Source organism: Acinonyx jubatus, chromosome A1, assembly GCF_027475565.1.
Source record: "Acinonyx jubatus isolate Ajub_Pintada_27869175 chromosome A1, VMU_Ajub_asm_v1.0, whole genome shotgun sequence".
Classification (NCBI taxonomy): Eukaryota; Metazoa; Chordata; class Mammalia; order Carnivora; family Felidae; genus Acinonyx; species Acinonyx jubatus.
In genome coordinates this window covers 119,635,843-119,878,583 of record NC_069380.1, presented here as the reverse complement: position 1 = coordinate 119,878,583, position 242,741 = coordinate 119,635,843, and the positions used below count along the sequence as shown (strand labels likewise).

The following is a 242,741-nucleotide window of genomic DNA, read 5'->3' as shown; positions in this document are numbered from 1 at the left end:
GAAATCAATGAGAGGGAACTGTAGGAATTGACACAGAAAGATGTCCAAGATATATGTTTAAATTAAGTCACATTGTAAAACCATTAAAATATATTTAAATATAAATGGAGTTATACACACATATGTATACACACATATACACACATATGCCTATATGTATATAATTTCATTTATGTTTCATTTATGTTTAAAAAACAACCAAGCTATTTATTTGTATTTGCATACTTATGTATAGAAATGCATAAAATGTTGGCAAGGCCATATTCTAGACTGAAAATAATAGTTATTTTTGGGGGGAAGAGTGAAGCAGACTTTTTGCTTTATTCTTTATACCTGTCTAATTTTTAAAATTTACCCTGCAAAAGGCTGTATTCATGCAACACTTGTGTTAAGTTTTTATATAAATTTTTCAGTTGGTATAAATTTTGAAAAAAAATATGTGCAGAAAATTTAGCACTCTTGTTAGATTTTCCTAGATCAGCTAACCTGAACAAGTTGCCAGCAGAGAGGTTTGAAATGCGTAGAAATCATTATTCTTGCCCACATGATCTGATCCTTGCCTCCCCAGACCCACATCCAGTACTAGACTGTGAACTGCTTGGGAACAAAACCGTGATTGTTTGGTCACATCCATAGCCTTATCTTCCAGAAGCACAATACTTTGGACCTACTGGTGCAAAATACAGATTTGTTTAATTGAAGCAGCTCTTTCCTTACCCACATTCTTTCCAATGTGGCTTCCTTAATGGAGCCTCGGTTCGCTTTCCTCCCTGCAGGTGGCAGTCTTCATCGGCTAGAACTAGTCATGCTTCCTAGAGCAGGATTCTCATGCATCAGGTGCAATGCATGCTTTCAGTAACTCTTATTTCATAACACCTCCTTTACTATTCTAGAATGAAACTAATAGATTAGGGGCACCTGGGTGGCTCAGTCAGTTAAGCGTCCCACTCTTGATTTCAGCTCAGGTCATGGTCTCCCAGCGTGGGATCGAGCCCCGTGTGGAGCTCTGCGCTGACAGCGAGTGGAACCTGCGTGGGATTCTCTCTCTGCCTCTCTCTGTCCCTCCCCTGCTTGTATTCTCCCTCTCTCTCTCTCTCTCTCTCTCTCTCTCTCTCTCTCTCTCTCTCTCCCTCGCCCAAAATAAACATTAAATAAAGAAACTAATAGGTTAATCTACCTAGAAATATAACTTGAAAAACCAGTACAACACCCTGTCCTTGAAAACCCTTGAGTATGAATAGAAGTAAAGGGAAAATAATTGATAATAAAATACTGTGTATTGTAATAGTAAATGCTTGGGTGTGTTTTCCCTAGGAGATATTGTGAAGTAGTCGGTCGGATGGTCTGCTTATGTCTAGGACCCCTGTGAATGCAACAGCTATCTGATGTAGGAGCAGCATTTCAATCTGCGATGTGATTTTCTAAAATGGTAGACAATTCTCAGCAGAGCTTTTTTAAAAAAAAATGTTTATTTATTTTTGAGAGAGAGAGAGAGAGAGACCTCACACACATACACACACACGCATGCACAAGTCGGGGAAGGGCAAAGAGAGAGGGAAACAGAATCAGCCCAGAGCCCAACACAGGGCTCGAACTCACGAACAGGGAGATCATGTCTTGAGCTGAAGTCTGATGCTTAATTGACTGAGCCATCCAGGTGCTGCTCAGCAGAGCTTTTAATTAAAGTACAAACTTCCCTTAATTTATTTGGCTATTTGGTCCCCAGAAATGTACATTAAAGCCAAGCTCCTCACTCTCACCAGTAAACAAACAAACAGATTCTAGACTCAGATAATTATAAACAGGTGTTTTACCTGCATGAGCGTCTGGGGTGTGGGACAGTTTTCGGTTGTGTAAGACTGCCCTTCTTATTGCAGAATGGTCTGCATCCCTGGCCTCCCACCCACTAAATATCTGTGGTGTTCATTCATTGTGAGTACAGTACTGAGAAAGAAGCATTTCCACATATTTCTATAATGCCCCTCAGAGGGCACTCCTGGCCCTCTTAAGAACTTCTGCACTATCTGTGCTGTATGGTAGTATAGCCACATGTGGATACTGAGCCTTGAAATGTGGCTAGTGCAACTGAAGAACTAAACTTTTTGTTTTTTAAATGTTGATTTATTTATTTTTGAAAGAGAGAGAGAGACAGAGCAAGAATCCGAAGCAGTCTCTGAGCTGTCACTGCAGAGACCGACATGGGGCTTGAACCCACAAATGTCAGTATGTCAGTGCAGAACCTGATGCGGAGCCACGAACCCTGAGAGTGTGACCTGAGCTGAAGCCAGATGCTTAACCAACTGACCAAACCAAGTGGCTCTTTTTTTTTTTTTTTTAATGTAGGTTTCAATCCCACCATGGAGCCTGGTGCGGGGCTTGAACTCAGGATTTTGAGATCAAGACCTGAACCAAGACCATGAATCAGATGCTTAACTGAGCCACCCAAATGCCCTAAAGAACGAAACTTTTAATTTAATTTACACATTTAAAAACTAATGCTCTATTCAGTTATTGGGAAACTTTTAAGTATGATCGGGACAACTTAGTTGGGTAGTGAATCTACCTTGTCTACTGTAAATTTCCTGAACTCTGAATACAGATCAAATATTTCTAATAAAAGGTTTACTGAACTAATTGAGATGCTCTAAGTGTAAAATACCCAGAGGAATTTGAAGATTTAGAAAGCAAAAAAGAATATAGGGACTCCTGGCTGGCTCAGTCAGAAGAGCATGTGACTCTTGATCTTGGGGTCGTGAGTTCAAGCCCCACATTGGGTGTAGAGATTACTTAAATACATAAAACTAAAAAAAAAAAAAAGAATATAGAGTACCTTATGAACACCATTCCTATATTATATTACATGTTGAAATGAAAAAAGTTTGGATTTATTGGATTAAATGTTATTAAAATGAATTTCACTTGTTTCTTTTTATTTTGTTAATGCTGCTACTAGAAAATTTAAAACTACATATATGGGGGCAACGGGGTGACTCAGTCAGTTAAGCATCCGACTTCGGGTCAGGTCACGATCTCATGGTTTGTGGGTTCAAGCCGTGCATCAGACTCTTTGCTGACAGCTCAGAGCCTGGAGCCTGCTTCAGATTCTGTGTCTCCTTCTCTCTCTGACCCTTCCCCACTCACACTCTGTCTCTGTCTCTCTCTCAAAAATAAAACATTAAAAAAAACTACATATGTGGATCACATTATGTTTCCATTGGAGACTGTTGGGATCGAGAAAAGTCAGGGCCATTTTGTGGCCTCTGAGATCCCTTCTTGCTTTTTGTCTGGTAGAAACGCACAGTGAGTCAGACGTGAGAGAGGAGTTTGAAGTATTGGTTCCTTATTCACTAGCTGGCAAACCAGGGGCTGCAGGGGCAGGGTCTCTGCAATACTAGAATAATCCCAAGTGATTATTAGTTTTTAATGAAGCCCCAGATTTTCGCCTGTGGTTTCTGGCAGGGTTGATGTTTTTCCACTACATGCACCCTCTGCTCGGTCCTCTGGGAACCTTCCCTTTACATTCTGACGTGGGGCTTTTGGCCTGTGACACAAAGACTTGTGCCAGCTCTACTCAGAGGCAATGAAGAAAAAGCATTTCAACGCACGCGGAAGATGGCCTATCGCTCCATTCCGGTGATTTACAGATAATACAGGTGGTTAAGTTTCAAAGCAAACTGTGGGGTCTCCTCTGAGGCAGAGCACAGAGAACCAACCTAGCGTGTGGGCAGCTCAGTTACATTCCAGCCACAGAGAGGCCTCCCTGATCATATATTCAGAAGTCTATTACGGGTTTTAGATTACAACTAGACTAGTTAAAATAATTTTCTGTTCTACCTTTAAGGAAATGACTTCTTTTTCCTTAGGTGGTCAATTTGGTGATAGGAGAAGAGCAAAAATGGTGGCAAGCTTGAGCTTTAGGGACCAAACTCAAAGTACCAGCTGTCAGATTTCATGGCTGTGGAACCATGGGCAGACAGCTTAACCTCTCTGAGCTGCAGTTTCCAGTTTTCCTATCTGAAATACCTCTTCCATATATAGCGTGTACTCAATAAGCAGTAATGGTTGTTCACTACCAAGAAGTAGGAGTGGGAGGTGAGGAGAATTTTTAAGCGAGGAAGCATCTTAGAACAGCATCTCCAACACTATATTCCTCAGAACAGTGGTCCAATGAAGCAGAATCCCGACAGTAAAAAGTTTTGCAGTTACTACATTTTGGAAATGGTGTATCCCTCAGCAGAGACTGGTAAAGTACATTAGCATATTTAACATTCTAAGAAGTCCTGCAGCAAAGAAATCAGTTAAAATAATTTTTTAAAATGTTTATTTGTTTTTGAGAGAGAGAGAGAGAGACAGAAACAGAACATGAGTGGGGGAGGGGCAGAGAGCCGGAGTCACAGAATCCAAAGCAGGCTCCAGGCTCTGAGCTGTCAGCACAGAGCCTGATGTGGGGCTTGAACTCATGAGCTGTGAGATCGTGACCTGAGCTGAAGTTAGACGCTTAACTGACTGAGACAGCCAGGTGTCCCGAAATGAATTTTACTTAGCTGAACCCAGCCTTTCCCAAACTTATTTTATTAGTTCTTTTTCCCCCTCAAGGAATAACTATTACCTCTGTGAAGCCTACTTTGGGAAATAATGGCATGAGAAAAATATCTAACTTTCTAATCAGAATCCATTGATCCCACACTTCGGATGGGCTGGAGTCCTTGTCAGATTGTCCTGTGGTGTGGGGGGAAAATGAGACAAGCCACTAGACTATGTCCCATGTCACCTAGGTCCATAATGAAAAACTCATCTGTGAGGGAAAAACTTAGGGGGAAAAAGTAGTGAAATGAAATGTAGTTTCTTGAAACATTGCCTTGGAAATTTCTGTTTTGGTTGGTTTTGGTGCAGGGGGAACTGTAAACTAGATATAAAGTCCCGTGAACTCTCACAGTTCTCCTCAAATGATCAATAGCTATCATAATCTTCTGCCATAAAAATATTTCAAAAGAGTTTCAAAATGCCAGACTGGGGTTTAAATACACACACACACACACACACACACACACACACACACACGCACACACACACACACACACACTCTGCGTAGTTATCTATGAGCAGATTAAAAGGATATGTTTAATTTGTAAGTGCTACTTTGATTAGAAATGATAGATGTGGAAAGACTGCTAAAGGATAATGTTCATACTCAATTTGCAATAATTACACATTTCTTTCATCAAGACACATATCTAATATAATCTCCCAAATCCCAAAGTACACATAAAAATAAAGTCCAGTAAATGACACCAGATATAATAGGATAAAAATTCTACTCCTACGAAGATTCAGAATACACCAGGGTCTAAATCTAAATGCACAGAAGCAGACCTAGATAGTTTTGAGTATTTTGGTTAGCGCATTATTGGCCTCCAATTTTTATTTTATATATTTCAAACAGAAGAACATTAGAGTACAATAAACAACCATCAAGAATTAACATTTTTCCCATTCGTTTTACTTCACATATGTACATATATATTTAAATATGAATATATATGGGAGGATAAACTTGTTCACAATCAATTGCAAATATGATACTTCACCTTAAATATTTCAGCATGTATCTCTTACAAAAAGGTCATTCTCCCCATAAACACATTGTATTATTCTGCCAATAACTCTCTAGTTCCATCTGAAACCAACTCTAGAGTCAAGTTTCTGCAGGAACAGTTAAGGTTCATATATTACATTTGTTTATATCTCTTTAAATCTAGAACATTCTGTCATCCCAACACTTTTTCCCCAGCGTATTGACTTTGTGGTGAGTCTCATAGTCTGGTAGGACGTCCCACATAGTGGCTTAGTATATCTGATTGTTCTCTCTTGGTGTCATTTAGCCCATTCTTCTATATCCTGTGCTTTCTATAAACCAAAAGTTAGGTTGAGATTCAGGATTAGATAAATATTTAACTATACCTCATCAATGAAATGATTATTTATTCCTGTTTGCCTTTTTCCCAGTGTAGGTGTACATAGTGCCTTTCATCATCAAGAATGTCCTGGTTTGGGGTGCGAGGGTGGCTCAGTTGGTTGGCTGATCATTGGCTCAGGTCATGATCTTACGGTTTGTAAGTTCGAGCCCTGTGTCGAAGATCTGCTTGACATAAAGCAGGAAATTGGGGATAAGGTTGTTGGATGGCTGGATCAGCCTCTTGATGTCGTTCAGGTTGCAGCCCAATTTTTTAAGAACAACTGTACTTGTACAAATTGAGGCATTACGAGAACAGAAATTTGGCTCTAGAAACAATGCAAAACCTACCTGTCCTTTTGATCAATACTAAAACCTCCCTTATTTATCTCAAAAGGCTTGCAGATAATGTAGAAGATCTGGAATTTAGGGAGGACATACTGCCCTTGGAGAAACTTATACATTCTTCTCTTTGCTTTTGAGATGTAAAGGTTCTGCCTGTTTCCTCCAGGAACTCAGAGCCCTTTCTTAAAATGTGAACTTCAGGGAGATAATTCTTTTTTTTTTAATGTTTATTTATTAATTTTGATGAGGGGGGAGGGCAGAGAGAGAGAGGAAGAAAGAGAATCCCAAGCAGGCTCTATGCTGTCAGTTCAGAGCCCAATGTGGGGCTCCATCCCATGAGCCATGAAATCATGACCCGAGCTGAAATCAAGAGTTGTATGCTTAACCGGCTGGGCCACCCAGGCATCCCGAACTTTAGGTAGGTAATTCTGACCAGAAAGGGAAAAAAGGTGATAATTTGGAAATTAGGTGAATGAAAATCTTAAAAGTCTCCTCCACAAACATTAGTAAAATTTTAGCCATCTGAGAGGTAACCTTAACTTATTCTGTCTGCCAGAAACACAGTTTGGACCCCATTGTTCTTTATAATCTGTCTTATGGCTAATGTTTTAAAATGAGAGTTATAAGATTTCTGCATCTATCTTTATGTTTGTGTATGTCTATGTGTTTATGTTACAGATGTGTGATATTTTTCTATCTCTGGATGGTATTGCCCAAATTAATTTGTAAAGAGCTCTTTTAATTAGCTTAAAAACAAACAAGCATTTATATTAATCAAGTATACTCTCAGAAATATATAAACTAACACAAATATTTTTCAAGGTCATGTGATCTAGGTTAGTCTTTGGTATATAATTGCTAGTTTAAGTTTGTTGGTTTAATTCAAACACATCTTTAGAATTATCAGCATTAAATATAATATTTTATGCTACCTAGGTTTACTATAAGTCAAATAAACATGTTACCTCTGTTACAGAATCTGTCAACAAGAAAAATAAAATGATTGTTAGCTGTTTAATGTCTCATGAAATTTTCACAAGTAATCGAAGCATAATTGTTAGGAATAAGTAAATCAGATCTAAGTAAGATAGAAGTTTATAAATGAACTTCCCAATAATAAGTATGCTTTGTGGTATGTCTACTTAAAAATAGTTTCCAAAATCTTGGAGTGCCTGAGTGGCTCAGTCAGTTGAATGACTCTTGATTTCGGCTCAGGTCATGATCCCAGCATTGCTGGATTGAGTCCCGAGTCAGTCTCTGCACTAAGCGTGGAGCCTGCTTAAGATTATTTCTTTCTCGGGGCGCCTGGGTGGCTCAGTCGGTTGAGCGTCCGACTTCGGCTCAGGTCATGATCTCACGGTCCGTGAGTTTGAGCCCTGCGTCGGGCTCTGTGCTGACAGCTCAGAGCCTGGAGCCTGCTTCGGATTCTGTGTCTCCCTCTCTCTTGGACCCTCCCCCGTTCATGCTCTGTCTCTCTCTGTCTCAAAAATAAATAAAACATTAAAAAAAAATTAAAAAAAAAAGATTATTTCTGTCTCTCCCTCTGCTCCTCTCCTCCTGCTCATGTGTTTTCTCTCTGTCTTTCTAAAAAAAAAAAAAAAAGGTTCCAAAATCTTTTTGGTAACTTAAAACCATAAAGATATAGTGAAATAAGTTAAGTGATGAATATGCATCATTCCCAAATAAGATAAAGTACTGAAAAAATAATTACCGAACATAGGTTTATCCACTTTTGCCTTCCTTTTAAAGATGCTTGGGTCTTTTTAGTAAACATGTTTTGTGCCACACTGAGAATCTGCCTATGAGGAAGCATATACTTCTAGAAATTGTGAAAAAGATTTATTAAATTTGCAGTTCCACAGAATGCTAGTGTGACAGACAATCCAGAACTTCTTACTTCTTAGTTTTCAGTAGGAATGATGGATTTTAAGTTTTAAGAAATCTAATTAATGCATGTAATTAAAACCACTTAGAAATAATAAGGGTAAAAGGAAACAACTATACATGGAAAGTAGGTAGGGAAAGTGGAATGACCAGTTGTTCCAGAATGAGAAAGAGAAAACCATAGGCCAAAACCTGAATGGATATAAAAGGAGTTTTATCAGGTTTGTGGAAGAGAAATCTTGGAAGAGAAATTTTATATGCGGTTAAGCTGACTAAAATGGGAATGGATGTGTTCACGATTTTAAAGAGTGAGTTTCAGTATCAGAAGTACGCTGGTACAAAATTGGAATTTGGCCTTTCTCTCTATTAAAAGGACAAATTTTTCTTGGAATATTGATCTTCTCTTGATAAGAAGTGTATGCAATTTATTGTTTTTTTGTTTTAAACTTTTGGGTAATCAATCTGGAAAGCAAAGAGTTTGAGTTTTACCAAAATAATTTACTGTGTATTTACTTGTTTTTATCAGATCTTTGATTACTTAAGAAAACACAGCCTTCTCAATACTAAAAGACTAAATTTTGTTCGCAACTACATAATTTTCTGTATTTGCCTTTAAAATCTTCTATTGTTGCTTTAGTTAAATTGATAATTAAGTATTATTTTATAACGATCTGAGATTCTATTTAGTCAGATGTTCAAACCTTTTGACAATTTCCCTAAATCAAATTGTGAATGCAGTCTTTTTGACCTCATAGTAACTTTGAGATTTTCCAGAAGGTCGTTAGAAAATCTCAAAGAGGGTGCCTGGGTGGCTCAGTCAGTTAAGCATCTGACTTTTGATTTTGGCTTCGGTCATGATCTCCTAGCCCCATGTCAGGCTCTGCACTGGAGGTGCAGAGTGGGATTCCCTGTCTCTCCTCTGTCTCTTTTTCTGCCCCCACTCTGCTAGCACATATGCACTGTCTGTCTCTTAAAATGAATAAACTTTTTAAAAAAGGAAAAGAAAGTCTCAAAGCATTAGCCTTTCACCTTGTAAAAGAGAAATTTTAAGCTAATTAGGTTTATCTGGTATGTCAAATTATGTGGGAAGCTTGTCAAATAAGTGATGACAAACCTTCTTAGGTTATATGCGTATGAATGTCTATTACTAATATATATATTCTAGAAATTGTTCAAAGTTGCTAGAAATCTGTCAGTATTCTCATTGTTCAACTGTTATCTAAAATTATTGTATGTCACAGAAATAACATTTCCTAATTGAATGAACTTTCATCAGATCTATAACCATGGCTATTTTTTAAAAGTCTTTTTGTCATTTATGGACAATTACTATTTTACTCTGATGCTTCTGCAAAGGTACTTCATCTTCAGACAGATTCATGGAAAGGGTTCTAGAATATAGGTTTCTGATAACTTTAAGATCATAAAACTGAACTGAGTAAGAATATCCAGAACTAATGGAAAAACTGGAGTCAAGCAGAACAAGAGTTAATTACATGGGATTAAATGAATTGATGAGAATGATTATAATTTTTTTTACAACTGTTCCTTGAAACTTTGCTGATTCCTTAAGGTTTTCTTTTTCTTCCAGATTTAAGGAAAGCCTTTTATCTTTTTCTTAAGCTCTGTATGACTTAGAGTAATTTTGTAAAGTATGCCTTTGTAAACAGAATTGAAACATTTACTTTTACTCTTTATCTGATCCCTCCAGAATTCAGAAACCTATTGAGTATTCTTATTTTCATGGCAGTATAATTATTTGCATAAGTTCAGTAGAAAATGTTCTCCTTATAACAGGACAGTTGCAAACACTGGTTGTATTACCAAATCTTTGACTGGAATGTCATATTTGAGAATATGTATACCATCACATATAACCAGACAGTTTGAAGGAACAAAGATGACTTATGCAGCCAATAAAAGCCCCTTGGAAAAACTTGCCTGATAACTTGCTTAAGGGTTTTCTGTAGACTTACCAGCTGGGTGAAGGAGGTTGCTCCCTGGCAGCCCCTTGGGAGCCCTTAGGACAGCCTTAAAAGACAAGAATTCATGCAAATCTGTAAGTGTTCCAGGTGAAGTCTGATGGTGAGTTCTTGGCTTGGTTTCTTAGTCTGGAGAGGCTTTTAACAGTCGAATCTAAGCTTCATTAGGAAAAGGTCCCTCAAAGCAGATTTAAAAAGAACCTATATGGTTGATTACTATGCTTGCTGCATTTATGTAAATAATTAGTCCAAATGTAATGAGACTAGACTTATTTTGCAAACAAATTAGTCTTAGTGTGTTGATCTTTGATAGAGATGAGGGTGACTGTAGAGGAAAAAAATTGTTTCATTGGAAATTGTACACAAACTTGCAGACATCAGATTCTAGTCTTGTTCATTGTCTTTGAGGTTTTGTTATATACCTATAAACTGAAGTGGATCCTGAATTCTACTGGCTACAACTCTCCGGTCTAAAGTTTCCAATTATCTCCCATCCTTCTGATTTGGAATCAGTAATAACAAAGACTGCCTTGAACTCTCCTTGGAAGAGACCATATCAGGTCTTCTGCACTACCCACATACAAGCCAAACCTCAGGAACTTGAATCTTGGGTCCACATCTCCCTATTAAAAAGGTCTCCTCCAGGGGCACCTTGGTGGCTCAGCAGGTTAAGTGTCCACCTTGTGTTTTCAGCTTCAGGTGGTCATCTCACAGTTTGTGGGATCGAGCCCCACGTTGGGTTCTGCGCTGAGAACCTGGAACCTGCTTGGGATTCTCTTTCTTCTCTCTCTCTGTCTCTGCCCCTGCCCGTTTGTGTGCACATATGAACGCATGCACACACAGTCTCTCTCTCTCTCAAAATAAATAAACAAACTTTTTTTTTAAAGGGGGGAGTCCTCCAGATTCTTGGAACTGCACACCAGCTAGAGATCTAAACTTAAAGTTGACGAGGGAGTTTACTTCCCAGAAGCAGACAGCATCTTGAGTGGACAGCTCTCCCATGTTCACAGATCAAGACCTTTATCTCCAGCATTAAAACTTTACTCTTTTTGCTTTTTTACTGCTTGCTTTTTCTCTCTATTAATGCACGGGAGGACAATGCTTCTTAATTCTGGTGACTATCACTGACTTTACCAATCAGGCCACAGCTGCACAACAAAACTCCCTTAACTTTCCTGCTAAGGTGGTTTTAGATAATAGAATTGCTTTAGATTGCTTATTGGCTGAGCAAAGAGGAGTCCGTGCCATAGCAATTAACTCCTGCTGTTAATTGCTGAATCAATACTTTTGGTATTATACCAAATACAAGAAATTAATAAATATGCCGCTTGGCCAAAATAGGTTGATGCCCTTTTAGGTACATTTTGTCATTTATTTGATACCAGCTGGTTTAGTTCATGAATGCCCTGGCTAATGAGTAGACTTAAGTCTCTTGGTGTTATCCTCCTGATAGTTAGCACTTCAGTCTCCCTTGTGTGCTGTGTTCTCCAAGAGGTCTTAAGGGCATGTTTGCAGCCATCAGCAGTACATCAGATGGTCTCACTGCACTTGGAGAAACAGAAACAAGATGAACAATGAGAGGAACACAAAAACAATCCTTCCCCGGATCTGATGTCTTTCCCTTTGAGTTTCACAATGAGACCAGAGCCACTCAGTTTTGGTGGTAACTGAGAGCATGAATACCAGAAGTTTGGTCAATCTCTCGTGTATAAGAGTGTGACCAAAATGGAGGAACTGCTAAATTAATTACACAGGGAGGCCATCAAACCGCTGTGGCTCTAGTGCTGTGGCAGCCTGCCTGAGCCGTGTAACCCACAATCTAAGCCTGTAAATGCCTAATGGTTATGAAATCAAAGCACTAAGGACAACCAGTCGCTAAAAGCCAATCAATAATTTTTCAACTTCTGCCTTTTCTCTATTTGGTGCTCCTGTTGGTGGAGCACTCCTACTAACCACTTCTAATTTGGTGCTACTTGATTCAAATCTCTTTTTTTCTGAGATAATATAAGATAATGATATTCATTCTATATGCTGGAATAAATGAATGAGGCTAATGTAGTCAGAGATGACTACCTAGAAGCCTGAGGCCCTACCTGGTTGTCCTGAGGGCTGAGGGACCCATGTATCAGCCTCCTACAGGAGGCTACGGGTGCATTCATGGTACATCAGGGCCAGCTCTGCACCCTGGGAAACCTAGAGGAATGTATATTCTGATGTTATGATGAGCACATCTTTCTTTTTTAACAATGGTGTTTCTCTTTGTGTGTGTGTGTGTGTGTTTCTTGTTCCTTGCATTGATTACACAGGACCTGATCATTGTGAAACCCCTCCTTAGTGGAAATATAAATGTCTTTCTCGACTACTTTCTGATCCTACGTATTCTTTTTAATTTTTTTTAAGGTTTATTTATTTTTGAGACAGAGAGAGACAGAGCATGAATGGGGGAGGATCAGAGAGAGGGAGACACAGAATCTGGAACAGGCCCCAGGCTCTGAGCTGTCAGCACAGAGCCCGACGCGGGGCTCGAACTCACGGACTGCGAGATCGTGACCTGAGCTGAAGTCGGCCGCTTAACCGACTGAGCCACCCAGGCGCCCCTGATCCTACGTATTCCACATGAAGTATGCTCAACTCCTGTTCCAAAAGTTTGATTTATCTGATTTTTCTTGCCTGGGAGTCATACATTCAACAGTTACTAACTTAGTTCTCTTATGTGCCAGTTATTTTGGTAAACACCAGGGATAGAGAAGTAAAGACTGTTTCTGACTCTAAGATATTTACAGTTCAGTGCAGGGAGACACAGGAATGGTAAGAGAAGGTAAGAAGCGCTTAATGGTGGTCAGTCCAAAGTTCCATGGCCTTAGACTTGGGGCAAGTGGGAAGAGTTCCCAGAAGGAGTGACATTTGACGTGTAGCTTGAAGGAGAAGTAGAAGTATGGCATTTCAAACAGGAAATAGAGCACTGAATAAGAGACAGAAACCCGTGGTTCTAAGAAGTAGGTGAGCTTGTCAGTGTGCCTGGACCACCAATTACAGGCAGCACCTGGAAGAGTGACAGAGGATGAGGGTGCAAGTGAAGGGACAGGTTTCGAGTTTTGCCTGCTGCAAAATTAGGTTAAGACTTTTTATGTAGGAGACTGACATCTGTAGATAGTTTTTTTTTTAAACATGGCTGTGGCATCAATATGGAGAATGGATGGGTGGGAAGTCATTAGGAGATTGTTGCCATCTTGAAAACAGAAGTGATGAGGGCTTGACCTAGGGTCATGGTGGTGGGAGTGGATGAAGGAAGGCAGTGGCGATAGAATCCATAGGGATGGCTGCAGGAATACAAGACAAATCAGTTTGGACAACTGAGTAAGTGATGAAATCATCAACAAAGAGGAGGAGAAAGTCTCAACCCCCCACCATTTCAGCTCTTCAAATCCAAGCCATCCTTTTAGACTCCGTTCATTCCTCCTTCCACTCATTGTCTCCTTAGGGACCACCCTCTCCCCAGAATATCTATTCTAGGAGACAGCAGTGGACAGTTTGCCGCCAGCAGGAGGCTGTTATTTCATATATGTTAGGTCTGTTTCCTAAACTAGAGTGCAGGACTCTCATTCACAAGCCCCACATCTCATACTGCCCTGATATTCCTCTCAGTGACTGTTGCACAGTGACAGGCATTTACTGCATGTTATCTGCCATAGGCAATGGGGCCTAGTGCTGTGCTTGCAAGTGAAATCTTAAATATAAAATAAAAATGAAGTGTAGCTGCTCTGGTTAATGCCGGAGTAGAAGGCCTGGAACCTAGGATCTGTAGTTTCCTCCCGTCTAGGGCTCCATGAGACACAGTTTGAAAACTTTTGGCTTAGTGGACTGGCTGTTGGTTGTGGAGTCAGAACTAGGTTCTGATCCCTGCTCTGTCTCTTACCTAGCTGCAATGGAGTAGACACATGGGGAAACGGTTCTGGGCCTCTCTTTCCCCTCTGTAAAACAGGGATAATTATACTTCCAATGGCTTATGGGGAGGACAAATTAAGGCAATGTGTGTAAAAATCTCTGGCACCTATTAAATACTCGCTAGGTCATTGTAGTTGGTAAGAATATTAAGACACTTGCTAGCTGATGGTGTAACTAACCCTTGTTGAATTGGTACTTTGTTCAGTCTATATAAATTTAACCATTGCTCAGGTTAGGAAAAGCCAGAGTTTGGTTGAAGTTATTGGGGAGTTTGGGATCAAAGGGGACCCAATCTTGTCTTATGCTGTGCTCTCTCTACTCCATAAACCCACAATCGCCTGCCTTTGCATGAGGATCTGTCAATATTTAATGTGTGGGTGTCAGTTGCTGTAAACTGAGCATACCCCAGCACCAACTTGAATTAATTATATGCAAGAGGAGAGAAAATAAAATGACTTCTTCTCAGAGCCCCAAGTTTCATTGGCTATGCTGAAGCCAGGAAACCACAGGGTGAAATTTCTACTGATGGAGGACTCCGAGAAGAAGCTGAACCAGAAGAGTGACGGCAAACCACGGAAAGTACGATTTAAAATCTCCTCCTCCTACAGTGGCAGAGTGTTGAAGCAGGTCTTTGAGGATGGGCAGGAATTAGAGTCGCCAAAGGAGGAATACCCTCACAGTTTTCTCCAAGAGTCCCTTGAACCAATGGATGGCGTTTACGGGTCTGGGGAGGCCCCCAAGCCCCGACCACACTCCCCTAAGCTGACTGCTCAGAGGATCAGCGTTTTTAGAGAGGGCAATGCCTACACTTTGGCGGGCGGCCAGTCTTTCTTCAATGATTACAAGGCGAATGACCATAAGGTTGGTATTGTGCATGATGTGTAAACTTTAAGGACTAAAATGTGTATAGAAAAATGCCTGATTCAAATTTGTACATAGCTCATGCTCCAGTACCACCCAGAGCTGTAGGTGCACCAAATGGGAAGCCACTGTTGGAATAATATTTCTGGAACAAAAATAACATGCTTGCTGACTACTTATTGGAAAGTGCAGTAAGCGTACATAGTATTCCCTTCCATCCAGGGTAGTAAATTGTAATTGGGTCATTCGCTGGGTTATCTCGGTAAGTAAATTTAATAGAGATGCAGTGGTTTTCAGGTTGCCAGACTGCCGTTTTAGAAAATTATGTGACAACTGGCTGTTTTGTTTCCAGAAAGAGCCGAGTGTTTGAAGGTGCTCATTTTACTCCAGCCAATTATTCAGCTTGTGGTTTATCCCTGTCTTGTTTTATTTCCTCTCTCCCTCCTGCTGCCTGCTTTTAAAAAATGTTTGTTTGTTTGTTTATTTTGCCTTTCCCTTGTGTGTTAGCATGAACACTGAGTGGTTGGAGTCCCGGGAAGAAATGGTGAAAAGCAAGTCAAGCAGAGGAAATGTTACATGGGGAAGAAGTTCGAGCTAGTAGTTCAGTTGAAACCTGTATTTTGTCTGTTAATTCAATTATCTTTGCCAGTACCATGGATAATCAAAAGCACATACACAATTTTCTTTTAAGCTAGAAGAGCTTGGAAAATATTCACTGATTTCCAAAAATGAAGAGATGTGTGGATGTTTGCCGATGGGATTGTGAATGTCTTTTTTTTTCTTTAAGATTAAATACAGTTATCTAATGTGCCAGGTCATTAATGAATAGTACACCAGGATATGCTCTCATCTTTAATGTGTGAAATTCAGATAATTACTCTCTAATCATTTTTATTGTTAGTTTCAAAGGGAACAGATAATTCATCTCTGGCAGACAAATGCATTGGCCTTTCTGGCCTTGGTGAAAGTGAAGTTATGGGCAGTCCACATTTATCAAAGATAATACCAGGTTTCTTTTTGATAACGAAGGGAGCTGGAGTGAACAACCCCTCATGTTAGTGCAGTAACTTAGACATTATGAAGCAATAACACATACTTTTTAAAAAAAATATTTAAATTCAAGTTAGTTAATGTACAATGTAGTGTTGGTTTCAGGAGCAGAACGAAGTGATTCATCACTTATACATAGCACCCAGTGCTTATCCCAACAAGTGCCCTCCTTAATGCCCATCATCCATTTAGCCCATCCCCCCCACTCACCTCCCCTTCAACAGCCCTCAGTTTTTTTTCTGTATTTAGGAATCTCTTGTGGTTTGCCCCTCTCTGCTTTTCTCTTATTTTTCCTTTCCTTCCCCTATGCTCATCTGTTGTGTTTCTTAAATTCCACATATAAGTGAAATCATCTGATATTTGTCTTTCTTTGACTGACTTTGCTTAGCATAATACATTCTAGTTCCATCCACATTGTTGCAAATGGCAAGAATTCATTCTTCATGATCTCCGAGTAATATACTTTTCCATTGGGTCTTCAGCACAACTTTGAGGAGAAAGGCAAAATATGCACATTTCCATTTTGCAGATGAGTAAAATTGAGTGCCAAGTTGTTAAGGGATCTACCAGTATTAGAGGGTCATTAGGTACACGGTCAGAATAAGAACCCAGCTCTTCTGATGCCTCACGCTTTTGACCCTCTGGAATGCTCCTTTTTAGAGAATAAGGTCATGAATCATAATGATGACGTTAATAGTAATAGTTGCCATTTACTGAGTGCTTATCATATCGTAGCTTCTTGGCTATATCTTGTACTTACAGTATCTCTTTTAAACTGAATCTTATTTGTAGGTTTAGACTACAAAGTTGTAGTTTATACAAACCTTGTATAAGCCTATGGTGGAGAATATTGGACCGCTTCACAGATCATGTGTCAAACCTGGCATGTATGTAAATGTATGATTTGGTAAGGACTTATAAAGCCAGATAACTGAGTTTTCATAGGAGTGCTGCACCATTGGTTTAAACACAGTACGCTGGAGACCATGTTCAGAGTTTGATTCCTGTTCACCTGGTTTCCTGCATGATCCAGTTATCCTTGTTTTCTTTGTTGCCTGATCCAGTGCTACCTGCTAATCTTAGCCAGCCTCTGGGTTAGAGGAGGATCAGGACAGATTCCTGCAGCTCCACCCACTGAAACAGGTTGTCAGTGTGGTATTCATGAAAAATAAGGAAACGAGAGCTGGAAAGCCATGATTTTTCAACAGTGAACCCAGTTGTAAAATAACCCTAGTAAATATTGGCTGTGAAGCAACACTGGGCAGCAGTTAACTACAACAATTAAAAGTAAAGGCTCTGAATTTGAACAGATATCTGTACACCAATGTTCACAGCTGCTGTATTCACAATTGCTCACAAGTGGAAACAACCCAAATGTCCACCAGTAGATGAATAGACAAATAAAATGTGATATATACACACAGGCGAATATTATTCAGCCTTAAAAAGGAGGGCCGTTCTGACACATGCTACAACATGGATGAAACTTCAAGACCTTGTGCTAAGGGAAAGAAACTAGTCATAAAAAGATAATTATATGATTCCACCTATATGAGGTGCCTAGAGCAATCAGATTTATAGAGACAGAAAGTAGAGCAGTGGTTGCCAGAGGCTGGGGGAGGGGCGAGGTGAGTGTTTAATGGGCACAGAGTTTCAGTTTGGGAAGATGAAAAAGCTCTGGAGATTGTTGGTGGTAATGGTTACACAACAGTGTGAATGTACCAATGCCACTGACCTGTCTGTCCACTTAGAAATGGTTCAAGTGGTAAATCTTATGTAATATATTTTACCACAGTAAAAATAATAATTAAGAAACAGGGGCTCTGATGTCTGTTAGACCTGGGCTTTTTGTCCACTCTGCCTACTTACTGTGGGAGCTTAAGCAAACCACTTAGTCTTGCCAAGCTTTAATGTTATCGTCTATGAGATGAGAGTAATAAAAATACCTATTTATGGGGCACCTGGGTGGCTCAGTCAGCTAAGCATCCAACTCTTGGTTATGGCTCAGGTCATAATCTCATGGTTCGTGAGTTCAAGCTCCGCATTGGGCTCTGTGCTAACATTGCAGAACCTGCTTGGGATTCTCTCTGTCTCTGTCTCTGTCTCTGTCTCTGTCTCTCTCTCTCTCTCTGCCCATCCCTCGCTTGCATGCGCATACTCTCTCTCAAAATAAATAAATAAACTTTAAAAAAAGTATCTACTTATGAAGATTGTTGTGGTGATTAAAAAAAGTTTGTATGTAAGAAATACTTAGCATTATGCCTGAAACATTGGATGTGCTTAGCTAATGTTCCCTACCATTGTGATAATGACCAGGTTCCTATCAAAGAAATACTGAGTCTTTGTAAAAAGTTTTATGGGATAGAGAAAGAGAAAGTGGTTATAAACAACTAAATATTTTAAAGAATTGAAACCAACTGAAGTTTTATAAGGTTCCTTTAAAAAAAATGGAAGGGAAAGGGAGGGAAATGGCATTTAGTAAACATATACTCTGTATATATTATGTAATTTCATCCTCACAGTAATTCATTGAGAAAGATTCTTACAAATTGGAGAAACAGTGCACAGGAGTTTAGTAACTTGCAAATCTTGCACAGAAAAATTCGCCTCAGGCCTGCCTGCCTCCAAAGCCCATTGCATTTCTAGGACCCAGGAAGGTGTCCCCGCATTTAAACGCAGAGCCACAGAAAGGTTTCGTGGTGTCTGAAGAGCAGTCTGCAGGCACATTGCCACTGTCAAGGGCATTTATGAAGCTCAGTCCCATAAGTTGCCGTTCTGGGCACTATGGAAGGAAACAAAAAAATTCCTGGCTTCCTCATGGCCCTCTGTAATGGAAGAGTGGGTGTTTCTCACGGGCAATTGGGCGTAACCAGATAACGTGAACTTTAGTTACACCCGGAGCGTTTCCTCAGACACAAGGAAGAACTTGGCTGTCAGGGTGACTGAAACTTAAACACACCTTAAAAGTGATTTGGGACCCTGCTTCTTTGGAGTACATTAAACATAAATTTACAATCTTTGGTGTCTCACATATTGACCAGGTTAGAGGCAGGAGGTTGGACCCTACGACCACAGACTTTTTTTTTCAACATACTATAAAGGGTTTCACCCCAAGAAAACCAGTTCTATGTGTGAAAAAAAGTTCCCTAGTAATTGAACCTCTTTGGCTATTAGTGGAAGTGGAAATGGAACCTTCCAGAAGTGCCACCATCTTTATCTTCTGATGTTCAGAAACTGATAGTCCAGAGTGTGAAACAGGAGCCCAGTGAGCATCAAACAATAGGAAATGGAAGCTGCCACACGATCCCTTGAAGAGAAGGAGAGAAAACAGGCCCAAGTAGGAAGCTTGTGGCTTCATAAATAATGATTGAAAACTCTGCGGGTGTTTCAAGGAAGGGGGCCTGAGTACTGAAGTCCTGTTTAAGCCAGGTTGTGACTGAATGCGTTAGGGTTGTAAAGAGGAGACTGCTTAATTGTGGCATCTAAGTAGATTTGGTTTCTCCCGTTGTATAAGGGCGGGGCAGAGGATTTCACGTTGGGGTATTTAGCTGTGTAGCATGATTGTGTGTGGACTGCCAATGAACAGTTTTTCATACTAGCAATGTTAGGGGCGCCTGGGTGGCTCAGAGTGGTTGGTTGAGCGTCTGACTTAGGCTCAGGTCATGATCTCACAGTCCGTGGGTTCGAGCCCCGCATCGGGCTCTGTGTTGACAGCTCGGAGCCTGGAGCTTGCTTCAGGTTCTGTGTCTCCCTCTCTCTCTGCTCCTCCCCGCTCATGCTCTGTCTATCTCTCTCTCAAAAATAAACGTTAAAAAAAAATACTAGCAATGTTAACAATGCCCACCAGTATATAGTATTTTTAGCTTTTGGAAACCCTGTCTTATATACTCTTCATTGCACCCCTACCCCTAGAAATTGATATAATTAGCCTCAGGGATGGGAGTCCGAATCTTTAACCACAGGGACATTGCCCAATCAGCACAGAAGCCAGCAGAATATTGGGGCAGGGTCCTGAAACGTGGACTTCTGAGCAACGACTACTACATTACTGGGTTTAGGGGATGTGAGAGGTTCCTTGAAGAGAGCTGTGGGTAACAGGAGGGCGCTCAGGAGTCTCAGGACAGCACCTGCTTACCACCCAGTATCAAAGTATTCTTCTGTTTTGATAATAACTTTGTCTGTGGTGAAGCCCATCAGTGAACCCCATCAGTTAGATGTCACCCCATTTGTGGAGGAGCAAACTGCTGTTCTGAGAGGTCACGTGATTCTCTTAAATCTCACAGTTGGTGAACAGCGGAATTGAGATCTGGTGTTGTTTCCCTCCAAGCTATCCTAGCTCTGGGAGGCAATATGTGTTCTTAGTTAATAATCCCTAAACATTTACTTCCCACATTTCCTTACTGCGTTGTTGTAGTATTGTCTCAATTATTCCTCAGCAAATTGTCAAATAATACATGATAAATCTATACAAAAGAACGTGAGCTATTGATAATGATGCCACAGGGTCCCTGGGTGGCTCAGTTGGTTAGGCATCTGACTCTTGATCTCAGCTCAGGTCTTGATCTCAGGGTTATGAGTTCAAGCCCCTCATTGAGCTCTGCGCTGGGCCTGGAGCCTACTTAAAAAAAAAATGCTATAGAAGTATATTTTTTGACATTAAAAGACTTTTGTATTGTACAATTAATAAAAACATTACATATATGTAAGATGATTGCACATATATAAGATCATTATATATTATGTATTTACATAAGATCATTATATACATAACAATCTTACAGGTTTTTTGGAGAGAAGATGCTTGTGAATAGTGCAGGGTAGGTGTTGAGAATATGGACTTTAGAGTTAAACACACTGGGGTTCGAATCCCAGCCACAGACCCTGACTAACTGTAACCTTGGGAGCCTCTTTACCTCACTGTGATTCAGTCTCTTCATCGGTAAGATGTAGAAATCATAGCATCCGCCTCAAGGGATGCTTGAGGGGAAAGTGAGGTAATGTTTGTAAATGCTTATCGTGGTGCCCGACACAAAATAAATGCTATCCACTATAATCAAATAATGATAATCCGTAAATTTTATCTATTATTATTTATGCATAACAATTTTGGAGAGCTGTTTATTTTTTTAAGCCCTCTTCTGTATTTATTAAACTCTTTCTGTGTGCATCCCTGCCTCAGCTACTGCTGTATGTAGTGGGAATAGAAGTTCTGGCTCCCACCCTGCAGTCCCGGTTATACAGTTAGTTCAGTTTTGCTTGGTTACCGTCAACAGGGGGAAGGAATCTGGGTTTTAAGGATTTTAGAGAGAGCGAACAAACCAGGGAGTGAATTGTAGCTTTGGGGTCTGTTGGAATCATAAATGCTAGATGGTTACAAGGTCCTTCTCTCCTGTTGCCTGGGATGTTGAACGGTTTCTGCAGCCCTGTATATGGTGATCGGTGTTAAATCTCCATGCTCATTCTCCATTTCTCTAGTCCCCACCTATTATAGATTTTGGAAAGATAATCATCTACACGAACAACCTGAAAATCATCCGAACCCCAATGGACAAGAGAGACTTCATGCGGAAAATGCTCCAGAAGGAAGAGGAGGCCGAGGAGGAGTCTCTGGTGAGCAAAGAAGAAATCTGTGGAGACAGCGGCCTGAATGATGGGCATTTGCCAGACACGGAAAGCACATTCCCCCATAACCAGTACCCACAGGTGTGTCAGAATGGTTCGCTGTCCTACTTGGAGCTGGCCCTACAGCAGTGGTCTCCGCATGGTTTTGATCTTTGCAATACTTCAGAAAAAACTTGAATGTAAATACTTAAGATGTCTAACTGTTAAAGATGTTCAAGAATTTTAACTTTATTATTATATTTTAATGGTAAGTGATTAGCAAAATAGTTATGTATATATTTCAAGTATACACAGTTTTTTTTTTCTGATGACTTCTTTTGAGATCCAATTAGGTATTAATTGTTTTCACTCTGCAATGTGGCAAAGAACAGCTTGTTCCAGAGATGGAAAAAATCAGCTCTGTTCTTTTTCTTAATGGGTTTGCTTGTGTTTATCTTACTGGTTTATCCTCAATCCAGTTTCCTTGAAGAGATCTTATGAAGACATGTGTCCAGTTTTGTAGAGATTAGTTGAGTTGAAATTAAGCCATATTGTCTCTAAGTCTTCTAAACCAGGGACAAGAGAACTTCACTATGTTGCAAAATGCTCAAAGCGAATGAGTGAGCTGGGACACCATTGTCACTTTGCACGCAGTGAGGTCACTTTACGTCATGTTTACTCTAGGGTCCCCTGGGTACCATGTTTGGTCACTGCCTGACCTATTTAAGGTGCCAGTGTCAACTAGTTTATTAAAAATTAGTATAACGGTTTATTTTGAAAATATTATTGACGCTTAATTTCTTGCCTTTTTAAGATAAAAAGTAAATATAAATAGTTAGAATTTTTTTTCTTCCCACACTCCTCAGAGATGTGCCCTCTTCACCTTGGAAACTGTTGCTTAGACATGCTCAGATGAGGGGGTAGAGTGATGATATTCAGTAGTTCACAGTGTGGAGTTGGGAGTGGTTAAAGCAAGTTTGATGGTTTTAAGCTAAGAGAGTAAAAGCTTGGATAGCAGCAGAAATGAATTTTCTCTCTCTTCAGATTCCATCTCTTGGGAGCTGAAGCTTTCTGTGGGACTTACTCTCACCTCCCATGAGTTGGTGTGATGCAGTGAGCCAGCGGCTTCCTCGTACTTGAGTGATATCCCCACCCTGGCAAGGTTTAGAGGATGGGAATGAGAAAGTCATGACCACACTCTAACAAAAGACTCTTATTAAAGTTCTGCTCACAACGACTCATGTCTCTTTCCCACATGATCTCACGCTAGATAAGATACATTTGAAATGCAAATATGATCATGTCACCCCTTCATCACTCTCTTCCCCCACCCCAAACTTTAAGTGACATCTCATCCCTTGGAATGAAACCAAACCTTCTGACTTGTTGTAGAAAACGTTGTATAGCCTGGACCCTCCCGGCCTGTTTATTCTTCTCTTACACATCTCTCCTCATTCTCTCTGTCCCAGACACACTGCCCATCTAGCTACCATTCATATGTTCTTTGCCCTTTCCTAGCAGAGGCAACTTCCCTCTGCTTAGAATGTTCTCCAGATTCCCCACCCCCTTCCCCTTAGCATCTGAAAGTGGAGACATCACTTCCTCAGAGGATAGACCCCTCAGAGTACCTCGCACCCCTCCTCAGTTGCAGTCTTCAATTTCTCTGTGTAGTTATTTGGTTAATGTTTGCTGTCACACACTAGAGTTTTGTCTGCACAAGGGCTGGGGCCATGTTTATGTGGCTTTGGTATAGTAGTTCCAGTGGCACAACAATAAGAATGAAAATACAGGTTGGCACAGAGTAGGCGCACAGTGCATATTAGTTAAATATTTGTGGAGAGAATATTGGAATTTGGGACCAGAGTCCCAGCTGGTAAGGAAGTATCGTCCTTCTGCCTTCTCTTGCCTTTTACATAGCACTATTCAGAACCCAGCTTAGCAGCAGGCAGATTACTAAACATTGTGATCCGAAGCATTACCTCCCCACTTTAAAATTCATTAATTCTATTCTTTTTCAAGCCGTTTTGTAATTTGTAGGAGCATATATTTTCAGAAAGGAGCCAGAAATGACAAAATGCAGGTCACGCTTCTGGCCTGAAAAAAAAAAAAAAAAAAGCAACAACAGGCCTGACATGACAATTATCTGTAAATTCAATTTGGAGAGATCCATGTTTTCTGGCTGTAATACCACAAACTAGGACAGAGGCGTGCAGCAGAGAGTTGCCGTGAAAGGTTATACTTCACTTGCCTGTCTTTTAAACTCTGTTTTAAATTGCTATTTGTTTGCCAAATCCCTCATGCAATAAATGCCCAGCCAGGTTTTATTTTAAAAAAGAGGGTCAGAGAACATCAAGGCGCCCCTTCTGACCAGGAGACTCTTTGTTGTGTTATATGGAGCAGGGAAGCAGTGGGAACCTTGATGAAAGAGCAAGGCAAGGCTAACGGCCAGGCCATGCTGACCGTCTGTATTCACCGTAAAAGAAAAGGAGAGCAATAATTGAATTGAGCCACAGTGAAATATGGAAGGGGAAAAATCTGGCCGTATGTTCGGTGGATTTGAGACCATAACTCATCCGGACTTCTTTATGCCTTCTGCGCTCTTGCCTTTGAAATAGGCGACAACAATGACAACAACTGTCATTTATTGAGGGCCTGTGATAGCCAACCACCATGCCCAGTGCTTTCTATGCATTAGTCTACTTCATTCTCACAAGGACTCTGTGAGGTAGTGATTGTTAGCAGTCCCACTCTTGAGCTGGGGAAACTAAGGCACAGAGAAGTTAAGTAACTTGCCAGAGGTTATCAGAGCCAGTGGTCAAACCCTGGACCACCTGACTACCAGTCCTATCATCTTAACCACTCTGCTGAGCAGTCTCCAGATTGGTGCTCCTTAGCATCATCAGGGCTACCACAAGCCTTTGAGTCTGCAGTGTGAAAGCTGAGGCCCCTTTCCTTGGCCATGGAGCTAGTAAGAGGTGGTTTGGGTAGGTCTGTCGGCTCCAGGACCTAAACTGTGCAGTACAACTATGTTCTAAGCCATCTTACTGATTATTTTCTGAGAGGAGATTAAAAATGCTGAGAATGGAAGACAGAAGCTTATATCCCTCTTGCCTTGAATAGAGGCTCAGTAGCCCTTGATTTAATCATTAAATGATTAAATGACATGCTGAGAGCAAGTGGTTGGAAGGAGGGTGGTAACCCAGGGTAAGAATGGAAATTCCAGGGAGCCTTCTAATAGTACTTCATACAACCACGTGACATTAGATAAAATTTGATCGATGATTTGTTTTTGTTCTCCGCACCAGGTCATTTCATGAATCTTTTCATAGCTGAACCTGACATTGTATGCAAATTAATTTTTGGATGACATGTATAGCATTTTGGTAGGAATTTACTATACTTCCTTTGGCAGCACTGACAACATTAAAATCTCCCTGGGATCAAGTACAAAAACAAACATGTGGATTTAGCAGAAAAACGGACTGTGACCATTTCCTTAAAGAATATTTTGGCAAAAACACTTATTTTGAATACTTTAAGGGTAGAAAACAAGTTTCTCCATTATTGATGTATTAAAACATGGCCACAATCAATAAAATATTAACCAAAGGGTACATTTAGGCTTTTGTCGGTTGGATGATCACTTCCATTCCCTAAATCTAGAATGAATAAAATGTGGTATCTTCTTAGGCACTTTGTAGCACAATGGAACTATTTTCAGAACTCCTGCCACCCTTTTCAAGATTATTTTTATTCTTAAATTATAAAAGAAAGCTGTGTTAGCTGGGTTGAGCCACCCAGTGGATTCCGCCATCTTGTTAGGTCCTAGGATTTAAGAATCAGAAGGGTTCTCCAGACATCGTCGTTTTGTTTGTTCATCTGGTAAACATGTGAATGGCACATGTTGTGCCAGGCACTGCACTAGAAGTCTTGGAGGTGATGGTGACAGGGACTAGCACAGAGAGCTTCATGTCTGGTCAGCAGGAACTTTCAGTAGAAGATGAGGCCTGCCATGCTTGGGGCAGGACAGGTGGGATAGGACTCCTGGCCCAGAGGTGTGGGGAGGCAAGGCTTCCTGGATAAGTGCTGCTAAGCCAACATCTGAAAACAAATAATTGTTGTCTGGTTTGGGGAGGGCCACCCACAAGACTAGAGGCAGGGCTCCACACTAAATTCATGCCAGAGTTGGTGTGTATCTGGACTAGCATTGCGGTTGTGGGTGGTGAAAACTGGATGGATCTGAGAGATGTTTTGCAAGTGAAATAGGACTTGGTGCTGGATCCACCTGGTATTGATTTGGTACCACCCCTTATTTCTTGGGAGGTTCATGGTCTATGCACAGTCTTTGCACAGAAATGCAAAGGTTGCTAGTTTCCTTGAGGTGTCTTAGGGAGGGAACATGCAGTAGACAAGGGGCATATTCTGCAGGATGGGAGTCGAGCACTAGTAAGTCAAGACTCACTAGCAGGGCTTAGAAGTGAATTAACTTTTGTGGAAAACCTATAATATGCCAGGTGAAAAATTGTGGTTTTTTTCACACTCTCATTTAATATTCCAGCTACTCCGAGAGGTCAGCATTACTACTCCCATTTCGCAGGGAAAGAAAAACAAAGATGTAGAGAGGTCAAGGGAACTTTCCAAGGTGCATGATTGCTCTCTCAGGCCTTATCACAGGTATCAAAGAAAATAAAGTACTGCAGGAATTCAGAGCTCAGCTTCGAAGGATTGTAACATCGATTTCATTCATCCACTCAGGCTCTCGGCCAGTCACACAAAAACAGTATCTCTTGAACGCCTGCTGCTGGACAGGCACAGCGAAGGGCTGTGTATGGAGTCAGTAAGAGCATGAACTCTGGTGCTCAGTCATCTGGAATCAAAACCTGCCTCCTCTCCTCCAAGGCTGTGTGACCATTGGCAAATAACCGAACTTCTCAGCGTCTCAATTTTCACATCTGCAGCAAGGATGATAATATTTGCACCACCTCACTGGGGTGTTGTACGGATTAACGTAAAGAAAGCTCTTAGAACAGCACCTCGCACCACCTAGGCACACTGCAGCTGTTCACTATTAGTATTTGGCAATGCGGATAAGTAGGTCCTTGTCCTGACGGGGCACACAGAAATGACACGTCAGATGGTGACAAGGGCAGTGAAGAACGTAAAGCTGCAAAGTGCAAGCATCGTAGCGGGGGATGGTGTCTCAGAGATTCCATCAGGGAGATCCTCTCTGATAAAATTGCAGTGAGAATTGTGTGCCTCTGGTCAGTTCCCTCTTTGGCATTTGTGGGAAGCATTTTCTGCTCTCGTTCTGCCTCTGCCTTTCTGGCAGCCCAGTGCTATTTCAACGTGTATTTGAACAGTGGTCTCTAACTGAATGCTGCCCTGTCTCTTGCAGGAAGGGGAGCTTCCCGAGGACAACTGTTTTCACTGCCGAGGGTCGGGCAGTGCCACCTGCTCTCTGTGCCACGGCAGCAAGTTCTCCATGCTGGCCAACAGATTTAAGGAGTCCTATCGGGCCCTGCGGTGCCCTGCCTGCAATGAGAACGGCCTGCAGCCTTGCCAGATTTGCAATCAATAGCCTGTGGCTTTGTATGTCCGCTGTTATCGCATCCTTCCTGAAGTTACTGCTTATAAACCCCCTCCTTCTCTTCCCTCTCCCAGCAAGGAAGCCACAGTGGCTACCACCACTTCCACCACTGGCAAAACTCAATTACTTGATGACATTTCGTGAGGCTGGTAACATCTCCATGTGGTTCTAAGTGGCAGAGGCATTTTCGAATTAGAGTCGGCTTTGAAACGGGTTCTAAAATTATCCTTCCAGGAACGTGTGCGTGTATCTTACTTGGCTTAGCTCGGTTTTTTCCTTACACTAGTGAGCAAATAAATGCACATTACAGGCAGCAGGTTGAAGTCATTTTCTGGTTGGGAATTATTTTGCACAATTATGCCATGAGAAAGGGATAAAAAAGTACGAGTAAAAAAAGCAGGTTTCTGATTAACTGAATTTCTGTTGCATATAATGCATTTCAAATCATCATTGGTCAGATTTAATTTTTAATTAAGCAGAAGAGGAAAGGGATGCCCGATGCAGAATGTACCAGCAGGCCACTGAAAAGAAAGCAACATGTATGTGCTTCGTGCTGAAGATGGGCAAGCTGAGGAGGCCTTTCCTTCAAAGTCCTGAGTCTCTCCTGTGTGATGTGCTTGGGTGATATTCACGCAGGCAGTGAGCAGGGCTGCTTCTTAAGACCAGATGAGATAAGACACTCCTACATATGCCTCTAAACTGCTGAGGCTATAAGCCAAGTCAGAACTACTTAGGATAAATTTGGTGCTTAAGTATGTGTGTGTGACATGACTTCTTCCAACCCCTGAATTATCAGCAGATAAATACATGTATTTTAAGTCTAGGATATAGCCACAATCTCTTCAAAAAAGACTGGATATTTTTATAGTTATCTATTAGAAACCTCTAAAAAAAAACCAAGGATGATTTTTAAGAATTCTCATTCCACCGTCGGTGAATACACATACTAAAGGTAATTCTTTCCTCTTAAAGTTGGTTACAAAATTAGAAAGATGCTTTCGTTAATGTACTTTTGTGGCTCTAACCCCCACAGCCTTTACCACTTGAGAATAACCCTGTAAAATCTGTTATGTTTTGAGACACGTGGCTTTTCTATGATGATTTTGATTTTCATTACCTGATTTTTTTTTCAACATTTGTTTGTTATTCTCTAATATTCAGCTATTAAAATAATTCAATGAACGCTTTTCGGGAGACATAAATACTTCTAATAGAAAGATTAAAATATTTTTTGAAGCCATGATAAATTTTGCCTGTCCTCTCTTCCCCAGAATGATAGAACTATTCCTAAGGGACTTTCTTTGCCTCTGCACTAAACTGTTTCCTGAGTTAGTTTATGGTTTCTCACAGCTTTTGACTCTTCTATTTTTCCAGACTACTAGAGGAAGGAATGATAACAAGAGGCCTTTAAGTGCGTTCTTCTCTTTTTTGACAGGAACGTTTGACACCGGCTGTTTTGAGCCCTGCGTGCCTGATGTACATTGTTGCCCAGATGGGCACCATCGCTTCGGTAGGGCCCAGCGCTTACGCTTTCAGTGGAGGAGGCAGATCTATCAACAGATAATCACAGCGTAGCATGACAAGTTCTGGGGTAGGGGAATTGCTAGGAGGATTTGAAGCACATGGAAGGTACATCTGATGTAGCCCGAGTGGGGTTAGAGAGGCTTCCCAGGGGAGGGGGTATAGCAATGGTGGTTTCTTTTCCTTCCTTCATGCTTTTTAGAGCCTTTCATCCTTTTCAGCCCATAATAAATGCATCCACTAATGATTACGTTTGTTTATTCAGTGAACAAGAATTTATCGTGCCCTGGGAATATATCATTAAACAAAACAGACAAAATCCTAGCCCCCATGGAGCTTACATTTTGGTGGGGAGGTATTGAGACCTAAAAACATATATATTTGACATAAAATATCTATATTTAAAGACAACTAAATAGTATGCAACAATAAAAAAATACAATTACGTATGCACATATATAATGTATAAGGTGTTAGAAAAGGATAAATGCTTTGATGAAAAATAAAACAATATGGGGTGTCAAGAGTTAGGAGGGTTTGCAATTTTAAATTAGTTTTCAGGGAAGCCTCACTGAGAAAGTTTCTTTTACATAAAGGCCTCAAGGGCATGAGGTGAACGTGTCTGGGGGTAAGGTTATTCCAGGCAGAGGAAACAGCAAGTGCTAGGCTTGTAGGCAGGAGAGCAGCAAAGAAACCAGTGTGGCTGCAGTGCAGTGAGCAAGATGACAAGTGTCAGGGAATGAGGTCAGAAAGGAAGGCGCCTGAGGGGGCACCTCAAAGCTCTTGTAAAAACCTGGGTTTCAGGGAGTGAACTGGTGCTCTGCATGGGGCATGTTTTCTGTCAACCGCACCACCTCTCCTTCCACATGCTCCTCTCACTGCTGGGGCGGGACAGCCACAACCTACACTTCCCAGAAATCTTGCCTGCTGGCTCCCTGTTAAGTCCTGCCAACGGGTGGAAGACGGGCGGAAGGAAAGTCTTCCCTCTTTCTGTTGGGGATCCTGACAGCCATTCCCACGAGGCAGCTGTGTTAACAGCAACAGCAGCTGGGAATGCTGGCCCAGGAAGCCCGGCTCCAACTGCAGTCGCTTTGGTGGCTCTGATTGGAGGTTCAGTGTTACACCATTTTCCCCTCAGCCTAAGGGGAGTGAGTAGTGGCTTGCTGCAGTTAGTAATCTTTGTAATCAATTCCTATAATCTGTATCTATATGATATATACATCTATATCTATATCTATATCTATATCTATATCTATACTTGATACTCTGAAATATCTAGAGTGGTTTCTGGTTTCCTGATTGAATGCCAACTGATAAAAATATTTTGAGCAGAGGAGGGTCACAGTCTGATTTGTATTTTCACCAGCTTCTCTGGCTGCTGTGTTGTGAGAAGACACCGTGGGGCAAATGTGGAAGTAGGAGCCCAGTTGGGAGACCCCTGCAGTGATCCTGGGGACAGTTAATGGTGGCCGGGGTCAGTGTGGTATTAGCGGAGGTGGTGGCAGTGGTTGGATTGTGGATATATTTTGAAGGTAGAGCCATAGAGTCCGTCCTCTGAACCCAGAAATACTGCTTATGACCAACTGCATGCAAACCCTTTCTGAGTTCTTCCCTACCAGGGGAGAGAAGTTTGAACTAAAATACCCCTTTTTGATTTGTGATCTACAAACATTGCCAGTGGTTTGGGCAGTGTCCTGGTTAAGTTTAGTGTCATGAGTATGGGTGGCCAACTAGTGCTCCTAAGACTGGAAGAATTTCTTCAGAGCTAGACAAAAATAGGAAGGTTAAAAAATATCCTAATAGATTAAGAAGATGTGGGGTGTGTGTGTGTGTGTGTGTGTGTGTGTGTGTGTGTGTGTGTGTGTGTTGGAATATTATTCGGCAATCAAAAAGAATGAAATCTTGCCATTTGCAACAATGTGGATGCAACTAGAGTGTATTATGCTAAGTGAAATAAGCCAGAGAAAGATAAATATGTGATTTCACTCATATGTGGAATTTAAGATACAAAACAGATGAACATAGGGGAAGGGAAGGAAAAATAAGATAAAAACAGAGGGAGGCAAACCATAAGAGACTCTTAAATACAGAGAACAAACTGAGGGTTGCTGGAGGGGAGGAAGCTGGGGGAGGGGTGGGGATAATGGTGATGGGCATTAAGGAGGGCACTTTTTGGGATGAGCACTGGGTGTTGTATGTAATTGATGCGTCGCTGAGCTCTACTCCTGAAACCAATACTACACTACACTGTATGTTAACTTATTTGAATTAAAAAAATCCTAGTGATGCTATAATGAAAATAATGCTATGTGTGTTGAAAGCTCCAACATTTTTGACTATGTCAGCTATACTTCAATTTAAACATTTTTTAGGGGCGCCTGGGTGGCGCAGTCGGTTGGGCATCCGACTTCAGCCAGGTCACGATCTCGCGGTCCGTGAGTTCGAGCCCCACGTCAGGCTCTGGGCTGATGGCTCGGAGCCTGGAGCCTGTTTCCGATTCTGTGTCTCCCTCTCTCTCTGCCCCTCCCCCATTCATGCTCTGTCTCTCTCTGTCCCAAAAATAAATAAACGTTGAAAAAAAAAATAAACATTTTTTAAAATTACTACGTGTTTTCAAAAGATAGAATATCTACCAATTCCTTTATCCTTTGAGCAGTTTCCCACTGGATTTTGACTATGTTCCAAATATTTATACTAGGTCCTCAGGATTCCAAGATGAACATACTCTTCGTATTTATCATCAATGAAATCATAGTCTTGGGCCTCCAGTAGGCATAATAAATGAATTTGGTTGTACATCTCTGGAGGACACTGCCGCTTACCCTTTGCTAGTTACTCCAGTGATTCAGTTCCTCTGAATAGGAGGACTTAATAGGAGACTTATTACAGAATTTATTTATTTATGTACTTATTTAAACAATCGCATATCAGCTGTACCACGTGCAGGACACTGTTCTAGGCACTTGACACTCATTCCCTGGTTGTCCTAAACCCTTGAATTAATTCTGCGTATTGGTCACCTTAGCCCCACACATGCTGTTCCTTTCCCCGACACATCCACCCAGGCCATAAACATGCAAACCCCTTCAGTGATCTTTACAAACACCTTGCCTTCCTAGGCTTTCGTGAAAGTAACACCCTGTAGAGAAAATGGGTGCGGTAACTAGGGGCCTGAGAAGGTAGTACTGTAACAACTCTGCTTCAACTCTGCTGAACTTAGCAAGACTTGTTTCCCTGGTGTGCTGGCCCCTTACAACCATCCTGCTGGTTCCTCCTTTCATTTATGCCTGTCCATCCCTGTGTACCCTCTGTTCTTGCTCTGTGAAACAGAATAACTTATCTTTATGGCCCCTTTTCTCAAATGTGGCTTAGCCTCAAGGCCTATCTACTCCTTCGCACACAAAGATCTGCAGGGCCAGGTTTCCTTTCATAAACCCCACCCCTTCTAGGCAGACACTTGTGCTTTGAAGTGGCTCCTGTCTGCCCCTGCCTGTCATCCTGTGGGCTGAGGAGGTTTGAACCCATCTGCCTTAGACCTGTGCCATTAGAATAACTCTACTTTTTTCCGTTTTTATTTTGGCTTCCAGGTAAGATCACTTTTTTTTTTTTAACATTTATTTATTTTTTTTGAGACAGAGAGAGACAGAGCATGAACAGGGGAGGAGCAGAGAGAGAGGGAGATACAGAATCGGAAACAGGCTCCAGGCTCTGAGCTGTCAGCACAGAGCCTGACGCGGGGCTCGAACTCATGGACTGTGAGATCATGACCTGAGCCAAAGTCGGACGCTCAACCGACCAAGCCACCCAGGCGCCCCAAGATCACTTTTTAAAAATAAGTTTATTTATTTATTTTGAAGGGGGGGGCGGGTAGGTGGGCAGAGAGAGAGGGAGAGAGAATCCCAAGCAGACTCCTTGCTGACAGTGCAGAGCCCAATGCAGGGCTCAATCTCACAAACCGTGATACCACGATCTGAGCCAAAATCAAGAGTCAGATGCTCAGTCGACGGAGCCACCCCAGGGTCCTCTGAGAATATTTTTTGAAGTCCACGTTAAGCATTAACTGTGTGAACCATATTTGACCTTTCCAAATTAAACTGGCCAAAGATACCAATTAAACTTAACTTTATGAGAAAGACGACGTTGTTCTTTCTAAGTCTTCCACAGTTATGACTCACTCTGCCAATACATTCATTTAGACTGGTGCCAGTGACATTTATAAAAAGTTTCTATGGTTCACTGGAGCTTCGTCTGAGTGAATTTAATGATAAAGGTAAATTTGAAAGAAATGTTCACAGTTGTTTTTATCACCTGGCCTAATTAGTTGCATCTCATTTTCTAATTAAACACAGTAATTACAGAGAGTTCACATTCATGCAATTATGTGAGAGAAATGGAATTCTGTCACTGTTGGAATTATGGCATATAATTACTGCCTGTGTTAAACAACATGTAAAACCTAGAGAAGAAAAGACCTGGAAACATAAAACAATATAACTTCCTCATTGTCTGGTGGTGGAGGTGTGGGGGGCAGGTGGTAAGAATGGGGCAGCTAAATCGGGCCTTGACAAAACTAGAGTTAGCATTTATCTTCTTTAACGGTATGAGACTTCTTTCTCTTTATGCAGTCCTTCAGTATCACTTCTATCCAGCTGCCAAGTACTTCTTCCCCTGTTAATGATTATTTCTCAAAAGATTGGGGGCATTACTTCATACTAAGATGTGGATGGCTAACAGATTATTGACCATGTCTGCTTTCTATGTTCAAAGTGTTATATTATTGAACGATTCCTGTGAGTAAGGCCATGTGAAAAAACAGGGAGCCAGAAGATGAAACAGACCTGGTAACTTTTCTTAGGAACATTATAGTCTCACAGAGAACCAGAGATTTAAATGAATATTTGCAAAATAAAATGATAGATATTATAGAAGGGGAAGAGAATAGAGAATGGCTAACTCTCCTTTAGTTGTTGGCCTCCTTCATTCTGCTATGAACTCCTTAAGGGCAGAAAGTGTGCCTCACCCATCATTATATCCCCTGCACCTACCATAGGGCCTGCTATATAGAAGGTGTTCAATAAATATTTGGTGATCTGGTGTTTGCAGAAACATGACATTTGGTTACACATACAGTGTATTGTATGTCTTGTGGGCCAATGTCTAAGAAAAATTCCTCAGAGAGACAGCTTCTAAAATGATTCCCGGTGACCCCCACCTTTTGGTATTCCTGGCTTTGTGCAGTCCCCTTGAATGTGAACTGGACTTTGGGGCTTGCTTCTCACAATGGGGTATGGCAAAAACGATGGGATGTCTCCTCTGAGATTAGGTTTTAAAAAAACTATGATTCTTTCTTTGGCTTTCCTTGCTTGCTGACTTGCTGAAACCAGCTGCCACGGTGGAAGCTGCCTTATGCAGAGGTCCACATGGCCTGGCAATAGCCAGGGAGGAACTGAGCCCCTCAGTCCAGTGACCCGCTGGGAACCGAATCCTGCCAACACCCACATGAGTGAGCTTGGAAGGTGCTCCTTCTCTAGTTGAGCTGAGCCTTGGGGTAGATGACATCTTAATTCCAGCCTTGTGAGAGACCTGGAGCTGGAACCAGGCAGCTAAGCCCTGAGCTGTGAGATGATCAACTGTGAGCAAATAAATATTGTCTTAAACCAGGAAGTTTGGGGACCACTTGTAACCCAGGGATAGAAAGCTAACACAAGGTGACATGACAGATCCTTTTATCTCCAAAGGGTATTCCCGTGGAGAGAAGTATAATCATTTATACTTTGTTTTATGCTCAGTTTATGAAGTTCGTGAATCCAATACCCACAACTGAAAACCAATTTTTGTTGAGGCCTTTAAACATTGATGACAAATTTATTAATCATATAATTTTAAACATTTTAAACCGACTGCAATTTTATATATTCAGAATGGCTGATCCTTTTAAACACTTCAAAACCTTCATTCACAAACATGTAAAACAAAAATCACAGAATTTATTGCCATAATTTCACTTAAATCTACTCTAAAAGCATCAATATCATGGGTTTAATGCCCATCTTATTTCTGTTCTTGTTTTTCTCTGCTAGTTTTGATATGCCATGAGGGCTATGGCATTATTATTTTTACTCCTTTTTTTGGGCCACAAAATTCTTAGTAGATCTCAAAGAAAGATTATGTTATCAGAACAGCCTAGATTGTAGAACTTGGTTTATTGACTGATTAATTCTTGGTCAGACTTGTTTGTTTCTCCCAAGGTGATTCTAACCCAAACCACCTTTTTATAGTAAGCTTTTCTGCAGATAAATGATACCTATTATGTCAGAGAGACTATTTCAGGCCTTATCTTATGCCTGAGGTTTAATTTTGCAACCTAGTATCTATCTCTGAAATTGTTTTTTAATTATCACTTGGCCATTGTGATATAACCGATTATCCTGTCATAATCAAAAATTCATTTTATCTCTTAGCATTAAAAACTTATACCTCCCTTATTAGCATTGAGATTTAATCTCTTCAGAGCTGAAAGATTGACTATACTCTGTGTAGTTAGTGTCCCTTTGTAGGTCATCTGGCTAATACATTATATTGATCAATATAACGTATTAGTGGAGCTCTCTTGCTGTTTGGTTATTGTGGGTCCCCACCCAAGCCAAAGGGTCCTTCCTGTTCTTGGCATCTGCTTTTTCTGGGACTATTTGGCTTACAGTTTCCAATGTTTAGTTTCCTTAAACAGATAAAGATAGGCATATGACTGTGTTTTATAAACATAAGATTATTAGAAGAAATGTCAAACCCTTCTGATTATTAAAATCAACAAAAATTTTTTTGTGGCTTATTACATTCACCATTTTCTATCACAGTTACCTTTTGGGCAGATTTCATATTAGCTTTTCTATTTTGAGTCATTTCCAATTCATGGCCTTTCTCATGCCTCATGTTGGTCAACCTGATGTTGGTCATGGTGGTGTTCATGATGATGGTGAAAGTGCTTTTGATGCTCAGATTGTAAATTCATCTTAAGCGACAGGGACAGATTTTTTTTTTAATGGGCAAGACTATAGTCTTGGGGTATACATCTGGGTGATAAAACCATAAAAATACAAATAAGTCATTATTATAAAAGAACGGAAAGGAAGAGTGATCAGAATGAGGCCCATGGAAGGAGCTTGTGGGATGAATGGCAAAGGTCTATTTTTTGACCTGGGCATACATTTGATGTGTGTGTGTGTGTGTGTGTGTGTGTGTGTGTGATCAGTGCTTTATTCTTACAATAAAAATTTTATTTAAAAGAAATGTCAGCTTATAATCAGTCCTTCATGTTGGCTTCTTTATCCTTTATATTGTATATTGTTCCTGACATTTTTGAAAACATTCTTCCTTTTTGGTAACAAGAGGATGTTGGATAAATGTTCTTAATTTTTTCTCTTTCCTAAATCATGGTATCACCTAGCTTCCAGGGGTTTGTGTTTCTTTTGAATACGTGATAATTCTGAACAACAGGAGCTGGGCTCTTGGGGTGCACTTGAGAATGTGTGGTAAGCAAGAATGCATTCATGTTGCTTCTGGGCCACTGACACCTGAAAACATACTTATTAAGGTTGTTATTTTACACTGATATTAGCAACTTAACTTTTTCTTATATAAGATTTCCTCAGCCTTTCTCCTAAATTGACAGTCTTTTTGGTATGATGAACCTCCTCGATGGACCAAGGCATGCCTTACATCACATTTTTCTTTTCGGTATAGTAATTTCCAAACTTCTGTTATTCATATAATCTATAATTTTTTTGTATATTTGCCAAATTCACAATTTTTTACCACCTGTATTACTGTTTTTTAAACATTTTTGTTTAATCAGCATTAAAATGGCCCCCTTAAAAGAATTAGATTCATATTAAGCAGTAATATCTGTGGCATCATAGGGTTTAATTAACATGTGTTTTTCCAGTATCCATTAAGGTGGATACATAGATGTTGGCATTTAAAGGGACTCAATAAACATCATTTTCCCTCACTCATTTTTAGTACCACCTGAAAGATAAGATAAAAAATCAGGAAAATGGAGCTCAAGACATCATGTTCATTGCTAGTCAAAAGCTGCACTGGTGAATGTTGCTTAGATGCTGCACAATTATGGGCTCCCTGAGAGTGGACCTTAGGTTTGGGCAGACATACCCACCTGCAAGCCTTCCCACCAGTGTAGACCTGTTACCTCACAGCCAAGGACTGCATAGAAGTTGTCTTCCCTGAAGGCAACAGATTCAGAAAGGATGGAGAAGGAAAGACTGAGCTACGACTTAGTTTTTCCTCTAAACTCACCAATAGGGCAGGAGGGAGTAAGGGAACAGAAAGGGGCCAATAACATTAAGGTAATGGAAACAAATCACAACACCAGGAGAAATAACAGTATACATATTTGTCCATGTAAACGCATCTAAGTACACCTTTGGGGAAATCCTGCTTTAGTGAATAGTGTTATGATAAAAGTGTTTTCCTTAGTCAAGTCAGGAACACTTATCTCTTTCAAATATTTTGATGTGGTAGCTTCCTGTGATCAGGATTCTTAAAATGTCAGTGCTTAAAGAAAAAATGTAAAGGCAGGCTAACTCCCCCTTCCTTTTATGGAGATGAAGAAGTGAAGGTCTGAGAAGGAAAAGGACTTGTTCAATGCCACATCCTACTTAACTGACTTAATCCCAGAAATGGGGTCTAAATCTCAGCGCATTTATTTTTTTATGCTGCCCCTCGGCCTTGAAACATAAAATCAAAATGAGAAAGCAATGGGTTTAGGCAGAGAAAAATTTTTCCCTATCCTTCTCTAGCTCTAAATTATATTTTCAATCTCTCCATTCTTTTCCATGTTCCATGCCATAGCCATAGTCCAATCAACACTATCCCTGGCCTGGATCACCACAATAACCTCAAAACAAGCCTTTCCCATTTCAAGGGCATATCCTCAATGCAGTGGGTAAAGATGGTCCAAACCAAAGCGCCTAGATGGGGCTTTGCTGCTGTGATTGGCCTCGGGAGGTTATGTGCTCATCCCCATATGAGTCGCTTATGCTGATTGGCTTAGCTTAGGTCTTGGCCCCACCCAACAGCGAGGGGCAGCAGAAATACCTCCAAAGTACCACCGCAGTGAATGTGGGAAGGGTGTGCAAGTCCAGAAAGGCTCAGACTGTGGTTTTAGAAGAATGTCAACTGATGCTGGGTAAGAAAATAATGAAAGATACCTACTGCTCTTTTCTTTCAGGTCTCATGTTTACTATCACTTCCTCAGAGGGGCTTCCTTTGGCACACAGGCAAACTGAACAAGATACTCCATCTACCTCTCAGCACCCCCTTTACTTTTCTTTCAAGGCAAAATATGTCATTTTCTACTTATTTGCGTGATGACTGGCATTACATTGCTTTCTCCTACCGGAAGGTAAGCTCCTTGAGGTCAGCAAGGATATTTGTTTTGTTGCGTAATGTTTCTTGAGCATCTAGAAAACTGCCTAGTATGTGGTGGGTTCCCCAAAAATTGCTTAGTGAAAGAATTAACAGCAAATACTACACACATTTGGATATTTATTGATTTTACCATAAAAACATGGAGGAGAGTATTAGAGATTTTGGCTCAAAGATGCATGGGCTGATATGTCTAGGTTAACGAGTAGATACATTTTAGTAAGACAGTGCAGTTAACAGATTGAACTAATGGAATGGGTTATCAAATGCTTCTACAGTAACCTTTAGACTGCAGCAAAATGAAAAAACAAGCTTCCAAGAATCTACAAATCAACATAACATATTTAGGTGTTGTAAACAAAGCAGGCAAATCTATATTTTTCACTCCCTCATCCTGTCTAGAGGATGAAAAACAATCCTGTTTTTTTTTATAATGTTTTATTTATTTTTGAGAGAGAGTGTGAGTGGGGGAGGAGCAGAGAGCGAGGGGGACAGAGGATCAGAAGCGGGCTCTGCCCTGACAGCAGGCAGCCTGATGTGGAGCTTGAGCTCAGGAACCATCAGATCATGTCCTGCGCTGAAGTCAGATGCTCAACGGACTGGACCACCCAGGCACCTGGAACACAATCCTATTATCAACTGACTTAGATAATCCTTATTGGTTGAAACACAGGGACTTTAAAATGGTATTTTTATTTGTCCTTAGTTATTTAACTACAGAGAAGTTTCCTCTTAAACAAGTAAGCTTTTTAATATGTATCTGAGTAAATATGTTGTGTCTCAGCTTCTTCGCCTGTAAACTGTGGATAGTAACAGTACCTGGTTATTGTGGTAAGGATTAAATAAGTTCATATATGCAAATGACTCCAAGTAATTATACAAAGAACAGTTATTGGCACAGATTAGGTAACCAAGAAATGTAACCTATTATTACGAAAAGCTTGTGTTAGTACCTATTTCCTTTACTGTTGTATTTGAAGAGAATATTCTTTCCCAGAGAATTTATGTATACATTATCTTATCTGAGTTCCACGAGAGATTCAGCATTTAGTGTTTGTAGGGTGCCAGAGATACAAAGAAATATTAGACCCAGTCCCATCTTTGAGAAATTTACAACCTATGGCTTGAGTATTTTATCCTATAGCGTGAGGTATATCCTATACCTCTTTAGGGGAGCTAAATTCAGACTGTTAGCTTTTTACCAGTTAGGATTCTTTAGGTTACAAGTAACAGAATCCAACTCAAACTGGCTTTGAGCTACAAAGCGAATTTCTTAGCTCAAGTATGGGGCAATGAAAGTAGTGTGGTATTTAGGGGTGATCTGTGGCTCCACAGTGCTCACTGAAGACTCAAATTTTCTCATCTGTTGGATTCTGTTGGATGATGTCAAACCAGGGTTATCTGCCCATAGGATATTTGCTAACCATGGCTAGGGACATTTCCTTGTTCATATCCAAGAGAGGGGGAGCTAATTAACAGAAGGCCCCAGTAAATCTCTCCTCAGTGTCTCATTAGTCCAGACTGGGCCGTATACCCATTCTATTGCCAATCACTGGCAATGGAGATCACTCCTAGACCAATAATAACTTCTGCACTTGGGGTGGGACGAAATCTTGAAGGAAAACAGCATTCTATTTTGAAGACAGAAGGGCAGAATGAATGCAGAATAAACAATGAACAATTTCCAGTCGTTTGAATGGAGAACCATATCTTTTCTTTATGTTCCAATATATTTTGTGCCAGGTGCTAAATACTAGTGGAAATAATGGGTAAATAGACTTGCCAAGGGATTATTTATTCACCTTGTGTAATCCTCTAAGGTCCTAGAAATGCTTGTCCCCAGAACTAGCATGACCAATTTTTTTTTCTTGCTTAATTGCCTTCTCTCTTAGCTACATGACCATGAACTCCATCTATTCCCAGGAACGCCAGTGGGCAAGTCTGGATTGGCCCTTTCTTCTGGAGTCCCCTCATTGATTAATTATAAACTATGATATTCATCATTCATTCCCAGGTCATGGGGCTGCTTTTGGCTGGTTGGTATCATATGTCCTGTTAGATGAGTCAATCCTTTAAGATTTGTGCCCAGAGAAACTGGCATTTAAGCTTCCTCTTTATTCCAGCTCTAAAGTTAGGGAAGCAGCTGTTGATGGACTAACTACTATCTTAGGAGGACTAAGAACGATCTCCCCATCCTTAACAGTTGTTCACTCATTTGTCTCAAGGAAACTCTGAAAGCATTTTTGGAATGGTATTTTATACAGAAACTGCTGGTTGGCCTACCTGGTCACCATACATAATACAACGGTAATAACTATAGTAGAAGAACAAGTCTGTTATGCCTGGTCACATGTAAGGATAATGTTAGGGTGCATGTGACTTTGTTACATCCCTGGAATTAACTTAAAAAATTTTTTTTCTTGATGTTTATTTATTTTTGAGAGAGAGAGACAGACAGAGCATGAGCAGGGGAGGGGCAGAGAGAGAGGGAGACACAGAATCTGAAGCAAGCTCCAGGCTCTGAGCTGTCAGCACAGAGCCAGATGTGGGGCTCAAATTCACAAACTGCAGGTTCATGACCTGAGCCGAAGTTGGATGCTCAACCAGCTGAGCCACCCAGGCACCCCTGGAATTAACTCTTAACTTGTATGATCAGTAACTGTTTTATCTCATCTCTTAGGGGTAGACTTGGGGCGAACAGGTATACACAACCACTGCATAATATCATCCACAACTGTCATTTAAGCTATTTGGAAGCTAAAGGAAAATCAGGAACCCCTTTACTTACTCTGAGACATCACCTACCATACCACGTAAGAAACACTCTTATTGGAGAGATTAGCCTGCTCAGTGAGCAAAGATGGGAGGCACTTGCTTGATGACTTGGGTTAATCTTGGATGTAACTATTTTCAGAAAAGAATATTCTTTTCCATTAAGGACAGAATTATTCAAAGTTCTTACATGAATCATCTATTTCAAGGAGTGAGTTCTTCAATATCTATGTTTACCTCTTGGATTTTATTTTCTCATGCTTTCATAAGTCACCAATGCCTCTTTTGGTTGCCTTATTCTTTTTTTTTTGGAAACATCGCTGCCTTTAATGTGCACACTCTTGTGTGTTCTGACTTCACATTAGTCTAGTTTTCTTCAGCGACTTTGCAGATTAAAAATTTGAGGAGACTTGAGCAGCACTTCCTTGGGATGAGTAATTAACCTCTCCAAGTTTCAGTTCATTCATCTTAAACTGTAGATAATAGTGATATGGATGCGGTGGTAGTGCTGCCCCCTGTTCCTCTCTTCAGAGTCTTTGCCTCCTACCCCATCCCAAAGCTGTGCTCCTTGCTGGAAAGTGTCTTCCACTGCAAGGGAACTGCCTCACCCAGCAGCCTTACCTCAGTGAGGGCCGCCCAGCGCCAGGGGGTTCTATACTATTGACTGAGGCCTCAGTTGGAACCAGATTTTGGAGCACACTATCTCTTGGCCCAATCCTGCATTCTTCACTTCAGAAGCAACCCCAGTCCTCTTGTATGTAAATTATTGCCTCCAAGTCTCTTTCCAGGGAACCCAATCTAAGACCAATGTCACTTCTTCAGACTGTTCCAAGATTGCATATATAAAGTCCTTTGGGAAGTAGTGTCTTTGGAGTGGGGAACGGACTTCATATTTGATAGCTGTCACTATTCTTGGCCGGTACGGCATTGCCTGAGAACATTTTCGTTTCTTTCTGATCTCATCAGATAGTACTTTGAGAAAAATAATGTAATAACTAGCTCAAGGCAAAGTGACATTGTGTTAAGTTTGGTATATATCCCCCAACTCATTCTTCCTTTGCTCTGGGGCCCTTCAGGGCTGCTTCCTGCCCCACACCTTCTCCCAGCTTCCTCTCATTCAAACACAAAATTCAACCAAGTAAATCTGAAGATCTAATTCACTTTATTCAGCAAGTTGTGAATCAAGCAGCAGCTCATCTAGCAAGTTAGAGGGGAGTCCTGAGGAGTTGTATAAAATGGAAGGGTGGGGGGTGGGACCAGGAAGTTAAAGCAAAACTAACCAACTAACTAGTCCTGGTCACTTTCCCTTAGGAGAAGAGCAGCCTCTGGTCTTATGCAAATCCTCTCATCATCCTTTGGGGAATGGAGAAGGCCCAAGTGCTTATTCCTGGTGCTAATCAGAACATTCCTGACTGACCGGTTAAAATTTACATTTCCCAGGGAGGTTGAAAGGCAATGGGGTTAAGTATTAAGCCCCAGTTCGGTTACTTGGCCTAAATGATGCCATTTTTGGGCTTGTGGTTTTCTCTTTAACACCCTCTACCCATTCCAACCTTCGTGTACCTTACGGTGCACACCTTCTTCTTCCCTCTGAGAAATTTGTGGGAAGGGAGAAGATTTGGTAAACTTACTCACATTGAGGTGTCATGTGTTACCACTTAGCTGCCTAAATTATACTTCACCTGACATTCTTTCTGTGTGCCTCTGGTTTTATGATTTTTATTCTCTGTATTATGATCAGAACTGTCCTTCAGTAATTTCTGGTCTTTCGTCTGGCAAGAGATCAGTCTTTTAAAATTAGTCTTCCCAGACAGGAAATATCTTAAATAGACTCTTTTAAAATGAATGCCATTAATTGCTACTGCTATGACAAAGAAAATTTCCCCTTTTGTACTAACATTGTAAGGTGAATTGGCCTTAAAGGATGCAATTTTGCCAAACAAACAAAATGAATAAAATTCTTATTGGATTTCTAAACAATGAAGATGAAAAGGATGAAAACAGAGAATTGAAAATATAAATGTGTTAGGCAGCTCACCTTTCAAAGTCTCAGAAGCTGGGTGGATTTGGAGATGGAAAACAAGCTGACAATAAAGCGTTCGTTTTTCTTTTCTTTTTTTCTTCTGGCATATGAACTCATAACGGCTAAATTTGTCTTCCACATCAGATTAGTCAGGAGTCTCCATTAAAAGTGACAGAAACCTCAACTCACATTAAGGTAAGCATAAAAGGAGATTGACCGGAAGGATCCTAGAGAAGCTGAGAAAATTCAAGAAGGAGCTTCAGGAAACAGGGCAGCTGGTGGTGCTCAGGCCAGAACTGGAGATCGGGCGCCCCCAGACTTAGTCTTCATCTTTCATCTCTGCTTGTTTGTGCCTGGTGATGTGGGGTCAAGTAGATGTCCAAGTCGTGACTCCCAGTACCTGTGAATGGGACCTCATTTGGAAAGAGGATTTTAGCAGATGATCAAGCTGAGATAATTTGTTAGTTCTGTAGGGCTGCCATGACAAAGTACCCCAGACTGGGTGACTTACACTTCCACAATTTATTTTCAAAATGTTTTGATGGCTCAACGTCTAGGATCAGGGTGTTGACAGGCTTCAAATGGTCCTTCAAAATGGTCCTCTCTTTTTACCCAGTAACTACCCTCCTAGGACTCTATTTTTAAAAAGCAATAAAACATGCTGATACAAATTTACATACAAGGATTTTCGTGACATCAGTAGTTATAAAAAATAATGTAAAAAACATAATTTAAAATGATGGTTCATTCATATAATATATGATTTTATAATCATATAATATGATTAATATCATTAAAATCACATTTTTGAAGATAATGTTCTCCATTTGTTAGAGAACATGAAAGAGGGATACAAAATCATATATATTAGTTCTCCCAATGTTAGCAAAAAGCGGGGAAGTGTGTTTCTTCTGAGGCCTCTCTCCTTGGCTGACAGATGGGGGTGTCTTTTCCCTCTGTCTTCACATGGTCTTCCCTCTGTTCAGGTCTATGTCCTGATCTCGTCTTGTTTTAATAAGGACCTTCATCATAATGGATTAGGGCCCACCTGTATATCCTCATTTTACCTTAACTATCTATTTAAAGGCCTTATCTCCAAAAACAGTCCCATTGTGAGCTACTGGGCTTAGGGCTTAACATATCAATTTTGAAAGGAGCATATTTCAACTCTTAACAGATGAGGTCATTAGGGTGGGTCTTAATCCAATGATTGGTATCCTTATAAAAAATGGAAATCTGGACCCAGGGACAGACAAGCATAGAGTGCAAATGATGTGAAGCCATAGGCAACACACTGTCCACACGCAAAGGGATGCTGGGGGCTCTCAGGAGCCAGACAAGAGGCTTAAACAGATTGTCTCCCTCAGCCCTCAGAAGGAACCGACTCTGCCAACGCTTTGATTTCAGACTTGCAGCCTCCAGAGCTGGGAGACAGTACACCTCTGTGTAAGCCTCCCAGTTCATGGTACTTTGTTTTTGGCAGTCCTGGGAAATGAATACATCTGGCTTAATTTCCTTTTATAGTCAGGCCGGCTTTCTCCATGGGGGTGTGCGGTATAGCACTGACACATCATCCTTGGCCCCTCTCTCACATCCCACTTCTGGTCTTCCAGCACACTTTGCATCTCTACCTTCACAAAGGATCCAGAATCTGAAAACTCCCTCAGTACCTCCATGATTAGTCATCACCGCTTGTACACGTTACAACGATGGCCTCCTAACTGGTTTCTTTCTCCCGCTTGCCTCCCCAAGGTCACTGCTTCATAATTACTAGCCAGAATGGTTCTGTGAAAACAGAGTTCTGTTCATGTCACTGCCCAGTTCAAAGTTCTCAATGTCTCATGCAGAGAAAGAGCTAACATCTTCACAATGGCTTACAACACTCTGTGTGACCTTGTTGCTGATCCTTGTTGCTCTTCTGACCCTATGTTCCAGGACTCTGCTCCAGCCACACTGGCCTCTTCCCAGTTCTCCAGCACACCAGGTGAAGGACTGCTATCTCAGGGCCTGTTAACTGGCCAGTCCGCTGCCTGGAATGACTGTCCCCCAAATAAGCGCATGACTTGCTCCCTCTCTTCTTTCAACTCTTCTACTTAAATGTCAGTTTGCCAGGGAGTTCTACCCCGCTGCCCCACCCCCACTTATCATCCTTCTTCTCTACCTTATTTTTTCTCTTTGGTACCCATATTTACCTGTTTAATACTAGATATTTTACATATTGCTCTCTCTCGCATTGGAACGTGATAGACCTTCTAAGTGTTCGGTAACATGTAGGATGCTGTGATGACCTAGTAGCTCCTTGCCCTGAAATATTTCCTCTCTGTCTGATTAAAGTTTATCAACTTTTTTTTAAAAGTTTATTTTATTTAGTTATTTTGAGGTGGGGGGGCAGAGAGAGAGAGAGAGAGAGAGAGAGAGAGGAGAGAATAATAAGCAGGCTCTGTGCTCTCAGTGCAGAGCCTGACCTCGGGCTCAAACCCATGAATGGTGACATCATGACCTGAGCTGAAAACAAGAGTCGGATGCTCAACCAACTAAGCCACCCAGGTGCCCCTAAAGTTCTTGAACTTCTTGAAACTGTCTGATCACTGTCATCTTGAAGTGAGGGAAGAGAAGTCTGGCTCAGTGATGCCACAGGTATTACTTTACCCTGACACGATGAACTTGTTCTGAGATTTTTGCCTTGTTCTCCGTGCAAATTCCTGCTTTGTACCCTGGTTCTGGTGACTGGTTCTGTTGCCTGTCCTGAGTCTCTAGTTCACATATGAAATCTCAGGGAAGTAAAAGGGAATTTAGAAATAATCTTGGTCCTCTTGGTCACTTTGTTGAGGTGCAGCTACAGGAAGGAACTTGCTCAAGGTCATATTCTCTGTTAAGTATTCATGAATTTATTGAACATATACTATGTGCTAGATATTTTGCTAGGCCCTTGTGAGATAATAGAAAATATTAGTGTCTGCTTCCCCTCCCCCTCCACCCACTCCTTGCTCTCCCCTCCACTCTTTTCCTGTCACAGAGTTTCTAAAATCCCTTGTAATGTCCTAGATGGTAAAAGTACTAGGAGCATCTTTTGTTCTAATAATTGTTTAAAACATTTTTTATTATATATTATATATTTTTTAATAACAATTTTTTTTTCATGTTTATATTTTTGAGAGAGAGAAAGAGAGACAGAGCATGAGCAGGGGAGTGGCAGAGAGAGACACACACACAGAATCAAAGTAGGCTCCAGGCTCTGTGCTGTCAGCACAGAGCTCGACGCAGGGCTTGAACTCATGAACTGAGAGATTGTGACCTGAGCCAAAGTTGGACGCTTAACTGACTGAGCCACCCAGGTGCCCCAACTAATACTTGGTTTTTGACCCTGGTTCCTGACACCAAGCTTCTAAACTTTTGAAATTTTCTGGGCGGTAGGAGTGTCTTTTGTTCTACTGAAGTGACCTTGGGTGTGCTCCTGGATGGGGTTGGTCACAAGAAAGACCAAGCCATGATTAGAAGCTCGGAATATCCAGCCCCGTACCCCGTTCTCCAGAGAGGGGAGAGGATCAGGAGTTAATGATCAGTCATGCCTACATGATGCCCCCACAAAATTCCCAAAAGTATGGGTTTTGGAGAGTTTCTGGGTTGGCGAACACATGGAAGTACTGGAGGGTGGTACACCTGGAAGCTCTGTGTTCCTTCCCACCTACCTTGTCCTATGCATCTCTCCCACCTGCATGCTCATCTGTGTCCTTTATCATCTACTCTTATAATAAACTGGTCAACAGCTGGTGAACTGTTTCCCTGACTCCTGTGAACTGTTCTAGCAGTACATCAAACTGACAAAGAGGTCATGGGAACCTGTGACTTACAGCCCATCGGTCAGAAGCAGAGGTAACAACCTGAACTTGTTATTGGCACCTGAAGTGGTATGGGGGGCAGGCAGTCTTGTAGGATGGAGCCCTTAACCTGTGGGATCTGGCACTGTCTCCAGATAGATAGTATCAGAATTGAGTTCAGTTGGACAAACCCCCAGCTGGTGTCACAGAATTGCATGGTGTGGGGGAACCCTACATGCCTGGTGTCAGAAGCGTTGTGAGTGTGGTAGTAGTGTGAGATAAAGGAGGCACACAGGAGGAGGACAGAGGTTTTCCGCCTCAGCACTAGATAGGGAAGAGTGAATAACACACAGTTCCTTCTAGGCTGGAGACCCTCATAGTTCAGTGGAGAATTTCTGTAAACAGACAATTATAAGATTGGATAAAAAAGATTAGTGATGGAGAGATGGTCAAGATGGTCAGAAGAGGACAGTGGACCAGCATCAAGAAGGTGAGAAAAGCAACGAGGGGACAGGGTGAGGAGAGAGGGTCAGGGCTGAAGTGTCTGTCCACTTAAAACTTCACGTCATTTGTAAAGAGCCAGTCATCCACCCCTTCCCTCAAAGTGTGGTGCGTGTCCACCAGGTTCAAACCTCTGTGCCTTGCCTTGAAGATACAAACGTGAGTTTGGTATCTCAAAGACCAAAGGAGGAACTTGGGAGGTTAGCAAATTTCCAAACTCCAGTCTCTGACTAGGTAAAAGCCACCCAATTTCAAAGCAATGGGAATTCGTTTTATAGTTCCTTCTCTCTTCCTTGGGGACATAGCAAGTGACGCTGTCATTGTGCAAACTGGCTGGGACTCTGAGGCACGAGATTACATGGCAGTAGCCTCCCTTGTCAAGTGTGGCCTGCGTTTCCACGTTCAGAGCACCCTGATGTCCTTGGAGTGGGCAGGTGGCCTTTGTTCTTGCACAAGTCACTCAGACAACCAGCCCAGTTAAAGCCAACAGGTGCTCAGTCCTTTAATCTTTCAGGACACAGGCTTGGCCTTTTGTGATCAGCTAATCAGGAGTTGGCAAGCAACTGCCCAAGGATACCTTCTGGAAGAAAGCAGCTGTCAGAGTGGAGTCGGAGGCTAGTTGGAATGGGTGCATGGCCCAGCCTGTCAGGAGGCTTCTGTTTCACACCCAGTCTGGCGGTAGAGGCAGGTAAGGGTTACCATAAACTCCACAAGTAAATTATCTCTCTATTGTGGGCCTCGGTAGTCCCCCAGGGCGACTGGTATTTGTTTTTTCTATAAGAAGGGGTTCGTGATATAGTAGCGTTGCTTTCTACATAACATTCAATAGTTTTTTTTTTTTTTAATATTTTCTGGGGTGCCTGGGTGGCTCAGTCGGTTGAACGTCCAACTTTGGCTCAGGTCATGATCTCGCGGTTTGTGGGTTCGAGCCCCACGTCAGGCTCTGTGCTGGCGGCTCAGAGCCTGGAGCCTGTTTTGGATTCTGTGTCTCCTTCTCTCTCTGCCCCTCCCCCACTCACACTTTGTCTCTCTCTCCTCCAAAAGTAAATAAACATTAAATAAATTAAAATATATATATATTTAAAGATTATTTATCTTGAGAGAGCATGCATACAAACTTGAGCATGAGTGGGGGAGGGGCAGAGGGCGAGCAAGAGAGAATCCCAAGCAGGCTCCACCCTCAGCATGGAGCCTGACACGGGGGCTCAGTCTCGAGAACTGTGAGATCATAACCTGAGCTGAAATCAAGAGTCGGATGCTTAACCGATGAAGCCACCCAGGTACCGCCATCCATTCAACTTTTAAGGGCTTTGACATCTAACCCTCCACCCCACACCTGATAAGTAATTCAAGGAGACATTACTCTGAGGTTTAGTAAGGTGGGGGATTAAGAATTGACTAGTGAATTTAGCAATTTTGCCATTGGTGACCTTGCCAACAGTAGTTTCAGTGAACTGGAAAGGTCCCAAATTGATTGGAATGGGTTCAAGAGATTATAGGCAACTCTTCTGAAGAGCAAAAACATACCAGAGAATTGGGATAGATCAGGAGGATGGTATGGGGTTAAGAGTGGATTTTTTTAAAAATGGAAGAAATCACAATGTATGTATGTGTGCTGGTTGGAATGATCCAGTAGAGGCAAAAGTGATGATGTGAGAAAGGGAGGGGGTATGGCTAGAGAGATGTCCTTGAACAAGAAAGAGGGCGGGAACTTTTTAGTGATGTGGTACAGCTGTGTAGGTCAAGTTTTGCTTGACCCTCTCAGGGTCCCTGGCTGAGTCTGAAAACCTGACACAGATTAGCAGAAGAAAAGCATACACATTGATTTACTGTAAGTTTTATGGGACATGGGCACCTTCATACAGAAATGAAGACCTGTAGAAATGGTCATACCTGAGGGTTTTGCACAAGGTTTGATGAAGAGGGAGCAGGACTGTAGAAATATCATAGGACAAAGGGTATAAAGTAAGTGTAGTCACTGTGGGGAAACTTGGCAAGGCCTGTTTGTGTGCATTCTTCTGGGTAGCACTCCTGTCCTGGAGAGAAGGATGCTACTTTCCTTCTGGTATACAAAGGACATTTCTCACAAGAGGATCTTATGATGTGCTTCGGGAGAGAAGGCGAGGGGAATGTCAGAGAACTTCCTGCTCCTGCCATTTCCCCAAACTCCTTCAGCTTAAGATACTCAATATGCAGACTGCCATATTTTGGGCTACTGTGCTCTGAATCCTACTAGCTGGATCTTAAGCACAGATATTATTAAATATTAAATTATATAAATTTACAATTAAATGAACTATATTTAAAAAGGTAATAGGTATTCCAAACCCAGCCCTTCTGAATTGCATTACAGTCACCATTAACTTTATTTATTTATTTATTTATTTAAATGTTTATTTATTTTGAGAGAGAGAGAGAGAGAGAGCATGAGGGCGGGACCAGAGAGAGAGAGGGAGAGAGAGAATCTTAAGCAGGCTACACACCCAGCATGGAGCCCAACACGGGGCTCAATCCCATGACCCTGGGATCATGACTTGAGCTGAAATCAAGTCGGTTGCTTAACTGTCTGAACCACCTAGGGGCCCCTCACCATGATCTTTAAAGAAGGATTTTTTTGAGTATAGTTGACACAGTGTTACATTAGTGTCATGTGTACAACATAGTGATTTAACTTCTCCATACCTTATGCTATGCTCATCACAAGTGTAGCTATCATTTGCCACCATACATTATTGTTACAATATCATTGACTATATTCCCTGTGCTGTACCTTTTATTACGGTGCCTTACTCATTCCTTAACTGGAAGCCTATATCTCCCATTCCCCTTCACCCATTTTGCCCATCCCACCCCCACCCACCCACCCCCACTTTGCTCTGGCAACCATCAATTGGTTCTTTGTATTTATAGGTCTGATTCTGCTTTTTTAATTTGTTTATTAATTTTTGTTTAGATTCCACAATGAGTGAAATTATATAATTGTCTTTCTCAGTCTGACTTATTTCACTTAACATAATACTCTGTAGGTCCATCCATGTTGTCTCAAATGCCACAATCTCATTTTTTTTTTTTTTATGGCTGCATGATATCCCTGTGTGTGTGTGTGTGTGTGTGTGTGTGTGTACACGGCACATCTTCCTTATCCATTTGTCTATTGATTTACGCTTAGGTTGCCTCCTTATATTGGCCATTATAAATAATGCTGCGATAAACATAGGGTGCATATATCTTTCTGAGTTAGTGTTTTCATTTTGTTTGAGTAAATACCCAATAGTGGAATTATTGGATCATTTGGTATTTCTTTTTAATGTATGTTTATTTATTTATTTGAGAGAGAGAGAAAGATAGAGGGTAAGCAAGGGTAGGGGCAGAGAGAGAGGGAGACAGAATTCAAAGCAGGCTCCAGGCTCTGAGCTGACAGCACAGAGCCCATTGAGGTGCTCCAACTCACAAACTGTGAGATCGTGACCTGAGCTGAAGTCAGATGCTCAACAGACTGAGCCACCCAGGCCCCCCAATATGGTATTTCTATTTTTAATTTTTTGAGGAACCTCCACACTGCTTTCCACAGCAGCTGCACCCATTCACATTCCCACCAACAGTGTATGTACCATGCTGTTTTGATTACTATAGCTTTGTAGTAGATCTCGAAATCTGGAATTGTGACACCTCCGGGCTTGTTCTTATTTATCACGTTTGCATTGGCTCCATTAACTATGTTCTTGCAGTTACGTCTACTACATGTGGATTGTGGAAATGCCACACAGTAGTGCCTTCCTGCACTTGTCTTTCTAACCCCATGTTTTGTGACATCACATTGCTAGTTTGAAGTTGGCCGTGGTGGGAGTATTTACACAGCAGAAACTGCAATTGTTAGCAGTCATGGCCTTCTCTGGGTTGTTTTTTAATGTTTATTTATTTTTTGAAAGAGAGAGAGAAAGAGAGAGAGAGAGGGAGAGAGAGAGAAAGAGTGATCAGGGGAGAGGCAGAGAGAGTGAGTCACAGAATCCAAAACAGCCTCCAGGCTCTGAGGTGTCAGCACAGAGTCCAATGCAGGGCAAGACAACAAGATCACGACCTGAGATGACTGACGACTGAGCCACCCAGGGGTCCCTGGTGTTTTTTTTTGTTTTTTTGTTTTTTAAAGGAGAGCTGTTGGTTAACCATTTGCTAGCCCACTGCTGGATTCAGTGGTCAAGTGGAGAAACTGGCCCTAAACTAAGTGCTGGCAGTTCACACACAAGAATAGGAGAGAGAGGTGCCTGGATGGGCCCAGTCAGTTAAGAGTCGGACTCTTGATCTCAGCTCAGGTCTTTTTTTTTTTTTTTTTTGTCAGCTCAGGTCTTGATCTCAGGGTCATGAGTTCAAGCCCTGTGTTTTTGCTGGGAGTGGAGCCTACTTAAAACAAAACGAAACAAAACAAAAAGTAGGAGAGAAGGCAGGGCATTTGGACAGGTGGGTAGATAGATGTGGTAGAGGCAGGTTTCCTATTTACTAAGTGAAAAAGGAAGCAAGGTAGTCACCTGAGAATAAGGTTGGGAAGTGTTGGGGGTTTGAGGTGAGAAGACTGTGGGACAGTTAGTGGATTAGAGAAATGGAGGGTTTTTTTTTTTTTTTTTTTTTTTTTTTTGGCCAGCACCATTAAAAGGCCCCTGGAGGTTAGTGGTTATGAACTTAAAAGGAGGCCTGTTATATTGGGTGTAGATTTGCCTCCAGTCTCTTGCAGGGGTGGGAGTGAAGCTGTGAGTAATGGAGAGCTGGATTTACCCAAGTGTAAGATTTGTAACACCAGTATGACTGTGCGTGTCGGTGGCCAGCGAGATTATAAATTTATAAATGTCAGAGTCACCACCTCAGAGACCTTCCTCATTCATGCTAGCTAACATCGGGCCCCAGTCCCATAACCTTAATCCCTTATCCTGTCTGTTTTCCTGTTTTGTTCATTGGGTGTTACATAGCCGGGCTCACTCATCCCACCTGACAGCAGGGACCATGCCTGCCACAGTGCTTGGCGCGGAGTCTCTTTCCAGGAATATGTTGACTAACTTATTGAGTAAGTGGATTCACTTGCTCGTTCTTGCAAAATCTGTACAGGTCAGTGAAAAGCTGTCATATTCTTTTCGTGCGTCTTTGTAGCAACAAAGGCTTCATGGTGTTTCAACTTAAGGAGCATAGGAATTTCCTTACAGCGCCGGACGTGCCAAGCCACCGTTATTTCCCGAACACTCCCTGGGGATACGGGCAATTTTTACCGAATTTGAGACCCAATTTACAGCTTTTGAGGCGGCTGCCGGGATCGTGTGAGTCACGCAGTCGCTGACCTTTGTCACACCAGCCTCAGCAACACGGAGGGGGGTTAGATTACAAGCCAATCTCAGAGGGCGGGTGGTTGTTTCCGTATTTATGATCCTTTTCTTAGGGCTGCTGAGTGCGAGGCTCAGGGGCGGGACGGCACCGGAGCTCAGGGCCAGGCCTTGGGGCGCGGAGCGGTGGGGTCACGGGCCCTGCAGGCAGGGCGGGCCGCTTCAGGTGCGCGCGGGCCCCAAGCCGCCGCAGCTGCGCCCCCCAGCTCCACCCACCGCCCACAAACCGCGGGGCGGAAGGGGGCGGGGCGCGACCGCCTGTCCGTTTCTCCGGGGGGGGGGACAATAAAGTTTCGAAAGTTTGAAAAGGCAGGAAAAAAAAAAAAAAAACCCTCGCCCCTTCGGCGGGGCGGGTGTGGACGCCTGCGGCCCGGGGCGAGCCCGGCGCCCGGCGCGCGGGGATGGGGGTCACGGTGGACGTGCGCCAGGTGTACAAGTACCCCTTCGAGCAGGTGGTCGCCAGCTTCCTCCGAAAGGTACCAGCCCACTCCGGCCCGGACGCGCGGCACCCGGGAGCCCTGGCCCAGCCGTCCGCTCTCGGGGCGCCCGGCCCTGTCCGGGCCTCCGCCCCGACCCCCCGCGGGAGTCCCCCCCCCCCCTCCCCTTCTCGCGCTCCAGCTGCGGGGTTCGCTTCGGGATATGCAGGACGGGGGTGGGAGTGTATTTCCTCGAGGGCTCCCCTTCGTGGTGCGCGGCGCCACGTTCACACCCTGTCCCGGAGTGGCAGGGAACGCAAGTTCTGGAGCCTGCTTGAGGCTGCACAGGACTTGTGGATCGTTCTAGTACCTCATGGACCCCTTAAAGCTAGTGGGCACCGCGGAAGCCATCACCCTAGGTTTCCCAGCATTGTGGCTCTATCATCCCAGTGGAGGTGGCTGTGGGACTTGGGGCAGATTGCTTACCCTCTCTGTGCCTTGGTTTTGTGATCTGTGAAATGGGGACATAATTGTACTAAGTGAAAGGGTTAGTTGCGAGGACTCAAGTGAGATAATTCATGGAAAGTCACTGATGGAAGGCCTCTAAAGTGTTGTAGTTGTTTGTGCTGCTCTAACTACACCCCAGTCTCGGTGTTCAGTGGCCCTCTTTTCTCAGGGCTCCTCCGAGGACTGTGCTCATGGTAATAGAAGGGGAAATTTCGTTGAGAAATTGAAAGCACCCAGGCCAGGGAGCTGGGACTCCTGGACTCTTGTCTGTCTCTGCCTTTAGTTCCTTCACTTGGTCAAGCGTCTGTTCTCTTCAGACGCAGTTTCTGCTTCTAAGAGTGTTGTATCAGAAGATATTTTAGGTTCCCCTTCAGCTTTCATGTTCTTAGACAAGGTTTGCCAGACTTGTAACTTGCCTTGGGTAGCAGCCACCAAGCAGTGCACTCCTTATACAACCCACAAGCCATCAAAGGGAGATAAGGGGAGAGGAAGTTAAATTTTTTTTTAATTAGTGTTTGTTTATTTTTGAGAGAGCGCGCGCGCAGGACAGCGGGGGTGGGGGTGGGGGTGCTGTGTGCAGATACAGAATCTGAAGCAGGCTCCAGGCTCTGAGCTTTCAGCACAGAGCTCAACCCTGGGCTTGGATTCATGAATGACAAGATCATGACCTGAGCTGAAGTCAGTCGCTCAATGGAGCGAGCCACCCAGGTCCCGAGGAAGTTAATTTTTTAAGTGATAAGACCTGACCTTCACATGAGGAGGTGATACAGTTCGGGACCCAAGCCAAAGATTGTAGGATGGTGTTGCCATAGAAGTCTTTTTTGGGGGAGAATGTCAGCTTGTTGATAGATCTTCAGTACCTAGAATAGTGCCTAGCAGCTAGTAGGTGCTCACTAAAAATCAGATAACTGATCAATGACTAAATGAATGAAAGCTTGAATTGTGGATCTAGTGTAGACTTTGCCTTAGGCCAGACTTCTGGGCCCAAAAGAGAAACAGCCAACTCTCCATTAAAAAAAAAAAAAAATTATGTTTATTTACTTTTGAGAGAGAGGGAGACACAGAATCTCAAACAGGCTCCAGGCTCCGAGGTCAGCACAGAGCCTGAAGCGGGGCTCAAACCCACAAACTGTGAGATCATGACCTGAGCCGAAGTCAGACACTCAACCGACTGAGCCACCCAGGCACCCCAACAACTCTCCATTTTTTCTTAGGAAGTTGGGAGTGTGGATTCTCTAATGCCACTGCTGCCTTGGAATGCCTTCTGGATTGCACTCCTCAGGAGCTGATCTTTGCCTTGTCAGACCTGGAAGGGCACTTGATCCAGATCAAAATCATTGACTATCTTCTCCAGCATTGGATGGTTACTGCTGCACATCTCTTTTTCTCTCATTAGATTCATGCCTGCAGAAGCACATAGCACAATGGCATGCTCTCTTTTAGAGAGTATTGTTCATGTGGTCATGCTTCTGGGCTGAATGCTTTTCTTCTTTGTACTGGGCTCGGTGCTAGGACACAACAGATAGACCCTCTTTTCGTGGGGCTGATGGTGTTTAGTAAGTGAGGCTGATGTTAATAAATGGCCAACAGATGAATACATACTTAAAATTGATGATATGTATTTACAGAGAAAGTTTATGTTACTGGGACCAAATATAGCGGGGAAGGCCTGCTAAGGTCCCGCAGGGTGGTCATGAGGAAAGGCTTTGTCAAACAAATGGCCTGTGTGAAATGATGGCTGATGTGTGAGTAGGACTTTCTCAGGCAAGAAGAGAGGGGGAGGAAGTGCTTTCATACATTATCGTATTTACCTCTTCCAGCAGCTGCAAGCAGTTAGGACTGACTTCCATTTCATTACATAGAAAACCTGAGATTCAGAGGATTTGAGAATCTTTTCCAAGTTCCCATGGCCAGCAGCTGGGAGAGCCAAGATTTCAGCACATCTGAATCCTAAGTCTACACCCCTAGTCCCCCAGACTGTGCTGCCTTCCACATAATAGGCATTCCGATGACTCCTGAGGGGATAAAATGTTCCAGAATCATCTTTGCTGTGCTCTTTATCCAATTTCAGTTTTCTTCTGTCTATTCTCAGGACTTATTTTATCTTGGTGGACCCGTTGTGCCTGATGTAGGGGTATAGCTTTGATGTGTGGTACAGTGAGAGAATATAGTGTCTCAGGTTTCTGTTGCTGTGTAACAAATCACCCCTGTGATGCAGTGGATTAAAGCAGTGGTAGACCTTTCATTCTCATAATTCTGTTGACTGGGCTCAGCTGGGTGGTTTTTGTGTGCCAGTGTCTTCTAGCTGAAGTCACTTAGCTGCATTCAGTTACAGTGTGGAAGATTGCTTGTAAAAAACTTGGCAAAGTGCCTGGCACATAGTAAATAAGGACTGAGGAGGATATTTTGGAAGGTAGAGTTTCAGGGAAAGGAGAGCATTTTCAGAAAAGACCTAGCATTGGAATGATGTAAGCACTGCAGATGATACTATACTTCCATTCTTTTTTTTTTAATTTATTTTTAAAAAATATTTATTTATTTTTGAGAGAGAGAGAGAGAGAGAGAGTGCGAGCAGGGGAGGGGCAGAGAGAGAGGGAGACACAGAATCTAAGGCAGGCTCCAGGCTCTGAGTTGTCAACACAGAGCTCAGTGCAGGGCTTGAACTCATGGACTGTGAGATCATGACCTGAGCCGAAGTCGGATGCTCAACTGGCTCAGCCACTCCTGAGCCCCATACACTTCCATTCTTTCTGTTCACAAAGCACTCCTTCAGAGAGTGCCGTAGAGATCCTGGAAGGGGCTACGTGAGTCACTAAATTATGAGATGTCAGTAAATCCGTTTGCTGTGAGAATTTTCGCCTTACATTACTTGAAGCCATGAACTGGAAGTCAGTAGATGGATGGCCATCATTGTGCCTTCCCCTTTAAAAGCAGTTTTTGGGTGGCCTAGGGACACAGTTTTCACCAGTCTGTATCGGGCCCTAGTGCAAATTAAGAAGAGGTATCATCTAAAGGCAGAGAAACATAAATATATGATTTCACTCATAGGTGGAATTTAAGAAACACAACAATGAACACAGAGGAAGGGAAGGAAAAATAAGAGAAAAAGAGGGAGGCACACCACAAGATACTCTTAATTACAGAGAACAAACTGAGCGTTGCTGGAGGGGTGTGGGGATGGTCTAAATGGGTGATGGGCATTAAGGAGGGCACTTGTTGGGATGAGCACTGGGTGTCATATGTAAGTGATGAATCACTAAATTAGACTCCTGAAACCATTATTACACTCTATGTTAACTAACTTGGATTTAGATAAAATCAAAAAAAAAGAAAGAAAGAGGCACCATCTTAGTGGTCGACCCTACGAGCTCCTAGTAAATGGGGCTAGTGGAAAGTAAATGGGGGCATTTATGCAAATTAGCAAGAATGGCTGTTACCCAATCAGGCTCTTGGGGTAGCCATAGAAAATGAGTAGGGCTGAGTGGGAGTTCCTGGCAAAGCTTTATTGGGCTGGCTCCAGCAGAAGGGAGACAGCACAGGGTCTGTAGGCTGGGTTCCCAAGGAGAGGTCTGGGAGGGTTTTAAGGAGGCCTAGGCTGAAAAGGGTGATGTCCAAATGTGTAGGGGTGGGTTTTTCTTTTGTTCTGTTTTTTTTTTTGGGGGGGGGGGGCGGTGGCTTGTGCGCTTAAAGGTCAATGCTTCTTGCTTCTTCTTGAGTTGCATGTCTAATTAGCATGTTAAGTTCCTATCCCTGGGTGATTTTTAGTATTAGAATAAGGGGAAAACTCAGTGGAAATTCACCACTGGGTCTATCTTGGCTCAGGTGGTTGGGTTTTCACAGGGGAGTGTCCATCCCTTTTGGTGCTGGAAGGTTAGCACAGTGTCTGAACTGGATGAGACTCGTTGAAAACTGGGTCATGGGGGCTTGTTTGGAGCTTGGGGCTTCTGGCATTTGGCCTTAGTTTCTGATGGCAAGCAGCACCTGCAGGCGATGCTAGAAGGCTGGGTTATTGTGGCTTGTTAGCCATTTCCTGGGTGTGGGGGCCCAAGTCTGGTGCCTGTTCTGTCTCAGCACTCCTTCCTCTAGGTGGCTGTAGCCCTGTGCCCACCGGCCTGCTAGATTGGAAGACCTTGTGCAGTGAGCAACATGCACAACTCTATACAGCAAACCTGCTGTCTTCATTTCATATCTGTGAAACAGCAATGCCATGCACCTTACCACCTATCTCCTAGGAGTGTTGTGAGGATCAAATGTGTAACAGTCTGACAAGCATTAGCTTTTTATAAGTGCAAGATAGTAAGAATGATCTTTTTGGCTAAACACACTTTTGTATTTCTTTTAGTCTGTATGTATTTTTTTTCAAAGGAAGGCACTTGGCAGAAGGGACAATCATATGAGGATCTCTGGGAAGCATTTAATCTGATTTTTCACAATGGTATGTTTGAAGCTGCTTCAGCACTGAGAATGTTCTATTTTAAATAGAGTCTACTGATCTACGTCTTTTGGTATGTTAGGACTTGCCTTCCAAGTTATAATATACTACTATTTTTAAAACCTGAGGAATGTTTGCTCTTCTTACACCTGCCTGTTGGATACCACAGGCAAAATATTAGCTACATGCTTTCAAAGCTGAGTGGTACCTTGAAAACAAACACCGCAGAGTACTCTTTGTTCATGGAATATAGTGTTTCCCAATGAACTCTTATGTAGGTATGCTATGAAACCCAAAATGGTTTATTTATCAGATGCTAAACTGTAGTTTCCATGAGGTATATTGTCAGTGTGCCTGACAGTGTATTTTGGTTTCTTTCTTTGTACGATCTCTTACCTTTCTAGGTCTTATCACTTATAGCTGTTTCCTTTCCTTTATTTAAAACCAGCTACAAAGAGAATACAAAGTTGCATGGATGAGTGTAGCAGTCTAGAAGCTCACTCATCTCTAACAAGCTCACGCCAGTCTGTTTACTGAGCTTGCGTTCACCAGCTAGATTCAAACACTTGTTCACTTTTGTGTATTTGAAACTTAAAGTTATTAAAAAGGACCGAGAGGGCCTTTGTGTTGACTGGATTTTCTTGTTTATTCTCAAATAAGGCCAGAGACATTAAGAGTTTTTTGTACTATAGAGTTGTTCAGGTTAATTTTCTTCCTGTGCTGTAGGCCAAAGAATCATGGTGAATAGAGTGTGAGGTTCATGGGCTTACACTCTACCATTTATTCCTCATGCATCACAAGCACCCAAAGAGATCCTGGAACATAGTAGGTGCTCACCAAATCCTTGCTGAGTGGATAAGGAAATGGCAGTATTCAGGAATTTGGCCCTATGTGATTTCACACTGAAGTTGTTGTGGGTCTCAGTAACATGCCCTTACTTAGGGTATTGTAATAAAATGGACAGATCAAAATAATTTCTTTGCTTCAACACAGCGGCCTCGGGTTTTATTTATTCTCACCAGGAGCCTGATGTGCTGAACAAATGGTTTGAGTGTTTACCCTTACACTCATAAAGGCGATTTATGAATGGCTATTTCCATTTAGAGTAGAAAGTTGATTGGGCAATTAATAATGTTTCCATTTCTGATCCTATCTTTTCTCCCTTGCAAATCTGACACTTAGTTGTGTACAACATCTCCTCCTGCAGAGCTCCCGAAATACTTGGGGTAAACCCATATTTCCAAAATCCATGTTTTGATGAAATGATAAGCCTCGTTTAACATAATGGTTGTTTATCTTTTTACTTACGCTGTAATAGTCTTTCTTTTATCTTCCTATCCTCAATTCTCCTAGAAGAAGATTAGGTACGACATGAAGCAGAATGGTGCAAACGGGAAGAGTACGGGCTCTGACATCAGCCGGGGGGACCGAGTGCTTCTAGCTGTGTGAGTTTGGGCAAGTCAGCTCTTTTTCTATGCCTCGGTTTCCTCATCTCCAGAGTAAGATAATAGTCACTGTCTTCTGGAATTGTTGGGGGAAATTAAGAGGATAATGCACATAGTTTCATGCATTGGCACACAGTAGGTGCTTTTGAAGTACAGTACTTGTTAAAAATCTTGAGAGTAATACTAACAATAATAATTTCTTACATTTATTCCATGAACCTGAAAATAAAAAGCTGAGAGGAGTAGTCTGCAGAAACCTTTACCAACTTGGAGTAATAAAGAGAAGAAAGAACAGGAATAAAGGTGCACATTTGAATTCTGACTTGTTTTTTAAATGTTATTTAAATCATAAACTATACTTGGAAACTTATCTATTGGTGGTTGTGGCTTAATAAGTTTATAAAAGGTAGGATGATTCTTAACTGTTAAAGTACTGGCAGTAAAACTTTTCCTAGGTCTACTAATGGACACTTAGAGTAAGTTTGTGCATCTTTTTGCCTCTAGGAGATGAGATAAATAAAACATGGCCCCAGCCCTCAAGGGGACAGAGGAAATACATTAATTTTTGTGATAAATGCTTTCTCAGGGGCATGTTACAGATACAGAGTGTGAGGAAAGGATCCTATCTTTTTAAATAATATTTTATTTTTAAGTAATCTTGACACCCACCATGGGGTCGAACTCACAACCCTGAGATCACACACTCCACTGACTGAGCCAACCAGGAACCCCATTTTTAATTATTAATCTATGAGAGCTTTTAGAGTGCTTAGAAAGACTTTGTTGCCTTTTCAAAAATGTCAGTACTCTCTAGTACTTTCCTGATTCAATGCCTTCCCTAATGCTAGTAGGGAGGGATTGTCAGGAGTTCTTGTCACATGGACTCTGAATTGGGAAAGCATGAGCTTTGAAGTTTTATTCTAGGAAAAGAAATATCTTTTAATGATTTTTATTTTATTTATTAAAAAAAATTTTTTTATGTTTATTTTTGAGAGAGACAGAGTGTGAGTCAGGGAGGGGCAGAGAGAGAGAGGAGACACAGAATGCGAAGCAGGCTCCAGGCTCTGAGCTGTCAGCACAGAGCCCGATGTGGGGCTCGAGCCAAAGTCAGATGCTCAGCTGACTGAGCCAGGTGCCCCTGTTCTAATGATTCTTTTTTTTTTTTTTAACGTTTATTTGTTTTTGAGACAGAGACAGAGCATGAATGGGGAAGGGTCAGTGAGAGAAGGAGACACAGAATCTGCAACAGGCTCCAGGCTCTGAGCTGTCAGCATAGAGCCTGACGCGGGGCTCGAACTCATGGACCGCGAGCTCATGACCTGAGCCGAAGTTGGACACTCAACTGACTGAGCCACCCAGGCACCTCTCTAAAGACTCTTAAATCATCACCTACATATATTTAGTTTGCAGATGGATACTAGGAGTATGCTTTAATACCACACCACAGTAAATTGCAAGATAAGCACTGAAGTCCTGAAACTGAGTTTTAAAAAATGTAGCCTTTCATTCTTCATCAGCAAGAAACTGCTACTATTTATTGAGAACCTGCATGATGCCAGGTGTTACACTTTACATAAAATTGTTCCCTTTAATTTCTGTGACAACTCTCTGAGATGGATTTTTTCCCCCTATTTTCACAGATGGAGAAACTAAGGCAGGCTGAGATTAAAGCATTTTGCCCAAGACTCTCACAGATGGGTTTCAGACTGAAGGCTCTTGGGTTTTAAAACTCAATTGTTTCCAACATTCTGTATTTTCATTTTAACTTTGTTTTTTTTTCTTAAGTTTTCATTTAGAAATACAGTTGACCCTAAACAACATGATGTTTAGGGACACTGGCCCCCACACAGTTGAAAATCTGCATCTATGTGACTTTAGACCCCCCCCCCCCCAATTTAACTACTAGTAGCCTGCTGTTGACTGTAAACCTTACAGATGAACAGTCAATTAACACATATCTTGTATGTTATATATATATTATATACTGTATTTTGATGGTTGGAGAGCTAGAGAAAAAAATGTTGAGAAAGGCATAAGGATGCATTTACAGTACTGTCCTAATTAGAAAAAAACCCACATGGAAGTGGACCCACACTGTATAAACCCCTGTTGTTCAAGGCTTAACTGTAATTTGACTTAAAAAATGTTGCAAAAAAAAGAATTCCAGGGTAGCCTTTATCCAGCTTCCCCAAACCACTGTATAGTTTTTAAAGCCAGGGAATTAGCATCGATAAAATGTTGACTGATCTACAGACTTTATTCCGATTTGGCAGTAGTCAACTAATAGCATTTTTTCCAGTCTAGGAGTCAGTCCAGGATCCCACATTGCATTTAGTTGTCCTGTCTTAGTCTCCCCCAGTGTGGGACAGATCCTCTATTTTTTTAAATTTCCGGACCGACCCTGGCACTTTTGAAAGTGTACTGGTCGGTTATTTTGTAGACTTTTTATCTTTAAATGCATCTGGTTTATGTATGCATTTAATGTTGAGATACGAGGCTTTTCCTTTGTGTCACAATTATAAGCTATTTCTTTCAAAGAAACTCCACTGTGTCATTGCCAATTATTAGGACATTTTTGAATGAAGAAAGGTGATGTGAAGTCGTTGGCCTTTGTTTAGAATCATAACTTGTCCCAGGCAGAACGGCCTTGCGTGTCCTCTGGTGGTCCATCGCCCTGGCTCCAGAGACGGCAGCATCATGGGCTGTGTGTCTGCTTGTCCTTTGTTCTTTCTGCTTCATCATCCCATTGTCCTGAAAGGCCGATGCACAAGCATTCAGAAATGTATTGACTTAAAGATGTTTTGTCCTTGAACATTGAAATTTTGACTAATCGATGATTCGTTTGATCTTTGTATGAAATCAACTTTGCTTTCCTCTAAGATAGACTATTGCATGTAGGTCATAAAGGAAACTTGGCACAGTCCCTGGTGATGTTTTTGTTTACCTAAAATGCCACATCTCTTTTCTGCAGCTCCCCTGCTTTGCATGTGGATGTTTGGAAGCAGCCTGAGGAGCAAAGATTCTCATAATGCTTATGAAACAGAAATGTTAACATACAGACTTATTTTAGGTCCTCTTGGCCTTTGTAGGACTAACACAGCTCTGTCGCTGAGTTGCTTCCTTGTGCTCTCTTGGATGCCATTTAGAAGTTGGTACACAATGGCTCCTTTGGAGGTCATTGACTCTTTTTTGGGAGGGGGTATTATAAAAGGCAGGCATTAACTTCTGAGACTTTTGGAAAGTTGGTATTTTAAAAAGTCCTTACTCTTAACAGTAAGCTTTATGAAAGCTTGTCTAATTTTCCCTTGTAAGTAAGAAAGGTAAATAACTATATCGTCATGAAACTCTTCCCACAAATAGAGTGACTGTTAATTCCTGTAATTGGATGGACTCCATTTTTTGGCCTCTCACTTTTCATAGCTCTGTGTTTGTCTTAATGTGTATTTTCTCTTTTTACCCAGTGTTTTGCAGTTTTTGGCCTCTAACCTTTTATTTATTTACTTATTTAGGCCTCTTACCCATTGATGTGTAAAAAGTAATTGAAAGCAAGGTATATGACAATGTAGAAGAGTCTCCATTTTACCCTTGTTAGACTGTGGTATTTGCAATAGATTTGTATCTCAGGAAAAGGAAAAGGAGTTAGTTTACACATTTGGTAAAGAACGTAAACTCACGAATAAGTTCAAAATGAAGTGAAGTATACCTTGAAAGATCCCTTAAGTCAGCCAGAATATATGGCATATGTGGTGACTGTACACAGCCCCCCATGTGGTAATTATTTTTGTGCGACTGCAGCTTATGATCCACTGAGCCAGGTTCAGAGATGGCACGCATTTTGGGCAGATACCTGGGTGTTCACACCACTTTGCTTCCATGAGAGTCCCCAGCGTGGAGTGGGGATTGGAAAATCCGTGTGACCCTGTTTATGCCATTGCCATTATGCCTTTCATGCAGAGACTCCTTATCTTAATAGTTGTTGATTGGTTTATTCACTTGGGGAAGTACTAAATGAGATAATACATATGGCAGGCTCTAATACAGGCATGGGCATAGTAGAACAGTGCATACTCAATAAGTCTTTGATGGCCTTAATCCTGACCTAGCTTGATCCGTTCCAGTGTCACACCGCATTGGAAAAAATGTCCAGAGAAACCTGTCCACTGCTTCCTGCCTTCCCAAATTGGCATTCCTGTTGATGACCGTCTTTGAGAGCGTTCCCTCTCTCAACCCCTTGTGAACCAGAGTTCAGAAAAATGTTCGTGAATTAAATCATGAATATTCAAGTTACCACAAGGTGGCGTCAGATCATTTCAAGTAATGCCAGATAGGGGGAGCCTCAACATAATAAATCTTTCATTTTAAAAAAGTTAAAATATATGCCTTTCATGTCATGGTATTTAGTTATTGTAAACAAACCTCTCATTTCTTTTCCCATTCAGGATCTCTTGTGTTTGGCTAATAAAACCTTCATTTTACTTGTCATTTACAAGCATTGTCTGTTGAGTGACCCTTAAGTATTTTATGATGACACCTTTCCACAAATTCTCATCTCCTTATTATCCCTTAGTTTGATTTATTTTCTCCTGATATGTTTATTTTTTTCTTGTTTTTTTCCCCAAATAACACGTAAACTCTGTAAGAGGCTGCAATTTTATTTCATTACTATATCCTCAGTGCCTAGAACAGTGCCTGGCATGGTAGGTACTCAAAACCTCTTAAATGAAGAATTTTCACTATTGTTTCAGTCAATGCTCTTTGGCTTAATAAGAAAATCTTAAAATTATGTTAAAGTGTGAAGTGTCTGAGTTCATATTCTTTGGGAATTTTACTGATAATTTAGTGAAGCAATTAGAACTTGAAAGCTTTTATCAGTCTCCTCTGGTGGTTACATTTCAGATCTCCTCCATAATTTAGTAATCTTCCTACAACTTACAGTGTATTTGTAATATTCATTCAGGGTGTATTGATGAATGCAAAACGAACAGACTAGGACTAGTCAAGGAAATACTTTCAGACTTGCATTTTATCGTGGCACAAAAGTTTCTATTCACACACACAAACACACAATTCAAGGGATTTGTGTGAGGCTCAGATACCTTCCTTGCTTGAGGGGTGCTCTGTAAGTGAGGCCCCTTGCAAGGAACAGAATAGCTAAACTCGATCCTACCTAATGGACACTATCTGAAAGTTAAACTTCAAGAAAGCAGTGGCCATAATTTTGAGCATTTTTTTTCTTGAGCAAGAATGAATGAATGAATACTTAAAACTCAGTTTTTTTGATTACTCATCAAGATTGCAGTTGCCAGGATGGGCATGATGAAGTGTCAAGGCTACTGAGGGCTGACCAGAGAGAGCTGATCATCTGTTCCCTTCATAGATCATTCTCCAAACAAAATAAGGTTTATTTTCTAAATTGGCCCCCTAGGGAGCGAGGTTCATCTTCCTAATCATTCATTCAGCAAAAATTTATTGAGTGCCTACTATATGTCATACACTGTGCTAGTGGTAGAGATACAGGAGTGACTGAAATAGATCATATTCCTGTTCTCATAGAGTCTCTGTTCTCATCCAGTGTCTTTTGGGGCCACAGATATCTTTAATAACATAGGTAATGGACCCTTTTCTGTGAAATCAATCAGTTAGCCAACCCCCTCCCCTCCCCCCCCCCCCCCACGTGTGCATGCAGGTACCTGTGTGAGATATGGGAGACCCACACCCTGGGTAACATATACCACTTCCTGGGGTTCCAGAGACTTGAAGCTCAAGTTCATCAAGTAGAAGGCCCCCCTTTTCCTGCTCTTCAGCCTTTTCACTGCTCTCCTTCCCCTTCGGCACTTGTTGATGTCTTAGATAAGACTTCCTGTCATTTTCTATGCAGGTTTGATCACATGATGAAGCAGTGTAAGTCTTTGGGCAAAGAGCCCAAGGAGTGCTCTGCAGGCTTGGACCAGGGGCCCCCTTGTCTTATGGGGAAGTCACTTTCACCCCTGAAGTCTTTCTCTTTGCACCTGAGCAATAGAAAGGGTTGGATTTGAGTAATTCTGAGGTCATTCAAGGGTAGGTTAGGTAGGCAGGTTTAGAAGGCAATAGAAAATATCTGTGGGTAGATTATAATCTCAGTGCTAACTAGCTGGGTGATTTTGAGCAGATTACTTAGTTTATCCGGGCCTTATTTTTCACATGTGAAAGGGAAAAAGCAGTATTTACCTCATGGTATTGTTTTGAGAATTAAAATGAAATAATGTATGTAAACTGCCTGTGACAAAAATGATAGCTTTTGCCAGCCTTCTTTTATCCAAATTGTCTTTCTGGGCAATTAATAGATAAATGATCATTGAGCACCTGGAGTAGACTACTTCTTATTATTTTCCTCTGATGCTAAACCAGCTGCCAGGCAGTGGTACCCAATCATAGTGGAAGGTTCACTGTGTTTTAGGCCTGGTTTAATTTCACGCCTCTCCCACTAACTAGCTGGGTGACCCTAAACTCTAACCTTTATCCAGTTTCTGTTTCTGGCAGATGAAGTAATGATAACATATGACCCAGCCACAGCTGAGCAGCTGTTTTGGGATTTAAACAAGGTTGTGTAGGGGCACCTGGGTGGCTCAGTCAGTTGAGCATCCAACTCTTGATTTTGGCTCAGGTCACAATCTCATCGTTTGTGAGATCGAGCCCCATGGCAGGCTCCATGCTGACAGCATGGAGCCTGCTGGGGATTCTCTCTTTCCCTCTCTCTCTCTCTCTCTCTCTCTCTCTCTCTGCACCCATCCCCCACCAACCCCCCTCTCGAAATAAATAAACTTAAAAAAATAAACAAGAACATGTAAGTGAGTAAAGCATGTAGCACAGTGCCTGCTACCAAGGACACTCTTCATTTAGGCCAGGCTGGTTCCAAACTAATAGTAATACTTATTAATTAGATTAACCTCACCCTCCCTTCTCTGCCCAGGGCTGTGTTGGATCTAAAGGTTTCCCTTGGATTTATACAAGTTCAATTCATGATAGCTTCTTACTTATCTAGGCCCAAGTAGTACAACGAAGGGCCTTGATTGAAAACTGGCCTTAGAGTTGCTTGGAAAATATTTACCGTTCCTGCAAATAACTGTGGTTACTATGAGGTAATTCATTTTGGTGAAGGATGAATGGTAATTCTTCTTTATGTGTTTTCATTTAGTATCCCAACCCCATGGATAAAAATGTCATCTCTGTAATAACTGTGGAGGAAAAAAGAGGTAAGTTCTCTGAATATACCTCACTTCAGTGATGATCATTAAGTAATAGTGATGTTTGTCAAGGTGTGTGTGTGTGTAGCCTATTTTTCTTTTTTCTTTTTTAAGTTTATTTTTTATTTTGAGAGAGAGACAGAGAGAGTGAACGGGAGAAGGGCAGAGAGAGGGAGAGAGAGGGAATCCTACGCAGACTCCACACTGTCAGCGCAGATCCAGATGTGGGGCTTGAACTCACAAACTCTGAGATCATGACCTGAGCGGAGATCAAGAGTCGGACGCTTAACTGAGTGAGCCACCCAGGCGCCCCAGCCTATTACCTTTTAAACAGATATGAGAACAGGTGTATTTCTGTATTTGAGGTGACAGAGAAGAGTACCCAGCATTTAAAGCAGCAGTAGAAGTCTTGTTTAATATGCTTTTGTCACTCAATTAATGACAATAGTAACAGCCAACATTTCTGAGCACTGAATATGTGCCATGCACTCTTATTAACTCCTTTAATCTGCAGAATAATGTTTGGGATATGTATTATTATTACTGCCTTTTAATGTATGAAGAAATCAAGGTACTGAGAGGTTAAATAATTGCCCAAGGTCACATGACTATATCCCTATAATATATTCATGTGTCATTGTATATACGACAAAACATTTGTGATTAGTAGCATGTATGTAAGATGTGATTCTAAAGTGATTATATTATAGAATATGATTCCATATTGACCAGCGCAGGGGTGGGCAAGCTATGCTTGTCCTGCTTGAATTTGTGAATAAAGTTTTATTGACATACAGCCGTGCCCACTTGTTTACATATCTTCTATGGCTTCTTCTTGGCGACAAGAGCAGAGTTAAGTTGTTGCAACAAGACTGTTCATACCATAAAGCATAAAATATTTACCATTTGGCCTTTTACAGGAAAGGTTTATTCACCCCTAGACTAGAGTGTAGGAGTCTCCACTGCTCTCTGTCATTTGTATTTCCCTGGAATAATTTTTCACTGTCATTGCCTGGACTTGAGAACTGGGCCACATAGGAAGTTTTGGTGAGGCACATAATCAGTGTGTAAACATTTGGAGACACCCAGGCCCACTTCTGACACACTCTTGAGCCTTCTGAGAAAATGTGTGAGATGCCACTGTTTGTTACGTGACTCTGAAGTCTTCTCTGTGCTTGGTAAACACAAAAACTGTCTTTTGCTTGTGAAGGTATTTTCTTTGTGTCCATACTCTATTAATAGATTTTAAAAAACATTTTTTTCATGTGTCTGCACTCAGTGTGAGAGAAACTTGTGATGGGGCATCAGAGAAATCTGGTTCCAAGCCTTGATTTTGTTACTCCCTGCATGACCTAACTTCTTCGAGGCTCTGTTTCTTCGCTTATTAAATGGGAAGATAATATTAATCCTGCTTTAGGTTGTTATGAAGATCAAATGAAAGAACAATATGTGTATTCCAAAGTGGTATAGGAACATTAATTATGATTTCTACCATTGACGGGAGCATCGTTGCCTGCAGGAGTGGCTAATCCATTTTAAGTGGGTGTGCTGCAAACATTGGATAAGCTGGCTGAAGGAAGGCCAGTGGGCAGGAGACAAACCCACTCCTCACCCTGTCAGTGGCTTCTGGGCAGTCTGGATGTTTGCATTGTCCGGGCTACTATAGCCAAAGATTTGAGAAACCCTACAGGAGCTTGGCTGGGTCGCAGTAATTTACAGGCCAAAAGAGAATACTTCAGAGTTTATTTTTTTCTATGACTTGGACTCCCCTTTTCTTAATTCACATTTATTGTGTGCTTTTTACATTTTTGGAAACTCTGTTCCAAAACAGAGTAGTGCCAGTCACAGGGAATCTGTTTCTTTATGAGTGAAGACTTTGGCTAATATAATTAATTGTAGGTTTACATTGTGTACCTAGAAATCTGTGCTTGAAAACATGTTTGGTGCAGAATGTGGCAGAATCAGATTCTCCACATTCTTGTGAAAACATCTGTATTGGATTTGAGCAGAGGTCTCATTGGCCCTTGTCATTGGAATGTTGACATTGATAATCCAGAGCAATGAACAGTTTGTGATTCTTTCTCTCTGACTTTAGAGCATGCAGAGTGAGTAACTGCCTCACCTTTATTCCTTGATTACAGATAAGTGTATTTGGAATTATTTGGCCCAGAAAAGTGGTCAGGGATACCGAGTTTTGAGTTAAACATTTTTCTCTAGGATTTCTACATAGAGAAAACTGACATCAAAATGAAAAGTTTTGTTGACATTAGGATAGGAGTACATATCCTTAAAACATTTTTTGAGTGTAAAAATTTTCTGTTTCTAGATGTGTCAACAGGGATCATCTATAGAAAGAGGATTGCAGTCTGTCAGAATGTGGTTCCAGAAATTTTAAGGAAGGTAAATTCATTTTAAAATTTAATCAGATTTGGTGTGACACTGGGTGATTTTCACACAGTCCTGGAAAGAGATGGCATTTTCTGATGTCCAGGCATGTTAAAACTTTCCCAGTTGGACCTCACAGCTCCTCAGAGGAAGAAAGCACTCTCATATCTAACCTCAGTTTTGGCAGATGCCACGGGAGATAGTTTTTTTCCCCCCCTCCTGTTTCTGCTTCTCTTTTGTGGAGGGCTCTTAGTGGACATAGAGATGGTCTACAATTATTTTATTTTATATATTTTTTCAATATATGAAATTTATTGTCAAATTGGTTTCCATACAACACCCAGTGCTCATCCCAACAGGTGCCCTCCTCACTACCCATCACCCACCCTCCCCTCCCTCACACCTCCATCAACCCTCAGTTTGTTCTCAGTTTTTAAGAGTCTCTTATGCTTTGGCTCTCTCCCACTCTAACCTCTTTTTTTTTTCTTCTCCTCCCCCATGGGTTTCTGTTAAGTTTCTCAGGATCCACATAAGAGTGAAAACATATGGGCTCTTTCTCTGTATGGCTTATTTCACTTAGCATCACACTCTCCAGTTCCATCCACGTTGCTGCAAAGGGCCATATTTCATTCTTTCTCATTGCCACGTAGTACTCCATTGTGTATATAAACCACAATTTCTTTATCCATTCATCAGTTGATGGACATGTAGGCTCTTTCCATAATTTGGCTATTGTTGAGAGTGCTGTTATAAACATTGGGGTACAAGTGTCCCTATGCATCAGCACTCCTGTATCCCTTGGGTAAATTCCTAGCAGTGCTATTGCTGGGTCATAGAGTAGGTCTATTTTTAATTTTCTGAGGAACCTCCACACTGCTTTCCAGAGGGTCTACAATTATTTTAAAGATGTCTTGGACATTTTGCAGGAAGTGACCATGTTTTCTCATCTGTCTGTGGTTAGATAAGACTCTTAGATAAGAATGATCAGAAGTAAACAGATGGTAAATATTTAGTCTCATCTTCAGCAAGGAAGATAAAAGCTTCAGATTCTATGTCACTGTCAGAGAATACAGTTATTTCAGGGACTATAATCTTCTCAGTGCTCTCTGTAAGTCTTTTTGTGTGTATTTCTGTAAAGTAATGGTGGTGATGTTGAAATCTTCATGATAGCAAGTTGTTTTCTCTCTTTGAAATCCTTAAGCACTGTGGTGATTGTTGGCAGAGGTAAGTGGGAATTTTTAATAACATTGCTTGAATCATGGAGGGATTATTGACAAGAGTCCTTTTTGAATCATTAGGAAATAAGAGGAGAACATCTTTTTTTTTTTTTTAATGTTTATTTATTTTTGACACAGAGAGAGACAGAGCATGAACAGGGGAGGGGCAGAGAGAGAGGGAGACACAGAATCTGAAACAGGCTCCAGGCTCTGAGCTGTCAGCACAGAGCCCGACACGGGGCTCGAACTCACGGACCGTGAGATCATGACCTGTCGGACACTTAACCGACCAAGCCACCCAGGCGCTCCAAGAGGAGAACATCTTGATGTGCACTTCTTAAAATGTCTCAGATCATTATTTCTATCCAGAAGTGATTGCTTTGGTGATGTAGAAGCCAGTTAGCTTGCAGATGATATTGCTGTGCTTGTTTGCTGTATTAGAAAGAGTGATGGCTTCTATCACTTCCTTATCCTGGATTAAGATTCTGTCATATTCTTTGGAGGAAAGAAGGCTGATATGACAGCGAAAAAGAACTTTATTTTCCAGATGCTAAAATGTGTTGCAGTGAATACAACAAATTATGACTGGCTTTTTCTACAGGGTGTATACCCTGCCTTTGCCCTATATACACCCTTTGAATCTATTATTTAAAAAGACATTCAACTTTGTCTTGTATCTCAATTCTTAAATAATTTAAGGACACCTCTGACTTGTACAGTGCTGCCTTTGTAGTTTCCCATGTCTCCTCCACCTCAGAAAACATACATTTCAAGGTATTGGACAGAGTTTAAAATGAAGAAAATATTTTATCTGATATTGTCTTGCATGTGAGCCCATAAGTGGGCCCAATTAGTGTCCATCAATTTAAGAAGGCCATAACCAGCCCTGGAGGAGACACGAAGGAGGCTGATAATTTGCTTAGCGTTTAGCAGTTAGGGACATCAGGCCAGAGACTATACAGCTCACATGAATCCTGGGTCATTTGCATGTCCTCACCAGCATTTAGTAAGGTCATGGTATGTTTGATTATCAAGAAGTCACAGCCATTGGTGAGCCATCATTTGTATATCAGGATCACTTGTCCTCTTAATTAGCCAAGACTAAAAGCAACTCTGGACTCCATCCTTCTGTAGCCTTCCTCATTTGAGAAAGCTACCCACTCTCTGTTGGCTAATTTTAGGTGAGCATTTTAAAGGTACCTAGTATCCAGTTGGAAGAGGAATCGTGGCTCAATCCTCAGGAAAGAAACATGGATATACGGAGTCACTGCCTTACATGGACACAGTATGCATCCATGAAGGAAGAGTCTGTCTTCCGGGAAAGTGTGGAAAATCCAAACTGGTAAGACCCCCTGTGTGTGTGTGTGTGTGTGTGTGTGTGTGTGCGCGCGCGCATGCATGTGTGTGTATTGGGTGCAGGGATGCACATATGAGCTCATACATTAAAAAGTTTTGATTGCATACTTACATCCTCTGTTTACAACTACATAAGTTACACATTATTAATCTGTAATCACACAAGTAGTTAATAAGTAGATTTCTCTATGGGGGAAAATAGCAGTGTTCAACTCCTTGCCTTTTTTTTTTCCCTCTATAATTTATTTTTTATAATTTACTTCCAATTAGTTAGCACATGGTGCAACAATGATTCCAGGAGAATATTCCTTAAGCCCTTTACCCATTAGCCCATCCCCCCTCCCACAACCCCTCCAGTAACCCTCTGTTTGTTCTCTATATTTAAAAGTCTCTGATGTTTTGTCCCCGTCTGTGTTTTTATTTTTGCTTCCCTTCCCTTATGTTCATCTGTTTTGTATCTTAAAGTCCTCATAGGAGTAAAGCCATATGATATTTGTCTTTCTCTGACTAATTTTGCTTAGCATAATACCCTTTAGTTCCATCCACATAGTTGCAAATGGCAAGATTTCATTCTTTTTGATTGCTGAGTAATACTCCATTGTATATATATACCACATCTTTAACCATTCATCCATCGATGGACATTTGGGCTCTTTCCATACTTTGGCTGTTGTTGATAGTGTTGTTAAAAACATGGGGGTGCATGTGTCTCTTCAAAACAGTACACTGTATCCCTTGGATAAATGTCTAGTAGTGCAGTTGCTGGGTCATGGGGTAGTTTTATTTTTAACTTTTTGAGGAACCTCCATACTGTTTTCTAGAGTGGTTGCACCAGCTTGCATTCCCACCAGCAGAGCAAAAGAGATTCTCTTTCTCCGCATCCTTGCCAACATCTGTTGTTGCCTGAGTTGTTAATGTTAGCCATTCTGACAGGTGTCAGGTGGTACCTCATTGTGGTTTTGATTTGTATTTCCCAGATGATGAGTGATGTTGAGCACTTTTTCACATGTCATTTGGCCATCTGGATGTCTTCTTTGGAGAAGTGTCTATTCATGTCTTTTGCCCATTTCTTCACTAGATGATTTGTTTTTTGGGTGTTGAGTTTGATAAATTCTTTATAGATTTTGGATACTAACCCTTTATCTGATATGTTATTTGCAAATATCTTCTCCCATTCTGTCGATTGCCTTTTAGTTTTGCTGATTGTTTCCTTCACTGTGCAGAAGCTTTTTATTTTGATGAGGTCCCAATACTTCATTTTTGTCAACTCCTTTCTGATCACCCTGTTCAGTCTTGGGACCTGTTTGTTCTCTCCAAAGGCAGCGAGTGTTATCAGTGTGCTAAGTATTCTTCCAGACTTTTAAGAGATACCATTAGGTACTACATGTATATTCACAGAGCCTGTATAGCCTGGTTTTGTATGTCTTTTTTTACATAGTTGCTTTCATTCCGTGTCAGCCATTGTACACTAATCTTTTTTGCTTAACAGAACTTGATCCATTTAATATATATAAAACCTAGCTTATTCCTTTGTACTGTTGCATGGTATTCAATCCTGTGATTGTTCTATATCTGTTTAAATATTTTTTTTGATGGAGGTTCAGATGGTTTCCAGTTTGTCTTTATTACAGATAGTATAGTATTTGTGAAGCATGTGATCCCTTATTTGTCCTATATGTGAAAGTTGTTAGGTTTATTGAGTGTTATTTACATACAATAATTTTATTGTTCTAAATGTACATTTCAAAGAGTTTTGACACAGTTGTGGAACCAGGACCACCATCAAGCTATAGAACCTTTAAGGAGGATTTTACAAAGCTATATGCCAAGACTATTCCATGAGGAAAGAATATTCTCCTCAAAAATTGGTGCTGTCACAACTGGATATCCACAAACGAAAGCATTAAGTTGGATTTCTGTCTCACAAAAAATACAAAGTTAATTCAAAATGGATCAAAGACCTAAATGAGAGTTAAGACTATAAAACTTTTAGGAGAAAACATAGGCAAAAATGTTTATGATCTTGGATTAGGTAGTGATTTCTTATTTTTTTTTTTAATTTTTTTTTTAACTTTTATTTATTTTTGAGACAGAGAGAGAGACAGAGCATGAATGGGGGAGGGTCAGAGAGAGAGGAAGACACAGAATCTGAAATAGGCTCCAGGCTCTGAGCAGTCAGCACAGAGCCCGACGCGGGGCTCGAACTCACATACCGCGAGATCGTGACCTGAGCCGAAGTCGGACGCTTAACTGACTGAGCCACCCAGGTGCCCCGGTAGTGATTTCTTAGATGTGACCCCACAGTCCAAGCAACAAAAGCAAAATAGGTGAAATTGACATCAAAATTAAAAACTTTTGTGCTTCAAAGGACTGTCAAGAAGGTCAAAAGACACTCCAGAGAATGGGAGAAGATACCTGTAAACCATATATCCGATAATATATATATCCATAATACATGAGAGTGTATACTTATTGTGATGAGCACTGAGTAACATATAGAATTGTTGAATCATATTGTACACCTGAAACTAATCTAGCACTGTATGTTAATTATACTTGAATCTTAAACAAGTCTAACTAAAACATGGGCAAAAAGTTTGAGTAGATACTCCTCCAGAAACGTAGGTTGATGATCAACAGGTGCATCAAAAGATGCTCAACATCGTTATTCATCCAGAAGTGCAAATCACAATCACAATGAGATACCACTTCAAGTGTGGCTTGATGGCTAGGATGGCTATAATAAAGAAGACACATGGTAACAAGTGTTGGAAAGGGTGGGGAGAAAGCGGAACCCTACACAGCACTGATAGGGATGTGAGTGGTACAGCTGTTATGGAAACCAGTTTTTCAGTGCCTCAGAAAAGAAACAGAGTTACCACTTGACCCAGCAATTCTGTACAATATTGAAAACATACATGTTTTGTGAAAACACAAAAACTTATACAGGAGTGTTTATAGCACCATTATTCATAATAGGCAGAATGTGGAAACCAAATGTCTATCACTTGATGAATATATAACCAATTGTGGTATACTTATACATGGAATATTATTCAGCCATAAAAATGAAAGAAATTCTGACCCATGCTATAACTTGGGTGAAGCTTGAAAACATTATGCTAAGTGGAAGAAGCCAGTTACAAAAGGCTACATATTGTAGGAGTCATTTTATTTGAAATTTGCAGAATTGGTAAATCCACAGGATGGAAAATAGATTAATGGTTGCCATGGGCAAGGAGGAAAAGAGTGGGCAGTGACTGCTAATGGGTATGGAGTTTCTTTTTGGGGTGATGAGAATATTCCAGAACTAGTGTTGATGGTTGATGGGTTGCATGACTTTGAATAAACCAAAGACAATGAGTTATATACTTTAAAAGGGTGAAGTTTATGGTGAGAGGTCATTTCCCTATAGCCAAAAGTTAACGTACCTTTAAAATTTTTTTGTCAATATAATGGGTGAGAAATAATTTCTTTGAGATAGGTTTAAAAACAAAAGCAAAATATAACATGCACCAGGTGTTAATAGTGATTATTGCTGTGAGCTCTGATTTCAGAGGATAATTTACTGTTTTTTGTTATTCTGTATGATTTGAAGTTTTTGTTCACTTGTCATTTTAATGGAAATAGTAAGACTCTCAAGTTCAAATAACTAGAACTCCCAAATCTCAAATCCGTTCCGCAGCCCCATCACTTGTGCAAATCATTACTGTTCCTCATAATTTTGGTCCTTGAGTGATAATTCTAAAATCCTCCAGCCCCACACTGAATGAGTGTGAATGCCACATCTTATTAGCATCTGGGGTGGGTTTGCCTGGAACTACCCCGTAGTTTGTTTTCCTCAGCCTTCCCCAAGGCAAGAGCTTCACATAAACATAGATGTTTGGGATTAAGTATAAAAGCTGTGGCCAGAGAATAGAGGAGTTTTTTTTGTTTTTTGTTTTTTTGTTCATGAGAGTAGTAAAAGGACAGAATTGTCTGATTTTATGTAGAAAACAAAAGTCTTTCATCCGTCTCGTTTTAGCCTCTATTTTCTCAAATATCCAGACTATTGGCTACTCTGATCTGAACCTTTATCAATGATCCATAAACTGATAATTGGCTCCGAGAATCCAAGGAAAACATTCTTCAGGACTTCTTTCCTTTGTGTCTTTTTTAAAAATTATTTTTAAATGCTCTGATCCTAGAAAATGGGATACATACATCTTGTTAAAAATACTAAACAGTTTTGGGGAAAAAAGTTTTCAATACCTAACAATAGTGTCTGTTTACATAATTTTTTTGGTTCATTCCTAATTGGCATTTTATTTATTTATTTATTTATTTATTTATTTATTATTTATTTATTTTTAAGTTATTTATTTTGAAAGAGACGGAGAGAGAGAGAATCTCAAGCAGTCTCTGTGCTTTTGGTGCAGAGCCTGCTGTGGGGCTTGATCCCACAAACCATGAGATCATGACCTGAGCTGAAATCAAGAGTCTGATGCTTAACTGACTCAGCCACCTAGCCAGCCCCCTCATTGGCATTTAGATTGTTTCTCAATATTTTTGTTGTTACAAATAATGCTGTGATGAAGTCCCTATAATTACCTATTTCTGTACTTACTCAATAACCTTTTAAGGTAGATAGAGCAAAATTGGATTTCTGGGCCAAATGTTATATTTTGATACATATTATCAGATTGCTACATAAAAAAGCTTGACCAATTATACTTTTTTCTTCTTTCTTTGCTTTGTTATGTTCTTGTCCTGTCCCAAACACTCTCTTTTACATTTTTGAGACACTAGGCCAATATTTATTGATACCTACTGTGTCAAGGTCAAAGCTAGATCCTTCCCCTGCAGTGTTTTAAAGCTCAGGTTAAAGAACTTACCCACGATGAAAGTAAGTTGCCACCAAGGTGTGAGTCCAGGAATCATGGATCCCACCTCAAGCAAAGTGGGGAGGTAGGAATATGGATGTTTATAAAGGATTGATTTACATCAAACTTTAGAGTGCTTTGGATCCCAGGTTATGCAGGAGGGATCTTGTCCATTCAGTAACCAGCAGCCACATGAAGGTTTCTGAGCAGGAGATGATGTGATGATAGTTGTGATCTAGACTCTAGGATACTTGTTTTCTTAGCTCTTGACATGGATTTAAGCAAGACATTTTAGGCAGACATTCTAAATGAGTGGGTAGTCTTGGGGGGGGGACATCAAAGAAAGAAGGACACATTATTACATTCTTTCCCATTCTTTGCCACGGAATGAGAGAACAATGGCTAGCCACTGTACCCAGAAAATGAAATATGGGCAGTTTTTTTTTTAAGATCAAGAAGCCTTGATCAATGTTTCCTCAGATAGATCCAGGTTTGGCTTCCCGCTGATGTCTCTGCAGTTTGTGGCACCTTCTTGGGCAAGAGCTACATTGTGATTTCACATTTCTTCAAGCACACCAGCTCTGGGGCTGTGAGCTCCTCACTGGGAGAGGCATGCTTTCCTCTTGTGTAAACCTTACATTTGAAGATAAACATTAATTTCTTACTATTTTGTGTTTGGTCCTATTTTCAAAAACATATCTATTCAGTAGTTTCTGATTCTTTACCTTCTAATTGATTTTTACAGTACTATGTGGGAATGTAATGGATGCACATTTGATTTGGCTTTAATGATTGACATTTACTTTATCCAAGCAATTCTAAAAAGACAGTTACCTTGTAAAAGTATTTTCTTGGGCTTTGCTCTTTCACCATAACTGTATGAGTTCAGGGGTAAGTCATAACTTTTCTGTTATCTTGAAATAAGGTGTTAGTTCTTATCATCAGTGGAGACTCACTGTTGATGATGTTGCCAAGCTGGGTTTGTTTTTGCTTTAGATGAACCAGACCATTCTCTCATGCTCAGCGTTGAGTATGTTAGTGGCCCGTATCTTTACCCATCTAGCTTTTGCTTATTCACTGATGCTTATAAACCTTACTTCTGAGATTTAAAATGGGCAGTCTAGGAGAGCGTGGGCTAATAACATTGGATATATCCGACAAACATTTATGAAATATCAAAGAAGTTCTTCCTGGAATGTAGTAAAAGGAACAAAAATGCCCAAATCAGACTTTACACCCAGATTAAATTAATGGGATGAGCAGCTGTTTTTAGTTCATAAAATTTTCATTATAATTGAAGTTACACACATGAATATTCTTCATTCTAATAGGATGTAAAATATTTTGTACTTTTTATTTTCAATTTCTGCGTTAGAACATCTGAAGTCTTGAGTGTTCATCTGGTGAATCACAAATAGTGTAAGTTGCATGTTTTGAGGGGCTGATTGTTGGGCATTTTGTGTGTGTGTGTGTGTGTGTGTGTGTGTGTGTATCCATTTTTTCCTTGCTTTTTTTTTCCTAGTAGCAGATTTGACAGTTTGGTGATTTCTGTGTGTTGGGCACCAGCCTTTTTGGTTGGCCTTCAAACTTGCTTTCACTGAAGTATTAAAATATTCTGGCTTTGTTAACTTTACTTAGGAATTATTTCTAAGCTCCATTCCTAACAGTAAAGGGCTTGAGGGTATAGTTATCAAATAGCCTGGATAAATACCACCGTATTCATCCCAAAACATGACTCCCTATGCTCATATTGGCCTTAATTTCCAGGGCACCAGTGGGTGATCGGACAATTACCAGAATGCACTGCCAGTTACAGAAACTGAGCAACAGGGCCTTTTCTATGTAAATATGACATCTGGGCAGGAATCTGATTTTTGGCTCAGTTACACTGCCCTGGAAAAGGTACTCTTGTGCTTTTTATATTTGTGTTTACATAGTTGGAGTCTTCTCTGCCTCCCTATCCTGGTGTATATTGAGGATACCCTCCCCATCCTGTGTATACTAGGATCCTGAGGACACTGTAGGTCAGTGTTCAGCTGCTTGCAGACAGTGCTCTGTGTTATTTGTTCACTGAATGGCAGGTCTTGCTTCTTATGGGCTGAAATGGGGATGACGGAAGTGAAAAGGGATGGAATTGTCAGGAGGGGCAAGTGCAAAGTGGGAACGTCCAATATGATTTGGTAGGGATTCAACGTAGAGGAAATCTTGAACTGTTAATAGGAGACCTTGCTTCTGATTTTTGCTGCTTGATCACTTATATATACAGTTTGACTCTGGGAAAAGGGACAAAGCTGGCCTGAACTCCCTCATAATGTGAAGATTTAATAAGACAGGGGAATGCTCTATACTTGGAGGGTATAAGGCAGTAGACAATGAAAGTTGTTGGAACTAGTGGTGAGTAAATGCTGTTTTCAAAGGGAGGGGGCCCCTTAAAGGTACTAACTTTGAAAAGCAGAATAAGCTGTTTTATTGAAATAGAGATGGTGATTGAATCGGAAACAAGGATGTTGGGCTAGGGGAGCATCCGATGCCATTTATGAGTAAGAACTTTTGAAATACCTTAGTCGGTGCCTTTTGACTTTTTATTCTCATCCTCCTTGCCCTTTGGTTTGGGCTGTGTATCGGCGCAGGATTCAGGGGGAAGGTTAAACATGTAGATTCATTGTGTTGGCTCTAGTTGTGTAGGCCTGGGGCTGTCTCTTGGAAATCAGTGGTTCTTAAGTTCTTCAGGTGAATCTGTCGTGCACTTAGATTTGGGAGCCCCTGGTAACTAGTCAGTATCCTGCAAACATACTGCTGAAACCTGTCAGTGTTGTATAGCATGACCAGTTGATAATCTGGCCCTTCAGCAAACAGGTAAACACTTTTTACCAGAAACACCCTCTTGGAAAGTTCAACAAAATTCACTTGAGGGCCTTCTTGAATTTATGCAAGGAAGGTGTTGTTAGTGGAAGGAAGGGAGGAAGAAGGGAGACTTCAGTGACTCTGTTTAGTGTCAAAATTGTGTTGCATTGTTTCCTGTTTTGGATTAGAGGTGCTGATTAGATTTTCTTTCTTGCAGCACTTACACCTGTAGTAAATAAATAGGTTGAGTATTAAAAATGACAGTATTTTATCACATGCATGGATATCCCGCAGAACAACCTAAAGGTCTTAAGACAGCACACCAGGAATCTGATGCCCATCTGCCTGGTCTCAGGGTGTGCCTCCTACATGGGGTTGAGAACTGACACCTGGGAGCTTGGTTGTTGTCTTTCCAATCAAGGATAATAGTGGTAGCTAGGCAAGGAGATAGAGAATAAAAAAGCCAGGTTGAGTTCAGTTTTCTGGTCTGCATTTAAGCAGCTACATTTTGAGACCTTTTCTGTGCAGGAGGTCGAGGCAGCTCCATTCTATGTGCCTGACCTCAAGAGGGTTGGAGAATTGGGAGGAATTTAGTGGGTAATTTATGGGGTAATATTCCTCTGCTCTAAGATGACTCAACAGACTCTTGTCTGAAGGTAGGAGAACCTGGCCCCTCATATAGGTCTAGTTTGGGTGAGTCTTTCTCCAGGTGTCCTTTATTATCATACGTTAAAATAATCTTTCCTGTTTGTTTTCTACACGTATTTCCTGCTCATTGTAGGGCAGTTGCAAAATACATGTAAGAAAAAACAGATTATGTTCATGCCCTCTTCAGGTGTGTGCTTTCTAGTAGTTGGCGGCTTCAAAGGGAGCCAGTATTCTGACCTCCATCCTTATAGCTTAATGCTGCCTGTTGTTGGTCTTCATGTGGAATGGACTCCGTACTCTGTTGTATCAGTTTTCTTTTGCTAAATCTTGTGTCTGGGAGCCTCATCCGGGTGTATCAGTACTTGTTTTCCCAGTGTTGGGTAGCATACTGTAGTTGCTACAGTTTATTTACTCATTCTGCAGAAAAATCACTTTTGCAAACATGGAATCCTATTGTACATAGTATTCTGACTTTTACATTAATTTAACATTACATTTGGGACTGTCTTTCCTTATTAAATGTGTCATTTTAAAATGACTTTCTATGGTTGTTTAGATGTATTCGTTGGATAAAATTATTCTAGTGTGTTTCATTAAATGTCTGTGTTGGGCATTTGCATTATTTCTCGTTATTTGCTCTTATAAATAATGATGTGAGGAATATCTTTATAGGCTGCTCTAAGCCCTCAACTAAGATTATTTGCTTAGGACATACTTTTAGAAGTAGATATATGAGCCTAAGTGTTTGTATGTGTTTGAGGCATTTATTAGGTTAGGTATTGCTAAGCTGAAGCGTGCATTTCTAAGCATCTCAGAAAACTCCCCAAGGGCATGGCAGTTGGCAGTGTTGTATAGACCTACTTTGGAATTGGGATCAGGAATGGCTACGTAATTTGCAGGACCCAGTGCAAAACGAAAATTCAGGGTTCCTTGCTTTAAATGTTTGAGAACTTCAAAACCAGTGACGTCAGATCATTTAACTAAGTGGGGAGCCCTTCTGAGAGGTGAGCATTGTGTGACTGATGTGTCCTTGAAGTCAGCACCAAATGGGATGCACTGGGAGGCCTGATATCCCAAGATAAGACTCTGATTGGACAGGTTCACAAACTGTTACAGATTTTGAAACTTTGCCCACCACTCAGGATGCCAGTAAGGTTGCACTGAATAGACATTTTTCTAGGTAGTAGGATTGTGGGGATATGGGATCTGAGGTTAACCGTGTGGATTTAAATATTGGTTCTGTCACTTATTTTTATGAGACTTTACAATTTTGCATCTTTGGACCTCAGTTTTTTTTTATCTGTAATATGGGGTTGTATTACCTCATAAGATTGTTGTGAGAATTAACTGAAATGTGTGTATATAAAGGACTTAATACAGTGCTTTACCACAGTAGGCTATTAACAAGTGTTACCTATTATAATTGGTTATCAATTCTTAAACACTGTGCTTTAAGAGAGTGAGCCTCCCTGACCTAAAATATGTACCTCCACTAGGCTATCGGGCTCCTGAGATTCCACCGTTTGATTATTCCTTAGCATTATAGTATTCCCTGCTTCAGCTCACTGTTAATAATGAGGGCTATTACTAATAACCCATTCCCAGGAGGCGTTAGAGGAGCTCGGGGGGGTGGGGGGCTCTAGGAATGGGGGTTAGAGAGGCTAGTGGGGTGTTTGGTTTCACATGGCTGGTGTGCAGAGTGTATGTGTGATGTGTGATAGCAGGGTGGGGAGGAGGTTGGTGAGAAGAGAGGGCTCTGGAGCCTGAAGGGCTTTGGATGCCAGAATGGGGAGGGAGAGATTCATTTCCAAGTGGTTTAGGGTGATTGAGTGTCACCTAGAAGTTAGTGAGGTACGAAGGTTTGGGGATTGACCATACCTGGAATTTGTGCTGTGAGCATTTAACTTCTCAGACACTGTTTTTGTCTTTGTGTAAATGGTAATAATAATGATGGTAGTATTAAATGGCATTAGTAGTAGTAGGAGTAGTCATAGTAGTGGGGTTAGTATTATTAACTAACATTTATTGAATGGTTACCCATATCACCTCGAGTGCTTGACACATAAGACCTTATTCACCTTTGGAACAACCTGTGTCATAGGTGTCATTAATCCCATTTCACTGAGGAGACTGCACATCACAGAGCATCAGGGACTTGCCTATTAGGCAGGTTAGAGATGAGATGTGAATCCAGGTAATCTGACTCCAGGAGCTCCACCCTTAATCTCTGTTGTCTTTTTCTGTGTGTGTGTGTGTGTGTGTGTGTGTGTGTGTGTGTGTATGTGAAGGCTGACAACTGCTTAGCACTTGAGATCTCTGTAAATTGAATGGGTTCTCTGCAGAAGCATTATGGCATAAATGGGCTTGGTCAGATGGGGTGGGACAGACTACGTGTTCTGGCTTGGTGGATTTCATGTATTCTCTGTGTGACTGCTAGACCCAGGGGCTTAGCAGGGGCAAGAGCAGGCAACCTGACCTGCACACCCTGCCTTTCTTTTGGGCTACCCCTCTGTGGTTACAGGAGAATGCCAAAATCACCATGATTAGAACTGAGATGTCATCACAACAGGAATATCTTTGGGAACTTTTTTTCCCCCTCCAAGACACTTTAATTAAATTCCCATCATGAAAACAATTAGGCAAGATTTGCCATACCTAACCGGTCAATAACTGAAGGATAGGATCTCATTAAGAGCTTTCGCTCTCCTGGAAACTGCCATTTTGAGGATTCAGAGCTGGTGGCTGCGTGCTCTGGGAATTAATTTATCCATATTTCCTCTGAGCTTTTTTTTTTTTTTTTAATTTTCCCAAATCCAGAAGGAAACACATTTTTAAATGACCTAAAAGTAGGAGACGGATTGTACACACCGCCATTCACTTTCACAAAGGTGTTCCTAAGTTTGAGGTGTTCTTTCCCTGTCATGATTCCATTGTCTTCTGTGTTGACTTACGCCTGCCTATGGACAAAGCAATAGATGTGGCCTGGATACAGGCACAGCGTGAGTGAGTGAGCCTCCTCTTTTAACATAATTTTCTAGATACTGTGGTGTCTTATCTCTTAGCCAGGTGAAGGCTGCCCCTTACTGATGTCAGCAGGTAGAAATCTTGAGATACTTGATTCAATTTCCCTGACAAAAGTATTGAGATGAACTATAAATTGGCCCATTTTTTTTGCTTCCTTCTCTTGTGCACCCACTTTCCTTCTGTCCGTGCTTTTGTTCCTAATGCGCTATTGATCTTCCACCAGGGGCTAGCCATTGAAGTTGCCATTGAGGCAATAAAAAATGTACAAATAGAACTATCTAGAAAAACCATTGACATCATCTAGTAAAGACAGACCCAGAAATTCAGCTGTTTAGGTAGTCTAGAGGCACTTGTGTACATATGTACCTGGATGCATTATAAAATGTTCATCTTCAGTAGAAAGGACAAATAATTGCGAGTATTTTCAAACAGCGGAACACTATGCAGCCATGAAAATGAACAAACGACAGCTACATGCAATAATATGGATGAATCTCAACTGAGCATGCAGGGTTTATTGTCTGTGACTTAGTGAACAGCCAGCGACTAGATCAGCATGTGTTTAGGAAACTGGCTTTGGGCAGTGTGGATTATAGAGAGTCCACGCTGGAGACAGAGATCCCCCTGAGAGGCAGTTGTGGTCCTGGAAAGAGAAAATTGCTATGCTAACCCCTGGCATTCCCAGTAGCAGGGGAGAGAATGACACGGACTGTTGAGAGACGTTAGAAGAAAAATAAGTACAGTCTGGTGACTGATTAAATGCTTGGGTTGATTAGAAAGGGAGTTTACTTCCATGTCGCTGAGGCCTCTAATATCATAGACTAGGAGGATGATGGTGTCTTTAACGGATGTAGGAGCAGGCCTGGGGTTTTGAAGCAATGGATACTGAATCTACATGCAACCAAGCTACATGATCTTGAACAAGTTATTTTTCTTCTCTTTACACAATTTCCTCACATATAAAAGAGATAAAATGTTTTAAGAGTAACAACCTCAGGGACGCCTGGGTGGCTTAGTCGGTTAAGCATCCAACTTGGGCTCAGGTCTTGATCTCATGGTTTGTGGGTTTGAGCCCCGTGTTGGGCTCTGTGATGACAGCTCAAAGCCTGGAACCTGCTTCGGATTCTGTGTCTCTCTCATTCTCTGCCCCTCCCCTGCTCACACTCTGTCTCTCAAAAAATAAAATAAACATTAAAAAATTTAAAAAAAGTAACAACCTCAGAAGATAATACAGTGTCTGATACATAATACACTCTATTATATGGTTTTTGAAGAGTAAAAGTGACCCTGGATATATAACATCATGTGATTCAATCCTTTCTTTAGACCTAACAGAGATAAAAGATAGATGTAGGAAAACTTGAATCATCTTTATGTCTCTTGAGTGAAACAAACACTACAAGTTTGGGGGCAGTAGAAAATCTTAGAACAAAAGGCACAAAAACCAGAGGTTATATAGTGTTGGAAAGGGAAAGCCAAGGAGGTGACTTAATGAGATTTTAAGTGAATGGTAAGTCAGAAGTTAGCATGTACTTTTGCTGAGAATGGTTCTTGGGAGCACAGAGCCTTTAAAAGAATAACTTTTTGTTTATATATAAATGATTTTCAAGTCCTTACTATTTGGGTGATTGCCAAGTAATATATATTATAGAAAATTAGTAAAAAGAACATAAGGAGATAACACCCATGATTCTAATGTCCAGAGATTCTTTTCATATTTCAGCTCTGTCCATTCATCTTTCTATTCGTCCATCTTTTTTTCTTTCTCCTTCTCCTTCTCCTTCTTCTTTTTAAAGAGCTGAAATTAATCTGTATATTGTTGTATAACCTGCTGTGTTTTGCACAGGAGCTTTAAAGAAGGCTTATCTAGCATGAGGGATTTAGGTTAGCTATGTGTAGTAGGAAGAAAATGTCTGATGTGCTTTGTCAATGAATTATTGAGGGAAAGTGCAACATTTCCTTCTCTGGCAGTCTTAAAATATACTAGGATAAACTCTCATTTCAGTGATGGTAGGGCATGACCCTGCTTTACTGCCCTGTTATTCTTTGATATGTGGGCAAACCATGAGAGTGCTTTTCTGCACACTTCCATCTCCCAAAAGTAGCAGAAAGAAATACTGGTTAGAATATGATGTAAGAGAGACTTTTATTAATCCCTCACCTACACTTGCCTTGAGGACTGAAGAGTTTATCTCTCCCAAGAGTGTAAGACTGCTCAACTTTTCATTTTTAAATATTAAAATCACTGTAAAATTCTACTCTGACTAATCTAGAATAAAGACAGGAAAGATTAGTGTCACTAGGATGTAGTTTTACATGAACAAATCATTTTAAATAGGCTTAAATCTAAGAGGTGGAGGCTGCTTTGCCTAGACAGACTATTTGCCTAGACTGTTTATGTCACATTGGCTAGGATAGCTCTGTGTGTGTGTGTGTGTGTGTGTGTGTGTGTGTGTGTGTGTGTGTGTGAGGGAGGGAGGGAGGGAGGGGGGAGAGGGAGGGAGAGAGAGAAAGAGGAATCTGAAGGCTTCTTTTTACTGATTGCACGATTTGCATGTAGAGGCTACCGCTACTAGAGAATTAGACAGCAGGTCTAATAAGAGTTATGATAACTTTGATGTGGCTCTTCTTGACTTTGTACTCACCTGCAAACTCTTAACTAGTTCTAGTGTTCTCCCAAAGGCAAGTTGGTCCATAGATTGGTAAGGTAGAACATCCTTGGGGGAGTGAGGGCCTGGGGGTAATTCTGCCATCTTTCTGATGTCACTCTCAAGTGTTCTCTGTTTTATGAAATAGAGATAATTTAATATTGGTAGAACTCTAAATAGCAGAGTGGCACACCTTATCTCAGCCCCCCTCCCCTCCAATCAAGGCTTAAAGAAGTCATCTCAGGCTTCTGACTTTCTAGTCTCTGTCTCTACTGTCTGTCTCGCTCCCTCTGTAGTAATAGTGGCTAACATTTAATGAAGGCTTGTTGTGTCTGAGGAACAGTTCATATTTACTTCTCAAGATAGTTGTGAATGAAAGATACTATGAATATTCCCATTTTTACATATGAGGAACTGAGTTAAGAGAGTCTTAGTAATCTAACCAAAGTCCTACATCTGATAATTATCTCAGACTCAATTTTAAAAGGCCATTTTGCAGCATGAAATGAATATATATATATTCATAATAATATATACATATATTTTAATTGGAATTAGTTAAGTTTATTGTGAGTCAAGAACAACATTTTATTTATGTATTAAAAATATTTTTTTTAAATGTGTATTTATTTCTGAGAGAGAGGGAGAGACAGAGCATGAACAGGGGAGGAGCAGAGAGATAGGGAGACAGAGTCAAAAGCAGGCTCCAGGCTCTGAGCCATCAGCACAGAGCCCAACGCGGGGCTTGAACTCACAAGTCGTGAGATCATGACCAGAACTGAAGGCGGATACTTAACCGACTGAGCCACCCAGGCTCCCCAAGAAGAACAACATTTTAAAGATAGAGTACAGATCTCCTGACTATCACAATTTTATCATGGGATTATGTAGTCTTAGCTATGACTAGACATCCTATATTCTGCAGTAGTTACACTTAGAATAATGAAGCTATATGTATTTTCTTTTTTCTCTTGGCTTAATTGGCATATAACATAGTGTAAGGTGTACAACATAATTTTATATATGTATGTATTGCAAAATGATTACCATAATACGCACCCATCACCTCTCACACAATTATTTTTGTGTGTGATGAGAAAATTAAAATTTACTCTTTTAGCAACATGAAATATTCTTAACTTGAATAAAACAATTGCTTATATAAACTGTAAATCTCTTTTTAACAAAACTTTTGTTGTAACAGGCAGTTATTGAATTATTATGGATATTGTTTTGTGTTGACTTTAAATGGTAATGCTTTGGGAAATCTCTGTAGTTTAAATATCCAAATGTAGAATGACATCAATGATTTTTTTTTTTTTTTTTTTTTTTTTACAGGACAGAGTTCATTCAGAGAGGCAGAATTTCAATTACAGGGGCTGGCTTTCTCAACTGCATTTTGGAGACTTTTGCCAGCACATTCTTAAGACAGGGAGCCCAGAGGGTAAGCTTGTTTTTACTTTGAACCAATATTTACTTTAAGAAATCATGAAGATTCCCGTTGGGTTATTGAATAAGGCTCCTGAGCAGACACGATGAGAAAAAAATACAGTTTATAAACAAACAAATAAAAAATAAACAAATAGATGCAAAAATAAGTATCTTTGCTAATTATTGCATACATCCAAATCAAAGTAAAACTTAAATGCCATTTGTGACCCATTAAATTAAAACTATGCCAGTAAAGAATATGTAATAATATGGAGAACTAAGAGATATAATCAGAATGAGTAATTACATTTTCAGTATATTCAGTATGATGACACCCATTTAGTGAAAAAGATAATAGCTAGTATTTATTGAGCGCTTATGAACTACTCACTGTAAAAAGAATTTTTATTTATTATTTAATACAAACCTTTGAAGTAGCTATTTTTGTTGTTCTGTTATTATGGATGAAGAAGATACAGAGACCTTGATTTCCTGGTTGTCACTTCTTGTGTTTTTCAAATTCTGTGGGAGTTTAGGGTTCCATGAAGGTGATTTAGAGACCACCTTAGAGTCTAAGGTTGGTACCCTGTTTTAAATAGAGCTATTCTTGGGGCACCTGGGTGGCTCAGTTGGTTGTGCATCCGACTTTGGCTCATGTCATGATCTTGTGGTTTGTGAGTTCAAGCCCCGCGTTGGGCTCTGTGCTGATAGCTGGGAGCCTGGAGCCTGCTTCGGATTCTGTGTCTCCCTCTCTCTCACAACCCTCTCACAACCCTCCCCCGGTTGTGCTCTGTCTCTCTCTGTCTCTCAAAAATGAATAAATGTAAAAATAAAATAAAATAAATAAATAGAGCTATTCTATTTTTAATCTGTCTTATATAGAGAAATTTATGTCTCATTTTCTTGCCTTCACAGCATTATTTTCAAAATGTCTTTAAGGTAAAGTCTATTCCTTATGCATTATGATATGCTTATTACAGGTGTTCTGAAGTATTGACAAATTATTATTTAATTTTTATTAACTTGTTTTATATATAATATTGTACTTTTAAATTGTTGTTGTTGTTATTGTGATAAGGGGCATAATCACTTACTTCCTGGATTTACTCAGGACATATGCTATGCATATGTTACCTTGTTTTGTCTTGTAGAATAATAGGTTTAATGGCTGGTCTGAAGGAATATTGTTGTGGCTCCAGAGATTATCTGGGTAACAAGCTTTTGTTCTCGCTTTGCAGATCTAGGTTCAAGAATGAGCCTGGACCATGATGTGTTAGTCTGGGAGGCTGAGGATGATGAACGAGCGTTTGATACTGTACTGTACTCCATAAACATACTGTCAAGATTAATGGTGTATTCCTGTCTCAGAAATGCACATATCTAGACTGGCCCAGCCTGTTGAAGCTGGGCCTGAAGTGGATAGCTGGGCTTCTAGAAGGTCTGATATGACCTTAGTCACTCACACATGATTGGAAGTTTTTCTGCTATATTGCAAAGTATGCCTGTGTAAAAACCCACATGTTGTGCAAAATCGCACCGTGAAATTAATGGGTCTGATGACAGAAATAATTTCACTGCCATATCCCTGAGTATCATACACTTTTTTGATCAAGATTGAGAAAAATTTTCTGTAAAGAACCAGATAGTAAATACGTTAGGCTTTGTGGGCCAAGAAGCAAACTGGAGATATTATGTTGGGGCTTTATAGCAAGAGAGAAACAAGTTTCCATAATTTTTTTTTATTTACAAAATTAAAAATATAATAATAGTTGAATTTTTTTTGTAATATAGTTCTTCGGATCAGAAAAATGGGATTCCATTTTGTGGGAGAACATAACGTTTAGCTAAATTGTGATTCAGAGTTAGTGTTCCCTACCATCAAATTGCAAATGTTCATTTGTGAAAACCATTCTTGTGGATCACACAAACACTGGTGGTGGACTGGATTTGGCCTGTGGGCTATATACTTTGCCAACCCCTGCTTTAGATAAATAAATAGTCCTTGATTAATTCAGATGGGTTTATGTTCGACCTGTCCATCAATCTGAATCTTGTAATGACTTTTAACCATACAGTGGTTGTGGATATTCTGATCCTGTGCGATGCATAAAGTGAACATTATTAGTCCCATTTTATCGATGAGAAATATCTTGGAAGAGTTAAGTGCACCTAATATGTGGGTGGCTGCTTGTCTGCCTTTTTCTTACATGTATATGTGGAGCACCTGCTTTTTGCTAGGCTCTGTGGTAAGCATGGGCTTTTAAATGGATTTACTCAAGGTCACAAGGAGAGCAAAAGGTGGAGTCTGAACTCACATCCCCATGTTTTACAAGTCTTAAAACTTGTAAACAGTTGAGCCTTGCCACTTTACTCTGCAAGATTTTTCTGATAAACAAAGCAGATGGTTTGCCCACTCAGCACCTTTGCTGTGTATCAGATGCATTTGTGTGGTAGTCTTACTTTCTCTGTAGTTATTAGGACTCTTTGGTTATAAGTAATAGAAACTACTTTAGGCTAGCTCATTCATTGTAAGGGTACAAGGGCCGTGAGGCGGGCAGGCTTCAGAATGGTCTGCCCTGGGACTGAGAGATGCCAGGAACCCAGATACTATTCCTTCTTCAGCACTTGTCTATAAGAGTATGCATCTGTTGTATTCTCTTTCTTATCATGTGGGCCTCTATAGTCCAGGTGTACATCTTGTATAGAGTTTTGGCCAACCAAGAGACTGTCTGCTTATTTCATTCATTTCCAAATTCTTTGGAAGCGACTCTTGTTGGCATTTCATAGGTCAAGCGTAGCCAGGAGGGTAGACGTCAGGTTTTACGAATATGGCTCATCCCAGGTTGTGACCGGATTAGGTGGGAAGTCATGTCCCAGGGAAAAGGGTGGTGGGATGGGTAAATACTCCCAAGGGTTTCTGGCGTGATCTCACAGTAGATTGTATGTTCTTGATGGCAGAGAGGGGGTTTTATGAATCTTAATTCCAATTCCCCTCAACCCATCATAGCTTGGGCAGTGGTCCTACATTCATGTGGAAATGGGTAGAAAGGAGATAGAATGCACAGCTATATCTCATTTGGCTTCTGATGAGTATTATCTGGAAATCATCAAGTGGATTTAAATTTTTTAAGTTTATTTATTTACTTTGAAAGAGACCTGGGCAGGGGTAGACACAGAAAGAGAGAGAGAGACAGAGAGAGAGAATCCCAAGCAAGCTCCACACTTCCAGCTCAAAGCCCGATGCAGGGTTTGAACTCAAGAACCGTGAGATTATGACCCAAGCTGAAATCTAGAGTCAGATGCTTAACCAGCTGAGCCACGAGGCACCTGAAGTGACTTTAAATTTTTAAAGTGAGAAACCCAAGTAATTCCTGCGTATTCTTGCTTTTGCTCAGAAGTAAGAATATATTTTTCCTGTGAGTTTTTGCCTTTTCTGGCTTTCCTCTTTTTTTTTTTTTTTTTTTTTAAGAGGCTTAATGGGTTAGCTTTTCAATCTTAGAAGCCACTTGTGCTAAATGGTCTTTTACCTTTTAGCCAAGTGGGGATGTTTCCCGGTATCAGCCTGACTTCCTGATAAACCTTCACAGTTGAGCCTGCATAAATGGCTTCTATGGAAGTCATCCTGAGAGTGTTTTAGGTGAGTTTATTTAGGACTTTATTCTTGAGACTGTTTAGTGATGGTAAAGGTGGGATCTGATATCTATTTTTTTCTAGAAAAGGCAAAATGAGACACTTGCAAATTCAGTATCTTTGTGTTTGTAAATTAAAAGCTGGCCCTAGATATGAACCCCCGAGGTGAGGTCACTTGTATTTCTGTGCCGCTGGTGGCTTGTGCAATTATTTTTCTCTCCTCCTTTCACTACTTTGAGGTGACATACAATTTGGGGGCCCTTCTAACACAAATGCTGACTTTTCATATACTGCTCGGACTTCCCTTTTCTCTGAGAATGGAAGTATGTGGGCAGGAGAATGGAGATTGCCCCCTGGTAGCCAAGTCAAGAGCTATGCTTTTGAAATAGAAGCTGTTCTGAACTTATAGCCCACTAAAGCTCATCTTTGTAATGTGGCACAAATCACTTTATTCCCCTGATCCTGTATGTACTTGTCAACAAGATGGAAACTTTAATGCATTCCCGAAGATAGGTGTGAAAACTATGTTTGAAAGCTTTCGGTAGATTGAAGAACACAGGTCAAATATATGTAAGGTGTTATTTTTGTTTTCAAGAATTAAAAAAAAAACCTACTCACATACTTCCTTTTCATACTTTCTTTTTATGGTTGCATGTTTGTTTGTTTTCCAAACCCATATGAACACCCAATAGATTTTAAACTCAGAAGTGTAGTTCCACAAACAGTTTGAGTATCACCTATGTGCCAGGCATTGGGTAAGGTGCTGGAGACACAAGCAGGAATGAAACAATTCATAAGAGTGGATGCTGTGCCTTATGCAGCTTTACTTCACAGATTCTAGCTCAGGGTGGAAGGCCTGACAGGCAATGAATAAACATCTGCTGATGGTGAGAATTGTTGAACCCCATGTGGTGGTCAGTGCTCAGCACTATGATCATTGTTGGGAAGGATTTTCAAATAACAACTGGTACTTAGAAGAGCTTACTTGATGCCATGCCCTATGCATGGCACACATTACCTTAATTACTTTTCTAAACAAGTCTATGACATAGGAACTCTTCTTCCTCTTTCATTCATGGGGAAATTGAGGTCCCAAATGACAAAGCAGTTTTCTCAAGGTCACAGAATTAGTGGGTGGTGAACTTGGGATTTGAACCCAAACCTCTCTGACTCCAGAGTGTACTGTTAATGAATACCACACTGCCACATCCACTCACTCTGCCCTCAAGCAGCCACTTGTGTGGGGCCAGATGTGGTGTGCTCGATAGAGCCAGAGCAAGGAGTTGTGGGGTTTACAGTAAGGATGGAGGAATGCAGAAGCACGGAACTCAGTTGCCGTGGAAGGACTTGGAATGGACTAGAGGGACGAGGGGCCATGATGTTGGTAGTTGAAAAGGTCTTGAATGGCTCTGTTCAGAGCTGCCAGCCTCTGGTTTTATCCAGATTCCACCTGGCCTAAATTCCAGACATCCATGCAGGTTTGAGGGTGTGTTTAGCTGGTGTTTCTGCCATTTTTCCTGTAATGATATATCCTTTTTTCTGTTTTAATATGGACTATGGATTTGTTTTTGTGCTATTTGTTTTGAAAATATCTTTATATTACAAAGGAAAAGTTCAGTGGCGTTTTTCACAGAAATAGAATAAACAGCCCTAAAATCTCTATGGTATCAGAGAAGACCCCAAATAGCCTTTCTTCTTGAGAAAGGAGCTGAAGGTATTGTGCTCCCTGATTTCAAACTATATTACAAAACTGTAGTCACCAAAACATTATGGTATTGCCTAAAAACAGACACAGACCAAAGGGGAAGAATAGAGAGCCCAGAAATAAACCCATGTATATATGGTCAACTAATTTACAACAGAGAAACCATGAAGACAGTCTCTTCAACAAATAGTGTTGGGAATACTGGACAACTGCATGCAAAAGAATGAAACTGGACCACTTTATTATATCATACACAAAACAACAATAGCAACAAAAACCCAAACAAATGTTCAATAAAATGGGCAGAGGAATTGAATAGACATTTTTCCAAAGAATACATATAGATGGCTAACAGATGCATGAGAAAATGTTGAACATCACAAATCATCAGGGAAACATAAATCAAAATCACAATGAGATACCACTTCACACCTGTTAGAATGACTTGTATCAATAAACAAGAAATAATAAGTGTTGGTGAGAGTGTGGAAAAAAAGGAACCCTCATGGAAAAAAAGGGCATGTAAGTTGGTGCAGCCTCTATGGGAAACAGTATGGAGGTTCCTTAAAAAATTAAAAATAGAACCACCATATGATCCAGCAATTCCACTTCTGGGTATTTATCCAAGGAAAATGAGAACACTAATTCAAAAACATAGGTGTACCCCCACGTAAATAATGCATTGTTTACATTAGGCAAGATATGGAAATGACCTAGATATCCACTGATGGATGAACAGATAAAAAAGATGTAAAAGATGTGGTGTGTGCACGCGTGTGCGCGCACACACACACACACACACACACACACAGAGAAATGTCACTCAGCCATAAAAAAGAATGAAATCTTGCCATTTGTTAACAACATGGTTAGATCTTGAGGGTATCATGGTAAGGAAAATAAGTCAGATAGAGAAATACAAATACCATATGAGCTCACTGATATGTAGAATCTAAAAAACAAAAGCCAGGTTCATAAATACAGAGAATAAATTAGTGGTTGCCAAAGGCAGTTATAAAATAAAGATGTGGCGATATAAAGTACAGCATGGTGACTGTAGTTACTAATACTGTATTGTACATTTGCAAGTTACTAAGAGAGTAAATCTTAAAAGTTCCCATCACAAGAAAAATGAATTCTGCAACTATGTATGGTGCTGATGTTAAATAGACTTACTGTGGTGATCATTTCACAATATATCCAAATACTGATTCATTATGTGATACACCTGAGACTAATATAATGTATGCCAGTTATACCTCAAGAAAAGGTACACGTGAAGATGATGTTGGGAATGGTTTGGCTGGCAACATAGAAAAGATGCAGTGGAAAATGTCATCCATCAGTTGGAAAGGTCAGGGAATTATGGATTCTCAGAATGAAAAGTCCTTCCCTTCCTGAGCTGCTGATCAAATCCAGATTCAAGTGCTGCACACAAGACTTGCTGGCTCAGACTCTTGGGGGCACAACAGAGAAGAGGCTCTTGAGTACATGTGTTGGTCTGCAAGTTTGGGAAGCAGGGTGTTACAAAAAAGGAAGCATGAGTTTTTAAGATGTTATTTGACTCGCCAAAATCGTGACTCAAGAAGGTAGAGGTAGACCTACAGAAAAGATCTCCTGATTTCCACCCCCCCCCCGGATTAAAAACTACATTAAAACCTTTTTATTGTAGCAAACTATATGTTACATAAAATTTACCATTTTAACTATATGTAAGTCTACAGTCTGACATCATTAAGTGCATTCAGTGTTGTACAACCATCAGTACCATCCAATTCCAGAACTTTTTCATCTTCCTAAGTAATAATTCTGCAACCATTAAATAGTAACTCCCCATTCCTCTTCCTCCTAGTTCCTGGCAACCACCATTTTATTTTTTGTCTCTGTGAATTTGACTACTTTAGGTACTTCATGGAAGTGGAATTGTACCATATTTGTGTTTTTCTGTCTGGCTTATTTCACTTAACATAATGGTTTCAGGGTTTATCAATGTTGTAGCTGGGTAGAATTCCATTGAGTATGTATACCACATCTTGTTTATTCATCCATCAGTGCACGCCTGTTGTCTTCAACCTTTTGGCCATTGTGAATAATGCTGCCATGAATATGGGTATATAAATATCTGTTCAAGTCTCTGCTCTCAATTCTTTTTCTGGATTGTATGGTAATTCTATGTTTAAATTTTTGAGGAACTGCTTAAAAGTTTGTTTTTGAGATAGCACTCTCTCTTTTTCCATGGCAGCAATGGACTGTACTATTACTGTGTATTTTTTTCACGTCTGCCCAGAAGAGTGGTGCTATATATACTATACTCTTGGCTGGTGACAGTAGTGAGTGTGCCATATGGTGCTTTCCTCAGTCCGAGAGCCACTCAGTTGTCTCTTGACTTTGCCTTCATCTCTGTCTGCTGTAATCTCATGTTCTGGTGGACAGTTTTGATCCATGATGGGTTGGATGGGTTGGAAGCGTTGAAAAGTTGGAGGTGTTGAAAAGTGTTGAAAAGTGCCAAGGAGAAGCGTCCTGGATAGCAAGTACATATGTTAATTTGCCTTGAGGTAAGCAAGCACATTCAAAAAACATATCAAGGAAACAGAAAGATCTGAAGGAAAACAGGGTTTGGGGGAAGTCTGAGACACATGCAAGGCTTCGTACACATTTCTGCAGCCTAGGGGAAATGGCCAGTGACTGAAGCAGAGCTGAGAGGGGCCCAGGCCAGTCAAGCCCCACCTCAGGGATCCTAAGAGAAGGAAACAGGACAGAGATCAGGCTATTCTGTGGGGCAGGTATGGCTCTGCAGGTGCTCTCCAATTCTGGAAAGGGAGCCTTTGCAAGAATCTTGGTTTTCAACCTTTTCTTCATTATCACCCACCCACTCCCAGTGACTCTTTTAAGACTTCTTATTTTCTATTTGTCCCCCTCCCCATGAAATATTAATACCATGGCTATACTGATTATCTCTTTGTAGACTGTATTATGCTATTGCTTTATACATAAAAAGTATAAGATATTTTTCACTCCCCAAAACAAAATGTCAGCTTGGGTTGTTAGGGTTCCCATTGAGAAAACATGGTTCCTACTGCCCTGGGTATCACTATCTCTGTCTCTCCAAATTAAAACAATCACCAGTCCTCTGGCCCCCAACCCCTAAAATTCCAAGCGAAAATCAAAAGAACTTTTTGGTGAACTCCCACGTGGTTCTTGCAGATTTCACATTTTACTCTTCTGGGAGAGGCTTAGGAGACAAAATGGGTGGTAACGCTCTTGTCATGCAAGTGTTCTTTTTTTAGCCCAGTTGTCTTCCCACTTGGAGACGACCATAAATGCTGTGGACGTGCAGAGCTCTCATTATGCACTCGCATAGAAGTTTTTTGTTTTTTTTAGGTTTGTGAAATACATTTTCAATGTGTAATAAAATAATGTGTTATCTTAGCCACTCTCCTGGCAAGGCCCCATTATTAGTCCCATGATTATTCCTGTGTTGATTGGGAGGCTGAAGCGGAGAGAGACTGAATTCAACAGCATGTGAAATATTTGTCACTGAAACAATGTGGGCAAGTCAAACAGTTTGAACATCGCTTTGGAGAAGGTCTGGCTTACACATGCTATAGCTAAAGATATCTGAACATGCTGTTTCCTTAGGGTGTTTATAAAAATCCATTTTAATAGTGGAAGATAATTCTCTGCGACAGTAGATAGTATTCTTGTGTATATATTGGTATGTACAAATGTGTGTGTGTGTGTGTATATATATGTGTATATATATATATATATATATATAATATATATATATATCTCCAAACACACAGCCACTGTACACAACACACACACACACACACACACACACACACACACACACGCACTCTGAGGCACTGTATATGTAGTCCAAATGGGCATTTGAAAAACCTGGTTACTGTTTGGTTGCACCATTTTTGCAAACTGTATTAGTTACCTATGGCTGTATAACAGATTACCCCAGCACTCCACAGCTTACAGCACACATTTAGTGTGTCTCACTTTCTACGGGTCAGGAGTCTGGGCATGCCTTAGTTGGATCCTCTGATTCAGGGTCTCACAAGGATGTAGTCAGTGTCTCGGCTGGGGCTGGCATCTCATCAGAAGTCTCTAGGGGGAAAATTCAGTTTCAGGTATATTCACATGGTTGCTGCCATGCCTCCCTGGTAGGGAGCCTCCTGGCTGGTAGGATTCTGCCAGCATCCCTGGGTTCCTCGACGTATGGGGCTCTCACAACATGGCAGCAAGCAAGAGAAGGGGCAGGAGAGTGCTAGCAAAGCAAAAGCCATAGTTTTTGTTACCCGATCATGGAAGTGACATCTTTTTATTTCTGTATTGCGTTCATTAGGAGCAGGTCACGAGATGTAGCCTGCAGTCAAGGGAAGGGGATACACAAGGGCATAAATACCAAGAGGCAGGGATCACTGGGAGCAATGTGAGACCTGCCTACCACACCGACCTCATGTGATGGGTATGCCAAGTTGCATGCACAACTGTTAAATTCTTTTTGGTGGTATTGGGAACTGATAATTAGAAGTTGGTAAGGTTTAGCTGCACCCGCACAACTTCACTCCCAGCTTATAAAAAAGTTCTGCAATGCATACAGACATTTAATTAATCATTTATTTATAAGTAGGCACAAAATAGATGACTTGTTTTATAAGTTTGATTAAGTCTCTGTCCTTTTGGGCGCTCCGACCATGAATTGCATAAATAGATGGCTCCCTGAAAACAGAACTGACTCTATTCCAAAGGCAAGATTCGGCTGTTCTAAAGATAACATCAGGCGGCCAAGTCTTCTGACCCAGTGGATGGGCATAGGACCATGTATACATAAACTTTGGGTGCCATCCCTAAAGTTGGCTGGTGAAGGGCTTGCTGGATAGAATCTTAGCTCTTCATTGTGCAAGTATATCTCTGGAATGTTGAGCTAATCCCTGTATGTTAGGTTCCACTAATTAAATTAACGAGAGTCCATTTCTCACATCCACTAGGAAGCCACTAATTTTACCGGTGAAAATGCACAATTTATGCCAATTATTAAAGCTTCTGATGTTTCCAAGGATAACGGTAACTGCCATTTCTGGAAAGTGAGTTTGCTGATTAGAATGCTCACAGCCAACCCCTGGAGCCTGAAGCTTGCATTAGGGCGACTGACTGTACCTGATGTATAATGTGAACTAACACATGTACCATAATATTATATTGTATGTACCGAAATATTTTGAAGCAAATAGATAACCTGATAGTCGCATACCAAATGTCAACTCCAGAACCTAGTACACTTTGTCTTTAGAAAGATTATTCAGTGTGAAACAAGGTTTCAGCTGTGTGTTTAACACAAAGATTGAATATGAAGCTTTAGAGAAGCGGCCTTTGGTCCATCATCTGGCTTTTTCATTTCCTGGATGTCACATATCACATCTTGGATCGTCAATTTTCTCATCTCTGAAATGGAGAGATAATAGTTGTCTTTCATGGGGTTATTTTAAAGATTAAGTGAGGGCACATATATGAAACATGGCTAACATAGAGAAACTCCAAGAATTGTTAGCATTAAGAGAAGTTGTCTGATAAAAAAGATATTTTTTTAAGTAAATACCCTCTTAAATACTCATCTGAACAAAAATTTTAGATTGCGGCAGTATAGGTCAAGTTTGTGTTGTCTTAAAAATTATTTTTTTGCCATTTTTTAAATCCATTATTTTAACATTCAGTGTCTCCATATTCACCATTTTGATTTAGTTCTTTCCATTTGTGTTCATGTATGTTTGCTTATGTATGCATGTATGTATGGTATTTTTTGAAAGACACACTGGGATTATTCTGTTTATTTGGCCCAACTTTTTCATTTATGGGTATATTGTTAACATTTTCCTTGAAAACATGAGTTTTGATGCCTTTGTAATATTCCATTGGCATAAATGCCCTTCTTGTTGGTTTCTGGTTTTTTTCCCGCTATTATAGATATTATTGTGGTAAATCCATGAATACAAATACTTGTATTTCTCATCACTTCCGGGGTTAAAGAGTGTGCACATTTTTAAGACGTTTGATGCAAATTGCTAAATTTCCTTATGAAAGAGTTTTGCCACTTTGCAGCTTCCACCGCAAGCCAACTCTGGGTATTATCAGAGATCTTGCTGTGTAACATGACGTAACCTCTTAGAATTTCCATTTGTCATTAGGGAAGCAGGGTTAATTATTCTACCCTCCTAGGATTTTTATGAAGAAGAAATGAAATTGTTAGCTCCAGACTTCTGGTTCCTGCTCCAAAGACATTGAAAATTAATGCTTCTGTCATTAACTAATTGTTTGACCTCAGTCTTCCTCCAAGCGTTTTAATTGTGTTATCTTGAACTAGTTGCCCTCAGCTGCCCAGTTTCTCAACTGTGAAATGAATGTCTGGTGGACACACATGCATGGTAGTCCAAACCTTAAAAGAGTGGACTTTTCAAAACCCAGTAATTCTAAGATCGAGGAAGACAGCAAATACAACTGTCATTCAAAAGAATAAATAAAAGTCACAAATATGACAGGTGAACATCAGTGTAATTAATAATCTGCTGACTGTTGGAGGTTTGCATTTCCTTCTGGGCTTATGTTGGAGACTTGTATTTCTTTCTGGGTTTTGTCCATCTTTCAAGATTTTTTCCATTACTTGAACAACTTGAAAGAACTTCTGTCCTTAGTTCCAGAGGGTTTACTTCCTAGCTCTCAATTTACCTCTGTTGGCAATACTCTTCAGTGCTCAAGTAGATTTATTTACTCGCTATTTATTCATTAGATGCTGGTGATTAGTTAAGTAATAATAACTGCCCTCTTCCTCCATATCTCCTCTCCATCAGCTCGCCTTGTCGTGCCGTCTCAGAGTTTTAGTCCTAAGAAATGTAGCCTTTGCGGTGAAAACATCTCTGGGAAAATGAGTACTCTGTGACTGATAACAGTTTTGGTCCTTCTCCTGAATTTAAAACAATGCCATTACCTTGACTGTGAGACTTAGGAATCTAAAATCCCTCTGTGGCTCATTTGAATTCATCAGGGTTGTAATAGACTGCTCAGTGGTAAAGTTTTTGGGAATCCCTGAGATCAGCCAGCTGCAACTGTGGGGCGTTGCCTTTTGTAAACAAGATGAAACCTGGGAAGTTAAACTCTTACCAGAAATGGCAGAAAGTGGCTTCTTGAGCTTGAGATGTGTCACTGTCATTATAGTGATTGGAAGTCATGTCTCCACACAGTGTGCAGCACTGTGCCAAGAATCAGGAAATCTGGATGGTGGCCTTGCCTTGGCCTCACCCTACTGGCTACATTGCGTGGACTGGTTGCTCTGAATGTCACTGTCATTTTTTTGTAAATTGGGGATTGGACTAAGAGGGTCAGTTTCCATTTTGATGCAGTATGATGTTTTTTGTTGTTGTTTGTTTGTTCGTTTGAACCCTCACTCCTTTCCCCCAATGTGTAAATACCAAGATTTAAATGTTGTTTCTGACAGAATGTAAGCCTGCATAAAAATTCAGGAGTTTAAGCTGAGCGGGTATCCAGGAACATCAGAAATAATTCATAGTGGATGGTCAAGGTTTGGGGAAGGGCAATAAAATATTTAAAAATAATAAACAGGTTTTTATAAAATAAATACTAGTTAGCAAGAGGAGATGGTAAGCATGTGGTAGGGATGTTATAGTTCCATTTTATAGTCCTATTCAGATGAACTAAATAAACTGCATATTGCAAGGATTTGTAGGTATTGAAGGGGGTCTTCAAGATACTGGTGGCCAATAATAGATATGTTGGCTTATTTTTAATCCATGCTTTCTGAAAACACAGACTTTTCTGGAAGCTTTGGAGAAAACCAGTATAATACAGTATTAATAGTGTTTATACTATTTTTAATAGTATTAATAGTATTATACTATTAATAGTATACAGTATTAATAGTATTTATAATCTATTGATTGTTTACCACAATCCAAGCACTGCACTGTTCTATGAGCAGTGGTTTCTCCCAATGACTCAGAGAGAGAGAGAGACAGAGCGACAGAGAGAGAGACAGAGAGGGAGATACTGTTATTCCCACGTCTCCATTTTACAGATGAAGAAGTGGAGGCACAGAGGTTACTTTCACAGGTCATCAGCCAGCATGTGGCAGAGCTAGAATTCCAGGTGGTGACCTCAGAGCCCATCCTCTTAACTGCTGTACTCTTTGGCTTCCTGAGCTGGAGGGCAGAATCCTTTCCCCCAAAGAGCCTGGGTGAGGAGATCAGCCAAGCATTTGGCCAAATGCTTGGCTGGTCTCCATTGACTGTGGAGTATGACCTTGAAGTCAGATGACCTTGAAGTCAACACTTGTCCGAACATAGAGAACATGTAGTCTCCATAAGCTTAATGTGATGCTTGCTTTCCTAATGCTGCTTTCCTCTCACACCCAACCAGGAATCTGGAGATTTGGGAGCCATGTTCTCCCCACTGTTCTGGATAGAATTTCCAACCAACCTGTTGCTTTTCTGAGCTCGCTCGCACACACTGTTGTGCTAAATTCAAAAGCAAAGACAATGAGAAAATAGGTATTTGTGGCCATCATAAATCTTCACATACCTCGTATAAACCTAAGGCAGGCACAGAATTGAAAACTGAAACAGCTCTGGCCAGGTGGCATTGAAATACTGCAAACATTGGGGCTGTGTCTGCAGACTGTGGATTCAGTGCCTTTGAGGCATGCATCTTTGGTGGATGCAATCTGTTGTAGGATGGGACTTGAATTCAGTTGGGTTCTCTGCTACGTTAAGGCTCTTAGTTTGACCAACAAGGCCAGGAAAATGTCACTGAGGCATCTTAGATCAGGAATTAATACAGAATTCTGGGCAGAGCAACTTGAATTGCAAAGGTAATTTAATTTCTTAAAGGTACATCCAGTAAGCCCTGTAGCATACTAATTAAATGCTCTGTGAGCTTTCTCAGATGTCCAGTCGTTCTCCTTGATCATGTTCCCCCTCTGTTGGTGGTGATTTCTTATTCTGCCTCCCCACTCTGTGGGAGAATTTCATCTCTTGCTGAGTGACCCCTTTGGTTTTGCCGACGCTTTGTGGGACTTGTAGCAGGCAGTCCTCCGGCGGGTGACGGGAAGAAGGCTGGAGTGCCTGGCTGGGAAGGAGGAAAAATCCTGTGTCTTGTGACCCACATATGTCACAGTGATACTTCTTTGTCACTTTCAATTTCTTTGGAATCCCACTTGCTGCCTGGAGTTCGACCCCTTATTTCTTGTGTGGCTTTCTTCCTTAGATTCTAGCTAAACTGTTTTTCTATTTTTCTCCAAATTTCCTTAGTAAAGGAAAATGGTGGGTTTTTGAGAGTTAATTAACTCCTTTCATATTGACAGCCCGTTTAAGAAGAATTTCTCAATCAGTGGCCTTTGCTGGGGAAGTAGCTTTTGTTCACTTTTCAAGATATTAACATTTTTGAAAGCTTACTTACTGCTTTTTCTATTCTCTTCACTTCTTGACTGTTTGAATATTTCATAATTTCAATAATTTCTTTTTTTTCACAAAAAATGGCCACACTCCTCCCCAAAAGACTCTTTCAGTCTGTAGACAACAACAAAAAAAAATTTAAGGTTTTATTTAAAATGTTTTTGAATAGGTGCTACCTGCACATAAATATTTTGTATATTTTCAAAGGACCCATTTGTGTCTTTTTGTCCTGGCTCTCTTCAAAAGCAGCAGACTACCTTGTACCAATCAGCTGTGTGACCTTGAGTAATCCACTTAATTTTCTGAGTCTCATTTTTCTCATCTGTAAAATGAGGGCAGTATTGGAACCTACTTCATCAAGTACTTGTGAGAAGCAAATGAGTTATATGCGTAAAATGCTTAGGACGGGATTTGGCACACAGTAAATGATCAGTTGGTGTTATTTAAAAAGAAAAATTCAAGGAAGTTATAGCAAAAACTTATTTTTCCCATTAAGGCTACAGGCAAATGTTTAATAGTTATAATAAGCCTGTCTTGGGAGTTACCCAGACCCGAATGTAAATCTCAGGGCCCTCCCACCTCCTGTGTGTACAGATTGAGCCTCTGGTTGAAATGTGAGTGGTAGTACCAACCTTCTGAGTGTGCAAGTAAAAGGAAATAATGGAAAGAAGTGCTTAAATATCTTGGCACATGTTAAATACTCCAGAAATGATAACTGTTATCTTACCGTTATAGCTCAAATTGGCATGTTCCGGTTAGTCTTTTACATGCAGATTTTAAGCAGTCATAATTACAGTGTAAGTACACTTTAATGTTTTGCTCTTTTCAAGTAATATTATATCACAAATGCCTGCCGCCGCAACTCTATAAACCTCAAAGCCAACATTTTAATGACTGCGTAATATTTTCTTTAGTTGTTGTATAATAATTGATTTTACTCTTTCTTTAGGATTGAGCACTAAAGTCATTTACAAGCTTACCATTATAAGTGAAACCATGTGCAACATCTTTATACTTAGAATTTTTTGTATTTTGTATCATTACCTTAGAAAAGATTCCCTGAAGTACAGTGCTCAGTATGTGGCTGTTTTCATGATTCTTTGTTTCCCTTAGTGAGTAATAGGCTTCTGTGTGGCTCACTGTTTTATCCTCAATACCTAGCACGTATTCCATGCTCACTAAATATTTACTCAATTAGTGAACACATGTACGTATTTCTCAATGTGCTAAGACTTCTTTATGTTTGCATTCTGTTTTATTTTAAAATAGTCTTACAAGCAACTAAACTTTTTAGCCATTGGGGTAATAGGAAAGGTAACAGTAACAGGTCATATTTGTTGAGCCCTCTCTGTGCTCCAGGCATTATCCTCAGTACGTTACATGCATTGTCTCCTTCAATTTGCTCAACAGTGCTGTGCAGTAAGTGCTGTTATGACCCTTTTCTAGGTGAGGACACAGAGAGGTGTGGGTTGATGTGCCCCAAATCACACAGGTGGTGAGTGGTAGAACATGTATTCAAACCAGGAAGTCAGACCCTTGGTCTCTGTACTAGGAGACTAGGCTCCTGATTTACTTTGCCAGCCACTTACCCCTTTCACATTTCAGCCAGTCTAACAGATTATTTGCCAGGGAGCCTGAGTTTGTTGGCCAAATTCCAAGGGAAGTGTGAATCAGGTGTCCCTGAGCCTTGAGGATTTTCTGTCAGTCTCAGAATAAGAGCCAGAATTGCCCACAAGGGCTTGTTATTTCAAAGGAGTCCTGCTTTTGCAGTTTACCAAGTGAAGGATATGTGAATGTTTTTTTTTTTTTTTAATAAACCTTAGCTGTTTTTTTCATTGAAGGGGAGAATTTTATTAGATTGTTAAACATCAGGGCAGCTGGTAGATTTAGAACATTGTCTGTGTGGGAGTTATTAATGCATGAAGGAATATCTGGGACCAAGCTATCAATTTATCAATTTCCCCCCCTATCAATTTACTATGGGGGTTGGGGATTTTAAAGAACATTTGCGTCTATAAGCACTAAAAGGTATTTTTTCCCCCTTTGTAAATGATTGACTCTGAAAAACAACAGGTAGTTTAGACTATTATTTGCATGTAGTGATTTTATTTTTTAGTCATTTATATGTAGCTTTTATTCTGGTTGTTTGTGTTAATTTACAATATTAAATGCTTAGAATTTTTCAAAAGGTGTCCCTTCTTATACTTGCCATGAACTTCATGTTTCTGCTATTCCACAGGTAATGTGAAGGATGGGGAGTGAAAGTGAGCCCTCCTATTTATATAGCTAATGTTCAATACAGCCCTCTGGCTCCAAGCAGTACCCTCATGCCTCGTTCACCCTTCCCAGGTTCTGTCCCCTGCAAAACGGCCAAAGACTTTATGTGGGAAGTAACAGCCTCACTAATCTGCATTGGTTAAAACCAAGGAGTTCTAACTGGCAGATACTAGGTTCAACAGAAATGAACTGCGTTCAACAGAAATGTTTCTTCTGCACACACTTGTCCTCCAGCCTCTTGGTAGTGTGTGAGAGAGCTTCACTTGGTATCCACAGAAAACAAAATGCATTTGGAGATGTGGTGAGGTGCTTTTATCCTTAGGGAAGTTTTAAGAATTACTTGTAGTTCGGTGTCATCCCATCTCCACTAAATAGGTAAGATTAAAATTACCCAGATGTAGACAGAAATAACGTTGGGATGGCAGGAAGGACTATGCCTAAAGCAACATGTCATTTTCTTGGTGGTTTGAGAAGAAAACTCTACCAATCTACCTTTTTAAGGAGGTAGTTTAGTGAGGGCTCAGTCACAAAAACCTGGGTACGAATCTGGATTCTGCACTTATAGAGCTGGGTGCCATTGGTCAAGTTTCTTAGCCTCTCTGCCTCTCATTTTCTTTGTGTCACTGACTCCTAGGTTGAAAGGATTAAATGAGACCAGGCAAACAGTGTGCTCAGCGCACCCTAGTAGGGCCTTAGCCTTTCAGTAAGCATTCTTTTCCTGTGATTTGGATTCTAGTTCTCTGTGTATTGCTGACCACCCTGTGACCTAGGGAAAGCTGGTTTACCCTGATGGGCTCTGTGTCCTCGAACAATATTAGTAACTTTTAGAGGTGATGGGAAGAGAAAGTAAAATGTGCTTTGAGAAATCCGAACAGGCACGAGGTGAGCCCTTGCTGACATTTCCTCTGGGTCACTGACCATCCACTGAATGCGGGAGGGGGGTGGTACCTGGTTGTGGGAGTCCCATTGTGAGGGTCCCCTAGTCTGACTTGGGTCCACATAGAAATCAGCAGCCACTTTCCAGGCCACGGGGAGAGTGGGTGGGAGTGCCTGACAAAAGGCAGTCATTTGTCCCTAGCTTTCTATGTTGCCTCACAGAATCCTCAGAGCAGTCCTGCAGGGAGGCGTGCTTGCTAATTTCCCTCACTGGGGAAGCATATAGGCCCAGAAACAAACTCACTGAGGCAGATAATCATTGTGGAAAGAGTTGGAGAATTCCAGGTTTAAATTCCAGGTTGGTCACTTACTCAATCTATCACCCTGAGCAACTCCCTCTCCTCTGAGGTCCAATTCCCTTACCAGGAGCTGGTGAGAGTGAAAGTATCTTACCTGGGAGCACCTTTGGGAGGATTAAGTGAAGTAATGTAGGTGAAGCCCCTGGCAACTAGTTAGCCCCTTAACCTCAGTGTTGTTGAGATTTGGCATGATAGATTTTTGACTGAAATAGGGCTTTCAAAACTTATATGTGAAGACCCAGGAGACCGGCCTTACATGTAAAGAAAATTGGTGATGTATAGAAATTGATGTGGGTGAAGAGAAGGGGAGAGACAAAAGGTAAAAGGAGAATCATCTGAGCGTCTATTGGATTTATTTATTCTGTTAGAGACAACAAGCATGCTGGCAATCATTTTCTCTCTCAGGATAGGGAAGAAACAAGGCAAAATTATGACTGAGCTGAAATTTGATGAATAGTGAAAAAAGTGCTGATAAAGGGAATTGATAGGAACCTTGCCGTGTTTGAGTTGGTTAGTTAGGAGTATAAGAGTTGGTCCTGGACCCCTCTAGTACCACGTGCTGAGGCAGTTTCGCCTCCATGGAATGGAAGTGGAAAGCTTCCCAGCAGTGGAGGTTTCTAAACAGGTAGCAGAATTTCGTTCGTCAGAAACGTCATGGATGGCACGTGGCACAAGGTAGGAGGCTGGTCTCTTGATTGGTTAGTAGTGAAGAAGCCATATTTTGTATGAAGTCCAAATCAGGAAAAATAAAACTATATATAGGTCATGTTTAGAAACTAAAAATGAAGATAGGCTAAGGAGTTACGTTGGAGGGATGGGGAAGGAACTTTGTAAAATAGGAAAACACCAATGACTAAATGCCTTTTAGCTAATAAAGTAGTCATGCCAGGTCAGAGTTTAGTTGAAAACCGGCAGTATAGAAATGACTTGGTAACCTTTCATCCTGATATTTGATGCCAGGACACCTGTCTGAGTCAGATAGGACACCTTCAGTTCTTTGCTAAGAGTTTCCTTTCTGGACTAGATAATATAATGTCATTTCCAATTTTTAGGTTTTATTATTTGGGGCTATATTCTTTTCCTTTACCAATTGTGAGATTAAATACTCTCTTTCAGGGGAGAGGAAGTTTTATTATGTGAAGCAGAGACATCTGAATTATTGTATCAGTTAATGTCCTGCAGTTACACCTAAAGATTTTGGGTTGCTTATCAAAATAAAAATGAATCTTATGCAAGAGTTTATTAGCTACGATGGGAAAATTGTATTGAAGTCATACATGCAATCAGATATTCGTACTTGAAAAACACTGTATTTAAAATAATTTGTAGAGGTGATTAAATATTGATTCATATATTAAGAATCATGCCATTTAGTTTGTGAGCAGGGCTAAAATATCTGATTTATTTATCACGCTTTCTGAACATAGTCAGTAGGGAAGGCAAGAACAAACCTTGCTGTGTACCCAACATTAGAATAGGTATTTTCATACATGCAGTCTCATTTATGCCATCCACCCATATCAAGATATCCTGGCCCCTGGACTCTCAATCCTGATTGCTTTGGGTTAAATTGAGACTCTTTGCTTCTTAGTTACTGTGTGATTTTGGTCTGGATGCTTAATTTTTCTGAGCTTCAGATCTTGTATGAAAAAAAAAAAAGATGATAATCCTCTAAGGCAGATAGAATAAACAAAGCCAATGGCAGTAAAGCACTCAGCACAGTGCTTGGCATTCAGTATTTGCCAATAATGTCGATTATTATTATTGTTTGATGTTACCCCAGTTTTACAGATGAGGAAGTTCTATATATAAAAGAATTAAACAACATCAGATTAAAAGATGCTTTTTGGGCAAAAGATGTCTTCCTGGAGAAGCTCTGAGCAGTGTTTTTCTTACCTTTTGATGAGAAAACTGGATTCAGATTCCTCCCTTTCCTTTTTTCATAGATGATGCCCACTGGCCAGGTGTCTCCTGGAGCCTACTTTCTACTGGGGGAAGGAAGGGTGGCAGACAGTACAAAATATTTTTTTTAATTTTTATTTATTTTTGAGAGAGAGAGAGAGAGACAGAGCATGAGCGGGGTAGGGGCAGAGAGAGAGGGAGACACAGAATCGAAGCAGGCTCCAGGCTCTGAGCTGTCAGCACAAAGCCCGATGCAGGGCTTGAACTCACAAACCACGAGATCATGACTTGAGCCGAAGTTGGATGCTTAACCGACTGAGCCACCCAGGCGCCCCAAAAGTACGAAATATTTTTAAAAGCATGACAATTTTTTTATAGTGATGAATGCTATGAAGACAGTAGGACCAAGTTGTGATCCACACTGTGGCCAGGCTGACCTAGGGCAGTCAGGGTTGTCTCTGAGGAGGTGCTGGGTGAGTTGAGAGCTCTGGCCGCTGGAAGATCTGGGGATGTTCCTGCCAGAGGGAAGTGCCTGGAAGAGAGAGGAAGTGAGCTTGTTGCATGAACCGAAAGCAGACCTGTGTATCTGCAGGGCAGTGAGCTGAGTTGGAAAGCCTTGCAGCCATGATAGTGAGTGTGGATTTATTATAAGAGCAATGGGACACGAGTGAAGGTTTTAATAGGGTTCTACACAAAGTAAATGAGATTCAAAGAAAGTTTGATGTAAATGAATTGAATGAAAAAAAAGAATAAAAAAAGGGAAGTAAACTTTATATAAATCTTTTTATCAAAAAGTGAGTTTTATAATGCAAATTTCAGCATTTGACTTTGCACTTTCTAAACCCCTCTTGGCTAATCCAGAAATCGTTTTAAGTACCACGTTTGCTGGTCAGTTATTTTCACATCATTCTCCCCTGCTCCCCCCTCCCCCGCCCCCCGCCTTTTTTTTTTTTTCCCATACTTTCATTCTTTCCTTGTTCTGTTCTTTCATCTCCTCTGGCAGCCCTTGTTATTCTGGCCTTTCCCACTGCACTTTCAAGAATGCTAACTCCTAGGCAGATTACACGGTCATTGTAACATTCAGATTCATCAGTTTGGCATTCAAAAGTAATCAGTTTATCCATCTTATAATCCATCAACATCAAGTACCTTTTTTTTTCAATTAAAAAAAAAATTTTTTTAATTAATTTTTGAGAGACAGAGAGCGAGGAGGGGAGGGGCAGAGAGAGGGAATGAGAGACAGAGACACAGAATCTGAAGCAGGCTCCAGTCCCTGAGCTACCAGCCCGACGTGGGGCTTGAACTCACAAGCAATGAGATCATGACCTGAGCCGAAGTCAGATGCTTAACCAACTGAGCCATCCAGGTGCCCCAACATCAGGTACCTTTTGTGAGCCAAATTCTGCACCCAACTTTTATCATGGTGGTAATTAAGTGAGCAATTCTTGTTTTAAGAGCTCCCCACAGATGTGTCTTTTGAGAACTGCTTTAGAACTTTACAATTTTTATGAAGCCTAATATTACTCTCTTTGGGACCTCCTAGGTAAATCAGAGCTTCCTCAGGAGGTATCAGTTAGATAACAAAATACATATATTGTCTGGATCTAGCCGCCTTTAGTTCCAATTTATTCTGGTTCCTCTTCAGACAAGCTTTTTGTTTTCCTCAATAATCAGCTATTTCTCAGAGACTCTTAAGAATGGGGGATCTGGGAAGTGTTTTGAATCTGTGGGATTCTGGGAGGCCTTTATGGGGGTACAAGGAGGCACTTGGACAGCCCAGTGCTGGTATTAGGGAAATGGGACTGTGAGGGCTTACTCACTCATCTGTACATTGGCAAATAGCAAAAGATAGCCTTGTAATAGAGAGAGAAAAAGATCTCAGAGGGGAAAGGAATGATAAAATCATGCTGGTTTATGGTTTGTCAGTCCAAAAAGCTTTTAAGCCATCTCTATAAAGGTGGATTCACTTAATGTTTGTTCTGCATTTCAGGCAGCATTGTGTGGTAAGTGGGGTAAATTTAGCCTCTTTAAGCCTGATCTCCTAGGGGTTGAGTTTTAAGCATTGGAACGTTATTTGAAAGGGCTCTTATCGATTGGGCTTTTATTTGGTACCTCCTTACTAAAGAGAGGTACTAAATAATGGTTTGGCCTCCCTGTTAGGTTTTTTTTTTTTTTTTTTTAATTCACTTTATAGGTCTCTCTCTCTGCCCCTGTTCTCCACCTTCTATTTCTAACTGTTCTGCTTAAAAAGACTAAAGTGGTATGAGAGAGGGGAAAAAAGGGAAAGAAAAATCAACTGTCACATTGTGAACATAATTGATTCAATAAATAACGTCTTTCAATTCCCAAGGCAAACCTCAAAGTCTTCACTTATGTCAATTAGTGTTCAGCTCAGTAAGTGGTGGCGTTCTTAATTTAGACGGATGGGGAGAGTTCACCAGCGCTCACTTCCGAAGGAGGGACTGTGCTTTTCTGGTTTTAAAAACACACCACCAGATATATGGGCCCACTCTGCAAAAAGAAGATTGAAACGGAATTATTGTGGCCGTTTTTATTCGTCCTGAAAATGGAAGGAAGGCATTTAATTATTGTTTAGGGTTTTGTTGAAACAAACAAATGGAAATAAGGGAAGTAAGATCTACTAGACTGTATGCTCCATACAGGGGTTTTGTCTTGTTGGTTCACTATGTAATCTCTGGTGTACACAGTAGGTGTGTAATATTTGTTGAGTGAATCTGTTGATGATTGAATGAGAGTAGAATGAGTGCAATTCAGATCTTAGGGTAAGAATTCAATTACATTTTATTCCACTGGTGGTTTCATTCCCCCCCTCCCTCCCCCACCCACTCCTTCATTTCTTCTCTAATTCTTTGCGGGACTGCAGGGTGTACCGTGTCCTCCAAAATGATTAAGGAGGACTATTCCATCCTTCCCCAGACTGGCAGAGTTGGAAGGGATCTTGGAGGTGATGTCAGGCTGCCATTTACAAGTTCTAGTAGATGAATCAGTTGTGCTTCAGAACCACAACTGGAAATTCTGATTGTGTGGGTCTCAGCAGGGCTTGGGAATCTGTATGTGCCTCTGTGAGTTTCTCTAACAGTTCCTGTTCAGTCCCTGTTCGGCCTTGCTGTCCCCTGAGCTGTCCAATCTCGGTTACTCCTTGGTAAAAGTGATGCACCTGAGGTACCCAGAAGAATTCCCGGCAGGGCTGTGACCAGGACCCGCCTCTCTTCACCCTGATAGCAGTGCTCCTGGTCTTGGAGCTTGCTGCTTTAGTTCACCCCTCTCCGTGCTCCTCAGCATTCAATCTGCATCCTTTGGTGCTTTTTTCTTGCAGGACAGTGGCAGTGTTTGTGGCGATGGCTAGCCACAATCTAAAGGACCATCTGAAACCTCAAGGAAACGTTACATTTTGTTTTGTGTACTTTGGTACTCAGTATATTTTATGGTCTTCTCTAGAGGCTCCCTTCTTTTGTGGTGCAGAATAAATCCCTGGTAGGAAGCCCCTGTCTTTCTCTTGTGGCTCACTCAGTGTTTTTCGGGACCTGCCTGATCATGAGAATCACCTGGGTGCTTGTTAAAGGTACAGAACTCTGGGGCCTGCTTGAGTCCTATTAAGTCAGAGTCTTCTGTGAGGGGCCTGGGGACCTGTGTTTGTTTTATTGATTGATTGATTTTGTAACGTTTATTTTTGAGACAGAAAGAGACAGAGCATGAACGGGGGGAGGGTCAGAGAGAGAGGGAGACACAGAATCTGAAACAGGCTCCAGGCTCTGAGCGGTCAGCACAGAGCCCGGCGCGGGGCTCGAACTCACGAACTGCGAGATCATGACCTGAGCCAAAGTCGGACGCTTAATCGACTGAGCCACCCAGGCGCCCCTGGGGACCTGTGTTTCAGGTTAGCTTGGGTCATTAGTGTTCCCTGTAAGCTCTTTTCCCATCCCTGAGAACAGTGACTTCCATTCCACCAGATCCAGCTCTGACTTCCTTAAAACCTTCGTTCATAATTACACCATCACCCTGTCTTTCTATCTGAAGATTTATCCTCTCGTCTGCACAACTTGGTCTTGAAGGAGAAAGGAGGGAATATCTGCTTTCCTCTTTCCTCCAGAGTAGATTTTGACTGGCTGGTGGGTGACAGGTCGGCATGTGCAGTCACAGAGTGAGCATGTGGGAGGGGTCAGGGGAGCCTCTAAAGCCTGAATAGAGTGCCTGTGTTCTTGCCCTGCTTTATTGCTCAACAGATGTATGACTTTGGGAAAATTGCTTAAACCTCTTGGAGTTACTGTTTCTTCATCTGTAAAATGGAAGTAAGAATTGTACTTGTTCTGGGGTTTTGTGTGTATTAAATAAGGCATCCGAGGCCAGCTCTCCAGACACAGACTCTGAGACGGAGACTTTTGTGCAGAGGGTTACTGGACAGGGCCCTCAGAAACAACTCTACCAGGGGAATAGGGGAGACAGGATTATGCAGGAGGTGAATGTGAACCGTGGTAATGTTGCAGTGAAGGTCTCAGCTGATCCCATGGGGACTTCTAGACATGGAGTGCCCTTCACTGGTTTCTGGAGTTAAGGGAAGAGAGCTGGGCCTTTAGACCCCTATGTCCACCAGTCGTTGGATGTGGGTTGCTCCTGGAGAGGAGACGTGACCTGAGTTTAGGCAGCTCCCTTTGGCTGAGGGCTCTGTGCCCTTAGCAGCCTACAGTGCTGGCAGGTGGGGAAAGGGAGCCGAGAGGCCGGAAGGGTGTCCATGGTGCCACTGCCCAGGATGGTGCTCGTGAAAACCTGAGCAGCCAGCATAGCACATTTATAAATGCTCAATAAACACTAATTATTACCATTATTATTTCAGTTCTGGCAATGTCACTTAGCAGCTGGACCTGTGTTTTGAAAAGTTACTTGTGTTCTCTTGGACTGCTTTCTTATGTTTAAAATGGAGATTCTAAACTCTCCTGTGCCCACTTCCCTTGAGTAGTTCTGAGCACATGTAGAGAAAATGTATGTGAACTTGGTGAGAAAAATACTATAAAAATGTAAGGTATGACCATGAGCCTACTTTTCTGGAATGAGTATATGGCCATGACTTGGATTCCTTGGAGGGAAAGGGCTGTGATAAATGTAAAAGTGCTTGTTGCATTTTGATTTTTCTTTCTTCTCTCTCTAGGGAATTAGAATAATGGAGATGCTGCTAAAGGAACAGTGTGGTGCCCCCTTAGCTGAATAAAGAATCCGCAGTGAGTACCAAAAACAAAATCAGAATTCTTTCCTCCAGCCATGTTTTTAGGCTCTTAAGCCCTGTATTGTGCGTCAGCCTCCCTGGGCTGTTCATGCTGTACATTTCCCAGTTATATGCAGAGGATCCTGTCTCACAGGTGTTTCGTTTTCTGTTCAGTACCTTCATTTACTGAGTTCTTTGATTTTCAGAGCAGTTTTGTACCTCGTGCTGGGTTACAACAGCATTCATATTGTTGAAACCGCTCAGCACAATCCAGCATGATTACGATCTGCAAGGTGCCATAGATTTGTAGACTTCGGTGCAGGATTAACTGAACCTTAATTTTATTGTTCTGGGGACAGTGGAAGGAGAGGGTTAAAGCTGTCTTTGAAGTAGGAAGGAAAACAAGGAAGGGGCATGTTTTGATTGGCCAGTGAAATAACTGTATTTTGTTAGTCATGTATATATTTCCTCTGGTTGGCTGTGGCTGCCTGAAATGCTATTGAGAAGGATTCTGACATTTTGAGCATAATATCAGGCTCTGGGTAAGGGTGCCTGAGTGATTAGCAATGTTGGCCACGGGCAGAGGATGGGAGAAAGCGCTAGTGCTAGAGCTCATACCGTCTCTAGTGTAAGACAAATGCTGTAGGGTTCACAGGTGGCAGGGGGAGTTTAGACTTGCTTAATTTTTTTTCTTAAGTTTTTATTGTCTGCATGAAGAAGGGTGTCCATAGTGGAAAGGAAATTTTTAACATGTGAGAGAAGGTAAAGCCATTGAGTCAAGCAAACGCTCTCTTGGGTGATTCATCATTACCTCAGATTTTCCTTATGTTGGCTTAAAATTGTAGGACACATAGTTTTGTATAAGCAACCTTGGACTCTCATTGTGATCTAGAATAAAGTTTGAGAACAATTAACCAAAGAAAAAACAAAATGAACATTTATGTACAAGTACTTCAGCACTGAGTGCATGCTGGCAGATCTATGAATAGATTTATTCATTACTGGGGAGGCTAAATAAGATAATTCCATTTAGCACAAGCATGGCACATGGCAGGTGCTCAAAAAATGTTGAAATGGGATCTAAATATGGTCTGTTCCTAAATCCACTCTGCTCTTTGAGAACATTTTTATGAAGAATTTTTGTGAGGCTCACAAAGCACCTGGGTGCAGATCCCTTCTTATCCTGGAGGGTGGGATCTAAAGTCAGCTCCAAGTGAAATGAAAGACTGGGAAGGGACTCCACTTACAACTATACGCTGGTTTCCAAACTTCAGGTTAATGATTTTGGAACATCACTGAACCTCAGAATCCTCTGGAGGATTTGTTAAGCGTAGATCGGTGGGCCCCACTCTCAGTTTCTGTGTAAGTAGGTCTGGGGTCGGGTCCTAAGATTTGTGTTTCTAACAGGTTTCCAGGTGATGCTGCTGTTCTTGGTCCAGGGACCACACTTTGAGAACGATTGCTCTAAATGAGGTCTTATCTCTGAATGAAGACAGATTAAATATAAGGGCACCGAGGAAGCTAATAGCTGGGGTTTTGAAATTGTTGTCATGCAGTCTATTGACTTTAGATTAATCAGAGGAATGATCTTCTTGTGTGGTTTTTCCCTGATTTTAGGGTCTCGGTGCTTGTTTAACTGCTTTTTTTCCCCCCTGCTTAAATGTGGACAAGCTCCACAGTGGTGTAAAGACGACTGAAAAGAACAGAGATGAGACTCACACCAACTTGTGTTTTTGATTTAAAATGCTGTTAGTGAAATGAGCAGATTAAACAAGCCTTACTGGTTGTCACAAATACGCATGTTCTTGTGGGTTTGCTTGTTTTGTTTTTACCGTGGTTGAAAGCTGATCAGGGCTCTTTATTGTTTCTAGAAACAACTCGCTCTTCTCTTTCAAGTGAAGTGTCTGTGAAGGACAGTTGCATTCAGGGCATTTAATGCAACAGAGTGTTTGAAGGATTTACCTAATTCAGACCGTTGTAATTCATGACCGGGTGTCTCAGGGCGGTAAATGGAAAGTAAGGGGAATATACTTTTACCACATGAATTTACAGTTACTGCCAATTAGAGCTTGTAGCTGAGGCTTTAAAGCTTTTTTTTTTTTTTTTCAATGTCCACTTCATTGAAGTATTACGCATGTACAGTTAAATTCACCAATCCCAAGTGTACATTTTGGTGAGTTTTGACAAATAGGTGTAGTTACGTAAGCATCACAAAAAATCATAACATACAACACTTTATGGCTTTGTGGTGCTGCCGTGTTTTTGCCAGTTTGTTGCTTCCCTTTTTTTCTTGACTATTACAAAGTTTTGGCAAGCTTGAAATGTGCCTGTTTTAATGGGACTTCTTCTGTTTTCAAAAGTGGCTCTATGGAAAATGGGAGAATGGTTGTGGGTTGGGGGAACTACTGTTTTTATGAGCAATAAAATGCCACATTAAACGGAAGGGGGGCAGGTATCAGGGCTAAGGCTGTAGAAGAAGGGTCAGTCACTTGTTGCCCTCAGGCCAAACCCAACCTGCTCTCTGCTTTTGTAAATAAAGTTTAATTGGCACACAGCTATGTCCCTGGCTTTGTTATGGCTGCAACGGCAGAGTGAATAGCTGTGACAGAGAGCTCTTCTCCAGCAAAACTTAAAATATTTATTGTCCTTTAAGAAAAAGCTTTCTGTCCTGTAGGTTGTGAGCGTGCCCTCTCCTAAATTAAGACCAGGGAACCTGGTAGTGGTTGTTTAGCCTTTTTTACATTGCATTTGATCACCTTACCTATATTCCAAAGTTAATAGTTTATTTTGTCTGTATTAGCTTTAACATCACCACTCGACTGATTTTATTTTAAGGCATAAAAAAGCACCGAAATGATCACAACAGTGAAGTTAAAATATCAGAGGCAGTGATCATTAAAATTGCTCATGAAGTTCCAGTGCACGTGCGTAATGGAGTAGAAATGTAAGCATTTTGTGTAGCAGATAAGGTAGCAGCACTGTGATGTGGCAGTGGTGTAGGTGCTGGGTACAGTCAATGTACTCAGTTTGCCAGTTGGGGAATTTTGCAGTTCTTAAAAACGACAACAACAACAACATCATTCCATGGGGTTTGCATGAATGCGCATAGGGAGACATTATTTACTATTTTTATATCCTACCACATTTCAAATTTGCATGATTTAAATTCACATAGAATGTGGCCACCTTGGATATGGTGCCCAGTCCTAAAGATACTCCCCAGAACTCTCTGGCCGTGTATCCACGTGGGCATTTGAAAATTAGAAAGTTTAGAAGGTGATTTTATCATGAACCAAAATGGAGGCACATACATCTCAGTAACCAATATGCTTGTAGAGTTGCTGCTGACACATCCGTTTGATAGATTTTTGATTTCCTGTCATTTTTGAATAAAACAAATAGCCCTGACATCTGTTTGTTCTTGCCGCTGGCAGTGGGGAGACACGGCTCGGTGAGGTTTGGTCACATAGCAGAGTTCCTTCACGCTGGAAAGATTAAGACCTCCGTTTTAGCTATATCTTAACTCCCCTTTGAACCAGCTCCTCTGGGTAGCTGGACTTTATAAAATAAGGTGCTGGCTTTCTTCGAAGATCATTAGGAGGCAGAAATGCAGTTTCTTCCAGAATTATCCACAGTGATGGAATTCAAGTGACCCTTAAGAGTTGCTTTAGAAAAGAGGCAAATAAGTATTGATTGGGGAGACCTGTTTATTAGGTGATAAAGCCAACTTGCTTTCTCTTGCAGGGGACCTGTGTTGTCCTAATTTGCTCAAGAATCACTTCTTGGCCCCAACACATCACTGATGCAGTTTTTGAAATCCAACTTTAAGGATACACTGTTGGCAGCTTCAAGAAGAGGAGACCCTCCTTCCAGGACATGAAATGATACACTCCCCTGGGAGCCTGCCTCAGATAGTGGCACTCATGGACATGAGACCTGCTAGCTGGGTTTTTATGGCACACTCTCTTTATGATTTACAAATAAAGGAAAAAAAAACCATAGAAGGTGACATCTGCCCTTCTTCAGGATGTCCTGCTGACTGCCTGGTGACAGTGTCAGGGAAGCCAAGGACAGGCTGGAGGCCTGGCGAGTGGTGCTGGTGCCCATATGTTATCAGCCTCATTGCTCATGGGATTCATGAGAAGATTCTGGGACGGATAAAGGAGTTAAACCTGATGCCTGATGCATGAGTGTCCTACAACAGAAAGGAATATACCAGGCCAGTGTTGAAGCTAAGCTACATTTAGAGTAATGTTTGGTTCTCAGAAATTGAGAGCATTTAATGTCTACCCATAAGTACTATTTAACTGTCACCAGTATGGCTTTTACAATGTAACCTGTCCACAGTATGATTTGGTCTTCTGAAAGAACATGGGTTGGAGAGCGGGAAGGCAGGGGGTGACTTTGGCATTATGTGACATGGAGCGCAGCATGAACCTCTCTGTGTTTCCCTGGCAAGTGGGGCTACCTGGGCACAGGTGTTCTGTGTAGTGATGATTAGACAAGGAAGGGAGTGTAGTATGAAAAGCACAGGTTTGGGAATTTGACAGAACAAGTGTTACCACCTACTAGCTCAATGATTGATCATCTACATAATTTTCAATTTTTCCAAAGCTCCTTCTTTTTCATTGCACAACGAGGTTATAGAATTAACTTTGTGAGGTGGTCGGATCGATTTGGGATTGTGTGTATAGAGTGCCTAGTACGCTACCTGTTGCATAGTAGAAGTCTAGTACCTAGACGCCATTGCTATGTGAAACCATTTTGAAAATGTACTTTTCAAATGTAACATGAGGTAGTATTACTGTTTGAAAATTAGGTGACAGTAGTTTGCATTTACCATGATTGGGAGCCAAAATATAAGTGCACACCACCTAATAGGAAGCTTGAAGAGAGGCAGTAATTTGGAATTCATCTGCTTAAGATAAAAATTGGGCCATTACTGGGAAGTCTTGGGGAAATTGTTCTTTTTTTTTTTAATATTTGAAAATTTTTCCACTTAGTACAGTGATGAATATCAAAGCAATTTTATTTTTTATACAAGCCTGCCACTGTGAGCTTCTTCTTACTGTATTTGAGCTGTTTGTGCTGCTCGAGTTCTGTCTTTTAGGATAATCTCTCTTCATTTTCTTAGTGTCTCATTCTTCAGGTGTGTTGGAGAGAAAATGAATGGTAGAAACCAGAACAAAACTTTGACTTCTTTTTCCGGTTTGTCAGCGGCATTTGGTAGGCTTTTGGAATAATAGCCCATTTCGAAAAATAAGAGGCCATGTAAATGATCACAGAGGTGAGAGGTTAGAAATCTGTATGACACTGAAATAAACTTAATGCATCCTACCCAACAACCTACATCCTCTGAAGCAGGAGTTCTCAGCTTTTGGTGTTCATTAGAATCACCTAGGGAATGTTATGCACTTTTGCTGATGAGGGTACATCCTAGAGCAGTAAGTACATCAGAATCTTGGAGATTCTGGGTGGAACCCAGGCATCCATCCATACTTTTTAAAGCTCCGTAGGTGGTTCCCATTGGTAACTAGGGATGCGAACACTAGACTGAATTCTTGGTGATTTTCAGACATTATCTGATTTCTTTCTTAACACCTCTGAGGTAGGAAAGGATATTTGTAGCAAGAATTTTTGTTAGAAATACAAAGAGTGGGGTGCCTGGGTAGCTCAGTCAATTAAGTGTGTGACTTTTGGTTTCAGCTCAGGTGATGGTTCATGAGTTTGAGCCCCGCATCGGGCTCCACACTAACAGTGCGGAGCCTGCTTGGGATTCAATCTCTCTCTCTCTCTCTCTCTCTCTCTCTCTCTCTCTGCCCTTCCCTGCACTCTCTCAAAATAAATAAATAAACTTAAAAAAAAAGAAATTGAAAGAATGAAGCAGAAAGAGGACGAATTTTTGCTAATTCCTTAAAACCAGGGTGGCCAGTGCAAATGGCTTTGGGGACCTGGCAGGTGATCTGATGAGACAGGCAGGCTGGTGGCGCCTTGGGAGACCCTGGGAACACATGTCTGTTTAAAGGTGGACAGCTGCTGCCCAGCTCTCACACACTGTTGCCATGTGGCTGTTTTTTCTAGTTAACTCTAATTTCCTGTTTTATAGGAAAAGACAGACTTTTTTTAAAGAAAAGAATTCTCCCAATTTTTACATGCTGGCAGTAATTCAGAATTGTTTAAAACATTGTGCTGGCCAAACCAAACATGTTTTCCAGTAGTTTCCGTCCTCTGCCTCAAGAGTGTCAAGGCCCAGCCTAAACATCCCAGTCAGTTTTTAATTGATTTGCATTTCCCCACTCTGGATGGAAGCTACATTCTGTCTCTTCTCCAAGACTGCTTTGAAATGTATTTTCCTCCCATTCCCAAGAAATGCTCTGGAGTTGCTTCAGACACTTATCCTCTCTCAATATTTTTTTTTTTAAGCCTTCTGCAGGCATCCATTACTTCAAGCTTCACATATATGTGTTAGAATTATTATGCTCTTTTTAACATTAATTAGAGCTTGTTAGAGTTTATTTTTATAATATGTCAGGATCCTTTTCCTGTGAGAAAACATGTAGAGATGTCAGAATCAGGAGTACTGCCTTACTGGGCGTATTAGGAACATGTGGGAAGGGGTTAATTCACAGACCAAGCCAGTCTCCTCCTGACCTGGTGTGGCTGCGCCTAAATCTCGAGGCAGTGATTTTGTCCAGTGATTCCCACACTTCTCCTTGAATCAGAAATCCTCGGGGGAGGTGTGCTAAATGCAGGTTCCCAGGCCCTCCGCCAAAGATTCTGATTCATGAAATCTCATTTGGGACCGAGGGGATCTGCATTTTAAAGCAAGTTCACCAGGAGATTCAGCTGCGCTGTTCCACAGACCATATTTTGAGAAACACTGATATCGGGACAGCGTTTTTGCCCTCCGTGTCTCCTATCATGCAAAAAGGTTTTGCATTTATTTGGGCCCACTGATCAATGCAGTTGACCATTCAGGACAAAACATAAAGTTCTTATGCTGAGATGAACTGACTTTAGCTACCCTTATGTGATTAAGGTGCTTTTACCATGAAGGGTCTTTTACGGTTTCAGTCATATGTGGGTAAAAAAAAGGTGCTCTATTCTTTTTATATAAATTGCTTTGTGTATTTTATAAGCAGTGTATATGTAGTAATATCCTTTTTGTCAGACATTGTAGGGTGCATGGTATAGACACGTCGAGGTTATTGTTTTAAGTTGCACGTCTTTTTTTGTATTTTAATCATTTACACTGTAACACTTAATTTAGTATATATTTCCCTGCTTTTGCAAACAATCTACTAAAAATAATGAAAAAAATTAAGGTCATCACTTATGTTTTTCACTCTTTCAGGTCCTATTTGGGTTTGTTAAAGCCCCTACCGTGAATGACTCTGCTCTTTGAGATCTGCAGTGGTTTTTGCAGGGTGTGTTTTCACTCACTGTTACCTGTTACCTTTCTCTCTGCCGTTACTCTCACCTGCCTCTAGGAACCCTCATCTCCTTCTTTATGGGGCTGGGAAATTATGTCATTGCATACTCTATGTCCAGTAACAGTAAACAGAACCTAAACGAGTCTCTGAGAGACTTTTTTCTGAGGACATGCTGCCTTGACTTGGTGATGTTATTTTACTGTAACTTCCTGATTCTCAACTTCAGTTGTCAAATCTTCGACCTCAAGGTAAGTGAGATGTTGCCACACATGCTTCCTTTTGATCTAGAAGTCATTGTTTCCCTCAATTGTGTAAGTGTTTTTATATGTACAGTTGTATAATGTGAAACATAAGTTAAATTCAAATGAACATTTCTCAGGCCCCTTTTTTGTGAGGTATGAAGTATTTTTGATTCAGTGTTATTGTGATTTAGAGCTATAAATGAGTAGTATAGCTCTGAAATTCAGTCCTGTAGACATTCTGAAATAAAGTTTGTTATGACTCATACTTATGCATGAATTTTACTTTCTTGGGGGGGGGTGTCACTTGACTCAGCAGAGCTCGTGTGTATCATTGGTAGTGATGATCCTAGTCCTTTGCAGCAGCCCCAGATGAGGCTGTTATACCAATCGTATGGTGTCAGCTCCCCGCTTCCCCCAAGGTGAGCCATTAAACTTTCTCCCAGCAATAAACAGAGGCCACTTTTATTGGGTGATCTCAGCGGGCTTTGGGCTAATGGAGCCAAGGTCCGGGGTTGACAGAGGAGAACTGAAGCACAAACAGCCTCATGAGGTCACGTGATCCCCCAGAGGGAGGGGGCACAGCGGCTCCTTGTCAACTTGCGAGGCTCAGCTCTCTTTTCTGTACTTTGTTTCCATGAGATCCTTTCACTTGTCTGCTTTTTACCTGGGTGTATTGGAGTGGCTTTCTGTGCCTTGTTTCTAAAATGCTTTGTCCAAGCCCTATTGATGTCTTTCTTTTATTAGAGCCTGGGTGCCTTAAGGAGTAGACTCCTTAGTTCAACCAGCATTTATTGAACACCTATTATTATGTTCAAGAAAAAAGCAGGATTTATCTTGTTCTGACTCAATCCAGGGGTTTCTAGGAGGCTTGCATCTTCATTATACAGACATATGGCAGCACTGGGTAATGATGGTAAGACTGGACACACGTACCTGCTGAGTAAATCAAACAATGATTGCTTATTTAAAGGATGCATGCGCACACACACACACACACACACACACACACACACACAGTCAGCCCAGGGCACGCAGTGCGGAGATCAGCACATAAATGTTTAGCTTGGTGGCCCTGAAGCCTCACCAGAATATTGCACACAGGTTGTGGATGATCCTGTGTGAAATAGTGAGGGGCACATGATAAGAAATGAAAATATTTTTTGGAAGATAACCAGTTTTCTGTAGGAGCAGCCTTATAAAGAGAAGGGCGGAGCTGCCCTGCATGAGCCCGTCTCCTCATCTGAGCCACATAGAAACTTCACATTTCATAATGATTGCTGGATAGAGGATATTCAGGCATAAATATCTTTTACCTTCAGACTGTTCTGACTATTACAGCCTGACCCAAGCACATTCCTGAATTCAGGGCTGCAGGATCAGCATAGTGTTTTCCTGATATCTGGGTGGGGCCTGCAAACCCCAAAACCTTCACGCAATCATTGGACAGACTGAGGCAGGTAGAGAGGTGGAATCCTAAGAATGACAAACCCAATGTGATGGGGGCTTGGAATAGAAATTATATTAACCGAGTGGAACAATTTATAGAAATTTAAAATGTGATAGTTAAATTTTTACATGCAGTATTTCTTACACACCTTGACTGCCAGTCAGAACCCTCTGGGTAGCTTTAAGACATACTGATGCTTGGGTCTCAGCCCCAGAGTTTCAAGACTGTAGCCCTGGCATCAGGATGGTGTAAAGCTCCCCAGCTGATCCTGAAGCCATGGATGGAAATTCCTACCATCGTCAGAACTAATGTCTGTTTTTTTCCCTGAGTGGGAGCCCTTAAGAAGCTAGCAGGAGGAGGGATGGTAATAAGAGACCTCTCGCTTCTAGTGATTTGCCTCTAGGACTTCAGAAAACTACTGTCCAAGAAAAAAGAGCCCCAATGTCTCTTAAATGCTAGTAGGGGAAAAGTGAACCTAAAAATACTCTGCCATGTGTAGTTTGCTTTGTTGTGACCAAAAGTTTGAATTGCATTTGTTGGAACAGAATCCAATGCGGAGAAAGGATCCCATAATAACTCCAGACCCTTGCTTGTCTTCAAAGGGTTAACCTGAGTTACTGCACTTCCGGACCTTAAGATGTAGCTCTCCAAGCTATGGACAGGCGTGCTGTGCAGGAGGCGGCAGAGACAAAATAGCAGCCACCATCCTGTTAAATTAAACTCCGTGGAGCTATTCCCCAGCATTCTCGGAGAAGGTTAGAGCCGTTTCATGCCTGCCATCTGTTAGGCTGCTGATGGAATCATTACTTCTTTGTGTTGATGCCAGGATGAACTTTTAGATCCGATGACGAAGGAGAAAATGCTAACCGTTCAGTTGTATGCTTTTGTTTTCTTATTTTGAGTTTAGATGGTCCCCTAAATTCACAAGTCCATCACTTGTGCCAACAATTGAAATTCCCTCACTGCCAATTTTTTTTTAGAGGTGTAGGGGGAATTACTTTCTGGGCTGAAGCTCCCCTGTTATTTGTATTTGTTTAAAGATGTAGTCATTAATCTCATCAAAAGCAAAGTAAAACAAAATTTTCCCTGCTCCCCAGGATAGGAGGGGACCCAGAAAGCGCCCAGAAAGAATTAAATGGATGAAATACCCTAGCGTCTAGTCATTGTCACTGGAAACAGGATATAGGGCAAGAAGAGGGAGAGAAAAAGGGGAAAAGCCTATCAGGGTTATATCTGCCACTGAGTAGATCAGGGTGAGTGTGAGGCAAACTCGGTTGTCTGATATTTTCTTTCACAAATGACATTTTGGAGAATTAGAGAATATAGCATAGAAGTTTAGAGCCTCAATTCATGTGTTGCTTCCCCCCACCCCCAGTACATATTCATAGATACAGAAAAAAAAATTTTCATGCAACTTTCTCCTGGTATCTTGGTGATTGGATCTAAAGACTTTGGAAAACTTGAGTCCCATCTGAGGCACTAGATGGCTACAATTTTTAAATACAGTTTTAAATCGGATTAAACAATGCATCAGCTTCCAGTTGGAACTTTTCCAGTATGGAGAGTCATCTCTTTCTATGTGTGAAGTCAGAAGCTAGTGTTATAACTATTTCCTTAGGTGTTAATTGTTCTGTCAAGTGCTATGAGAACCATTTCTTCCTGGAAAAAATAAGTGCTAACGATGTTTTTGGGCCTTAATAGGGCAAGGATTTTACAGAGAATTGGGGAAAAGCAGAGTGTCAGCCAGGCATTTATTCCCCCCCCGCCCCCCCCCATCTGCCTCTGAAACTTCTTCCTGGGGATTGTCACCTGCAATTTTCTAAACAGGGTATTTGTACCCTTGGGGATATTAACCATCTCTACGAGGGATGTATGAAGCCACAAGGCAGATGGACAGAATGCTCCTCTTAGAGCCTTCCTTTTGCTCAAAGATTTGTGGGAAACATTGTTTTTATATTAAAACAAACATAGAGCCATATAACTTTGTGGAATGTAAAATTAGAATGGATCCTTAAGTAGAAAAGAAGACTTAACGTCCTTTTGCTTGGAGCACTGCTTAGTATGCTGCCTACTACATAGCAGGTGTTATATTAGGTTGAATCTAATGGAAATACCGAAGAGTAGCAATTACACGTGCTTCAGCCTGCTACAAGCGCCTGCACTTAATACATCCCCAGTGTTCCAGGGCTGTCTTCTGCTAGTGAGAGTCACATTCCTCTCTGGAAACGTTGGCGAAGCCCTGATGCAGGCCGCTCCAATCCCTGGGACTCCCAGAATTCCCATGTCCCTTAGAGTTGGCCTGGAATCCCAGCAGCATGGCCCTTGCCTGCCAATATCTTGTGATACAAGATGGGGTAAATCTCCTGTAAACTTGAGCCAGCCTTGCCGTCAGGAGCATCATGGATTATTTAGAGGGCCGAGTTAACATACAGCTCTTAGTTGTTGGGGAGGTACATAAGTATGAAGGGTACTTTTTAAGTATTAAAGTTTAAAATCTTTTTCTCTCATTTGTTGGGAGGTGGTCATGTTTCCTCTTTTGTTAAGAGAAAACAGTAGTCAGGCAAATGTTGTTTGTCAGTATAATGTTTTTGACATACCGTTTTTCCCTAAATGGAGGCAGTTCAGATACACCTATATAAACGCTGCTTTTCTAACCGGTCTGTCTAGTGTTTACTTAAGTCAGGGTGTTCGTTAAAATCCTTGAGAAGGGGTATAATTAGTCTTGATGGGGTCAGATAACAAACACAAGGAAAAAATTAATGAAGCAGTGTTTTGATTCTTGATTCTTGTAATTATAGTGGTGCGGCTGGTTCTCCTATAGTGAAGCTTTTACCATTTCCAATAATAAATGTCTTTTCGGGTTGTATTCTCTCACATATGTTTTAACTGTCATCTAGATGGAAATTGCATGGCAGTTGCCAGCAGCAATAACCTTTATTTACAAAATACATATATATTTCTATTGAGAATATCGACAATGGTCGTACCTCAACTTCTTTGTTGAAAGAACATGTCCTGGTCAGATCTGAATTTCCCTTCACAAAAGTGAAATATGACTATATTTTGGGTAATAGCTTAAGTTGAAAATACCAGAAATTTGAGCATTGATTCAATGCTCAATTATATCCTAGAAACTTAAATTTGAGTCCTGGTTCTATTATGTCCTAGACACGTCCATAAATTCTCAAAGCTTTGTTCTGTTCATATGGGAAGGAGTAATAATGGGGATTTTTTTTTAGGGTTGTTGAAAGGGTTAAGTGAGCTCAAGACATGTAAAAACTGTTGGAACCATGCCTGGTATGTGGTAAATGCTCAGCAGTCTCTGGAAGAGATTGTGTTAAGTTGGTGTTCCTTAAATGTTTGGTAGAATTCTCCAGTGAAACCATCTAGGCCTTAAGATTTCTGTTTGAAGGAGATTTTTTAAGTTGTTATTTAAATTTAAGTTAGTTAACATACAGTGTAGTCTTGGTTTCAGGAGTAGATCTTAGTGATTCATCTCTTATGTCTGACACCCAGTACTTGTCCCAACAAGTGCCCTCCTTAATGTCCTTCACCCATCTGGCCCATCTCCCCACCTAGCTCCCTACACCAACCCTCAATTTGTTCTCTGTATTTAAGAGTCTCTTATGGTTTGCCTCCCTCTCTGTTTTTATCTTATTTTTCTTTCCTTGCCCTATGTTCATCTGTATTGTTTCTTAAATTCCACATATGAGTGAAATCATAGGATATTTGTCTTATTCTGACTGACTTACTTGATTTACAGGTGTAGTATTTCTTTCATAGTTTGAGTGCATCAGGGGCTCTTGGGTGGCTCAGTCGGTTAAGTGTCCGACTTCAGGTGAGGTAATGATCTCACACTTTGTGGGTTTGAGCCCTGCATCAGGCTCTGTGCTGACAGCTCAGAGCCTGGAGCCCGCTTTGGATTCTGTGTCTCCCTCTCTCTCTGCCCCTCCCCGTCTCTTTCTCTGTCTCTCAAAAATAAACAAACATTAAAAAATTTTTAAATAGTTGGAGAGCATCAAATGCTCTATTTCATTTTGGGTGAGGGTGGTAGTTTGTGTTTTTGAGGAATTGATCCATTTTATCCAAATTGTCAAATTTACATGTGTAGGGTTGTTCATAGTATTTTCATATTAACCTTTTGATGGTCTCCTTGGTCTTTAATGACATGCTGTTTTATTCCTGATATTGGTAATTTGTGTCTTTTCTTTTTTCTTTGTCAGTTGCTAGGTGTTAGTTTTATTCATATTTTAAGAGAATTAGCTCTTCATTTCATTGATTTGCTCTATTGCTTTTCTGGTGTGTTTTGTGGATTTCTGCTTTTTATTATTTTTGTTTTCATTTGCTTGGGTTTTTTTTTCTCTTCTTTTTCTAGGTCTTCAAATGGGAGTTTAGATTATTGTTTTGAGACTTTTTCATTTTTCTAATGTATATATTTAGTGCTATAAATTTCCCTCCTAGCACCGCTTTAACTGTGTCTCACAAAATTGGATTTTATTCCATGTAATATTTTAAAATTTATTTTTAAAATTAATTTTATTATGTGTATGTGTGTGTATATATATATATATAGAGAGAGACAGAGAGAGAGAGAGAGAGAGAGAGAGAGAGAGAGAGAGAGAGAGAGGATGTATGAGCAGGGGAGAGTGGCAGAGGGGGGGAGAGAGAGAGAATCCCAAGCAGGTTCCATGCTCAGCATGGAGCCTGATACAGAGATCTATCCCATGACCCTGGGATCATGACCTGACCTGAAATCAAGAGTCAGACGCTCAACCAGCTGAGCCACCTAGGTGCCCAGTGTATTTTTAAAATATCCCTTGAAACTTTCTCTTTGATCCATGGATTATTCAGAAGCTTGTTGTTTAATTTCCAGTTGTTTGGAGATTTTCCAGCTGTCTTTCTGCTATTGATTTCAGTTTGATTTCACTCTGGTTGGAGAACACACCTGTATAATTTCATGGTGAGGTTTGTTTTCTGGCCCAGGATATGTGTTCTATCTTGGTATATGTTTCATGGGCACTTGAAAAAGAGTGGATCTTCTACTGTTGGGTGTAGCATTTTATAAATGTTGATTGGATCCTATTGATTGATGGTGGTGTCAAATTCTTCTGTGTACTATCTGATGTTCTGTCTTGTGTTATAAATTGTTGAGAGAAGGATGTTGAGGTCTCCAACTACAATTGTAGATTTGTCTATTTCTTCTTTTATTTTTTTTTATTGTTTCTTCGTATACTTTTCAGCTCTTCTGTTAAGTACATGCACATTTAGGTTTGAGATAGCTTCTTTTTGGTTTAACCCTTTTATCATTATATAATATCTCTCTCTGTCCCTGGTAATTTTCATTGCCCTGAAGTCTCCATTAGCTGGAGTTCCTTTAATAGGAATTCCTATTTCTTTTTATTAATATTTGTGTGATGTATCTTTTAAAATTTTTCTTTTAATCTGCCTGTATGGTTACATTTGAAGTGAGTTTTCTTGCATACAGTTTGGTCATGTTTTTTAAAGCATTCTGTTGATCTCTGACTTTTAATTAATGATTTAGACTATTTAAATTTAATGTAATTATTAATATGTTAGGGCTTACGTCTTCCATTTTATTTTTAGATCTCTGTTTTTTTTCTTCCTTTGGGTTTTTTGAACACATTTTAGAATTCTTGTATGGTTTGTTCATATGTAGTAATTTTCAGCAAATCTCTTTGTATACCTTTTTTTAGTGGTTCTAGGTATCATACATGCATATATACATCTTATCACAGTCTCTTGGTGTCATCATTTTACCAGTTGAATGAAGTGTTGAAACCTTACCTCCCTTTGTATTCCTGCCTCTTCATGTTTATAATTAATTGCCTTAAATATTTCTTCTACATTTAGCTGGAACCATATCAGTGTTTTAATTTTTTTCTTAACCATCAGACATAGTTTAAAAGATCCAATAGGAGAAGAATAGTTTACTGTATGTGCCCATATTTTGTTTATTGTGTTCTTTTTTCCTTCCCAATATTCTGAAATTTCTTCTTTTATCATTGTTTTTCTGTTTAGAGAACATTTGGTAGCCATTTTCTTTTTAAGGATAGAATTTCTGGAAACTAAGTTTTTTAGGTTTTAATTAGCTGAAAGTGTCTTGATTTCCCCGTAATTCCTTAAGGATATTTTCATAGGATAGATAGGATTCAGGGTTGATGTTCTTTTCTTCTAGCACTTGAAAAATGTGCCACTTCCTGTGGCCTCCATGGCTTCTGATGGGAGAAATCCACTATTTTTTTCCCAATAAGTGTGGTGTCATTTCCCTCTGATTTTTTTTCTTTTTGTGTTTAATTTTCTAAAGTTTGGCTACGTCGTGTTTTGATGTGGATTTCTTTGGGTTTAACCTGTTTGGTGTTTGCTCAACTTCTTCAACCTGTCAATTTATGTCTTTTGCCAAATTTGGAAAGTTTTCAGTCATTTCAGTACTCTTTTTAGTACTTCCCAGCCTCTTTCTCCTCTCCTCTGAAACTGTAATGACATGAATGTTAGATGTTTTGTTATTGTCACATAAGTCCCTGAATCTGTTTATTTTTATTTCTTCATTCTATTTTTTCTCTGTTGTTCACATTGAGTAATTTCTGTTACTCTTTCAGTTTACATTTTTTTTTGATCCCCTCCATTATCCTTTTGAGCTCATTCTTGGAGTTTTTTACTTTGATTATTATGTTTCACAGTTCTGAAATTTCTAACTGGTCTTCTGTCTAGTCTTACTTTCTTAGACTATTTTGTTATTTGTGTCAGACATGTTTGTAGTTGTTCAATGAAACACTTTTATGATTGCTTAAAAACATTTGCCAGGTCATTTTAATGTCTCTTTCATCTTGGTGTTGGTATCTTGATTATCTTTTGCTTTTGTTTTGAGATCTTTCTGGTTTGTGATATGATGAATTATTTTTTTATCAAAGTCTGAGCATTTGGGGTATTATGAGATGCTGGATCTTGTTTAGACAGTGTCTTTTAACTGGCTTATTGTGATGCTAGTCCAGTAGGGGAAAGGGTGGGTACTGCCTTATTAATTGCCACATAAGGGTAAAAATTCTACATTGACATCTGAGGATGGAGAGACCTTCCCTGTTACAGTTTGGTGGGTTTGGGGATTCTCACTCTCCACTAGTCCCCACTGGTATCTCCCTGGCTAAGAGGGGTAGGAGTACCTCATCACCACTCCCCATCTGGTGTCCAGTAATGCCATGGTATTGATGAATATCCAAACTCTCCACTAGGTCTCCCTGATACCGCTTTCGTAGAGAAGGAGGGAAGTAACTTCTTCCTGCCAGGTGGAGGTAGAAGTCCAGACCCCTCAAGTAGTTTCTACTGAGGGGATGAGGGAGTATTTGTTACCACTTGATGGGGATGAAAGTCCCAGCTCTCTACTTAGTCTTCTCTGACACCATCGTAGCAGAGAAATTCGGAACCCTGTTAAAGCCAGTAAGAGTAGAAGTCTAGGCTACTCATTTGACCTTTGCTGGCATGTGTTGGGGTAGCAGCCATAGTATTTTCTGTAGCATGGTGTACAGTGATTATCTTCTGAATGTTTTCTATCTTGCTAGGTGGCCCCTTTCCTGGTCCTCTGCTTAGAGACAGAAGGATATTGTTGTTGTTATTGTTTTGTCTCTGTGCCTGATGGCATTTCTAGGTTGCTGGCTTCTCCAGAACTCAGTCTTCCATATGTGAGGCAAAAAGAAAATCCAGGAAACTCATTGCAGTGTTGTTCTTTGGGTCTCGAGTTTCCTAGATGGGTTCCTTCTTTGTCCTACTTTTCTTAGTCTTCTTATTTTGTTTCTTACATAATGCTCAGGAGTTTTAATTGTACTACCACTGATTTTTGATAAGTCCAATGTCTTTGGGCTCCTTCCTCTACTTAAGTTCATCTTTCTTTTGTGTCTTAGCTCAAGTGTCACTTATGAGAAACTCTCTCTCCTCTCACTCTACATACTGGTCTAGGTTTCCCACTGCACTCTTGCATAGCACGTTGCACTTTTCCTTGCAATAACTTTGTTCAGTGTCTGTCTCCTCCATTTGATTGTAAACTTTTAAAAATTTTTATTAATAAAGGTTTTTTTTTGTTTATTTTTGAGAGAGAGACAGTGCAAGTGGGAGGGGCAGAGAGAAAGGGAGACACAGAATCTGAAGCAGGCTCCAAATTGTAAGCTGTCAGCACAGAGCCTGACGTGGGGCTCAATCTCACGGACCGCGAGATCATGACCTGAGTCAAAGTCAGACGATTAACTGACTGAGCCACCCAGGCACCCCATGATTGTAAATTTCTTCCTTTTTTTAAACGTTTATTTATTTTGAGAGAGAGAGAGAGACAGCGAGCAAGCTGGAGCAGAGAGAGAATCCTAAGCAAGCTCTATGTTGTCAGCACAGAGACGGATGTGGGGCTCGAACTTACCGTGAGATCGTGACGTGAGCCAAAATCAAGTGTCACGTGCTTAACTAACTGAAACATCCGGTGCCCCTTGGCTGTAAACTTCTCGAGGGCAGGAGTTGGTCCCATCTTGAATAAGTGAGCAACATTGTCATTTGCAAAATGAGGGAGTTGGAATGGTAAACTTAAAGACGCTCCATCTCTAATTTTTTTTCCTTCTTTTTCCCTCATTCACTCTCATTTCTCTCTCTCCATCCCCCAAATAATTTCCAAAATAGAATTATATAGAAATCTTCTCTTTCTGTGCCCTGTCAACATTGGGTTTTATCATGACAGAGAAAATAAATTTGGGTTATAAAGAATAATGACATCTTATTATGGTTTTATTTTGTACTTATTTGAATAGCAGGAAAGTTTATTTATCCTGTCAATAAATATTGAGTATCTACTATATCCCAAGCTCTGTGGGAGGCTGTGGAGATAGAACAGTTTACTAAACGAAGTCCAAGTTCTCATAGAGCTCACAGTTGAAAGGTTTTTTTTTTTTAATATTATTACGATCATTTGCATGTTTTTTGTGAATTGTGTCTCCACATCAGTTGTTTACCCACTTACCATCCTCTCCTTTCCAGTGCTTATTAAACAAATATTTTGCTCAGGAATATGAAAGATATAAAATTAAGACAATCCTTTTCATAAATCACTTAGCATCTATTCTGACTTATCAGTTCATGCATTCAAAGAAAAATATTTTTCTCACAAAAGCAGTCTGGGCAGCACAGTCATCACTATATTGTTTATACTTTAAAGAATGTGGGTAAAACTTAAAAAAAAAATAAAGGCCAAAGTACTTGTGATTTTGGCATATAAATTTTATAATGTGTCTGTGGCCTGACTACATAACAACAATTAATACCATATATTGCAAGGGGGAATTGAGCAGTTGGATTTAATGAAACCATTTAACAAGAACCAGTTGGAGTGTTAGGTTGTCATTGCAAAGGAACCTGCCTTGAGTTTAACTTGTCATCTTGTTTTATTATTTTATTTTATTTCTTAACTTATTTATTTAAATTCAAGTTCGTTAACATACAGCACAGTATTGGTTTCAGGAGTGGAACCCAGTGATTCATCACTTACCTACAACACCCAATGCTCTTTGCAACGAGTGTCCTCCTGAATGCCCATTACCCCCTTAGCTCATCCCCCCACCCAGCAGCCCTCCAGCAACCCTCAGTTTGTTCTCCGTATTCAGAAGCCCTTATGGTTTGCTTCCCTCTCTGTTTTTATCTAATTTTTCCTTCCCTTCCCCTATGTCCAACTGTTTGGTTCTTGTTTTATTTTAAAATGATACTTAATTTGCATTTCCCAGACATCAGAGGCTGTGGTGAGAGGTCCTGTGTGACAAGCCTGTAACATCAGCAAGGTTTTAAAACCCAGCATTAGTCTTAGGACCTAAAATTCTACTCACTACAGAGGGAGCTCTAAGTAGACTGCTTTCCTAGCATGACATAGTTGGTTATATTGATCTTAATCTCCCTTATCTGTAGGGGATGTTTTGGTTTATTTATTAAGTGATCCCATATCCATTATCTCAGTTAGTCCACGAAGCAACCCTGTGAAGAGGGTAGAAGGAGATTTACACATGAAGAATCAAAGGCTCACAGTGGGTTAAGTGACACAGCCAGTAAGTGGCTGAACTGTAGTCATTGTGCGGCCACATATCAAACCTCAAATGAAATTTCATAGTAATGCTGTGTAATGCTAGATCCATCAAAGAGAGTTGTCTGTATGTCTCTTGATTTATATTTCCTGGTTACGAAGGATATTACTTATACCATGTCACGTCATTGTCATCCTATCTTATTTGCCTTATTTCCCTGAGGTGGAATAATAAACTCTATTGTGACTTACTTGGTATGTTTCTGAGTATATGTGTAAAACGTGTCTTGTGAAAAGTTCTTAACTCACTTGCTTTCAAGTGACCCTGTCTGATTATTCTCTTTCTTGCTATGATCTTGACTACTTTGGTGATAGAGCTAGAATTGGTTAGACTAATTGCGATTTTTTCATCTATAACATGAGGTGTTTGTGTTAGCATCTGGAAAGTATAGAAACTCAGGCTGGGAAGAGACCTTAAAAAACTTTGAATTTAAGCTTCCTCATTCGTGAAAAATAATTGAAATTAGTGTATATTTATAGAATTGTTGTAAAATGATTAGTACAGTGCCTGGCATCTAATGACCTCTTCAAAAAGGGCCAATAAAATAGGTGTTCTCTCTGCGAATTAACAGCTTGGTTGGCTGTTAATTAATGAATGCTCCCCGTTTTCCAAAAAAACATGCTGATTGATGCCCCAATCACCCTGAATAACCACTGCTAGCATACCTCACTCATGTTTGTAGACTTCTGGTCTCCAATGTTGAATTACATGTTTTGCAAGGGTTGCTTGCATCCTAAATCAGTTTGTGTTCATTATAATTATTTAATTAACTGTTATGTAAACTCTGTATTATTTTCCTATTGCTGCTTTAATAAATAGGACAAACCTGGTGGCTTAAAACAATACAAATTTATTACCTTACTAAGTGTCAGCCTGAAATGGGTTTCCCTGGACTGAAATCAAGATGCTGCCTTCCTTCCCGAGGCTCTAAGGGAGAATCTATTCCCTTCCTTTCTCAGCTTTGAGATGCCACCAATATTCCTTACCTTGTGGCTGGCTCCTTTCTCCATCTTAAGCCAGTAGCGTAGCATTCTCAAATTACTGTCCGACTCTCCACCTCTGTCTTTCACAAGGACCTCTATGATTACATTGGGATTACCAGCATAACCTCTCCATTTCAAGATCATTAATTTAATCATACCCCACAGTCCTTTTTTTCCTGTAAAGTAACATATTCATTGAGTCTGAGAATTAAACTATGGGCATTTTGGGGGGACCATTATTTTGCTTACCACCACAACCTTTAACATTTGAGAGAAGAGAGAGGATGTTTTTATGAAATCCAGTTTCTTGCTTTGGAAAGACTCGTTAAGTTAACAGTGAAAAAAATTGCTTTTGAATTAGATGTGGGTTAGATGGCTCTAACATTTTGGCCAAATCGTGAACGTCAAGAAGGATTCCACACTTAGATTTCTTGTGGAAGTGTCTGTTATGTTCTTGCCCCATTTAGAGAAACACACTAGAAACCAGAAAATTCTTTATGGTTTTGATTTTTTGGAAGAAATATAATACAGAAATCTAGTCAGTACACTCATTCACAAAGAAAAGTTCTTGGCTCCACACCAGAAGACTGGTAAAGGCAAATATGTGTATTTTCATTTATTATAAATTGAAATAAAATATTGTAAATGTAGGAGTAGTATTTTTTTATGTTTTCTCACTTTAAGATGAAATTTGTCACTTTCTTGGTTAACTAGCCAACTGCCAATCCCAACTCTGTCAGATAAAAACTGTCTATTATTTAACCAAACTACATTCTACTCCCATCCCTCTTTTCTGGTATTTTTCACCCCTGGCTCAGAGATTCTTGACATTTTGGTGGAATCTTGCACCTCTTTGAGAACTTGATGAAAGCTAAGTCTGACCCTGAAGAATACCCATACAGATCATGTTTTCTTTCTTTTTTGTATCTTGGGTACAAAGAGTTGAGTTATTATACTTATTAGTTCTTGATCCAATTATCAGTTTGTGCAGATCCATCTTCTTCTTTTTATTCTATTTTATTTCATTTCATGTTATTTTATTTTCACTTTGACCTCCCATCCCCATCTCCACCTCCACCCCTGGAGATACACCGAGCTATGTATTATTGAAAGATAAATAGTATTGTGTTGCAATACTATGTTTCACATACAATTTTAGGTGAATTTGTGTGTCTTCTGAAAGCTACTCTTGGACACTAGGAGGTCTATAGGTCAAGAACCTTCTCTTTAATCTGCACTATTCAACACTAGTCACTAGCCTCGTGTGACTATTTTAATTCAAATTTAAGGTGATATAAAATTGAAAAGTAGATTTCTCAGTCACACTAGCCACATTTGAAGTGCTCGGTAGCCATCTGTGGCTAGTGGCTGCTTACTGTCTAGCACAGCATAGCAGAGCATAGATCATGCCTGCCATCACAGAAAATTCTAATGGACAACACTTCCCCAAGTTATCTGTATAAGAACTCTCCCAGATCTAAGGATTATTTTAGTTGGAAACATTTTTTCTACCTGGCATGCCTTTGTGCTTGTGTGGAATAACATTCCACAAAACTGAGAGAGTCCTCAATAGAGCAGATGGGGAGAGAGTCAGGGCATGAAAATTCTAAGTATTGGTTCTCGATCCAGCAAATTGAAGGACTTCAAATCTGCCCCCACCCACTTGCTCTCTGAGGAATTCTACAGTGAAACACACTTAACCCTTGAGGTCATAATTATAATCCCTCACTTTTATATATAACATTTTGTAATTTGAAAACCTATTGATTTATACCTGCCTTTGGTGATAGTGTTATTATTTTAACCATTGGTTGTTCATGAAATGTCCAGACTGGCATTAAGTTATGAAAATATAGGAGGTGATGTACAAGAGGTTTTTACTTTCCTCATTGAATCCCCCTTTCAATCTACATTAAGAGATCATTCAGGGGCTTCTAGTTTCTGTGATCTCCTTCTCTCTTTGCTATTCCTCACGGTTCTGGTTCCCTTCTGGAATCAGGGACATGGAATCCTCTACTCTGGTCCCTGCTGAAAGGTGAAAAGTAGACCCTTATGACCTTGGTCTCCTTTTATAGAAGGACACTTGGATATTTAGATTCTTCAGAATGGAAAAAATAAACTCTTTGCTAGTTTTGACAGTTTCTTACTGCATAATTTTAATAGGAGTGAGGAGTTCAAGGAAAAAAATAAGGCAAGGAACAGGGAAATGACTCGCTGTAGTATAGCTTCATTTTCTGACAAAGACACTGAGGCTAAAAATGGGTCAATGTCATGCCTAAGATTATTCAGCTAGTGAGTCTCTTCTCCACATTCTGTGCTCTTTCCTAAGTCATGCTGACAACTTGGGATAAAGAACTCCACAGTTGCCAGACCACTTTGATGTTTGACTGTGTCTGATACATAGGACTCATTGAATTCCAGTCAGTATGCATCTTAGTCACCGTGAATCTTATGAAATGAGAGGCACTGTGGCTGAGAACAGTAGTTGATGTGAACATTTGCCATGATCAATAGATGTGATTGATGAGTCAATGAATGGGCCCTTATGTTCAAAACTAAATGTCCCAGAAACTCTGATAGTCCCCAGATTTATAGAAGATAATTTCCCCTATGGAACTTAAATTTACTTTATATATATTAGTACATTTACTACAGCAGAGAACAACAAAGTTGCAGTGTGATAGGAAATGATGTGGATGTTGGGCACTTCACTTGGTTCATTCTTAGATAAGAAATTTGCTTTGGTACTTTCTCCAGCCATCTTCATCCTCCATGCATGATTCAAATTCATGCCTCAGTAAAATCACAAATGGTTACTTGTCATGAATCTTTATGTCTCTCTTGACTTGTCAAAACAACCTTAAATATGGTATTTTGACAGTGTGCTAGTGTTAGTACAGCTCATTAAATAGTACCTGTTCTCTACCTTTTGTGCATATGATAGGATTGAATTTTTCTTTGATTTGCTGAAATTGGGCATGAGCAAGTGAATCAGTTTGGCTAGTGGAATGCTACCAGGAGAGCCATGAGTCACTTCCATACAGAAGCCTTAAGAGCCAGTGTGCAATGTGCGTGGGTGGAGCAAGCTCCCACTGTCTGGGAGAAAGCCTGAATCTGAAAAGTTGATAGATACATGGGAGGATAGGAAGCTGTCAGGGTGCAAAGCTACAGTTGATGCAAACATCAGGATGAAGGAATATGCTGAGGAACAGCTGACACATAATCAGCATAATATGTACCCACCATATTTGACTTATCCATGCTTGGGCACCATGGGGGCTCTGATTCCCTGGTCCTCAATACATTCTTTAGTTGGACATACTGGTATATATCTACTTGTTCTCTCTCGCTCCCTCCCTCCCTCGCTCTTTTTCTCTTTGTTTCACCTTTCCATGCCTCCATCATTAGGAGTGGAGCTACTGGTGGATGTTGATTAGACTGCCTTAACACCCCCCTCAGCTTTACTGAGATTTGGAAAAGTTTTTTTCCTGATTGTAGGCCCCTGACTTTTCCTTTCTCAGTATATTTTCTTTAGATAACTTACATTTGTATTGTAAAGATTCCACAACCCAGAAATGTGTTTCTCAAGGACCTGTGAAATGTAATCAAGGAAAGAGATCGTCCCTATTTGAGTGTCTGTGGGAGGGTAGGAGCCTAACTCTTGAAAAGTAACAATTATTGAACACAGAAGTCCTAATCACATGAACCAACCTCACTGTGAATGTCCTCCAGTACTTTCCTGTTAGCTCACCCCAGCATTTAAACATTCTACTGCCTTTTGTCTCAGCAGAATTGAATTTAGTCTCTCTCCTAAGTTGCAATAGTCTTAAATAAGTCTTCCTTAACATTTTTAACAAGTGTCCAGTGAAGTTTTTCTTTAAAAATGCGTATGTATTTAATTTGATTAAGTAGTGCCAGCTTGTTATATAGAATGGCTATACTGGTTTATATTTCCATATATATATATCTGTTAGCAAACCAGAAGGTTCTTACATCCCCATGTTTCTACCAACCCTTAGACATGTTTAGAATTTTAATGTTTGTAAATTGATAAACCTAAGTAATATCTCATTTTTTAAAATTTGCATTTCTCAAACTATCAATGATTCTGAGCACTTTCTTTTATATGCTTGATAGATTTTTGGGGTTCCCACCTCTATAAATTCTCTGTTCATGGTTTTTGTCTTTTATTCTATTGGGATTGCTGTTTGTTCTTGCTCCTTTGCAGGAATTCCTTTTATGTTCAGTTATGGCCTTGTCAATTTTAGACCTTCCAAATAACTTCTCCCATGTTTGCAGCCACTGGTGGATGTTGTCACTTGTTAAACAGAAATGCACATTTAAAAAACTGTTTATTTTGAACTTCAAACTCAAAGAAGAGTTGCAAAACTAATATATAAGAACTCTAATATTTATTCAGGCTCACTAATTTTAACATTTTATTCCATTTACTGAATTTTCTCTCTTTCTCCCTTACTCTCTCGCCCACCCTGTCTCTGTCTCTTGCCACACAAACACACACACACACACACACACACACACACACCCATAATTTATATTTTTAAATAAGCATTTGTGAATAAATGGCAAACATTCTATTTCTTTACTCCTTATTATTTCAGTGTGTGTTTCCTAAGAACAGGATCAAGCTATAACCAGAGTACAAGCATGAAATAAGAAAATTTAACATTGATTCAATATCATCTAATCCTCTATACAAGTTCGGATTTTGCCATTTGTCTTGATAATTGAATTTTATAGTTATTTTCTCCCTCCAATCCAGGATTCTACCGGTCACATCTCTGCTATTTCCTTCCTTTCTTTCTGTCCCTCAGGATTCTTTATTTTTCATACTCTTAACATTTTATTCTGTAGATTGTTCCTAAATTTGTATTTGTGTGATATTTCCTCATGATGATAGATTTTTTTTTTTTTTTGCAGAAATACTAAAAAGGTGATATTGCATTCTCAGGGCATCACGTCAGGAGGCATATGATGTCAATTTCTAATATCATTGAAGGCGTTAACTTTGGTCACTTAACTAACATGAGTCAGCCATTTTTTTCTTTGTAACTAGCTACTTTTATGTAGACACTTTGTGTCCATGGCAAAATAAGGGAATATAAATGTATTTTCATTTTGCATTTGTCACATCTATATGGGCTGAACTCACTTCATATTAGCTCATAGAGATCTTTTTTTAGTTCTTTATTATAAACCACCCTATTGTGTGTATGCATCATAATTTATTGTCCCCTACGTATAGACATTTAAGTCATTGCCAATATTTTACATTTACAAATAACGTTCCAATGGATAATCTAATGTATGTGTATTTTTTTACTGTTGGAGGTGTATCTTCAGGGTAGATTCCTAGAAGTGGAATTGCTAAATGAAAAGGAAATGCATATGTAATTTTGTTAGAGATTGCCAAATTCCCCACTGCAAGGGTTATATCATCTACATTCCCACTAGCAATGAAAGAAGGGTTCCACAATCTTGCCAGCAAAATATGTTGCCAAGCTTTTGAATTTTTTGCCAAACTGAGAGAAGAGAAATGGTACCTTAGTGTAATTTTATTTGCTTTTCTCTTATTATAAGTAAAATTGAAATGGTTTCATGTGACTGAGGACCATTGTACATCTTTTTTATGATTTGCTTGTGCTTTTAATTCATTGTTCTATTGAGGTTTTGGTCATTTTTCCTCTTTAAGAGTTTTTTTTTAAGAGTTTTTAAGTACATTAAAGAGAATACATTTTTATCTGTGATATATTGTGATGAAAATATTCTTCCTCAACTTGTCATTTGTCAGTTAATTTGGCTGTTTTTTTCCATGGAAAAAAAACGTTAATTTTATGTAGTCAAATTTATCTTTGAAAATTTTTTTCAACTGGATTTTAAGTCTTAGAAACTTTTCTTATACTCATGTTATAGATAAATTCAACTATGTTTTCATCCAGTACTTACATGGTTTTATTTTGTACCTTTATATTTGCATAAGTAAATTTTACATTTTATATCCCTGGATCTATTTGGAGTTCATTTTTACATATGTTGTGAGGAATACATTTAATTGCATTTTTTTTCTAAAAGACTATCCAGTTGTCTCAGTACCATTTTTTAAAAAGTTCGTCTTTGTAGGGGCGCCTGGGTGGCGCAGTCGGTTAAGCGTCCGACTTCAGCCAGGTCACGATCTCGCGGTCCGTGAGTTCGAGCCCCGCGTCAGGATCTGTGCTGATGGCTCAGAGCCTGGAGCCTGTTTCCGTTTCTGTGTCTCCCTCTCTCTCTGCCCCTCCCCCGTTCATGCTCTGTCTCTCTCTGTCCCAAAAAAAATAAATAAACGTTGAAAAAAAAATTAAAAAAAAAAAAAAAAGTTCGTCTTTGTCCCCAGGGGTTTGAGAGACACCTTTATGATATCTAAGATTTCCATAGCTGCTTGAGCCCTTGTCTGGGCCTTGTGTTCTATTGCAGTCTTTGTGCTTGCTTATGTGCCAGAACCACCACATGGTTTCAATTACAGAATCTTTATTGACTGTTTTAATATCTGGTATGGATAGTCCCTTTTCATAGCTGTGCAATAGTTAGCTATTCATGTCTGTTTACTTTTCCTTATGAACTTCTGTTGCAACTTATCTAGCTTCATAAAAAACCTTCTTAGTATTGTAATTGCTGTTGCCTTAAGTTACAAATTAGTAGATGCAGGGAGCAGTCAGCTTTCTATATTGCTGAGCTATCATCTCCATGAATAAGAGCTGCGTCTCCGATTCTTCAAATCTGATTTTGGGTCTTTTAGTAGTGTTTTTAAGGTTTTCTTTTTTTCTTTCCTTTTTTTTTAAGTTTATGTATTTATTTTGGAGGAAAGAGAGAGAGAGAGAGAATGAGAGGGACTCCCAAGCAGGCTCCACACTGACAGCACAGAGCCCCACGTGGGGATTCATCTCACAAACCATGAGCTCATGACCTGAGTCAAAATCAAGAGTGGGACACTTAACCAACTGAGCCACCTGGGTGCCCCAGGTTTTTCCTCTACAGGTTGTACTAGTTATCTCTTGCTGCATAACAAATTACCTCTAAACTTAGCAGCTCAAAGTGATAATAACTATTGATTACCTCACACATTTTCCATGGGTCAGGAGTGACCGAACTGGGTGATTCTGGCTTGAGGATCTCTCATGAAATAGTTGTCAGGATTGTGGCTGAGGCTGTGGAGACCTGAGGCTAAGCTTATGTTTCTAAGATGGCTTGCTCACGTGGCTGGCAAGTTGGTGCTGGCTGTTGGGAGGTCATGGTTTTGAGTGTCCTCAAAACATGGCAACTGGCTTTCACTGGACAGATGATCCAAGAGAGAGAACAAGGTGGAAACTACAATCATTTTTTTTTTTTTTTAGCTTAGCATTGGGTGTCATACAACATCATTTCTGTGATTTGTGTAATTGAGTACACAGATTTGCATTGATCTTCAGGGTGGGAAAAGTCTATACAAAGAAGTGAATACATGGAAAAGGAGAACATTGGGATCATTTTGGAGGTACACATCTGGCACATATCTGTAGTGTTTTTACATTAAGATGCCGTTTTGGAATCGTGTGTGTGTGTGTGTGTGTGTGTGTTTATTGGGAATGTGTATTGAATTTTTAAAAAGTTTTCAGCATTTATGCAGATCATAATGTGATTTTTCTCCTTAGATTTATGGTATTTTTTGGTAATAGATTTCCTATATTGATAGTATCTTGCATGCCTAGAACAAATCCTGCTTGGTTATTGCATATTATTTTCAGTGTGGTGATTAATTCTGTTTGCTAATAAATATTGAATATTTTTGCATTAGTAGTCACAAATTGTATTAGTTGGTAATTTTATTTTTAAAAATTTGGACTATGTCATATTTAGTTATCAATGTTATATTTGCTTCGTAAAATGATTTCAAAAGTCCTTTATTTTCTATGATTTGGGTACAAGTTTTGTTATATTGGGACTATTTAGTTATTGACAGTTTGGTAAAATTTCATTGTGAAACCTTCTGGGCCAGATGGTTTTTTGTATGGTATAGCCTTGATAATTTCTCTCTTTTTATCTATGAAAATAAGCCCATTTAAGCTTTCTAAATGTACTTGAGGAATTTTGGTACACTGTATTTCTTTAACAATTATTTATTTGATAGAAGTTTTCAAATTTATTTGCATAGAGATATGCAAAGTAATTTCATGATTTTAAAGTTTTGTTTTAATGGCCGTTTCTTATTATTTCTTTGTATATTTGTGCTTTCGTGCCTTTTTTCTTAATTAGGTGAACTAATGATATGCCTACTTTATTAATACCCTTCAAAGAACAAGGATTTTGATTTATTAATTAGATTTCTTGTATTTCTCTACTATATTAATTTTCACTTTTATCTCTTATTTTGTTCTTTTTTTTTAAATTTATTTTTATTTTTTGTTTTATTTTTGAAGGAGAGAGAGACCGAGCGTGAGCAGAGGAGGAGCAGAGACAGAGGGAGACAGAATTTGAAGCAGGCTCCAGGCTCTGAACTGTCAGCACAGAGCCCGATGCGGGGCTCAGACTCACAAACTGTGAGATCATGACCTGAGCCAAAGTCGGATGCTTAGCCGACTGAGCCACCCAGGCGCCCTTCTTATTTTGTTCTTTATGCTTCATTTTGTTGAACTTGATTGTTCTTTTAAAAAACATTTTCTGGAAGTAACCCTCACAATATTGTGGGCCCTCTTGCCATGACTTCATTCCCCTGAAGTTTAAAAAAATATACTTTTAGTTTGCAACTTAATTCATTATTTTTTATTATTTTATTTTTATTGATATAAGTGTATATTACTTTTTTCTGATTATTGCTTGAATGTATTCCATAGATTTTGATTTTTTTCCTGATTACTGTTTGAATATATTCCACAGATTCTGATATGCAGTATTTTCATTATCATTACATTTTGGAAAATTTGAAATTTGGGGTTGTATTTCCCTTTTCCCTTAAGATTTGTTTAAAAGGAAAATTTTAATTCTCAGGTGAAAGAGTTTTCTTATTTAAAAAATTTTTTTTTAATGTTTATTTAGTTTTGAGAGACAGAGAGAGAGACAGAGCATGAGTGGGGGAGGGCAGAGAGAGAGGCTGGCACAGAATCTGAAGCCGGCTCTGGGCTCTGAGCTGTCAGCACAGAGCCAGATGCAGAGCTTGAATCCATGAACCAGGAGATCATGACCCGAGCCAAAGTCACACGCATAACTGACTGAGCCACCCAGATGCCCCATCTTATTTTTAAATACTGTTATTAATTCCTTATTGCATGATAATTATACAGTGTTGTTTATATTATTTCTTCTCCATGTGACTTACTGATGCTTTCTTTGTGACCTAGCAGTTGATTCATTTTGTAAATGTTCCAGGTAGGCTTGAGGGGAAAATGTAATTTTCTCTTTTCGGGGTTTAATGTTTGATATGTTTCCATAAGATCTGTTTTACTGGGAATGTTATTTAAGTCTTCTATAACTTCATTAATTTTTTGTCCCCTTGACCTGTTTTATGATGAGAGTAGTTTACTCAAGTACATTATTGGTGTGCTTTTGTTTATTTATTTCTACTTGCTTCTCCTGTAGTTTCTGCTTTATAAAGATGGTTGCTGTGTTATTTGGTATATAGATATTTGTAGATGTTATATCTCCCTTTTGAATTACAGCTTTTAGTATTAACAGAGGTCCTTTAGTTTCATTAATTTGTCTTTGGCTTGCACTCTACTTTGATATCAGCATGGCAAACAGTGTTTTCTTATTGATTTCCTTTGCCTGTTATGTCTGTATTTATCCCTTTGCATTTAGCCCTTCTGATTCACTGTTTCTCAGGTGTAACTTTTGTATGCATCCCAGATTTGATATTTCTTTGTGACTCATTTTTATTTTGAAAGATGAATTAAGCCAATTCACATTTGTTGATATGCTTGTTATATTCTCTATTCTATCATTTTATTTCAGTTATAATTACCATATGATTTTATCATATTTTCTGTTTCTCTACCTTACATGTTTGCTTTGCTTTTTAATATTTAGTTTCTTTTGCCATTAGGAGTAGGTATTTCAGTGATAACCTTTTTACTTAAACACCTTTTTTTTTTAAGATTATTTATTTATTTATTTTGAGAGAGAGATAGAGAGAGAGAATGAGCAGGGGAGGGGCAGAGAGAGGAGACAGAAGACTGAAGCAGGCTCTGTGCTAGGCTCAAACTCTCAAGAGTGAGATTTGACCTGAGCTAAAGTTGGATGCCTAACTGACTGAGCCACCTACGTGCCCCTTAAACACCTTTTTAATGCCCTTCTCCACTGTTTTCTTAACTTTCATTACCTGATTTGTCAGTTTCTTTTTATTTTAAGATTTTATTTTTTAAGTAATCTCTACACACGACATGGGGCTTGAAATCACAACCCCAAGATCAAGACTCCCACACTCTTTTGATTGAGCCAGCCAGGTACCCCAGATTTATCAGCTTCTAATGTATCCTTTGACTCCTCCCTTTTATCTGCACAATAAATGTTTTCAAGCTGTGGTCCACTGAGGCCTCTGAAATCCTTTCAGGGAGTTTGTGAGTCAAGCCATTTTCATAATAATACTGAGACATCGTTTTGCTTTTCCATTCACATTTTCTGATGAATTCATATGAAAATTTTCCAGAGGCTGCCTGATATGTGATGATGTTATCACTGTGATGGCTAATGAAATATGGGAAACACTATGACAATCCAGCTATCTTAAGCCACACCTAAGAGGGATTTTCAAAAATGTAGATGATGCCACTTTTGTCACTATATTTTTTTTGGAAAAGTATCATTTTTCTAAAAATGTTATTTATGTTACCATGTGATAGATTTATTCTAGTTATTTTTTGAATTTTTTTTAATGTTTATTTTTGAGAGAGAGAGAGACAGATCGTGAGTGGGGAAGGGGCAGAGAGAGAGGGAGACACGGAATCCAAAACAGGGTCCAGGCTCCAAGCTGTCAGCACAGAGCCCAACACAGGGCTCGAACTCACAAACCATGAGATCATGACCTAAGCTGACCCAGATGCTCAACCGACGGAGTCACCCAGGCGCCCCTCTTGTTATTTTTAAGTAAATAATCTCTCAGGTTTAATTGCTAATATGGAAAATATTGATATATACAATTTAATAAACAAAAACCTTCTGAAGTTCTCAAAAATTTGAGAAGTGTAAAGGATTTCAGAGATCAAAAAATTTGAGAACTGCTTCTATGCAACATCAATGAATTGATTCTGTGTTTTACATGCCTTCTTCATTCTCTTTCACCTCTCATTTACTCATATTTCCTTCATCAGAATCTATAGCATTTTATATTATTCTACTCTTGCCTCTATTTTTTAAACCTTACATCTAAAACTAGATGTATTAAATCCTGTTACTCCTTTTGCCTAAATTTCCTCAGTCATAACTTGGATGAAATGCATCCCTTGGCAGTTTCTTCAAGAACTCATTGCTACAGTATTTCCCAAGTTCTTACATGTGTAAAGATTTTTTTTTAAGTTACTTTTTGTTTATGGCCTTCATATTGAAGAACAGCTTAGCTGGATATAAAATCCTTGGTTCACATGTTTCCCCCTTGAGTTTCTTGCAAATGTTGCTTGATTCCTGCCTTGTTTTGTATGTGGCTCTTGGGAAGTCAGATTCTAGCTGAATTTTCTTGCTATTTTAAAATTTAAAATTTCTAGTACTTTTGCCTGACTAGAGACCTGAGTTTTTCTGTTTTGTTTTGTTTTGTTTTGTTTTAATTTCTCTCAGGTCTCATTTCTGAGGGTTGATCATTCTGGGTAAATTTTCCCAGGTACCTGGTGGGCCTGTTTAGTATGTGGATTTCGATTTTCTAAAATTTCTCAAAACTTTTCATGGATTACATTTTAAAATATTAATTTTATTCCATTGTTTTGTTTTTATGTGTAATTGGATCTCCTTTGCTTATCTTCCATTTAGACTACCCTCTTTTTGATCTTTTTAAAATGTTTTTATCTTATGGTTATTATCTTGGTTGTTTTTCCATTTCCTTTCCTTTTATTAAATGTTCATCCAATTATAAACTTCCTAGGGCAACTTGCAGTTTTCTTTTTTATTTTGAGATGAATTTTTTTCTTCTTATTCTATTTCAATTTATCAGCTTTTACTTTATTCTTCCTGTTTTATGTCCATCTGGTTCCTTAGATTTTGATAATCTGATTCAGGTGTTTTTCATATTCTCCAATGATTGCTTGAAAATACTGGATTTGGTTTGGAGTATTGTGCTATATAGTTTCTTTTGCTTTGCTGTTGTTTTGAGGGTGGTATGGGAGAATGTTCACCGGTTTCAATGTCTCAATTTTAAATTTCAGTTTTATTTTTCCAAATTTGTATAAATGTAGACTCTCTTGGAGTCTCTATTTTGTGGATCAGATTGGCAATTTGGGAAGATTGCAAGTTGTTTATTTTGGGAACTTCCTCTTATGTTTGTGAAGTGAAATGCAGCATCTTTAATGGATATCTTTTTTTTTTTCAATATATGAAATTTATTGTCAAATTGGTTTCCATACAACACCCACTGCTCATCCCAAAAGGTGTCCTCCTCAATACCCATCACCCACCCCCCATCAACCCTCAGTTTGTTCTCAGTTTTTAGGACTCTCTTATGCTTTGGCTCTCTCCCACTCTAGCCTCTTTTTTTTTTTTTTTCCTACCCCTCCCCCATGGGTTTCTGTTAAGTTTCTCAGGATCCACATAAGAGTGAACACATTTGGCATCTGTCTTTCCCTGTATGGCTTATTTCACTTAGCATCACACTCTCCAGTTCCATCCACGTTGCTACAAAGGGCCATATTTCATTCTTTCTCATTGCCACGTAGTGCTCCATTGTGTATATAAACCACAATTTCTTTATCCATCATCAGTTGATGGACATTTAGGCTCTTTCCATAATTCGGCTATTGTTGAGAGTGCTGCTATAAACATTGGGGTACAAGTGCCCCTATGCATCAGTAATGGATATCTTTCTATCTATTGATGATCTTTCTGTCTATCTGTCTGTATCTATCATAGCAGGAAAGTTGCTGGGTATTTCCCAATTTGAAAATTTGTTTTTGTCTTGTAGGATACCACATTTCCTTCACAAGCTTGCTTTTTTTCTCACCATCCCAGACTCTAACGTGTTTCTTTTCCCTTGAGATGTTGTGTCTTCCTGAGGTTGCCATCTGGGCTCCTGGACACCTTTACATCTCTTTTCTGTAGTCATTCTTTTGTTGTTGTTGTTAATTTTTATTTAAGTAATCTCTACACCAAACGTGGGGCTTGAACTCAAAACCCTGAGATCCAGAGTCACATGTTTTTCTGACTGAGCCAGCCAGTTGTGACAAAAATTTGTGACAAATGACTTCTTCTTACTGAGTTTTGTCACAATTAGTATGGACTTTCTCTTTCCAGAGGTGATTTTAATCAATCTTAGGCAACTACACCCCTGTTGGAGGAGAACTTCAAGAGGATATGACCTTTGATTGACCTTTGGGCTGGAACCCAGGCAATCAGAGGTTCCTCCCTTCCTCCCACCTCTTCCACAGCTGAAGCGGTTTTCCAGGGCAAAGCGTTGAGAGAGCAGTGAGCTCTTGAGAACATCTGCTGAATCCAATTAAGGCCTCTATATAAACTCTTAAGATGGGGGAGGTGCGTGTGGATGATTTCTAGTTTTGCAGTGTTTGTGAGAAGCTGCATAGGTAAGTTATCTTGTTTGTTAAATTTTCTACGTACGCATGACGAGTGGCCTGTACCTGCCTCTTTCTTCAGTTTCTCCTTGCCTTCCATGTACAAGGCCAGTATCCCCTTCTCTCTCCTTCCCCAGTTTTCTTGGGCTTCTCTCACTCTCCACAAATGCTTGCTGGGGGAGCTAGTGCTCTTAGTCTGGTAGTTAGGCTGAAGTGTTGGGTTTTCTGTGGTTTTATTTGTTTTTCCAGTTAATCTGTGTAGCTTATTTGAAAAAATTGTAGAGTGATTCTTATTTAGGTGTTACGCTTATCTTGGGCCCACCCAGAAACAGAAATTCTTAAATGTGACCGAACTGGATCAGTCACCTTTCCCCTCCTTCCCCTCATAATATATGCTTTTTATTTTTTATTTTTTTTAAGTTTACGTAATTTCTACTCCCAACATAGTGTTTGAACTCGGGACCCAAAGATCAAGAGCCACATTCTCTACCGACTGAGCCAGTCAGGTTCCCCATATATGCTTTTGTTACTTTATTTTGTTTATGAAGTCCAACAAACTTTTTTCAGTTAACACTATAGTTTTGTTGCCTTTATATCTCAAGCCTATCAAGAGTCTTGCTTTTTATATAGCGTTACAACGTTTTTATAGTTTGATTTTTCTTCATGTAGTGAACAAATTTTCCCATTACCTTCCCTTAAACAATTCTTTTCTTACTTACTTGCATTTTGTCACATACGAGGTATTCATATACACATAAGTGTTTCTAAGAGATTTACTCTGCTCCATTAGTTTATTTTATTATTATGGCTTTAGAGTGTGTCTTAGCATCTGCTTGCCAGCTTTTTAGTTTTTGTTTTAAAGTTGACTGAGCCACACATAGACCTATACATTTTTGTTTGATGTAAATTTTGAAGTAAATACTATGTCTTGCTCAAAATGTTGAATTTGGAAGTTGGAAATTGACAGATTAGTGATGGAGAATTTTCCACGTAAAAAACTGTCGGAAGTTCCATGTATTCTAAACATCTTTAATGACCTTCATTAGATTTTAAAATTGTTTTCTAGAGGGGTATTGAGTTTTTACTGCCTAGCTTAATTCCTAAGTTACCTTCTATTTTTGTTGCGTATCTTATATTCTCGAATTGGCCATTGATGATGTTGACTAATACTATTGATCTTTGTAGGTCAATCATGTATCAGCAGAATTGTTAAGCTCTCGTATTTATTATAATAGTTTGTCTCTAGATTACGTTGGTTCTTCTAAGTAGAGAGCCTCTATCTACTTTGTCATTTTGTACTTTTGGGTGAGGTAAAAGTAGGAAAATAAAGCTTTATTTAGTGTGATTATTTGAGAGCTGTCAGCACCTGTGTGTGGATATTAAAAAAAAACTTTAAGTAAATCTATTGTGAGAGAGAGAGGAGCATGTGTGTGCAAGCAGGGAAGGGGCAGATAGAGAAAGAAAGAATCCCAAGATAATGACCTGAGCTGAAATGAAGAGTTGGGACACTTAACTGACTGAGCCACCCAGGCATCTTGTATATGTGGATATTTAAAAAAAAAAAATTTATTTTGGGGAAAGTGTAAGTCAGGGAGGGGCATGGAGAGGGAGGCACAGGATCTGAAGCTGGCTCTGTGCTGACAGGCTTACAGTGGTGACCCTGATGTGGGGCTCAAACTCAGGAACCAGGACATCATGACCTGAACTGGAGTCTGACGCTCAACTAACTGAGCCATCCAGGTGTCCCTGTGTGGATATTTTTAATGTAGTAGTCTGTTAAAACCATGGAGAAAATACTCGGTCTCTGAAGCCAAATGATCAAGGGAGGAGAAACATGACCCTTAAATCCTCTTATTTGTATAATTTCTCTTCATTTTAATAGCCGGGTGGGCTGACAAAAATCCATGTTTATTTTAGTTATTTGACTTGAATTTTAAAGTTTTGGTTATTTATTACACAGTGGATTATTGTAAATTAAAGAAGTAATCAAAACATTTTAATTGTGAATTATTCCCAGCCTATGATTCAAATGACCTAGAACTATAGGGGGAGACACTGAGATTTCCTCTCCCTGCCTCCACTTCCTTCCTCTTTAATGAACCATGTTCTGTGCATCCTTTTATCCCTTTTCTTTATATTTAAATCCATATGTATGTGTTACACCACTGCTTCATTTACTTCTTAAATCTATTCTTCCTTGTAATACAACCCACGTAACAGTGGCTTTTAGTGTGTTCACAAATTGAGCCATGTCTGGCAACCATGAATAACATTTCCATCATTGTGAATTTGTGTTGTCTGAATATTTCATTGTAAATGGAATTAAGCAATATGTGGTCTTCCTTTACTTCACTGCACATGACTTTTTTTTTTTTTTAATGTTTGTTTATTTTTGAGACAGGGAGAGACAGAGCATGAACGGGGGAGGGTCAGAGAGAGAGGGAGACACAGAATCCGAAACAGACTCCAGGCTCTGAGCCGTCAGCCCAGAGCCCGACGCGGGTCTCGAACTCACGGACCGTGAGATCATGACCTGAGCCGAAGTGGGACGCTTAACCGACTGAGCCACCCAGGCGCCCCTGCACATGACTTTTTAAAATAAGTATTAATGGGATCCTTCTTCTTTCTCTTAAATGTTCTTATTTTTATTTTTATATTTTTCTTAGATGTTTCAAACCTATCTTACATGTTTATGAGTAATTCTTTTTAAAAACAATAAAATCTATACAGACCAGACGCATCATCTTTGATTCATGCATTCTGTTATTGATGGATATATGTTGTAGCTGGTCATTCTTGACAAAAATCTTACTGAAATTGGTTGATAAATGCATTGTACATATGTAAGGCCTAGTCTAGAGGGGGAATATACAAAATGGAAATAATACTGCCTTCCTTTCAGTTACTGTGCAGGTAAGACAAGACAATACCCATGCTTTGAACTATGCCTGGCAAATAAACTCCGAAATGTTAGCTATCATTAATATTACAAAAGTACGCAGTAGCCTAGAAAATATTTAGAATAGTAAGTATGAAAAGCAACCCATGGGGCGCCTGGGTGGCGCAGTCGCTTAAGCGTCCGACTTCAGCCAGGTCACGATCTCGCGGTCCGTGAGTTCGAGCCCTGCGTCAGGCTCTGGGCTGATGGCTCAGAGCCTGGAGCCTGTTTCCGATTCTGTGTCTCCCTCTCTCTCTGACCCTCCCTCCCCCGTTCATGCTCTGTCTCTCTCTCTGTCCCAAAAATAAATTAAAACGTGGGAAAAAAAATTTAAAAAAAGAAAAGCAACCCAGTAAAACAGTGTACAACCTTTGGTGATAATTTTGTGAAAGCTACATATGCTTGTGAATAAAAAGTGAAAGGAAATAATTTGTGTGTGAACAGAACGATTTGCTATGATGATGGTATTACGGGTTGCCTTTTCATATTTTCAAAGTGTCTTTAATGTTACATCTGTATAGCATTAAAAAAAATGCAGAGAGAGAAGAATTCTTGCCCTTCAAGATGAGAAAGAGGTTCCCAAGCACCCTGAGGTTGGGGTCCCTACCCAAATCAATGTGTCTACTAAAGGGATGAGTCAAGACCATCCATCCATTCATTCAATACGTATCAACTGAGAGCCCATCGTGTGTGATGCAGTGTGAGAGAGAGAAACTATGTGAACAATGGGAAGATCTTGGGTTTTACATTTTAATATCAGTCTTAGACTTAAGCTAACAAATGAGTAAACCAGGAAAGTGTTCCTGGGGAGGAACATGTCAGAAGAGTGATGAGCTGCACTTGAAGTCTGCAAAGCAGTAACCAGCTTGATGGGTGTGAAGTAGAGGGGAAAAAGGCCAGTGATGGTACATAATGGTGGGTGAAATGGGAGCAGAAGGAGGTCTGACAGGAAAACAGGCATCAGATCATGTAGGACTTTGTAAGCTAGGGCAGGAAGTTTGAATTTGCTTCTAAGTGTGATGGAAGTCCTAAAAGGTTTTAAGTAGGAAAGAGTGACTAGGTTGAGTCTCTGTTTAAAAAAAAAAAAAAAAAACTTTGGGGTGCCTGGGTGGCTCAGTTGGTTGAATGTCCAACTTCGGCTCAGGTCATAATCTGACGGTTCATGGGTTCAAGCCCCGCATGAGGCTCCGTGCTGACCCCTCAGAGCTTGGAGCCTGCTACTGACTCTGTGTCTCCCTCATTCTCTTCTCCTCCCCTCTTTGCACTCTGTCTCTCAAAAATAAAAATAAACATTAGAAGAAAATTAAAAAAAAAACTTTGAACTGGCTGCTCTGTGGGAAATGGATTTTAGGGAGATCAGTAAGGGGGGTATGACAATGGGCAACAAATGATGGCTCAGGTTAGGTTAGGGGTAATGGAGAAGGAGAGAAAGTGTTGTTGGGATTCTTGGCAAGATAGTTTCGTCTACCATTGAATTGATTGTGGGACATAAAGGGGAAAAAAAACCCAAAGATAACTTGGAGATTTTTTTTTTTTTTTGGTTGAGTAATTGAGTGGGTGTTAGATCTGTATAGCATTAAAAAGAAATGCAGAGAGAACGCTGGCCCTTCAAGATGAGGGCAATCTAGTAATTCTTATTAGATTACCAGCCAGAAGGGACAAGTAGAGATTCGATGATGAGTATGGATTGCCAGGAGAGATCTAGAAGACCTTAAAATAGATGAGGTATTTAAAGCCAGGGGTTTGGGCGGGCTTTCCTAGAGAGAATATGTAGATAAAGAGGAAAAAGGGTCCCAGTCTTGGACTTTGAGTGATAGAGGTATGATGTCTGATTTCACATGGATCCAGGAGCTTTCCCTGAACCCGTCTCCCCAAAATCAGAAATTCCATAAGTAGAAAATCATTCTTAGGTTCCCGTTAAAGTCTAATGACCTGGGAGAGATGTTACAGGAAGCCATATGATTATACTTGGCAATGACTGTGGCTCTGTGCCAGATGAGGTATTAGGAAAAAGGAGAGAGGACAGCCCTAAGTCCATGAGGAAGCAGCACTAAGCGCTCAAATTCATTGTGGGCAGAATGAGGTTAGAGAGGGCATTGGTGGGCCAGTAAAAAGCACACACAAAAAATGGAGACACAAGGTCTAAAATCAGACCTCTGACAAACAGGGTTTTCTCAGTATGGTCTTGGAGTCGGCTCAGGAACTGTCAGCTGTCCTTACTCCTTGGGATCAAGGGATGGGGAAGCTTTTTCTTTGACTTGCCCTGGCAGAGAGCATGGCATCTCCAAACTTGTGTGGTGGTTTTCTGGACATACCTGGCAGCAGCTGTAGACCATGTCCTTGATGCCAGTATGGGGAATTTTCCACAAAAGCACACAAGGATTTGTCCCACCCAACTGAGAAGGCTGTTTTTCTGGATGGATCTCTATTTATGCATGAGGGAACTTGGCACTGGCGAAGCGGTAGCTTATTTCTCTTTTTTGTTTGGTTTTATTTTGTGCTTCAGAAATAGAACAGATTAAGCATTACTTGCTTTTGAAGGCTCCAGCTCTCCCTACAGCATGACTTTAAATTCTGTTCTCCCCAGGCGAGAACGTGGAAAAACATCTCCGCTAGCTTTGGTTAAAAGCAGTGCAAATGCAGGGCATACTTGGGAGGGATTTTTTTAGTTTAATTTGTATGTCTTTGAAAATACGTCTTCCTGCAAAAAAATAAAGACTTGTAAAGAAAATGAAGCAAATGAGACAAATATGAAGAAGAAAGAAAAAATGAACTTGGATGATGATTACAATGATGAACTAAAACTATGCTAGAACTGGAAGGACCTTTCAAAATAATGGAACTAAACTCGAACTATTCTGTGAAGGGTGAAACTGGGGCCCAGGGAAGGGAAGGGACTTGCTCCAGGTTCCCCAGCTAACAGTAAGAGTTAAGATCCTTTTCTTTCTTGATGCCTCCTGTTTTATTGTATCAGGGGTTCCCAACCTTTTGTGGACTTGGTAGTGAGGAGACTCTTGAAGGCAATGTTACAAGCCAGGCACATGCCACAGGGCATGGTCTGGATGGAAGGCAGCTGGTGGGGAACTGTTGCTACAAGCCCGCCCTAGCCACCCATAACCCCCAGAATTGTTCGCAGACACCCCTTTTCCTGGAACCATGCTGGATATATTTAATAACCATTTATTGGTTAACAGTTGACTGAATGTTTGCTATGTGCCAGGTCCCTTTTGGGGTGAAAGGAATAAAGCCTGGAACAGAACAAAGATGTATAGAGTGCATGCTGTCTGTATCCTGCTGGTCTCCAATGGCCGTTTCCACCCCTTCTGTGCGTTTGGGGTTATCCCTTACTGGAATCTGACCACATCTGATAAAAACCATCCTGAAAGTCCTATGTTTTTTTTCTGACTTGATGTGAATATAGTTCAGTCTTTCCTTGTTTTGAAGAGGTGGACATTTCTCAGTGTCGATTCAGAGCCTCCGTTGCTTTTTAGCTGACTGAGGGCTTAGCAGTTGCCCTGAGACTAATTTCTGTGTGCACTTTTATTACAGATGAGGAACGTGACGATTCCAAAGCTGCCATTTCAGCATTTTTTGGGCAAACCTCCTAAGGATGCTACACATCCTTAATTAAAAGAGGTTAAATAAATGTAATTTCTGACAGACAACATTATGGATCCCACATCTCTTGTGCCCTAATGTAGCCTATTAAAAGCTTGAATGTATAAAATAGAAATGACTCTGTTTCTGACATCAGTTGTAAGCTCCATTCCTAAAGGTCCCCTGAACCATCTTCCACGTTGACTCTGTGGTTCTCCACCTCCTTTGAGCTCCCCACATGAATGCAGGAAGGGCAGATCGAGAGGTGTTGGGGTCCTTGGGGTCCAATCCTGGCCCTCCCCCTAATGGCCTGTGGATTGTGGGCAAGGTATTTCCTTGAGTCTCCGGTTCCTCACCTCTATATTAATATAGTGGGTATGAAACTGGGATCATTGTGTGATTAAAAGAAACATAATCCTATTCCAGTGGCACAATGCTTGGCCCACAGGCACTTAGTACAGGTTGTTTCCTTCCTTCTAATCTGAAGAATCAGTTTCTTAGGGCATTGAATTTATTGGGCCCGTGACTCACCTGGTGGTTTTCAAAATGCAGATTCTGAATCCGCAGGTGTGAGGGTGGGGCCTGAAACTTTGCATTTGGAATAGGCCCTAGGACATGAATGTTGAGTGACTTTACAGTAAGATCTTTGTTGTTTTAATCGAATAAAAATTTTTAAGTTTATTTTGAGAGGGAGTGATAGAGTGAGCGAGTGGAGCAGAGAGAATCCCTCAGGCTCTGCACTGTCCATACGGAGCCTGATGAGGGCTTTGAACTCACAAACTGCAACTTGATGACCTGAACCGAAACCAAGAGTCGATGATTAACTGACTGAGCCACCTAGGTGCCTCTACAATGTTTGTTTTTAAATACAATATATTAGTATATTACACTCGAGAAAAAAACTTTGCAGAATATGCCCCCAAATAATAGCCATTATTAACTCATTGGTGTTTAAGGGCATTTTTTTAAACTGTTCTAGAATAAAGATACCACATTTTTTTGTAACTTTAAAGGCTCATAACTTTGAGTTAAAAATCACATTTTTAAAAACTGGCCTATTATAATATGAAACATCTGCAGATTTTACTTGATATCAAGTAAGAGAAGACTGGTTTTGTTTAATGTTTTGTTTCCTGGCATCAACTATCCCTATTGGCATTCAGAAAAGTTACTCATTTATTCACTTAAATATTTTAAGTATCAACTATGTGAGAATACACAAAAGCTCTTGCAGTCATTTATTTTACCTTCTGCATTGGTTGGGGCGGGGGTGGGGGTGGGGTAGGAACCAAAACATAATATACAAGTAAAATTCCACCAAGAGTTACTGAGCACTGTGTATATGCTCAGTCCCAGGCTGCCAGGGATGCTGAACTTGACCAAGTATAAAACCTTATAGTCACAGTTAAGGTGACTATAAGGTTAAGACCCCCTGCCCTTAACCCTGATGCCATCTGAACAACTAATTTGAGAATTTGAGGAAAATTGTCCTAATTGCGTTCTTTTTAAGTAAGAAAAGACTCTTGGGGGATTAAGCCCCCCAGACTCTTGGGGGACTCAGTGGATTAAGCCTGGATGCTTGGTTTTAGATCAGGCCATGATCTCACAGTTCTCTCTCTCTCTCTCTCCCTCCCTCCCTCCCTCCCTCCCTCCCTCCCTCCCTCCCTTACTTACCCTGTCTCTCTCGAGTTGGGACATGCACACTGTGCCTTTAAGATTTAATACATTTAATGCTTGAGAGGGATCACAAGAAGACATTTTGTGACATTTGAAGCTGTTTCGATTTCAGCTGCCAGTTATCTGACACTCCAAAATAAAAATGACTAAAAATTTGCAGCCTACTTTACTTCTAAGTTCACATAGGAGAACCTGTGATTCTCCTGATGCCCCTTACATGCAAAGATGGTTTTAGAGATGTTGGGGTTTGCAAAGCAATGGAAAATGAGAAATTCGGGTCTTTGGGTTTTATTAACAAAAAATAGCATCCATGCCTCTTTGCAAGCTCAAACATAGAAATCTCCATTTTAAGTCTAAAGGAAGTCTCAGTTTCAATTACAATCCACAAGAACTCAAGTATTTGCTCATTGAAGAAATCTTGACTCAAAACCTACTACATGCCCGGCATTGCTATTGCTTTCAGAACGGTTACATTCCAGATGTCAGCAATCTATTTAGTATTACTCCTCACCAGTGATAGTTTCCTTTTGTCATCTCTATATCCAACGTGGAGCTCAAACTCATGACCCTGAGATGAAGAATCATGTGCTCATCTGACTGAGCCAGCCAGGGGCCCCAAATTTTTCACTTTGAAGTGAGATCAAACAAGTATGTCCCTATTATCTTGGAGTTTTGTAGTGTACTGAATACAGAATTCAAGCACAGATATAAAAAATTCTACCATTAAAATCATACAGAATGTGCATAGAAGCCTATAGAGAATAACGGAATCCTTCCTTCCATTTGAAGACGGAGAAATCTCAATTTTTTTTAATGTTTATTTTTGACAGAGCATGAGCGGGAGAAGGGCAGAGAGAGAGGGAGACACAGAATCCAAAGCAGGCTTCAGGCTCTGAGCTGTCAGCACAGAGCCCGACATGGGGCTCGAACTCACGGACCGTAAGATCATGACCTGAGCTGAAGTAGGACACTTAACCGACTGAGCCACCCAGGCGCCCCTGAAGAAGGAGAAATATTCTTGGGGGAGGTAGGATTTGTGGTGAGAACAAGAGCAGAGCAAAGGTAGGTAAGTTATTCATACCCAACATTCACATCAAACTCAGGCTGGCTCAATGGCCAAAGTTTTTCATGGTCTCATCACAGGCATCCCTTTCCAGATCCTCAACCCTAAGGAAACAGGGCAATTTTTGAAACCCTTCCTACCTCCCATTTTAGTTGCTGGGACACTGTCTTTAAAAAATAATTATTATTTTGACAGAGAAAGGGAGAGAGAGTATCCCAAGCAGACTTCACACTATCAGCCCAGAGCCACACATGGGGCTCGAACTAATAAACTGTGAGATAATGACCTGAGCCAAATCAATAATTGGTTGCTTAACCGACTGAGCCACTCAGGTGCCCCCCCACCTGTCTTTTAAACTAAGCTCAGCCCCATACTCTCCACAACTCTGGAAACTCGGTCACCCACCCTCATTCACACAGTTGCTTCATGAACTCTCCCTTACTTCATGTGGTCCAGCCAGAATTCATCAGGATGCTTTCCGTGGCTTAAAAGGGGGCCGGGCTAGAGAAACAGCCCCATATCATAATATAAGGATAGGACGGATAAGAGTACACAGTTCTTGGAAGACGAAAGAAACCTTTCCAAAACAGTCCCACCTTTATCAGACTTACATTTGTGCCCCATTGGCCAGAACTGAGCCATATATGTTCTTCTAAGCCAAATACTCACATGAGGGAAGGAATGGTCTCAATGACGGTATTCAAGACATTCCCTACATTCCAGAGCACCCAAGGAAACTTCAGCTAAATTTCAAAGGAGAGTTCTTGGGCTCGAATCCTACATACACTAGAAAAATTTGTAAAGGTAGAGCTTAAGGACACAAGTAACTTAATAGATTGATAAATTATTTCCCTGTATTTCAAGAGACATCAAATACTGTAAAATGAGCCAGTCACTCATCTTTCACCCCTGACAAAAATGTACACTAACCACGCAAACACGAAGCTAGGTCCTAATTGCAGGCGATATTTACCATTTCTTTACTTTCCACAAGGCACCTGCTGGCCATCAAGTAGCAAATGGGTTAAGAGCCAGTGTTTATGTTGTACTTTTTATGTTACAAGCTCTAAGTGTTTTATTTATACTTAATTGTATTTTGCAACACCTTGTGATGTAGGTCCTAGTATTACCTCATTATACAGATGAGGGAACTGAGGCGCCAGCAAATTAAATAACTTGGTGGAATTCCTATAGCTAGTGACTAGTAAGACTGGGATTTGAACCAAGGCAGTCAGGCTCCCACATCCATGTTATTAATCTCAATTTTTGCTGCCTCCAAATATTGCTTTTATGAGTGGGTTATTTTTTTCTCCTCTCATATCACTAAATCAAGAACATCTTCCCAATGGTTCTGCATTCTCTTACAATATTATTTGGAAAGGCTAAATAGTGTTTGAGTACTTGAGCACTCTAATTTTTTTTATTTAAAAGAAAAGTTAGAGGGCACCTGGGTCGCTCAGTCAGTTAAATGTGGTTTTGGCTTGGGCCGTTATCTCACGGTTTCAGGCTCTGCGCTGATAGCATGGGGCCTGCTTAGGATTCTCTCTCTCTCTCTCTCTCTCTCTCTCTCTCTCTCACCCTCTCCCTTCCGCTCCCCCTCCTCCACTAGTACTGTCTCCAAATATAAAAAACTTGAAAAATATTTTTTAAAAAACGTTAGGAATTATACTATTTTTTTCTACTATGAATAATTCTACAATAAAGCAACTGGAGGGCAAATCTTTTCACACCTGTATGATGGTTTACTTTAATTTCTCAACCTGGTATCTAAAGTTCAACTTGAGTATATGTGGTAATTTAAGGAATTTACGGGATCAGGTTTTTAATTTTTTTTTTTTAACATTAACTTATTTTTGAGAGACAGAGCATGAGCAGGGTAGGGGCAGAGAGGCAGACACAGACTCTGAAGCAGGCTCCAGGCTCTGAGCTGTCGGCACAGAGCCTGATGTGGGGCTTCAACTCACAAACCTCAAGTTCATGACCTGAGCCGAAGTGGGATGCTTAACTGAGTGAGCCACCCAGGCGCCCCTATGGGGAACAGTTTTGAAAGATAGACTTTTTTACACATCTGGAGTAGTAAGCAGCTGCCTTGTGAATGTCTTCAAGTGAGGTCTGCCTGTATTTTCTTGTATTCAGTGGTTGCTTCTCATGAAAATAGGGTTGGTAACCAACCACATACAAGTGAAAATGTGTTCCTACATGGAGGCATTCTGTAACTATGGGACGAGCCCTAAATGATAATGGAGAATTCAGAATAAAAATTGAGGTAAAGACTGAGCAAGTCAAGTAAACCATATCTGTATACTTAACACTACATGCAGTTTGAAGTCCCTTTCAGTCCAAACAGAAGATTTTGCTTTATGGAGACGCAGAGCTAATTAATTGTTTTTTAAATCCTTGTCTTCTGGATAATTCAAACTCACTGTTGCAGGAATTAATCTATCTCTCCTTAGCCATTTGTAACTGTTGACCTGACAAGCATTTACTTTTTTTTTTTTTTTTTGGTAGTATAAAGTGTTGATGGTGCAAAATTAACATCATTAGACAAAATGTCATGCTTAGGGTGAAAACACTGAACATTTTTACCTCCTGAAGTGTCAACCCAAACTCCTGTGATTGATGCATGGTGCAAGTACTCCCCTTGCTGATACTAAAAAACATACAGCATATGGGCCTGAGGTCTCGGGGTGTGTGTGCGCATGTATGTCTATATTTGCTTGTATGTATACATACAAGCTTGCGGAACTGGCTGGACAGGAAAACACAGAAAGTTTTATCCGAACAATTAAAGCCTTCAAAAATATTCAAGTGCAGTTGTAAAATTTATTCAGTAATCGAACAAGCATTTATTAAGCACGTTGTGTCTGTATTATAGTAAATGCTGGAATACAAGGGTAAAAGAGAACCTCCTAGATTTCATGGTATTCTGGAAACATTAGCCAGATAAAGAAGTAATTGGAGACCATGTGATATTTGTCACAAATGATAATAAATGCAAGGAATGACATTATCCTGCATCAGGGAAGAAGTTTAGAGCAAATAGCACAGGGGAGGGCTCACTGGTGTTGGGCTTTGATGAATGTCTTCATCAGGTAGCCAGGGTGGGACCTGGTATCCTAGACAGAGAGGAAAATGTTTAAAGACACAGAGTTAGAGAACAGCATGAACTATTCAAGAAATTTCAATCCCCAGAGTGGCTGGAGTCCAGGGAAGCTGAAGTCCTACACAGGCAGCCTATATTCTAGTTATCCTTGCGCTCCAGAAATGGACAGCTGACTATATGCAACAATAGGCCACCTTGGTGTGAAGCTTTTAGCACCCTGGGAGAAACTGATGAGTCAGAGATAATTTCTGAAGCTGCTTGGAATTCTGTTAGGATTGATTGACTTGGGATTAGTCCTGGCTCTACTGACCACTTTCCTGACCATGGATATTCACAGAAGGACATTTGTCATAGTCTCTTTATTCGTCACCAGCTGTGCACGGTTTTGCACTAGCTACCGTGCCGTGTGTGGTACATAGTAGGTACATGCTACATGTTTGTTGACTGGAATATTGGATGGTTGTAAAGATGAGAGTTTGTACTTTAAGGAACCTCAAGTCTTCTTGGAGAAATGAATTGTAAACATGCAAAAGATTCAGAATGCAAGATAGGAGTAGCTGTTATCTATAAAAGAGATAAAAAAGATGAGTATAAAATCCAAAAGAAAAGCCATGCTTCATTATTCACAGATACCATGTAGCTCCCTAAAATGGGTAAGAACACTGTATTCTGTATGTAGAATATGGTGTACAGCTCAGTAATAAGTCCTCAAATAGGACATGAATGAACTACAGTTATCAGCATTGTCAAGCCAGATAGAGCATTGTCTCTGCAATTACTTTCTTACAATAAATGTGTGAGCATAAGATTACTGGGTCAAGGGTACTGAGCACTTTTAGACATTAATCCATATTGCAATGTGATTTCCAAAATAGCTATGCCAATTTACACAGTCATATACAGTACCCAAATGCACATGATTTATCATAACTTTGTTAGAGTTGGTTATTGTCATTTTTAAGATTATTTTTTAAGGGGCAGCTTAAGATGAAATCATTCTCCTTGTAACTTGCAGTTCTTTGCTTACTAGTGAATTTAAACAATTTTCATTTTGTTTAATAGTGGTGTATTCTATTGTACGAAGACATTTACCCGCTGGTGCTGTGACCCAAAAGGAGGACAGGAAAAGGTTTTCTGCAAATGGAGAAAAGAGCACAGAGACAGATGGAAGGCAATGGTGTTACATTAGTATGTTTTTGTATTTTACTATTTTTTTGGTAGTAAATGAAAGGAAACCTCACTTCAAAGGATATATATATATATACACATACACACACACACACGTGTGTGTGTGTGTGTGTGTGTGTGTGTGTGTGTGTGTATAGGCATCTAATGGTTTACCTTAACTGAAAATTCCAGACAGTACATTTGGCTTCAGTTGTAGTTCAGGACTCCAGTAATGTCACCAGGACACACTTGTGGGTTCTGGGCTTTGCATTTTGTTGTGACAGACCCATACTCAAATACGCTTTCCACCTGTGGTTGCTATGTAGCTGCAGCAGTTTGCAAACATCACGTGGTCTGGAGAATGTGTCATTCTGACTGGCTCAGGTCTGTGTCACGTGCTCCTCTGCTAGGCTAACCTGGTATTTCACCCTAAGAGCTCAGGTGAGACAAGAGGTGGAATGCCCACAGGGGAAACGAAGTAAGGGGAATGGGAGTTAACTAACTCCACCTGTATGTGGCTTCTCACTGAGCCTGATTAAACTGAACCCTTCCAGTACGTGAAAGTAGGGCTGCCATGATTCTTCCAACATCCAGATTCTTCCCTTGTATGTTAGCTTGCCAGGATGAGTTCCATTTCCTTCTTTTGCTTCCCTTTCCTTGGAAACGGAAGGTTGCAGATCTTGGAGGTAGTGGTCAGTAAGCTCTTGTCTCTCAGCAGCAGGTGTCTGTGTTGCTCAGCTTTGTGATACTGGGGTTGGGAGTCTGCTGACCACATTCCTCACGTGGCTTCTTGGGAGGCTCTACTGGTCAGGGAGGGGAGTCAAGAATGTGTGAAGCTGGAGGAGGAAGAAGGGCCTTGCTCTCACCTGTTGATGGAATGCAGCAAACTTCCTCACCTTCCCAGTGATAGTTCTAGGAGCAGCAGTTGGCTCCAGTAGTTGGTCTAACCCTGAGCAGCCTGTCTCAGAGTGCCATCTCAGAAACTTGTGCACCTGCCAACCAGCCTTTTTTGGGAAGTCTAACTCCCAACTCTGCTGGATCTTCTCAACTTCCAACCATGCAGCATCCTCTTCAGAGAGTTAGGCAGGAACTCTCCAGTGCCCCTCCTCTCAGTTTACACGTTTTGATAATGCCACTTTCTTGGCTTCTGCAGCCCTTGAAGCGATCATTGCTTCCTGCACTTAGGACATTGATCTCTCCATGTCTCCTTCTGGTCTTTGTATTTTCCAACATTTGACTTGTAATTCTTTACAGGAAGATATCTTTGTTAAAATAACTAGTGTAGTTTGTTTCCTGACTAGACCCTGACAGAAGCAGTCACAGTCTACTCACATTATCTAACCATCATTCAAAATGAGCCTGAAGATCATCCTGATGGGGAATTAATACTGGCTTCCCATTACGCTTAGGAGAAAGTCTAAGTGCTCAGGGCCCTGCCTGATTTTATAGCTGTATCTCTTGCTGTCCCACGCTTGCACTTTAAGCTCTTAGCACATGGAGCTCTTAGATGTTTTTCCATTGTGTTACCTACACTGTCACCTTCAGGCCATTGAATTCCTTCTGCTAAGGACCCTGAGAACTTCTCCCCTTTTATCTGGGTAACTCTCACATATCCTTCAGGTGCCAGCCAGGTGTCATTTTCCTTGGGAAGGCTTTATTGATTTCTCTCCCCTTCCCATGGTATCCTGTGCTTTCCTTTTAAAGGTATTCATTTGACTGTTAGATGGCCTGTTTCCCCCACTGGACTGCAAGCTCCTTGAAAGTGGTACCAAGAATTTAATAGGCAACTTAAATAATTGACAAAGACGTCGTTAGAAAATAACAGTGCTTTCATTTTACTTTCTTGGAGCAAGGACAAAAATTCAGCCACCATTTCTGCTGATGGAAGTCACGCCCTAAATGATTACAGAGGGTTTCATCTTCCATCCAAAGGACAAGCTAATGTTGTGAAAATTGCCAAAGTGGGACTCAAGGGCAACAAACAAGATGCCTTCAAGACCTGAGATGTCTCTGAGGCTGCCACATGTCACTCCAGTGATGGAGGTGGATAGGGATCAGCTATTGATTCACCGGGTTAAAAGCCTTCCCATCACCCTCAGCAGCTGAAGGCATTGTGTCAAAGATAAGCAGGAGAAGAAAATGCAGCCTTGTCAAGTCTTTACACATACGATTTCCGGATACTGATGAGAGGCATTGGATCAGAGGGGACGGCTGAATGTGACTTCTTTCCTGAGACTGCACCGTGTGATGAATGAACACAGAGTTGAGAGTCAGAACTTAGTTCAAATCTTGGTTTTGCCAATAACATTAGGGTCCAGGAGAGATTGTTTGATCATTAATCTGTGAAATGGAGCTTATGGCATCCATGTCACTTAGTTGATTTATTTGAAGAGAACAAAAAGAAGTAATTGATGGGAAAGTACCTAGCACAGAATTAGGAAATACTGGTATTTGTGGAAAATGATTGAATTGGCAGAGCTGATCCCATGCAAGCATTCATCTGTCCATTCAAAAACATCATCGAAGGTATCTTAAATGCTACTGATATATAAGCAAATAAATTTAATGCTCTTCTCTTTATGGAGTTTTCATGGGAAGGAGAAAATCTGAAAAGGTAACAAAATACATAAACAGAAGAGTGACAGTTTTGTCATTTGCCTTAGTATTGTTCTTGATAGCATTTTTTCTTTCTCCTAATCTAGGATTCTGGTCCAGGGTCATGCATGGAGTTTCATTGTCATGTCTCTTTAGTTGTCTTTATTTCACAATAGTTCCTTGGCCTTTCCTTGACTTACACGACATTGACATTTTTGAAGAGTCTGGGTCACTTGTTTTGCAGAAGGTCTCTCAGTTTGGGTTTGTCTAATTGTTTTCTGACAATGTGCTTTTTAGGACCATGCAGCCAGCAAATGGCACAGCTAAGACTGACCTCATGTCTTCTTCACTTTCCTTTTAAAGCACTCCCAGAAGACCCGAGACCCCCACCCCCAGAAGAGCACTCCTAGTCACACAGCCAGCATGTGAAATAACAGTTCTGAAATGGTCATAACCAGTGAGAACACATCCTTCCCAGTTAAGCCTGGCTGTTTCTTTGGTTGTCATTTAGTACCTCCAGGTTTGAGTGACAATTAAAAAAAAAATCTATGGTTATTACTTCATTTTGTCTTCATCTCAAGGTGACAGTTTGTCCTGCTTTAATAGAGCAGACAGGAAAAACATTAGGGAAATTAGACCAAATGTGGGTAAAATGCCATAAGACCATTTCAGTTCTATTATGATGTGTTTTTCAAAACTGTAGGGCATTGAACAAAATGCACTAAAATTTAAAAAAAAACTTTTTTATTTGGAAAATTCTTTTTAAAAGCTGAACAATTGATGCAGCTAATCTATAATTTACCCAAATGTTGGGTACTTTATTATATTGGCATGCTAGGAGTTAGCTCACTGAATTTTCTCAAAGAATTGGGAGAGACAAATAGGCAAGTAATTGGTGTTCTGAGCCCATGTTCTGCTTCCCATTTCATGAATTGGACCTCAAGTACATTTAAAAATTTGTCTAGATATTTAAAAAAAAATGTCCAAAGCAGCCCTAAATGAACTCAGCCTGTTTACAGCTTTTTCCACTTCTAATTGAGCCTTTTCATTTCTTTTTTTTACTTTTGTCTCTAGAGCAGATGAGGAGGATGTCACTAATCTGTCCCTAATAGTTGGGGGAAGACCCTCCTCACATTTAGCTCTTGTGGCTGCAGTGTGTGGTGGGGGTGAGCAGTGAGGGAAAATACTTTAGATAAACGTGTCCTACTAGTTAGCCGAGATGGGTATGTGTCGTATGGTATGGGCATACCATAAACATTAATTCGAAACAACTTATTGGACCCACCATTAAACACAGGCATCAAGCTAGGTAGTGGATTTAACAAATGACGCAGACATGGTTCCTACCCTCAGAGAACCTACAGTCTAAATGTATGTGGGGCATTGGTGAGGCAATTGTATAGGGTAAAAACAGGATGCTAGAGGGGCACACAATCAGGCTTGGAGGGAGGTAGAGTAGGCAGGGTTAAATGTATATTTTGCTCAACTGACTTCTACTTTTATCTGATGGGAAAGAACAAAGGCAGAAAAGAGTTTGGCTTGTTTAAAAAGTTACACATCTCCATGCTGTCTACTCCCACTGAACTTGGAAAATTAAGGACCAAAGATTTTTCAGAGAATGATGATATTAGGGACCAGGGGGACTAGAGAAATCAAGCAGCATTTTTTAGATTCCTCCTTAGAAAAGCCCACAGGACTTTGCTCATAATTCTGGGGACAGGGGTGCAGAGGAGTTTAAAGTGTTTTGCTCTCTCTTCAAGGTGATGGAGTGATACTACTCTATGCAGAACAGGACTTCTTCCCTTTATGAATTAGTAGCTTTCCATCCTTTTTTATATACCAAGCTTCTTGCTTTTCCAAGAAAAATATTTACTTAATATTTATTAAGTTTACTTAATATTTATTTGCTTAATGTTTATTGTAGGCAATTATCCTCCAGTCTTGCTTTATTCTTTTAACACACATAACTTGTATCTCTACACTCAAAGACAGTGTTTCATAGCACTCATGAAACAGATGTGAGATCATTAGGACAGATGTGAGATCATTAGGATTATAGTTGCCTTTGTGTAGTAAGTGTTGAGGGTAGAAAGAAAGGGTGGGGCAGGGGGAGCTTCCAATATGATCAAGTTTATCTTCCAAATTTTTAGTGTTGCAGAGAAGGCTTCTGAGAAGTTCTGTCGAGGCTGAAACTTGAAGGCATTGTGATAGAAGATGTGCTCTAGATGGCAGGCAGAACACTGGCCAAGACCTGGAAACAAAGAGAACATTATGTATTATATCAGGGATACTGATGAAAGGGTGAAAACAAGGCAGAAGTAAGAAACAGGGTTAGAAAGGGTTGAATGCTTTGAAAGCATGCCATCCACCACCTCCATCTTGAAGACCATTGGGAGCTATGGAAGCCCTATGAGATGGAAAGTAGTACAATCAGACTTACATTTCAGAAAGAACACTCTGGCGACAGGATGGTGAAAGTGTGTGAGGGGCAAAACTGGAAGCAGAGAGACAAACTGGGACATCTGGTTGAGGAGGGTGGTCATTAAGATGAGGAGAGGTCAAAGAATGACAACTATGTGGGAGGTGGAACAAATATTTTGTGATGAATTAGATGTGGGGAATGGAGGGGAGGAGGAGCCAAAGATGAACAGCCCAACTTTCTTCACACCTGTCTTGCACCCTAACCTTGCTCTTAGATGTTGAGGCTTCCCTGCATCCTCAGTTCTTCGTAATACCATGACCTCAAATCTCAGCGTTGACCTCAGACCCCATGGTACCTGTTTGTGCCCTAGTGGTGCCAACAGCACCCATGGCTACAATCTGTCTTTGACATGTCAAAGGGCTGGTCATGACCTGGCCCCAAGCTTGGTGCCTTGACATTTGCTCTGTCCTGGATATACGGTCACAGGATACCATAGTGCTTCAGAGCAGGGGCTTTACTCTGTGATCTGGATTCAAGTCCTAGCTCTGCTCTTACTTTTTAGTGTGACCTTTGGCAACTTTCGAAATCTTAGCTATAAAATAGGAGAGCTATTGAGGTTATGAGGATGAGATGAAGGCATCAGTAAGAGACATAATACTGTGCACAGGAAGGACGAATAAAGCCTGACCAAGGAGAAAGAAATGAATGAGGAGATAATGTAGAAGAACGTGATATGGTTTAGTTCTACAATATTCAGTCTGACACCGCACAGTAGGGTAACAAAGGTGGCCATTTGGGTTCAGAGGAGAAGAAAGAAACCTTTTTAGCAAGACAACATGGATGAGTTGTGCCAGGAGCCCTTCGTGACCATGAGAAAGTTCTGAGTCCTAAACCCGGGACTCAAACCAAAGCTGGAGACAGGCCTCCTCAGGTGTCCTGCCCCCAGGCTGTCTTAGCCTTTTTCATGGTGGTTTTCCTCTCTCCATTAAATGTTCTTACTCTTACTCTGTCTTCAAATATAGGTCTTTCTTGATTCTCTTTCTCCTTTGCTATGCAGCTGTTGTCCTCTCCCTCTTGTCACTAGGTAGCTTTTACAGGCTCCAGGTATTTGCCTAATTCCAGGGGCAGGCAGGATGCAAGAGTTGACAGTGGCCAAGGAGTGCGTTGCTTCCTGAAAACTCTCCTCTAAGCAACATTGGACCACTCTGTCTGAAAACCTGGCAGTATCCCTGAGTAAAGGCAGTGTTCCTAAAACCCACTGAATGGTTGTAATCACAACAGTAACAGTAGCCTGTTTGCATCAATTCTCATCAATTCTCTGTGTTTGTTCTATACAATCTGTATTTATTCTGACTGGAGACTGGTCGGTTAAGCAGCATGTTTTCTGATCAGTTAGCTTTCATGGTAAATCGGTTGTTGTGGGTGGAATTGTCTACCGTCCAAATGAAGATATTGTAGCCCTAACCCCTAGGACCTCAGAATGCGACTGTATTTGGAAACAGGATCTTTAGAGAGGTGATTAATTTAAAATGAGGCCTCTAGAGTGGGCTCCAATCCAATCTGGCCGGTGTCCTTCTAAGTAGAGGGAATTTGGATACACAGACACCAGGGATGTGTGTACACAGAGGAGAGACCACGTGAGAGCCCAGTGAGAAGGTGGTCATCTGCTGGTCAAGGAGCAAGGCTGCTGGAGAAATCATCCGTGCCAACACCTTGATCTTGGACTTAACAACCTCCAGAGCTGTGAGCAAATAAGTCTCTGTTGTTGAAGCCACTCAGTCTGTGGTATTTACATGACAGCCTTAGCAGACTAGTACACTGATGTGATATATTTTAGACTTCCATGTCTGGCAATAATAATTGTACATAATAAATGCTTATAAATATCGGAGGTAACATAGCTCACACCACAGCAACTTTAGGTATTATCTAGGTAATCTTAGTACTGTTTTTGCAAATGAGAGTACTGAAACTCAGGAAAATGACCTACCTCAGTTAAAAATCACAGAGCTAGAAAGGGGTCTGGATTGGGCTCAAATTGAAACCTTCCGGACACCAGTGCCTGGGTTTTTAACCACTATGCCATACTGCCAAAAAATGCTGATCTTGTCTGCCTGTTCTCCTTCCCCCAATGTAAATATTGCCCCATATTTTTCTCTGTGGCTCTCTGTACTTCATAGAACTAGCTGTGGTTTGTAATCATACATTTAATTGTCGTATCATTTTTTAAAATTCCTATCTCTTCCACAATCCTAATGTAGCACTGTGCTTATAATCATGAAAGATGGGTTTGGTTTTGGAACAAGCCTCTTGATTTCTCTGCCAGGTGAAAGGCAGCCAGCCCTTTGCATTTGGTGAAATGAACAGCCTCTGTTGGGCGCTGGCAAGTAACAGGAACCTACTGCCAGGCTCTTCAATTTGTACCTTAATGCTGTCCACATGTGGCTTCAGGGGTGGCGTGCCTCCCTTAACCTTCCCACATGATGAACACCAGCATCTGCGCTTCTTGCTGTGCTGGTCATGATGAGCCCTGCCATAGCCCATGGTTTAGGTCTTGTTCTTCCATTTTGTAATGGGCTTTAAGGCAGGAAGCTGTGAACCACCGGATGATTCATTGGTGGCCTTGCTTTTCCTGACTCTGCTCTTTTAACACATATGGGTGAAGTGGAAGCCACTTATTTTAGGAATAGTGAAGTCTAAAAAAAATGTAGCCCAGTCTATCCTACCAGGTTGTGTCTCCTCATTGAATATGATCGCAGCAGACATTCGTTGCAGGGATCAGACTGTTTCCACCACCTACTCCAGCCAATGTAATGTTAGGATGAAAGTGGCTAGTATTTTCAGTGATATTTCCCATCAGACGTGGGAACACTGTGTACATTTTCCTATAACACAAACTGATCGAGAAATTCTATATACTTCCCACGGTCTGAATTTCATACATATTTTTTTTCTATAAGTGGCTTTTTATTTTTAGTTTCCCTTCTCCCTCCTCTACTCCCCCCCCCATCATTTAATGCTTTCAAAAAGAATGAACAGTATTCTCCATTTTTATATTCTAAACATAACTCCTGCATAATTCTATTGAATTCTTTGTTGGTCTTTTTTTTCCCCCAAGTTATGGTTTTAAAAATAATCTAGAACTAATTTGCCTAATGAATATGCAATTATTTCAAGAGTCTTTTGAAGTTTTTGAAAACCTTCGGTCAGCATCTTTCCGGGACATGGTGATGAATGTGGCATCAGGCACTTAGAAGCTGTTAGTAATTTGGCATGAGCAGGTGTAATTTTTGCACATTTCAAAGCTGGGCACAATGTGGTCATTGACCCTCTACTTAACCATCCGTAGCTAGTGCTTTCTACCTGGCCTTGCTCCCTCTGCTGGTAGAATGAATGAATCACTGCTGCTGGGGCACTTGGGTTAAAACAGAAATTAGGTATGGCAGTGATGACAAGCAGGAGAGAAGAGGGTACAGTTTGATCCAGTCACTGCCAGTAATGGCTACTACCTGTAGTATGCTTATCATGGAATGCACTTTACATACATCCCAATGGTCATTTAGCCAAGCGGAAGGGAGTATTATCACTCAGGGTGATCAATCAGGGTTGGAGAGTTCAGAAAAATTTCCAAGATCATGTAGATAGGAAGTGGCAGAGGCTTTTTCTTCATTTGTCATGGAGCATGTTTTCTGTGCGAAGCACTATGCCATGCAATTTGAAAGTGTGGAAATGAGCTTGACACGGATCCTACCCAGAATGTATATCTTCTGGTGGAAACAAGACAAAACAGCCTGATAGGTAGCCAAGGAAAGTCAGAAAAGAGACAAGACAGAGGGCCACATCATGGAAGCAGAAGCCAAAGAGAAAGAGGAAAGTTTTTTCCCAATAGAGATAAAATTTCTACTCTGAGTTTTCGCTCACAGCTCCCTGTTTCCTGCCTACTTTGCACATTGTGTTTTTGAAAGTGGCTCCTGGATAGAATTTTTCAGTAATTGTTTTTGACCTGGGAAACCAGCTTCCTCCTGCGTGCTTTTTTTCCAGTACCTCAGTGAAGAAGCCAGCTGGGCTTTCTCCATTGCTGAAGGAGGCAAAAGCATCCCAAGTTCAAGTGTGGAATTCATTAGCCTCTGCTGTCAAATTGCTGTGATCATGAGGGTGTGAAAGACACAGTGCCTTCCCAGTCCTAGCTGGGGCACAGTCAGCCATAGTCTTCTGTAAAAGCACATGGGGCCTGCTGTTGAGTGCCAGAATGTGACGTCTCATGAACTTCTGCCTTTTAATGGAATTGCTTTTGTTTGCTTCACCTAATGGAACAAAATGATTTCTCTCATGTTCAGTCTGTGTTACATAATTTTTTTTCTTCTGGCCCCATGTGAATATCAGGGCTCTTCTGATTGTAGGTAGCTAGTCTGGCTAGCTTAGACAAACCAAGGAGAATTATTATAAGAATCTCAGGGATTAGACCCAGGAGCAGAAAAGTCATTAGGAGCCAAGGCATTTATCCTTTTGGTAATTCTATCTCTTTTGGGTCATACAGATGAGTGCTTCTGGTTGTTTCTTCATATTTATTTATTTCCTTTTCTCTCATAACCAGTTGTTTGTTCTATGTTCATGCTGGTGCAAGGCAATTCATAATTCCCAAATGTCCATCTTCTCAGTCTGAGCTACCAAAAGTAGCTACCAGGCTGGATCTAACCACCCATGGTGGTGGGGACTCATGTAATATGGACATAATTTCAGGCCTCCACCCTGTTCCCAGCTCCAATAGGTGGGGTAGATTTGGCCGAACAAGAGTAAGGGTCAGGCAGTCACATAGATACTTGGATTTTTACACATAGGTAGTCTTAAATCATATTATATTCTCTTGGGAGTCAGCACAGCATGAAAACTGTCCATAGGAGAGCAACATCTGTGGACATTCATTTCTTCCTTTTTTGGGGGAAAAAGGGGGTTTACTTGTCCTGTATAAAGACTAGAATTGATGAAGCTATCCATATAATTCAGGCAAAAATCTGAGAAGAGAGAAGGTGGGGATGTTTTGAATTAATTAGGTCAGTTAATGACAGTCAAATACACAATATAATTGTTTAGGCATCCTCATCAAAGTATGAACAAGATTTGGGCGGTTCAAACTGGCATTGTGAACCTAAAATTACTTGTCACATGTCTCTTCGGGGGGAGGGGGTGGGGAGTTCTTCTTGGTGTCCCAAGGTAAACATGATATTTCCTTCCTCTAAATTTCCAAAGTCGTGTTTTGCACTTTCAATCTCTCTGTATGCTCTTATCTCCTGGAATTGTTGCTTGTTGAGAATAGTATCTGTCTTATTTTGCTGTCACTAAGGTTATAGTGTCTCATATGTAGTAGATTTCTTAAGTCATATATACTAAATAGGTCAGTCACTTGAGTGATCCATAGTAAACCATACCAACTAATAATTAGTTTAAAACTCCTTGAGTAAGAGATTGTTGAACTGGCCAATTAATGAATGAAATAGATATACTAGTACCAACAATGTGCTTAGTGCTATGTCTAGTGCTGACAGGTAAGTGGCTTTATAGTCTATTAGTTAAGACCTTAGGAAAGTTCTTAATGTGAGTCTCAATAGCCTATTTTCAAACTAGGGGTGAGGGGAGAGGAGTAATGACAGTTTCCTCATTGGATGATGGTAAAGGCTAGGAATCATACATAGAAAGAACCACACACACAGTAATCTTGTTTTGGGTTTAATTGTAGTTACTATTTGTTGTGGTTGGCATGAATTATCTTGCATAATTCTCAAGTACAAGAAAAGTCACATCTTTATTTCTCTGATTTATACTGCCTTTTCTGATCTCTGCATTTTTCTAGAAGAGATAATCAATTTCAGTTGTATTCTAGAAGCTTCTAACCCTTTACAAGGCTGTGAACACTCTCTGTAGATCTTAGCAGTTCTCTGCATTTGGGAAAAGCTCCTTAGACCTCTCCTTACACTGCTCCCCACTGATGAACTTGTCCAAACCCTTCTTGGCCCATGAAGGTAGGTGGTTCTGTATATTTGTGGCTCAATTTGGGTTTGAAGATGTCTGGCCATGGTTCCCAGGACTACAGCTTACGTTCTCTATTTCCTTGGCTGAGAAATCTTCCATTTTGTGGGTTTCACCTCCCTTCATGCCCACCACCAACTATAAAAGCCTGAGGCAAGGCAGAAAAACGTCTTTGAGGAATTTGGCAACTTTAGCTTTTGTTTCTCCAAGACAAAAATTGTAAGTTATCCTTTAAGGTGAAAAAAAAAAAAGAAAAAAATCTAAACATTTTGTTCCCTTCTTGATGTTGGTGAGAGAAAATAGCATGTACTCTTTAAACTTTGCTATAGCAATCAATTATAAATTAATGCCTCAAAAGATTATACATTGCCATGTTTCCCATCTTCCTCATGCTGAATTCATACTGGTCATCACACTTTATCCCCAGTGCCTCAGGTGAGTGGTGGTGGTGCTCGTTTTAACTTTTTTTTTTTCTGATTTCATTTAAACTATTTTCATAGGGAAAATTTTGATTATATTCAGAAGTAGAATAGCATAATGAATCCCTATATTTCCATTATCCAGATTCAGCAATAATCAATTCATGGTGATTTTGTTTGATTTATACCTTGACTCCCTACCACCCCACTTGCAGATTGTTTTTTAAAATACCAAAGACATCACATCATTTCTGCCATAAATATTTCAATATGTAAAACTGGAGACTCAATATGTAAAACTGGAGTATGTTTTAAAAACATACTCAGTATCATCATCACATCATGATACTAACACAATTAGTGATTTCATAATTAAAAATTTTTTAAATATTCACTTCTGAGAGAGTGAGAAAGCACAAGCTGGGGAGGAGCAGAGAGAGAGACAGAGAGAGGAGACACAGAATCCGAAGTAGGCTCCAGGCTCCGAGCTGTCAACACAGAGCCTGATGCGGCTCTGAGATTGTGACCTGAGCCAGAGTTGGAAGCTTAACTGACTGAACCACCCAGGCGCCCCAGTGATTTCATAATTTTAAACATTGATTTCCTCACTTGCTTCAGAAATGTTTTTCACAATTGGTTTGACTTAGGATCTAGACAAGGCCCATGTATTTTAATTGATTGATAGGTCTCTTAAGTCTTTTTTGATCTATTTTTTTTTAAAATCTTCTTTGTAATTAATCTGTTGAAAAATCTGGTCACTTTTTTCAGTGATTTTTTTTAGAATTTCCCATGGTCTGAATTTTGCTGAATTTATTTCCGTAGTATGGTTAAGAGTATTTCTTTTTCTACTTTCTACAAATTGGTAACCAGATTTAAAGCCTTATTCAAATTAAAGCTTTTTTTTTTTTAAGTTTATTGTTGAGAGAGAGAAAGAGAGAGAGACAGACTGACAGAGGGAGATAGAGAAAATTCCAAGGAGGCTTGGTGCTGTCAGTGCAGAGCCCAATTTGGGGCTTGATCTTATGAACCATAAGATCATGACCTGAGCTGAAATCAAGAGTCAGACACTCAACCAACTCAGCTACCCATGTGCCCCTAAGGTTTGGTTGGTTGGTTGGTTGGTTTTTAAAGATTATCTTAATAATATTTTTTTAGAATCTGGAGGCATATGATGTCCCTCTTTTTATTGGTAGCAACTAATGATAAGGGCCTAGAGACCTCATTTTATTAAGGATGGCAGAAATGGTGATTCTTCTACTTTATCATTTCTTCTTCATGTATTAGTTGGGATATTTCTGTAATAAATTTTTGATTACTCATGAAAATCAGGTTAAATGCTTTGACTTTTCTGCTCTATTTTCTTGTTAGAAAATAAGTTGGTTCTATGACATCTGTATTAGTGTGGGCTGCCATAATACAATACCATAAATGGGGTGGTTTAAGTAAGAGAAATTGATTTCCTCACAGTTCGTGAGCTCAAGACAAACTCCAAGGTTAAGTTCCAGCAGAGTTCAGATTTTGATGAGACTCTCCTTTTTGGTTGCATGCAGATGGCACCTTCTCATGGCGTGTCCACACAGGCCTTTCCTTGACTCTCGGCATGGAGGGAGAGAGGGAGAACTATCTGGGGTTACTTCTTATAAAAACATTGCTCCTATTGGATCAGGACCACACCTTTATGACCTAACTTAACCTCATTCCTTCTTAAAGACCCTATTTCCAAATGCGGTAAATTGGGAGTTAGGACTTCAATGTATAAATTTTGGGGAGACACAAACATTCAGTATGTACCAATATCTTAGCAGAATGACCAAGGCATTGTTGTCTTTTTGGTTTCTTTAATGTTATTAGCAACTTATGTATTGAAACAGATCCTGTATGTTTTAGTCCATTGCAGTTATTACATTTAGTTCTTTGTTCTTTGTTAGTGTACTACTTCATTGGGTGGATATACTGTGTTGATTCATCCAGGCAGGGGCTCAGCAAACTTCTTTCTGTAAGGATAAGATAGAAACGTATTTATCCCTTCTCCCTCTTACCTGCCTCCAAACCTTTTAAAAGTATAAGGCCACTCTTAAAGGCTGTGCAAAAACAAACGTGTGGATTTGGCATGAGGGCTGTAGTTTGCTGACTGCTCATTCAGTTACTGATTGATGGCTATTTGGTTTCTTTGTAGATTTTCACCTGTAATAAATGATGCTGCAACAGAATTGTGTATATCTTTTGCTTTTTTTGCCTTTGGACTGGAGTTCTAGAAGTTCTCAAATGGTAAAGGCATGTAAATTTGCTAGATACTGCCAATTTCTTCTCCATGGTTTCATTCCACTTTAAACTAGCAATATATGAAAATCCCTAATTCTTCCAATCTTGCCAGAGTAGGTTGTTGAACTTTTAGGTTTTTGTTACTTTGCCTGAGTGATAAATACGGTCTTAATTCGCATTTCTTTTATTATGAGCAAGATTGAACTTCTTTTCATATGGATTAAGAGCAATTTACATTACTTTTTTTGTGACCTGTCTGTTCATATCTCTTGCCCATTTTTCTATCATTTATTGATGTATTTCTTGTTTAGTTTTAAAATGTGAATGCATTATCCTAGCAAAAAGTGACAAAGGTTTTTATTTTTAAAATTTTGGGGATCAAACATGCCAAACTTCACCATTATGACATCTAGATTTTGAGTCCTGGAAAGTATTTTCCGCTTCCAAGTTGAGAAAAATTCATCTCTATTTTCTTTTATTGCTTGCTTAGTATTCTTACCTTTCAATCTCTGACCCACTGAAATTTATACTGACATTTACAGAGTAAAGAATGGACCCAATTTTACCTTTTTCCTTATGAGTCACAAATTATTCTGGCTGCAGTTAGTAAGATATTTGTACTTTCTCAGCTCATTTGATATGCTGAATTTGAATTAATGAAAAAATTCAATTATATCAATTCAATTATTAAGTGCTAAATTTCCATATGTGATTAGGTCTGTCTCTGAATTTTTTATTTGTCCCGTTTGTTTTTGTGTCTATTCATGCACCAATAAACCATCTAACATTTTTATAGGTTAAATAAATGTTGTATCAAACTCATCCCTCCTTATTCTCCTATTTCTCATGTTTTTCATAGTTTTACCAAGTGAGCTTTATTATCAACATTACCTCCAGGAAAATAAAAACCTGATGGCATTTAATTTGAGCTCATTAAGTATAAAAATTAAATTTTTGGAGGAGTGACAACTTTATGGTGTTGGCTCTCCCTAGCCAAGAATGCGAAAAGTCTTTGTATTTGCTTAACTCAACTTTTGTGTCTTTCAGAAATATTTACAATTTTCTCAGGTGGATTTTGCTGAAGTAGCATTGTTACTATGGCAATGGTATTATTACTGCTCTTATAAACGGGCTTTTCTCTTCCATTTTATCTTATATAGGATTTGTGCTTATATGTCCATCATTTTACTTCTAATATTTCCCAGTGTGTTTCATTTGAGTATATCTCAGGGATGTGTTGAATTCAGCTAATCTGAAAATATTGCATAGGGGTGTTAATCCCATTTACATTCACTGATGTGCAGTGTGTCACATTTTATGTGGTGTGATGTGATAGGATGTGATGTGTGAGTACATATATAGTATTTAACAATGGACTTGGCTTGTTTTTTTCTCATTCTGTTCTTTCTTTGCTTTTTTTCCTTCCTATCTTTTGGAATTTGGGAAGATCTAGAATTTTGGTCTAATGGCTATCCTTAGGTGAGTACCTTTATATAATACACCTAAGGTCCTCTGTTCTGGGCAGTATATCATGTTTTCCATCCAGGAACAATATTGAAATTAGTTAGCAATCTTTTCTTTCCCTTCCCATCCTTGTACCATAGCATCTATTGTAATCTGATGCTGAAGTGATGTCATTTTTCCTCAGTTAACACTTAGAGGGCCATCAGAGAGCTTTATCTCCTTATGTTCTCTCCATCTCTGTTTCCATTTTGACTGGGTATTTCTGAAAAGGCAGAAAAGAAAAATGGCACTATCTTTTTTGTTTTGTTTCATTGCAGAGTTTTTTTCAAAATCTGTTTTGGAAACTTAAACCCAAAATTGTATGTTTACATACAGTGTGACACTGATTTCAGGAATAGAATTTAGTGATTCATCACTTAGATGTCACACCCAGTGCTAATCCCAACAAATGTCGTCCTTAATGCCCCTTGCCCCTTTAGCCCATCCCCACACCCAACACCCTTCCAGCAACCCTCAGTTTGTTCTCTGTATTTAACAGTTTGTCTTAGGGTTTGTCCTCTCTCTATTTTATCTTATTTTTGCTTCCCTTCCCCTATGTTTGTCTGTTTTGTTTCTTAAATTCCACGTTAGTGAAATTATATGATACTTGTCTTTCTCCGACTGACTTATTTGACTTAGCATAATATACTTCTAGTTCCATCCATGTTGTTGCAAATGGCAAGACTTTATTCTTTTTAATTGCTGAGTAATATTCCATTGTATATATACTCCACATCTTTATCCATTCCTCAGTCAATGGCCATTGGGCTCTTCCTGTACTTAGGGTATTGTCGATAGTGCTGCTATAGACATTGGGGTGCGTGTGCCTCTTTGAATCAGTATTTTTGTATCCTTTGGATAAATACCTAGTAATACAATTGCTGGGTCATAGGGTAGTTCTAATTTTTTGAGGAACCTCCATACTGTTTCCCAGAGTGTCTGCACCATTTTGCATTCCTGCCAGCAGTGCACAAGTGTTCCTCTTTCTCTGCATCCTCATCAACATCTGTTGTTTCTTGAGTTGTTCATTTTAGCCATTCTGACAGGTATGAGGTGGTATCTCATTGTGGTTTTGATTTGTATTTCCCTAATGATGAGTGATGTTGAACATCTTTTCATGTGTCTGTTAGCCACCTGGATGTCATATTTGGAAAAGTGTTAATTCATGTTTTTTGCCCATTTCTTCACTGGATTATTTGTTTTTTTGGTGTTGAGTTTGAGAAGTTCCTCATAGATTTTGAATACTAACCCTTTATCTGATGTCAGTTTAGTTTTGTTGATCATTTTCTTGGCTGTGCAGAAGCTTTTTAATCTTGATGAGGTCTTAGTAGTTCATTTTTGCTTTTGTTTCCCTTGCCTCTGGAGACATGTCCAGTAAGAAGAGGCTGTGGAGAAATGGCACTATCTTTATTCATATTTCATTCTACCTCTTCCTCCCACAGAGTGTGGATAACTATATAGGTTAAAGAATGAGACCAGATTTTGATAGATGAAATGGAGCCATTTTAGTCATCTGTTTTAGTAACTTCTTGACCTTTTTAGTAATGGAATATCCTGAAGGTATTTTTGACATTTCCTTGAGTATTTTATAAATGGAGAGATAATTACCACTGTGCAGAGAAGTAGTCCACTGTCTCTCAGCACCCTAGGGAAAAACAGGGGAGACCTTTTTTAATTTACCCAGGAGTCTGGTTGCTAGGAGCTATCTCTTAGCAAGTGTCCTGTGCTCAAGTTGCACAGCAAAGCTGCAATGTTATCTGCCCTCAAAAGACACTGATGTACATCTAATGAACTTAATACTGCAGACTAGTGCAGACTCTCTTCCCCAAAGAGAGCCCTTCCCCAAATACTCTGAACTGCCCATGTCATCAAGCATGTGAGGGAGGGAAGGGACTCCCTTCAGTTTTACTGAAATTGAATTTCCCCTTACTAACATAGCCTGAAAAAGAGCTATAAAAATAGACTTTGGTTGTGCAGTAAAATTCGTACCTCATTTCATGGAGTAATCTTAAAACACATCTATTAGATAATGGGATAGAAACTTAAGATAACAAAATGACAAGCTGGTTTAGGATAGAGGATAAAGGGGAGCTGAGAGCTATCTCCTGAAGTGTGGGGGTGCAGCCATTGGTCTTCCTTGTGTGCCTACAACTTTGGGTGGGGAGAGATCTCTTGAGCATGTTGCTGATTTCACTGTGTCTTTTTGCAAGTAGGCCTGGTGGATTTCAGAATCTCTGCACATTCTTCCCAATTCAAAGGTTTCTGACCTTGTGGGATCTTTTTGGTGCTGCACTTACCCTAGACTTCTGTCTCACTCTTTGCTCTTAGAATATGGTGCTTCATGTCCTGAACTAGAGAAAGAACCCTGGTGAAGGATGTGTGAGCCTCAGGTTCGAAACTGTGTAAGGTACATATCCCAGAAATGTTTCAGAATTAAAAAAAAAACAATGTATGTCAGTATGAAAATTTTTATTTTCCAAAAGTAGAAGAAAAATTCTGTATATTAGTGGAAAGATTAAGATCAACTATAAAGGATTAAAATTAGGGAAACGATGGCTATGGGTTCTATTTCCTATCACTCATTTTTCTGGTTTTTAGTGAATTTTTCATTGCCCAAAGCCTGCCTGTTTTGAGATGTGGTAAAAGCCAATGGAATTTGTACTTATTTTGAATTTTGGGTGCTTTTAAAGATTGAGATCAAGGGTGACTATCTCAAGCAGTCTCTCTCCTCTCCCTCCACATTTTCTATTACATGAAGAAGAAATGAGAGAGAGGAGCTCTACAGGCAGAAATGAGCTCTCATCATTTGAAATGGCATGTTCTTCCCCCCAGCCCCCACCCCAGGCTCTGTGGGGAATTCTGAGTATTAGCTTCAAAAAAGTCATTCCTTATGCCAAAGCTGCTTTTAGATTTGGCTTATTAGGACTCTTTTGTAAACTCCAGCACAATAATGGGAAATGTTGATTCTCAAAGTAGAGATATGGAGACGTAATGACCTAAAATCACAAGCTAGAGCTATCCAAAAATTTCTAAAGTGTGAGAATTTACATTTCTTCTCTCCCCCTGCCGTTAAAGATGATACTGATTTAACCCTTTTTTGGTACTGCCCCTTCCATGTCATTCCACAGTGGCTTTTTGCATTTTCATAATATGAAATTAGAGGAAATTGGTAAGACAAGGGTGAGAAGGGTCTGTTACAAGTCTGGGTGACAAATATTTTGAAGATTGTACAAGTGAACCATGGAAGAAGTTGAATATGAAGGAAGTGGAGGGAAAAGAAAGTCAACATTTAAATTATTCTTGAGTTCAGTTTATCCCATTCAGAGTACTTTAGAATGCAAATTAAGAACTTGAGTTATTTTAAAATTAATACTTTTGTTTCTGTACTATGTAGTTCTTTGTTTGCAATAATGTTCTAAGACTAGACCTTATGGGTGGTGCCTCATAAGGTTTACACTTACGTTTCTAGTTATGATAACTTGTTTTCTGGTCTCTTCTAGAACAAGTTCCTTAGGTTCAGCATGAAATATAGGTTATATTTCACACGTCTATGCTGATCAAGGGGTATAACTCCTGGAGCTCTGTTATGAGAAGGTTTAAGAAACCCCACATGGGTTTTAGCAGAAAAAGACCTTCTGATTGATGAGTAATGTCTGTTATAAATGTGAGATTCCAGTGAACATTCATAGACCATATGCTCTTGCACAGACAATGGAAAATGTTCCTGACCTGTGATAAAAAGCTTATGTAAGAGAAGATAGGCAGAATTCTGCTATTTACACTGATTTTTGTTGTCAAAATTAAGTAGTAGTATAACACCAAGTTTTAATAAAGGGAGTGAGTTAATTAACATAGCAAAGTTTCCTCCCCCTCAACTTAAGTATTATTGACATAGTACACTGCACAAGTTTAAGGTGTATAATATGTTCATTTGAAAAACTTAGGTATTGCAAAATGGTTACCACCATAGCATTAGCTAACATTCACGTTAAATAACATTAACCATTTCTTTTGTGTGGTGAAAACATTTAAGATCTATCCTTTTAGTAACTCTCAAGTATATAATAGAGTATTATTAATTATCATCAGTATGCTGTCCATTGGATCCCCAGAACTTATCTTGTATCTGGAAGTTTGTACTCTTTGGTCAACATCCCCTCATTACCACATCCTGATAGCAACCAATTATACTCTGTGTTTCTCTGAGTTCAGATTTTTTAGATTTCCCCTATAAGTGAGATGATAGAGTATTTGTCTTTATCTGACTTATTTTACTAAAAGAAAGTTTTTTTTTTAATTAGAGAGAGATTGTGTGCACAAGTGGGGGAGAGGGGAGAGGGAAAGAGAGAGACTCTCAAGCATGCTTCATGCTCAGCATGAAGCCAGATGTGTGGCTTGATCCCACGGCTCTGGAATCATGACCTGAGCCAAATTCAAGAGTCAGACACTCAACTGACTGAGCAACCCAGGAGCTCCAAGAAAGGTTTTAATGGAAGGAATCTAATCTGTGACTTAACTCTGCGAAACAGAAGAACTGACCTTGATTTCACTACTCTTTTGGAGTTGAAAGTTCTGTTGGAACTCTGAGCACCATACAGACTAACTGGGTTCAAAAAGTCAAGCACTTTGCCATATGAATTATTCATACTAACTATGTCCTCTGCCTGGAATTCCTACAGTAATAGTTCTAAACCCCTTTTACCTTAAATCGTCCCACCATTTTATTAAACAGTTTGGTTTCTTAGGAAGGCAACTTTGAGAACATTTCTGTAGTTGTAGGAATTTGGTTTGTTAATAATAGTTCGCATTTCTGGGCTGTTTTGCATATATTAGCTTATTGTAAACCTACAAAAAGCCTAGAAGATCAGTATCATTATCATTGTTTTGTGGTGAAACAACTGATGCTCAGGGAGGTTACGTAACATACCCAGGTACACATTTCATTAATGGGAAAATCTTACCCTTTGTATTTTTCAGAACTTGCGCTCTTAATCATATGCTATATTGTCAATTAGTTTACTTGTTTGCTTATTCATTATTTACAGTACAAAATTAAGGAATTGTAGTTGTTTTCTAGCCCCAGCCCTGGCTACACCATGCATGGATTATAGATCCTGGGGCTGAGTCTGACTCTATGGAGTTTGTGGAGCCAAAGGAGATAGAGACTGGCGCTCAGGAGGGAATGGGATGCTTAGGTTAAAAGAATGGAGAGTGGAACTCTTGGGTTCTCTGACTTGACTTTTAATTCAACCATTTCCCCCCCCCCCCCCCCCCCCCCCGCCAAGCACCTGCCATGTGCCATAGAGTGTGCTAGAAACCAAGCTATAAACCAGCAAGCACAGCATCAATTCTGTCTTCCTGGAGCTTAGAGCTGCTGAAAACTGAATGCTTATGTCCTCCCCAAATTCATATATTTGACATTTAATCCCTAGTGTGGTGGTGTTAGGAGGTGTGGCCTTAGGGAGGTAAATAGGTCATGGGAGTAGAGCCCTCATGAATGTGTTAGTCCCATTATAAGAGACCCCAGAGAGCTCCTTTGTGCCTTCTGCCAATGTGAAGACTCAGTGAGAGGATGGCTGCCTGTGAAGAGGGAAGCAGGACTCACTAGACTCCAAATGTACTGGTGCCTTGATCTTGGACTTGCTACCCTCCAGAACTGTGAGAAATAAATGTTTAAACCATCCTGTCTCTTGTTACAGCTTCCCAAGGTGACTGTGACACAGGCTAATGAGCAAAATGCAATCAGTCCATTAACCTCTCAAATAAATGCAAAATGAAATGGGTAAGTGTTCTGAAACAAGGTACATGGTGCTGTGAGAAGGTCTAAGGGGATTTGGCAAATCTGAGGGTCAGGGAAAGCTTCCCTGAGGAAGACACAGTTTAGCTAGACCTGAAGAATGAGCTAATTTTGTGAAGAGTAGAAGGAAGAGAATTCCAAAGAGAAATCAGCATGTGTAAATCCTGTGGGAAGAGGACTAAAGCAGAGAGGGAAGGGGATGGGAGCTGGTTGGAGAGGCAGGCAGGGGACATGTGTATGGTCTTGGGCCATATGAAGGGTTTTGGTCTTTATCCCCATAAGTTTGGAGAGCCACTGAACGATTTTAACTAGGCGACCGACTTGACCAGGCTTAAATTTCAATGAGATCATCTGGGCTGTGATGAGAAACAGACTGGAGGGGACCAGAATGGAAGCAAGTAGTTCAGTTTGGGCAATTGCAGCAGGGTCTGTGTCTAAAAACAGTATCTCCCAAGAAGTGTAGTCAATGGGAATTTTTAGTCCATTGTGTTCTGGTAGCATTGGGATGAAGGCATCCAAACAGTAGGCTCTAAACCTACATATAGTATAGTGTACTAGTGAAGAGCACTGGCTTTGGACAACACCCGTGGTTGCCTTTTATTGACATTCATAGGTTGCGTTGATTATTGCTGTTCATTTTAAACCAATATCCAATCTGCCCTTTGTTTTCCTATCCAATGTTTCTTATCCAGTATTGATAATCTAGTATTTTTCAGTGCTCATCCGCCTTCATGTGGCCATTTAAAGGTAATTCCATTGCTTTTCCTAAGTAATTTTCTCATGAATTGTGATGTTTCCTGCCAATGAGAAATGTAGGGAGGTTGGAGAGCATGAGGATGTGCTTCTGAGGACAATTTGTTTTGTGAGAAAGAAGTTGCTCAATGAATTGTTGCCATGGAATGAACGATATTTATATTTGGTCAGCTAGGATGAAGGAACTCTGGTTACATATGGCCCTGTTTCTACAGGTCATATACTAGCCAATTGTTTGGAAACAAAATTTTATACCTTCTTTTTTTTCTGCAGTGATTTACCTTGATTCTTAGAGTTTTTGTAAGGACATGTAAATATGCCCTCGATCACCCTTATGGGTTGTTTTTGTGGTCCCCCCCCCCCACATTAATGCTTCATTTTAGTACAATCCATTAGATTGCCTGTGCAGATGATTTTGGTCAGTAGATGGTCAGAAGACATGAACTGAATGGTTACTGGGGCCAAAATTTTTCCTTTGGGTAGGGCCTCCCTATCTTTTGTGGAAGGATTTCACATGTATAATCCCTATGTGGAGATCATTTTAGCACTTTTTCACTTACTCTGTTGGAGGGAACCCTGAATCAACTTTGATATTCTTGAGTGTGAAGATCAAAAGCCTAGCTCTTCTCTGAAATCCTAATAAGACTTTTGGACCACTGGCAGATCTTCACAAGCTGGCTTGACGTTCCTAAAATGAATTGGATGATTTAATGTCAGAACTTGATTTTGAGCATCAAGCCTGAAATACTATCTCCCCAACCCACCCCTTCTGTCTCTGTCTGAATTCATTAGGTGATTTCTAGAATTGTACCCTCCTTAGAATACGTTCCTAAAGGCCATACCCACTGAGCAGCTAGAGTTAGGCACTAGCCTAACTTAACTATGCTAGGAATTAGCATACTTATGACTGCAGGAAGAAAGCTAACATTTGAAAGCAAGGTATAGTGCTAAGGGATTTATATGATATTACTATCACCATATAACAGATGAGTATCTAGGCTAGGAGAGATGAAATAACTTGACCAAGTCACTAACTAGTTACTAGGTGGTAGAGATGGAGGTTGAACCTGGACTTGCCTCACTCCAAAGCCACTTTACTGAAGATAAAGGATTCAGGATCACATAGTAAGAAGCATGGAATGCAGTGCCAGTGAAATCCTAGGCAGTAGTGGGAATACTATTAGTGCCTATGTCAAAGGTCTGGTGGGAGGATTAAATGGGTAAATAATTATCTGAGGAACCTATAACAATGCATGGCATAAAATAAGTGCTAGATGTGGTTGTAAATATAATGTGCACCTTGCCATTAGAGAAATGTGTCTGAGTTACAATTTGCCCCTTTGGAATCAATGCCATTGTGGACTCTGTAATTGAAGGGGAATACTTTTGAGCAAGTTGTTTTTTCTTGATAATAAAGCCAGAATATGGCAGGCTGGAGTTTGAATCAGGTCTTTAAATCTGGAAAGCCAGTGTTTCCCCTATCAGGCACAGAATGGAACACTTTGGGGAGCTACAAAAAAAGCCCACTGAAGATAATAACTGTAAGGCTAATATTCATGCAAGCTTCTTAGACTTCTCAGGGATTATCCTTGAGTGATCAGGGATTTTCTTTGTGTATTGAGACTTAAAAAGCAAATATAATTTGAGATAAAGGTCCAGGTACAATGCATACATATATATCTACATTGACTAGAGATTTCTCATTTCCTATTTTGTCTTTTGCCATTAACAAAAGCTTCTCTTATTCATTTCAACTGCTTTATCTTTTGTTGTTAAAATAAGAGGTTGTAAATATTTTAAATCAGTCACATATAAGCCATTTTTAATGACTGCATCATTTCTGAATCAGTGTGCTATAAATAAATACAGAAACTGGAATAAAATTCATTAGCAAGTAAACACAATACATATCACAGAACACTTCACATAAATTCCCTTCTGTGCTTGTCAAGCAAGGACTCGAGAAATGCTTGTGTCTGCAAGCTGCACCAAGACTCCTCAATTGCTTCATAGAAAGAGGGAATACTCAGTAAACACAGAGAATTAATAATCATGTTCCCAAGAGACTGAAATGGGGCTCCCATACAGTGCCAAAGAGTTAAGGAAAAGTGCTTGTCCTTATCTTGTCCTTGAAGCTCTGTCACTGGATGCTATAAATGGGTGAGATAGATTCCCCTCTTTGGGGAAAATGGACATATAAGCTCAAAATTGGTCATTGTGGATATAAAGTTATTTTCTGTTCCTGGAATAGATACCTCCTTTTTCTGGAAACAACACTGCCATTTTCTTTTGATGAACCCAGTCTTTCCCACTGTTTTATGTCCATATGGTTCAGGTAGAATTGATTTATCTCTCCTGCTTCAGGGGTGGATTGTGACCCAGACCTGAACAGTTCAGTAAATTCTATCCTTTTGACCATAAGGATTGGTCCAGAGGTAGGCATATGACCCAGGATAGGACAATAAAACTCCGTTCTCGGCCTTTTACTGGAACCATTAGAAAACTCCCTGTATGTAGACGTGGAGTTGGAGCATCCCCCAAGTGGGAACTAACTGGGTTGGAGTTATGGCAACACAAAGAAGAATGCCTAAAAATGAAGGAATCAGCTGTGAAGAAGTGACTTGAACACCTCGATCCCGTTATGTCTCAAGACCTTATTTCCAAATTTTCTTTTAACATGAGCCAAAAGTATATTCTTCTTCCAAAATTATTAATTTGGGGGCACACAAGTGCCCAGTCAATTAAACATCCAACTCTTGATTTTGGCTCAGGTCATGATCTCACAGTTGTGAGATTAAGCCTTGCATTGGGCTCTGCACTGACAGCACAGAGCCTGCTTGGGATTCCCACTCCATCTCTCTCTGAAATAAATTTAAGAAAAATAGAAAATTAATAATTTTTTTAATGTCTTAAGCCAGTTTGGTTTCTATCACTTGAAACGAGAGTCCTCATTAGTAGAGCTATTATGTAAACAGTAACATCACCATTGTAGGAAAAAAGTTCTCAGGGAATCTTGGATAGAAAGGAGGGACATTTGAATTGAGCCTTGAAGTATGGGTAAAATTTCACAATGTATGGTAGTAAAGTCATTTTGGAGAAAAAAAGAACAACATATACAAATAGGGACATTTCAGGGAAAGTGAGAAATTTGGGGTAACCAGGGCCCTGTGTTGTGGTGAGAAGAGATGAGAGATGGTTTAGAGCTGTATTTTTTAGGGTGTTAAACACCACACTAAGGACTGTGGACAATGTGAGCCACAGGAAGAATGATAAGACGACATGTGCCTGGTTAATTTACTGAGTATGGTGACAAAATGGAAAAAGCATTGGAGTGTGAAGACTTGTAGGCGGGAAAGCTGATGTGGAGGCAATGACAACAGCTTGGAAAAGAAATAAAATATTTGTGGACTAGAGTCAGTAAATGTATGGTAGAATTGCTGTCTTTTCCCAATCCTGCATGTTTAGCCAACCTTGCTAACTGACCACCCTCTTCCTCAGTTTTAATCCTTCTCATAGTATTGTTCCAAAAGACACAATTCTAGTTATTTGTTGACTCCCTCTCTAGTCGAAACCTATGTCCTATTCCAGACCACCTTGAATGTAGCCAATACGGATGCCACCATGAGATGTGAATTCTCTTGGGTTGACTCTTGGTTTATGCTTTTTGGGTTGTATTGTAGAGTGAAAAGTTTAATCTTTTTGACTTGAGGAAGTAAATGTATGAGTGCTGAGTGGGAAAAATATTTGGAGTGAAATCTCAGTTTTTAAGAGAGGCTACAACTTTTCTCTCAATGAAAGCAACGGCTGTGGCACAGCAAACAAAACAAAGTTGATGGACTCCATGGGGGCCAGTGTCTAGCTCAAGCTCCTTTTAATGGGATGAGAAGCACGTGCACTTCTTTGGGGTCACAGCTTTAAATCTGACCTGTGACCATAAGAACCACCATCTGACAGCTCCTTGGCAGCTGCTGTGAAATGAGTTACGGGTCTCCGGACCGCTTCTGGTAGCATGAGTCCACTTCAGGAAAGCAGTTCTATAGTTACTGCCAGAGAGGGAGTACTAAACTGAAAGGCAAAAGAATAAATGCCAACAGGGCTGATCCATCCACCCGCCAAAGAGGTTTGCCCACAGCCGGTGGTGAGGCCCTTTGGGTTAAAGGCTATGGTGAGCGCTTCCATTGGAAATGGGGCACTGCCACACAGTGGGGTGTGTGTTCTTTCAGTGGCTCAAAGACACAGATTCACAAAGTAGGAACCTGAGAGCTTTGGACTTGAGAGAATTGGCCTGTCCCCCAGTTAGCTGAGGGGAGTTTCACCCAGATCCATCAGCCAAAGGATTTTAGAGTCCTATCAAGTTTGCATTCTAATGAAAGAAAGGAAACTCCTCATTTGCAAAGAACCAGAGGCCATGTAGGAAGGAATCTGGCTCTTGGATGTGAAAGTATGAAAAATTTTGAGAGTTTCCCTCATTTTGCTGCCTTAGTAGTCTTGTTTTTGCTTGCTCGTATTGGAAGACGACACAGTTATTTTAGAGAATCCAGCGTTTTACAATAAAGCAGGTCTAAAGGAGAGGAATAACTGGGGATTTCAAAAGCCTGCCTGTACCTGTGTTTTCAGAAATTGAAAGCAAACCTACACACAATACTGTATAAAAAAATAGTTACTGTTTATCAAGCAACAGCACTATGCCAGCATTCTCTATGATCTCCTTTACATGCCTCAGTCATGAGAGATACGTACCACTATTAATTTTGCAAATGAAGCAACCGAGAGTTTAAACAAGTAACTTAGGCAGGCTACACTTGCAGAAGTGATGAAGCCTGGATTTAATCACACACCTGATGTCCAAGCCTGTGTTGTTTTGACTCCTCTGTGATACTTGATGCTATAGAAAATGGCTTGAGCTGGAACTGATGTTCCCAACCAGGATAAAATGGGATGACTGAGAAGTTCTTAAAAAAATGGGTACTGGGTGCTCTGCTCAGCACATGACAGTCTTTTCCTTAATTCATCCTCAGAATAGCACTATGCAGTGGGTTCTATTACTTACCCATTTTACAGATGAAGAAATTTAGAGATTGCATTTACTTGCTCAAGGCCTCCCAGCCAATAAATGATGGAGCTGGAGTTAGGATTCATGTCTGCCTTGCTTCAAAGCCTAGCCTCTGAACCATTAAAGCAGGTGTGGTACATAGACCTATTAACAGAGGTATAAGAGATTGTTGTAGGGGACATAGAAACAAACACCTTTTAAAAGTAGTTATTTCCTGTTTAAATTAATGGAGCTAAGTGGGACTGCCTTTTCTAGTGGTAGTTATTATTTCTCTTTTAAAATTGATGCAAATGAAAAATTAGCTGAGTTGATTTAAATGAAACAATAAGTGAGTAACAGCATGACACATGGACATGGCAAAAATGGTCCAGGTGACTCATGAAAGACTGAGGTCTGGGGGTGGGAGCCACCGCGATGTGCTATGCTGCTTCTGAGCAGTGACTCGGCCTCCTTACAGTGAGGAGTGGGGAGACACAGGAAGTACTGTGCACAGCACAGCAGGTACTGTCCTGGGGTAGGGAGTGCTTTCAGGTAGGATGTCAGGAAGAGCTCAGCTTCTGGGGAGACCCTTGGGGAAAAAAAAGGCAGATCTTCTTCTTAGCTCCTTACTTTGGTCTCTCAAATGGTACATCCTATGGGCAGATGAACATGTTTAGTCTGTTTGACTTTTGACATTCTACCCAAATGTCTGCCGTTAATGTCCCTGCTCCTACATGAAGCTTCTGTCTGAATCCCTACTCCCTTATTGTCTGTCTCACAAAACCTGGCTTTTCATAGTAAATTATGACCAAGGATGGCAAATACATTTCAGATCATGTCTTCACTCTGAAAGATGGATGTTGGCTATTGGAATGCTGTGTTGAAGATTGTGAGGTTGCATGTGAGATCAGCAGGAAAGGACACCATGATCTGTAAGTAATATCTGTCATGGAGTAGGTTGGGCAAGAAGAGGCAGGCATGTTGCATTGGTTATCTCAGATTTTTGATTCCCCAACTAGATGCTGGGTCTCTGAGGAAATGATCCATGGCTTCTCCATACATGGCACTTCTCTCAACATGTAACATGTTTATAGACTGACTGATTATGTCTCTTATTTGCCCCTGAAGACTGAATTTGGAATTTCAAGGGAATCAGAAGTCCTTATATTAAATTTCACTGTAGATTATATGTATAGAAGCTGCACTTCTGATTTGAAGGCAAGGTCGCTGCTTACCAAAGCACAACTGATCTTATCTTTCTCTCTACACTATAATCTAGCAAATAGTGAATATGGGGTTTAAGGATGGGGGTATGGGAAACCAGGAAAGGAACAGATCAGAAAAGCAATCAATGCCTTATGGCCAAAATGAACTTGCACAGAACACCTGGGAGACACTTTTCCCCCGTATGTGAATGTAGTCCTACCAATCATTTTTTTTCTTTGATTTGACATCTCCCTGGTTTTCTCTGTGATTCCACGACTTGTTTCCAAAGAGCAGATGGCCAGCAGGTAGGAATGATTGATTCATTGGTTGTCTTTGCTTGAAATTTCATCAGCACCACGGTAGGGTAAAGAGCAGCAGCTGCCAGGATTCATACACAGTGGGATACTGATCTAGACAAGTGCCTGCTTCCTACCCAGAGGTATCAAATAATAACTGGGAAAAAATGATCTGCAAACAGAATCCTGTATATGCATCTCATTTAGGCACTACTTGATAAAACTGAAGCTTCTGCTCATCTCTCCTTTGGCCATGCTCTGTTGTCTTCCCTATTCTGAGATGTTTACCACTGTCAGGGCAGGGATCTCTTTCTTTGGGAAAATACAATCTGTTCCTTCAGTTAATTCTTCCTTTTCAAACTCACCCAGCATCTGGGGTCACATTGTGTCAGTCTTTGCTTTTAACTTGTTGACCATTTACCATTTAGAATAAGTTATTCTTACATGTATAACTCATGTACCTTTTTCTTCCAAAGAGTACCTCCAAGCACAATGAATGCTTTGTTTTTTTGTTGGCTGGTTTGTTTTTTAGGTTGTTGGATCTTGTTCATGGTGTGAATTTTCAGGCAATGTGACAGACCAGTGGAGAAAGTACTTTGGGTTATAGGATTTCACTGACTCCTATGTGAAGCCATCCAGTGTTTTGATTACCTGTAGTCAGTGGATCTCAATCAGCAGCCCTAGCCTAAGTGGGTTGTCAAATGATAAATAATAATGCGCGAGCTCATTTTTTCGTATGGTTAATACCATGTCTGTCAGAATGTCATGTTGAGTGGGTCATGTAATGTTGCATAAAGTTGGGTATGGCTTGGTGCAAAGAAAAGACAAATAGCATACCATGAAGTTGGTAGAGACACTGTTGACTCAAACATGAAAAAAAACAAGAATGCATGTATGAAAGGCAGTTAAGGAAGTAAATGTTTTCACTCAAACACCTGTTGAAAGTCACCGTTCTTGAGCATTTTATACCTTTATTTCCAGAGTGTAGCTTGATACCTGGCATAAGGAAGGCATTCAGGAACTGCTTTCTAATGTGAGGAATAAGATCAAATTAGCTCCTTCTATTTTCCCAGAGCTGAAATAGAAGGCAGTCTGGAAGGTTAAGTGATCCCATGTTTTCTTCCAAGAGTATAAGATTTATAAAAAATTTGGGGGGCTCAATTGTACATGCAAGTTTCAAAGACTGTAGATGAAATAGCTAAACATCTACAAATATTAAAGCTTAGTTCATTACATGTATGTGTCTCGGGAGACAGTGGATTAATTTATAAGTATTAGGGTATTTTGCCACTTGTATATATTTTGAGACAATATTATCCAAACTCTTCAGATATATTTTTGATATTAGCATCTCTGGCATTGCACCCTGTTCTCCTCCTATTCCTTCTGACGATTCATGTGGTTCAAAAGAAACTTAGGCTCTTGCCCAAAGGTATTTCTTAGTTGAGAGCGTAACACTAAATTATGCAGAGCCCCCATTGGCACCAATCACCCTGATGCTGGTTCTGGAAGCCATTAATTCTTTATTTCAAGAGTCCTTCTGGTGTTCAGCAAGCACTACTGTTAATACTGCAGCCATCGAGGGAGTGCATTTTTTTCTCCAGCTTCCCCCTCAGTGATAGAATATAACCAGAAGCTTTCTTCTTGGATTCACTTTTGGGCTCTATTCTGTCTAGAGAACTGGGAGAGGGGGCTGGGAGCTGATGCAGGAGGATCATAAAAGAGAAGAATGATGGGGGGTGTGGTCCAGCCCTGGGCCAGACTGCGAAGACTGGAGCACGGAGCTAGGAGGGGTTGTGAAGAAGATCAAATTCAACACTTGATGATTTAAAAAAGAAAACACACACAAAAATCTAGGGGAGGCTTGTGTCCTGGGATGCTTCTCTTGCTTTGACTCTAGAGCCCATACTCTTCACCACTGCACTGTCTGGCCTCCAGAGAAATCTCTGTGATTCTTGGTGCTCCCCAGTATTAACTGTGAACCCTTAGGTGAGAGTCTTACCTTCTATAAACCCGAGCTTTATTATCTTCCAAATGAAGTAATGGTCCCCATGGTAATTTCTGTGAGCAGAGATGAAATAATATGTGTAAAACGTTCACTGCTATCTATGACTTAGTAGCTCAGTATCCAGTAGGTACTACCACCACCAGACTTACTGTTTCATATTTTACAGGGGTTTTTCTAGGCGTTAAGTGCCTTCCTGCTATGTTTCTCCAATCCTTTCCCACCTAGACCCACTTGGCTACTACATTTTCACTAAAAATAAAAACAACTAAGAATTGGGATAGTGTTAAATGAACCTGTGTTAGGTCACTCAAAACGGCTCCCCTTCTTTTGGAATTCCTTTGGAATTCTTACTCACCTTTGTAAATCAGATCAAATATCACTTTTTCCAGGAAGCTGTACTGTCCCTGCCTAACTGAGCTAGTGATGGTCTGAATGCTGGAAATATTGGGTAAAAGTGAGATGGTGTGTGTGTGTGTTAATTTAAATGTAAGTAATAGCAGAAAATATTATCCAAATATTGTGATTTAGTCACCTGACAGTTGGACTTTTTCTTTCCTGCACTGCTAAAAGTCTTGTATTTATCCTCCTTATTTGAGAAAATGAGCCCAGCTTCTGACAGTAGCCCTAAATTAGATATTGGTAAAAGCTGGTCATTACAGTTCGAAGTAACAAATGTCTCCTTGCTGCTTGCGCAGTGCATGTAATTGATAGAGGTGTTTGCAAAGTCCCAGAGGTATCTGGTTGGCATTCCCCAAAAATAGGGCAATTCTTATTTTCTCTTCCTAGACAAAAAGCATAATTTACAAACATGTTTTTCTATTTATTTGAATTGTTCTATGTAGAAAAATGGATAGTACATTTACATGAGGCTGGGTACCGAGAGGTCACATTCTGAAGTCTGTGTCTCTCCACCCAAAGGTTAGGCGGAAGAAAAAGCAGTTTAAAAGAATGGTTCAGGAAAGGCTTGCTTGGGCCTCGCCTTCCTGCTATGCCACTTAGCAGCCCCCTCTTCTGAGCTGGGCGAGTCCTTTTGCCCCTTAACTCCCCACAGCTTGCGGTTGGGACTGTTCAAACTTTCCAGCAGTTAGGCCCATGCCTGCATCTGAATATCAGCTTAACTAACAACTGTTGAGGACTTACTGTGTGCAAAGCACCATGGCAGTTTCTCCAGGCCTTGCCTTATAACAAAATTGTATTTTGGTGTGCTGAGCAAAATGGACACAAAATGTATGCAAGGGTGAAATGAGAATTAGGAGGTTTATTTATTTAATTTTGCTTAGTCTGGTATTTATTTTTATTGGATAAATTTGACAATTAGTATATAAATTTAAGGTACATATTGTTACATGTATATATTGCAATATGACTGCTATTGTAATGATGTTTATCATAATACATACTTCTGGTGTAATGTTATTGTCTATAGTCCAAAAGCTGCATGAAGTTTCTAACTGTGAACTAAGGTTAAAAGGAGGCAGCTACAAAGGAAAGGAGGAAAGGAGGATGTGGTTCCAGATGGAAAGGAGGTAGTGATGCTGACCTTAATTTTGGGCTACTGGTGAGCACTCTATGTGATCCAGGGAATAACAATATGTTTTGCCAATTGGAAGGGGCAGTGTGATCTCTCAGTCTGTGCCATGACTCTACCACTCCCTCTGTGATGTGGTCCCTTCCCTAACTCCAGCCTATCTCCTGACTCCACTTTTCTTCCTTGTCTCCAGGTACAGTTGAACATGCTGAGCTCTTTTTTGCCTCAAGTCTTGCTGTGTCTGCCTCAAACTTTGCATCTTTACAATCTCAGCTTTGTGGAGAAATTTCTGGAACACACTGTGAAAGTAATCCCTCCACCTTACTCTTTGTTCTTGTACTATGTTTTATTTCCTCCTTAGCACTTAACCAGGGGCTGGATCTGTGCAGGGACTGGGTCTTCGTGGGGGTGTGAGGCCACCCTTTAACCACCTTTTCTGTCTGCCTCAGGGTTTTGCTTTCACTCTGCTTTCTTTCCTATTTTTTCCTCACTGTTGTAACAATGATCACATCAGCGTCTGACAGTAAAAGGAGTGGTTTTAGAGCGTGTGCTCAGGAGTGTCAGCTTTTGATTTCCTGCCTTAGCTCAAGGTCTTTGCAGGGATGTGGTCTTGTTCACTCTTGTGGCCTTAGTGGCTGGTACATTGCCTGACACATAATAGGTACTCAAAAAATGTTGCCCGAATTGCCTGGCATATACTTAAGCATCAGTGAGTGTATCAACTTGTAGAATACAGGAGGGGGGGATAAGGGCACCTCTATTACTGGGATGTTGTGAGGAGGCAGAAAGAAAAAACAATGTAGAGGACTTAATGTATCACCGATGAAAGAATGGAAATTCCATGAACAAAGAGGGGATCTATGGAGCCTCTGCCTTTTTCTTTCGATAAGTAACCTTCTGTAGGCTGTCTCTGAGACAGAGTCAACCTTCAGGGAGTCAAGAGTTTGTGCCTGATGTATCTGGCATCACTTAAGAGCTCATTTCACCTACAGCCAACATATCGTTGATGAGGCCCCAGGGTAGAGTCATTGAGTAATTGTCATCTCTGATTTGTCCTTTTAGTTAAGTAAATAACTAAGCAATCTCTATACCCGATGCGGGGCTAGAACTCAAGACTCTGAGATCAAGAGATGCATGTTCTACCAACTGAGTCAGATAGGCGCCTCTGTCATGTTAATTTGAAAACTTTACTTTTCCACACTGATAAACTATTTTAACAAAAGTCACTCTGGATCCATTTTAAGGGATAGAATAGCATAGTTATGTTCCAGCTTCCCTAAACTAACAATGAATCCTTGCATGTATGCTGGGAATTCTCTTGAGTCAGCTATTATTGCTGCCTATTAGAACTTTTTGCTTTGGAGTTTCAGCAGTAAACTTAAAAAAAATTTTTTTTTTAATGTTCATCCATTTTTGAAACACAGAGTATGAGTAGGGGGGGTGGGTAGAGAGAGAGGGAGACATAGAAACCAAAGTAGGCTTCAGGCTCTGAGCTGTCAGCTTGAACCCACAAACTATGAGATCATGACCCAAGCTGAACTCGGATGCCCAACTGACTGAGCAACCCAGGTGCCCCTCAGCAGTAAACTTTTTAATAGCAAGATAAACAATAATCTCTTATTTCAACAATTACCAAACTAGTATATAGTGAATATCTATTATGGGCCAGGCACCGTACTTGGTGCTTTTATCTGTTTGTTTTAATGAATCCTCAAACTGATGAGGCAGTTAGAATGTGCTATTACCCTCTATTATACATAAGACTAAGAACAGAGAGTTTGTGTCATTTTCCCAGGGTATCACAGCAAATAAGTTAAAGTCAAGGCATGGTATTGAGTTCTATACTTTTTCCTGTGAAGACCCTCTATGTCAAAATAAAGTAAGTTCATTTCTGTTGCCTGTTGTTACACCTTGTGAAAATGGCTGAATAAATTTTGAACCAATTGACAGAATATGTTTGAGTCCATCAAGATCTATATACAGGCTTTTCACATGCTCAAAATTGACCTTGGATGTATTCTGCTTCTGACTTTAGATCATGTTATTTGTGACCAAAATTCTGGATAAAGGCAACTAAAAGGGCTGGATATTAAATTAAGAAATTCTAGTTGGAGACCTAATAGAGCCACCAAGAAAGTGAAGACTTGAAGGACAAAGATCTGAAAGAGGAGAGAATTTCACAGTATTCGGTGCTACTTCTCTCCTTGGAGTGATCATTGATTTTAAAAATAGTGGCTGAGGGCCTGAAAAACTGAATGCAGCATTCAGAATACTAATCAGGCTAAGGGGTAAAAATGGGATTTCAGGGTCTGTAAAGGAATAATATCCCTGGTAAAATTCTACGGTTTTAGTGAAGATTCCAGGAGTCAAAGTGGATTGGAAGTCAATTAGCGTTCACAGGGAACTCAAGCCCAACTTTGAATTATCCCACTCTGTAATTAGATGATTCTTAGGGACGCTGTAGGCAGATAACATCAATCAGAGTCTCAGATATTCTATTTTTCATATATAATAATGAAAATTTCAGGCTAAGAATTTCCCGAGATTTTATCAAAACTATGGTAAGCAAGCGAGCGATTGAAAACAGATATTAAAAACAGATAATGAAAATCAATCCACAAGAGATCCAGATATTTTAGTTAAAAGAAATAAAATTAAGGCATTCAAAGAATTAAGAGATGACCAGGGAAACTTTGACAGGAAACTGGAAAAAAAAGAATCTAATAGAAAACTTGGTACATAAAAACAACAAATGAAATGAAGAATTATGTGGACAGGTTGAATATCATCTTAAACAAAGCTGATGAAAGAATTAGTGATAAAAGAATAGGAGAGAGGAAATAAACAGACCTGCAAATAAAAAAGGAGAAGGAAGAGAAATACAGAAGATAGAGTAGGAGACAAAAACAGGGTGAAAGATTCACTAAACACATCTCTAAAGATCTAATATATGTAAGGTACATATATACATTTGTATGTATGTAGAGAGTGGCCTAGAAAAAGAGTGGAGAAGCTGCAGCAGTAGTATTTGAAGATACAGTGATCAACTATTGTTCTAAACTGTAAAAGAAAAAAAATATGTCAAGTCATTGGTGTCAGGTAATTGGTGGAGAGCCACAAATACTAGGCAGGAAAATACAAAGATGGAACTAGACCCATCCTAATAAAACTGAGTTAAACCAAGGCCAAGGAGAAAATACTAAAAACAGAAAAGAAAAATTATCTTCAAAGAATCAATCATATATTGACAACGCAGTCTCTAACATAAACAATGGAAACTCCATCCTAGTCACCTTCCCTTACTAAAGATAACCTTTATGTTGAAGATGAAGTTTAATTATTTTCATCAATGAAAACTTTTTCCATATATGCATGGGTCTATTAACAAAATATAGCATTGTTTGAAAACTGGCAAACATTATTTAGTGTTTAATTCTATAAATGATATTTAAGTTCACTTTAAAAAGATCTGACATTATAGGTTAGATAATATGTTGATCTATACAGTGCTACTTCATTCTTGGACATGTCTCCTTAGCACATGTACAAGAGTTTGAGGATATACCTGTAAGTGGACTTACTAAACTAAAAGGTATACACATATTCTTTACCAATAGTTCAAAAAAAAGATACACACACTTGACTAGTTATACCCAATTCCTTATCAAAATGGGTGGTGAAATCATTTCTTTTTTCCTTAATAGTGTATGAAAAGTCCTCATTTCTCTACATCATAACCAACACTTGGTATTGTCAAGTTTAAATTTTTTTTAGTTATAAATATATGCAAAATGACATCTTGTTACTGTTTTACATTTTTCTTATTAATGAAGTTTACATTTTAACCTAGATATGGTGGCTTTTTTTGTTTTTAGAAGAACTGTTACAGATAAATTTGACATTTAAAATGTTTTCTCAGGGTGCCTTGGTGGCTCAGTCAGTTAAATGTCCAACATCAGCTCAGGTCATGATCTCTTGAGTTTGAGCCCTGTTTCGGGCTCTGTGCTGACAACTCAGAGCCTGGAACCTGCTTCAGATTCTGTCTCTCTCTCTGCCTCTCACCAGCTCATGCACTGTAGTGCTCTCTCTCTCTCTCCCTCTCAAGTACAAATAAACATTTAAAAAAGTTAAAAAAAATATTTTTTTTCTTATCACTTGTACTTTATGTATATTGTTGAAGCAATTCTCTGGTAACCCAATATCCTAAAGGTAATATTCTATACTTTCTCACATTTTGAAATTTTGTGTCTTTTACAATTAGGACTTAAACACATTAGGAATTGGTATAAAATAGGATTATAATTAATTTTTATAATATTGATATTCACCATTTATTCAACGGGCCATCTTTCTTTATTGATTAGTAATGCTGTATGTCTGATTGCCATTTATCTATTTATCTTTTTGTTTCTTGAACCCATTCTATTCTGATTACTTTTCATGTGTCAGTATCACAACTTCATAATTACTATAGTTTATTTTATCTGGAGGGTGAATCCCCCAACTTGTACTTGAATACTCTGGCCTTGTCCTTTCCAAGTGAATTTTTGATTTTAAACAATATACCTCTTTTATCTTCTGATTTCCAATTTTTGACAGATTGATTCCAAGAAACATTTGTGTACTAGGAAAAAAAATACAGTGCGAGTGCAATGATAGATGCCAACACAGACCTTAAGGTTGGAAGACAGTAGAGGGTGGTGGACACCGTGTAAAATCATAGAGCACATGTCCTACCCAAAGGGGGAAGATTATCTTCAGTTTCAGCTGCTTTTTGCCATCTGGGAATATAGACTCTGTGCCAGAGAGAAAATGAAATTCAAGAGAATCTGGAAAGCTGATTTTGTCTTTAATATGGAATTTTCAATTGATGAATGTTGATTAATTTTTTCATAAAACACTGGATGAACCATAGAAAAGATCTCTGAGGGCCAACCCCCAGTACTTTCCTTTCATCAAATTTGGATAATTTTCAGATCACACTGAACAGGAAAAAGGATCAAAGACTAAGATTTGAGTTGAGAAATGTTGGAGCCATGATGAGACATTGAAGTGCCATGTTTATGACCTTATCAGTGGATCCAGAGTATAGTCCCATGACCACAAAGTCATTATTCCAATGGCAGATCTTTTGGTTTGGATAACTTCTATAATTATCAGGGAATTTGGCATGGGACATCTTAACAACAGGCTTCCAATTCTCATACCTTTACACCCCCACACCCATGTTGTCCTCCTCTCTGTATTTTTCAAGCTGTGTTCTGTTTTTATAGGAATTAACTCACTCTTACCAAACTGTCTAGCACACTGAGTCTAAAATCTTTATGAGATTGCATATTAACAATGTAATATGACCCAATGTTTTAAAACTCCTTAGAGTTTTGTGTAGGACATGTTAGCTATCTTTCTCTTAAGTGCAATTTAAAGCCTATGGAGGGACCTTCATAACTGGTCTTTTAAAGTCAAAATTACATGTTTTTAAAAATCTATTTATTGCTTATTGTGATGTTAATTTGTGGATTGTCTTGAAGAATAGACTCTGAAGTATAAGCACCACCTAATCCCGGTGAACACCATCATCTAAAATCTCACATAGCATCTTAGCCTGGCTTGAGCTGGCTTCAGTGCAACCTGGCACGAACTCCTGTGCCAGGAGTTAGCAAGTATTGAGCATTGGCTACAAATACATTTTTTTCATTTGTATATTTTTTTCTGTACCTTTCCAATACACAAAAAAGAAGCAAGGATAATAGATTAGGACTTTTCTCTGATTCCTAGGTACTAAAAAGGATGTAAGCTATTTACAAGCTTATCTGGTAAAAATATGATGTGAGGGATCCCATGATAAGATGTAAAACTAGAGAAGTGTTCTGGGTTCTCCTCATCTTGGTGGTGGTGGTGGTGGTTGTTCATAGAATTGATCTTGGTCCAAACAGATCAGGATGAAAGGGAACATTTATGCATTGCACTGACTGATGTTAATGGTATCTTCCTTAACTCAATAAATCATTAACTGATGGCTCTGGGGATATAGTGACTTCCCAGAAAGACGTAATTTAGGCTTTCCTCGAGCTTACATTACATAGCAAGGGGAAGGGTCAGATGGTGAACATCCAAATATGTAAGATGATTTTAGATGTTGTTACTTGGAAGACTGCTTAATGAAAGGATGAGGTAGAGGGTATGTGTGTGTATGTGACACTATGGTCAGAAGGACTATGTTGCCTTAGGGTAACAGGCCTGGTTTGAATATACACTGTAGTGTGTTCCATCTTCATATCCATGAAGCACAAATGCCACACAGTACTTCTTAGTGCCTATTTAGTGGGGATCACAGTGTGGAACAGGATTTCTAACACAATAGTCTCTGTAATGGTAGTGGTAATATTAATATCACAACAATACTAGCAGTGGTAATACTGACAGTAGTGGATTCTGGGTGCTTTCACATTTCATACCACTACAGTGATGCTAAGACTTTGAAAAAGTCACTTCTTTTTGTCTCATCTGTTCAAAGAGGCACTTGGAGCCAGTGACCTCCGTGGTTCCTTCTACTCTCTCTTCAAAAAGAAGAATGTCAAATTCTCCATTTCCTTATGTTCCATTTCAGTCTTAGTCTGGGTTTCTCTTCCAGTTGGTTTTCCATTATTCATTTCATCTTCATAAAATTTTCTTAGAACAGTAAGTGTGTGATTCAGTTCAGAGAACTGCTTTCTTTGACAGAGAGGAATCCCAATTTTGGGCTAGTCTTTGGGACTATGCCCAGGGGAGATTTTGGAGGTTAGGAATAAGTTAGGTTCTAGAGTCTGAGACCCCTGGGTTTCATTCCTGGTTCCACCATTTCATATGTGTAGCATTAGACAAGTAGCTTGACCTTTTTGAAATTTCATGTGCCCCCCTATAAAAATGGGGGGTCTACCTCATTGGATTTTTATGTTTATATGAAATAATGCATGTAAAATATTTGTTATGTGGTACCCACTAAAAGTTAGTTGTGATGATAATTCAGTATATCTTCAGGACTGGCTATCTTTTAAAGATGAGTTTTTGATCTGAACCATATGTGAAATAATTGTACATGGAAGGGTCTTTGGGTCTAGCCTTCTGTAGCAGGCTTAGTGGCCTTCATTCATACTCTATAAATGATGGAGGTTTATTCTCTCTTTGATTCTCTTCATGCCTGTAGCATGTCACTTCCTCCTTCCATTAATGGCATAATGTTGACAAGAAGATAAAATTTGAAAATAGTGGAAATAGACTGGAAAGGGAAAAGAATGGTCATCTCACCTCGAAAGGAATCACTTGCATTAAAAAATGTAGTAATTCAGTAATACTTCACCAAAGGCCACAGTTTGATCACTAGCTTAATCTTTTAAGAGTATATGCCTTATAGTATGGAATCCTTGCCCCCAAAAGAACTCACAGGCAAGTTTTGATTGTTTTAACTTGTGAAACTGTGGAAGATTATTTCTATTCCCTTTAGATATGTATCTCCCTCTTCTGGTGTATAGAAACAGTCATTTAATGCGTGTCTGGCAACATCGATCCATGGTTGAGGATAGGCTGTGCTATGGTTTCACCCAGCAGAACACCCAAGGGCAATGAAAGACAATATAATTACACAAGTTGGAAATAGGTCAGGACTTGGGACAAACACCCAGATGCTTTGGAAAGTAGCTTTGGTATTTGACGGCCCCTGGAGTGAGAAGTTATTTGGGTTGCTGTGCCTGGGAGTTTTTTTGTTTGTTTGTTTAGTTTTGAGCAGGTAGGCAGAAAGAGACCAATTCTGAGCATGCTCTTTGGGTATAAGCTTGGGTGATGCTGGTTGCCAGTGTAAGATATGGACACTGGTAGTAAAAGCACTATATCAAAATGGCCCAAAGTGGGGCTATGAGGTTAGGCAGACCTGTGTGTGTTTACTGCTCCTCACCTTCTTAGCTTGGCACCCTATGCAAAATTATTTCACAACTCCAAGTGTCACTTTTTTCATTTCTATATTGGGTATAATAATAACACATAGGGTGTATGGATTAAGCAAGATAGTGAATATAACATGTTGAACACATGCCAGCTACTTGGAAACTAACTTGAAAGATGTGATAAAATACAAAGCCCCAAGCTTTGGCTGCTCACATGTTGCTTTCGGTGGCCTTCCTTAGATTTCTCTCTCACAGTCCATGCTTATGGTTCAGTTGCCACTGGTGAGGAGGCATTTACTTTATCTGAGGTAGGTGGATGTGGACATACCAAAGCCAGATACTGGATTCTTGACCAGGTAGAGACTGGTGTTGCCCTGTTAATGGGTATCACTGATGGATATGTGTCCTGAAGGAGCAAATCTCTTCCTCACAGACCATCAATAGCCGGTGGTCTGTGAGCCACAGTAGGCATGTCTCTGACTCCAGGAGAAGTTTTGTGGAACTATGGTCCTGGTTCATCTTAAGCACAATAAGACTACCAGGCTTTACTCGGGGGCTTATGCTACTGAAATGATGCAAACTTCTAGAGTAACATTGCACACAAAGAATGACCCAAAACAGTGTTAGTTGAAAAAAGTCAGCCCCCGGGGTCAGATAGGCTTAAATTCAATCTTGGATCTGCCAGTTACTCACTATGTGATCTTTGTCAGCTTGCATAAATTGTCAGTTACCTCATCTGTGAGATGGGGATACTAATAACTACCATGTATTTTGTAGATGGTAAGGAATGAATACAAAACATTCATTCAGAGATTGGTGCATATATACAGGTAATATCTATAGGTTTATATTATCATCTTAAAAATTATGGCTATTCCCTTTAATCTTAAAGCTATATTACAGCACATAATCAGCTTACATTAACTTGACTAAATATTACATAATATTATAAATACTTACTGAGAATTATTTTAGGCTCTGTGATGAGCACTAAAACACTGTTGCTGTCCTTAAGGAATCTGTATTTCAGTTGAAAGAATAGACACATAAATAAGGCAAAAATTCCCAAGTGCTAAATCAAAGGCACAAGGATCATGATGTAAGGACAAGGAGGAAACAAATTAATTCTGCATCGGAGGAACCAAGTAAGTGTTCATGGAAGAAATGCCTTGATGGTGGCATTGTGTTGTGTGGCATTTTTATTGAAGGGACAATGTGAACAAAGGCTCAGAGTTAGAACTGTGTGGGGTGTGGTGAGAAATAACTTCATTATGACTGGATGCTACAGAACGTGGAGAGATGTTGTAGAATACGTTTGGAAACTGGGTTGCAGTTTTATTCTAAAGGGCTTTGAATATGCAAATAAAATTTGTGCAGAAATATCCTTTAAAAAATGACTTCATTCACTTGTCCCTTCCTTCCTTCAACACCATTTATTTAATGCCTACTCTGCCAGATACTGTTATGGAGAAAAAGCAGTGAACTGGATAAATCCAATGAGTTTCCAGTCCAGTGTGAGAAAGAACCATGAGTAAGCAATTTCATTAGAGTGTGCTGAATGGCCCCATAGCCAGGGAGGAAAGAAAGCTTCTTGCACAGTGACCTCCTCCACATTTGGGGGAAAAGAGAGGGATTTTCTGAGGCAATGACTCTCAGCTAACATTTGAGGGAATGAATCAGAGTTAATCAGGTGAAAGGGGTAGAGGAAGAATATTTTGAGTGGAAGAAACAGTATGTTTTAGAGGTGAGGCAGATTATAGTGGGTCTTAAGAATTCCAAGTTAATTCAAAATTGGTGGAGCACTGAGTGCAAGATAAGAGCTGGGAGGGATGGTTGACAGGTGGTCCTTAAGAGCCTTGTAAGTCATGCAAAAGAGTGTTTTATCTCTAGGGCCCAGAAAACTTTTAAGCAATGCTTGCTTTGCATACAGAAGGGCAGACTGTGGACACAACCTGATTACATTTGTCTTTTAGAAAGATGGCTCTCAGCAGATTGGAAAATAGAGATTGGAAGACAAGACTGGAGTCAGACCAACTTAGAGGCTATTGGAGTCATGCAGACAGTTGTATCTGTGTTTACCTTTCCCAAAAGTTTACCCACAACGTGAGAAAAAGAAAGGTGACCCATTTTCTTGGATTTTATTCTTACCTTGATGTATATAATGTACTTGGTTGCATGAGACGGGGGGGGGGGGGGGAGGTGTCAAATGGTTTATATCATTTTAGGCACTATTTCTAGCAATTGTTGAGAGGAATGGAGGCATCTCTGCCTTCCCAGGGGAGGAGGAAAGGGATCCTATCTTCTGCAACAGGGATGCTGGGAAGGTGGCCTTTGCCTACTTGGGGCAGTGTTTGCTGGATATCAGAAAGTATCTCAAAAAATAATTTTAGAAGTAGTTGCATCACTTTCCAAGAGCCACCCCCCCCCCATCCCTCATTTGCCTGTAGAAGTGACAAGTAGGGGAAACAGTGCCCATTTACTGTAATGAGACCCAGAGCCAGCAGTATCTGCTCCAGGGAGATACAAGTAGGGCAGCTGATTTGACAGCAATTGAGTCCACTTGTGAACTTTTTCTTGTTCCCCTAGGAAATCAGAATAGCAAACAGCACAGTCCTGGAGTGTGTTGTTGCAAAGCTTCCCAACTCAGACCCTGTCTGATACCCTTGTCAAATGCAGCACTCCTATAGACTCATTAGAGATGGTTGGAGCTGCTTTTCTTGATATTGTTGACATAGTTTATCTTCTCTGTTGCTGGCTATTTGCTTCTGCTATGGTTGAAGAGAGAAAGAGGGTAAAATGTGAATCATTGTTTGCTGAGACTGATTCAGATCTTAGACCTGAGAACTGGGGCAGGCATAAAGTATACAGGACCCCAAATCAGTCACTAGCCAGTGAGTGACTTGATTCTAGAACCTGTTTCAATACTGTATTGGTTTTCTTTAATGCTTATTTTTGAGAGAGAGACAGAGTGCAAGTGGAGAAGGGGCAGAGAGAGAGAGGGAGACACAGAATCCGACGCAGCTCCAGGCTCTGAGCTGTGAGCCAAGAGCCCAACATGGGGCTCGAACTCACAAGCTGTGAGATCGTCACCTGAGCAGAAGTTGGAAGTAACCAGGCACCGGTGTATTGGTATTTTGTTGCTGTATAACAGATTACCACATACTTGGTGGATGGAAAGAGTACACATTTATTACCTCAACGTGTCTGTGAATCAGGATTCCAGACATGGGTTAGCTGGTCATCTGCTCAGGGTCTTACAGGGATGAAATCTAGGTCTTGATCAGCTGTGTCCTCACCTGGGGGATCCACTTTACATCAGGTTCCTGACAGAATTTATTTTCTTGTGATACAGGAATGAGTTCCCTGCTTTCTTGAAAGATGCCAAATGGGAGCTGATCTCAGCTCCTAGAGGACACCAGTCATACTTTGCCACATGGCCCTCCTCTCATCAGCATGGCAGTTTTCCTTTTAATGGCCAGAAGCAGAATTTCTCTCTCACTTTGAATGTCTCAGACAGCTTTACAAATCTCACCTGATTAGGTCAAGCCCACCCAGAATAAATTCCTTTTTGATTACTTAATTCCATCTGAAAAAAAAATGCCACATAATGTAACACAATAATGGCATTATATCCTATCATATTTATGAGCTCACTCACACTTAAGGGGAGGGGATTATAGAGGATATGCTCACCAGGTAGTAGGAATCCTGGGTTAGGAAGTATCTTAGAATTTTTGCTTGCCACAACTACCTATCAACTTTTGTCTACAGGTAGGTTCCTAAACATATGGAGAATATTTCCCAATTTTCAAAGTGGTTACATCCTGTATAACCATTTATAAAATGAATATATTCAGTCTTGTTTATTCCTGAGAAGGTAGAATCTCAAAGGAGGGTTTGTGATTGGGGTTTGTGAATGATCAAGTGCTGTATAAACATGAGAGATCGTGTCTATGGGGACCAAGTAGCTTTCTGGGTGTGATTTTTTCCTACTAGTCACCATTTAAAAATAGTTGTAGGAGAGTGAGGAGTTAAGATGGAGGAGAAGTGGGGGGGGGGGTGGGTATTTTCCTCAGCCCTCAAACACAGCTGTACTGAGGTCAGATCACTCCAAACACCTAGGAAATCGATCGGCAGAGTGGCAGAAGGATCTCCACAGTTGGAGGGAGACAGCTTTGCAAGATTGAGGTATGTGCATGTGAATTGGGGGAGATAAAATAGCATAGGCATGGAGGGGAGGGAACCATTTCTGTGCAGAGACAAAAAAGAGAGAGGGGTATGAAATACAGCATTGAGTTAGTACAAGAAGAAAACCTTTCTGGACCATAGACTGGGGAACAAGAAGTACAGAGAGTGTCAGTTCTTTTTTGCAAATAGCCTCAGGAGCTAAAACTTGGAGGTCTCAGCAAAGGCCTTTCAGCAGAGGCTCTACTCTGGAGCAGGGAAGAAGATTTACATGGTGCCAGGTCCTTTAAGACACCTGATTTTGAATCCCAGCTGAGCACCAAGGGGAAGTCTCGGGAGAACTGGGACTCAGGGCAAGCTGACCACCCTGGCTATTCTGTGAAGACTGCCTGAATAGTGTGGGTTGAGATCCCCAGTCCAAGGAGGAGAGATTGGGCTGGTGCCATTTCCCCCAATACCAACATGGTGGGACTTCAGAGAGCAGCACAGTGGCTCCCAATGGAGGCGGGACCTACTTACACCAAACCCCGCCCCTCTATGCCTGGTAACTACTTATCTATTGGAGGAAGACTGACTGACCTACCGCAGCCAGACTGTCCTCCAAACCAGCACAGCCACCAGCCCCAGGCAACAACAGACAATTCTTTTTTTTTTCTTTCCTCCCTCCTCTTGTTTTCTTTTGGAATCAGGCTCATAGTTTCTGATTTTTTATAATTCACACACACATATATATGTGTGTATATATACATATAGATGTGTGTATATGTATATACACACACACATATATATATTTTGATCAGTAATTTTTATTCTATACTTTCTCCATCTTTTATTCTTTATTTTCCTTTCTCTTTCTCTGGAATTAGACTTACAGTTTTTTGATTCTCTGGTTTTCTTTTCTCCCCTTTCCTTTTTCTCTTTTTGTGGGATCAGGCCCCCTCTTTTTTTTTCCAGGGCTCATACCTAGTCGATGATCGAAACACTCCACCACAATAAGCAAGGAGGAGCTCTGCAGAGGATTGACCAGTGGGATAGGAACAGCCAAAATGCAACAGTAGAGTGTATACAACATACACCAAACACTTCCTGGGGTGCCGTGCCCCTGCACAGTGCATGACCTCTTTTTAATATAGTAGTACTTTCAGGTGTAGGGCACATAACAAGCTTTTAAAACACACAAAAGACGGGAGCCTGGATGGCTCAGTTGGTTAAGGGTCCGACTTGGGCTCAGGTCATGACCTCATGGTTCATGTGTTGGAGCCCTGTGCTGGGCTCTCTGCTGATAGCTCAGAGCCTGGAGCCTGCTTCAGATTCTCTCTCTCTGACACTCTCCCCTCTCCTCTCTCTCTCAAAAAATGAATAAACATTAAACACACACACACACACAGGACAGAAACTTAGCCAAAATCACAAGGCGGAGGAATTCTCCCCAAAATAAAGGTAAAGAAGAGATCACAGAGAATTGCTCAAAACAGGTTAACAATATATCTGAATAAGAATTTAGAATAACATACTGGCACAAAAACAGACACTCAGATCAATGGAACAGAATAGAGAACCCAGAAATGGGCCCACAAATGTATGGCCAACTAATCTTTGACAAAGCAGGAAAGAATATCCAATGGAATAGATTCAGCATTCCAGCTGAATCTCTTCAGCAAATGGTGCTGGGAAAACTGAACCACTTTCTTACACCATACACAAAAATAAACTCAAAATGGATGAAAGATGTAAATGTCAGACAGGGAGCCATCAAAATCCGAGAGGAGAAAGAAGGCAAAAACCTCTTTGACCTCGGCTGCAGCAACTTCTTACTCAGCACATCTCCAGAGGCAAGGGAAACAAAAGCAAAAATGAACTATTGGGACCTCATCAAAATAACCTGAGCTGAAGTCAGACGCTCAACCAGCTCAGCCACTCCTGAGCCCCATACACTTCCATTCTTTCTGTTCACAAAGCACTCCTTCAGAGAGTGCCGTAGAGATTCCTGGAAGGGGCTATGTGAGTCACTAAATTATGAGATGTCAATAAATCCATTTGCTGTGAGAATTTTCGCCTTACATTACTTGAAGCCATGAACTGGAAGTCAGTAGATGGATGGCCATCATTGTACCTTCCCCTTTAAAAGCAGTTTTTGGGTGGCCTAGGGATAAAGTTTTCACCAGTCTGTATCGGGCCCTAGTGCAAATTAGGAAGAGGTATCATCTAAAGGCAGTCAGAGAAAGATAAATATATTTCACTTATAGGTGGAATTTAAGAAACACAACAATAAACACAGGGGAAGGGAAGGAAAAATAAGACAAAAAGGGAGGCACACTGCAAGATACTCTTAATTACAGAGAACAAACTGAGCATTGCTGGAGGAGAGGTGGGTATGGGGGGATGGGCCAAATGGGTGAAGGGCATTAAGGAGGGCACTTGTTGGGATGAGCACTGGGTGTCATATGTAAGAGATGAATCATTGAGTTCTACTTCTGAAACCAATACCATACTGTATGTTAACTTGATTTTAAATAAACTAAAAAAAAGGTATAAACCTGGTTACATTAAAATTAAATTCTCTTACTCAAAAGACAAAAGAATGTGAAAATCAAACTACAAACTGAGAAAAAGTGTTTGCTACAAAAATGACTAGTCATTATATTTAAAGAGCTCCTCCAAATTAATGATAAAAAATAGCACACTAGAAAGATGGGCAAAACTTACTAACCGGCACTCCATAAAAGAAGAAATAAAATGTTGTGTGAATATACAATAATCAACCTCATTAGTAATCAAGAAATCCATAAAAAAGTAGTATTTTATTCCCAATAGGTGGGCAAAGGTTGATAATATTGACAAAATCAAGTGTGACAAGTGTTTAATTATCTCTTAAACACTGCTGACAATAGTCAGCAATACAACTGCTTTTGAAAAATAATTTGGGAATACTTTTAAAGATGAACTATTTAATAAATTCTAGGACTTAGCAATTATACCACCAGTCATACTCATTCGGAAACTCTTGCCCACATGCATCAGAAGGCATGTACAAAGATGATCACAGCGGCATTGTTTTTAACAGCAAAAATCTCCATACAACTCAAATGACCGTTGCCAGGAAAATGAATAAATTGTTATACAGCAATGAAAATGAATGAACTCTAGGTGTATATGTCATTATGGGTGAACCTTAAAAATAAAGTAGTGAATTAAAAATTGAGTCACAAGAGATCACAGCATGGGATACTTTTTTTTTAATGGAACTCTTAGTCTTCCTCAAGGATGGAAAAAGTCATTTAAAAAATTCTAACAACAGCCCAGTCTTTTGTTTCTTTAATCAGAATTATTGGAATTGATGGTGTGCAGAAAACCTAGTGTAAGTAACTGTAATTCTCTTGGTTGATTAAGCAAACCTTTAGAATGAACCAGTTAGTGCAATGAAGGAAAAAATTTCTGAGAAACACTATCAGTCCCTGATCTTGTCGGGAAATGAAACCTGTGGTTACTCAAATACTTTAAATACAGTTACCACGAAGACCATATACAGATTACAAAATTAAAAGGACTATAGAAACCTTGACTTCTCCCCATCCTGCCAACAACTCAGTGAACCTTAAAACACAATGTAGTTTTGAGACCCATTCACCATTCCTGACTCCCAACACAACCTCCTCACATCAAACATGGGTACCATCTCTCATTTGAATCCGAACAGCATATTAACTGCTCTCCTTATGTCAGCCCTGAACCAACTCTTACCCATGCTAAGCTTCTTCCCAAAGTAACAACGACAGTGGTCATTTGAAAACATAATTCATACCAAATCGTGTAATCACCTCCCCCCTCCCGCCCACCAATGGCTTCTCATCTCACATAGAATTAAACCCTTGTCCTGCACAGGCATGGCACCAGGCTACTTCTCTAACTTCATCTTCTAATAATCTTCCAGCCACACTGGCGGTTTTGCAATTTCCTGTTTGTGCAAAGCAGGCTCCCACCTTAGGGCCTTAACATCTATTTTTAAATAGCTAACTAAATGAAAATGGGTCCTAGATGAACAAATGACAAAAATGTGCCATCATCTAATGTTAATGATTTACCCAATTCTGCGGATCTGTGAGGCAGTAAAACCATCCTACCAGATGTGCTGTGGTGAAGGTAATGTTTTCCTTTTGAAAATTTTTTGGACACATCTTACATGTCTTGGAAGCCATTTGCACATTGTGTCTTATACAGAGTATCTGATTACCCAAAATATACATTCTCTGTAAGATCATCAGGCAATCTGCTATTAAGCACATGGGTATTAACCTCTCCTGCTTCACTCATAACCTACCCATACGTACTTCCCCCATGAAGAGGTATGTTTTCTTTATTAAATATTCTTTCTCAGGACATATGAAGTATTTTGAAAAAAATATATTTGTAATGAGATTTTGAATGATCACCTCAACTTGGAGAAATCACCCCTTTATCAAAGCCAGCTCCTCCTATTCTTTCAGGAAGACCTATGATCTCTGGCTATTAACTGAGCGTTTTATGGGCTGAAAATGGAAATGGAAGACATGAGAACCATAATTTAAGTCATGATATGGCTTCTCAATTAAAGTGATATTAAAAAGCAATAAAACGCTCCACCTCAGCCCCCAGGTACAAGGGTTGCAGAATAATTAGAATTCCTTCTCAGAAAGTAAGAAAAAGAATGTTTTAGTCTAATACTGCTTATAGCACATACAGAAAGTCAAGAGAAAATCAGAAAAGGAGCAAGGAAGGTGCCTTGAATGTTTCCTTTGCCCATACTGGCTGGAGTTTTTTTCTGATATCAGAAGAGTAAAAATCAGTGCAATCTTATCTACCAGAACTGCTAGGTCAGTCAGGCCTTGATGGCCTTGGCTCCAAGTGGCTGCTCACACAGACAGTAGAGCTCAGAAATAGCTCCTAACACCTGCTCCCTTGGCCCAGGAGCTCTGTGAGAATAGGACTGTGGTTGGGTTTGAAATCTTTTTAAAGTAAGTATCAAGATGTGATTCTACAGTGGAAACGGTCACACTTTGTGAAGAGAGGAGTGTAAACAGTCTGATGTACATATCTACATTTGTCTTCTAGCCCAAAGTCGTGTCTATTCAACTCCTGTCTACTTTCAAGGGACATCTTGACATTTCATCACTACTTGTGTTTTTTTTTTCCTTAAGGACAACTGATGAATGCTGGGCCCTGACCAATGATGTGAAGACTGTGCCTGCTTCTAGGAACACAGGAGCCAAGTGAAACCATTCGATAGACACCAACTATATGATGATAATTACAATGATGATCACGGAGACTTAATATGTTCCAGGTACTTTGCTAAGTTCTTTAATCATCTAAACTTGATCCTCATAAAAATTTTATGGGATAAACATTGCTATATTATATTAGCATTCCCATTTAATAGATGAGGAAAATAAAGCCTAGGTTAATGAATTCTATACTGCTTTCTCAAGAAGGATATAAAGTTATCTAGCTTCACCCTTTAAAAATGACTTTTAGGGGCGCCTGGGTGGCTCAGTCGGTTAAGCATCTGACTTCGGCTCAGGTCATGATCTCATGGTCCATGAATTCGAGCCCCGCGTCGGGCTCTGGGCTGACGGCTTGGAGCCAGGAGCCTGTTTCGGATTTTGTGTCTTCCTCTCTCTCTGACCCTCCCCCGTTCATGCTCTGTCTCTCTCTGTCTCAAAAATAAATAAATGTTAAAAAAATGACTTTTATAATGCTTTTCAAAATTAGTACATTAAATAAATGCTTTGAATTGAAAACCCCTATTAATTATAGCACTAGGTGCAAAGCATACCACATAATCAGCCACTAAAACCCTAACATCAGTTGTTTTATCTGATTAGGATGGATGGATGAGTTTTTCTCTTTGAAGACAGTTGGGTTTCATGAACAGTTAGTGAACAAACTGAAAGAAATGGAGCAGAAAGGGTGATTCCAAAATTGTGGAGAAAAGGCACATATTGCCTATGGCAAGGGGAACTGGGTGACTGGGGAAGGGGATCAGAAAAAGTCTATTTTAAGAAAAAAGAATTCTCTGGCACTGTTGGTGGGAATGTAAATTGGTGCAGCCTCAGTGTAAAACACTATGGAGGGTTCCCCCAAGAAATTAAAAATAGAGGTATCATGATCTAGGAATTCCAATACTTGTTATTTACCCAAACAAAATGAAAACACTAATTTGATAAGATAAATGCACATTGATTGAGCATTGCTTAATTGATGTTTATTGCTACATTATTTATAATGATCAAGATATGGAAGCAGCTTATAAGTCACCAACAGGTAAAGAAGATTATGTGTGTATACACACAAAGTACCTGTACACACACACACATCACCATATACACACACACGTGTGTGTGTGTATATATATATATATATATATATACACACACACACGTGTGTGTGTATACAAAAAATTCATTGTATACAATGCGATATTACACAGCCATAAAAAAGGATGAGATCATGCCATTTCTAACAACATGGATGGACCTAGGAGGTATTATGGTAAGTGAAATAAGTGAGACTGAGTAAAACACCATGTAATTACACTCATATGTGGAATCTAAAAAACAAAACAAATGAATAAACAAAAAACACAATCAGACCTCTAATTATAGACAGCAAAGTGATGGTTGTCAGAGAGGAGGGAAGTAGGCAGATGAGCAAAATGGGTGAAGGGGAATGGGACATACAGGCCTCCAATTACAAAGTAAGTAACTCACAGGAATAAAAGATAGAGCACAGGGAATAGTGCTGTATGGTGACAGACTGCAGATATACTTGTGATAGCATAACATATAGAGATGCTGAATCACTATGTTGTACACCTAAAATGAATGCAATGTTGTGTGTCAACTAAAAATTTTTTTAAAGATCCAAAATCAATATTCTAATAAAAGTCTCTGATTTTACTGTCTAATCTTTTGCACCTTTCACATTTACAGCCTTTGTGTATACCTTGTCTATTCCAAAAATTATGTTTTAAGTTGGTATGTAAAAAGGACAAGGAAGAACCCATAAGACCATTATTCTCCACTTCAAAATTCTGCCTTGAGTCTGAGTAGACTCTATCAATAATATCCCATTACTTGTAAAGATTACCTTACATTTGTCTTGTAACCTATTCTTCTCTTTCTTAGCTCAGATAAGGGAAGCCAGGCTCCCAATAAATTTCAGCTTGCAAGTCCTCCTGAAAGAAGTGGATGAATGAAAAGACATTGTATTCTCCAAATAACCAGGCTGAGTCCATGGGGAGGGTATAGGTGGTGTGCCTGCCTGTTTTAGGAAATGCACCTGACATTGCAACAAGGGACCACTGCTACTATTTTAGACCAACACACACAGAGTTTATAAATAACATACCTAGGATTATCTCATTCCTGTGAGTACTACAGTCTAAAGTCTGATGAATTTTCAAAGAGAAAATGTACACAGAAAATATGGCTTTGGCACTTCTCTATCATGACATATTCTGCCATTGGTTAACCATGTAGTCTTAGCCAAGTCACTTAACTTCTCTGAGATTCAGTTTTCACAGATATGACAAATGGAGAAAAGCCCACAATTCTGCTTATCTCACATGATCATGCAGATAAGTTAAAGAAGTGACTATAGACGTATTTTGTCAATGAACGTGAATACAAAGGTATTAGCACAACTATTCCTTTCCTGTTATCCACCCAGTTCCCATTAGAAGTTTTATCCAGAAGATTCTGAGTCCAGCACTCTTCCCACCACATCCTGCAGACCCCCTGCAGCCTATGGAATATTATCGCATAGTTAAGTCTCTTCCAAGGAATTATTAGAGGAATTATTAGTAGGTAACTCAATCTGTGGCTCTGTGCCTGACTTCTCCCAGGTGTAGCATGTATTAGGTCCTGCCATCTGTCCCTTACATGAGCCACGTGACCTTGGATAAATCCTATAACCTATCTGATCTTTGATTTCATATTTACAAATTTGGGTAATAATAGTTTCCCTTCATTATCCTAAAGGCTTGCAGGGTGTGTATTAATAAGGCAGTATGTCAAGACATCTCAAAAACACTCAAGACCACAGTCATTGCCATGACATATACTGTCTCTCCCCATTAAAGTATATTCACAGGACGGGATTTTACTGATGTATCTTCAGCATATAGAATATTGCCTAGCACATAATATACATTTAATAAATACTTGTCAGTGAGTGAGTGACATAAATGCAAGCACTTGACATTATCACCAATATTACTCTTCCAAACTGGTTATGTAAAGTGTAAGGTCTAAAACTCAAAGCATTTTTTCTGTACACATTTATGTGTAATCTAACCCTTCAATGAAAATATATAGAAGCAATTTTCCTCTTGAATACACAAAAAGAAATAGTACATAGAAAAATATTCCCTAGGCTCTATAGTTCCAGGACACCTGCAAACAGGGAGATCACTCCCTGACAATTGAGATCTAAACATTTTCAAAACTAATTTAATAGCAGTATTTTACAATAACATCAAACATCCCTAATAAGGGAAATGCCAAGGCAAAAGATATTAGAAGCCACTAAGGCCTAGCTAAGTAGGAACAGAGATGCTGGGTCTTTGGAGAATGGTTATAATGGTAGCTCCTGAATTTCATGTGCTACTTCATCCCATTGGAAGAAGCCACACTCTATAACCCTTGGGTAAATAGAGGCCTCAGAGCCCTGCCCCCTCCTCTCATACAATGTAAATTGTGAACACTTAGAAATGATCACCAGTGGAGGAGTGAAGATGGCAGAGCAGTATGGGGACCTTCAGCTTGTCTTGTCCCTGCAAAGTAGCTAGATCAGCACCAAACCATTTTGAACATGTAAGAAATTGATGAGGATTAACACAACAATCTGCATTACTTGAGCCACAGAACTTGGCAGGTACACAGTGCAGAGAGGTGAATTGGGGGAGAGAAAAGCTGTGGAGGGTGGGGAGCCATTTTTTGCAGAGAGAGGACACAGAGAGAAAGATAAAGGGGGAGAACAACTGAAACAGGAAGAAATAGAAAATTTGAACAGACACATAACCAGTAAAGAAACTGAATCAGTAGTGAAAACTCTCCCAACAAACAAGAGTCCAGGGCTTAATGGCAAGGGGAAGTCCAGGGGAATTCTGCCAACATTTACAGAAGAGTTAAAACCTATTTTTTTGAAGCTGTTCCAAACAATAGAAATGGGAGGAAAACTTCCAAACTCATTCTATGAGGCCAGCATTACCTTGATTCAAAAACCAGACAAAGATAGCACTAAATAGGAGAACTACAGACCATTTCCCTGAGGAACATGGATGCAAAAATCCTCAACAAGATACTAGCCAAATGGATCCAACAATACTTTGAAAGAATTATTCACCATGATCAAGTAGGATTTATTCCAGGGCTGCAGGGCTGGTTCAATATCCTCAAATCAATCATGTGATACATCACATTAATAAGAGAAAGGATAAGAACTACATGATATCCTCAATAGATGAAGAAAAAGCACTTGACAAAATACAGCATCCTTTCTTAATAAAAACCCTCAAGAAAGTCAACATAGAAGGAACATACCTAAACATCATAAAAGCCATTTATGAAAAGCCCACAGGTAATATCATCCTCAATGGGGAAAAACTGAGAACTTTCCCCTTAAGATCAGGAACACAACAGGATGTCTACTCTGACCACCGTTATTCAACATAGAGTTGGAAATCCTAGCCTCAGCAATCAGACAACACAAAGAAATACAAGGCATCGAAATTGGCAAGGAAGAAGTCAAACTTTCACTCTTTGCAGATGACATGATACTCTACATGGAAAACCCAAGTATCCATCAAAAAACTTCTAGAACTGATACATGAATTTAGCAAAGTCACAGGATATAAAAATCAACGTACAGAAACTGGTTGCATTTCTATACACCAATAATGAAGCAGCAGAAAGAGAAATCAGGGAATTAATCCCATTTACAAATGTACCCAAAAACTGTAAAATACTCAGGAATAAACCTAACCAAATAGGTAAAAGATTTTTTTATACACTGAAAACTATAGAAAGCTTATGAAAGAAATTGAAGAAATGTCAATACTACTCAAGGCAGTCTACATATTCAGTGCAATCCCTATCAAAATAACACCAGTATTCTTCACGGAGCTAGAACAAACAATTCTAAAATTTGTATGGAAGCACAAAAGACCCTGAATAGCCAAAGTAATGTTGAAAATGGCTCCAAAGCTGGAGGCATCACATTTCAGAACTTCAGGCTGTATTACAAAGCAGTAATGGTTAAGACAATATGGTACTGGCACAAAAACAGACACATAGATCAATGGAACAGAACAGGGAACCCACAAATGGATCCAGAAACATATGGCAAACTCATCTTTGACAAAGTAGGAAAAAAGATACCCAACTGAGGAAAGACAGTCTCTTCAGCAAATGGTGTTGGGGAAACTGGACAGCGACATGCAGAAGAATGAAGCTGAACTACTTTCTTACAAACACAAAAATAAACTCGATATGGATGAAAAACCTAAATGTAAGACAAGAAACCATCAGAATCCTAGAGGAGTAAACAGGCACCAACTTCTTTTACTTGGGTCACACAGCAACTTCTTACTTGACATGTTTCTAGATGCAGGGGAAAGAAAAGCAAAAATCAACTATTGGGACCACATCAAGATAAAACCTGCAGAGTGATGGAAACAATCAACAAAACTAAAAGGCAATCGATGGAATGGGAGAACATATTTGCAAATGACATATCAGATAAAGGATTAGTATCCAAAATCTATAAAGAACCTCTCAAACTCAACACCCAGAAAAACAATCCAGTGAAGAAATGGGCATAAGACATGAATAGACATTTTTCCAAAGAAGACATCCCAATGGCGGACAGACACATGAAAAGATGCTCAACATCACTCATCATCAGGAAAATACAAATTAAAACCACAATGAGATACCACCTCATACCCACCCGTCAGATGGCTGAAATGAACAACTCAGGCAACAACAGATGTTGGAGAGGATACAGAGAAAGAACACTTGTGCACTGCTGCTGGGAATGCAAACTGGTGCAGCCACTCTGGAAAACAGTATGGAGGTTTCTCAAGAAATTAACACTAGAACTATCCTATGACACAGCAACTGATCTACTAGGTATTTATCCAAAGGATAGAAGTGCTGTATCCCAATGTTTATAGCAGCACTATCAACAATAGCCAAAGTATGGAAAGAGCCCAAATGGCCACTCACTGACAAATGGATAAAGATGATGTGGTGTGTGTGTGTGTGTGTGTGTGTGTATATATACACACACACACACACACACACACACACACACACACACACACAATGAAATAGTACTGGTGATGAAAAATAATGAAATCTTGCCATTTGATACAACATCGAGAGAACTAGAGTATTATGCTAAGCGAAAAAAGAAAGACTAATATCAAATTATTTCACTCATATGGAATTAAAGAAACAAAACAGATGAACAAAGGGGAAGGGAAGAAAAAATAAGATAAAAACAGGGAGGAAGACAAACCATAAGAGACTCTTAAATACAGAGAACAAACTGAGGGTTGCTGGAGGGTTGTTGGGTGAGGGAATGGGCTTAATGGGCGATGGGCATTAAGGAGGACATTTATTGGTATGAGCACTGGGTGTTATAGATAAGTGATGAATCACTAAGTTCTCCTGAAGTCATTATTACGCTATATGTTAACTAACTTGGATTTAAATAAAAAATAAAACCCCTAAAGACTATACCAAAAAATAGAATTTATGAATCACTAATGTTAAAGAATACAAAATTAATGTACAGAAATCTGTTGCATTTCATATGCTAATAATGACGTAGCAGAAAGAGAAATTAAAAAAAACAATTTCAAATGCACGTCCATCAAAGGAATAAAACACCTAGGAAAAAAATTTAACCAATGAGGTGAAAGGTCTCTATTCTAAAAACTGTGAGACATTATTAAAAAAATTGAAGATGACACAAGCAAATGAAAAGATATACCATGTTCATAGATTGAGAAGAATTAATATTGTTAAAATGTTTCATACTACCCAAAGCAGTCTACAGATTCAATGCAATCCCTATCAAAATACCAATGACATTGTTCACAGAATGAGAATAATCTTAAAATTTCTATAGAATTATTAAACACCTGTATAGCCAAAGAAACCCTGAGAAAGAACAAACGACCTATCACAATCCCAGATGCCAAAGTATACCACAAAGCTATATAATCTAAAAAGTATGATACTGGCACAAAAATACACACATAGATTAATAGAGAATAGGGAGCACAGAAATAAACTCAAGCTTATGTGGTCAATTAATATATGACAAAGAATGCAAGAATATACAATGGGAAAAAGTCTCTTCAATAAATGGTGTTGGGAAAACTGGATAGCTGCATGCAAAAGAATGAAAGTGTACCACTTTTTTATGCCATATACAAAAAGAAACTCAAAATGGATTGAAGACCTAAATGTTGAGAACTGGAACCATAAAAATACTAAAAGATTAGATAGGCACCAATCTCTTGGAGTCAGCCTTAACAACATTTTTGTGTATCTGTCTCTTGAGATAAGTGAAACAAAAGCAAAAATAAATTATTGGGATTCTCCTTCCACTGCTAATGAAACCATTTCTCAATCTTACCCCTAGTTTCTCTTTGCTTAGCCCACTCTCAAGCCTTGGTAAGGTCAGAGACTTGTCCAAGCCCTCTTCTTCCCTAACACCCTCCTCCAGTGACTTCCAACTCACTTCCTTTTAAGCATCTGTCTTGTGAACTTGATTTACTGTATCCCAATAAGTGGTGTCCCTAAGCAGCCTGGTGTAGCAAGAAGAGCACTAGGCTGGGAACCAGAAGGCCCAAATGTGAGCCCCAAATCCCCTGATACCCAGCTGCAAGATCCTGGGAAAGGCCCAATGCTTTCTTTGAGTACCCAAGTCATTATCAGTAAAATTATACTAATTCACAGGCCTGTGTGAGCACGAACTGTGGAAAAAAAAAACAAAACTATTGGGACTATGCCAAAATAAAAACGTTTTGTAGAGCAAAGGAAACCATCAGCAAAACAAAATGCCAACCTACTGAATGGGGAAAATATTTGCTAATGATACATCTGGTAAGGGTTTAATATCCAAAATATATAAAAAACTCATACAACTCAACCCAAGACACAAATAATCTAATTTAAAAATGGGGAGAGTATCTGAATAGATATTTTTCCAGGGAAGACATACAGATGATCAACAAACACATGGAAAGAAACTCAACATCACTAATCGTCAGGGAAATCCAAATCAGTGAGTTATCCATTTGCATCAGTCAGAATGACTGGTATCAAAAAGACAAGAAATAGGTGTTGGTAAGGATGCAGAGAAAAGGAAACCCTTGTGTACTGTCAGTAGCAATGTAAACTGGTGCAGCCACTATGGAAACCAGTATGGATGTTCCTCCAAAACTTAAAAATAGAAATACCATATCATCCAGTAATTCCACTACTGATTATATACCCAAAGAAAATGTAAATACTAATTCAAAAAGATGTATACATCCTTATGTTTATTGCAATATTATTTATAACAGCTAAGATATGGAAGCAACCCAAGTGTCCATTCATAGATGAATAAAGATGTGAACACACACACACACACACACAGGAATATTTCTCACCCATAAAGAAGAAAGACATCTTGCCATTTGTGACAACATGAGTGGACCTAGAGAGTATAATGTTAAATGAAATAAGCCAGATAAAGATAAATACCATATGATTTCACTTATATGTGGGATCTAAGAAACAAAACAAATGAACCAAAACAAAAAACAGAAACAGACCCATAAATACTTGTAACAAACTGCTGGTTGCCAGAGGGGAGGGCAGTGGGGAGATGAGCAAAACTGGTAAAGGGGATTAAGAGGTACAAACTTCCTGCTGTAAAACAAGTCACAAGGATAAAAGGTACAGCACAGGGAATATAGTCAATAATTTTGTAATCCCATGGTGTGGTGATAGATGTTAAGTACACTTAACGCAGTGAGCAATGCATAATCTACAGAATTGTGAGTCACACTATGTCGTACACTTTAATGTAACATTGTATGTAAACTATACTTCAAATAAATGAGTAAATGAATAAATAAATCCAGCTAGCTAGATTTATGTATCTATCTACCTATCTACCTACCCATCCATCCATCCATGCAAGAAAATTCAGCCAGTATAAATCACCATTTCAAGCCTCTTTCATGATACAGAAAATTTTCCACTATACAAAGTTAGCTTAAAAAGCAGAATATAAAATTGTACAGACAGTGAAATTCTAATTGTTTTAATACTAGGAAGTAGTTCTCAACAAGGGGTAACATCTAGAGAGATTTTGATTATTACAATGGATGGTAGGGAGTTTTGGCCGGCATCTCTACTCTGCTGAGTGGAGGTCAGGGATGCTATAAACATTCTAGAATTCACAGGACATGCCTCAACAACAAAGAATTATTCCCTCTGAAATGTCAGCAATGCTGAGGTTGAAAAAGAAATCCTGATACGGAGGAAAAATATTTTAAGAAAATATAATAGTCTATGATTTTATTATTGATTCTAAACAATACCACATTTTATTAATGGTCTGTAATGAGCATATTTTTTTTTGTAAGTGGGTAAAAATAACATTTAAAGAAAAAAATCTAAATTTGCCGTTTCCTTTTTGAAATAAGTCAATAAGTAATGAGGTCAGCATAGAAACAGGTTGAGAAGTTGGTCAGGGCATCAAAGGAGGAGGATCAACAGAGCATGAATAAGAATTATCATGGGGTTTTATTTCTGCTCTGAAACTCTGTGGGGGATTTGAGGGGAAATGCCATCAGCCACCTGGGGTGTTGGGAACAAAAAGCAGCATGCTATTATGTGATTCAGATAGTGACCTTCATCTTGAGTCAAGCAGAGGCTATCACAAGAGAGAGAGAGAAACAAGAAGTAGGAGGCTATTTTATATAAATATCTAAAATATCCCCAAAATATCTAGACATTCCTTGGAAACTGTATCTTGGAATCTCTTAGAGACTCAACAATATGGAGTAGACATAATTTCCAAATTTATACAATCTTCTGTTTTTCTCTAGAGCTATACCACAATTGAAAACTCTTGAGACACAACAGTTGCCCGTTTAGCCTGGGAAATAGCCTTGTCTTAAGCTGACTGAGAAAACACTTTCATATAATGTTTGACAAGGGGGAAAGAAAGAGAAATTTCTATTTTCTTTTCTGTAAAGTCCATTCCATCACATAAATTCACCATTAATACAGATATGATTTGCTATACCCAATAAGCAAGTTAAAATGAATTAATAATTTAAGTCAGAGAAATATTTCAAAAGTTACTTTTTTATTCATATATCAAAACTTCCTTGGTATTCAGAAATATTTCCAGGTTTGAAATATCTGAAATGCACAATGATTAAAAGAAAAGGAGAAATGCTCAATCACATCCCCCACATCCCCTGGGTGCATCCTCCTGCTTTTTCTGTTTTCTATAATTTCTTAAATGAAATTTATAGAAAAAACTTGCATTATTGCAATTCAACATTTTAGAAGAGTTGTTACTGCAGCAATGTAAAAATGACCAAGAATCATCACTGTTCATATTGTCAACCAGTGAGGCTACAACTTGACTGGAATTTCCTGTCATTTTCCACTCTACCTGGTCACATCTCTCAGGTAGGGCCAGTGATTTCAAGGAAGGGTCCTGGCTAGTCACAATGCCACTATGCACACCATCCCAATCACAGCAAATTATCCTTAGGTATTATGATAGTAAGACATACAATATGTATATAGATATTTCTGGGGGATAGATTCCAAAATAAATGATCTTATACTCTCATATCACATAAACCTAGAATGTAAAAAATGGATTTGGATTGAAATGCAGACTTTTTCGTTTCTGTACTTGGCTCCATTTGCTAACTTTTCTTCCCTTAACCTACCCTACCCTGGCCCCAGCTTCACCTTTACAAGTATTTACTGCCTTTTCTGAACAGAGACTCTGCTGGGCACATTATAGACATCATTCATGCACTCATTCATTCATTCACTTAATTATTTCTGAGTACTTACTATGTGCAGTACCTCTTTAATCTTCACAAAGATACATAAAGTAGGCAATATTTAATTCATATCACAGATGAGAAAATGAAGAATCACAGAAATTTAAATTAATTGTTTAAGGTCCTGTAGATACCAGAAGTATAACAAGGATTTAATTCAGCTGCTGAGTTCAAAGTTCATTCTATTACACTATGTATTTTTAATGTTTGTTTATTTTTGAGAGAGAGAGAAAGAGAGAGAGAGAGTGAGAGAGGAGAGAGCATGAGTGGGGGAGGGGCAGAGACAAAAGGAGACAGAGAATCTGAAACAGGCTCCAGACTCTGAGCTGTCAGCACAGAGCCCGACACCGGGCTAATACCTACAAACCGTGAGATCATGACCTGAGGCGAAGCCGGATGCTTAACCAACTGAGCCACCCAGACGCCCCTCTATTATACTATATTGTCCCTGAACATCACACTGCTAGCAGACATATAATTTTAGGGATAACAATAACATGCCTTTTTCAAATAAGCTCCTTTAAAGGGGTTTGATATCTCATAGCTAGAGATATATTCTTTTTAGTTGCAGAATAATCTGTCTTTAATAAATAACTCAAATATGAAAGACAGAAGTTATTCAGTCATTTTTACTTTAAAGTAAGTGACTTCTCAGATCTTCTTATGAGAGGAATTGATGGAGAAAGAGAATGAGAGCTTAGGGCAAATGAATAAAAGTAAGAGAATGTGGTACCAGAGTGTAAAGGAAGAAAGAATTGCTGGACAGTATGAAAAATCAGTTCATCTCATTTCCAATCTGACCTGAGACATACCCTTTCTTTTATTTCATTATTGGCCAAGAGATTAGATAGACAGGTAGTAAGGAGCAATATGTGTGTTTGGAATTGATTGGTTTAAATCTTTTCTCCTCTGCTTGTTGACTATATATACTTTGTCAAGACAATCTCTAAGCTTTACTTTTCTCATCTGTAAAAGGGAAATGAAACTGCTTATCCGACTGGATAGTCCTAAAGTTGAAATTATACAGTATCCACTTAATGATTGTTAGTCTATAAATGGCAATGAGTAAGTCATTAAAAGATGGAGAAATATACATGAATTCAAAATTGTACATTCAAAAACATCACTGATTCAAAACTGGTCAAAGGACGGCATCTCAAAGTTAATGTCACCAAATATTCTTGTATTGCCCCACACTTTTAAATGCCATATAGCTAGGTTGGAGTCATACAACTAATACTGGTTAGCGAATTGTGAGCACAAGTACACAGAGGAAGCTTGGAGCGTAAGTGAAAAATGAACTTTGGTGTGCAAATTCACTGAGATGTGCGGGGTTAACTTGTTACTGTAGCACAACTTAGTCTACCCAAATATACTATGAATTTCTACCATCCTGCTGTACAGTCTGTAGTACTACACTTTAGGGCTCCATCCACATGCATGCTCAAGATAACACTATTATCAATGAATTGATGATCATTAGAACCTCATCATTCTTAAGTGTGCCAAAAAGCTAGGAGGAACAGCTGATAAGAAAGATGATAAAATATCAGGCTCCAGAAAGATCACAATAAACTGAAACAATGATCCAAATTAAATATTCTAGAACTAAATTTGTATAAATACTGAGTCTTATACACATAGCTCCAGAAAGTCAACTTTTCAAAGACCAAACTGTAGAGATGTAATGGGGCAGGAGTATGTATGAGGAATTCTGCAGGATATTACCATGCCAGTAATTGTTTAGTAAATGTACATATTGTAACTATAAAAGCTAATTTAGACCTACATTAAAATGCATCTTAAATAAGCCATTCAAAGTCCCATTCTCTTATGCTAGCCAAACACTCCTTGAATACAGAAAGCCATCTTCTTTATTTGAAGATAATAGATCCTTAAAAAAAAGTCCACTTAAAGTTAATTCATTTCAGGGCACCTGGGTGGCTCAGGTGGTTAAGCATCAGACTGCAACTCAGGTCATGGTCTCATGGTTCATGAGTTAGAGCCCAGAGTTGGGCTGTGTGCTAAGAGCTCAGTCTGTAGGCTGCTTTGGATTCTGCCTCTTTTTCTGCCCCTCCCTTCCTCACACATTCTCATTCTCTCTCTCTCTCTCTCTCTCTCTCTCTCATTCTGTCTCTCTCAAATACAAATAAACATTAAAAAAATTCACCCTTTCTCTCTGTGCCCCTCCCTTGCTCATGCTCTGTCTCTGTCTCCCAAAAATGAATAAATGTCAACAAAAATAAAAAAAGGGGGGGGTACTTGGATGGCTCAGTTGGTTAAGTGTCAGACTTTGGCTCAGGTCAGGATCTCACGGTTTGTGACTTCAAGCCCCACATCAGGCTCTGTGCTGACAGCTGGGAGCCTGGATCCTGATTCGGATTCTGTGTCTCCCTTTCTCTCTGTGCCCCCCTACCCCTGCCCCATTCAGGCTCTGTCTCTCTCTGTCACTCAAAAATAAATAAATGTTAAAATTTTTGTAAAAAAAATTTAAAGTGAATCCACTTCAAAAGCTATGCTGGAATTTTCCACTTGCTTTCACAATCTCTACTCTCCATCTCTCACCTTGCTCTGTGCCTTAGGAATCTGGTATCTTTGCACTCTGGCATCCAATTAGTTTTGGCCATTTGGAGGCACTAGTGGGAAAGTAGAGGGCAGGAGGAGAGGGAAGTCAAGACTATTTCTTGGCTCCTCGCTGTGTCCTCACTGTGAGTTGGCTGTGTTCCTGCCTCTACCAAAGGTGACACTCTCCATATAGTTACTATCTCTTAGTTCACGTAAATGATTTCCAACTGACTTCCCACTACTGCTAGCCCCAGGGTGCTATATTTTACCTTGGTAGTTTCTCTAAAACCTCTCCAGACCTTTGTAAATAGTAAACTCTCCTCAATTACCACTGTGCCTTTGCCTTCCAACCAAGACCCTGACTGATGTAAATTAAGCAAAATTTCATAGTACATACCAAGTAAAGAAAAAGATACTTTGATTAGGGATTTTATGTTGAAAAATGAAACTGAACTGAAAACAAGTTTGTCTTATATATCTGAATTTATGTTGTTTTCAACTTTGTACTTTTTATAATAAACAAAGCAAAAATAGTCTTTTGTTTTTGGTGTAATTTTACCAATATAACTTGAGGACATTACTGTAGAACACTTTCCATTTTTGCTTAATCTTTCTTCACGATTATAAATCTTTGCAAAAAATTAAATTTTTTTTAATGTTTATTTTTGAGAGAGAGAGAGAGAGAGAGAGTAAGTATGAGCAGGCAAGGGGCAGAGAGGGAGACACAGAATTTGAAGCACGATCTGTCTCTGAGCTGTCAGCACAGAGCTCAACACAGGGCTTGAACTCACAAACTGTGAGATCATGAGCTGAGCCGAAATCAAATGCTTAACCACTGAGCCACCCAGGTGACCGCAAAAAAATTTTTTTGATGTCTTTGCAACTTTCAGCAGGATATCTCCTGAACATTTTTCTTGAAATCATCCTATTTGAAGCACATATAATTCTTTCCTTTTCTTTAATTTTAATTGATACTATCCCATCACACCCTCCTTTTATAATATTTCCCCACATGCTGGAGTTAGCTCTCCACTTTCATGTTAATTAATGTCATAGAATTCTATATCTTCTGCATGCTTTTCAGTTTAATTTTGCAATTACCTTACATTGGACAAATGGTCACATTAGTGAATTATTATCATGTTATGATGATTATGTTCCCCAACTTTATTATGGCAGTGACTCTAACATGAGTCCTGGACACAGGAGAATCAATGTCTACTAGGATGCATTCTGACCGTGAAACTTTGACAGAGACAAAACACACAGAATGCAACTAGCAACCAAGAGGGTTGTGTCCTTATGGCTGAAGGTATTGCCAGTATTAAGGCTGCACATCTTAGCAGTTATACCTCACAAAGACCCAAAGATAAACTAAGAGAAGACAGAGAACAGTTCTCTTCCACATGGCATCCACTATGTATGGGAGACCAGCAATGATTTAGTCCTCTAGGCCTGATTCAGAGAGAGAATTTTACCAAAGATTTTATATACACCAATACTACACAATAGCTTCTCTAATTCCAACCTTCTCTGATCACAACAAGACACAGTACAAAAGGATGGTGGACAGAATTTTATATATTCTGTAGTTTAGACTCTATAGTTCAAAGAAACCAAGGTGGAAACCTCATTGTCCCCCAAAAGTCAAACATCAAAAATATTAAAACCAGTAGATTTTAAAAATTAGGTCTTTTCTGTGTCTTTTCTTTTTAAAAAAATTTTTTTAACATTTATTCATTCTTGATAGAGCATGAGAGGGGGAGGGCCAGAGAGAGAGGGAGACACAGAATCCGAAGCAGGCTCCAGACTCTGAGCTGTCAGCACAGAGCCCAACACAGGGCTCAAAGTCATGAACTGTGAGATCATGACCTGAGCCAAAGTCAGACGCTCAACCGAGCACCCCTATCTTCTGTGTCTTTTCTAATACACATGCTGATTCATAGGGGGGTTCTAATCATCCCAAGGAAAGAAGCTTCCAGATAGAGCTGAGAAAGGACAGAAGTAAAGCAAAAAACAGAGGAACCATTTTCTAACGCATGGTCATTTGAGGCTCCTTTGCACTGAGGAGATCATGTGGGAACAAGCAGAAGAGGAAAAACTATTCACTTTTCTTAGCTGGTGCCAAGTCTATTATGACATGAGAAACTTCATGATTAATAGCCCTTTCGAACTACAGTATCTAGCCTTGGCAAGCTTAATGTTTAAATACTCAGCACCAGGTAAGTGGAATATTTTCTTTAGAAAAAGGTGAGTAGTCTGTCTTCAATTATCTGTAGGTTTATCCTATAGAAGGGAATTCAAGTGAAATTCTTTCCCTCCTAAGTGAGGTATTCAATAAATGGTCCTTAGGACTCTGTATTCATCCTTCCTCAACTGTATAATATGCCATTTCTTTTTTAAATATGAAATTTATTGTCAAATTTGTTTCCATACAACACCCAGCGCTCATCCCAACAGGTGCCCCCCTCAATACCCATCACCCACCCTCCCCTCCCTCCCACCCCCCATCAACCCTCAGTTTGTTCTCAGTTTTTAAGAGCCTCTACGTTTTGGCTCCCTCCCTCTCTAACCCTCTTTTTTTTTTTTTTCCTTCCCCTCTACCATGGTATTCTGTTAAGTTTCTCAGGATCCACATAAGAGTGAAAACATATGGTATCTGTCTTTCTCTGTATGCCATTTCCTTAGAAGGCTTCTCAATCACCATTTCCTACCTGTACGTCTACAGTACTTCTCATAGCTTTCCAGAGTCCTGGTCTCAGGCTATCTGATAGTGAAACTAACAGCATAGTTACCTGATCTCCTTCTGCTATTCAATGGCCCAGTACAGTGTGCATCAGAGTCACCAAAGAAGTTGTTTCAAGTTAAAGATGCTCAGGCATCCATCAGAGAATCTGATTCAGTCAGTCCAGACAGCGGACACATTTTTTATCTGTTTTAGAGGGTAGCCAACCTGTATATCTGATCCCCTCAAAATCACTAATGATAAAAAGTCGATATTCAGATCAAATCAGAAAAGTTGAGAACCAGGTGATGAATTCTATTGTATAATGTTGCCTCAATAAACTTCGCTGTAGAGCTGATCATGAGGAAGGCTGAGGATGAGTAGCAGTGAGACAAGATGACTGACTTCAAGCATCAACTCAAGGGTTGACCTGACTGAGTTTGAACTCTAACTCCAAAGCATACTACTTATGTGACCTTGGGCAAGCTACTCGTCCCGTCTGTGTTTCAGCTTCTTCATTGCTAAAGTGATCATCATAATAGCAACTACCTCAAGGCTTAATGTGAGAACTCCAGGAGTTAATGATATAGCTAAAATACATACACTAATACCAACAAATGAGTGAGTCAGTGCAATGGTGGTTAACAATAAATACTGTCTGGGGATGCCTGGGTGGTTCAGCTGGTTGAGTGTTGTACTCTTGATTTCGGTTCAGGTCATGATCTCACAGTTCCTGAGTGTGAGCCCCACATGGGGCTCTGCGCTCACAGTGTGGAGCTGGCTCTCTCCCATTCTCTCTGTCCCTTCCCCACTCGCTGTCACTCTCTCTCTCTCTCTCTCTCTCTCTCTCTCTCAAAATACAAATATAAACTAAAAAAAACCCAATAAATATTGGCTGAGAATAGTTTATGATAATAGCTGATTTAACCTTTTCTTATAGCCTTTAAATCTCCACAGGTGAGCCCAATGCAAAACTAGGAATACAGGCAAACTCAGGCAGTTTAGATTTCAAAGTTTTTTCCCCAAAGGAAATTGGAGGGGCCCTACAGCATTATGATAGCATTTATTAATAAGATTTCTGACGATCTGACCATCATGAATTCAGCTTTAGTGACATCTATAATTATCCTTTGGAAATTTGCCCTAAGCTGAGACTTGACAGAATCTGTATGAGCAGATTCTGCCTCAGAAATTTTGCTTCCTGCTGCTGTTCCAAGTAAGTTAGTCATTAAAGACACTAGAGAAAAAAGGTTTTTGGAAGGTGAGCAGTTTAACAGTCGGCCATGATTAATAAAATGAAGGAGAAAAACAGCTAAGAAACATCCAGATACTGTGACAGGAAATTCATCTTACTATAGGAAAATAAAGTGTGAATAAACATTTAAGTGGACCAATTTGGCAAGACTGATATCTTGAAAGAAACTATGATAATACTGGTATTTATTATGATTAATATAAGAACTGAAAAATAAGTGACTTTATGATACAATCAAAATGAATAATTATGCATATAGTTTACTACATGTAAAAAGTGGTCAAAGTAACAGTAATTTATTTTTTTTAAGTAACATTAATTTCAATCATACAATAGTAAAGTCAAATAAGAATATATATATCACATATGTATATATATGTGTATACGTATATGTGTATATACATATGTATGTGTATCTACCTATAATGCATGAGTAATACAATGGAAATTTCCATCTCATTTTAATATTGAGTAGTGGTTAAAACTTTGAGTAGAAAATCTAACACCACATTGTCACTTGACAACTCTGAATGAAACATTTTAGTAATAGATAAAAGGCTTTTTCCAGGAAATAATAGTTTCCTGGCTAGGCAGACCATGAAAATAATGAAGTCCAAAACAGGGTATTTCAGGACAGATTTCTAAAATGCACCCACCCAGACCTCCTCAACCCTAACTACTCAACTTATAGCAAGCAAGGAAGGTGTAGACCATTAAGGTAGAGATCATTACAACCTCTCTCTTCCACCACACTCAAATTCCTTTGCTCTTAAAAATGAGAAATTAGGGGTGCCTGGGTGGTTCAGTTGGTTAAGCGTTCGACTTTAGCTCAGGTCATGATCTCACGGTTCGTGAGTTCGAGCCCTGCGTCACTACGGGAACTCATAGTGACTATCTGGGAAGTAAGTGTGTGGCAAATAATTCCAACTCTCACTATATGCTAATTCTGAAAAGAATTCTAGATCAAAGGTGTATTATGTAATATTCTTACACAGATTACAGGGCTATTTTACACTTTGTTATGTTAGCTAATATGTATTTAGTACCTGCCAAGCATCAGGGACTTTATGTACTTTTTCTCATTTAGTCTTCAGAGGGAGAGAGAGACCTAAAGAAGTCCCTCTCACTACCAGGTAGTCTGATGACAAATCCCTTGCTCTTAAGGAGAATTTCTAGATGTTTGTGGCCTCAGTTGTCAATTTCTCACTCTGAGCCATTCCTATTCCCAACCATTCCAGCTTCTGACTGTATGCTTTTGTTCTTCTCTAGAGACAAAATGCTCCACCAGTGCTATTATGACTGCTGTGACCTTGGCCTATCCCTGACCATGTTTTAAGCTCTTCCTTGATGGGGCACCTGGGTGGCTTGGTCGGTTAAGCGTCCGACTTCGGCTCAGGTCATGATCTCATGGTCCCTGAGTTCGAGCCCCGTGTCGGACTCTGTGCTGACCGCTCAGAGCCTGGAGCCTGTTTTAGATTCTGTGTCTCCTCCTCTCTCTGCCCCTCCCCTGTTCATGCTCTGTCTCTCTCTGTCTCAAAAAATAAATAAACGTTAAAAAAAAATTTTAAGCTCTTCCTTGAATTCTGGTGCACTAGTTTGCTTCAGAAGGTTAGCCTTCTAGTCCTGTGACCCCCTATTTCAGCCACATCTCAACACTTCTCAGTTCTGATACTAATTTCTAAAGCAGACAATGGGCCTGCCATACTTTTTGTATTGATAATTTGAAGTAGTTGCAGACTTCTAAAACTTGGCATAGTTTTTTTTTTTCCTTTTACAAAAATAACCTGTGCCAGCAATGGACAAGCAACCAGAGAGCAGCCCCACTCTTCAGATGGGACATGAGCTCTCCCATTTGCCATTAGTATTGTCTGCCTGGCCCCTATAAGCTTTTTCATTTTAAATTCAAAACAAGAGTTTGTTTTTTGGTTTTAAAATACTATTCAGACAGGGGCGCCCGGGTGGCTCAGTCGGTTAAGCAACTTCAGCTCAGGTCATGATCTCGCGGTCCGTGTGTTCAAGCCCCATGTTGGGCTCTGTGCTGACAGCTCAGAGCCTGGAGTCTGCTTCAGATTCTGATCTCCCTCTCTCTCTGCCCCTTCCCTAGTCATGCTCTCTGTCTCAAAAATAAACATTAATAAAATAAAATAAAATCCAGACACAGTTGTGAATCTCTACCATCTATTAACCAATATGTCATAATCTTGAAAAGAAATAGTGAAGTTTCAGCTGTGTCTTTGCAGGTACCATCACTTGAAGTATGTCAAAAGAGAAAACAAAATGGTCTCTTAGTAAGACTAAAATTTGTGTTTCCACAATCAGCTTTTCTTTAAAAAAATTTTTTTTTAAAACATTTATTTATTATTGAGAGACAAAGAGAGACAGAGCATGAGCAGGGGAGGGGCAGAGAGAGGAGGAGACACAGAGTCCAAAGCAGGCTCCAGGCTCCGAGCTGTCAGCACAGAACCCAACATGGGGCTCGAACTCACAAACCGTGAGATCATGACCTGAGCTGAAGTTGGATGCTCAACCGACTGAGCCACCCAGGCACCCCCACAATCAGCTTTTCTTATCAAGGCAAGTTTCATGAAGGAACAAAGTTTGAAGAATAGTATCACCTTGCATAGAAGCATAATATTACTGTTCTCTTATCCAGAGTTATGTACTCATACCCCCCTTTCATCACAGGACAGATGTGATGATCCAGATGGAGAATTACATTAAGCCTGATGACAACTCTATCTAAGCAACCTATTAGAGGGTCCCACAGCCATCACAATGAACTGAAAGATGGAAGCAATGACCAGCTGTGAGATTACTTGTGATGGGCAGGAACCTCAGTAGCTAACCTCCTCTGACAAGTAGTCAATTCCTTGAGCTTCAGTGTTGTGTGTTTTCTATGGGGACTGCAACCTCTGGCTCAATAAAAGAAGCTAATTAATGATAAACTCTGTTATGGGGAATTAGAACTGACAGCTTAATTCTGTACTTGGTTCTGACAACTTTGGTGGGATTTCCTAGGTCCCATCAGTAAATCTGTAAGCACATCAACTGAGGCGACCCAAATAATTACCTCTAAGTATTTCCTGTGTAGGAACCTATCATACAGATACATTCCTGTGTCTACTATGTCATTTATAGCAGAACCACTTGCAAAGAAAAAGTGGAAACCTTGTGAGTGTCTATTAATGATGAGTAGAGTGAAGACTAAACAAACGAAAATTTAACCAATCTGTTATTAAATGTCAATGAGATGAAATTAGGATTTTTCTTTGTTTGTTTTTGATGACTACAAGGCAGGGTTGGCACATTTTTTTCCCATAGAGGGCCAGATAATAAATATTTTAGTTTTACATGCTACAAGAACTGTATCATAACTACTCAACTCCGCTTTATAGCACAAAAGCAGCTGTAGATCTGAGGCAAACAAATGAGCATAACTGTGGTCCAATAAAACTTTCTAAAACACGTGACAGGCTAGGCTTTAACTGGTGGCCACAGTTTCTCAAACCTCTGATAACAAGAATCCTTCAACACTGTAATTAACCTACACAACACCCATCCACACAGATCTTCACACCCTTCTACTAAATCATAGTAGCTAACATTAAGTAGAGAATAATTATTCTGTACCCTGCTAAGCCTGTCATAGGCACTAGGTAGAGTAATCTTTATAACAAAATGTTCCTACTATTCCCATTTGCCAAATGAGGCACTGAGACAGAAAGGGTTACATAACTGCTTTTGCTTGTAGAGCTGGGAAGAGACAGAACCAGGATACATCACCTCATTAAATCTGCAGCCCATCTGTGATAAGCTGGGCCATGTGAACATGCAGCTTTAAATCATTAAGCATGATACAAATGACAGTCATATTATGAGTAATGGCTTTTGCTTTATAGAGAAGGAGGCAGAAATTCAAGTGGATCCACAAAATCCACACAACATGTGGGTCTGGAGTTACTCACAGACCCCCGCCTCTTGATCTGGCTGCCATCCATTATCACATTATCTTCCAATTAAGTCACTGCCACCATCAAATCAAAACAGTGACTTAGAAAATTGTTTCTTTAGGGCATTTCTTTGTCTTCAGTGAAACAGCCCCAAATCCTCACTCCTTCTCTGACTGCTTGATTGGCACCCTCACCTGCATCTAACCCTGGAGGTAAATGTTTACTTCGGCTGGGGCAACAAGGAGGATTACATTGCTGGGAGAAGTGATTATTAAGCTATTAATCAAGACTGCCAACAGAGACTTACATATCTTAGTAATAAATTGTGAAAACACCTAAGAATTAGCTACTTAACAAAACTGAATTTGATGAAAAGCCAAACTGACAAGCCTCTCCCCCCACATCCAGGCTAATTTTTCACCAACTATATGTAGGAAGCTATGAAAATACCTCTCCAAGATAGCTGCCCATTCTGTACACTCAGAACAAATTGAGAGGGCCCTTTCTTACTGCAGCATGCTATTTTCCTGCAAACCTCCCACTCACTATAAGCCAGAACAGGCTTCAACTACTGGAAACTAGCTAGCAGCCCAAACTGTAGCTTTCTCACACCAAATGGCAAATTAAATTCAGGAATTCTCAGAGGAGCAATCAAGAGGTTTTTATAATGGACTCCTCTGTGCCTGCCCAACGGCAATGTTGGTACGGTAAAGAATAATCTGGTGGAAGAAGTCTACAAGGGACTCCAGGATATCTTTATCCTCCTAGGAATTCAAAGACTTTATTCACAACTTCTCTGAGACTGCCCATAATGGGAGAGAGGTGATTCCCAAAAAGGAAATCATGGTCTAGTTAAGAAAAAGCAGGCTATGCTGGGTGGCTGGAGTCTAGCCACAACTTGGATATTGAGATCACTTTCTTATCACCTACAGCCTCTGGTTAGATGCTCTCAGAAGCCCAGTGAGAAAGTAATGCTAAGCATTATGATCCTCATTTTCCACCAGAGGAAATGCAGGCAATGATAGGATATGTGACCTAGTTTATCAGCTGGTATGGGACAGAGCAGTACGGGAACCAGAGCCTTCTGACTCACAGTTTATACTCATTAAATTGAAGACCAGTATAACTAGGAGGGGGGGAAACAGTAATCTTTCCTAATGCCTTGGGGGAAAATGATCTTCATCCACAAATTTAACCAGCCTGAGAAATAGTCCCCAGCCCTTTGCACTTATCTAGGGTCATGGAGAAAAACTGGGAGGTAGAACCAAATTCCACTTGTGTGATCTTTGATAGGAAATATAACTTCTCTGGGCCTCAGCTTTACTCACTTATAAAATGTGAAGAACACTTTTCTTGATTATCTTCAGATTTATAGAGGCAACAAGATATAAAAGTACAGGTGCAAGTTCTTCAACAAAGCACCAAAGGCCCTTTATAGTTGTAAGCTTCAGTATGACCTGCCAGTCTGCTAATACACAATTACACGCTGGAGGCACAATTTAGGTTTTCATTATATTATTTTTTCCAAGGCATAGTTTCTTATGAACTTGCTCTACTTTTGTTTTTCCCCCTTTAACCTAGGGTAACACATATGAACTCATTAGCCCAAAAAGTATAATTTTCATTTACAGCAGCCAACAGTCTGTGCTAAATGGCAAATTTCAAATCTCATTTACTGTGCATATCCCTTGTACACTAAATTCTACCATGAATATGACGATGACGTGGCTCAGCATCATAGAATGTGAATGATTTGAGGGAGTTAATTGATAGTTGATCTCAGGTAAAGCCAGGACCCTTTAAAGGCTTTTGTCTTTTTCCAAGAATGCTTTATAATAACTTAAGCAAAGAACTCAGGTTTTGTAGCCAGGCCAATGTGGGTTCAAATCCTAATATAGGCTCTTGTTGGCCATTTGATCTAGAGCCACTCACGTAAGTTCTTGAGTCTTCATTTCCCTGTATACAAATTGGGAATACAAATATAGTTCACAGTACTATTGTAAGACTTGGAGATAATGTATGTAAAATACCTAGTACCCCAAGCAGGAGGTCATCATCACTACCATATTACTATTAGTATTATGTGGACAATATTGTTTAATCCTCACAATATTAAGAAATACTTACTGTTTTCAACAGATGTAGAAATTGGATCTTAGAGGATTTAAATCACTTGCTTAAGATCAATGACTAAATAGTACCCTTGAGATCTGTGTTCTGTGAGAGCACACACTCAACACTCAACTATGCCATCATTGTTATGGTTAACGTTATTGCATTTCCCTCAACTTTCTTACGGCGTACATCTGACAACAGGTCAGGGAAAAATCTGGAGAGCACATGATGCAACAGCTCACTCTCTGGATGGCATTCATCAGTATGGGAAAAGAGCAGGTTACTGGAGTTAAGAGAATAAGTCTGCCTCTTCCGAGTCACGTGACCTTAAAGACGTCTTCTGCTGAGCTCTAATATCCTCATGTGCAAAGTGAGTTTAATCCTCAGGACTCCATGGCATAGCTTTAAACATCAAATATGGAAGTGTGTGTGACAATCTTTTGTGTAGTGTAAAATACTACATGATCATGTTTATGTGAATTGTTTTAGTTCATGGGCCGCTACCATGGGCCAAGTCATAAAGGAATGTCTATAGAAGCTGCTTTACCCTGTTGTAGAAAGTGAGGGAAAACATTTCTGGCTCCACTAAAGGAAACACCTACATCAGCTTTACCCCACTGTTAATGACACAGAAGAGCATCCAATCCAAAGTCTTATACCTGCATGTGCAGGATGTGAGTCCAAGTCTTATGAAAATAGTAAATGATAAACTGCTTAATCAACATATCTCCCCAAATCACAGAATACAGAGTTAACAATATAGGAGGTAGATGTGATTAGCCCTGTGTAATCATGTTATTTAAACATTTCCTTAAAGTCAACTCTATACACTGTTTTCATGGCCTCAATATTGCCACCAATTTTCTCTTCCTGTCAATTACCATATAAAACTAGAAAAGATGGATTTGACTCTCCTAGGCACCAATATCCAAAGCTCTATCTTTCTGTCATTGAAAACACATAGACGCTTGGAAAGTTAGGAGAGATTGATCAGACAGTAGCCAGAATGAGAGTTATTTGGCAGGCCTTACAATTCATGTAACAGCTGTGTGAGTACTTGCTCCTTGAGAAGCCATACTCTGGAGAGGTGGACAAGAACTTACACCTGCATGACCTGGTTTAATTATCAACCTAATTAGTATTGACCAAAATTGCCCATCCTGGCTGATGAAAAGGTAGTTCATGTCACAGCTGGCCACTCAAAACAGGCCTCTTGTCTAAAGCCCCTCCTTAGGTTTTTCTGGGGGTCAATGTGCATATTTCAACTTCTTTCCAATGAAGTACATTGGGGTGTACACGCTACAGGTGTGAAGTCCTAACTTAGTAAAGGGAACAATTATCTTGTGGTATTTGTGACAGGGTTCTCTGTCTGCAAGAAACTAGTCTGGTAATAACAATTAATGGAATTACCTATGGACTCCTTGTGTGAGACACTAGATGGACATGCACAGTACTGCAGGGTATAAAACAAGGTATCATCATGCATGTTAGATAAAGTATCTAGTATACTAACAGATCTTTAATTGTGGGAGCTGAATAATGTTCTTCTGAAGACTAGGAAAAACTATGCTCTGCACCCCTCCACATAAGACCATATGGACAGGAGGGCAGGGCTATGTCCATGTTGTTCAGTATTCATCCCAGGTGCTTAGTACAAGTGGCTGGCATACTGCAGGCTGTTTATCAACACTGATGAATGAAAGAAGTCAGTAAAGGTAAGCTAGCTATCTGGAATCAGAGGCTAACATTTGGAGTAATGTACCAGTTCTTGAGAAAGAAATTTGTTCTCACCTGCTTTATTTAGCTTTAATGTTTTATCCAAGCATTAACTATGTAAGAACTTACCAGGGCATAGAAAGTATTGTGGGCATAGTGAGATTTCCAGTTGGCCTATGAAAGTGATAAAAGAAGATCCCAAACATTCACTGTGAGCTTGTCTCTCCATCCTCCTGCCCGAATCCCAGCTTCAGGTGGTTGTATCTACATGGCAAGGTCTTATTCTCACAACTGCTCTTACTACATGGATCCATTGTACCAATTTCTTATTCTCACAACTGCTCTAACTACATGGATCTATTGTACGAATTTTTTTTAGGCAATACAAATTTAAAAATAAACGTCAATACTCCAAACACGTTGAGACTAAAAAATTTGACCAAGATGGTGTAAGAGTTGGAATGAAATATTTAAGAATAGAGTTTAGGAGCAAGCCTTTCTTTTGTTTGTTTGTTTGTTTGAAAAATGTAGTAGTAGCTGAACTTTTCCAGCTTAAGTTAATATTGGTCAGCTAGTTAATCCCTTATTAGACAGAGTTCAGACTCTATAGTTAAATCTAATAATTATGATTATTATGATCTACAGTATTTACCCATGATTAATAATATTCTGCTCACACATTAATATGTGAATATTTAGAAAGTATTTCTTCTGTGTGAAATGTTCACAATCATTGAAAATAATTGTTTGCTGTCAGAAAGACTAGAGAAGATAAATAATCTTTAAATGCTGATAATCCAATTCTCTAAGCCAATCTTCGCCTTCACTATACCCAAGAATGCTTATGCAATTTTCTTGCTAAGAAACCAGGTAATTTCAGAACTTTGGCATGCATAGGATTCTCCAAGAGGGCTGCTTAAAATGCAAACTCTCTACCCATAAGACTCCCATTTAGTATCTCTGAGAACAAGGACCCCAAGACTATTTTAAATCATCATCCCAATGGATTCTGATTCACTAGGTTAAGGCCTAGTCATGGATTTATTTTTTCACTGCCTATTTATTCTAGTCATAATTTTGGAAGACAATCAATTCATAAGTGTTCCAAAATTACAGTCAGAAAATTATGGAGAAAATTAATATGGGATGTGTATAAAAGGAGTAGGAAAAGAAGAGTCTGGGACAATTAATTGTTCCTTCTTAAAGAGCATGGGACTTGCATAATTTAAAAAAGAATGAAACTCTTTGCAGAGAGAGTTTTGCTTTTATTTTTTGCTCCAAAAACTTAGCTTTATTTGGGGCTGGGAAAGAGTATTTTGCCCACCAAAAGATTACAAAGAATTGGGAGAGACAATCAAGTAAATAATTGTATAATATATAAGAAAACAGTATTTGAAAAAGGAGATTTACAATACACATGTGTTGAATAAAATGAACAAATGCCTTAACTAATGAATAACTATAGTAGCTTACGGGAAGAAATATATTTTTACAGATATTAGAATTTTCCATTTGATAAAGCTGTGTTAATACTAACTCTGGGATCCATTCTGTGAAACTATATTAAAGGTGACAACACATCTATTTTAAGTTTTTAGCTAGTAGTCCTTTTATACTAAGTAGCAGAAACTCCAATTAAGAGTCACTAGCATTGGGGTACCTGGGTGGCTCAGTCAGTTAAGCGTCCGACTTAGGCTCAGGTCATGATCTCGTGGTCCGTGAGTTCGAGCCCTGCGTTGGGCTCTGTGCTGACAGCTCAGAGCCTGGAGCCTGCTTTGGATTCTGTGTCTCACTCTCTCTCTGACCCTCCCCCCATTCATGCTCTGTCTGTGTCTCAAAATAAATAAATGTTAAAAAAAATTTTAAGAGTCATTAGCATATGCACACATTGAAAAAAAAGACAAACATAGACCACAGATTTACAAAAGTGAGAAGACCAAGAGTAGGTTTTTTTTTTTACTTTTAGGTACAGCTGGATTCAGGTGCGAGCACAAAAGTTGCTTTTTGGGGGGGGGGTTCTTTTCTTTTCTTTTTCTTTTTTCAAAATTCCAGCTCTCCTATCTCTCTACTCTACTTTTCTTTGCCACTCCATTCTCAAGCAAGCTAGCCTCCCTTTTCTTGGTGACAAAAAGGCTGCCATTAGCACCAGGTTTATAACTATCCTACTAATACTTTTAGCAGTAGAAAGAAAACAAAGCACTTCTATTCTGATAGCTCAACAAACTTCCCTCCAAATGAGCTCTGATTGGACCTGATTAACATGATACAGGCCACACTTCCATCGCTGAACCCATCACTGTGGCCAAGCACACGGGCTTAGTCCTGAGACACAACTACCCCTAGAATCAGAACGTGGCTAGCCACATTTGAACAACATGAACTGAGAAAGGAGGAATGTTAGTTCTCAAAGAAAACTTAAGGTAAGATTCACTATATACAAGTCTACTACAGATACTGTCAAACCAAAACCCCACTGAACCAAGAGAAATGGACTTTATAGAAAAACTCATGTAAGAGAGTAAGTGCATTCTTTATGGCATTCCTGGGTCAGAGGCATGTATAAACACCTTTGTAATTAAAAAAGAAGACAATAGTGACAAAATACTTTTCAAATGTTAAGAACATTCAGTTTGGGATGGTTCTTTGCAATCCTACATTGAGACAGGATAAAGGTTCATACAATTTTAGACCCAGAAGGACCTTAAAGACTACGTAGTCTCATTAACCGCACTGCAGATGAAACGAGAAAATTTCATCATTTGGTTCCTTTCTACATGTCCATTTCTATCGCTCACCATTTAATCTTTCTTTTTTTTTTTTTTTTTTTTTTTAACTATCTAACCCTCAACTGTCCAATGCAGTGGCCATGTCACTGCAGAGCACTTGAAATGTGGCTAGTTTGGATTGGGGTATGGTCTAAGAAGAAAATACACAGAGAATTTCAAAGACTTAGTATGAAAAGGTCATGTAAATTCTCTCAGTATTTTATAGATTACACACGGAAATGATAATATCTGGGATATATTGGGCTAAATAAGATACATGAATTAATTTCATCTTTTTTTACTTGTTTAATGTTACTAGATAATTTGAAATTATATATGTCGTGTTTGCCTATATGACTCATATTTGTGGCTCATGTTAGGTGAGCACTGTTCTCTCCACAGCTGCCTTTGAGTAGCTAGCACGTGCCGTACTCTTTCTAATCTCATGGTTACTGCACATATTGTTACCGCTGCCTGGAACACTCCTCCTCAGGTTCTGGCCTAAGGCATCCTCTTAGGAAGACTTTCCCTGACAGTTCTGTGCCCTTGTACCTGTTCTCGCAGCTCATTGCCATCACTGTGTTGTTACCATTTGCTTAACTGTCTACCTGCCAAGTCCCTTGAGATCAGGCACCAGGTCTTCCTTGCTCATGGCTGCTTCCTGAACTCTGGGCCTGGCACACTGTAAGCGCTTGGTAAGTAGTTACTGAACTGCTGGGGAAGGGAGGTTAAGTTACTGTCTCAGTTGTCCAAGAAACGTGTCCCCCCTCTCCTCCAGGAATAAGAAGTGTATCCCGCACAAATCTTCTCGAACTCAAGATCGTTTTCTTCACTCCTAAATGGAAGAACTGGTTCATTTGTATTTTTTTTCCTCGAAGGTGACACCATAGAGGGGTTTTGTCATCAGAGAATCGAGACGCTCCTTTGAGGCAATCGCAGTAGCAGGCTGCACAGCTAATAGATACTTCAATCAAATGGCTTGTGATCTAAGCAGCAAGACAAGCAGCTATCATAACATTTAAAACACACCCTATATTTACTTTCCAGCGTTTTAATTATAAAATCAGTGGAGTGTTAATGATTTAAGCATTAGCTTGCTCACTGGGAATTCCCAAACTCCTCTTTTTGAGGCATAAATTTCTAAGTTGCTCAATTTACCCAATTTATCAGAACAGTTTCCATTAGAAAATATGAATATTTAATGAGAAGAAAACGGACACAAGCCACTTCCCTTAAGCATCTAACGACTTACCGGAATAAATGAAATATATTAATAAAATACCTCATTTACTATTTCCATCATGGAACAATCATCTGCAGATGTCTCTAAACATTGTGCCTTGCTTTACACTAGAGCTGGATTTTTGTTGTGTCTATTTGGTTGCAGATTTTTGCTTGTTTATTGGGCAATCAAGGGACATCAGCAAAGTAAAAGGGTGTATCCCTAGATGTGAACCACTGCAAAAATATTTTAAAGTTTTCTCAAACCTCAGTCACACTGTTTATTCATACCTGACCCAGTGTGAATGAAATAAATGAGATATGTGTGTGTGTATGTAAGAGGCTGGTTCATACATCACTGTGTGCCCTGAATTTTGTAGCTTGAAAAGTGACTTCACACGCTTTATCGCATTGTCCTTCAGTGAAAGTTATCATTATTTCCAGTTTACAGAGGAATCAACCCAGGATTGGAGAAGTAACATGCTTGCCCCAGTACCAGGACCAAAACTTGGTGCAAGAGTTAAAATTTTCTCTCTTTGCTCTTCCCCAAACCTTCCTGATATATGAGCATCTTAAAAAGAATTTGCTTTCACAAAATTTCTAGTTGCCATCTTGATTTTATTATTTGCCTCTTTTTCATTCAACCCAGAGTGCTTGGCAAATAGTAAGTACTCATTAAATGTTAGGTATATTATTATTCTTTCTTTTAAAGTGAATTACTACATAGAAATCAGAATTCTTTAAAAGCTGGATTCTGTTGCACTAAGATTTCACTGTATTACTATCTTTTTAAGACATGTAACTAGACTTTATCCCATGGCTCCAAATTTGTATAGTCTGTCTCTTTATGGTTCTATGATGCTCTAAGGCAAAAGGCAAATTCTTCTAGTAATGTCAATAGCAGAGGTCCTTTAGAAGTGTCCTAATTTAAAGCCCTAATTGTCTCACTAAAGCCACTATAATGGTGTCAATTAGTACTAATTCTTCTTTCTGGGCCAGTGGGATGGTAAATTTCATGCTCTTTGGTTTCAAGTGATGTTGGTTTGTCTATTTTCACCAGCTTTTTTCATCTTTCTAATTTTTTTCACTTTCAATTTTTAACTCTTCTCTTTCCACAGAAGAGCACTTAAAACCTACTTTCACAATCCTCTAAGAATTTCCTTGATCCCCAATTCCTGACAACGTCATCAGAACTGAAGAGAGGCCCTGAAACATTTTCCATGCACAGAAAAGACCACCTAAATTTTTTTTTTCATTTTGCCTAAAAACACTGTGCGTTGTTTTTTTTGTTTTTTTGTTTTTTTGTTTTTTTGTTTTTTTTTTTTTTTCATGTAGATAAATGGATCCTAATCACGGTACTCTAACAGCAGCATTTGATCTTCTGGTTCAGGTTAGATGTACATTCACCCGGTAGCCAGTCTGGTTTAACCAAAAAGGAACAAGATTCTCCAAGTGGAAGCCAAGCAGAGAAATCAGAGACCAAGAGGGAACACTAAGAGGAATGGGACCAGAAAGCTTTGGTTTTAGAAGCTTCTCATTTCTCGGGCACCCGGGTGGCTCAGTCACTTAAGCATCCAGCTCTTGATTTCAGCTCCGGTCATGATCTCATGGTTTTTTAGTTCGCGCCTCGAATCGGGTTCTGTGTTGACTGCATGCAGCCTGCTTGGGATTCTGTCTCCCTCTCTCTGCCCCTCTCCTGTTCTCTCTCTCTCTCTCAAAATACATAAACATTAAAAAAAAGTTAAAGAAAAGAAGCTTCTCATTTTTTCAATGCATGTTAGAGTATCCGATGTGTGGGGAAATAGCACCAGAACAGTCTTCCCTCTCTAGAGTTGTAGAGCAAAGGGTTTTAGAAATGAAACTCTGTATTGCCTACTTCGTCACTACTGACAACTGGCTGTAATGGCCTGCTTTTGTTACCACTACTATTAGTTTGTTACACTCATTTGTTATAGCTACTATTAGTTTGTTACAGCCAGTATTAGTCACTTTATTACAGATAGTTTGGTGCCACATAACTGTACCAGTTAGCTCATTGTTGCCAAATGATACTAATACTTCATTGGCTATTTACAATAAGTTTATTTCTGGCTTACTAAAATCCAAAACCAGTGTTTGTAATCTGCAGGCATTTCTCTTCTAAGGAAATGGAGGTTCTGACATCTGGACTCGTTCCCTCCTGACCAATGCTTCCCACTGTTTGTGGCTAGACCCCAATCACATGGTCATATGTGCAGCAAGGCAGGATGGTATGTAGTCTGCTTATGTGTCCACACACACACACGTGTGCTTTCATAGAGACAAACAGGTTTGGGGAACAGTTAGAAAATTTCTGCTACAAACTTTTCAAACAAACCTTGATTTGAATCCTGGCTCAACTGACTATGTGTTCAGGAACATGCCACTTAAACTCTCTGGTAAGATAAGGATTATGATATTTTTATGTGGTTGGTATGAGGATAAATGATATAATAATAACACATTTCTAACGTCTCTGAGGTGTGACGTAACATCCCAGCCTTTCCACACTATTTCATAAAATTTTCACAATCCACCTGTAAAAGTACGTCCTATTATCATGTCTACTTTATAGACTAAGGTTGTGCTAAAGGAAGAAATAGCCAAACGTTCATGCCCCCCCTGTATCCTGCCCTATATAATGTGATTTTATGGTAATTCTAATGAAAAGATGGAATCCCTACCCGATGAATCTGGTTTGGCCTTATGACTTGCTTTAGCCAGTAGAATGTGGCAAGAATGAAACTGCCAGTTCTGAGCCTAGACTAGCCTAGACTACTAGCAGTTTTAATTTTGTTTTAATTTTTTTCTTGAGAGCCAGCACGAGAGAGAGAGAGACAGAGACAGAGACATTCTTAAGCAGGCTCCCCACTCAGCCCAGAGCCCAATGTGGGGTTCTACGTGGGGCCTGATCCCACAACCCTGGGACCGTGACCTGAGCTAACATGAAGGTCAGACATTCAACCGACTGAGCCACCCAGGCGCTCCAACTGTTTGAGAGCCTCACAGCCACCCTGTACGCAAGTCTAGGCTTGCATAGTGGAGTACATGTATAGAAGAGCCAGGTCAACTGAGGCTATCCTAGCCTCATCCATGCTCCCAGTTCACTCGACAGCTCCTCACAGATACCTAGGCTAGCCAAAATGAAACCAGCCAACCTGACCCGGCCCACAATAACCACCTAGGCAACCAGGCTTATGAGCTTAATAAATTCTGTATTTGCCTACTTTTGTGTGGATTATTATACAGCATTATTTGTGGTAATAAGTAATTAAGGCAGAAGTTCTGAGAGGCTGTATTATCAGCTTAAGGTCACATAACTAGTAAGCAAGAGAACCAGGAGTGGAACCATCATGTATGTCCTTATGTACTACAAAGTGCTAAGATAATTATCTTGTCAAACTGGTTGAAGTGCTCAACAAATAAAAGCCGTTAATATTGTGCTCTATTATTAAACTCTACAATCCAGGGCAAACTAGTATTTGCCTCATCAATGTCAGTTGCTCACACCGTTTTCTCCAAAACTAGCAGTACACCTGACATGCAGTATGTCTTCAGTAAGTATTTATTGGATGAATCACTGGAGGTTGGCTACTCAGATCAATCAGCAATAAGCATGCCCTTGAGGGGCTGAGACTCTGAAAGGGAAGACCAAATGCAGATGTAAATAGTGGTAATATAAGATGCAAACGGTCAAATACCACAGGGAGGGAAGGAATCGGTAGAGTATTCTCGAAATTCAGAAATAGGAGAAATTACTTACTGCAAAGGAGGCAGTAAGTATTTCACTGAGAGGATGATGTCTGATTACTATCTTCACCACAAAGACTTTGAATATATGAAGATTATAAGCGTGGAGCATTCCAAGCATGGGGATATCAAGAACAATGCATGGAGACAAGAAACTGGGGGGTGGGAGGGAAGGAGGGTGGGTGATGGGCACTGAGGAGGGTACCTGTTGGGATGAGCACTGGGTGTTGTATGGAAACCAATTTGGCAATAAATTTCATATTAAAATTTAAAAAAAAGAAACAATGATAGGAACACATGGAAACAGTGAATGGTTTTTTCCATTGGGTGAAAAATAAATTCAGACTACTTTATGATAATCAGAGTTCATGGGATCAAATCCCTACCCGACAATAGATTCTGACACTTAGCTGCATCTGGTTCTAATTCCCATCACTTAATTCATCTCTTCCTTATTCATTCATTGATTCTTACTTTTATTTATTCTTCCTTTCAACATTCTTTATCTAAGAACATAGCTAAGTAGCATTTCCAAAGAG

The 242,741-nt window shown here is 39.9% G+C and overlaps 2 protein-coding genes across 10 annotated transcripts; both read left to right on the top strand.

Moving 5' to 3' along the window:
* The first annotated feature begins 14,137 nt into the window (after positions 1 to 14,137).
* On the top strand, positions 14,138 to 27,521 carry GRXCR2 (glutaredoxin and cysteine rich domain containing 2). The gene is made up of 3 exons (XM_015083166.3): positions 14,138 to 14,970; positions 21,496 to 21,723; positions 27,017 to 27,521. Exons 1-3 carry the CDS (start codon positions 14,596 to 14,598, stop codon positions 27,197 to 27,199), a joined length of 786 nt encoding a protein of 261 aa, XP_014938652.2. The 5' UTR covers positions 14,138 to 14,595; the 3' UTR covers positions 27,200 to 27,521.
* A 25,413-nt stretch (positions 27,522 to 52,934) lies between these two features.
* On the top strand, positions 52,935 to 239,715 carry PRELID2 (PRELI domain containing 2). 9 transcript variants are annotated; one of them, XM_027042462.2, is made up of 9 exons: positions 52,968 to 53,126; positions 59,359 to 59,450; positions 59,684 to 59,753; positions 66,625 to 66,682; positions 69,000 to 69,073; positions 71,457 to 71,617; positions 86,996 to 87,101; positions 112,478 to 112,547; positions 116,276 to 119,327. In XM_027042462.2, the coding sequence occupies exons 4-8, from the start codon at positions 66,637 to 66,639 to the stop codon at positions 112,535 to 112,537; spliced, it is 447 nt and encodes a 148-aa protein (XP_026898263.2). In that variant the 5' UTR covers positions 52,968 to 53,126; positions 59,359 to 59,450; positions 59,684 to 59,753; positions 66,625 to 66,636; the 3' UTR covers positions 112,538 to 112,547; positions 116,276 to 119,327. The 9 variants fall into 9 exon arrangements, 8 of the variants coding, with proteins under 8 accessions (XP_053078555.1, XP_026898256.2, XP_026898263.2 ...); XM_027042478.2 differs by having other exon boundaries at positions 52,995 to 53,126; positions 59,362 to 59,450; XM_053222597.1 differs by lacking the exon at positions 52,968 to 53,126 and adding an exon at positions 57,939 to 58,008.
* The last annotated feature ends 3,026 nt before the right edge of the window (positions 239,716 to 242,741 follow it).

What these genes read in the sequence shown, in the direction of transcription:
- PRELID2 (XM_053222580.1), top strand. Translation starts at nt 53,052, where the DNA reads ATGGGGGTCACGGTGGACGTGCGCCAGGTGTACAAGTACCCCTTCGAG. An exon ending in AACTGTGGAGGAAAAAAGAG is followed by an intron (nt 66,683 to 68,999) that starts GTAAGTTCTCTG and finishes TTCTGTTTCTAG; the next exon opens with ATGTGTCAACAGGGATCATC. An exon ending in TTCCAGAAATTTTAAGGAAG is followed by an intron (nt 69,074 to 71,456) that starts GTAAATTCATTT and finishes GGCTAATTTTAG; the next exon opens with GTGAGCATTTTAAAGGTACC.
- GRXCR2 (XM_015083166.3), top strand. Translation starts at nt 14,596, where the DNA reads ATGCTGAAGCCAGGAAACCACAGGGTGAAATTTCTACTGATGGAGGAC. An exon ending in ACAAGGCGAATGACCATAAG is followed by an intron (nt 14,971 to 21,495) that starts GTTGGTATTGTG and finishes CCATTTCTCTAG; the next exon opens with TCCCCACCTATTATAGATTT. An exon ending in CCCATAACCAGTACCCACAG is followed by an intron (nt 21,724 to 27,016) that starts GTGTGTCAGAAT and finishes TGTCTCTTGCAG; the next exon opens with GAAGGGGAGCTTCCCGAGGA.